The sequence below is a fragment of the Coregonus lavaretus genome (genome assembly GCF_964263955.1).
Source record: "Coregonus lavaretus genome assembly, chromosome: 39".
NCBI classification, from domain to species: Eukaryota; Metazoa; Chordata; class Actinopteri; order Salmoniformes; family Salmonidae; genus Coregonus; species Coregonus lavaretus.
Genome location: NC_140026.1, coordinates 24,847,641 through 25,135,998, shown reverse-complemented (window position 1 = coordinate 25,135,998; position 288,358 = coordinate 24,847,641). Strand labels below are relative to the sequence as shown.

General features: G+C 43.0%; 5 protein-coding genes and 2 long non-coding RNA genes across 14 annotated transcripts; 6 read left to right on the top strand and 1 right to left on the bottom strand.

The window, feature by feature from the left end:
• The first annotated feature begins 8,778 nt into the window (after positions 1-8,778).
• LOC311112896 (uncharacterized protein) lies at positions 8,779-21,767 on the top strand. The gene is made up of 5 exons (XM_084156038.1): positions 8,779-8,861; positions 15,548-15,916; positions 18,437-18,553; positions 18,943-19,061; positions 19,630-21,767. The coding sequence occupies exons 1-5, from the start codon at positions 8,804-8,806 to the stop codon at positions 19,690-19,692; spliced, it is 726 nt and encodes a 241-aa protein (XP_084012164.1). The 5' UTR covers positions 8,779-8,803; the 3' UTR covers positions 19,693-21,767.
• Positions 21,768-32,195: 10,428 nt separating this feature from the next.
• Positions 32,196-61,652, top strand: LOC311113215. Of its 6 annotated transcripts, none has more exons than XR_014610988.1 (6): positions 32,196-32,225; positions 40,608-40,728; positions 41,127-41,287; positions 42,080-42,151; positions 42,631-42,687; positions 61,148-61,652. It is a non-coding gene; the product is annotated as an uncharacterized lncRNA (long non-coding RNA). The 6 variants fall into 6 exon arrangements; XR_014610990.1 differs by lacking the exon at positions 61,148-61,652 and adding an exon at positions 51,321-51,669; XR_014610989.1 differs by having other exon boundaries at positions 42,080-42,687.
• A 25,882-nt stretch (positions 61,653-87,534) lies between these two features.
• On the top strand, positions 87,535-122,187 carry LOC311112604 (uncharacterized protein KIAA0232-like). Its single transcript, XM_084155752.1, has 8 exons — positions 87,535-87,664; positions 101,240-101,831; positions 108,448-108,591; positions 115,105-115,174; positions 115,287-115,371; positions 115,521-118,926; positions 119,039-119,147; positions 121,270-122,187. The coding sequence occupies exons 2-8, from the start codon at positions 101,601-101,603 to the stop codon at positions 121,284-121,286; spliced, it is 4,062 nt and encodes a 1,353-aa protein (XP_084011878.1). The 5' UTR covers positions 87,535-87,664; positions 101,240-101,600; the 3' UTR covers positions 121,287-122,187.
• Positions 122,188-125,340: 3,153 nt separating this feature from the next.
• Positions 125,341-202,803, top strand: LOC311113214 (TBC1 domain family member 14-like). Of its 2 annotated transcripts, XM_084156414.1 has the most exons (14): positions 125,341-125,373; positions 125,741-125,887; positions 129,382-130,165; positions 155,360-155,483; positions 174,601-174,728; positions 183,913-183,995; positions 185,856-186,080; positions 188,199-188,282; positions 188,573-188,667; positions 192,768-192,839; positions 195,650-195,778; positions 196,081-196,190; positions 198,210-198,468; positions 198,845-202,803. In XM_084156414.1, the coding sequence occupies exons 2-14, from the start codon at positions 125,845-125,847 to the stop codon at positions 198,899-198,901; spliced, it is 2,193 nt and encodes a 730-aa protein (XP_084012540.1). In that variant the 5' UTR covers positions 125,341-125,373; positions 125,741-125,844; the 3' UTR covers positions 198,902-202,803. The 2 variants fall into 2 exon arrangements, with proteins under 2 accessions (XP_084012540.1, XP_084012541.1); XM_084156415.1 differs by lacking the exon at positions 125,341-125,373 and having other exon boundaries at positions 125,375-125,887.
• Positions 202,804-203,546: 743 nt separating this feature from the next.
• On the top strand, positions 203,547-207,837 carry LOC311112922. The gene is made up of 3 exons (XR_014610938.1): positions 203,547-203,719; positions 205,063-205,174; positions 205,282-207,837. It is a non-coding gene; the product is annotated as an uncharacterized lncRNA (long non-coding RNA).
• Positions 207,838-230,650: 22,813 nt separating this feature from the next.
• LOC311112811 (transcriptional adapter 2-beta-like) lies at positions 230,651-234,994 on the top strand (the record flags this gene model as incomplete). The annotated part of the gene is made up of 3 exons (XM_084155948.1): positions 230,651-230,920; positions 233,577-234,045; positions 234,154-234,994. 3 exons carry the CDS (start codon positions 230,651-230,653, stop codon positions 234,774-234,776), a joined length of 1,362 nt encoding a protein of 453 aa, XP_084012074.1. The 3' UTR covers positions 234,777-234,994.
• A 3,359-nt stretch (positions 234,995-238,353) lies between these two features.
• On the bottom strand, positions 238,354-241,535 carry LOC311113114 (grpE protein homolog 1, mitochondrial-like). 2 transcript variants are annotated; one of them, XM_084156260.1, is made up of 4 exons: positions 241,416-241,535; positions 240,593-240,731; positions 240,093-240,174; positions 238,354-239,874 (listed from the first exon to the last, which is right to left on the bottom strand). In XM_084156260.1, exons 1-4 carry the CDS (start codon positions 241,481-241,483, stop codon positions 239,522-239,524), a joined length of 642 nt encoding a protein of 213 aa, XP_084012386.1. In that variant the 5' UTR covers positions 241,484-241,535; the 3' UTR covers positions 238,354-239,521. The 2 variants fall into 2 exon arrangements, with proteins under 2 accessions (XP_084012386.1, XP_084012385.1); XM_084156259.1 differs by having other exon boundaries at positions 240,587-240,731; positions 241,416-241,533.
• Between the last annotated feature and the right edge of the window lie 46,823 nt (positions 241,536-288,358).

The window sequence follows — 288,358 nt, the reverse complement described above, 5'->3', positions numbered from 1 at the left end:
GACATACAGATTACACTTCCCCGTCAATTACCGTATCTCACCCTCATTTCATGTATCTCGGTAGGCCGGTGGCAGCTGGTCCCTTGGCTAGCGCATCTCCTGGGTTGTCCCCAAGGTCCACTGCCGGAGCAGCGCCTCGGAGGGGGGGGGGGGGGGGGGGGGGGGGGGGGCTACTGTCACACCAGTCTTCGCTTTGGCTCCCCCTCCTGTCCAGCTCAGGCGTTCGGCTTCGCCGGCCTTCTAGCTACTGCCGAACCTGCTGCTGACAAACGCCCTTCACTAATCAACCCCGGACTTGTCTCGTCATCATTACACACACCTGGTTCCAATCCCCACTCTATCACTTTATATATACCCCTCTGTCATTTGTCTTTGTCTGTCATTGTATATGTTGCTTGTTTTGCTGAGAGGAATCTCTCCTACTATTTCCTGAGTACTTTAGATTTTGCACTGTGGGTTTCGTCCCGCTTTAAGCTATGGTGCTTTAATAAATTCAGTAGTTCTAAACCTGCGACTGCCTCCTGCCTACTCCTCTCTACACTTGTGACACTAGCTAACCAAATGACACCTGCATCTCTAGTTGTAGCCACTGAAAAAACGTATTGACTCAGGGGTGTGAATACTTATGTAAAATTAGATATTTATGTATTTCAATTTCAATATATTTGCAAAAATGTCTGAAAACATGTTTTCATTTTGTCATTATTTAATTATTTAATTTCTGTTTGGGAACATGTAAAACCTTGTTATCTTTTACTGCAGTTTCAAAACTGCAATCTTTTTCTAATAAAACAATGGCCAGTTTGGGTCCTAGTTGCATGTTTTTTTGGTAAAAACAAATAGGCTATTTCTGGCACGCGAATTTGTTGTGTTTTTTCTATACGGCTCTTGCGCTGATTGAGTTTGACAGTGCTGGGTTAGCATATCTATTTATGTAGCTACCTATTTATTTAGCAAGCAAAAAACACGGAGCCTAACATTAGCTAGCTAGCTAGTTGCTGGGAGGATGTCATATCATTGGAAGAGTGGGTGAGTGACCGACTTTTTCCCCTCATATCATTTTTCAATGGCTACAGCTAGAGATGCAGGTGTCATTTGCTTAGCTAGCAAGAAATGTGAATCGCTTTATCAGCTAGCTATGCTGAACTTGAACGACTGTTATCCACAGTTAGCATATCTCTTATTTGTCAATCAAATGTATTTGTCAGGCAGGCAAGTTCCCATAAAGTTGTCAAAATGTGGCTTGCGACAAGCATGCATTGTCAGGCAAGCTACAGAAGGACGAGCAGGCTACTTATTCCCCATCGTTTATCAGTGCAATTTTGACGGCCAACTAGCTGAAAAAGTTTGAGAGGGTTTATCTAGTGTTCCCTCGTTAGATTTTAGCTCATCTCGCTCTGGCTAGAATTAGTTGTTGATCTTGTAGTTGTTGATGTGCATAGGAAACTGAGTGAGGGAGAGAGCCTACCTTTTCATGGTTGTTTGATCAATAGTACTGTGAAGTTCCCAAATGTAAGAGGACTCCTGTGGTATTTACATGTTTGCAGAAATCCATTCAGGTGTATTTTGTGGCTTTTGGCGAATGCTTTCTATTGATCTAAAGTCGCGCTGTTGCTACAGCCTGTAAACACAGTCCATTTCAAAATGAATGATGGCAGGCCCATGTGGCAAATGGCTTATTTGCATATAGGCCTACTGTAGCTCTTATTGGCTATGGCGCACCGGTCTGCGTAGACACCGGTCCTGGACAAGAGAGATGTTTCTAGTAGGTTTTATTTACTGCAGTGTCTATTAATTGTCCAAATGCACAACTGTTTTCCCACTCTATATTGCTATAGAATTTTCACAAATGCCTTAGTATACATAATTCCTAAACATTCTAAAATGTTATGAAGATGTGAAAATGACCATATCGAAGTGTTTGCTTGTCAGAATTGTTTTTAAAAGGTGTCATATTCTTCCTGGGGGTGTATATGAACAGATTATAATAAGATTTCATGTAGCTAAAATGCTGTCAGTTCCACTTTAACGGCTTTGGAAAGGAGAATATAATTATTGATGTCTCAAAGATAAATGGCATCTGATAACCTAACCCAGTAGAGATGGAGGTTTCTCAGTAAAGTTTGAGATGTGGTTACAAGATTGTTTATCTCAAGGGTGTAGGGGAGTAATGGTCTTCCTGTTTGCAAGCAGTGGTGGAAAAAGTACCCAATTGTCATAGTAAAAGTAAAGATACCTTAATAGAAAATGACCAAGTAAAATACTCCTTGACTAAAAGTATAAAAGTGTTTGGTTTTAAATATACAGTACTTAAGTATCAAAAGTAAATGTAATTGCTAAAATATACTTAAGTATCTAAACTAAAAGTACAAGTATAAATAATTTCAAATTCCTTATATTAAGCAAACCAGACGGCACCATTTAATGTATTTATTTGTATTTATGGATAGCCAGGGGCACACTCCAACACTCAGACATCATTTACAAACTAAGCATGTGTGTTTGGTGAGTCCGCCAGATCAGAGGAAGTAGGGATGACCAGGGATGTTCACTTGATAAGTGTGTGAATGGGACAATTGTCCTGTCCTCCTAAGCACTCCAAATGTAACGAGTACTTTTGGGTGTCAGGGAAAATGTATGGGGTAAAAAGTACATTATTTTCTTTAGGAATGTAGTGAAGTAAAAGTAAAAGTAGTCAAAAATATAAATAGTAAAGTAAAGTACAGATACCCCAGAAAAACGACTTCAGTAGTACATTAATTAAAGTGTTTTAACTTTAGTACTTTACACCACTGTTTACGAGTGAGCGCTGCGCTGACGGACCACCCTAGACCACACGGCCACTTCCTGTTATTGGCCTCACAGAAGATGTTTCCATGGAGTGATATCAAGCTATAGGCGTACTTGATTCACTTACATTTTCTTTTACCAGTGGCCATAAGACGCAAACTCCAAATCAAGATTATCTAGTGACCAATCTGAAAGTTCAACCAAACATTCACCCAGGGTTTCTGTTGGGGAAATTAACATCAGAGCATTGATAACCTGCCTAAATGACTACCGACCTGTAGCACTCACGTCTGTAGCCATGAAGTGCTTTGAAAGGCTGGTAATGGCTCACATCAATACCAGTATCCCAGAAACCCTAGACCCACTCAATTTGCATACCACCCCAACAGATCCACATATCTCTATTGCACTCCACACTGCCCTTTCCCACATGGACAAAAGGAACATCTACATGAGAATGCTATTCATTGACTACAACTCAGTGTTCAACACCATAGTGCCCTCAAAGCTCATCACTAAGCTAAGGACCCTGGGACTAAACACCTCCCTCTGCAACTGGATCTTGGACTTCCTGACGGGCCACCCCCAGGTGGTAAGTGTAAGTAACAACACATCTGCCACGCTGATCCTCAACACAGGGGTCCCTGAGGGGTGCGTGCTCAGTCCCTTCCTGTACTCCCTGTTCACCCATGACTGCATGGCCAAGCACTACTCCAACACTATCATTAAGTTTGCAGACGACAGTGGTAGGCCTGATCACCGACAACGATGAGATAGCCTATAGGGAGGAGGTCAGAGACCTGGCCGTGTGGTGCCAGGATAACAACCTCTCCCTCAACGTGACCAAGACAAAGGAGATGATTGTGGACTACAGGAAAAGGAGGACAGAGCACACCCCCATTCTCATTGACGGGGCTATAGTGGAACAGGTTGAGAGCTTCAAGTTCCTTGGTGTCCACATCACCAACAAGCTATCATGGTCCAAAAACACCAAGACAGTCGTGAAGAGGGCACGACAAAGCATATTCCCCCTCAGGAGACAGAAAATATTTGGCATGGGTCCTCAGATCCTCAAAAAGTTATACAGCTGCACCATCGAGAGCATCCTGACTGGTATGGCAACTGCTCGGCCCCCAAACGCAAGGCACTACAGTACAAGGGGGGCCAAGCTTCCTGCTATCCAGGATCTCTATACCAGGCGGTGTCAGAGGAAGGCCCTAGAAATTGCCAAAGACTCCAGCCACCTTAGTCATGGACTGTTCTCTCTGCTACCGCACGGCAAGCTGTACCGGAGCGCCAAGTCTAGGTCCAAAAGGCTTCTTAACAGCTTCTACCCCCAATCCATATGACTCCTGAACAGCTAATCAAATGGCTATCCGGACTATTGAGCGTGCCGTCTTTAGCCAACTCTCTTGCTATCTCTCTCAGAATGACCTTCTTGATCCAAACCAATCAGGTTTCAGGACTGGTCATTCAACTGAGACTGCTCTTCTCTGTGTCACAGAGACTCTCCGCACTGCTAAAGCTAACTCTCTCTCCTCTGCTCTTGTCCTTCTAGACCTGTCTGCTGCCTTTGATACTGTGAACCATCAGATCCTCCTCTCCACCCTCTCCGAAATGGGCATCTCCGGCGCGGCTCACTCCTGGATTGCGTCCTACCTGACCGGTCGCTCCTACCAAGTGGCGTGGCGGGAAGCTGTCTCCGCACCACGTGCTCTCACCACTGGTGTCCCCCAGGGATCGGTTTTGGGCCCTCTCCTTTTCTCCCTATACACCAAGTCACTTGGCTCTGTCATATCCTCACATGGCCTTTCCTATCATTGCTACGCTGACGATACACAACTAATCTTCTCCTTTCCCCCTTCTGATAACCAGGTGGCGAATCGCATCTCTGCATGTCTGGCAGACATATCAGTATGGATGACGGATCACCACCTCAAGCTGAACCCTGGCAAGACGGAGCTGCTCTTCCTCCCGGGGAAGGACTGCCCGTTCCATGATCTCGCCATCACGGTAGACAACTCCGCTGTGTCCTCCTCCCAGAGTGCGAAGAGCCTAGGCGTGACCCTGGACAACACCCTGTCGTTCTCCGCCAACATCAAGGCGGTGACCCGCTCCTGCAGGTTCATGCTCTACAACATTCGGAGAGTGCGACCCTGCCTTACACAGGAAGCGGCGCAGGTCCTGGTCCAGGCACTTGTCATCTCCCGTCTGGACTACTGCAACTCGCTGTTGGCTGGGCTCCCTGCCTGTGCCATTAAACCCCTACAACTCATCCAGAATGCCGCAGCCCGTCTGGTGTTCAACCTTCCCAAGTTCTCTCACGTCACCCCCCTCCTCCGCACACTCCACTGGCTTCCAATTGAAGCTCGCATCCGCTACAAGACCATGGTGCTTGCCTTTGGAGCAGTGAGGGGAACGGCACCCCTGTACCTTCAGGCTCTGATCAGTCCCTACACCCAAACGAGGACATTGCGTTCATCCACCTCTGGCCTGCTGGCTCCCCTTCCTCTGCGGAAGCACAGCTCCCGCTCAGCCCAGTCAAAACTGTTCGCTGCTCTGGCACCCCAATGGTGGAACAAGCTCCCTCACGACGCCAGGACAGCGGAGTCACTCACCACCTTCCGGAGACATTTGAAACCCCACCTCTTTAAGGAATACCTGGGATAGGCTAAAGTATTCCTTCTAACCCCCCCCCCCCCCCCCCCCCCAAATTGTAAAGTGGTTATCCCACTGGCTATAGGGTGAACGCACCAATTTGTGAGTCGCTCTGGCTAAGAGCGTCTGCTAAATGACGTTAGTGTGCCCTTGAGCAAGGCACTTAACCCTAATTGCTCCTGTAAGTCGCTCTGGTTAAGAGCGTCTGCTAAATGACTAAAATGTAAATGTAAATGTATTTGCATTGTTCCCAAATGTAAGAGGACTCCCGTGGTATTTACATGTTTGTAGAAATCCATTCAGGTGTATTTTGTGGCTTTTGGCGAATGCTTTCTATTGATCTAAAGTCGTGCTGTTGCTACAGCCTGTAAACACAGTCCTTTTCAAAATGAATGATGGCAGGCCCATGTGGCAAATGGCTTATTTGCATATAGGCCTACTGTAGCTCTGATTGGCAATGGCGCACCGGTCTGCGTAGACACCGGTCCTGGACAAGAGAGATGTTTCTAGTAGGTTTTATTTACTGCAGTGTCTATTAATTGTCCAAATGCACAACTGTTTTCCCACTCTATATTGCTATAGAATTTTCACAAATGCCTTAGTATACATAATTCCTAAACATTCTAAAATGTTATGAAGATGTGAAAATGACCATATCGAAGTGCTTGCTTGTCAGAATTGTTTTTAAAAGGTGTCATATTCTTCCTGGGGGTGTATATGAACAGATTATAATAAGATTTCATGTAGCTAAAATGCTGTCAGTTCCACTTTAACGGCTTTGGAAAGGAGAATAGAATTATTGATGTCTCAAAGATAAATGGCATCTGATATCCTAACCCAGTAGAGATGGAGGTTTCTCAGTAAAGTTTGAGATGTGGTTACAAGATTGTTTATCTCAAGGGTGTAGGGGAGTAATGGTCTTCCTGTTAGCAAGCAGTGGTGGAAAAAGTACCCAATTGTCATAGTAAAAGTAAAGATACCTTAATAGAAAATGACCAAGTAAAATACTCCTTGACTAAAAGTATAAAAGTGTTTGGTTTTAAATATACAGTACTTAAGTATCAAAAGTAAATGTAATTGCTAAAATATACTTAAGTATCTAAACTAAAAGTACAAGTATAAATAATTTCAAATTCCTTATATTAAGCAAACCAGACGGCACCATTTAATGTATTTATTTGTATTTATGGATAGCCAGGGGCGCACTCCAACACTCAGACATAATTTACAAACTAAGCATGTGTGTTTGGTGAGTCCGCCAGATCAGAGGAAGTAGGGATGACCAGGGATGTTCACTTGATAAGTGTGTGAATGGGACAATTGTCCTGTCCTCCTAAGCACTCCAAATGTAACGAGTACTTTTGGGTGTCAGGGAAAATGTATGGGGTAAAAAGTACATTATTTTCTTTAGGAATGTAGTGAAGTAAAAGTAAAAGTAGTCAAAAATATAAATAGTAAAGTAAAGTACAGATACCCCAGAAAAAAACGACTTCAGTAGTACATTAATTAAAGTGTTTTAACTTTAGTACTTTACACCACTGTTTACGAGTGAGCGCTGCGCTGACGGTCCACCCTAGACCACACGGCCACTTCCTGTTATTGGCCTCACAGAAGATGTTTCCATGGAGTGATATCAAGCTATAGGCGTACTTGATTCACTTACATTTTCTTTTACCAGTGGCCATAAGACGCAAACTCCAAATCAAGATTATCTAGTGACCAATCTGAAAGTTCAACCAAACATTCACCCAGGGTTTCTGTTGGGGAAATTAACATCAGAGCATTGATAACCTGCCTAAATGACTACCGACCTGTAGCACTCACGTCTGTAGCCATGAAGTGCTTTGAAAGGCTGGTAATGGCTCACATCAACACCAGTATCCCAGAAACCCTAGACCCACTCAATTTGCATACCACCCCAACAGATCCACAGATGATGCAATCTCTATTGCACTCCACACTGCCCTTTCCCACATGGACAAAAGGAACATCTACATGAGAATGCTATTCATTGACTACAACTCAGTGTTCAACACCATAGTGCCCTCAAAGCTCATCACTAAGCTAAGGACCCTGGGACTAAACACCTCCCTCTGCAACTGGATCATGGACTTCCTGACGGGCCACCCCCAGGTGGTAAGGGTAAGTAACAACACATCTGCCACGCTGATCCTCAACACGGGGGTCCCTGAGGGGTGCGTGCTCAGTCCCCTCCTGTACTCCCTGTTCACCCATGACTGCATGGCCAAGCACTACTCCAACACTATCATTACTGGGCCACCCCTATCCATCACTACCGTTCGTAGTGGAGGTGGATGCGTCCGAGGTAGGGATAGGCGCTGTCCTATCCCAACGCTCGGGAACGCCACCCAAGCTCCGCCCCTGTGCCTTCTTCTCTAAGAACTGTTTTAGGTTACAAACCGGTTCTGGCACCGTGGCACCAGAGCCAGACCGAGGCTCCTGCGGTGGATGACTGGTTTCGGCGTGCGCAGGAGACGTGGGACGCTGCCCACGTTCACCTCCAGCGCGTCGTGCGTCGTCAGAAGGCCAACGCGGACCGGGGGATCGGGTCTGGCTCTCGACCCAGAATCTGCCCCTCCGCCTGCCCTGCCGGAAGCTGAGCCCGTGGTTTGTGGGGCCGTTCAAAGTCCTGAGGAGAATCAACGAGGTCACTTATAGGTTTTTACTTCCCCCTGATTACCGTATTAACCCCTCGTTTCATGTGTCTCTCCTCAGGCCGGTGGTGGTTGGTTGGGGGTGGGGGGGGGGTGAATAGTTATGCATGCTCAAGTTTTTTTCTTTTTTTCTTATTTCTTGTTTGTTTCAAAGTGGTAGGCATGTTGTGTAAATCAACTGATACAAACCCCCAAAAAATCTATTTTGATTCCAGGTTGTAAGGCAACAAAATAGGAAAAATGCCAAGGGGGGTGAATACTTTTGCAAGCCACTGTAGAGCCCATGCCCCGACAAATTGAGGCTGTTCTGAGGGCAAAAAGGGGGGGTGCAACTCAATATTAGGAAGTTGTTCCTAATGTTTGGTATACTTAGTGTATAACCAACAAATAAAGCTTGTTCAAAATGCAGATACTTGAAATCAACTCGTTCATAGGGGCCAAGAAAGAGGACGCATAAATTGTCTCAAAGGTGTAGCGTTAACAAAGAACAACTTATGTACATAAAGAAGGAAGAGAAACATTGTGAAATAGAGAGAAGCAGCTCTGTGGTCAACACTTCAGTGCAAAAGTAAGTCTAGAGCGAGCAAGTGTCAGTTGAAGTTTTAACACAGTGTATGGGGCGGGGGTCACATCCTACAAGGACTGAGTGACTAGTCTCATAACGATATCAGTCCAGAAAGATGAAGCATCTGCTGGGCTGTCTGCTCCTCTCCTCCCTCTGCGACCTCTCTTCTTGGGGTAAGTTACAAAATATTGACTTACACATTGATTTGATCACATCAAAGCAACTTCGATTGATATTTAAATGAGTCATCTAATTAGATTGAATTTTAAATCTGCCAAACTTTAGTGTCAATATTGGCTTGAAGTGTGGAATAAACTGATTAAAGCTTGAGATACTTTAATTACTTGCATATTAATTAAAGGTGATTCTCTATATATTTAGCATGTGCTTTTCCTTATTTAATACATACATTTTTACATGAATAGCACTTTGTAGACCCCAAACAGAGAATTTGTAAAACCTCAACACATTTCTGTTTCATTATAGGGATAGGCATTTGAAATGATTTCACTATACATAATTTTTTGGGGGATATCCGGATAGTCGAAATATGTGTTTTAAATAAACGTTTTGGTGTATTTTTTACTTCAATGGGGACTTGCTCGCAGTGCCAAGTATGGGTAATTGCATAAGTGGAATGTGTCTGAAAGTGGGTGTGTCAACAGAAGTGGGAGGATAAGCAGCGATAGGCGTTACACCAGCACTCTGTAATTGGTTAGATGGTTTTGATTGAGTGTGTTTTCGTTTCTTAACACGTTTTTATTGGTCAGTTCCCGACCGTGTGAAATAAGACTGGGAGAGCTAAAAGGCACTTTATTCTTGATAGAGAATCATACTGTGCCATTTGAATGTTAACAAAACACACAACAAACACCTCACTTATAGCCTAAATATGAAAATAAAAGTAATTTTGACGTCAGTTATTAGTCTACCAGTTTTTCATTTATTAACACTAAATCTTCATTATTAGGCCTATAACTCATTATGACGTCTGTTCGGCTATCATCTGACAATAAAATGGTGTTTTGTGAATAAGGCTAATTTATAATTACTCTTGTATAATTGGGCAGCAAACAGCCTATCAGTTTTTCATTTACCAATACATAATTGTTGGATTATTCTAACTCATGGCATCTATTTGACTGTCATCAGATGATGACAATAAAATTGAGTTTGGCTCAATATACAGTAATTACTCTTGTAGAATTGTGCAGCAAACCATATTCACGGACAAAGGTTAACAATAAAATCCATCACTAATATGACTCCCACCTGAAAACCACTGTGCACAACAGAAAAAAAGACAATGGCAAATTAACTTCTACATAAAGTTTGACTGCCAAGTGTGTTAACATGCTCAACTCCATTGTTATTGATGGCTGTGACCCCATGTTAGAATATAACCCTAGAGAGGCCACAAGAGTCTTTAAGCAAACTGCAACAGGCCCCGATGGCGTCTCTGCTTTGTGAAGAGGAACTTACACCAGCCTGGGTCCCTGTCTTTCAGAGGTCTGTACATTCCCACACGGTTCCACCTCGGTGGAAGAAGGCAATCATCACTCCTCTTTCCCAAAAGCCTTCTCCCAAAGAAAACAAAGACTGTAGACCTGTTGCTTTGACCTCCATCGTAATGAAGTGTCTTGAAAAGATTATGGTGTGTAAGCTTCAGTCAGACAAAACACACAAACCCAGCAGGTCCGAGTGAACAAGACCCTGTCTGAGCCCAAGGTCATTTAGGTGCCCCCCAAGGCTGAGAGTTCACCCATCCTATTCAGTGTATACAAATGAATGTACAAGTAGACACCCTGATAACTATATTGTGTCACGGTTTCGGCCGAGGCTGCTCCTCTTCCTTGTTCGGGCAGGCTTCGGCGGTCGTCGTCTCCAGAGTACTAGCTGCCACCGTTCTATGTTTCATGTTCATTTGGTTTTGTCTGTTCATAACACCTGTCCCTTATTTGTGTCTTAATTGTTTCCCTATTTAGTTTCGTGTGCTTGGGTCAGGTGTTATGCGTGATTGTTCATTGTCAGCCTGCCTCTGTGAAGTTTATTGTATTCTCTCGTTGTGTTTTCCCGAGAGCTCGCACTGCGTGCGCTTTTCTTGTTTTGACGCACTGTGTTTTGTGCGTAATTGTTTGCGCCACCCGGTTGGGTTGGCGACTCATTGTTCTCGTTGTTTTGGGAACATTACTAAAGACGGTTGAAGTCATCCTGGGTCCTGCGCTTGATTCCTTCCACTCACCTACACACACCACTCTGACAGAATCACGCATCTCCTCATGACCCTCCTGCGCCATCATCTGAAGGGGTGCTGTGACTTCCCTAATCAACCCAGACCCTAACGGACGGCTATCTAGGGCATGGACGGGGGAAGGCTTATCCACTGGAAGGAGGGGAATCCCTAACTCTATACAAAACTGGCGATCTACAAAATTCCCAGCTGCGCCTGAATCTACCAGCGCCTTATGCTGGGAACGAGGTGCAACCTGTGGGAAACAAACAGGCAAGGTTAGGTGCACGACAGAAAGCTCTGGGTAAGCAGGGCGCCTACTCACCTGGGTGGACCCCCCAATGCGTGACCTGCCTTCTCCCTCACTAGAGAACCCGCCCCAACACCTAGCCGCGGTGTGCCCTCCACGACCACAGTTGGTGCAAGGGCCGGGTCCCCTCGGGCTCCTCCTCCTCCGTTCCCTAGCGCCAGCACCTCCGAGCTCCATAGGGCTCGGCTCGGAGGTGCTGGAGAGTGGAATGGGCGAACCCCCCCTCCCGGGACGCCCACGGGTGGCGAGCAGGGTATCCAGCCGGATGGCCATGTCGACAAGCTGGTCGAAAGTCAACGAAGTGTCCCTGCACGCCAACTCTCGCTGGACGTCCTCCCGGAGGCTGCAGCGGAAATGGTCGATATGGGCCCGCTCATTCCACCCTGCATCAGCCGCTAGGGTCCGAAACTCCAAGGCAAAGTCCTGGGCGCTCCTCATCCCCTGTCGGAGGTAGAATAGCCGCTCCCCCGCCGCCTTCCCCTCTGGTGGATGGTCGAACACAGCACGGAAGCGGCGGGAGAACTCCGCATAGTTCGTGGTAGCGGCGTCCATTCTCCTCCACTCGGCGTTGGCCCACTCCAACGCCTTGCCGGTGAGACAGGAGATGAGGGCTGAGACGCTCTCGTGTCCCGAGGGCGCCGGGTGTACGGTGGCGAGGAGGGACGTATTAGACCAGTCCCTACTGACCGATTTCCATCGGGGTCATCCTGCGCGCCCTGCTCCGCGTCGTCCGGGTCGTCCCCGAGCTCCGGGTCGGCGCACGGCTGGAGCCGCGCGTCAAGGGGGGGGTACTGTCACGGTTTCGGCCGAGGCTGCTCCTCTTCCTTGTTCGGGCAGGCTTCGGCGGTCGTCGTCTCCGGAGTACTAGCTGCCACCGTTCTATGTTTCATGTTCATTTGGTTTTGTCTGTTCATAACACCTGTCCCTTATTTGTGTCTTAATTGTTTCCCTATTTAGTTTCGTGTGCTTGGGTCAGGTGTTATGCGTGATTGTTCATTGTCAGCCTGCCTCTGTGAAGTTTATTGTATTCTCTCGTTGTGTTTTCCCGAGAGCTCGCACTGCGTGCGCTTTTCTTGTTTTGACGCACTGTGTTTTGTGCGTAATTGTTTGCGCCACCCGGTTGGGTTGGCGACTCATTGTTCTCGTTGTTTTGGGAACATTACTAAAGACGGTTGAAGTCATCCTGGGTCCTGCGCTTGATTCCTTCCACTCACCTACACACACCACTCTGACATATTGTCCAGTTTTTCAGATGATACTGCCATTCTGGGTCTAATGTATAGACACTGACACTACTGTGTATAGGCCAGAGATACAGAGGTTTGTGCAGTGGTGTGATGACCACCACATCATCCTAAATGTCAACAAACTGAGGCAATCCAGGCTCTGTCGTGGCCGGCCGCGACCGGGAGACCCATGGGGCGGCGCACAATTGGCCCAGCGTCGTCCAGGGTAGGGGAGGGAATGGCCGGTAGGGATGTAGCTCAGTTGGTAGAGCATGGCGTTTGCAACGCCAGGGTTGTGGGTTCGATTCCCACGGGGGGTATGGAAAATAAAAAAATAATGTATGCACTCACTAACTGTAAGTCGCTCTGGATAAGAGTGTCTGCTAAATGACTAAAATGTTAAATTAAATGGTTTTTGACCCCAAATCTGTTGCTGACCCGTCCATAATCCAGACATTACTCAGGTCCACTCTTACAAATGCTCTAGGGTCCAACAACGCCTTATTTTCTGTGTAGGTTCAGGGTTTTTGGAGTCAAACAGACTCATAGAGAGCACTTTATTCTATCGCATTTCAAATCTCAAATCAATCGACTGGTCCAGACAGACATGAAGGTGATGGCTGTGATGTAGCATCCGTCACTGCAGACTATCTTTGAACAAACAATCATGAGCCAAGAAAATAATGTCAGACCCCTCCCATGTATTTCACCCAGAGTTTCAGCTTCTCCCGTCAGGCAGATGCAACAGGGTTCCTCAGTGTAAGCTGAACAGATATAAGCACTCCTTCATCCCCCTGTCAGTCAAACTCCTAAACAGTAGTATGTACGGGGAGACTATTTGCAATGTGATATACACTGAGTGTACAAAACATTAAGAACACCTTCCTAATATTGAGTTGCACCCCCTTTTGCCCTCAGAACAGCCTCAATTCGTTGGGGCATGGACTCCACAAGGTGTTGAAAGCATTCCACAGGGATGCTGGCCCATATTGACTCCAATGCTTCCCAAAGTTTGTATTTGTATTTATTAGGGATCCCCATTAGCTGCTGCCAATGTACATGTGTGTAGAGTGCGTGTGCTAGCGCTTGTGTGCGTATGCGTGTGTCTGTACCTTTGTGTGTGTCTCTTCACAGTCCCCGCTGTTCCATAAGGTGTATTTTTATCAGTTTTTTAAATCTGATTCTACTGCTTGCATCAGTTACCTGATGTGGAATAGAGTTCCATGTAGTCATGGCTCTATGTAGTACTGTGCACCTCCCATAGTCTGTTCTGGACTTGGGGATTGTGAAGAGACCTCTGGTGTCTTGTGGGGTATGCATGGTTGTCCGAGCTGTGTGCTAATAGTTTAAACAGGCAGCTCGATGCATTCAGCTTGTCAACACTTCTTACAAAAACAAGTAGTGATGAAGTGAAACTCTCCTCCACTTTGAGCCATGAGAGATTGACATGCATTTCATTAATGTTAGCTCCCTGTGTACTTTTAAGGGCCAGCTGTGCTGCCCTGTTCTGAGCCAACTGTAATTTTCCTAACTCCCTATTCGTGGCACCTGACCACATGACTGAACAGTAGTCCAGGTGCAACAAAACTAACTCATCCCTAACCATCTCAATTGGGTTGAGGTCGGGTGATTGTGGAGGCCAGGTCATCTGATGCAGCACTCCATCACTCTCCTTGGTAAAATAGCCCTTACACAGCCTGGAGATGTGTTTGGTCATTGTCCTGTTGAAAAACAAATGATAGTCCCACTAAGCCCAAACCAGATGGGATGGCATATCGCTGCAGAATGCTGTGGTATCCATGCTGGTTAATTGTGCCTTGAATTCCAAATAAATCACAGACAGTGTCACCAGCAAAACACCCCCACACAATCACACCTCCTCCTCCATGCTTCACGGTGGAAACCACACATGCGGAGATCATCCGTTCACCTATTCTGCTTCTCACAAAGACACGGCTGTTGGAACCAAAAATCTCCAACTTGGATTCCAGAGCAAAGGACAAATTTCCACCGGTCTAATGTCCATTGCTCGTGTTTCTTGGCCCAAGCAAGTCTATTCTTATTATTGGTGTCCTTTAGTAGTGGTTTCTTTGCAGCAATTCGACCATGAAGGCCTGATTCACGCTGTCTCCTCTGAACAGTTGATGTTGAGATGTGTCTGTTACTTGAACTCTGTGAAGCATTTATTTGGGCTACAATCTGAGTGAACTCTAATGAACTTATCCTCTGCAGCAGAGGTAACTCTGGGTCTTCCTTTCCTGTGGCGGTCCTCATGAGAGCCAGTTTCATCATAGCGCTTGATGGTTTTTGCGACTGCACTTGAAGACATTTTCGAAGTTCTTGAAATTTTCCGGATTGACTGACATTCATGTCTTAAAGTAATGATGGACTGTCGTTTCTCTTTTCTTATTTGAGCTGTTTTTGCCATAATATGGACTTGGTCTTTTACCAAATAGGCTATATTCTGTATACCACCCTTACCTTGTCTCAACACAACTGATTGGCTCAAACGCATTAAGAAGGAAAGAAATTCCACAAATGAACATTTAACAAGGCACACCTGTTAATTGAAATGCATTCCAGGTGACTATCTTATGAAGCTGGTTGAGAGAATGCCACGAGTCTGCAAAGCTGTCATCAAGGCAAAGGGTGGCTACTTTGACAAATCTCAAATATAAAATATATTTTCATTTGTTTAACACATTTTTGGTTACTACATGATTCCATGTGATATTTTATAGTTTTGATGTCTTCACTATTATTCTACAATGTAGAAAATAGTAAAAATTAAGAAAAACCCTTGAATGAGTAGGTGTGTCCAAACTTTTGACTGGTACTGTATATATAAAAAACCATGACTACATTCGCAAGTAATAGAATAGTAACATCCGTTCGGATATTCAAATATTCAAATAACCTTGCCCATCCCTATTTCATTATTCCCAAAAGGGGGCCTGAAGACATGTTGCAGTTGTAGTGCTGATTGCGATTTGGGTGTAGTATACAGAGACGTTCCACTTTTCTGCAAATCATACTGTTGAGCCTTTTCATTTGATAGTTCACTAATATCTGTATTTCTCTATCTCTCCACAGGAATAAGTGGCACGTCAGTGGTGACCCAGTCTCCTCCTAGCGTGACAGTCACTGAGGGGGACACTGCTCACATCCAATGCTGCTGGAATCTAAACATGACGAAAGGGATAGTTAATTGGCTAAAAGATAGCACACAAATAGTAGAAGATTCGAACTATAATGATATAACAGTCAATAACAGCCTATGCTTGATTGGGAAATCTAAGCAGACTGCAGCTTGTAATTGCTCAAATAAGATAATCTCAAACATCACTAGAAATGACTCAGGCACATATATTTGTAAAGTAACGATAGAGATACCACAGTTTCTTCAGTCAATAGGGAATGGGACCCATCTGACAGTGACATCCAAAAATGCCACAAACAATGGTGAGTACCTATTTGAGATACTTAAAATTCCTGTAATTCCTGCACTTATAACTACTTTAAAATGTACTTTTTTGGGCCTTCCTCTGACACCGCCTGGTATAGAGGTCCTGGATGGCAGGGATCTCAGCCTCAGTGATGTACTGGGCCGTACTCACCACTCTCTGCAGCGCCTTGAGGTTGGGTGCCTTGCAGTTGGCGTACCAAGTGGTGATGCAGCCAGTCAAGGTGCTGTCAATGGTGCAGCTGTAGAACTTTTTGAGGATTTGACAAATCTTTTCAGCCTCCTGAGGGGGAAGAGGCGCTGTCGTGCCCTCTTCACAACTGTGTGGGTGTGTGTGGACCATGTTCATTCCTTAGTGTTGTGGACACTGAGGAACGAAGCTCTCGACCCGCTCCACTACAGCCCCATCGATGTGGATGGGGCCGTGCTCACCCTGTCGTTTCCTGTCGTTTCCTGTCGTTTCCTGTCGTTTCCTGTCGTTTCCTGTAGTCCACGATCAGCTACTTTGTCTTGCTGACTTTGAGGGAGAGGTTGTTGTCCTGGCACCACACTGCCAGGTCCCTGACCTCCTGCATATATTTTGCTTCATCGTCGTTGCAAACTTGATGATGGTGTTCAAGTCGTGCACAACCATGCAGTTGTGGGTGAACAGGGAGTACAGGAGGGGACTAAGCACACACCCCTGAGGGGCCCCTGTGTTGATGGTCAGAGTGGCGGATGTGTTGTAGCCTACCCTCACCGCCTGGGGGTGGCCCATCAGGAAGTCCAGGAGACAATTGCAGAGGGAGGTGTTCAGTCCGAGGGTCCTGAGCTTGGTGATGAACTTGGAGGGGTCTATGGTGTTGAATGCAGAGCTGTAGTCAATGAACAGCATTCTTACATAAGCATTCATTTTGTCCAGGTTAGAGAAATATGATCATACCTAAAGACAATACAATATTGGCACTATTTCGTATAAGTGACAACATATCATTTCTCCTAAATGTCCACTAAGCGACGCACTGACACCATTCAAATGTGTGCAGACTCACAACTTCAGTTTTAAGCACGAAGGGATATTGTCCGTCTGTGACCAAGAGAAAGTGGTCTTTTTTAAATTCTCTGAAATTGCACTACATGACCAAAAGTATGTGGACACCTGCTCGTCGAACATCTCATTCCAAAATCATGGGCATTAATATGGAGTTGGTCCCCCCTTTGCTGCTATAATAGCCTCCACTATTCTGGGAAGGCTTTCCACTAGATGTTGGAACATTGCTGCGGGGACTTGCTTCCATTCAGCCACGAGCATTAGTGAGGTCAGGCACTGATGTTGGGCGATTAGGCCAGGCACGCAGTTGGCGTTCCAATTCATCCCAAAGGTGTCCGATGGCGTTGAGGTCAGGGTTCTGTGCAGGCCAGTCAAGTTCTTCCACACCGAATTTGACAAACCATTTCTGTATGGACCTCGCTTTGTGCATGGGGGGCATTGTCATGCTGAAACAGGAAAGGGCCTTCCCCAAACTGTTGCCACAAAGTTGGAAGCACAAAATTGTCAGGAATGTCATTGTATGCTGTAGCGTTAAGATTTCCCTTCACTGGAACTAAGTGGCCTAGTCCGAACCATTATTCCTCCTCCTTAGGCTTGTGTGCGGCTTCTCAGCCATGGAAACACATTTCATGAAGCTCCTGACGAACAGTTATTGTGCTGACGTTGCTTCCAGAGGCAGTTTGGAACTTGGTAGGGAGTGTTGCAGCCGAGGACAGGCGATTTTTACACGCTTCAGCATTCTGCGGTCCTGTTCTGTGAGCTTGTGTGGCCTACGACTTTGCGGCTGAGCCATTGTTGCTTCTAGACGTTTCCACTTCACAATAACAACACTTACAGTTCACCGGGGCAGCTCTAGCAAGGCAGAAATTTGAGGAACTGACTTGTTGGAAAGGTGGCATCCTATGACGGTGCCACGTTGAAAGTCACTGAGCTCTTCAGTAAGGCCATTCTATTGCCAATGTTTGTCTATGGAGACTGCGTGGCTGTGTGCTCGATTTTATACACCTGTCAGCAACGGATGTGGTAGAAATAGCAGAATCCACTAATTTGAAGGGGTGTCCACATAGTTTTGTATATACTGTATAGTGTATTTAGTATTTTTCTCATGTTGATAGCTCTAAGTCCGTCTGGAAATATCACAGCGATATGAAACCACAACGTTTGGATTCGCTACACTGTCACCTTTTATATGCCATCTCCCAGTCTGGGCTCCATAGTTTGAAGGAAGAGCAAATCGAATTGATTTCTGGATAGGCCAGAAAATGTGACATGTCACTCCCTATGCAAATGTTTGGTTTGAAACCTGACACAGCGGAGAGCAGACAGATGGGGTTTTCTGGCACTATAAGGCATGGGACCCTACAGCGTTTACAGAGCGCTTTGTTCACCGAAATGTCAGTCAAACCGGCCCAGAACCGCTCAAAGTACCCCATATAGGGGACTTAACATATTGCAATAGTTCTTTAATAATGTCTCTCTTTCTGTACAGATGCAAAAGTCTCAGTATCAGAGCTGCCTCTGCCGCTGTCTATCATTGTACCTCTACTGACTCTTCTGTTCCTCGTCGCCCTCATCTGCCTGTACAGGGTGTGGAAAAGACACCAAGGTCAGACACCATTCTGATATTATGCTTATTTTACATCTTTACATGTATAAGACATACTACACTCATGTGCTTATGAAAGAATTGGTAGCTTGTCAAAGAACCTTTAAAAACGTGTACAGTCATAGAATAAAATAGAACTTCCATCCGAGGATGTACAGTACATTTTCATTTCCATAGAGCATCCATTGGGCAACATCTTTTCTTGGAAGCTATTTCAACGTTAACTTGCAACAGTCAGTAGTTTTGTTAACCACATTCGTTTTAAGCCTATTTCGCAACAGATTAGAGATACAGTATATTCTGTGGTGTTTCACCCTGTTATCATGCAAGACAGTGAGTTAACATCCTGTATTTTTATTTTTTTTATGTTTATACTGGTGGTGCCTCAGAGAGATCAGTCAGGGTGATCCACGAGGCCCCCCACCATGAGGACGAGGAGCTGAAGATGGAGGAGCTCGGAGAGGCAGCCGACCAGAGCTCCACCTCCTCCAAAGGTTCCACCCAATGGGTGAGTCTCGTACTCAGTACACACCACGATACACCCACACACTCTTAGAAAAGATCTCTGTGTCAAGTCCAGGTGTATGAATCACTTGACTACTTGGATATGCCAATCTTAGAAAAAAGGGTTCCAAAAGGGTTATTCGGCTGTCCCCATAGGGGAACCGTTTCTGGTTCCAGGTAGAACCCTTTTGGTTCCAGGTAGAACCCTTTTTAAGTTCCACGCAGAACCCTTTACACAGAGGGTTCTACATGGAACCCAAAAGAGTTCTACCTGGAACCAAAAGGGTTCTACCTGGAACCAGAAACGGTTTTACCTGAAACCAAAAATGGTTCTCCTATGGGGACAGCCAAAACTCTTTTGGAACCCTTTTTTCTAAGAGTGCACCCTACTCACAGGCAAATGTTCCTATCTTGATTTGGTGGAGTTAGTTCTTTAGGCCATAGGTATGGTGATCTCACATTAGAGATGAGAGTTTCTGAAGTCTGTGGTATTCCATGTAAATTGCTGATTCTCTCTCCTTCTCCATCTCTCTCCTTCTCTCTCTTTCTCTCTCCCACCCTCAATCTCTCAGTGTCAAGTCCAGGTGTATGAATCACTCGACTACTTGGCTATGCCAATCCAAGGCAATGGATAAGGACCTGCCCTGTTCATTACGTCTGTTTTTTCATTGTTGCTTATTTTCTATAAATGTATTTTTCTATCAAATGTTCTGTGCCAATATATTTTCTGTATGTATATTTCAGATGAAATGGTTTAAAATGGGAAGTTTTGCCTACCCAGCGCGCAGGGCAGCTGAATCAATTGCACCTACAGCCAACGCTTTCTGGTCGGCTCTTTGATAGGCCAATGATAGGAAATGGAAACAAAGCAGATGGCTGTGACGGTATATATCATACTCATAGTTAATCCTACAAATTGAACCAATGAGCCACTATGCCCTGCAGTTACAAATTAAGCAGACACACCTACTCACATCTTATTAGAACAAACAACAGTTTGTCACCATGGCTGAACTCCTACCAAGCCAGAGTTGTTAGCCACAGGAAAACTTTCTCACTGTGTATGTCGTCTTACATGATTCTTTGTGTCCTGTGTACACTTTTACTTGTTATCCATCACAGATGAATCCGATTCATCCATCCAGTTAGATTTGTTTTAGCCACGAATGCTGGACATGTCTTAAGATATGATTGTGAATATTTGAGGCATAGGTGGATATATGAAGTAAAGTGATTCCATATTGAAAACAATATTTTTAATTCAGGGGATTGATTACAGATGTAGGATCTTAATTTGATCACCATGTTGCAGGAGAACCTTCCTGCAATGCAGGGAATGTAAAACTTGATGTGTATTTGAGGTTTAAAAAGGCTTCTCATTTCTACTCACTTAATGTAAATCTCAAACTTGATTTTCCCTTACAAAAAATGTGGCAACCCCTACAAAAATGTCCATTCATTATCCTGTTGCTGCAGGATTCTTTTCCTGCTGAAGCAAACTGGCTCAAATTAAGATCCTACATCTGTAGAAGATGGAATATGTTTTGATTTCGCAATGCACACAGAAACACAGATTCTCTCTTGGAGAGAGCATCACCGCTGGGGGGCTGTGGTCATGTAAATGCTGTGTTTACCAGAAAGGCAATCAGCATTTCCAGGAAACAGTGGTATAGGGAACCATAGAGAAGAGAGATACACTCTTCTAACCTGGTCCCAGATCTGTTGACTATATAGGCTACAGCACAATCAGATAGGATCAGGCTAACACTCTTTAGACACCAGTAAGGAAACTATAGTCTATTATATAGTCTCTTATACCCTATAACTGTAGCCCCTACAATTGTCCCTGGTTAGGTAATGTGGTTTTGACCAAAGATTAGGTTAATTAGGTTCACACTCCTACACAAACACTAAAACCGTAGTCTGTGACCAATCTAATGTAGCCAACCAAAACTCATTAGGGCTGTGTCCAAAAATCCACTCAAAGCAAGCCAACAGAAGCTCTGAAAGAGACAGCCACAACGCACAAGGGTCCAAACGCCTTCCTAAGAATGCTTCATGTTTATTGGATGAGAACTCCTCCGATCAGATTTTAAAAAGTGGCCCGCTAGAATTAGCTGGAAGTGGACTTGGAGGTAAGGTTTGCAATAGGCATTTTGAAGTGGAGATTGTGTTGACACAAGCGTAAATACCCCCAAATCAAACACTATCGGTCAATGCCAACTCCCTAGCACTGGGCTAGTAACAGAGGGTTTAGTGAGTGTCATTCAGACGTGAGAAAACATAAAAGGAGACTTCGATTCTGCCATGTCTGCACCTTGCAACACAATCTCATATTCAATTCGTGCATATACAGTGCCTTGCAAAAATAGTAATCCCCCTTGGCGTTTTTCCTATTTTGTTGCTGTCACACCCTGGCTCTGGGGACTCTTATATGTTGAGCCAGGGTGTGGATTTTTCTATGTTATAGTTTTCTATGTTGTGTTCTAGTTCGTGTATATCTATGTTGGCCATGGTGGTTCCCAATCAGAGGCAGCTGTAGCTTGTTGTCTCTGATTGGGGACCATACTTGGGCAGCCTGTTTGGCACAGTTTATTGTGGGATCTTGTTCCGTAAGGTTTGTTTTGGTGTTAACCTAGGACTTCACGTATTGTTTGGTTTATTGTTTTTGTTCGTGTTGTGGTGTACTTCAATAAAAGTATGTACGCTTACCACGCTGCGCCTTGGTCCGCTTCATCTAACGACGATCGTGACAGTTGCATTAAAACCTGTAATTTAAATTGATTTTTATTTGGATTTCATGTAATGGACATACACAAATTAGTCAAAATTAGTGAAGTGAAATTTAAAAAATAAATAACGGAAAATTGGTGCGTGCATATGTATTCACCCCCTTTGCTATGAAGCCCCTAAATAAGATCTGGTGCAACCAATTACCTTCAGAAGTCACATAATTAGTTAAATAAAGTCCACCTGTGTGCAATCTAAGTGTCACATGATCTGTCACATGATCTCAGTATATATATACCTGTTCTGAAAGGCCCCAGAGTCTGCAACACCAATAAGCAAGGGGCACCACCAAGCAAGCAGCACCATGAAGACCAAGGAGCTTTCCAAACAGGTCAGGGACAAAGTTGTGGAGAAGTACAGATCAGGGTTGGGTTATAAAAAAATATCTGAAACTTTGAACATCCCACGGAGCACCATTAAATCCATTATTAAAAAATTGAAAGAATATGGCACCACAACAAACCTGCCAAGAGAGGGCCGCCCACAAAACTCACGGACCAGGCAAGGAGGGCATTAATCAGAGAGGCAACAAAGAGACCAAAGATAACCCTGAAGGAGCTGCAAAGCTCCACAGCGGAGATTGGAGTATCTGTCCATAGGACCACTTTAAGCTGTACACTCCACAGAGCTGGGCTTTACGGAAGAGTGGCCAGAAAAAAAGCCATTGCTTGAAGAAAAAAAATAAGCAAACACGTTTGGTGTTCACCAAAAGCAATGTGGGAGACTCCCCAAACATATGGAAGAAGGTACTCTGGTCAGATGAGACTAAAATTGAGCTTTTTGGCCATCAAGGAAAACACTATGTCTGGCGCAAACCCAACACCTCTTATCACCCCGAGAACACCATCTCCACAGTGAAGCATGGTGGTGGCAGCATCATGCTGTGGGGATGTTTTTCATCGGCAGGAACTGGGAAACTGGTCAGAATTGAAGGAATGATGAATGGTGCTAAATACAGATAAATTATTGAGGGAAACCTGTTTCAGTCTTCCAGAGATTTGAGACTGGGACAGAGGGTCACCTTCCAGCAGGACAATGACCCTAAGCATACTGCTAAAGCAACACTCGAGTGGTTTAAGGGGACACATTTAAATGTCTTGGAATGGCCTAGTCAAATCCCAGACCTCAATCCAACTGAGAATCTGTGGAATGACTTAAAGATTGCTGTTCACCAGCAGAACTCATCCAACTTGAAGGAGCTGGAGCAGTTTTGCCTTGAAGAATGGGCAAAAATCCCAATGGCTAGATGTGCCAAGCTTATAGAGGCATACCCCAAGAGACTTGCAGTTGTAATTGCTTCAAAAGGTGGCTCTACAAACTATTGACTTTGGGGGGGTGAATAGTTATGCATGCTCAAGTTCTTTTTTTTTGGTCTTATTTCTTGTTTGTTTCACAATAAAACATATTTTGCATCTTCAAAGTGGTAGGCATGTTGTGTAAATCAAATGATACAAACCCCCAAAAAATCCATTTTAATTCCAGGTTGTTAGGCAACAAAGTTGGAAAAGGGCCAAGGGGGGTGAATACTTTCGCAAGCCACTGTATGTACATAATGTATTTCAGCAGATTTTGTGTGTTTTTGTGTGTCTTAATTCGTGCAAAAATACACACATTTATGTGCTACTTTTTGCAAAATACATTTATTTAACCAGTAGGCTACACACAAGCCTTTGCAACAACCGTTAACGTGATACCCTATATTTCCTTTTTTTTAACGTTATGAATATATAGACATTGTGTCTTTATTTAATCCATATTTAAGAATTGTAGTTGTATGCCTGTATGTACTGTTTTCAATTTTTCTGAATAGACTTTTCTGAATAGACGGTTATGGGAGCGATAAATCATGTGTAATACCTACGTCGACCTGTGAAGTGCAGCAAAACACCGGAAAGCTTCTAGCCTAACGAAAAGTTACAAGAAGAAGAAGAAAAGTGAACTCATCCGGTCATGTGACGTTTATTGTTTATAGATTTTAAGAAATACAGCATGCATACACATTTGTTTTGTGTTTGTTAAAGTGTGTGGTTTAGTTGCATTACTTGTATATATTTGAATATCTTTCTCACTTATTATTTTAGCCGCCTATACATTAGGCTATATATTCACCTTTTTTCTTTTTGCATCTTCAAAGAAATACACATTGCTACTCAATCTGTATTCATCTTGTGACTTTTCCTTGGAAGAAGGAGGGTGGGACGTTAAGGAGTTGATGAAATCCTGTTAAGACATAGGAGGAGGTCCTAACTAATCAATTACCTAAATTGATTGATCATGTACAAGGGAGGAGCCGAAACCTGCAGACACTGTGGCCTTTTAAGGAGTTGCACACATGTTATAGAACAACATGAAAAAGAAAGTGAAAGACTAATAATGCATTGTTGGTAAATGGTGACAGACTGACTGATCTGCAAGTAATAATAAGTATGTATTTGTTATGCAAAGTGATTTGTAGATCAGTCGGTCTGCATGTGGAGGAGGATGAAGACCTTTAGTTATGTGCAGGACAAAGTAAAACACACACGGTGTCAATGACATGCAGCTTTTCTTCTCATAGACAGGGGAGGTTACTATGTGAAGGAATGTGTTAGGATTGGAAGTTGTCTCTTTATGTTTCTTTTGAGATGGTATGGCCTCTGAGGACCCCCAAGACCAACTGGATGAGGCTATTAAAAAGGCAGAACGGCTTGCTGAGGAGCTCAACCAAGAGAAGGACCAACAAGCCCAACTGGAAGTGGCCATTAACGACGCAAAAAGGCTGGCTGAGGAGCTCAACCCAGAACTGGTAATGTAACAAGTCGCACATCCCCAGCGTTATGATTTATCATTGCATTTTGTTCGTTAAAGTAGAGGCCACATGGCACAAATGTAATTTTAAACGGAGACTTAGTGATATGATCTGATCACGGGCATCAATGATATTGCACATTGAGCATGAGGCACAAGGGTGCACTTGTTAGCATCCTTGTGAACATCTACACATGTTAGCTGTGTGAGTGACCAGAACGTGGTCTACTGCAGGTGCCTTTCCTCAGCTGACAAATCACTTCACCTTATGTAAAAATATAAGTATTGCTTGTGTTCCGTATGTGTGCAAGCAAGCCATGCTTGTGGGAGACTTTTATTAGTGGGCCAGCCATGATAATTGAAATGCACTTTTTAGGAAAATAAGAAGAAAAAGACAGACAAGCCTACAGGTATTAGGTTCAGATTGAGACAAATGGATGAGAGAGGACAGATTGTTCCTCAAACCAGGAAGTGAACTACATCCACTTCTCTTGGTAACTTTCATCCCGTCTAGGTGTTTCATTTTATTCGTCCCTGATATGACTTTTTCCTTTCAAACATACTGTATCATAGCATATCAAACGTTTGTTGCCGTGCCATAGGCCTGTCTAGTGCCATCTATCCACAGCACACTCCCCTCCCCTGTTTTGGATAGGCCAGAAAATGTGACATGTCACTCCCTATGCAAATGTTTGGTTTGAAACCTGACACAGCGGAGAGCAGACAGATGGGGTTTTCTGGCACTATAAGGCATGGGACCCTACAGCGTTTACAGAGCGCTTTGTTCACCAAAATCTCAGTCAAACCGGCCCAGAACCACTCAAAGTACCCCATATAGGGGACTTAACATATTGCAATAGTTTTTCAAATAATGTCTCTCTTTCTGTACAGATGCAAAAGTCTCAGTATCAGAGCTGCCTCGGCCGCTGTCTATCATTGTACCTCTACTGCCTCTACTGTTCCTCGTCGCCCTCATCTGCCTGTACAGGGTGTGGGAAAGTCACCAAGGTCAGACACCATTCTGATATTATGCTTATTTTACATCTTTACATGTATAAGACATACTACACTCGTGTGCTTATGAAAGAATTGGTAGCTTGTCAAAGAACTTTTAAAAACGTGTACATTCTTAGAATAAAATAGAACTTCCATCCAAGGATGTACAGTACATTTTCATTTCCATAGAGCATCCATTGGGCAACATATTTTCTTGGAAGCTATTTCAACGGTAACTTGCAACAGTCAGTAGTTTTGTTAACCACATTAGTTTTAAGTCCATTTCGCAACAGATCAGAGATACAGTATATTCTGTGGTGTTTCACCCTGTTATCATGCAAGACAGTGAGTTGACATCCTGTTATTTGGTTGTTTTTCTGTGTATACTGGTGGTGCCTCAGAGAGACCAGTCAGGGTGATCCACGAGGCCCCCCACCATGAGGATGAGGAGCTGAAGATGGAGGAGCTCGGAGAGGCAGCCTCCTCCAGAGGTTCCACCCAATGGGTGAGTCTCGTACTCAGTACACACCACGATACACCCACACAATCTTAGAAAAGATCTCTGTGTCAAGTCCAGGTGTATGAATCACTCGACTACTTGGCTATGCCAATCTTAGAAAAAAGGGTGTTTTACCTGGAACCAAAAATGGTTCTCCTATGGGGACAGCCAAAACTCCTTTGGAACCCTTTTTTCTAAGAGTGCACACTACTCACAGGCAAATGTTCCTATCTTGATTTGGTGGAGTTAGTTCTTTAGGCCATAGGTATGGTGATCTCACATTAGAGATGAGAGTTTCTGAAGTGGGGCGGCAGGTAGCTTAGTGGTTAAGAGCGTTGTGCCAGTAACCGAAAGGTTGCTGGTTCTAATCCCCGAGCCGACTAGGTGAAAAATCTGTCTGTGCCCTTGAGCAAGGGACTAAACCCTAATTGCTCCTGTAAGTTGCTCTGGATAAGAGCGTCTACTAAATGACTTAAATGTAAGTCTGTGGTATTGTGCATGAGGCAGAAATAATGCAGTGCGACTCGAGTTTCGCCATCAGGTGGAAGACAGTGTCACCTCTCTCAGGTCAGTCTTACCGGAGGAAGGTAGAGAGCAGGCTGCTCTCCCCTTCCCTCCGCCAGGACTGACAATCAGATGCAGGTAGCCTAGAATCAATCCAGTAAAGCAAATGATTGGAATTTATGCTCAGCTGTGCCTCGCAAGCAATACAACAACTGATCTATTTTGTTATCATAGCTCGAGTTTTGAAATATAAAATGGTCTGAGAAGAAGGTCAAGCACAGCCAATATGCTGTGATAATGTATTAGGACTACTGCACAAACCTCATTCTTACAGAACATTTTTTATTAGGGTATTCCTTTCCTGCAGTCAATTGACCAAATTGCCCTCTAGTGGTCTCATGGGTGGAATGTTATTAATAATTTTCATAGTTTCATAATTAATAAACATCCGGTGCTTCTATGTCAAACGGTTTTGTTATTTTTCAGTCTTCTGTCATATATATAAAGTGTAGTATTGGGATGTAAACTCAATGTTATACATTTCAACTCTATATCTTACATGGTACAGGTGTCTACTTTTTTTAAGCCCATAACCATCTGTGTGAGGTGTATACTTTTGTTTAAAAAAATAGATTTGTTTAAGACTTACAAAGAAACACTCTGTGTGACCCTGATTTAGCCCACTGCAGTAAAAGGTTAATGTTGTATATTTATTTTTTTATTTTAGCAGGCGCTCTTATCCAGAGCGACTTACAGTTAGTGAGTGCATACATTTTCATACTGGCCCCCCGTGGGAATCGAACCCACAACCCTGGCGTTGCAAGCGTCATGCTCTACCAACTGAGCTACAAGGAGGTATATGCTTACAAGTCATGTTTAAAAAAGAATCTGAGCAGTAGATCTTGGCTTACATTTTGACTCTGAAAGTGATCTTGACTCAAAAAAGGTTGGTGACCACTACTCTAAAAAATGATGGGTTAAAAACAACCTAATTTGGGTTATTTGGTAACCCAGCGCAGGTGACTGTTGGACACAACACACACTGGATTATTTTGATCCAGCCAGTTGGGTTGTGTGAATAACCCAACATGTTGGGTTGTTGGGATTACCCAAACGTATAATGACTTATTAGGGGTGGGGCTTTTGTATAGTTATTTTTGGCCACCTGTGAGAGGAAATGTCATCCCTGTTCATCATGTTAAGTTTGTGCACTGCAAATTTGATTTTCCTATACAATTCTTTCATATGACATATAATATTATTATTTACATATTACAACAAAGTGGTAACTATCCCAACATTGGGATTAGCATAGGTTCTAAAGGAATTTATACACACTTATACTTCTACACACAAGCGTCATTAAAGCTACACAATTGTCAGTGTTCAACTGTACCATGTGATAACAATACAACAGAACAGATGAACAGGAATTTCATTTACTCTCACAGATGGACAAAAATAACTATCTGAAACCCACGCCCCTGCTAAGCCATGCCTCCAGTCATCTGATCTGACCCGCTGGGTCATATCTCAATAACCCAGCATCAATAACCCAGCATCTACAACCCAACCTTGCTTTTTTAAAAAGAAAACCCAACCTGTGACCCAATGCAACCCAGCAGTTGGGTCATCCAAACAACCCAGCATTTTACTCAGCCTCTGTGTGGACTGTACTTTATTCTCCAGTGAGTGAGTAACTGAAACTAGTGTAAATCTAGATTGTGCATGAGGTACCTTCACAGAGATCTACTATATGAATATTTTCTATTTATTTAACTATGGCTTGTATTTTTAGACCCATGCGAAAGACTGGAAATGCAGCCATGCACATATGTTCATGTGAATGGGTGCATGTGCCTAGCACAAGAGAGAGGTTAAAAGTGAAAAAGAGCCAATTATCCTACACATAAGACATACAGAGGGGAGAACAAGTATTTGATACACTGCCGATTTTGCAGGTTTTCCTACTTACAAAGCATGTAGAGGTCTGTAATTTTTATCATAGGGACACTTCAACTGTGAGAGACGGAATCTAAAACAAAAATCCAGAAAATTACATTATATGATTTTAAAATAATTCATTTTTATTTTATTGCATGACATAAGTATTTGATCACCTACCAACCAGTAAGAATTCCGGCTATCACAGACCTGTTAGTTTTTCTTTAAGAAGCCCTCCTGTTCTCCAGTCATTTCCTATATTAACTGCACATGTTTGAACTCGTTACCTGTATAAAAGCCACCTGTCCACACACTCAATCAAACAGACTCCAACCTCTCCACAATGGCCAAGACCAGAGAGCTGTGTAAGGACATCAGGGATAAAATTGTAGACCTGCACAAGGCTGGGATGGGCTACAGGACAATAGGCAAGCAGCTTGGTGAGAAGGCAACAACTGTTGGCGCAATTATTAGAAAATGGAAGAAGTTCAAGATGACGGTCAATCACCCTCGGTCTGGGGCTCCATGCAAGATCTCACCTCGTGGGGCATCAATGATCATGAGGAAGGTGAGGGATCAGCCCAGAACTACACGGCAGGACCTGGTCAATGACCTGAAGAGAGCTGGGACCACAGTCTCAAAGAAAACCATTAGTAACACACTATGCCGTCATGGAATTAAATCCTGCAGCGCACGCAAGGTCCCCCTGATCAAGCCAGCGCATGTCCAGGCCCGTCTGAAGTTTGCCAATGACCATCTGGATGATCCAGAGGAGGAATGGGAGAAGGTCATGTGGTCTGATGAGACAAAAATAGAGCTTTTTGGTCTAAACTCCACTCGCTGTGTTTGGAGGAAGAAGAAGGATGAGTACAACCCCAAGAACACCATCCCAACCGTGAAGAATGGAGGTGGAAACATCATTCTTTGGGGATGCTTTTCTGCAAGGGGGACAGGACGACTGCGCCGTATTGAGGGGAGGATGGATGGGGCCATGTATCGCGAGATCTTGGCCAACAACCTCCTTCCCTCAGTAAAAGCCTTGAAGATGGGTCGTGGCTGGGTCTTCCAGCATGACAACGACCCGAAACACACAGCCAGGGCAACTAAGGAGTGGCTCCGTAAGAAGCATCTCAATGTCCTGGAGTGGTCTAGCCAGTCTCCAGACCTGAACCCAATAGAAAATCTTTGGAGGGAGCTGAAAGTCCGTATTGCCCAGCGACAGCCCCGAAACCTGAAGGATCTGGAGAAGGTCTGTGTGGAGGAGTGGGCCAAAATCCCTGCTGCAGTGTGTGCAAACCTGGTCAAGACCTACAGGAAACGTATGATCTCTGTAATTGCAAACAAATGTTTCTGTACCAAATATTAAGTTCTGCTTTTCTGATGTATCAAATACTTATGTCATGCAATAAAATGCAAATTAATTACTTAAAAATCATACAATGTGATTTTCTGGATTTTTGTTTTAGATTCTGTCTCTCACAGTTGAAGTGTACCTATGATAAACATTACAGACCTCTACATGCTTTGTAAGTAGGAAAACCTGCAAAATTGGCAGTGTATCAAATACTTGTTCTCCCCACTGTATCACAGAGTGTGTTTTGACCATAATAATTGTAGATTGAGTATCAGACTTCATACATTCCAGAGATGCAGGTTTCAGACTTTACTTTCAGACTCCTGGTATGACTGGTTCTCTGTCACCAGTGGAAACTTTGGTATCTGGTAGGCTCTTTGATAGACCAGTGATAGGAAATGGAAACAAAGCAGACGGCTGTGATGGTATATATCATACTCATAGTTAATCCTACAACTAGACCCAATGACTCACTATGCCCTGCAGTTACAAATTAAGCAGACACACCTACTAACATCTTATTAGAACAAACACGTTTGTCACCATGAATGAACTCCTACCAAGCCAGAGTTGTTAGCCACAGGAAAACTTTCTCAACCCCTACAAAAATGTCCATTCATTATCCTGTTGCTGCAGGATTATTTTCCTGCTGTAGCAAACTGGCTCAAATTAAGATCCTACATCTGTAGAAGATGGAATATGTTTTGATTTCGCAATGCACACAGAAACACAGATTCTCTTTTGGAGAGAGCATCACCGCTGGGGGGCTGTGGTCATGTAAATGCTGTGTTTACCAGAAAGGCAATCAGCATTTCCAGGAAACAGTGGTATAGGGGACCACAGAGAAGAGAGATACACTCTTCTAACCTGGTCCCAGATCTGTTGACTATATAGGCTACAGCACAATCAGATAGGACCAGGCTAACACTCTTTAGACACCAGTAAGGAAACTATAGTCTATTATATAGTCTCTTATACCCTATAACTGCAGCCCCTACAATTGTCCCTGGTTAGGTCATGTGGTTTTGACCAAAGACAAGGTTAAGTAGGTTCACACTCCACAAACACTAAAACCATAGTCTGTGACCAATCTAATGTAGCCAACTGAAACTCATTAGGGCTGTGTCCAAAAATCCACTCAAAGCAAGCCAACAGAAGCTCTGAAAGAGACAGCCACAACGCACAAGGGTCCAAACGCCTTCCTAAGAATGCTTCATGTTTATTGGATGAGAACTCCTCCGATCAGATTTTAAAAAGTGGCCGCTAGAATTAGCTGGAAGCGGACTTGGAGGTAAAGTTTGCAATAGGCATTTTGAGGTGGAGATTGTGTTGTTAACACCCCCAAATCAAACACTATCGGTCAATGCCAACTCCCACGCACTGGGCCAGTAACAGAGGGTTTAGTGAGTGTTTTTATTCAAACATCATTCAGACGTGAGAAAGTATAAAAGGAGACTTCGATTCTGCCAAGTCTGCACCTTGCAACACAATGTCACATTCAATTCGTGCATATATGTACATAATGTATTTCAGCAGATTTCGTGCATTTTTGTGTCTTAATTTGTGCGAAAATACCCTATATTTCCTTTTTTTTTTTAACGTTATGAATATATAGACATTTTGGCTTCATTTAATCCCTATTTTAAAATTGTAGTTGTATGCCTATATGTACTGTTTTCGATTTTTCTGAACAGACTTTTCAGAATGTAATGAATTAAAGCAATGCATGATGGCTAATGGTGTTTTATTCGGTTGCAGTTCCATGTATTTCTTACAAAAAACAAACGTGTAAACCCTTTTTATTGACCAGAATGTAACTGAAAATACAATAGCAGCCTTGCCATTGTTCATCAATGCCAATTATTTTGTGTTTTCCCTTTTCAAATTTGGGGTAATGTAATCAGTCATTGTAGTCTTAAAATATTGTTGGCCAACCAAAACGACCAAAATGTTAACCCGTAATAAGGATAGGGTGGAATTGTATTATGAGCTGGCTAGAGGCTGGAGTGTAAGCACCTTTTCACTAGAAACTATCTTGGGTTAAAATGACCGTCAGTGCGAAATGGCTAGAAAGTTTATGGAGTTCCACTGGGCTGCACCTACAGTTATGAGAGAGATAAATCATGTGTAATACTTATGTCGACCTGTGAAGTGCAGCAAAACACCGGAAAGCTTCTAGACTAACGGAAAGTTACAAGAAGAAGAAGAAAAGTTAACTCATCCGGTCATGTGACATTTATTGTTTATAGATTTTTCGCAACACACGAGAGGTCTGGACCCTGGACAGTTAACAGGTAGGTCGCCAGTTCGTCCCTTGTTGTAGGAAATACAGCATGCATACACATTTGTTTTGTGTTTGTGTTTGTTAAAGTGTGTCGATTAGTTGCATTACTTGCATATATTTGAATATCATTCTTACTTGTTATTTTAGCCACCTATACATTAGGCTATACAGTTTACATACACCTTAGCGAAATACATTTAAACTCAATTCCTGACATTTAATCCTAGTAAAAATTCCCTGTTTTAGGTCAGTTAGGATCACCACTTTATTTTAATAATGTGAAATGTCAGAATAATAGTAGAGTGACTTATTTCAGCTTTCATTGCTTTCATCACATTCCCAGTGGGTCAGAAGTTTACATACTCAATTAGTATTTGGTAGCATTGCCTTTAAATTGTTTAACTTGGGTCAAACGTTTTGGGTAGCCTTCCACAAGCTTCCCACAATACGTTGGGTGAATTTTGGCCCATTCCTCCTGACAGAGCTGGTGTAACTGAGTCAGGTTTGTAGGCCTCCTTGCTCGCACATGCTTTTTCAGTTCTGCCCACAAATATTCTATAGGATTGAGGTCAGGGCTTTGTGATGGCCACTCCAATACCTTGACTTTGTTGTCCTTAAGCCATTTTGCCACAACTTTGGAAGTATGCTTGGGGTCATTGTCCATTTGGAAGACCCATTTGCGACCAAGCTTTAACTTCCTGACTGATGTATTGAGTTGTTGCTTCAATATATCCACATAATTTTCCTTCCTCATGATGCCATCTATTTTGTGAGGTGCACCAGTCCCTCCTGCAGCAAAGCACCCCCACATCATGATGCTGCCACCCCTGTGCTTCACGGTTGGGATGGTGTTCTTCGGCTTGCAAGCCTTCCCCTTTTTCCTCCAAACATAACGATGGTCATAATTGCCAAACAGTTCTATTTTTGTTTAATCAGACCAGAGGACATTTCTCCAAAAAGTACGATCTTTGTCCCCATGTGCAGTTACAAACCTTAGTCTGGCTTTTCTATGGCGGTTTTGGAACAGTGGCTTCTTCCTTGCTGAGCGGCCTTTCAGGTTATGTCGATATAGGACTCGTTTTACTGTGGATATAGATACTTTTGTACCTGTTTCCTCCAGCATCTTCACAAGGTCCTTTGCTGTTGTTCTGGGATTGATTTGCACTTTTCGCACCAAAGTACTTTCAGACAGAACGCGTCTCCTTCCTGAGCGGTATGACGGCTGAGTGGTCCCATGGTGTTTATACTTGCGTACTATTGTTTGTACATTCATCTCTAGGAGACAGAACACTTCTCCTTCCTGAGCGGTATTTTTTATTTCACCTTTATTTAACCAGGTAAGCCAGTTGAGAACAAGTTCTCATTTACAACTGCGACCTGGCCAAGATAAAGCAAAGCAGTGCGATTAAAAACAACAACACAGTTACATATGGAATAAACAAAACGAACAGTCAATAACACAATAAAAAATCTATATACAGTGTGTGCAAATGTAGCAAGTTATGGAGGTAAGGCAATAAATAGGCCATAGTGCAAAATAATTACAATTTAATATTAACACTGGAGTGATAGATGTGCAGAAGATGATGTGCAAATAGATACTGGGGTGCAAATGAGCAAAATAAATAATGTAAATAATATGGGGATGAGGTAGTTGGGTGGGCTAATTACAGATGGGCTGTGTACAGGTGCAGTGATCGGTAAGCTGCTCTGACAACTGATGCTTAAAGTTAGTGAGGGAGATGAGTGTCTCCAGCTTCAGAGATTTTTACAGTTCATTCCAGTCATTTGCAGCAGAGAACTGGAAGGAATGGCGGCCAAAGGAGGTGTTAGCTTTGGGGATGACCAGTGAGATATACCTGCTGGAACGCATACTACGGGTGGGTGTTGCTATGGAGACCAATGAGCTACGATAAGGCAGGGATCTGCCTAGAAGTGATTTATAGATGACCTGGAGTCAGTGGGTTTGGCGACGAATATGTAGTGAGGGCCAGCCAACGAGAGCGTACAGGTCACAATGGTGGGTAGTATATGGGGCTTTGGTGACAAAACGGATGGCACTGTGATAGACTACATCCAATTTGCTGAGTAGAGTGTTGGAAGCTATTTTGTAAATGACATCGCCGAAGTCAAGGATCGGTAGGATAGTCAGTTTTACGAGGGCATGTTTAGCAGCATGAGTGAAGGAGGCTTTGTTGCGAAATAGGAAGCCGATTCTAGATTTAACTTTGGATTGGAGATGCTTAAAGTGAGTCTGGAAGGAGAGTTTACGGTCTAACCAGACACCTAGGTATTTGTAGTTGTCCACATATTTTAAGTCAGACCCGCCGAGTGTAGTGATTCGAGTCGGGCGGGCGGGTGCAAGCAGCATTCGATTGAAGAGCATGCATTTAGTTTTACTAGCGTTTAAGAGCAGTTGGAGGCCACGGAAGGAGTGTTGTATGGCATTGAAGCTCATTTGGAGGTTTGTTAACACCGTGTCCAATGAAGGGCCAGATGTATACAAAATGGTGTCGTCTGCGTAGAGGTGGATCTGAGAGTCACCAGCAGCAAGAGCGACATCATTGATATACACAGAGAAAAGTGTCGGCCCGAGAATTTAACCCTGTGGCACCCCCATAGACTGCCAGAGGTCCAGACAACAGGCCCTCCGATTTGACACATTGAACTCTATCTGAGAAGTAGTTGGTGAACCAGGCGAGGCAGCCATTTGAGAAACCAAGGCTATTTAGTCTGCCAATAAGAATGCGGTGATTGACAGTCAGAAGCCTTGGCCAGGTCGATGAAGACTGCTGCACAGCACTGTCTTTTATCGATTGCGGTTATTATATCGTTTAGGACCTTGAGCGTGGCTGAGGTGCACCCATGACCAGGTCGGAAACCAGATTGCATAGCGGAGACGATACGGTGGGATTCGAAATGGTCGGTGATCTGTTTGTTAACTTGGCTTTCAAAGACTTTCGAAGGGCAGGATGGATATAGGTCTGTAACAGTTTGGATCTAGAGTGTCACCCCCTTTGAAGAGGGGGATGACTGCGGCAACTTTCCAATCTCTGGGGATCTCAGACTATACGAAAGAGAGGTTGAACAGGCTAGTAATAGGGGTTGCGACAATTTCGGCAGCTAATTTTAGAAAGAAAGGGTCCAGATTGTCTAGCCCAGCTGATTTGTAGGGGTCCAGATTTAGCAGCTCTTTCAGGACATCAGCTATCTGAACTTGGGTGAAGGAGAAGTGGGGGGGGGGGGCATGGGCAGGTTGCAGCGGAGGGTGCCGAGCTGGTTGCCGGGGTAGGGATAGCCAGGTGGAAAGCATGGCCAGCCGTAGCAAAATGCTTATTGAAATTATCGTAGATTTATCGGTGGTGACAGTGTTTCCTAGCAGCAGTGCAGTGGGTAGCTGGGAGGAGGTGCTCTTATTCTCCATGGACTTTACAGTGTCCCAAAACTTGTTGGAGTTAGTGTTACAGGATGCAAATTTCTGTTTGAAAAAGCTAGCCTTTGCTTTCCTAACTGATTGTGTATATTAGTTCCTGACTTCCCTGAAAAGTTGCATATCGCGGGGGCTTTTCGATGCTAATGCAGTACGCCACAGGATGTTTTTGTGCTGGTCAAGGGAAGTCAAGTCTGGGGTGAACCAGGGGCTATATCTGTTCTTAGTTCTGAATTTTTTGAATGGGCATGCTTATTTAAGATGGAGAGAAAAGCTCTTTTGAAGAACATCCAGGCATCCTCTACTGACGGAATGAGGTCAATATCCATCCAGGATACCCGGCCCAGGTCAATTAGAAAGGCCTGCTCGCTGAAGTGTTTTAGGGAGCGTTTGACAGTGATGAGGGCAGTTCTATCTTTGGCAGTTCTATCTAGACGGAACATTTTGTAGTTCGGGATGGACATTTCTGAATTTTTGGTGGCCTTCCTAAGCCAAGATTCAGACACTGTTAGAACATCAGGGTTGGCAGTGTGCTAACGCAGTGAATAACTCAAACTTGGGGAGGAGGCTTCTGATGTTAACATGCAAGAAACCAAGGCTTTTACGGTTACAGAAGTCATCAAATGATAGTGCCTGGGAGGTAGGAATGATACAGGGGGCTACAGGGCCTGGGTTAACCTCTACATCACCAGAGGATCAGAGGAGGAATAGAGTAAGGATACGGCTAAAGGCTTTAAGAACTGGTCTTCTAGTGTGTTGGGTACAGAGAATAAAAGGGGCAGATTTCCGGGCGTTGTAGAGTAGATTCAGGGCATTATGTACAGACAAGGATATGGAAGGATATGAGTACAATGGAGGTACACCTAAGCATTGGGTAACGATGAAAGAGATAGCATCACTGGAGGTACCAATTGAGCCGGTCTCCGTGTGTATGGGGGTGGGACAAAGGAGCTCTTTGAGGCTGGTTGAGTGGGACTGGGGCCTCTACAGTGAAATTGTATAATAAGAACTAACTGGAACAGCAATAGGCAAGGCATATTGACATGGGAGAGAGGCATAACGCAATCACAGGTGTTATTCGAGAGGGCTAAGACAACAACTGATAATGGCGACGAAAGTTTGGGCTAAGGCTAAACAGATAAACAGGATGGGGTACCGTGTAAAGGAACAGTCCAGCAGGCATTAGCTGTGTAGCTGAGTGATCATAAGGTCCAGTGAACAGCAATAGGTAAGTCCGGGAGCAGTTCGTAGGCTGCTACAGCACAGGCGAGCAGGAGGCACGGCTGTTGATTGCACGTGCTAGCGGGCCGGGGCTAGCAGATGGATCTTCGTGGTCGTCGCAACGGGAAGCCTGTTGAAACCACATCAGACGATTACGTCGGCAGACCAGTCGTGATGGATCGGCGGGGCTCCGTGTCGACACTAGGAGGTCCCGTCCGGTGGACAGAGAGGTAGATAGCCGGGAGATGGGCCTGGCTCGAGGCTAGCTCAAGGCTAACTGGTGCGTCGGGACAGTGGTGATTAGCCAACAGCCATTCGGTTGCAGCTAGCTAGTTGCGATGATCCGGTGTTAAGGTCCAGCGATTCAGTGATAACGGCAGAAAATCCAATATGCTCTGGGTCGATATCACGCTGTGCAGACTGGCCGATAATTGTCCAGGCTAGAGCTGGCTGGTAGGTAGTGCAGGCCACGGACAGTGGTGAAGACTGCTAACGGTGGCTAATAGTAAGTAGCTAGTTAGCTGGCTAGCTGGCTAGTTTCAGCCGTATGTTCTTGATAAAAAATAAAGAAATAATAGAATCCGTTCCACATTGGGTGAGGCGGGTTGTAGGAAAGTATATTTAGTTAAAGGATGGAAAGTGAGAGAGAGAAATATATACGAAAAAAAGACAAAAAAAAACAAAAAAACTGGCTATTTACATGAGTACACAACAGAATACACGACCGCACTGCTACGCCATCTTGGTATGACGGCTGCGTGGTCCCGTGGTGTTTATACTTGCGTACCATTGTTTGTACAGATGAATGTGGTACCTTGAGCCGTTTGGAAATTGCTCCCAAGGGGCACTGAGTTTGAAGATAGGCCTTGAAATGCATCCACAGGTACACCTCCAATTGACTCACATGATGTCAATTAGCCTATCAGAAGCTTCTAAAGCCATGACATCATTTTCTGGAATTTTCCAAGCTGTGTAAAGGCACAGTCAACTTAGTGTATGTAAACTTCTGACCCACCGGAATTGTGATACAGTGAATTCTAAGTGAAATAATCTGTCTGTAAACAATTGTTGGAAAAATTACTTGTGTCATGCACAAAGTAGATGTCCTAACCGACTTGCCAAAACTATAGATTGTTAACAAGAAATTTGTGGAGTGGTTGAAAAACGAGTTTTAATGACTACAATCTAAGTGTATGTAAACCAGGGACGGCCTGTTCAATAGGGCGATATGGGCGACGCACTGCCAAACGGGAAAAGGAAGGGATTTTTTTTCTAATCAATTATATCACGGCAACAGTAGTTATCAGTGTTGTAATCTATACGTCTGATCTGCCACACTGCCACTAAATGTCGAATCAGGCTAAAGTCGTGCTTCAAATGGCTCCACCCCCTTTTGGGGCGATTTCAGTCAGATTGAAAATCGCCCAGAACTTCTGTCATAGACTCCCATGTAAAATCTATTTTTTTCAAATTTCAGAGCCTTCAATACAATCTCAATGGGTGTCTGTGGGCTTGCACTTACGCGCTTTCGTCATACGTTACGTAACCATGAACGTAACTGAGAAAAGAGTGGATTGTTTGAAAGAAGTTCCTTTTAATCGGCGAACAAATGAAGATAAATTGGCAACGAAACAATTAGGACCTCCCAGACCAAATTTAATAATTCAACAGGTTTCTACTAAAGGCGGAAAGTCCTACACCCGAGGATTTTCCAAAAATTGGTACGAACGAAAAAAGACATTGCCACTCACTCAACTGGATGACGAGGGATACAGGCTAGCTGTCCGCCGCCACAACGATGAGGTTAGTGTTGATAATCACAAGTTTACTGGATGTGGATATGGTGTAATAAAGGCAGTTTATTCAGAGGTAAATATATCTGGAATCGCGTTCACGGACCTGTTCGTCAAACTCTTAGGGAGCTATAAATTAAGCCCCATTACTTACCATATCAGATAAGAGAAATTGCTGCAGCTACATATATTTTACATCCTGGCCCTACATAGTTCACTATTTGCATCACTTACCAAAATATTACATGTGGTCATATATGCTTGGAAAGTGGAGATGCCATAGAACGTCAAAAAAGTAAACATTGCTGGAGACACATTGCCGTTTTGGAGAAGACATCGTGTTTGCTAGCGAAGAGATTTGTTGTGGCAAATGAACTTGGGCTGGGAATTGCCAGGAACCTCACGATAAGATATATGCATCAGCATTGCGAGTCTCATGATTCTATACGTATTGCGATTCGATACTGTGATTTTATTGCGCACCATATGTCTGTTGCAGAGGGATCAGAAAGCCATGAGAACGAGTTTTGATCAGTCATGGAAATAAAAGTGCTGAAAACAAATTGGCTCCCAATGTGAAAAGATTGAGAACAAGCTATGAAGGAACAATAATGGTGTTTTGGTGCAGGTACAGCCAACTAGCGCTAAAATATTGCGATATTGTCAATACAGTATATCGTAAAGTATCACTATGTAACTCGATTTCTTTCACCCCAATCCCTCAAATTAACGGTAAATAACTGAATTGTTTGCCCCACATTTAGCTAAGATGATTAGCTAGCCAGCTAAAATGTTTTAGTTAGTTAGCAGTCGCATCTACAATAGTTTACTGTCAATAACATGTCTCCAAAAATGACGTGGTGTCTCCAATTGTGTTGACATTTTACAATTGCAATGCGCATCCATGAGTATCCACTTTCTGTAGCTCAGCTGGTAGAGCATGGTGCTTGTAACGCCAAGGTAGTGGGTTCGATCCCCGGGACCACCCATACACAAAAATGTATGCACGCATGACTGTAAGTCGCTTTGGATAAAAGCGTCTGCTAAATGGCATATTATTATTATTATTATTATTATTATTATTATTATTATTATTATTATTATTATCTGAAGAGAGCCCCGAAACATTGTGTGCAGACATTTTATGCAATAAATGAAGTAGGTTCAATCTAGTAGTTCTGATCTTCTGATTGGTCCTGATGAGTTGGGCGAGGTCCCCTGCAGGCTACTGTCACTGTTGCATTGGCTCTGAGTCGGGTTCTCTGTCTTCAAATGTTCAGCCTAAGAGAGGGGATTTGTGTGTGTGTGTGTGTGTGTTTAACAGTGATGATGTGTGTGTGTGTGTGTGTGTTTAACAGTGATGATGTGTGTGTGTGTGTGTGTGTGTGTCCTCAGAGCAAGAACTCGTGAGTTGGAAGAACTGAGAGGCCTATGGCGTGGGTGTTGTCCTTGGCCACCTGCTGACAGGGCTGACAAGATAGGACCCTTTTGTCCATTGTTATTGGATAGGAACAGAACTTATAACCAGCTCCTGACCTAAATAGATCTTAGCACAACATTTTACTCAACATATCATATTCCATATTCACTATAACAAATATATTTACTACGACATTAGCAAGAACCGCCACATCCTCAGCCGGCTAATCCAGTGTGTGAAGTTTTGCGGAGTGTTTGAGTTAGCTTTGCGAGGCAAAGATGAAACTGAGGGCTCCACCAACCCTGGTAAGCCAACACTTTTGAGATCAGTCAATAAATGCTTCTGGTATTGACTTATATGCTGCCCCTGTCTTCATGTTGTTGCTGGACATATCTTTTTTTAAATGTGTGTAGGTCACCTAAATCATCAGAAAAATTGCCCCTCCTGAGAATTTTTTCAGGAGCCGCCACTGATGTAAACTTCCGACTTCAACTGTATATTCACCTTTTTTCTCTTTGCATTTTCAAGGAAATACACATTGCTACTCAATCTGTATTCATCTTGTGACTTCTCCTTGGAAGAAGGAGAGAGGGACTCTAGGAGGGACGTAAAGGAGTTGATGAAATCCTGTTAAGACATAGACAATCAGGTGAGAGGAGGTCCTAACTAGTCAATGACCTAAATTGATTGATCATGTACAAGGGAGGAGCCGAAACCTGCAGACACTGTGGCCTTTAAGGACTGGAGTTGCACACATGTTATAGAACAACATGAAAAAGAAAGTGAAAGACTAATAATGCATTGTTGGTAAATGGTGACAGACTGACTGATCTGCAAGTAATAATAAGTATTTATTTGTTATGCAAAGTGATTTGTAGATCAGTCGGTCTGCATGTGGAGGAGGATGAAGACCTTTAGTTATGTGCAGGACAAAGTAAAACACACACGATGTCAATGACATGCAGCTTTTCTTCTCATAGACAGGGGAGGTTACTATGTGAAGGAATGTGTTATGATTGGAAGTTGTCTCTTTATGTTTCTTTTGAGATGGTATGGCCTCTGAGGACCCCCAAGACCAACTGGATGAGGCTATTAAAAAGGCAGAACGGCTTGCTGAGGAGCTCAACCAAGAGAAGGACCAACAAGCCCAACTGGAAGTGGCCATTAACGACGCAAAAAGGCTGGCTGAGGAGCTCAACCCAGAACCGGTAATATAACCCCTATAACTCCCATACGTGCACAAATATTCCCAACACACCCCCAGGACCACAGCGTTATGATTTATCATTGCAATTTGTTTGTCAAAGTAGAGGCCACATGGCACAAATGTAAATTTAAACGGAGACTTAGTGATATGACCTGATCACGGGCATCAATGATATTAAGCATGAGGCACAAGGGTACACTTGTTAGCATCCTTGTGAACATCTACACATGTTAGCTGTGTGAGTGACCCAGAACGTGGGTCTACTGCAGGTGCCTTTCCTCATCTGAAAAATCACTTTACCTTATGTGAAAATAAAGGTATTGCTTGTGCTCCGTATGTGTGCAAGCCATGCTTGTGAGAGACTTTTATTAGTGGGCCAGCCATGATAATTGAAATGCACTTTTTAGGAAAATAAGAAGAAAAAGACAAACAAGCCTACAGGTATTAGGTTCAGATGGAGACAAAGGGATGAGAGAGGACAGATTGTTCCTCAAACCAGGAAGTGAACTACATCCACTTCTCTTGGTAACTTTCATCCCGTCTAGGTGTTTCATTTTATTCGTCCCTGATATGACTTTTTCCTTTCAAACATACTGTATCATAGCATATCAAACGTTTGTTGCCGTGCCATAGGACGGTCTAGTGCCCTCTACCTACAGCACATAATACATTACATGCAAGTGTGATCCCACCTTTCCCTGTCTCTAACTGTTCTTGTCTGTCTCTAATTAAAATAAATATTTAACGAAAGGAGAGTCAGAACTCTAGCAAATATTTTGAATATTTTTTTCAGCTCCAAGGGACAGTACATCAAGAGCCAGACCAGTGCAAACTTTTGGGCCAGTCACTGAGGAGGAAGAATCAGGTGTTGATGAGCGATTTGAATAGATGAATCTATACAATTCCTTGTTATTCAGTGACCTTGTAATTTTTTTAAAATTAAAGCCTTAATTGGTTGAAACGATAACAAAGCACCCTACCCTCCCCTGTTTTGGTAAAAAGCTGAGTGATTGGGTTGGGTAAATGAAACCACTTTCAATTTATAGACAGAGCTATGGATGCAAGAACTTACATCAATGATATTTAAATAACAGTTTTAAGCATGTTTTAAGGCTATACAGTGTTTTTTAAAAGATTTACTTTGTTTGCAAACATTTGACTAAAAGAAGCTTATATTTTTGGTTCTAATGGAGTACGACAGTTGATCTAAGCTCATGAGGCATTAATACGTTATAATCTTCAAGAATCAATGGGTACATATCATTAATATAAGTCAAAGAATGGCTGTATCAACTTCTGAATGCCCCTTTTAAGTCTGATCCTTTTTTGCATATCTTATTTTAGAGACAAGGACCAGTGGATTGGAATCGACTCCAGTTTTTAGCATTGATGAAGAAATAGGTACGTTTTAAATAGTTTCAGTCAAAATTGGGGTAATCTTGGTGTTTGAATTATACTCTACTACATATTTATTTTGACAGTGATGCAACATTTTTAAATGTGTCTCTATTCTCCACAATTTGGGATTTGAGATCAAATGTTTGATAGGAGGTTACATGACAGAATGTCACCTTTTATTTTAGGGTATTTTCAGACATATCTGATTTACCATTTAGAAATGAAAGCACTTTATATGTCTAGTCTCCCCCCCCATTTGAAAATGTCATAAGTATTTGGACACATATCACTTAGTGGGTTAAGTTGTCAAAAGTTTAGTATTTGGTCCCATATTCCTTGCACACAATGACCACATCAGGCGTGTGACTCTACAAACTTGTTGGATGCATTTATAGCTTGTTTTGGTTGTTTCAGGTTATGTTTTGCCCAATAGGAACTGTATGGCGAATGATGACGGGTGTCATTAGCTTTCTAATTGAGTAAATAAGATACTTCTGTTTTTTGTTTTTTTTTGGGGGGGGGGGGGGTATGATTTTTGTTCCTCTAATTTTCTCACTCCTCATCATTCATTAATGATTATCCATAATCATGGGAGCATCCACATTAATGTAAAAGTGTTCACAAATATCTTATATTCTTACAAAATTACACATTATTCATCATTCAGTTCCTATTGGGCACAATATAATCTGAAACACAACCAAAACAAGCTGTAAATGTATCCAACTAGTTTGTAGATTCACAAGCTTGATGTAGTCATTGTGTTCTAGGAATATGGGCCCAAATACTAAACTTTAATACATACATGAAATGTGTCTAAATACTTATGACATCATCAAATGGTGGGGCTAGTTGCAAGTTGTATTAGTCGTATGTACAGGATACTGATGGTAACACCATCCAACGAAATGCTTACTTGCAGATTCCTTCTCGACAATGCAATTCAAAATGCTGGCAGAGCTTTTTCCTGCACAATTCCTTTAATATGAAGCAATCTGCCATTCCACATTATGGAATTAATCTTAGTTGAATTCATTCAAATCCACTATTGGAATGTTTACACAGTGTCTTTCCTTTTGAAACCACTGTCTGTAATTGTGGAAGCTGGAAGAATTTGCCTTTGAGGAGAGTTTACTCTGTAGTCAAAATACACTGAGTGTACAAAACATTCCTAATATTGAGTTGCACTCCCTTTTGCCCTCAATTCGTCGGGGCATGGACTCTACAAGGTGTCAAGCGTTCCACTGGGATGCTCGCCAATGTGGACTCCTGAGTGGCGCAGTGGTCTAAGGTACTGCATCTCAGTGCTTGAGGCGTCACTACAGACCCCCTGGTTCGATTCCAGGCTGTATCACAACCGGCCGTGATTGGTCCCATAGGGCGGCGCACAATTGGCCCAGCGTCGTCCGGGTTTGGCCGGTGTAGGCCGTCATTGTAAATAAGAATTTGTTCTTAACTGACTTGCCTAGTTAAATAAAATAAAATAAATAAATGACCAAGGTGGGAGGAAAAACACAAGTCAGGTGTATTCATAATGTAGTCCCCTGTAGCTCAGTTGGTAGAGCATGGCGCTTGCAACACCAGGGTTGTGGGTTCGTTTCCCACGGGGGGCCGGTATGAAAAATGTATGCACTCACTAACTGTAAGTCCCTCTGGATAAGAGTGTCTGCTAAATGACAACAACAAAAAAAATGTTTGACCCAAATGCTTCCCGCAGTTGTGTCAAGTTGGCTGGATGTCCTTTGGGTGGTGGACAATTCTTGATATACACGGGAAACTGTTAATCATGAAATAACCAGGAGCGTTGCAGTTCTTGACACAAACCGTTGCACCTGGCACCTACTACCATGCCTTGTTCAAAGGCACTTAAATATTTTGTCTTGCCAATTAACCCTCTGAATGGCACACATACACAACCGATTTCTCATTTGTTTCAAGGCTTAAACATCCTTCTTTAACCGGTCTCCTCCCTTTATCTACACTGATTGAAGTGGATTTAACAAGTGACATCAATAAGGGATCATGGCTTTCACCTGGTCAGTCTGTCAGGGAAAGATAATGTTTTGTAAACTCAGTGTGTTTTTGCTGTTTTAAGAACATTCAGAATTTCTATTCGACGATGGGATCAAGTTCTATTGTGTGATATTCCATTTTAGACTTAATGCTCAATATTTTGGTCTGCCCTGTAATTTAATTTACTGTAGAATCAAAGCTGAGGTTTTTGGCTTGTCACACCATAGATTGTGCAGATATATTTGCTGTCACCTATTTACAGCCCTATGTGCGATTTAATAGATTAATTATATAATATTCCTAATTTAATCCTTTTCCTTTTTTATTGTGTTTTCAAAAAAAGCAATACTTCATCGAGAAATTAACATCCTCCTAGCTGACTTAGAAGACCCTGAGTGTGAAAAAATCCACTTTTCCGTTATTTATTTTGTATAATTTTTTGAAACAAGTTATTTTTTTCATTTCACTTCACCAATTTGGACTATTTTGTGTATGTCCATTACATGAAATCCAAATAAAAATCAATTTAAATTATAGGTTGTAATGCAACAAAATAGGAAATACACCAAGGGGGGATGAACGCTTTTGCAAGGCACTGTAGATGGATGATTTTAAATATGTTATTGGACCATAAACAGATATGGCTCATTAACCTTTACGGACCAAATAATGATTCTTTGAAAATATATATAATAAATTATCAACCCTGCAAGCAATACAAGACTATTATTATGGTGGGAGATTATTACATTTACATTTTAGTCATTTAGCAGACGCTCTTATCCAGAGCGACTTACAGAAGCAATTAGGGTTAAGTGCCTTGCTCAAGGGCACATCGACAGATTTTTCACCTAGTCGGCTCGGGGATTAGAACCAGCGACCTTTCGGTTACTGGCACAACGCTCTTACCCACTAAGCTACCTGCCGCCCCATAATACCGTTTTAAATACCTCAATGGACCATAAAGGAAATCCCACTACAAACTATCACCCTCATGCTCTTAAGGAAATAATGAAATCATGGATATATTGGAACTAGTGGATATATGGAGGCTTAAATATCGTGACCTAGTGAGATATACATGGCGGAGGCTCAATCAAGCTAGTCATCAAAAGTTAAAAAATTGTTGATAGGGGACAGAATGCGGTTGGACCATCAGATAATTGGCATATACATGACTCTTACTGAATTTCCACGTGGGCGAGGATATTGGAAATTTTATCAAAGCTTATTGGGTGATAACTTGTTTTTAACTAGGACAGATGAATTTATAACTGCATTTTTACTTCATAACATGGGTACAGCAAATCCCCTTATTGTATGGGACACTTTTAAATGTGCCTTTTAGAGGCCATGCAATTCAGTACCCATCTCTAAAACAAAAGCAATTTAGGTCAAAAGAGTCCATACTAACATAGGAAATAGAAGGTCTAACAGAACAGATAGATAGCAATAAAAACTGTACCATAGAGGCTCAGAATAAGTTAGAGGAAAAACAAAAAGAAATGGAGGAACTTATTCAAGAAAGATCAAGTGTAATATATTATAAAAAAATATGGATGGAATATGGGGAAAAATGCACCAAATTCTTTTTTTAATCTTCAACATAGAAATGCTACCAAAAAATAATTTACTGAAACTGGTTACAAATGACGGAGTCACCCATGATTCACCAAATTATATTTTGAAAGAGGAAGCAAAGTACTTTAAGCATATGTTTTCATTTCAGTCTCCTTCATCTCCTCTAACCGAAGCTAATTGTATGGGGAAAAAATTATATCGCTAATGTAAAATTAACAGCCGTACAGAAAGATTCATGTGAAAGCCAAATTACAGAGGAGGAACTTCTTGATGCAATTAAAGCCTTTAAGTCCGGGAAAACTCCAGGGCTGGATGGCATACCAGTTGAGTTATACCAAACCTTTTTTGATATACTCAGAGGACCGTTAATAGCATGTTTTAACCACTCCTATGTAAATGGTAGATTATCAGACACTCAACAAGAAGGCCTGATTTCATTATTACTGAAACAGGATACAAGTGGGAAATATAAAGATCCAGTCCATTAAAAACATTTGAGTCCCCTTACACTTCAGTGTTGTGATGCAAAAATTCTAGCAAAATGTATAGCGCATAGAATTAAAAAGGTATTGTCGGACATTATTCATTCTAATCAGACAGGTTTTTTACATGATTCATGTTTTCTTTTAAATCCACAACTTGGATCCCCACAGCTTCATAGAGGATCTAGATAATTTTCCTAACCTCTCTGGATTACAACCAAATTATGATATGTGTACTATATTATGTATTGGATCACTAAAAAATACAACTTTTACATTACCGTGTAGTTTACCAATAAAATGGTCTGATGGTGATGTGGATATACTCGGTATACATATCCCGAAATAAATAAATGATCTCACTCCAATACATTTTTTTATAGAAAGTTAGCAAAAATAGATAAGATCTTGCTACCATGGAGAGGTAAATACCTGTCTATTTGTGGAAAAATCCCCCTGATTAACTCTTTAGTGATATCCCAGTTTACCTATTCCCTTATGGTCTTGCCTACACCTAACGAACAGTTTTTTCAATTATATGATAAAAAAAGATTCCATTTAATTTGGAACAGCAAGCCAGACAAAATTAAACGGGCCTATTTGTATAATGAATATGAATTCGGTGAGTAGAAATGATTAAATATTAAAGCATTAGACCTCTCACTAAAAGCTTCAGTCATACAAAAGTTATACTTAAATCCGAACTGGTTCTCTAGCAAATTAGTAAGAATGACTCACCCAATGCTCAAGAATGGCCTTTTTCCCTTTATTCAGATTACAACCTCTCACTTTCAGTTATTTGAAAAGGAAAGCATCTCCCAAATATTGCTCTTTCTAAAACAAGCCATAGAAAGTTGGTTGCAATTTCAATTTAATCCACCAGAAAGGACAGAACAAATAATATAACAAATGTTGTGGTTAAACTCAAATATACTAATTGATAAATAAAACATAACATATAATAAAAATGTAAAAAGTTATAATCTTCGTAAATTATATCATAGGTAGGACTGGTGGAGTTATGTCGCACATGCAGCTAACAAAAACATATGGAAATGTCTGCTCTACCCAAAATTACAACCAACTAATTGCAGCATTACTGCAAAAATGGAAGAGGAAAGTGGAAGGGGGAAAAAGTAAGGAACTTGTCTGTCGGCCCTGCATTAAAGACCATCATTGTTTAATGAAAATTGTGATAAATAAAAAAGTATACCAGTTTCATTTAAGGATTCCAAAATGTACAGCCGTCCAATATAGATAGAAATAGTTGGGAAGAGATTTTTGACGTACCGATTCCATGGCACAAGGTTTATGAACTGATACGCAAAACGACGCCAGATTCAAAACTTATAATTTTTAAATTTACATTTATTATACACATTTCTTGCAAACAATAGAATGTTATTTATATGGGGGATACAACCTTCCCAGCTTTGCAGATTTTGCTGTTAAGAGACAGAATCATTAGATCATTTGTTTTTGTACTGTCCATTTGTAGCTTGTTTTTGGTCACAGGTCCAGGAATGGCTGAAGAATTGCAATATTTACCTGGAGCTAACCCTGCAGATAGCACTACTAGGTGATCTGAAAAGTCATAGTCAGTCGATAAATAATATAATAATACTTTTAGCAAAAATATTTATTTTCAATTTACAATCTGTAGAAACAATGAGAATAGAAAGGTTCAGAACTTTTGTGAAACATCACAGCACAGTTGAAAAATATATGGCAATTAGAAATCCAATATGGATGGTGTTAAGAAATAGATGGGAGGGGTTGAATGGAGCTGAAGGTTGGGACTAATAACAACTAACAACCATTAATAACAAGATAACTAATGTAAAACATACTGTGTCCGTAAGACGTTTATAGGTTAAGAACTTTTATTAAAGAGCACAGTTTGAAAGATATGGCATATAGAAGCAAACCGGATGGACATCATGATAATGATCGGAGAGGCTGAGGGTAGAGGAAGGACAGGAGTAAAAACAAACAAAATATAACAATTGTAAAATAGACTGTGTCCATAAAATGAATATAGTATGTATAAGCTGGAAGTAGAGGCCTAAGTGTTGTTGTTCACTAGTTTACTCCACTTAGGGGAGGGGTGGTAGGGTAAGAAAGTAATAAAGGATTTATTTTATATTTTTTTAAGGACGCATATGCATGTATATATTTATGTATTTATATGTGTATGTACAGTGAGGGAAAAAAGTATTTGATCCCATGCTGATTTTGTAAGTTTGCCCACTGACAAAGACATGATCAGTCTATAATTTTAATGGTAGGTTTATTTGAACAGTGAGAGACAGAATAACAACAAAAAAATCCAAAAAAACGCATGTCAAAAATGTTATAAATTGATTTGCATTTTAATGAGGGAAATAAGTATTTGACCCCTCTGCAAAACATGACTTAGTACTTGGTGGCAAAACCCCTGCTGGCAATCACAGAGGTCAGACATTTCTTGTAGTTGGCCACCAGGTTTGCACACATCTCAGGAGGGATTTTGTTCCACTCCTCTTTGCAGATCTTCTCCAAGTCATTAAGGTTTCGAGGCTAACGTTTGGCAACTCGAACCTTCAGCTCCCTCCACAGATTTTCTATGGGATTAAGGTCTGGAGACTGGCTAGGCCACTCCAGGACCTTAATGTGCTTCTTCTTGAGCCACTCCTTTGTTGCCTTGGCCGTGTGTTTTGGGTCATTGTCATGCTGGAATAACCATCCACGACCCATTTTCAATGCCCTGGCTGAGGGAAGGAGGCTCTCACCCAAGATTTGATGGTACGTGGCCCCGTCCATTGTCCCTTTGATGTGGTGAAGTTGTCCTGTCCCCTTAGCAGAAAAACACCCCCAAAGTTTCCACCTCCATGTTTGACGGTGGGGATGGTGTTCTTGGGGTCATAGGCAGCATTGCTCCTCCTCCAAACACGGCGAGTTGAGTTGATGCCAAAGAGCTCGATTTTGGTCTCATCTGACCACAACACTTTCACCCAGTTCTCCTCTGAATTATTCAGATGTTCATTGGCAAACTTCAGAAGGGCCTGTATATGTGCTTTCTTGAGCTGGGGGACCTTGCGGGCACTGCAGGATTTCAGTCCTTCACGGCGTAATGTGTTACCAATTGTTTTCTTGGTGACTATAGTCCCAGCTGCCTTGAGATCATTGACAAGATCCTCCCGTGTAGTTCTGGGCTGATTCCTCACCGTTCTCATGATCATTGCAACTCCCCGAGGTGAGATCTTGCATGGAGCCCCAGGCCGAGGGAGATTGACAGTTATTTTGTGTTTCTTCCATTTGCGAATAATCGCACCAACTGTTGTCACCTTCTCACCAAGCTGCTTGGCGATGGTCTTGTAAGCCATTCCAGCCTTGTGTAGGTCTACAATCTTGTCCCTGACATCCTTGGAGAGCTCTTCGTCTTGGCCATGGTGGAGAGTTTGGAATCTAATTGATTGATTGCTTCTGTGGACAGGTGTCTTTTATACAGGTAACAAACTGTATAAAAAAATCTGCTCATTACCTGTATAAAAGACACCTGGGAGCCAGAAATCTTTCTGATTGAGAGGGGGTCAAATACTTATTTCCCTCATTAAAATGCAAATCAATTTATAACATTTTTGACATATGTTTTTCTGGATTTTTTTGTTGTTATTCTGTCTCACTGTTCAAATAAACCTACCATTAAAATTATAGACTGATCATTTCTTTGTCAGTGGGCAAACGTACAAAATCAGCAGGGGATCAAATACTTGTTTCCCTCACTGTATATGTGTGTATGTATTTTATATATATATATATATATATATATATATATATATATATATATATATATATATATATATATATATATATATATATATATATATATATATATATATATATATATATGTATATGTATATATTTGCCCAAAAATATATGGGGGATTGGATGTGATGCAGACAATTACATTGATGGAAGCTACAATCTATCTGCAATATTAAAGCTGATCTACCCCCTAAAAAAGTAAAATTATAATAATACATAAAGAAATAAAGTAATTACAACTGAAACTTGGCCACGTTCACTGTCTTCTTGGTAAACAACTCCAGTGTAGATTTGGCCTTGTGTTTTAGGTTATTGTCTTTCTGAAAGGTGAACTCCTCTCCCAGTGTCTGGTAAAGCAGACTATATATAGTAGGTTTTCCTCTAGGATTTTGCCTGCTTAGCTCCATCCCGCTACCTTTTTATCCTGAAAAACTCCCCAGCCTTTGCCGATGTCAAGCATACCCATACCACGATGCAGCCACCACCATGCTTGAAAATAAAGAGTCAGTTACTCAGTGATGTGTTGTGTTGGATTTGCCCCAAACATAAGGCTTTATATTTAGGCCAAAAAGTGTATTCCTTTGCTGTGTTTTTTTTGCAGTATTACTTTAGTGCCTTGTTGCATACAGGATGTATGTTTTGGAATATTTTTTATTCTGTATGTTTATTCTTCTTTTCACTCTGTCATTTAGGTTAATATTGTGGAGTCACTACAATGTTGTTGATCCATCCTCTGTTTTCTCCCATCACAGCCATTGAACTCCATAGCTATTTTAAAATCACCAATAGCCTCATGGTGACATTCCTGAGCAGTTTCCTTCCTGCCCTGCAGCTCAGTTCAGAATGACGACTGTATCTTTTGATGTGTCTGGGTGGTTTAATACATCACCCACAGCATAATTATTAACTTGACCATGCTTAAAGAGATATTCAACGTCTGATTTGTTATCGTTGCCCATCTACCAATCACTGCCCTTCTTTCTGAGGCTTTAGTGATGAATGGGTTAGTTCATAACCCGCAGTCCCCGCGGTTATAAACACGGGGCGGGCGGGTTTAGGATAATGAAATATTGTGTGGATGAAGGGCGGGTTGAATAAAGAGAAAACGATGCATACAAAATCCATGAATGTACAGTATATTTCTTATGCATTTCATATCTGTAGGCTACATTGAGGTTTTTCTTTCATTATTTTCATCTAGCGTTGCCTAAAGGCATCTGCATACTAGGTTCGGTTTATTCCTAGCAGAACTCGGCTAGGCGAAGTGTACGTCTGTGCCTCGCATACTCCCTTAAAAGACCTTAGCTTTTAAAAAAACGGCAATAGTACTGTTTGTCCCTCCTCAAAATAGTCTGAATTAATCTAAGATAACTCAAGAAATCTGTAATTAATTCTGACATTGTTGCCGGAGGTCTTCGCGCAATTTTATATCTAACTAAGATGTTGGGTGTACTATTTCTCAAGTGAAAAAATGTGAATCACCGACGAAGTGGCGTAAATATATGCAGTAACTGTTTCGAACTGTTTCGGATGGGAAGCATGCAGATGCCTTTAGCCTAAGCTTTATAGCCTAACTGTAGCGTGCCAAATACACGCCAAATGCTTAAAGTCGATCCACTGAGGCAAAAAGGACAATGTCGGAGTTGAATTCAATAAGAGAAATGAAATGGAGAGTTTAAGATAAATAGAAGGGAAGGCCAGAACAGTAGTCTAATGTTTGGAAAGATTTGGTGAAGTGGTAAAAGAGGATGATAGCAGTGCCGTGTTATGTGTGATGAGGTGCTATACAAATTCAACAGTCACAAGACGGGGACTTTAAAGTGGCACGTCAAGGGAATTGTACTGTCCAGGGCCAAGTTTCCCGATAGCAATGGAATTCAGGCTTATGAGTGTTTTAATGATGCATCTTTCCTACAATGGCCGAAGATGTAACATGCATTTCCCAAAACACCACGCAGAGAGAATGGTCGCTAAGTGTGTCGTTGGCGCATGTGTCGATACTTATAGGATCGAAAGAAAGGGAGCACTGCTCTTGGATCAGCTTACTCCATTCAAATCTTTCCTTAACATTAGAATTATCTCACAATACTGACGATGGTCAACTCCTAGAGAGATATTACCACCTAAGGCTGCAAATATTGAGTCTGCTTTTTCTAATGCTTACCTAATAAAAATGTATTAAATCACCGATTTGGCACATCACTGTGCACATGTTAGGATCGGACCGGCTCCACGAGGGGGCAAAAGGGGGCTTAGCCCCCTCAGGTGAAACTTGTGCCACTTCAGTTTTGGTTTTATGTCCCTATATAAAAATTGCAAATGATTGTGATTGACAAGTTGGCGCAAAATCTGTATCTCCACTGCGCTGTGTCAGCACAACGGACAGAGCGAACTGCGGTGTGTATAGGGGGGCTATGGAAAGCCACTGGGGTGGTTAGGTATGACTCCTTTCCATAAAGAGCGGGGAAAAACGCTTCTCATCTGTGGTAGGCTAAGTGAATAACGTGATATGCCTCCGCCTGTAATATTTGATTTTTATTTATAAGGGCGGAGTCAAATTTACCATTGAAGCTGCTTCACTGAACTCTGCCTCACGCCCCACCACTACAGAGTTTAGTTAGCTTCTTAGCTAGCTGTAAAAAACGTTAGTGTTATTAGCCTTAGCCTATTTAGCTAACTCGAAACCAGCAAATCTGTCACTGCCACGATGGATATCAGAAATTGGCGTCGTCAAAGTACCTAAACAAGGCCAAAGGAGAAGGGGACACCTGGCTACTGTGTCAGTGGTTGTTAAAAGTTGTGACAGCATTGTGAAGTTCCTCTCAGACATCAAGTGCACGCGTTTGAACAACACAGAAGTAAGACTCGAGGCTACAGGGCAGCTGAAGGCGGAGACGGACCACCATGGTGCACAGAATCCTCAGTCTTCTCGATCCTCCAAACAAATTACTCCAGGCAAAAGAAAACGATCTTTACACTGGAGTCAAAGTGGTCCGCAGTGCGTTAGAGTGCGTCGAGAAGCTGAGTTGTGACAGCATTTGAACTAGGGGAGGGTTTGGCCGGCAGGGATGTGGGTTCGTTTCCCACGGGGGGCCAGTATGGGGGAAGAAAAAAAAAAAAAAAAAAAAAAAAAAACATGTATGCATTCACTAACTGTAGGTAGCTCTGGATAAGAGCGTCTGCTAAATGACTAAAATGTAAAATGTAAATGTACAGTGGGGGGAAAAAAGTATTTAGTCAGCCACCAATTGTGCAAGTTCTCCCACTTAAAAAGATGAGAGAGGCCTGTAATTTTCATCATAGGTACACGTCAACTATGACAGACAAAATGAGAATTTCTTTCCCAGAAAATCACATTGTAGGATTTTTTATGAATTTATTTGTAAATTATGGTGGAAAATGTGTATTTGGTCAATAACAAAAGTTTCTCAATACTTTGTTATATACCCTTTGTTGGCAATGACACAGGTCAAACGTTTTCTGGCCCATTCCTCCATGCAGATCTCCTCTAGAGCAGTGATGTTTTGGGGCTGTCGCTGGGCAACACAGACTTTCAACTCCCTCCAAAGATTTTCTATGGGGTTGAGATCTGGAGACTGGATAGGCCACTCCAGGACCTTGAAATGCTTCTTACGAAGCCACTCCTTCGTTGCCCGGGCGGTGTCTTTGGGAAGTTACAGGTCTGTGAGAGCCAGAAATCTTGCTTGTTTGTAGGTGACCAAATACTTATTTTCCACCATAATTTGCAAATAAATTCATAAAAAATCCTACAATGTGATTTTCTGGAAAGAAAATTCTCAATTTGTCTGTCATATTTGACGTGTACCTATGATGAAAATTACAGGCCTCTCTCATCTTTTTAAGTGGGAGAACATGCACAATTGGTGGCTGACTAAATACTTTTTTCCCCACTGTATACGAAACCTTTTTTGATATACTCAGAGGACTGTTATTAGCATGTTTTAACCACTCCTATGTAAATGGTAGATTATCAGACACTCAAGAAGAAGGTCTGATTTAATTATTACTGAAACAGGATACAAGTGGGAAATACAAAGATCCAGTCCATTTAAAAAATTGGAGGCCCTTTACACTTCAGTGTTGTGATGCAAAAATTCTAGCAGAATGTATAGCGCAGGGGTGTCAAACGTCCGGCCCGCGGGCCGAATCAGGCCCGCAAACGGGTTTAATCCGGTCCGCGAGATGATAAAAAAAAAATAATAATAATTTAAATTAAAAAATTTGTAAAGTATAAAAATGCGCTGCAATTTTTCTATAAAATAAACTGCTGTTCCAATTGCGTCCACTGGATGGCGCAATAGCAATTGTGTTAAGCAAGCAAACTTTTTATACCGGGGCAGAGCAAGTAGATCAAGCACATGCAGCCAATGAGCTACTTTGTTTTGCCCGCGATATTTATTACGGCTTCTACTTTTAACATTATGTGCTTTGGCACCCTCATTGCCCCAATATGTCTCTGTCAAAAAAGAGAAAAGTGGACGCAGAGTGCAGAGTGTTCCAAGAAAAATGGTCATCCTATTTATTCACGGAATTGAATGGGAAAGCTGTATGTTTGGTGTGTTCAGAGCATGTTGCAGTGCTGAAAGAATATAACCTTCGTCGCCACTATGTGAGTCTTCATGCCGACAAATATGACAACTTTCAAGGACAGCGGAGATGAGAGAAGGTGAATGAACTGTTGGCGGGTCTGAAGAAACAGCAGTCTGTGTTTACTCACAGCCGAGACATCAGTGACGCTGCAGTGAAAGCTAGCTACCTCATTGCTAATGAAATCGCAGTGGCTTCAAAACCATTTAGTGAGGGTGAATTTGTAAAAACATGCATGATGAAGGCAGCGGAGATTGTGTGCCCTGAAAAGCGGCAGGCTTTTGCAAATATCAGCCTGACAAGAAACACAGTTGCAGACAGGATTTCCGATCTTTCAGTGGATTTGGACAGCCAGTTGAAGCAAAAAGTAAAGTCATTTATTGCGTTTTCGGTTGCAATTGATGAAAGCACGGACATTACAGATGTTGCACAACTGGCCATTTTCATCCGCGGAGTTGATGACACATTGACCGTCACCGAGGAGTTCGTGGAGTTGGTGCCGATGACAGATACAACGACAGCAGCTGATATTTTTACCGCACTCGTCGGCGCGCTGGACAGGGTCGGAGTGGACTGGTCCCGCGCTGTCAGCCTGGCTACAGATGGTGCGCCCTCAATGATCGGGAAAAAAGCAGGCGTTGTGACAAAGTTCAGAGAGAAAGTGCAATTTGCAAATGGAGGACGTGATTTTTTGACTTTTCACTGTATTTTGCACCAGGAGGCTTTGTGTTGCAAGTCATTAAAGATGGATAACGTCATGAAGGTGGTCATCCAAACTGTTAATTTCATCCGATCCAGAAGCCTGAATCACCGTCAGTTTGACAGCCTTCTCAGAGAGAAAGACCACATCTATGGCCTGCCATACCACACTGAGGTAAGATGGTTAAGCCGAGGTGCTGTGCTGAGGCGTTTCTTTGATTTACGAGAAGAAATTGAACAGTTCATGGAAGAAAAGGGCAAACCAGTGTTAGAATTTCATTCCGCAGAATGGATGCAGGACCTTGAATTTATGGTGGATGTTACAGAGCACCTGAATAACTTGAACAAACAGCTGCAAGGGCGCAACAAAGTTGTCACGCAGTATTATGACAGCATACGTTCTTTCAGGTTGAAGCTGTCATTGTGGGAGACGCAACTTGCCGGTGGTGATGCAGCTCACTTCCCCTGTCTGAAAAATGTGTGCGCGACCCAACGTGGCAGACATGAAGCGGTTCAAAGATAAAATAACGGGACTGTTACGGGAGTTTGAGCAACGCTTTCAGATTTATGTTTATATGTTTTTATGTTGATGTGCTATTGTTTTTAATTGATTTTATTTTATTTGTATATTTAACCTATTATTGACTCTGTGGTTCTTGCACTTGTTTGGGGAACAGGATTTCATTATTTTTATCTACATTTCTGCCTGAGAAATGACACCCTGATACAGTTCTGTGATCTGTGAAACAGTTCTGTTAATCACTGAGGCATTGTGTGTTTGTGTGTTCTTTTTCTTTAGAATTTTCAAATAAACTTGACGTGTTTTATGATTAATAGTGATGTTGTGCTTGTACTATTTTGGACACACTGTCCTCAGGCTCCAGCTTTATGTTGTATGTTGATCGTATTAAAACAAAGAAAACAATCTGAAGTTGTTGTTTTTAAGTTATATATACCATGATTTTTCCGGTCCGGCCCACTTGGGAATAGATTTTCCTCCATGTGGCCCCTGAGCTAAAATGAGTTTGACACCCCTGGTATAGCGCATAGAATTAAAAAGGTATTGTCGGACATTATTCATTCTAATCAGACAGGTTTTTTACATGTACGATACATTGGAGATAATATAAAGCAAGTACTGGAAACAATAGAACACTGAAAAATAATCTGGGAAACCAGGTCTGCTATTCATAGCAGACTTTGAAAAGGCATTTGATAAAGTACGACTGGAGTTTATATATAAATGCCTGGAGCATTTCAATTTTGGAGAATCTCTTCCAAAATGGGTTAAGATCATGTATAGTAACCCTAGGTGTAAAATAGTAAATAATGGCTATTTCTCCAAAAGTTTTAAACTGTCAAGAGGAGTAAAACAAGGTTGTCCACTATCGGCATATCTATTTATTATGGCCATTGAAATGTTAGCTCTTAAAATCAGATCCAACAATAATATCAAGGGATTAGAAATCCAGGGCTTAAAAACAAAGGTGTCATTGTACGTTTTCTTTTAAATCCACAACTTGAATCCCTTCACAGCCTCATAGAGGATCTAGATACATTTTCTAACCTCTCTGGATTACAACCAAATTATGATAAATGTACTATATTACGTACTGGACCACTAAAAAATTAAAATGTTATATTACCATGTAGTTTACCAATAAAATGGTCTGATGGTGATGTGGATATACTTGGAATACATATCCCAAATGAAATAAATGATCTCACTCCAATAAATGTTAATAGAAAGTTAGCAAAAATAGATACGATCTTGCTACCATGGAAAGGTAAATACCTGTCTGTTTGTGAAAAAAATCACCCTGATTAACTCTTTAGTATTATCCCAGTTTACCTATTTGCTTATGGTCTTGCCTACGCCTAGCGAACAGTTGTTTAATTTTATGAGAAAAAAAGATTCCATTTGATTTGGAACGGAAAGCCAGACAAAATTAAAAGGGCCTATTTATATAATGAATATGAATTCGGAGGACAGAAATGATTAAATATTAAAGCATTAGACCCATCACTAAAAGTTTCAGTCATACAAAAGGTATACTTAAATCCGAACTGGTTCTTTAGCAAATTAGTAAAATTGTCTCACCTCATGTTCAAGAATGGCCTTTTTCCCTTTATTCAGATTACAACCTCTCACTTTCAGTTATTTGAAAAGGAAATAATCTCCCAAATATCACTATTTCTAAAACAAGCCAAAGAAAGTTGGTTGCAAATTCAAAAAATATTGTTGTTAAACTCAAATATACTAATTGATAAAAAACCATTATTTTTTGAAAAAATATTTTTAAAAGGTATAATCTTCTTAAATGATATCATAGGTAGGACTGGTGGAGTTATGTCGCACATGCAGCTAACAATAACATATGGAAATATCTGCTCTACCCAAAATTACAACCAACTAATTGCAGCATTACTGCAAAATTGGAAGAGGAAAGTGGAAGGGGGAAAAAGTAAGGAACTTGTCTGTCGGCCCTGCATTAAAGACCATAATTGGTTAAAGAAAATTGTGATAAATAAAAAAGTATACCAGTTTCATTTAAGGACCAAAGGATTGACAGCCGTCCCATATAGATTGCAAAAAAGTTGGGAAGAGATTTTTGATGTACCGATTCCATGGCATAGTGTTTATGAACTGATACGCAAAATGACGCCGGATTCAAAACTTATAATTTTTCAATTTAAATGTATTATACAAAATTCTTGTTACCAATAGAATGTTATTTATATGGGGGATACAATCTTCCCAGCTCTGCAGATTTTGCTGCAAAGAGACAGAATCATTAGATCATTTGTTTTGGTACTGTCCATTTGTAGCTTGTTTTTGGTCACAGGTCCAGGAATGGCTGAAGAATTGCAATATTTACCTGGAGCTAACCCTGCAGATAGTACTACGGGGTGATCTGAAAAGTCAATAATATAATAATACTTTTAATAAAAATGTTTATTTTCAATTTACCATCTGTAGAAACAATGAGAATAGAAGGGTTCAGTACTTTTGTGAAACATCACAGTACAGTTGAAATATATATGGCAAATATAAATCCTATATGGATAGTGTTAAAAGATAGATGGGAGGTGTTGAATGGAGCTGAAGGATGGGACTAATAACAACTAACCACCATTAATAACAAGATAACTAATGTAAAGCATACTGTGTCCATAATAAGTATATAGGTTATAGGTTGAGCGCTTTTGTGAAAGAGCACAGTTAGAAAGATATGGCATATAGAAGCAAACCGGATGGACATCATGATAATGATCGGAGAGGTTGAGGGTAGAGGAAGTTCAGGAGTAAAAACAAATAAAATAGAATTATTGTAAAATTGACTGTGTCCATAAAATGTATATAGTCTGTATAAGCTGGAAGTAGAGGCCTAAGCGTTGTTGTTCACTAGTTTACTCCAATTAGGGAAGGGGTGGTGGGGTTGGAAAGTAATAAAGGGAAATATATTTTATAAAAATGATATGTAAACTCAGCAAAAAAAGAAACGTCCCTTTTCCAGGACCATGTCTTTCAAAGATAATTTGTAAAATTCCAAATAACTTCACAGATATTTATTGTAAAGGGTTTAAACACTGTTTCCCATGCTTGTTCAATGAACCATAAACCATTAATGAACATGCACCTGTGGAACGGTCGTTAAGACACTAACAGCATACAGACGGTAGGCAATTAAGGTCACAATTATGAAAACTTAGGATACTAAAGAGGCCTTTCTACTGACTCTGACAGTAGTTTTCAATCCTCTCAAAAATGTTTTCTTGCCTAACATTATTATTTGGAAACGGTACATTGATTATATTTTTGTTCTATGGAGGGGTGATTTAAAACAGCTCCAGGCATTCCATGCTTTTCTTAACTCTTGTTCTGAGCACCTGAGGTTTACTATGGAATCTGACACACGTCAAATCAGTTTCCTTGATCTTCTGATTTTGTGAGGATAATGTTCTATACACTGATCTTTACAGGAAACCTACTGATCGTAACAGTTTGTTGAGGGCTGATAGTTGTCACCCGCTTCCCTTGAAAAATAGTTTGCCCTACAGCCAATTCTGTCGAATCAAAAGAATATGTAAAAAACAATCAGATTTCGACCGAAATATGGCTGCGACGCAAAGAGAATTCAAGGAGAGGGGGTACAAAAATGGTCAGATTAATACTGCCATTGAGAAAATTCAAAACAAATCGAGACTTGACCTCTTTCAGGGACAGTCTCGCAAAAATAAGCATTCTTGCGTTCTAACTACACGCTATTCAAAGTGCTCTGAACAAATTAAGGGAATCGTTCACTAACATTGGCACATTCTAAGATCTGATGACAGTATTGGTAATGTGTTTTCGGACCCTCCATTGGTTGTGTTCTCGCGGGCAGAAACCTCAGAGATCAATTGGTAAACTCGGATTTACCACCCCTAAATATCCCTGCACAACGTTTATTTGCGCCTCTACCGGATGGAAACTACAAGTGTAACAGCTGCGCTCAATGCAATGGCACTTACAAATGTAGATCCTTTAAACACCCCCAAACAGGGAAACAGATCCCAATCAAAGGTGTTATTACGTGCTCCACTAAGGCAGTTATTTATCTTATAACTTGTCCTTGCGGTAAACATTATGTGGGTAAAACAAAGCGCGAATTAAAAGTACGAATCTCGGAGCACCATTAGGTGCAAAAACTCGACATACCCAGTCGCTGCCCACTTTTAGGAAGCGAACCACTCGATTTTGTCCCTACGTTATATATCGGCATCGAACATTTCACCCTCCCTAGGAGAGGGGGTGACCTCGACAACTTATTGTTAAAACGAGAGGCTGCCTGGATCTTTAATTTAAAGACCCTTGCTCCCTTCAGTCTCAACGTAGACTTTGATTTGAAGCCATTCTTGTGATTGTGATTTTGCTATTCATTGTAAATGTTTGTGGGCCTATGTAGCCAAGTTGTATCTATGATCGTATGCTATCCATGTTTTTTGTATGTTCTGTTTATCTGTGAATTAACCAATGCTATTAGGCCACACCCGGCCATGATTACAGACACCTGCGTGTGTCCTTTGACACTATATAAACTCTTGACCCACAGTGTTTGTCATTATGCCCTGATGAAGACAGCTTGTCTGTCGAAACATTGGTTATTAGGTTATTAAATTATTGCATCTGAGCTACTAGAGTGTGCGGCTTTCCTTTTCTTTTTCAAGTGTTCTACTCCGTTAGCCAGCACCTCGCCTAAATAGGTGTGTGTTTCCTTCGCCTCTATAGTAAGGCAGATCCTCACCAGACATCACCGGCAACAACGTCGCCTATGGGCACAAACCCACCGTCGCTGGACCAGACAGGACTGGCAAAAAGTGCTCTTCACTGACAAGTTGCGGTTTTGTCTCACCAAGGGTGATGGTTGGATTAGCGTTTATCGTCGAAGGAATGAGCGTTACACCGAGGCCTGTACTCTGGAGCGGGATCGATTTGGAGGTGGAGGGTCCGTCATGGTCTGGGGCGGTCTCAATGCTGTGCGTTACAGGGAAGACATCCTCCTCCCTTATGTGGTACCCTTCCTGCAACTCATCCTGACATGACCCTCCAGCATGACAATGCCACCAGCCATACTGCTTGTTTTGTGCGTGATTTCTTGCAAGACAGGAATGTCAGTGTTCTGCCATGGCCAGCGACGAGCCCAGATCTCAATCCCATTGAGCACGTCTGGGACCTGTTGGATCGGAGGGTGAGGGCTAGGGCCATTCCCCCCAGAAATGTCCGGGAACTTGCAGGTGCCTTGGTGGAAGAGTGGGGTAACATCTCACAGCAAGAACTGGCAAATCTGGTGCAGTCCATGAGGAGGAGATGCACTGCTGTACTTAATGCAGCTGGTGGCCACATCAGATACTGACTGTTACTTTTTTTTTGCCCCCCCCCCCCCCCCCTTTGTTCAGGGACACATTATTCAATTTCTGTTAGTCACATGTCTGTGGAACTTGTTCAGTTTATGTCTCAGTTGTTGTTATGGTCATACAAATATTTATGTTAAGTTTGCTGAAAATAAACGCAGTTGACAATGACAGGACATTTCTTTTTTTGCTGAGTGTGTGTATATATATATATATGTATATATATATATACACTGCCCAAAAAAATAAAGGGAACACTTACACAACACAATGTAACTCCAAGTCAATCACACTTCTGTGAAATCAAACTGTCCACTTAGGAAGCAACACTGATTGACAATACATTTCACATGCTGTTGTGCAAATGGAATAGACAACAGGTGGAAATTATAGGCAATTAGCAAGACACCCCCAATAAAGGACTGGTTTTTCAGGTGGTGACCACAGACCACTTCTCAGTTCCTATGCTTCCTGGCTGATGTTTTGGTCACTTTTGAATGCTGGCAGTGCTTTCACTCTAGTGGTAGCATGAGACGGAGTCTACAACCCACACAAGTGGCTCAGGTAGTGCAGCTCATCCAGGATGGCACATCAATGCGAGCTGTGGCAAGAAGGTTTGCTGTGTCTGTCAGCGTAGTGTCCAGAGCATGGAGGCGCTACCATGAGACAGGCCAGTACATGGAGGAGGCCGTAGGAGGGCAACAACCCAGCAGCAGGACTGCTACCTCCGCCTTTGTGCAAGGAGGAGCAGGAGGAGCACTGCCAGAGCCCTGCAAAATGACCTCCAGCAGGCCACAAATGTACATGTGTCTGCTCAAACGGTCAGAAACAGACTCCATGAGGGTGGTATGAGGGCCCGACGTCCACAGGTGGGGGTTGTGCTTACAGCCCAACACCGTGCAGGACGTTTGGCATTTGCCAGAGAACACCAAGATTGGCAAATTCGCCACTGGCGCCCTGTGCTCTTCACAGATGAAAGCAGGTTCACACTGAGCACATGTGACAGAGTCTGGAGACGCCGTGGAGAATGTTCTGCTGCCTGCAACATCCTCCAGCATGACCGGTTTGGCAGTGGGTCAGTCATGGTGTGGGGTGGCATTTCTTTGGGGGGCCGCACAGCCCTCCATGTGCTCGCCAGAGGTAGCCTGACTGCCATTAGGTACCGAGATGAGATCCTCAGACCCCTTGTGAGACCATATGCTGGTGCGGTTGGCCCTGGGTTCCTCCTAATGCAAGACAATGCTAGACCTCATGTGGCTGGAGTGTGTCAGCAGTTCCTGCAAGAGGAAGGCATTGATGCTATGGACTGGCCCGCCCGTTCCCCAGACCTGAATCCAATTGAGCACATCTGGGACATCATGTCTCGCTCCATCCACCAACGTCACATTGCATCACAGACTGTCCAGGAGTTGGCGGATGCTTTAGTCCAGGTCTGGGAGGAGATCCCACAGGAGACCATCCGCCACCTCATCAGGAGCATGCCCAGGCGTTGTAGGGAGGTCATACAGGCACGTGGATGCCACACACACTACCTAGCCTCATGTTGACTTGTTTTTTAAGGACATTACATCAAAGTTGGATCAGCCTGTAGTGTGGTTTTCCACTTTAATTTTGAGGGTGACTCCAAATCCAGACCTCCATGGGTTGATAAATTTGATTTCCATTGATAATTTTTGTGTGATTTTGTTGTCAGCACATTCAACTATGTAAAGAAAAAAGTATTTAATAAGATTATTTCATTCAGTTAGATCTAGGATGTGTTATTTTAGTGTTGCCTTTATTTTTTTTAGCAGTATGTATGTATATATATATATATATATATATATATATATATATATATATATATATTAGTGTATGTATGTATGTATGTATGTATATATATATATATATTAGTGTATGTATGTATGTGTGTATGTGTATATATATATGCGAGAGAGAAAAAACATATGGGGGATTGGAAGTGATGCAGACAATTACATTGATAGATTGTAACTTCCATCTCCAATATTAAAGCTGATCTACCCCCCCAAAAATAAATAAATAATTAGACAGCCCTAACTATTATCTCTCTCAGTCTTCATCGTTTTTTTCTCTATAGGGACTAAAACTGGAGAATATTTTCATAATGTAATTTGACAACATGCCCTAACTAACTAGTACACCTACACCCTTTTCTGACAGCTGGAGCAGAAAATCCTTTCACCCTCTTCCATTGATGTTATGTACAAATGCATTTGGAGCATGCATTTTTAATTTACAATGATAAATAGGCCTACATCAAGATAACAAGCTAATATGAAGTTAACTATCTGATGATATTTCACATCGCTATAGTGCTGTATGTAAAGTTGTTTAGCTAGCTAGCTAACAAGCAGTTCATTCGCCTACACATAGTGGCCTGCTGTAGCTAGCTAGCTAGCTAATAATACATTGGGTTTTTTAACATTTTCTAAATGTACACTACCAGTCAAATGTGGACACACCTACTCATTCAAGGGTTTTTCTTTATTTTTTACTATTTTCTACATTGTAGAATAATAGTGAAGTCATCAAAACAATGAAATAACAAAATATATTTTGATTCGTTTAACACTTTTTTGGTTACTACATGATTCCATATGTGTTATTTCATTGTTTTGATGACTTCACTATTATTCTACAATGTAGAAAATAGTAAAAAATAAAGAAAAACCCTTGAATGAGTAGGTGTGTCCAAACTTTTGACTGGTACTGTATATATATCTTAATATCTGCTTTTTTTTAATTATATAATCGTCAAGCCCATTCATAAGATTAGGGGACTCTGCCTGGATTTATGAAGTAGGAGGATGTCATTTTCACATCGTATAGTAGGTGTAGCAATTTTATGGTGAACCATCCAGCTAACCTATCACTGGGAAAGTTGGAGCTATTTCCATATTCCTTATCGTACCCATTGATCATTATACTAACTCCTGAGTGGCGCAGTGGTCTAAGGCACTGCATCGCAGTGCTAACTGTGCCACTAGATCCTGGTTCGAATCCAGGCTCTGTCGCAGCCGGCCGCGACCGGGAGACTCATGGGCGGCGCACAATTGGCCCAGCGTCGTCCAGGGTAGGGGAGGGAATGGCCGGCAGGGATGTAGCTCAGTTGATAGAGCATGGCGTTTGCAACGCCAGGGTTGTGGGTTCGTTTCCCACGGGGGGCCAGTATTTAAAAAAATATGTATTCACTAACTGTAAGTCGCTCTGGATAAGAGCGTCTGCTAAATGACTAAAATGTAAATGTAAAATGATACTTATTGGCATACAGGTGACACACTTCTAGACCAGTGTTTCCCAAACCTCTCTCGAGAACCCCCAGCCAGTCCACTTCTTTGATATATTCCAGAACTAGCACAGCTGATACAAAAGGTCACCTAATCATCAACCTTAGTTGAATCCGCAGTGCTACTTCTGGAATACATCAAATAACTGGGATGGCTGGTTACTCGAGGAGAGGTTTTGGGAACACTAGACAGTTGTGCAAACAATTCACACACATACCATGCAAGTGCTGCCCTGTTGTGGTCACACCGTGCTGAGCGTACACAATGTAGGACCTCTTTAAAATAAAATTGAATTGGCACATACCATATGTCCTAAATTATGTTAGTATAATGCAAAGTAATTGTAATTGAGAATCAAATTCTCTTAGCAAATAATGCCTTACTAGATTCTTGATTGAGAGGGAGAGATAAGCTTATTCCTCACATTCCTCTAGGGTTACCTGGAGGAAAATGGGGGAGGGTCATGCTTTTTCAATTTCAGTCAAGGGGAGGGTTTAGTATTTTTTTAAAGTCTAGTCCAGGGGATGGTCATGTAATTTGTAATTGATTTAATTTCAATGTTTATCAGTGTTTTAGAATTAGTCTATATATCGATATGTGCACGATGCCACCCATCATCTCTGATTCTCCGCTGGGCACGCAATATCAAGAGCGCCTATAGCGTATTTAGTGTGGTCTCAATTAAATGATCCATAGCCTATGGAGTATAGGCTACGAAGTGCACGCTCAGAGAAGCACAGAAGAAAGTGATATTTCTAAGATAGCGGCTGAGATGGTCTAAATATAACTAGGCTGCATTAGACACTGCAATGGATATTCCAACCCTGAGCCCCGGCCTGCTCTGCTCTTGCTGATCAAAAACCTTTGTGTGTGTGCTGCCTAACCAGGTTAGGTCTAGTCCAAAAAATGCACTATCTTGCGGGATGACTAGCCTATGTTCAGTTTGAGAAGGGGAGCGCGAAGATGAGAAGGAGGACCGGAGGTCATAGTGTGCTACTACTATGAGTGATTTAATTACAAAACGATATGTTTCTTGCCTATGATGTATTTATCAGAGTTATTAATGTGTGACCCCCCACACAATAAGACATATTGTAGTAACTTACATTGTGGTGCTGAAACTTGAAGCAGCAGCCGCAGCACAATCAATCAGAAATGGACAGCTCATTGTGCTGAAAGTAGGCAAATTCGAGTAGGCATAATTCATTTCAACCATCTTCATTTTAATTAGACTTTACTAACAACAAGAGGGCTTTGTGTTTGAGCCTATTTCTTCCTATTTAAGAAATATGAGGTATGCCTACCTGTTTGACAGACTAAATTAGGCTATAGGCTGCTATATCCATCAATTTTCTTCGGTCAATTCCTCAACCCATCATGCACTCTTTAAATAGCCCACCCCCCAGTGAAGGGCTGTTAAGTTAAAACTAAGACTCGAATTGAGAGGGTGTATGCCATAGGCCTACCTTTTTTTTCAAGAAAATGGCAAAACGCACAGGCCTACCCCTTGTTAGCTTCAGATGTTAAAGAAAATAAAATGGATTCGATGATATAAAGTGATCAATAACAGAGCTTTGGTCCGCAATGCTTTATGCTAGAAACAAGCTGTAAAATACCCGGGAAAGACCTGATGCCGATGCATATGGGAATATCATTGTTTCATTTCATTCAAAGGCTGAGCTACAACCTTCTATAGCTGAGGAGAGAAAATGTTCACTTTTCTTGATTAGTATTCTAATTCTGTCACTATCAATTGATTAAGCTATTCACTTTCTGTACAATAGAAGATGTTTAAACCCAGATAGCTTTAGAGTGTGATCTTCTTTCGTTTGGTTAAGCCACGGAAGAAGAGTAACCAGCAGTTAAAGCTTACATTTTTCTGCGTCTGTAGGCGTACTCAGTCTGAGGTGGAAAGGAAGGCCTAATTTTTGAAAGCAACATGCTCTGATTCCTAATGATGTCTCAAATTTAATTGTTTGCAAACAGGGACAGTTTCGTTGCAAACAATACACACTGATTTGGCATTGGAGAAATATGATAAGCTGAACACATAGGCCTATCTCTCTGTCCATTCTTAGCCTGTAATTTTAGTAATTTGTGTGGTATTAAAAAAGATTCTGCTAATATGTAAAATGACGTAGAATTGCATGAAATGTTTATAAAAGGCATTTTTTTCTAAGACCTGCAAATACAATGATAGATTAATGCAATGCTTTTACTATAAAGGAGATCTTTCCACCCCTCCTTGTCCACTGTGGTCTGCGAAACGACAACCTTCTAACCCGCAGCCCTTGGAATGATAAAAAAGACTGCGTTGCCATGTGATGCTTACAGGATGAAGAACAGTTTATTATTTTTTTTATCCAAGGCTCTGTTCTGTCCAAGTAGTTAGGGTAAACTGTTGACACGTTCTCTGCTATCCACTTTGTTTTTTAATTATTATTTTGGGTATAGGGGAGGGTCACTATATATATTTTTAAGCGTTCAGGGAGGGTTTAAGTATAATATATTTTGCTGAAGGGAAGGCCATCCATTTTCATTTTAGAGAGGTCAGATTATCTCCATGTAACCCTTATTATAAATAACGTTCACTCCCTAACGTCTCTGGGACTGGCCTGGACCTTGAATTACTGTTTTGAAACGTGCTGAGACTGTAATCGGATCGTAAGGTCCTTAAGCGCAACCTATCTCTTTTTCTCTCCCTCGCTCTCTCTCCCCCTCTTTCGCTGACTCTCTCTCTCTCTGTCTCTGACTTTTGCAAACACACGTGCACATGCAGAGACGCACATGCGCACACACACACTCTCTCTCTCCCTTGTTCTCTCTACCCCTTCGTCTCCCTCTCTCTCACTCGCTCTCCAGCGGGCATTAGGAGCTTATCTCTGGATTAGGGTCCAGAGGGGAGGAGTAGTTTGGGAGTCAGGAGACACAGGTGGTGGGGGGAGGGAGAGGGAGAGTTGAGAGCAGAGGAGGGAGGAAGGGAATGGGGGATAGAGGGAGGAAGAGAGGTGAGAGGGGTAGAGGGAGAGAAGAGAGGAGGAAAGGATAGAGGGGGGAATTAGGGGGAGTGGGATCAGGGAGCCTTTACACCACATTATACTGTTCCATCCCCGCTGTATGAGTATACATTTAGATTTTCCTCATTATCATCACGAAAGGATAAGGTTCACTGTATCAAATTCATGGTGCGAGGTTCATTTTATCAAATTCATAGTTCATGGTGGGTCAAGGTTCCCAAGCCTCATCTTCATCCTCGGTCTACACTCGGCAGAGGGAGAATACCTCTCGTGTGGAGCCACACATCCCTCAATTACATCCTATCATGTGAGTTCTCCTACTGGGGTGTCTGGAACATCTCGTGGCCGGTCTCATAAAATGAAATGCAGAGTAAACATGAACGTGCATGCACACACACACGCAACCATGCACTCACTCACGCAAGCATGCACGCAGGCACAAATGTATGCACACAGGCCGCCTCTGTGTGCGTCCCCTTGTGTCCACCTCTGAGTATGCTTCAATTACAGGGTGACTGTCACGAGACGTCACAACGCGTCTGCATAGCGAAACCTCTACGTACTAGCCAGGCCGATGACGGTTTAAACATTCCAATGGGTGTTATAGCATAGCAGCATAGCATAGTCTCCTGTCATGTATCTCGTGGTATATCGTTAACTGGTTTGAGCGGATATCAAGCCTGCTGCTATTGTGTCATTAAATCAGGTGTCACTTAGTCATTATAGCTACAACAAGGCAGTGAGAGCAAACTATTTATTTATAGTAGAATGCGTATGACTATTGAAAGAGAAGGGGTGAGTCATTATATTATTTTTGTATCTAATAAAATAAGTGTAATTTCTATGGCTTCATTTGTTTGACATGCAGGACACAAGGGGAAGACAATACAAAGTAGCTTACAAGTGCATTAATCATTTACTAAACAAAATATGTATGCAAATATGCTAGCCATTATTAGTGGACGCTCAAAGGCTTTATCTCTTTACCTTGCCTCCCAGGACTGACCAGTTTGTGCCTCTCCCTGTCCAAATACAGAGACGAATCTGATTCAATCAATGTTTACGCGGTGTCTTTGTGTACAAACTAAGACCACGTGCACACATGTCTACACTATATATACAAAAGTATGTGGACACCCCTTCAAATTAGTGAATTCTGCTATTTCAGCCACACCCGTTGCTGACAGGATGAGGCTTTGAAGCAGGATATCAGCTGTAGTCTGTGTTTGGACTGATAGTGGCAGACCGATGTCCTTATCGATAATGGCTGATGGCTGTTCTGAAAGCACACACACATCTCTGGTCAGATAATAACAGAGGAAAACAAACAAAAGAGAAGCCCTTTCATTCATCCCAGCCTTCCAGCCGCTCACTATTATCTATCTTGAACTTTGACCTACACAACGTAAACATGCTCGTCAACAACACTGGTTTGCATGCATGAGGTGTGGTGACACAAAGAGGATCGAAACATTCTGTGTCTTTCTGAACCAAACAGAAGAACAGCACAGTTCAACACCAACAGAGCCTATAGGTCGCTTTCTGACTGAGTAGGTGTGTGAACTTTGTCAACCAATTAACCGAACAATCTATCGCTTTGATCTTCTACCAGAGAGCAAACAACACAGTAGTTGTCACACAGACTAGAAGGGGAGCTAATTTTGCAGATAGATTGTAACTTCCATCAATGTAATTGTCTGCATCACTTACAATCCCCAATTTGTTTCAGTTTCTCGCAAATATATATATATATATATATACATACAGTTGAAGTCTGAAGTTTACATACACCTTAGCCAAATACATTTAAACTCAGCTTGTCACAATTCCTGACATTTAATCCTAGTAAACATTCCCTGTCTTAGGTCAGTTAGGATCACCGCTTTATTTTAAGAATGTGAAATGTCAGAATAATAGTAGAGAGAATGATTTATTTCAGCTTTTACTTATTTCATCACATTCTCAGTGGGTCAGAAGTTTACGTACACTCAATTAGTATTTGGTAGCATTGCCTTTAAATTGTTTAACTTGAGTCAAACTTTTCCGGTAGCCTTCCACAAGCTTCCCAAAATAAGTTGGGTGAATTTTGGCCCATCCTCCTGACAGAGCTGGTGTAACTGAGTCAGGTTTGAAGGCCTCCTTGCTCGCACAGTTTTTTCAGTTCTGCCCACAAATGTTCTATAGGCTTTGTGATGGCCACTCCAATACCTTGACTTCGTTGTCCTTAAGCCATTTTGCCACAACTTTGGAAGTATGCTTGGGGTCATTGTCCATTTGGAAGACCCATTTGCGACCAAGCTTTTACTTCCTGACTGATTTATTGAGTTGTTGCTTCAATATATCCACATAATTTCCTTCCTCATGATGCCATCTATTTTGTGAAGTGCACCAGTCCCTCCTGCAGCAAAGCACCCCCACAGCATGATGCTGCCACCCCCGTGCTTCATGGTTGGGATGGTGTTCTTCGGGTTGCAAACACCACCTTTTTCCTCCAAACATAACGATGGTCATTATGGCCAAACAGTTCTATTCTTTTTCATCAGATGATAGGACATTTCTCCAAAAAGTACGATCTTTGTCCCCATGTGCAGTTGCAAACCGTAGTCTGGCTTTTTTATGGCGGTTTTGGAGAATTGGCTTCTTCCTTGGCTGATTTCTTTTGATTTTCCCAATGATGTCAAGCAACGAGGCACTGAGTTTGAAGGTAGGCCTTGAAATACATCCACAAGTACACCTCCAATTGACTCAAATTATGTCAATTAGCCTATCAGAAGCTTCTAAAGCCATGACATAATTTTCTGGAATTTTCCAAGCTGTTTAATTAAAGGCACCGTCAACTTAGTGTATGTAAACTTCTGACCCACTGGAATTGTGATACAGTGAATTATATGTGAAATAATCTGTCTGTAAACAATTGTTGGAAAATTACTTGTGTCATGCACAAAGTAGATGTCCTAACCGACTTGCCAAAACTATAGTTTGTTAACAAGAAATTTGTGGAGTGATTGAAAAACGAGTTTTAATGACTCCAACCTAAGTGTATGTAAACTTCCGACTTCAACTGTACACATACAGTGGCGGAAAAAAGTATTTAGTCAGCCACCAATTGTGCATGTTCTCCCACTTAAAAAGATGAGAGAGGCCTGTAATTTTCATCATAGGTACACATCAACTATGACAGACAAATTGAGAAAATAAAATCCAGAAAATCACATTGTAGGATTTTTAATGAATTTATTTGCAAATTATGGTGGAAAATAAGTATTTGGTCACCTACAAACAAGCAAGATTTCTGGCTCTCACAGACCTGTAACTTCTTCTTTAAGAGGCTCCTCTGTCCTCCACTCGTTACCTGTATTAATGGCACCTGTTTGAACTTGTTATCAGTATAAAAGACACCTGTCCACAACCTCAAACAGTCACACTCCAAACTCCACTATGGCCAAGACCAAAGAGCTGTCAAAGGACACCAGAAACAAAATTGTAGACCTGCACCAGGCTGGGAAGACTGAATCTGCAATAGGTAAGCAGCTTGGTTTTAAGAAATCAACTGTGGGAGCAATTATTAGGAAATGGAAGACATACAAGACCACTGATAATCTCCCTCGATCTGGGGCTCCACGCAAGATCTCACCCCGTGGGGTCAAAATGATCACAAGAACGGTGAGCTAAAATCCCAGAACCACAAGGGGGGACCTAGTGAATGACCTGCAGAGAGCTGGGACCAAAGTAACAAAGCCTACCATCAGTAACACACTACGCCGCCAGGGACTCAAATCCTGCAGTGCTAGACGTGTCCCCCTGCTTAAGCCAGTACATGTCCAGGCCCGTCTGAAGTTTGCTAGATTGCATTTGGATGATCCAGAAGAGGATTGGGAGAATGTCAGATGGTCAGATGAAACCAAAATATAACTTTTTGGTAAAAACTCAACTTGTCGTGTTTGGAGGACAAAGAATGCTGAGTTGCATCCAAAGAACACCATATCTACTGTGAAGCATGGGGGTGGAAACATCATGCTTTGGGGCTGTTTTTCTGCAAAGGGACCAGGACGACTGATCTGTGTAAAGGAAAGAATGAATGGGGCCATGTATCGTGAGATTTTGAGTGAAAACCTCCTTCCATCAGCAAGGGCATTGAAGATGAAACGTGGCTGGGTCTTTCAGCATGACAATGATCCCAAACACACCGCCCGGGCAACGAAGGAGTGGCTTCGTAAGAAGCATTTCAAGGTCCTGGAGTGGCCTAGCCAGTCTCCAGATCTCAACCCCATAGAAAATCTTTGGAGGGAGTTGAAAGTCCGTGTTGCCCAGCGACAGCCCCAAAACATCACTGCTCTAGAGGAGATCTGCATGGAGGAATGGGCCAAAATACCAGCAACAGTGTGTGAAAACCTTGTGAAGACTTACAGAAAACGTTTGACCTGTGTCATTGCCAACAAAGGGTATATAACAAAGTATTGAGAAACTTTTGTTATTGACCAAATACTTATTTTCCACCATAATTTGCAAATAAATTCATAAAAAATCCTACAATGTGATTTTCTGGATTTTCTTTTCTCATTTTGTCTGTCATAGTTGACGTGTACCTATGATGAAAATTACAGGCCTCTCTCATCTTTTTAAGTGGGAGAACTTGCACAATTGGTGGCTGACTAAATACTTTTTTGCCCACAGTTGATAGTGCATGTTAAAACAAAAACCGAGCAATGAGGTCGAAGGAATTGTCTGTAGAGCTCCGAGACAGGATTGTGTCGAGGCACAGATCTGGGGAAGGGTACCAAAACATTTCTGCAGCATTGAAGGTCCCCAAGAACACAGTGGCCTCCATCATTCTTAAATGGAAGTCGTTTTGAACCACCAAGACTCTTCCTAGAGTGACAGCCTTCCTTCTTCAAGATCCCTTTTACCCTGTACAAATCTCCCACTTTACCACCACCAAAGCACCCCCAGACCATTACATTTTTTACATTTTTTGTCATTTAGCAGACGCTCTTATCCAGAGCGACTTAGTTAGTGAGTGCCTACATTATTTTTTTTAATGTTTCATACTGACCATCACATTGCCTCTACCATGCTTGACAGATGGCATCAAGCACTCCTCCATCATCTTTTCATTTGGTCTGTGTCTCACAAATGTTCTTCTTTGTGATCCGAACACCTCACACTTCGATTTGTCTGTCCATAACACTTTTTTTCCAATCTTCCTCTGTCCAGTGTCTGTGTTCATTTGCCCATCTTAATGTTTTCTTTTTATTGGCCAGTCTGAGATATGGCTTTTTCTTTGCAACTCTGCCTAGAAGGTCAGCATCCTGGAGTCGCCTCTTCATTGTTGACGTTGAGACTGGTGTTTTGCGTGTACTATTTAATGAAGCTGCCAGTTGAGGACCTGTGAGGCGTCTGTTACTCAAACTAGACACTCTAATGTATTTGTCCTCTTGCTCAGTTGTGCACCGGGGCCTCCCACTCCTCTTTCTATTCTGGTTAGAGCCAGTTTGCGCTGTTCTGTGAAGGGAGTAGTACACAGCGTTGTACAAGATCTTCCGTTTCTTGGCAATTTCTCGCATGGAATAGCCATTTCTCAGAACAAGAATATACTGACGAGTTTCAGAAGAAAGTTCTTTGTTCATTTTGAGCCTGTAATCGAACCCACAATTGCTGATGCTCCAGATACTCAACTAGTCTCAAGAAGGCCAGTTTTATTGCTTCATTAATCAGCACAACAGTTTTCAGCTGTGTAAACATAATTGCAAAAGGGTTTTATAATGATCAATTAGCCTTTTAAAATGATGAACTTGGATTAGCAAACACAACGTGCCATTGGAACACAGGGCTGATGGTTGCTGATAATGGGCCTCTGTACACCTATGTAGATATTTCATAAAAAATCAGCCGTTTCCAGCTACAATAGCCATTTACAACATTAACAATGTCTATACTGTATTTCTGATCAATTTGATGTTATTTTAATGGACAAAAAATTGCTTTTCTTTCGAAAACAAGGAAATGTCTAAGTGACCCCAATCTTTTGAAAGGTAGTGTAGATACATACATACATATATATACTATGTTAGCTATTTTTATTGTTAGTGCATTCATTCCTGTGACTTGTTGACGACAGTCTGTCTGGTGATACAGTGAAGGGACTGTGAGCAGAGTGATGTAATCCAACTCACTTCCTTGATCTTACTGTTCTGTGCTGTGATGTAATCAACAGTACCAATTTATGCATCCGCACAAAGAGAAACAACACGTGACATAACAGAACGACTTTGGCCTCCTTTATCACACTAGCCAGTCCTCAAAAGGCTATTTACAGCCAGACTACATTTACATGTCCAATATAACAAAACCATCATGACATCATTATTTAAATTTAGCCACAGAATTGTACAAGTAAAATTACACATCTCTATTTCTGAATACATCTGGGATCAATTTTTTTAAAGTCTGAGGTGTAACCTAGATGCAAAAAGCCCTCCATTCCAAACCGAGGAATACCATAATCATTAGGGCATGTAAAATACTTTTAGTGTGTGGCGGTGAACAGCTTGTCGAAACAGTCTTGCTTCATTATGACTGCGATAGTTGATGGCTGTGACAGGCCAAAGTGGTTGTGTGTAATGACTGAGTAAGAGGTTTCGTTATTTGGGACATGGCTGTGGTATGCTAGAGTCTCAGGGGTGAGGGGGTGCAGGTTCACACAGCTATCTGAGGACATGACTGTCTTTCCATCAGATAGCATCGTCAAAAGGACACAACTGTTGCGCAAATGCATGTATAATTTGTGCTTAGTTTAGGTTTAGATTTAGGCTAAATGTTAGGGTTAGTGTGGTTGAAATTGCATGTGTTTAGAAAGTGCCACATTGACCAAGGCAAGGGAGATGACAATACTGTGTGAAGAGGAGAGTCAATGCCATGAACATTCTCACCTGAAACATTAGAAGGTGTGAGTAGCATTGATTATCTATCTGTTCTAGTAATTACAGCAAGTCCCTAAGGTGTCATTGACAACCTTATGCTCTCTAAATCATATGAATGAATCAAAACACTTGGCACTCAAGTGTAGCTAATCGCCCGAGGTGCTATCGTTGACTCAATGCACTTGATGATCTCACTCATAATCATGCAGAAAGACCTCAATGACCTATAGGCGACAGCCCCCGACTGGCCTAGAATGGATTCACCCAGATCTGGCAAGGAAGCATCCAAATGGGGACTCATGGGAATAGACGGATCACTGTGGAGCGCAGTGGTACCCCTTCCAGCACACACAGTGGGAATACCTACTTTTCTATTGGTGTCAATGAGGACATATGAAGACAAACAGAGCAATGAATTCATATCAAGGCAGGGCCAGATTACCAAATGGGCACGCGGGGCACGTGCCCAGGGCCCCTTTTGTTGTTGTCAGTGCTCTTTTTAATGCTGTACACTTCCTTCTCCTCCTGTATAACCCCCCTCATAAACATCCCCTGCCCCCCTTACCTCTTCCCTGTCTACTGTATGTGGAAGAGGTAGGTTACTGTAGAATTGTCCAATGATAATCATAATCAATCCTATTTGTAAAAACACTGATGTTTAGTTTATATGGTCACTTACATTATGTCATAATGGTCTCCCACCAATATATTGTGATATTTATGCATTTCAGTCATTTATGCAGTGGTGGAAAAAGTACCCAATTGTCATACTTGAGTAAAAGTAAAGATACCTCAATAGAAAATGACTCAAGTAAAAGTGAAAGTCACCCAGTAAAATACTACTTGAGTAAAAGTCTAGAACAGGGGTGTCAAACGTCCGGCCCGTGGGCCGGATCAGGCCCGCAAACGGGTTTAATCCGGCCCGCGAGATGATTTTGAAAAAAACTTTTGTAAAGTATAAAAATGCGCTGCATTTTTTCAATAAAATAAACTGCTGTTCCAATTGCGTCCACTGGATGGCGCAATAGCAATTGTGTTAAGCAAGCAAACTGTTTATACCGGGGCAGAGCAAGTAGGTCAAGCACGTGCAGCCAATGAGCTACTTTGTTTTGCCCGCGATATTTATTAAGGCTTCTACTTTTAACATTATGTGCTTTGGCACCCTCATTGCCCCAATATGTCTCTGTCAAAAAAGAGAAAAGTGGACGCAGAGTGCAGAGTGTTCCAAGAAAAATGGTCATCCTATTTATTCACGGAATTGAATGGGAAAGCTGTATGTTTGGTGTGTTCAGAGCATGTTGCAGTGCTGAAAGAATATAACCTTCGTCGCCACTATGTGAGTCTTCATGCCGACAAATATGACAACTTTCAAGGACAGCGGAGATGAGAGAAGGTGAATGAACTGTTGGCGGGTCTGAAGAAACAGCAGTCTGTGTTTACTCACAGCCGAGACATCAGTGACGCTGCAGTGAAAGCTAGCTACCTCATTGCTAATGAAATCGCAGTGGCTTCAAAACCATTTAGTGAGGGTGAATTTGTAAAAACATGCATGATGAAGGCAGCGGAGATTGTGTGCCCTGAAAAGTGGCAGGCTTTTGCAAATATCAGCCTGACAAGAAACACAGTTGCAGACAGGATTTCCGATCTTTCAGTGGATGTGGACAGCCAGTTGAAGCAAAAAGTAAAGTCATTTATTGCGTTTTCGGTTGCAATTGATGAAAGCACGGACATTACAGATGTTGCACAACTGGCCATTTTCATCCACGGAGTTGATGACACATTGACCGTCACCGAGGAGTTCGTGGAGTTGGTGCCGATGACAGATACAACGACAGCAGCTGATATTTTTACCGCACTCGTCGGCGAGCTGGACAGGGTTGGAGTGGACTGGTCCCGCGCTGTCAGCCTGGCTACAGATGGTGCGCCCTCAATGATCGGGAAAAAAGCAGGCGTTGTGACAAAGTTCAGAGAGAAAGTGCAATCTGCAAATGGAGGACGTGATTTTTTGACTTTTCACTTTATTTTGCACCAGGAGGCTTTGTGTTGCAAGTCATTAAAGATGGATAACGTCATGAAGGTGGTCATCCAAACTGTTAATTTCATCCGATCCAGAAGCCTGAATCACCGTCAGTTTGACAGCCTTCTCAGAGAGAAAGACCACATCTATGGCCTGCCATACCACACTGAGGTAAGATGGTTAAGCCGAGGTGCTGTGCTGAGGCGTTTCTTTGATTTACGAGAAGAAATTGAACAGTTCATGGAAGAAAAGGGCAAACCAGTGTTAGAATTTCATTCTGCAGAATGGATGCAGGACCTTGCATTTATGGTGGATGTTACAGAGCACCTGAATAACTTCAACAAACAGCTGCAAGGGCGCAACAAAGTTGTCACGCAGTATTATGACAGCATACGTTCTTTCAAGTTGAAGCTGTCATTGTGGGAGACGCAACTTGCCGGTGGTGATGCAGCTCACTTCCCCTGTCTGAAAAATGTGTGCGCGACCCAACATGTGGCAGACATGTTAGATAAAATAACGGGACTGTTACGGGAGTTTGAGCAACGCTTTCAGATTTATGTTTATATGTTTTTATGTTGATGTGCTATTGTTTTTAATTGATTTTATTTTATTTGTATATTTAACCTATTCTTGACTCTGTGGTTCTTGCACTTGTTTGGGGAACAGGATTTCATTATTTGTATCTACATTTCTGCCTGAGAAATGACACCCTGATATAGTTCTGTGATATAGTTCTGTGAATCACTGAGGCATTGTGTGTTTGTGTGTTCTTTGTCCTCAGAACTTTCAAATAACTTGAGGTGTTTTATGATTAATAGTGATGTTGTGCTTTTGGACACTGTCCTCAGGCTCCAGCTTTATGTTTATATGTTTTTATGTTGATGTGCTATTGTTTTTAATTGTTTTTATTTTATTTGTATATTTAACCTATTCTTGACTCTGTGGTTCTTGCACTTGTTTGGGGAACAGGATTTCATTCTTTTTATCTACATTTCTGCCTGAGAAATGACACCCTGATATAGTTCTGTGATCTGTGAAACAGTTCTGTTAATCACTGAGGCATTGTGTGTTTGTGTGTTCTTTGTTCTCAGAACTTTCAAATAACTTGAGGTGTTTTATGATTAATAGTGATGTTGTGCTTTTGGACACTGTCCTCAGGCTCCAGCTTTATGTTTATATGTTTTTATGTTGATGTGCTATTGTTTTTAATTGATTTTATTTGTATATTTAACCTATTCTTGACTCTGTGGTTCTTGCACTTGTTTGGGGAACAGGATTTCATTATTTTTATCTACATTTCTGCCTGAGAAATGACACCCTGATAAAGTTCTGTGATCTGTGAAACAGTTCTGTTAATCACTGAGGCATTGTGTGTTTGTGTGTTCTTTTTCTTTAGAATTTTCAAATAAACTTGACGTGTTTTATGATTAATAGTGATGTTGTGCTTGTACTATTTTGGACACACACACTGTCCTCAGGTTCCAGGTTTATGTTGTATGTTGATCGTATTAAAACAAAGAAAACAATCTGAAGTTGTTGTTTTTAAGTTATATATACCATGATTTTTCCGGTCCGGCCCACTTGGGAATAGATTTTCCTCCATGTGGCCCCTGAGCTAAAATGAGTTTGACATCCCTGGTCTAGAACTATTTGGTTTTAAATATACAGTGAGGGAAAAAAGTATTTGATCCCCTGCTGATTTTGTACTTTTGACCACTGACAAAGACATGATCAGTCTATAATTTTTATGTTCGGTTTATTTAAACAGTGAGAGACAGAATAACAACAAACAAATCCAGAAAAACGCATGTCAAAAACGTTATAAATTGATTTGCATTTTAATGAGGGAAATAAGTATTTGACCCCTCTGCAAAACATGATTTAGCACTTGGTGGCAAAACCCTTGTTGGCAATCACAGAGGTCAGACGTTTCTTGTAGTTGGCCACCAGGTTTTCACACATCTCAGGAGGGATTTTGTCCCACTCCTCTTTGCAGATCTTCTCCAAGTCATTAAGGTTTTGAGGCTGACGTTTGGCAACTTGAACCTTCAGCTCCTCCACAGATTTTCTATGGGATTAAGGTCTGGAGACTGGCTAGGCCACTCTAGGACCTTAATGTGATTCTTCTTGAGCCACTCCTTTGTTGCCTTGGCCGTGTGTTTTGGGTCATTGTCATGCTGGAATACCCATCCACGACCCATTTTCAATGCCCTGGCTGAGGGAAGGATATTCTCACCCAAGATTTGACGGTACATGGCCCAGTCCATCGTCCCTTTTGATGCGGTGAAGTTGTCCTGTCCCCTTAGCAGAAAAACACCCCCAAAGCATAATGTTTCCACCTCCATGTTTGACGGTGGGGATGGTATTCTTGGGGTCATGGACAGCATTCCTCCTCCTCCAAACACGGCGAGTTGAGTTGATGCCAAAGAGCTCCATTTTGGTCTCATCTGACCACAACACTTTCACCCAGTTCTCCTCTGAATCATTCAGATGTTCATTGGCAAACTTTAGACCGGCCTGTATATGTTCTTTCTTGAGCAGGGGGACCTTGCGGACGCTGCAGGATTTCAGTCCTTCACGGCGTAGTATGTTACCAATTGTTTTCTTGGTGACTATGGTCCCAGCTGCCTTGAGATCATTGACAAGATCCTCCCGTGTAGTTCTGGGCAGATTCCTCACCGTTCTCATGATCATTGCAACTCCACGAGGTGAGATCTTGCATGGAGCCCCAGCCCGAGGGAGATGGACAGTTCCTTTGTGTTTCTTCTCACCAAGCTGCTTGGCGATGGTCTTGTAGCCCATTCCAGCCTTGTAGGTCTACAATCTTGTCCCTGACATCCTTGGAGAGCTCTTTGGTCTTGGCCATGGTGGAGAGTTTGGAATCTGATTGATTGATTGCTTCTGTGGACAGGTGTCTTTTATACAGGTAACAAGCTGAGATTAGGAGCACTCCCTTTAAGAGTGTGCTCCTAATCTCAGCTCATTACCTGTATAAAAGTCACCTGGGAGCCAGAAATCTTTCTGATTGAGAGGGGGTCAAATACTTATTTCCCTCATTAAAATGCAAATCAATTTATAACATTTTTGACATGCGTTTTTCTGGATTTTTTTGTTGTTATTATGTCTCTCACTGTTCAAATAAACCTACCATTAAAATTATAGACTGATCATTTCTTTGTCAGTGGGCAAACGTACAGAATCAGCAGAGGATCAAATACTTTTTTCCCTCACTGTACTTAAGTATCAAAAGTCAATGTAATTGCTAAAATATACTTAAGCATCAAAAGTAAAAGTATAAAAATGTCAAATTCCTTATATTAAGCAAACCAGACCGCACCGTTTTCTTGTTTTATATTGATTTACGGATAGCCAGGGGCACAGTCCAACACTCAGACATCATTTACAAATGAAGCATGTATGTTTAGTGAGTCCGCCAGATCAGAGGCAGTCAGGATGACCAGGGATAAGTGCGTGAATTGGACCATTTTCCTGTCCTGCTAAACATTCAAAATGTAATGAGTACTTTTGGGTGTCAGGCAAAATGTATGGAGTAAAAAGTAAATTATTTTCTTTAGGAATGTAGTGAAGTAAAAGTAAAAGTAGTCAAGATACCCCAAAACACTACTTAAGTAGTTCTTTAAAGTATTTTTTACTTAAGCACTTTACACCACTGCATTTATGAACTTTTAATCTGTAGATTTTTTTTATACTGTACATGCTAGCTAGATAGTTACTGTACATGTTGTCATTGAGCTAGCATGGTTATTCATGTCCCCTTTTGTTGTTAATTTGTACTGTACAGATGAGTTGATGTATAAGGCCAGCACAACATTTAATTTATGGATGTTGTTAGTTTCTTTATCAGAACATAAAACATAATTAGACGAACCTTGATCCTCTGGTCATCTGTTCGCCGATCAAAACACAACGCAGAGGCAATCTACATCGATCACACACTAGTAAATCACTGGGTTTTCTCCTTTCCTGTGTATTTGAGAGTGTGTGATATATGTATCCTTTCAAATCAAATCAAATTGTATTAGTCACATGCACCGAAGACAACAGGTGTAGACCGTACCGTGAAATGCTTACTTACAAGCCCATAACAAACAATGCAGTTACGAAAAATAAGAGTTAAGAAAATATTTACTAAATTAAAATTTAAAAAATAACAATAATACCAGTACCGAGTCAATGTAAGGGGTATAGGTTAGTCGAGGTGATTGAGGTAATATGTACATGTAGGTAGGGGTAAAGTGACTATGCGTAGATAGTCCGGATAGCCATTTGATTAGCTGTTCAGGAGTCTTATGGCTTGGGGGTAGAATCTGTTAAGAAGCCTTTTGGACCTAGACTTGGTACTCTGGTACCGCTTGCCGTGCGGTAGCAGAGAGAACATTCTATGACTAGGGTGGCTGGAGTCTTTGGCAATTTTTAGGGCCTTCTTCTGACACCGCCTGGTATAGAGGTCCTGGATGTCAGGAAGCTTGGCCCCAGTGATGTACTGGGTCGTACGCACCACCCTCTATAGTGCCATGAGGTCGGAGGCCGAGCAGTTGCCATTCCAGGCGGTGATGCAACCAGTCAGAATGCTCTCGATGGTGCAGCTGTCGTATTTTGAGGATCTGAGGACCCATGCCAAATATTTTCAGTCTCCTGAGGGAGAATAGGCATTGTCGCGCCCTCTTTACGACTGTCTTGGTGTGTTTGGACCATGATAGCTTGTTGGTGAAGTGGACACCAAGGAACTTGAAGCTCTCAACCTGCTCCACTAAAGCCCTGTTGATGAGAATGGGGGCGTGCTCGGCCCTCCTTTTCCTGTAGTCCACGTCATCTCCTTTGTCTTGATCACGTTGAGGGAGAGGTTGTTGTCATGGCACCAAACTGCCAGGTCACCCATCGTTGTCGGTGATCAGGCCTACCACCATTGTGTCATCGGCAAACGTAATGATGTCATCAAGTAATTGATAATACCTCAGCAAGACGTAGCTTGCATACAATAAAAAAAGAAAAAGTGTATTGGACTAGTTACAGTTGAAGTCGGAAGTTTACATACACTTAGGTTGGAGTCATTAAAACTCGTTTTTCAACCACTCCACAAATGTCTTGTTAACAAACTATAGTTTTGGCAAGTCGGTTAGGAAATCTACTTCGTGCATGACACAATTAATTTTTCCAACAATTGTTTACAGACAGATTATTTCACTTTTAATTCACTGTATCACAATTCAAGTGGGTTAGAAGTTTACATACACTAAGTTGACTGTGCCTTTAAACAGCTTGGAAAATTCCAGAAAATGATGTCATGGCTTTAGAAGCTTCTGATAGGCTAATTCACATCATTTGAGTCAATTGGAGGTGTACCTGTGGATGTATTTCAAGGCCTACCTTCAAACTCAGTGACTCTTTGCTTGACATCATGGGAAAATCAAAAGAAATCAGCCAAGACCTCAGAAGAAAGATTGTAGACCTCCACAAGTCTGGTTCATCCTTGGGAGCAATTTCCAAACGCCTGAAGGTACCACGTTCATCTGTACAAACAATAGTACGCAAGTATAAACACCATGGGACCACGCAGCCGTCATACCGCTCAGGAAGGAGAAGCGTTCTGTCTCCTAGAGATGAACGTACTTTGGTGTGAAAAGCAAATCAATCCCAGAACAACAGCAAAGGACCTTATGAAGATGCTGGTCCTATATCGACATAACCTGAAAGGCCGCTCAGCAAGGAAGAAGCCACTACTCCAAAACCGGCATTAAAAAGACAGATTACGGTTTGCAACTGCACATGAGGACAAAGATCATACTTTTTGGAGAAATGTCCTATGGTCTGATGAAAAACAAATAGAAGTGTTTGGCCATAAAGACCATCGTTATGTTTGGAGGAAAAAGGGGGTTGCTTGCAAGCCGAAGAACACCATCCCAACCATGAAGTACGGGGGTGGCAGCATCATGCTGTGGGGGTGCTTTGCTGCAGGAGGGACTGGTGCACCTCACAAAATAGATGGCATCATGAGGAAGGAAAATGATGTCGATATATTGAAGCAACATCTCAAGACATCAGTCAGGAAGTTAAAGCTTGGTCGCAAATGGGTCTTCCAAATGGACAATGACCCCAAGCATACTTCCAAAGTTGTGGCAAAAAGGACCTCAATCCTATAGAACATTTGTGGGAGAACTGAAAAAGCGTGTGCGAGCAAGGAGGCCTACACACCTGACTCAGTTACCCCAGCTCTGTCAGGAGGAAAGGCCAAAATTCACCCAACTTATTGTGTGAAGCTTGTGGAAGGCTACCTGAAACGTTTGACCCAAGTTAAACAATTTAAAGGCAATGCTACCAAATACTAATTGAGTGTATGTAAACTTCTGACCCACTGGGAATGTGATGAAAGAAATAAAAGCTGAAATAAATCACTCTCTCTACAATTATTCTGACATTTCACATTCTTAAAATAAAGTGGTGATCCTAACTGACCTAAGACAGGGAATATTTACTAGGATTAAATGTCAGGAATTGTGAAAAACTGAGTTTAAATGTATTTGGCTAAGCTGTATGTAAACTTCCGACTTCAACTGTATATACATAATTGGTTAGGCTATATCAGTGTTACACTACATGGTATGTGGACACCTGCTCGAACATCTCATTCCAAAATCATTGGCATTAATATGGAGTTGGTCCCCCCTTTGCTGCTATAACAGCCTCCACTCTTCTGGGAAGGCTTTCCACTAGATTTGGAACATTGCTGCAGGGACTTCCATTCAGCCACAAGAGCATTAGTGAGGTCGGGCAATGATATTGGGCGATTAGGCGTGGCTCGCAGTCAGCGTTCCAATTCATCCCAAAGGTGTTCGATGGGGTTGAGGTCACGGCTCTGTGCAGGCCAGTCAAGTTCTTCCACACCGATCTTGACAAATCATTTCTGTATGGACCTCGCTTTGTGCAAGGGGGCATTGTCATGCTGAATCAGGAAAGGGCCTTCCCCCAGCTGTTGCTACGAAGTTGGAAGCACAGAATTGTCTAGAATGTCATTGTATCCTGTAGCGTTACGATTTCCCTTCACTGGAACTAAGGGGCCTAGCCTGAACCATGAAAAACAGCCCCAGACCATTATTCCTCCTCCACCAAAGTTTACAGTTGGCACTATGCATTCGGGCAGGTAGCGTTCTCCTTGCATCCGCCAAACCCAGATTTGTCCATCGGACTGCCAGATGGTGAAGCGTGATTCATCACTCCAGAGAACACGTTTCCACTGCTCCAGTGTCCAATGGTGGCAAGCTTTACACCACTCCAGCAGACGCTTGGCATTGCGCAAGGTGATCTTAGGCTTGTGTGCGGTTGCTCGGCCATGGAAACCTATTTCATGAAGCTCCCGACGAACAGTTCTTGTGCTGACGTTGCTTCCAGAGGCAGTTTGGAACTCGGTAGTGAGTGTTGCAACCAAGGACAGATTATTTTTACACACTACGCGCTTCAGCACTCAGCAGTCCCATTCTGTAAGCTTGTGTGGCCTACCACTTTGTGATTGAGCTGTTGTTGCTCCTAGACGTGTCCACTTCACAATTACAGCACTTACAGTTGACCGGGGCAGCTCTAACAGGGCAGAAATTTGACGAACTGACTTGTTGGAAAGGCGCCATCCTATGACGGTGCCATGTTGAAAGTCACTGAGCTCTTCAGTACAGGCCACTCTATTGCCAATGTTTGTCTATGGAGATTGCATGGCTGTGCGCTCAATTTTATACACCTCTCAGCAATGGGTGTGGCTGAAATAGCCGAATCCACTAATTTGAAGGGGTGTCCACATTCTTTTGTAGTGTATGTTGAAATGCTCTGGTTTTAACTAAATAATGCCATTGGGTGAGGTACTAAATAGGGAGTTATCACCTAGTCTAACTCTACTCTTACATAATAGTTCATTACATAATAATACCTACATAGAATTCTATTGATTGTTAATAAAGGCTGGGGTGCTAAAAGAGAGACAGGGAGAAAATAGATAATACAACAGAGAAAGGTAAAGCAAAGAGAGGGAATGCTAAATGAAAGAGAGAGATTTTACATTTTTTTTAACATGTTTGTCATTTAGCAGATGCTCTTATCCAGAGTGAGTGCATACATTATTATTATTATTTTTCATACTGGTCCCCCGTGGGAAACGAATCCACAACCCTGGCATTGCAAACGCCATGCTCTACCAACTGAGCTACACGGGACTATGTCAACATGTTAACAGCAAAAGATGACAGAGAGTAAGGAACAGGGAGGGATAAGTAATACAAGAGGTGAAAATGGTCACAGACAGACACACACACACACACACACACACACACACAGGTAAACAAAACAGAACCACAGCAGTCAGGACAGCAGCACAAAATATGGATGTGTGGGGAGGCAGGATCTTTTCTCCAGAGACCCTTCAAGGGGACACCGGAATTGGTCGACTGTAGTCATCATGACGAGAAGCTCGGGTCTCCCATTGGTCATTTAAGAGTGGCAAGTCATTTTGAATACTGTGGAAGGATTAGTGTCACTTAAGAGTGTCACACAAACAAGTGCATGGATACAAGCTACCTGCAGCTTGCCTGCCGGTGCCAACTCTTACTGTAAATAGGAGAAGACCTATGATGTCATATATAAACACAAGAGGCCTGTGACCACCTCATTCCCAATGGTCACGACCCTGGAGGTCCGAGAGCAGATGAAATGTGCCACAGAATGGATGCAACACCCCAAGCATGAAAAAACGATCAGCAAAGAGGGGGGAGGTGTGTGTTGGGGGTTACATGTCTTACACCTGCCAGCTGCCTAATCCTCCATTTCCTTAGCCATTAATCATGCAAAGACATGTATTTTTTTATCGTGACACAGCATCAGTGAAATTCTAACCTAGAATATTCTGTTCACTATCTATGGAATTAGTCCACTGCACCACAAGGATGGAGCGAGCATGCCATGTTTATTTACGCATACAAAGCTGTTCATTTTAGTCTATTCAAACAGACTCCATTTCAAAGGAAACAATTAGTCATTAAGATCAGGTGTGGCCAATATGTGGGTGCGGCCAACACACTTAACAAGATAGAGGATTGAGAGAGTTTTGTTGATGTTGAGAACGGAAAGTATATGTTTTTAAATAACATTCTTAGAACGTTACTAAAGTTTTCTTGTGGTTTTTATGGAAAGTTTTCTTAACATTCTTCAAACTATTTGAGAACATGACTTTAAATAGAACAATGAGGAAACCTTATGTTGAAGTAATGAAATTCCAACAGAGGAACGTTGTTTCTTAACATTCTTGGAACAATTTGAGAACAAGACTTTAAATGGAACCATGAGGAAACTTGTAGGAAACGTTATGCAGAAGTACTGAATTTCCAACAGAGGAACGTTGTTTCTTAAAGTTCTCTGAACTATTTGAGAACATTCCCAATGTCAAACCAGTTGGAGAACGTTCCTAGAACATTGCCAAAATTGAAATGAAATGTAACCATGTTTGAACTTTTAGGAAATGTTCTGTTAAAGTAAAGAAATACCAAGAAAATAACATTATTTTGTCAAGTTTCTTAAATGTGCTGAGAATGTTCCAATGCCAAGCAACTATCCTGCACCATTCCCAGAAAGTTGTGGGAAAGTTGTATGCAAAATAAATAACCATAGGACAACCACTCTCTCACCAAGCTCTAAGAAACATTGGGTTCTCAGAACGTTATGTGCTAGCTGGGTTATGACTTGGGGGTAGAAGTTGTCTTGGATCCTGCTGGGTACCTTTTGCTGGATGGTAGTAGAGTGAACAGTCTATGGCTTGGGTGGCTGAAGTCTATGAAAAAATATCGTCTCTTCGTCTGAAACGGATATAGAGGTCCTGGATGACAGGGAGCTCGTCCCCAGTGATGTACTGGGCAGTCCGCACCACCCTCTGTTGCGCTTTGTGGTGAGGGGGAAGAGGCTCTGTCGTGCCCTCTTCAGGATTATGAATTTAGGCCACGTTTTATTATAAAAAACCCTAATGAGAATGATATTTGTAACACAATTACTTGTTATTTGTTTTCAATACAAATATATATTTATAGGCACAACTAGGTCTAGTTTTAATTTCAAGCCAATTGAGTTGCACCACTAAATGATGTATACTGGTTAGAATGCCAAGTTGCCAAGTTTTACAAATACCATAAAAAGCTGTGGACTAATTTGTCACTTTGGATATTGGCTTATTTCTGATTTACAATAATCGAACTTCACATTTTGAGAGACGTACTATTTGGCCTTCTGATGCAATCGTGAGCGGATGAATAAATCCTACTGGTAGTAGGATGGTAGAGGTTCGCCTTGTTGCCTGGAGACTAATGGGGCGGGAGCTTTCGGTATGAAACTGCCCCTGTATGCAGGACATGTTGGATCTAAAGGAGCCAATGCTCAGTGTGGGAGGGCCTTCACGTAAGATCCGTAATGTCGTCAGATTCATGTAATGTTGTCGAAATATCGGTTTTGAAAACAGCGCTGTCGCGGTTGCGGTTTGGCAAGTGATGCTACTGCAGAGGATTCCGGAGCGCGAGCTCGGAACGGCAGCGGGAGAGAAGTAACCACTCCCCCTCCTGCTCTTCTCCTCTTTACTTCAAGTAACGGCAGGTAAGGAAAACAATATCTTAATAATAATGTTTACTAAAAAGCGTAATGTATTTAAATTTACGTTACTGTTACATAGTGATAATTCGTGGCGCATGTTTTTTTGCGAAACGTCTCAAGGTCCGGGTTATGTCAGTCAGCCGCTCCTCCTTCTCTATCGTTTCACAACTGTTTTTTTTTTATCGGAATGTTGTACTTTGTAGTGTTTTGATGGGACTACTCAGTACCATTGTTGCCCCCCCCCCCCCCCACACACTAAATTCTCGAAATGGTATGGATTACTAATGTTGTCATATCGTTTAACTTTAGGGAAGTGACTTGATCCAGTGTGTACAATGGCGTTAAATGGGAAACCGCGTTCTGTAATTCCACCATCATAGCAGCAGTCAACGGTCATCTGCCCACACGCCTACTGTTAACGTTAGCTAGAACTGCGTCAAGTTGACAGTGTCAATGTCATTCAAATGCTATTTTAAATTCTACGGTTATCCCAATGAATACCCTAGACATTAGATCAATCATGTATAGGCGTTTATTACTGGATGTGGACAGCTAGCTGGCTACCTTCGCTAACGTTAGCAAGTTACTGTAGCAACGTTTAGTATCCTAGGTTAGTTCCGTTAACTAGCTGTCGCCATTTGAGTGAATGGTCTGCCACTGGCTGTCAAACATTGGATTTTGGATTTAACACAAGTTAACATTTGCTCGTTTCAAGGAAACGTGTTACCTTACTTTTATGCTAGCTAACGCTAGGTGAATTTTGACCGTTTGCTATAGCCCTGGCTAGTCGAATGTGTGTGATGCTGCTAGCTAGCTAGGGTTAACTAGCTTCGTTTGTTAGTGTCTAATATGAAATGGCTACCTCGTATGAGAAGTCCTCTACATCGCTAGCTAGTTTTATGCTTATCAGCTGACTGAATATCCCCCATTGGTTAACGTTAACATTGGCTAACTAAGCTGGCTAGCTATCATGCAGAATAATCCATGGCTACCGTTAGTTAGCTAGCCATGCACCTGTCAGTGTCAAGGAAGTTTGCTATAGCCAGCCAGCCACTCTCACTCTAGAGACCAACACCGAAGCGTCTCCTGTCATGTGTTAGTTAGCTAGATTGACATCAACAAGCCATAGGATAACAGTGACGTAGAATCTATGGTGCGTTAGATCGGCTGTGCTGTTCAGAACGAGATGTTGGAACTAGCAAGTGTTAGCGAACGTTCGCTTCCATTGTAAAATATATGGTAGTGGCCATTCTGTTGGTTTTTGTCGACAACGATATAATATTGCTGTTATAGTTTTGTATTGGATGCTAACTATGTACTAAGTTGACCAATTGTGTTCCTGTATGAAATATTTGCATGGGTATATACCTATGGCCATCTACTGTAAAGCTCTCGATCTTGCCCTTTTGATGGCTATAAAGGGTAACCCATAACGTGCATCTGTTATTGAGTGACAAGAAGGACACCCAATCAAATCGGTTCAGCCTCCATTTGCTCTTCACGTCGTTCCCCTGCCTAATGGACTAAAATAAACAACAGATACTCAATTAAGTTCTGGTCCATATGTGTTAAGAGAAGAGAGAGAAAGACATCAGTTACATTACTGAAAGAATTTCAACAAGTGTTTGCAACTCTGAATTGCAGTATGTATATATAAAAAAAAAAAGTTTAACAACTGACCCACAGATTTCTTAGTAAAAAATATTGTAAGAATCTGCTGACTTCCTCAGACTTCAAGCTTCCTTTTTAAGAGGCATTTTCTCAGCTATCTCAGTACAGGTATGATTGAAGAATGAAGCATGTGTTAATCATGGTCTTTGCTACACAGAAGGCATCAATTGACTACTCCATTGTCAACACTTTAATTAAATCAGTAGACCTATATCAATATCTTAGAAAATACCATAATAAGTATCATTAGCTTTTAAAACAATTCAATCTGTGTTCTTGTATCATATTTTGGACCAGAGTGAGGCTATCGCTCCACTTGCCTACCCATTGATCCTGCAGTGAGGATTCACCATCTTTATCGAATGTTTTCATAATTTATCTGCAGATAATTGCTAAAAAGCCAGTATTGAAATTAAGGAGCCAAATGAACATCTCTTACCGATGCGATTCGGTAGGCTACTGACGAGTCACTCACTTCAACGTCACTGTCTGGCAAGTCCTGATGCACTTCATATTGAAAACAATACCATGAATATAACTACGTTGGTTGCTTTATGAATGGCAAGGATATGAGATCGACTTCATTCAGTCAGTTTGACACCATTTTATAAACTAGTCAATCAAATCACAGTAAGCCTATGCGCCAGCACTTCGTGGCCGCAAATGAAACGCAAAAAATAAATAAATGAATGTGCCAGAAAACAATAGGCTAAGTGGATTTCGACTGATCATTTCCACATAATATGGGACGTGCAAATTGACTCACATAGACGATGGAGCATCATGCTCCCTCCCTCCATGTAAAGAAATTTGACTGCAACCACAGCGTACACAACACACACACCCAGGTAGCGGGAGGCGGAACAGAAAGCAGACTGTCAATGCAGCCTTGTTTCCCATTCGTCGCTCACTTTGTGACTGACCGGCGCCTGTCCTATCAATAGATCGCTAGAAGATGCATATCATTAATTCTAGTGGGAGAGGTCTCCGCTGACTTTTTTTCCTGACTTGCAAATTAAAAAGTAGCCTATTTTAATTCAAATAATTGTAATTGTCACATGCTTTGTAAACAACAGGTGTAGACTAACAGTGAAATCCTTACTTACGGGCCCTTTCAAACAACGCAGAATAAAATATAAAATAATAAAATACACAATGATAGCTTGGCTATATACATGGGGTACCGAGTTGATGTGCAGGGGTACGAGGAAATTGAGGTAGATATGTACATATAGGGAGGGGTAAAGTGACTACGCAACAGGATAAATAATAGACAGTAGCAGCAGTGTATGTGCTGAATGTGGAAGTGTGTGTGTGGTGAATGTGTGTATGTGTTGGAGTGTCAGTATGTGTGAGTGTGTGGGTAGAGTCCAGTGTGTGTGCTTAGAGTAATGGTTATTCATATCGTTCATAGGGCTGTGACGGTAATTTCATAACCATGTAACTGACCGATACGGATGAAGACCATCATGAAAATAAAATAACCGTCAAAACCGTTTATTTTGGCCTACATTCATTTTAAGATATTGTATTTATTTTATTTTCATGTAGATAAACTGGACCTAATAGCGGGAGTGTTTACAAATGATTATAAGCAATTGTTTTGCTAACTGAGTCTGTCTATTAAACTTTCTACATCTCCTCCTCTTTCCATCTGATGACGCGCGGTAGGCTTGGGCAGTATACCGTAAACTGTGGTATTGGGAAATAGCCACAGGATGGTTTTTCAATACTGTCAATACCTTTTGAAACTTTTTCTTTGAACTTTTTCAATACATTTATATATTTGTAGCTACTTTAAGTAAATACCTGCAGTCAACTTCTGCAATATGTTAGGAGATGAAGCAGATCACGTTCTTCATTTCACCTGTTACATAATTTTACATTATGAAGCTTACCGTAGTTCTCCAGTTGAGCCAGTCACGTGTTTGTTTGTAAATAGCACAATGGGAGAAAGCGGGAGCAGGTCCAGCTGTGTATTGCTTCAATAGAGTGATCAGGGATGTGCAACTATAGTTTTCCTTCATAGAAAATAAAGTGCTTTCGGAAAGTATTCAGACCCCTTGACTTTTTCCACATTTTGTTACATTACAGCCTTATTCTAAAATTGATTAATTTGTTTATTTTCTTCTCAATCTGCACACAATACCCCATAACGACAAAGAAAAAACAGGTTTCTATAAATGTTTGCAAATGTATTACAAATAAAAAAAACTAAATATAATATTTACATACGTTTTCAGACACTTTACTCAGTACTTTGGTGAAGCAGCCTCGAGTCTTTCTGGGTATGACGCTACAAGATTGGCACACCTGTATTTGGGGAGTTTCTCCCATTCTTCTCTACAGATCCTCTCAAGCTCAGTCAGGTTGGATGCACAGCTATTTTCAGGTCTCTCCAGAGATGTTCGATCGGGTTCAAGTCTGGGCTCTGGCTGGGCTGCTCAATGATATTGAGACTTGTCCCGAAGCCACTCCTTTGTTGTCTTGGCTGGTGCTTAGGGTCGTTGTCCTGTTGGAAGGTGAACCTTCGCCCCGGTCTGAGGTCCTGAGCGCTCTGGAGCAGGTTTTCCTTGTTCCTGACTAGTTTCCCAGTCCCTGCCGCTGAAAAACATCCCCATAGCATGATGCTGCCACTACCATGCTTCACAGTAGGAATGGTGCCAGATTTCCTCCAGATGTGACGCTTGCCATTCATGCCAAAGTGTTGAATCTTGTTTCTCATGGTCTGAGAGTCCTTTTGGTGCCTTTTGGCAAACTCCAAGCGGGCTGTCATGTGCCTTTTTACTGAGGAGTGGCTTCCGTCTGGCCACTACCATGAAGGCCTGATTGGTGGAGTGCTGCAGAGATGGTTGTCCTTCTGGAAGGTTCTCCTATCTCCAAAGAGGAACTCTGGAGCTCTGTCAGTGACCATCGGGTTCTTGGTCACCTCCCTGACCAAGGCCCTTCTCCCCCGATTGCTCAGTTTGGCTGGGCGGCCAGCCCTAGGAAGAGTCTTGGTGGTTCCAAACTTCTTCCATTTAAGAATGATGGAGGCCACTGTGTTCTTGGGAACCTTCAATGCTGCAGAAATGTGTGTGTAACCTTCCCCAGATCTATGCCTCGACACAATCCTGTCTTGGAGCTCTACCGAAAATTCCTTCGACCTCATGGCTTGGTTTTTGCTCTGACATGCACTGTCAACTGTGGGACCTTATATAGTCAGGTGTGTGCCTTTCCAAATCGTGTCCAATCAATTGAATTGACCATAGGTGGACTCCAATCAAGTTGTAGAAACATCTCAAGGATGATCAATGGAAACGGGATGCACCTGAACTCAATTTCGAGTCTCGTAGCAAAGGGTCTGAATACTTATGTAAATAAGGTATTTCTGTTTTTTAATACATTTGCAAAAATCTCTAACAACCTGTTTTCGCTTTGTCCTTATGGGGTATTGTGTGTAGATTGAGGTAAAACATGTTATTAATCCATTTTAGAATAAGGCTGTAACGTAACAAAGTGGAAAAGGTAAAGTAAAGGGGTCTAAATAATTTCCGAATACACTGTAAGTAAGTTGCTGAATTAATAAGGTGACGGGGCATCATTGTGTTAGCTTTCTGCCATGTTTGAGAAGTCAAAGCCCTTTAGGATGAGTTATCTGTACAGCTGCCACTGCTATCTTGAATTTATTGATTTTTTTTCTCCTGTCAGTTCTCAGCCTGTCTGCTCCTCCCAAACTTTGTTCATTTGCACAATGTGTCTCGTTCACGTTCGTTTGTAAATGTTCAAACTCACCAAAAGTGACATTCAGTAGCTCCTACCTACAGTGCCTTGCAAAAGTATTCAGCCCCCTTTGCCTTTTTCCTATTTTGTTTCATTACAACCTATAATTTCAATGGATTTTTATTTGGATTTCATGTAATGGACATACACAAAATAGTCCAAATTGGTGAAGTGAAATGTATGAATGGCAAGGATATATGAGATCGACTTCATTCAGTCAGTTTGACACCATTTATAAACTAGTCAATCAAATCACAGTAAGCCTAAAAATAAATAACGGAAAAGTGGTGCGTGCATACAGTGGGGAGAACAAGTATTTGATACACAGCCGATTTTGCAGGTTTTCCTATCAAATACTTGTTCTCCCCACTGTATGTATTCACCCCCTTTGCTATGAAGCCCCTAAATAAGATCTGGTGCAACCAATTACCTTCAGAAGGTAAATAAAGTCCACCTGTGTGCAATCTAAGTGTCACATGATCTGTCACATGATGTCAGTGTATACAGTTGAAGTCGGAAATTTACATACACTTAGGTTGGAGTCATTTAAACTCGTTTTTGAACCACTCCACAAATTTCTTGTTAACAAACTATTGTTTACAGACAGATTATTTCACTTATTCACTGTATCACAATTCCAGTCGGTCAGAAGTTTACATACACTAAGTTGACTGTGCCTTTTAAACAGCTTGGAAAATTCCAGAAAATGATGTCATGGCTTTAGAACAGGGGTGTCAAAGTTCCGGCCCACAAACGGGTTTAATCCGGCCCGCGAGATGATTTTGAAAAAAAATTTGTAAAGTAGAAAAATGCGCTGCAATTTTTCAATAAAATAAACTGCTGTTCCAATTGCATCCACTGGATGGCGCAATAGCAATTGTGTTAAGCAAGCAAACTGTTTATACCGGGGCAGAGCAAGTAGGTCAAGCACGTGCAGCCAATGAGCTACTTTGTTTTGCCCGCGATATTTATTACGGCTTCTACTTTTAACATTATGTGCTTTGGCACCCTCATTGCCCCAATATGTCTCTGTCAAAAAAGAGAAAAGTGGACGCAGAGTGTTCCAAGAAAAATGGTCATCCTATTTATTCACGGAATTGAATGGGAAAGCTGTATGTTTGGTGTGTTCAGAGCATGTTGCAGTGCTGAAAGAATATAACCTTCGTCGCCACTATGTGAGTCTTCATGCCGACAAATATGACAACTTTCAAGGACAGCGGAGATGAGAGAAGGTGAATGAACTGTTGGCGGGTCTGAAGAAACAGCAGACTGTGTTTACTCACAGCCGAGACATCAGTGACGCTGCAGTGAAAGCTAGCTACCTCATTGCTAATGAAATCGCAGTGGCTTCAAAACCATTTAGTGAGGGTGAATTTGTAAAAACATGCATGATGAAGGCAGCGGAGATTGTGTGCCCTGAAAAGCGGCAGGCTTTTGCAAATATCAGCCTGACAAGAAACACAGTTGCAGACAGGATTTCCGATCTTTCAGTGGATTTGGACATTAGTTCAAGCAAAAAGTAAAGTAATTTATTGCGTTTTCGGTTGCAATTGATGAAAGCACGGACATTACAGATGTTGCACAACTGGCCATTTTCATCCGCGGAGTTGATGACACATTGACCGTCACCGAGGAGTTCGTGGAGTTGGTGCCGATGACAGATACAACGACAGCAGCTGATATTTTTACCGCACTCGTCGGCGCGCTGGACAGGGTCGGAGTGGACTGGACCCGCGCTGTCAGCCTGGCTACAGATGGTGCGCCCTCAATGATCGGGAAAAAAGCAGGCGTTGTGACAAAGTTCAGAGAGAAAGTGCAATCTGCAAATGGAGGACGTGATTTTTTGACTTTTCACTGTATTTTGCACCAGGAGGCTTTGTGTTGCAAGTCATTAAAGATGGATAACGTCATGAAGGTGGTCATCCAAACTGTTAATTTCATCCGATCCAGAAGCCTGAATCACCGTCAGTTTGACAGCCTTCTCAGAGAGAAAGACCACATCTATGGCCTGCCATACCACACTGAGGTAAGATGGTTAAGCCGAGGTGCTGTGCTGAGGCGTTTCTTTGATTTACGAGAAGAAATTGAACAGTTCATGGAAGAAAAGGGCAAACCATTGTTAGAATTTCATTCCGCAGAATGGATGCAGGACCTTGCATTTATGGTGGATGTTACAGAGCACCTGAATAACTTGAACAAACAGCTGCAAGGGCGCAACAAAGTTGTCACGCAGTATTATGACAGCATACGTTCTTTCAAGTTGAAGCTGTCATTGTGGGAGACGCAACTTGCCGGTGGTGATGCAGCTCACTTCCCCTGTCTGAAAAATGTGTGCGCGACCCAACATGTGGCAGACATGAAGCGGTTCAAAGATAAAATAACGGGACTGTTACGGGAGTTTGAGCAACGCTTTCAGATTTATGTTTATATGTTTTTATGTTGATGTGCTATTGTTTTTAATTTATTTTATTTGTATATTTAACCTATTATTGACTCTGTGGTTCTTGCACTTGTTTGGGGAACAGGATTTCATTATTTTTATCTACATTTCTGCCTGAGAAATGACACCCTGATATAGCTCTGTGATCTGTGAAACAGTTCTGTGAATCACTGAGGCATTGTGTGTTCTTTGTCCTCAGAACTTTCAAATAACTTGAGGTGTTTTATGATTAATAGTGATGTTGTGCTTTTGGACACTGTCCTCAGGCTCCAGCTTTATGTTTATATGTTTTTATGTTTACGTGCTATTGTTTTTAATTGATTTTATTTTATTTGTATATTTAACCTATTCTTGACTCTGTGGTTCTTGCACTTGTTTGGGGAACAGGATTTCATTATTTTTATCTACATTTCTGCCTGAGAAATGACACCCTGATATAGTTCTGTGATCTGTGAAACAGTTCTGTTAATCACTGAGGCATTTTGTGTTCTGTGTTGTTTTTCTTTAGAATTTTCAAATAAACTTGACGTGTTTCATGATTAATAGTGATGTTGTGCTTGTACTATTTTAGACACACTGTCCTCAGGCTCCAGCTTTATGTTGTATGTTGATCGTATTAAAACAAAGAAAACAATCTGAAGTTGTTGTTTTTAAGTTATATATACCATGATTTTTCCGGTCCGGCCCACTTGGGAATAGATTTTCCTCCATGTGGCCCCTGAGCTAAAATGAGTTTGACACCCCTGCTTTAGAAGCTTCTGATAGGCTAATTGACATAATTTGAGTCAATTGGAGGTGTACCTGTGGATGTATTTTAAGGCCTATCTTCAAACTCAGTGCCTCTTTGCTTGACATCAAGGGAAAATCAAAAGAAATCAGCCAAGACCTCAGAAAAATTATTGTAGACCTCCACAAGTCTGGTTCATCCTTGGGAGCCATTTCCAAACGCCTGAAGGTACCACGTTCATCTGTACAAATAATAGTATGCAAGTATAAACACCATGGGACCATGCAGCCATCATACCGCTCAGGAAGGAGACGCGTTCTGTCTCCTAGAGATGAACGTACTTTGGTGCTAAAAAATGCAAATCAATCCCAGAACAACAGCAAAGGACCTTGTGAAGATGCTGGAGGAAACAGGTACAAAAGTATCTATATCCACAGTAAAACGAATCCTATATCGACATAACCTGAATGGCTGCTCAGCAAGGAAGAAGCCACTGCTCCAAAACCGCCATAAAAAAGCCAGACTACGGTTTGCAACTGCACATGGGGACAAATATCTTACCTTTTGGAGAAATGTCCTCTGGTCTGATGAAACAAAAATAGAACTGTTTGGCCATAATGACCATCGATATGTTTAGAGGAAAAACGGGGAGTCTTCCAAGCCGAAGAACACCATCCCAACCATGAAGCACGGGGGTGGCAGCATCATGCTGTGGGGGTGCTTTGCTGCAGGAGGGACTGGTACACTTCACAAAATAGATGGCATCATGAGGAAGGAAAATTATGTCGATATATTGATAACATCTCAAGACATCAGTCAGGAAGTTAAAGCTTGGTCGCAAATGGGTCTTCCAAATGGACAATGACCCCAAGCATACTTCCAAAGTTGTGGCAAAATGGCTTAAGGACAACAAAGTCAAGGTATTGGAGTGGCCATCACAAAGCCCTGACCTCAACCATATAGAACATTTGTGGGCAGATCTGAAAAAGCATGTGTGAGCAAGGAGGCCTACAAACCTGACTCAGTTACCCCAGCTCTGTCAGGAGGAAAGGCCAAAATTCACCCAACTTATTGTGAGCAGCTTGTGAAGGCCACCCAAAACGTTTGACCCAAGTTAAACAATTTAAAGGCAATGCTACCAAATACTAATTGAGCGTATGTAAATTTCTGACCCACTGGGAATGTGATGAAAGAAATATAAGCTTAAATAAATCATTCTCTCTACTATTATTCTGACATTTCACATTCTTAAAATAAAGTGGTGATCCTAACTGACCTAAGACAGGGAATATTTACTAGGATTAAATGTCAGGAATTGTGACAAACTGAATTTAAATGTATTTGGCTAAAGTGTATGTAAACTTCCGACTTCAACTGTATAAACCCCAGTTGTACTTTATCAAATGCCTTTTCAAAGTCTGCTATGAATAGCAGGCCTGGTTTCCCAGATTTTTCATAGTTTTCAATTGTTTCCAGTACTTGCCTTACAGTGGGGAAAAAAAGTATTTAGTCAGCCACCAATTGTGCAAGTTCTACCACTTAAAAAGATGAGAGAGGCCTGTAATTTTCATGATAGGTACACATCAACTATGACAGACAAAATGAGGAAAAAAAATCCAGAAAATCACATTGTAGGATTTTTTATGAATTTATTTGCAAATAATGGTGGAAAATAAGTATTTGGTCAATAACAAAAGTTTCTCAATACTTTGTTATATACCCTTTGTTGGCAATGACACAGGTCAAACGTTTTCTGTAAGTCTTCACAAGGTTTTCACACACTGTTGCTGGTATTTTGGCCCATTCCTCCATGCAGATCTCCTCTAGAGCAGTGATGTTTTGGGGCTGTCGCTGGGCAACACAGCCTTTCAACTCCCTCCAAAGATTTTCTATGGGGTTGAGAACTGGAGACTGGCTAGGCCACTCCAGGACCTTGAAATGCTTCTTACGAAGCCACTCCTTCGTTGCCCGGGCGGTGTGTTTGGGATCATTGTCATGCTGAAAGACCCAGCCACGTTTCATCTTCAATGCCCTTGCTGATGGAAGGAGGTTTTCACTCAAAATCTCACGATACATGGCCCCATTCATTCTTTCCTTTACACGGATCAGTCGTCCTGGTCCCTTTGCAGAAAAACAGCCCCAAAGCATGATGTTTCCACCCCCATGCTTCACAGTAGGTATGGTGTTCTTTGGATGCAACTCAGCATTCTTTGTCCTCCAAACACGACGAGTTGAGTTTTTACCAAAAAGTTATATTTTGATTTCATCTGACCATATGACATTCTCCCAATCCTCTTCTGGATCATCCAAATGCACTCTAGCAAACTTCAGACGGGCCTGGACATGTACTGGCTTAAGCAGGGGGACACGTCTGCCACTGCAGGATTTGAGTCCCTGGCGGCGTAGTGTGTTACTGATGGTAGGCTTTGTTACTTTGGTCCCAGCTCTCTGCAGGTCATTCACTAGGTCCCCCCGTGTGGTTCTGGGATTTTTGCTCACCGTTCTTGTGATCATTTTGACCCCACGGGGTGAGATCTTGCGTGGAGCCCCAGATCGAGGGAGATTATCAGTGGTCTTGTATGTCTTCCATTTCCTAATTATTGCTCCCACAGTTGATTTCTTCAAACCAAGCTGCTTACCTATTGCAGATTCAGTCTTCCCAGCCTGGTGCAGGTCTACAATTTTGTTTCTGGTGTCCTTTGACAGCTCTTTGGTCTTGGCCATAGTGGAGTTTGGAGTGTGACTGTTTGAGGTTGTGGACAGGTGTCTTTTATACTGATAACAAGTTCAAACAGGTGCCATTAATACAGGTAACGAGTGGAGGACAGAGGAGCCTCTTAAAGAAGAAGTTACAGGTCTGTGAGAGCCAGAAGTCTTGCTTGTTTGTAGGTGACCAAATACTTATTTTCCACCATAATTTGCAAATAAATTCATTAAAAATCCTACAATGTGATTTTCTGGATATTTTTTTCTCAATTTGTCTGTCATAGTTGACGTGTACCTATGATGAAAATTACAGGCCTCTCTCATCTTTTTAAGTGGGAGAACTTGCACAATTGGTGGCTGACTAAATACTTTTTTTCCCCACTGTATATTATCTCCAATTGTATCGTCCATGTAAAAAAAACTTTCTGATTAGAATTAATAATATATTTTTTTAATTCTATGAGCTATACATTTCGCTGGAATTTTTGCATCACAACACTGAAGTGTAAGGGGCCTCCATTTTTTAAAATGGACTGGATCTTTATATTTCCCACTTGTATCCTGTTTCAGTAATAATGAAATCAGACCTTCTTCATGACTGTCTGATAATCTACCATTTTTACATAGGAGTGGTTAAAATATGCTAATAACGGTCCTCTGAGTATATCAAAAAAGGTTTGGTATACCTCGACTGGTATGCCATCCAACACTGGAGTTTTCCCAGACTTAAAGTCTTTAATTGCATCCAGAAATTCCTCCTCTGTAGTTTCACCTTCACATGAGTCTTTCTGTATGGCTGTTAATTTGACATCTTTCTTGAAAAATTATTTTAGTTTTTCCTCTAAATTATTCTGAGCCTCTATGTTAGTTTTTATTGTTATCTATCTGTTCTGTTAGACTTTCCTTTGTTAGTATGGACTCTTTTGACCTAAATTGCTTTTGTTTTCGAGCTGAATACTGAATTGCATGGCCTCTAAAGGCACATTTTAAGTGTCCCATACAATAAGGGGATTTTGTTGGAAATGTTATGTTGGAAACAATCAGTTATAACTGTCTGTCCTAGTTAAAAACAAGTTATCATCCAATAGGCTTTGATTAAATTTCCAATATCCTCGCACACGTGGAAATTCAGTAAGAGTAATGTATATGCCAATTATATGATATCTGAACTTCTTGATTGGGACTTGTTTTATATTTGGTTCATTTAAGAAATGCTAGTTGCCATGACTGAATTCAAACGTGAGTTGGTTTCGGGGTGTGGTTTGATGTGGGTGTCGTGTGTTAGACAAATTCTTTCACCAATTAGCGGGGCTCGTTGGGGACCATCAAAATGTTGCACACTTTTTTTAGGTTGTCATAAAATGCTTTCAATACTTTTATATGAATTTCTAAAATGTTACTGTTGGTTTGAAGTTTTTAAGCCACTGAAATTTGGAGCTATTGGAGTTTTAACATATTGTCCCATGTACATTGTGTAATTTACTGATGGTCCCTAACTAGGCCCATAGGGATATCCAAAGTCAACCCAAATTTACCACAGGCACTACGATCAGGTGAGTGCAGCTGCACAAATGAATGATTACTTGTGTGCTGCCAGCTGTTGTCATGTGGGACGGATTGAAACCAAACCCAACTTTCATTTACGTTATGATGACGTCACGATCACAAGTCTCACAACTCAGTTTTGGACGAGACTGACTTTATGACCAAAATTATCCTATTTACACTTTGTAGTCAATTTTGACAGTAAAATAAATGTTGCTGACTCCTATCGATGCCACGTAGACTATTTTCTAAATGAGAAGTTTGTTTTTAGGAGCAGTTGCTCTTTTAAAAACCATCCGTGGGGACAGACAGGCTATAGATCTGCACTTGGGCAGGGTGGGAGATGAGGCCTTTAGTAACCAACAAACAATGTGCATTGGTTCATTTACAAGGTGTTCACTTCAGCATGTTCGCTTGTCTATAATGATTCCCATTATGATTTCTATGAATTTGTACAGCATGCTAATTTATTCAATTAAATCGAAAATATGATTTATTTTGGTGTTCTTTTTAAATGGATGAGGTCCCAAAGCATTAGGTCATGTTGGCCAGGTCTTTGAAAATCAAATTGAACAAGGTCAACAAGCCATTTTATGTTGTGAGCAATTGCTTTGGGTTCTTTGTAAGTCTTCTAAGCCTAGGGCCTATATCATGGTGTAACAGAACACACCTTGTGAAACATTAAATGCAACACAGAGAAGTGACGCAAGTCTGTTTCCTCTTTCAGGTTGTGCTGGTGGAGTAAGCCGTAGCCCAACATGATCCCCTCCGACTGATGCGCAAACACGTCTTGTGTTTTGCCAAGCAGCTGATCGCTTTCTTCAGTTAAAGCCATGCCTGACGAGTAAAGATCCCTACTTGCTAACGGCAATAAAACATTTTTAATAAAAATTAATTGCAATTAAAAAACAGCCCCCTACATGTCTCTCCAAGTAGACTCCCTCTTGTCTGTCCTGCTGGAGTAAATCCCCTCTTCCAGATAGGCTCTACTGCCCTGCCCTCTCTCCACACCGCCCCACTACTGCCCCTCCACATCCAGCTGTCACAATGCCGCTCCACCTCAGAATGGTCATCACCTAAAGATTCCCATGCGTCCAGTGAGCGACGAGTCGGACGGACCTGCTCCTCCTGTAAGCTTCTCGCGCCCCCACCCCCCAGTGGGCCCCCTACCCACCTCTGAGATGTCCCTGCTCCACTCGCTGGGCCCAGTGCAGAACTGGCTGGGCCAGGAGCTGGAGAAGTGCGGGATCGACGCCCTGATCTACACCCGCTACGTCCTCAGCCTGCTCCTGCACGACAGTTACGACCTGCAGGATCAGGTGGGTTTCCAGCAGTAGCAATGTGTTGTTTAAACATGATGGTATCTAGTTCCCCCACTTGGTTAAAGCAATATCAGTTCCCATTGGTTGTAGTGACCATATCATTGTGACAAGAAGGGAAAGGGGATACCTAGTCAGTTGCACCAACTGAATGCATTCAACCAAAATGTGTCTTCCACATTTAACTCAACACCTCTGAATCAGAGATCATAACAAGGCAAGCCAAAGGCAGTGCCTAAAGTTATTTATAAGAGATCGTACACAAAATGTTTTCTCAGGACTCTTTTGTTGAAGATGTATAAAATGTATGTTGGTCTGATGTATATAAGGAGGAGAATACAGATGCAGTATTTGTATAATTATTCTTGCCAATTGTTGGCGAACATGCACCTGTTTTGAGAAACTCTGTGAGAACTGTTAGAGCCCCCTGGAACGCTGATGAATTGAAAAATGTTATGGTTCAAAGAAATTATGCAAAAAAAGGTGGCAAACAAGTCAGGCTGCTCAGCTGATTAGTTGACATACCGTCAATTGAGAAATTTTGTGACTAAACTTAACAAAAAAATGAAATTATATTACCAAAACAAGATAAATGACATAAAAAAACTATGGAGAAAAAAAAACATTAACTTAAATTTTATTATGGGCAGAACACACAATTAATCTCCATGAATTTAAGTTGATGGGTCATTTATAACAACCGTTTGATATACAGTGCCTTAAGAACTTATTCACACCCCTTGATTTATTCCACATTTTGTTACAGCCTGAATTCAAAATGGATTAAATATACTTTTCTCTCGCGCATTTTTAAAAACATTTTTAGTCATTTAGCAGATGCTCTTATTCAGAGCGACTTAGTTAGTGAGTGCATACATTTTCATACTGGCCCCCCGTGGGAATGGAACCCACAACCCTGCCGTTGCAAGCGCCATGCTCTACCAACTGAGTTACACAGGGCCAACTACGCATCTACACACAATACCCCATAATGACTAAGTGAAAACATGTTTTTAGAAATTTATTGAAAATAAAATGGATACTTTTGTATATATAGTGTATGTGGACACACCTTCAAATGAATGGATCCGGCTATTTCAGCCACACCCGTTGCTGACAGGTGTATAAAATCGAGCGCACAGCCATGCAATCTCCATAGACAAACATTGGCAGTAGAATGGCCTAACTGAAGAGCTCAGTCACTTTCAATGTGGCACCGTCATATAATGCCACCTTTCCAACAAATCAGTTCGTCAAATTTCTGCCCTGCTAGAGCTGCCCCGGTCAACTGTAAGTGCTGTTATTGTGAAGTGGAAACGTCTAGGAGCAACAACTGCTCAGCTGTGACGTGGTAGGCCAGACAAGCTCACAGAATGGAACCGCTGAGGGCTGAAGCGTGTAGCGTGTAAGCAATGTCAGCACAATAACTGTTCATTGGGAGGTCATGAAATGGGTTTCCATGGCCGAGCAGCCCCACACAAGCATAAGATCACCATGCAGAATGCCAAGCGTCGGCTGGAGTGGTGTAAAGCTCGCCGCCATTGAACTCTGGAGCAGTGGAAACGCGTTCTCTGGAGTGATGAATGAAGCTTCACCATCTGGCAGTCCGACGGAAGAATCTGGGTTTGGAGGATGCCAGGAGAACGCTACCTGCCCGAATGCATGCCAACTATAAAGTTTGGTGGAGGAGAAATAATGGTCTGGGGCTGTTTTTCATGGTTCGGGCTAGGCCTCTTAGTTCCAGTGAAGGGAAATATTAACGCTACAGTATTCAATGACATTCTAGACGATTCTGTGCTTCCAACTTTGTGGCAACAGTTTGGGGAAGGCCCTTTCCTGTTTCAGCATGAAAATGCCCCCGTGCACAAAGCAAGGTCCATACAGAAGTGGAACGCCCGACTGCGAGCCAGGCCTAATCTCCCAACATCAGTGCCCGACCTCACTAATGCTCTTGTGACTGAATGGAAGCAAGTCCCTGCAGCAATGTTCCACAATCTAGTGGAAAGCCTTCCCAGAAGAGTAGAGGCTGTTATGGCAGCAAAGGGGGGGACCAACTCCATATTAATGCCTATGATCTTTGAATGAGATGTTCGAGCAGGTGTCCACATACTTTTGGTCATATAGTGTATCTAATTTATACAAGTATTCCCACCCCTGAGTCAATACTTTGTAGAAGCACCTTTTGGCAGTGACTACAGCTGTGAGCCTTTCTGGATAAGTCTAAGAGCTTTGCACACCTGGATTGTACAAAATATGCCCATTTTATTCTTTTTACAATTCTTCAAGCTCTGTCAAGTTGGTTGTTGATCATTGCTAAACGGCTATTTTCAAGTCTTGCCATAGATTTTAAAGCCGATTTCAGTCAATTGTAACTAGACCACTCAGGAACATTCAACGCTTTGGTAAGCAACTCTTGTGTTTTAGGTTATTGTCCTGCTGAAAGGTGAATGTGTCTCCCAGTGTGTTGGAAAGCAGACTGCACCAGGTTTTCCTCTAAGATTTTGCCTGTGCTTAGCTCAATTCTGTTTCTTTTCTTTCTAAACTCCCTTGCCGATGACAAGTATACCCATAATATGATGTGTCAGAATGGGTAATTAACAATAAACTGGTCTTAAATACATCTAAAACCAAAATAGTTGTATTTTATTCAAAGCATTCTCTTAGACCTAAACCTTAACTGGAGTTGTGCATAAAGGGTGTTGAAGAAGTTGAACTCCTAGCATTGGATAGTCAGTTATGATGGTCAAGTCATATTGACAAAGTTGTTGTGAAGATGGTGAGAGGTAGCCTATGTCTGTTTATAAAAAATAAAATAAAATATGTTCTGCGTTTTTGACACAGGTCAATTGTCCCATATTGATTACTGTCCGGTAATAAAAAAAATATAAAATAGTTTAATTATTTAACCAGGTAAGTCAGTTACGAACAAATTCTTATTTACGATGACTATATTTTTTATTTATTTACTGCCTATCAAGAGGCAAAAGGCCTCCTGCGGGGAGGGGGGCTGGGATTAAAAATGTAGGACAAAACACACATCACGACAAGACACCACAACATCACATAAAGAGAGACCTGAGACAAACACAGCATGGTTGCAAGACATGACAACAACACGGGAACAACATGGAAAAATATTGTTAAGCACAGAAACAGCACAAAGGGCAAAAAGGTAGAGACAACAATGCATCACGTGAAGCAGCCACAAGTGTCAGTAAGAGTGTCCATGATTGAGTCTTTGAATGAAGAGATGGCGATTAAAACTTTCCAGTTTGAGTGTTTTTTGCAGCTTGTTCCAATCGCTAGCTGCAGCGAACTGAAAAGAGGGGCGAATTGGGGATGTGTGTGCTTTGGGGACCTTTAACAGAATGTGACTGGCAGAACAGGTGTTGTATGTGGAGGATGAGGGTTGCAGTAGGTATCTCAGATAGGGGGGAGTGAGGCCTAAGAGGGTTTTATAAATAAGCATCAACCAGTGGGTCTTGCGTCAGGTATACAGAGACAGGGAGACCCATGGGGCGGCGCACAATTGGCCCAGCGTCGTCCAGGTTAGGGGAGGGAATGGCCGGCAGGGATTTGGCTCAGTTGGTAGAGCATGGCGTTTGTAACGCCAAGGTTGTGGGTTCAATTCCCACGGGGGGGCAGTATAAAAAATAAAAAATAAAAAAATAATGTATGCACTCACTAACTGTAAGTCGCTCTGCATAAGAGCGTCTGCTAAATGACTAAAATGTCAAATGTAATGGCCAGTTTACAGAGGAGTATAGAGTGCAGTGATGTGTTCTATAAGGAGCATTGGCGGCAAATCTGATGGCTGAATGGTAAAGAACATCTAGCCGCTCGAGAGCAACCTTACAATGGTGACATCATTTGAGACCTTTTTAAGGTTGCAGTGACACATCCATAACCTGAGCAGAAACCAGGTTGCATACCAGAGAGAATACTATAGACATCAAAGCCAGTCAGTTGATTATTGATACATTTTTCAAACACTTTTTATAAACAGGGCAAGATAGAAATTGGCCTATAACAGTTAGGATCAGCTTGATCTCCCCCTTTGAATAAAGGACGCACCATGGCTGCCTTCCAAGCAAAGGGAACCTCCCCGGAGAGGAGAGACAGGTTAAAAAGGTGAGAGAGAGAGGCTCGTCGACGATAGGGGCTGCAACCTTAAAGAAGATAGGATCTAAACCATCTGACCCAGATGTTTTTTGGGGGTGAAGTTTAAGGAGCTCCTTTAGCACCTCAGACTCGGTGACTGCCTGCAGAGAGAAACTTTGTTGCAGGGCAGGGGGAAAAGAGGGCGGAGCATCAGGGCTAGTCACATTAGAAGGGCTGGGAGATTAGGAAATGTTGGACGGGCAAGGAGGCATGGCTGAGTCAAATAAGAATCCTGACTTAATTAAGTTTTTAAAGAGCTCAGCCATGCGCTCCTTGTCAATAACAACCACATCATCAACATTAAGGGACATGGGCAGCTGTGAGGAGGAGGGTTTATTCTCCAGGTCTTACACCGTTTTCCTGAACTTCTTGGGGTTAGACCCACAGAGTGAGAAGTGCTCCTTAAAGTAAATAAATGTGGCTTTCCCAATAGCCTGAGTGCACTTATTTCTCATTTGCCTGAACGACAGCCAATCAGCCTGAGTGTTTGTGTGCCGAGCCTTTCGCCAAATGGTGTTCTTGAGGTGGAGTAACTCTGCTAGATCATGGTCGAACCAGGGGCTGAACCTATTTTTAGTAGCCTTTTCTGGGTGTTGGGAGTCATAATAATCTTTTAGAGATTTAGGGAGTCCCATTGTTTTAGGACTTGGTCAGTTGGTTTAAGCATGTCCCAGGTTAGGTCACCTAGCAGGACAAATTCAGACTTAGTGTAAGGGGCCAAGAGAAAGCTTAGTGCAGGTAGGGTACAAGCCGGTGCTGATGGTGGACGATAACACCCAGCAACAGTAAACAAAGCTATTTGAAAGCTTAATGTGTAAAACCAGCAAATCAAATTGTTTGGGGACAGACTTGGTGGAGACAACAGAGCACTGAAGGTGTTCCTTGGTAAAGATTGCCACTCCACCACCTTTGGAAGATCTGTCTTGCCGAAAAAGGTTAACATCAGTGTTCAGAATACTCTTTCTAACCACGTCTCAGTGATGACCAACACATCTGGACTGGAGCTGTGAACCCACACTTTCAATTTATCCATTTTAGGTAATAAGCTTCTAGAGTTAAAGTGCAGAAAACCTAGGCTTTTACAAGAGCAGAAATCAGTGAAGCAGAAATTGGAGCACAAGTCAGTTTGGGCTAGCAACAGTAGACATGCACATTTCCAGATATCATCAGCAGTAATACAATCGGGGCACGGCAGAGGACAGGGAAAGCTTTGCAGTGTTGATTTTTTGTGACATCTGAATGTGCATCAGATGGCAACAAGATCATATTGTACAGCAATTTCATCAGGTAATATGAATACAAAGCTGGCGAGAGGTAGTTAGAATAGGATGGGAGGCCAGAGTCACGACTGTTGGGAACAAACATGGTCTGTCCCGCGGTCGGGTAAACAAGTAAGTTCATAGACAACAAAGAGTCATGGAGCAAATGGCATAAAGCACAAGAAAAAAATAAAACCGCTTGGGGTTAGACATTGTAAGTTCAAAGAGCCACTCGTACCAACAAAATAACGTGAGAGAGTAGCTCTGAGTCCAGTAGGCTATACAAGTCTGAGATAAAAGAAATAGTAGGCCTATACTAGTTCATTAAAGCTCACAAGCTTCATAAGTTAATTAGCCTACATAAAATTCAGATCAGTCCAAAGTGTGCAGTGTGTGTGTGTGTGTGTGTGTGTGTGTGCTGGAAGCGAGCGAAAGCTAGGGAGAGAGGGGGGAGTGTGGCGAGGTACCTGTACCAGACAGTGGGAGACAGGCCAGGGCAGACGGGGAGCATATCGCCAGGTGGGATCCAAGCAGCAGTGCAGCAGGCAACGGGAGTAGGTGAAACTCAATATTAGGAAGGTGTTTCTGATGTTAAGTTTACTCAGTGTACATACGCCACTATGGGTTTCTTCACTGTACCAATCCAAAAACAGATTAAATGGATCGCTCTGTTATGTGTCGAGCCATGTCATCGTGGAATGGTCTGCCGCCAGAGGTTACTCAGGTCAAAAGCAAGTTTTAGCTTTAAAATACATTATCACAGCGCCTCTCCTCATATGAGTATGTATATATGAATAGTGTGTAAGTAGTATTTTTGTTGTGTCTTTCCAATATATCACTTATTTTTATTTATTTAATGTAATCTTGTGTTCTAGTCTATAACTGTTCTGTACTTTGTTGTGTATTTGTACATTTTATGTAGACCCCAGGAAGAGTAGCTGCTGCATGTGCAGTAGCTAATGGGTATCCTACTTAAACTAAACATACACATAGCCAATGAAGAAGAGGGTTCTGTTTTAGTATTGAGTATGAGTCAGGTGATTGTAATTGAACCTAATGATTTTAAAGCCATCTTTGATTTCTTACACTTACAATGTTCTAAAACATGCATTTCCTTTTTTTCTACATGCATTTCCTTTTTTTCTGTGTAGAGGAGCTGTCTCATTGAATGACTGATGTGGATTTTGTGTGTGCAGGAAAATGACATCTTCTTGGGCTGGGAGAAGGGAACTGGGAAGAAATGGGGCAAGAGTAAGAAGAAAGGAGGAGGGACGGACCTAAGTCTGGATGAGATAAAGAAGCAAGCCGCCGTGCAATGTCTGCGTTCTGCATCTGATGAAGTAAGTGCCGTTCCACCCCAGTGTCGCCACAAATCTCTTCACCCAATGTTTTTGTGCGTGTGGTCTACTCACAGCATTGCTCATGCACTCCTGAGAAATTGAAATGATACATTTCACTTATATTGACTCTTTGAAGCTTGAATATTTAGGAGCAGTTGCATAGACTGATAGTTGGTACAGCAGTTCAGTGGTTATTTTGACACACACCAGCTTGTAAGCTACAAAGCTGAATATGTTGAGTAATTGAAGAATGGCAGAAGCATGTACACTGCCTTCAGAAAGTATTCATACCCCTTGACTTATTCCACATTTTGTTATGTCATGTGCCTTTTTCTCAAGAGTGGCTTCCATCTGGCAGGTTCTACCATCTCAGCCAACTAACTCTGTAGTTCTGTCAGAGAGTTCATTGGGTTCTTGGTCACTTGGTTCCCGGTTGCTCAGTTTGGTTGGATGGCCAGCTCTAGGCAGAGTCTGGGTAGTTCCATATTTTGAGACCAATGTGCTCTTGGAACCTTTCAACACTCTAGAAATTGTTTTATACCCTTCCCCAGATATATTCCTCATCACAATGCTATCTCAGAGATCTACGGACAGTTCCTTGGACTTCATGGTATAGTTTCTGCTCTGACGTGCAGTGCATTTGGACAGTATTCAGACCCCTAGATATTTTTCCACATTTTGTTACGTTACAGCCTTATTCTAAAATAGATTAAATTGTTTTTTTCCCCTCATCAATCTACACACACTACCCCATAATGACAAAGGAAAAACAGGTTTGAATACATTTTAGCAACAAAATAAAAAATAAAAAAACTATCACATTTACATAAGTATTCAGACCCTTTGCTCAGTACTTTGAAGCACCTTTGGCAGCGATTACAGCCTCGAGTCTTCTTGGGTATGACGCTACAAGCTTGGCACACCTGTATTTGGGGAGTTTCTCCCATTCTTCTCTACAGATCCTCTCAAGCTCTCAGGTTGGATGGGGAGCGTCGCTGCACAGCTATTTTCAGGTCTCTCCAGAGATGTTAGATCGGGTTCAAGTCCGGGCTCTGGCTGGGCCACTCAATGACATTCAGAGACTTGTCCCGAAGCCACTCCTGCGTTGTCTTGGCTGTGTGCTTAGGGTCGTTGTCCTGTTGGAAGGTGAACCTACGCCCCAGTCTGAGGTCCTGAGTGCTCTGGAGAAGGTTTTCATCAAGGATCTTTCTGTACTTTGCTCCGTTCATCTTTCCCTCGATCCTGATTAGTCTCCCGCTGAAAAACATCCCCACAGCGTGATGCTGCCACCACTATGCTTCACCGTAGGGATGGTGCCAGGGTTCCTCCAGACGTGAAGCTTGGCATTCAGGCAAAATAGTTCAATCTTGGTTTCATCAGACCAGAGAATCTTGTTTCTCATGGTCCGAGAGTCCTTTAGGTGCCTTTTGGCAAACTCCAAGCGGGCTGTCGTGCCTTTTACTGAGTAGTGGCTTCCGTCTGGCCACTCTACCATAAAGGCCTGATTGGTGGAGTGCTGCAGAGATGGTTGTCCTTCTGCAAGGTTCTCCCATCTCCACAGAGGAACTCTGGAGCTCTGTCAGAGTGACCATCGGGTTCTTGGTCACCTCTCTGACCAAGGCCCTTCTCCCCCGATTGCTCAGTTTGGCCGGACGGCCAGCTCTAGGAAGAGTCTTGGTGGTTCAAAACTACTTCCATTTAAGAATGATGGAGGCCACTGTGTTCTTGGGGACCTTCAATGCTGCAGAAATGTTTTGGTACCCTTCCCCAGATCTGTGCCTCGACACAATCCTGTCTCTGAGCTCTACAGACAATTCCTTCGACCTCATTGCTCGGTTTTTGTTTTGACATGCACTATCAACTGTGGGCCCTTATATAGACAGGAGTGTGCCTTTCCAAATAATGTCCAATCAATTGAATTTACCTCAGGTGGACTCCAATTAAGTTGTAGAAACATCTCAAGGATGATCAATGGAAACAGGATGCACCTGAGCTCAATTTGAAATCTCATAGCAAAGGGTCTGAATACCTATGTAAATAAGGTATATCTGTTTTTAATTTTTTTTAAATTTGCAACATTTTCTACGCCTGTTTTCACTTCGTTATTGTGGGGTATTGTGTGTAGATTGAGGATTTTTATTTAATCAATTTTAGAATAAGGCTGTAACGTAACAAAATGTGGAAAGGGGGAAGGGGTCTGTATACTTTCCGACTGCACTGTATACTGGCAACTGTGGGACCTTTATATAGACAGGTGTGTTTATTTTTAAATCATTGCTAAACAATTGAATTGGCCACAGGTGAACTCCAATCAAGTTGTAGAGACATCTCAAGGATGATCAAAGGAAATTGGATGCACCTGAGGAAGACCCTCAGTCAAACCATTATCATCATATGATACTTGGCATTGGCCAGCCTTATTTTGTGATTTGCTCTCCAGGATTTTCACAGCCAGTGTGATATAATGAGAGTTTACTTGCAAGGTTGGATTGAGGTCAGCAGAGTGAAGAATTGTGAACCAGTGGAAGACTCCCATTTGCACTCACACTGTTACACTCAGTATTGAGATAATGTTATGGGTGACCTTGCAGAGGAGTCATTGCATGTAAGTGAGTGCACAGTTTAATAAGCCTGCATTAAATTATTTCTGTGCCCTTTTTCCAAGCAAAATCTGAAAGAATTTGCTGACATTTTCCTTAGTGGTTGGTTGGCAGTAGTATACTATCAAAGGCAGCCCGTAGTAGAGCGAGCGTTTGAGGGCTGGGATAGAGCTGGAGGGCGTATAGGGGGAAGGGTCTGCAAGGTAGAGGAGGAGTGTGCTGCTCTCTGGGGACTGGACTCTGCGGTCAATTTTTTTTTAACCAGCACATGCTGCACGGGATTGCAGCACAGAGAGCAGAGTGCGTGCGTGTTGCCCGTCAGCTGACTGGCATTAGCACAATGATGCAAGAGGAAACACAGGGCCAGGGGAGAAACTTTGCTTTTTGCTGGGAGGCATGGTAAGGAATGTCACTTTCTGTCAGAAAGAGAGCGAGAGAAGGGAGAGTGTGTAAATTACACATTTTGGGACTAATCTGGCCCTGGATGTTGTGGTGGATATAGCAGTCCTCACCGAATGCAGATGCTTTTCTGACTTTGCCTATTGCCTACTGGTCTGTTGAGGCATTTTGACATGGCTGTCTTTATGTAGACCAGATCGTAGCAGGCCTTGTTTGCAGCAAAACAGATCACGTCATCTTTGTTCAGCGAGTAAAATCTCAATAGGTATAATGAAGAAGTAGGTGTCTGAGAGGTCTTTGTTTGTCTAATGCCTGATGTTTTGTAAGTGTTTAGATGGAAAGACAGGTGGTGGATGTTCAGGCTATGCTTAGTCATTTTTCTCATGCAACATTTCTCCCTCTTAGCTACATTTAATCAGTGTTTTACACAAGTACATAGAGGAGCCAGCCAAATAGAAAAAGTAGCCAGCCAGGCATCCCTGGGTTTGAATTCTTCTGCAGAAGGAGCTCTATTTTGGTGGCCTCTGGTACATTCTAATGCCTTGATTCCATCTGAGATACACAGCGAAATAATTGAATGCTTTGTTGAGTTTATTTCCCAGACTGGGAACATTTGTTGTGGTATTGTGTAGAAAGACATGACTATACAATTTAAATTACTGAAAATGTATGAATTCAGTGTGATGTTAGTTGTTTTTGATATTGTCTAGGCCTATATGATCTGGACTATTTTCTAAGTAAGAGAACATTAAACCTTTTAACATTTTAACCTGTCTTCTCTTGAGATTTAAAGTCATATTTACAGTTTTACTGCAAGATATAAATTGCCACAATGATGTTTGTTCTTCAAATTATGTATTTTATTAAAACAGAAAAATTAAGTAAATAACCCACATTATCAAGTTACAAAATTGAATATTCTAAATCCACAAAAATGCTTAAACCACATCAGGCGACCATCTGAGTGGCTGGTTGTACAACCGTTTATCTGTTCTACTTTTTACTATTGTTTCTAAATTATTTAATTTAACATACAATAGTAAAAAGTAGAACAGATCAATGGTTGTACAACTGAACATTAAGAATCAACAGTGCCACAAAATGCTGAATGATATGGCTTATTTACTATAAGTTCAGGGCTCTAACGCTGACATTTTTTACAAGTACATAAGTAGATATTTAGGAGCACACAAATAAATGTAGGAGCACAATGAAATTGTGTTTTAAATGATAAGAAATGACTAAATTCATGAATAAAATGTTTTTGGACTGTTCCATGCTCTATCGAGCACTATTTACCCCAAAATATTTGAGTCATTAGGTGAGTCAAAAATGTTCAGCTGTCCCTTGTTAAGGGGCTGGCCATTACCGTGGTAACGGCACTCCGTGTCTGTCGGAGATTATATTCTCTGTCTGTACTACCAGCAGACAGTTGCAGCAAACTCAAACTAATATTGAAAAACAACCTAGCGTGTGAACAAAATTATATACTGTAACTAGCCAAGAAACACGAGGACAAAGTCACACTTTAGTAGCCTTTCACGTCAATTTGACCAATTTATACATTTTGGGCTTTGGATTTAAACAAAAAAACGGTTCCCAAATGCTGTGTGTGACCACCCGTCAACGTGTCTGGTGAAATATACATTCTTACCAGCCAATACCTAAATCTACCTGCATTTGGCGGGTGTTAATTTCCCACCCTGGAGACCATGTTTGAGGTCTGGGAAAAATCAAAGAAATATCGATTTTTGGATGTAGTTACCCTTTAATTCAAGTGCACACCTAGCAAGAGGTTGTTTAGCTGTGTTTTTGTAGCACACATGTGATGGTAGTTTGCAAAACAAATACCCACTGGATTGATCTAAATAATAATGATAACATTCTGCCAGGTAAGCATAGGCTACTTAGTAGTTAACGTTGTAAAGGTGCACTATGCAGAAATCGCTCTGCCATTTCCTGGTTGCTAAAATTCTAACAGTTTGTTTTATTTCCGTTTATGTGAAAAAACAAGCAAATCGACCAATTTGAATGTGTAGAGAATCATTGTACTATCTAAACCGCTGTGAAATATATTTGAAGCTGGTGTACAAAACCGAACATAAAAGACGCAAAAACTAAACTTAACGGGAAGCATAGAAATAGCTCACACAGAACAGATCTACCGCTTCTTAGACTTGCTTTCAATTAGAATGACAGATCTATAACTCACATTTCTATCTGAATTTGGTCAGGTCGCCCAAAAAGTTATATATTGCAGCTTTAATTGAGAAAGTTTTTGGGAAAGCCTTTCCATCTACCTAGAAGACTGTTTTCATTAGCATCATCGCTAACAGCTACACAAAGTGGTAGACGTGCGCACTGCACACACACACAGACAGGGGCATTCTCATTGCCTCTTCAGAAAGTTGCAGGAAATACGAATCACTGATGCATTCTGTTCATGTCTTATGATTAACTTGGGCAAATGAATTAATTTCATACATTTAGTTGATTCCCTACTAAGGTTAATACACGTTTAAATATTGTTGAATTCCGTTAATGCCAAGATTCTGTGAGGGCCCTAATTATCTACTTGAGTAATTAGCCAACTTGGCACCACGACTCCTCTTGGCTGGCTATGTGAAACACACGAAAGAAAATAAATGTGTCAAAGAAAATAAATGTGTCAGAAAACAATAATTAGGCTATTGGATTGACTCATCGTTACCACTTACATTACATGGGACGTGCAAATTCACGAGCATCATGCTTTCTCTCCCTCCTCCGTGTAAAGAAATTCAACTGCAACCAGAGATCTGTATAAAATGACGAGATGCTCACGTCTCCGCCCTAACAATGGGAGTCGTTGTCCCAAAGGCGGGAAGGCAGGTGACATGCTTAGGTCCAAAATAAGCCCATTGAAACACATTGGGCTTATTTTGGACAGATTTTGGCCAGAGTGAAACCTCTCGCTTCACCTCTTCCTCTCTGCTGCGTTTCCCGGTCATCGCTCGCTTTGTGACTGACAGGCACCTATCCTATCAATAGATCGCTAGAAGATGCATATCGTTCATTCTAGTGAGAGAGGGCTCGACGGACTATCTAATTGAAACTTTAAAATGAAAAGTAGCCTAGTTAATCTGAAAATGTAGCCGGCTAAAAATGTGTGTGTAACCGGCTGATTTAGTCATCAGACGGCGCTAATGGAAAACACTGATTTAATATAGTCATGGTAGAGCATGCCCGTGCTGACAGTCAGCTGGTTAGACTTCTGTCAGCCCCATGTTAATACCCTCTAGTCAGTGTTACAATGGGGTCGAAGTTGCCTTTAAAAAAAGCTTATGTTCAAACCCCCAAGTGTTATTGTTGGAAACATCCTATCACTTTATGAGTGGTCTGAAAGAAGCAAATGTTTTATTAATGTTCATTCACTGCTGTTTCATACACAGGTCTCATTAGATTATTCTGTTTAGATTCTCTTTGCTAGATTAATTCTTAATGTTACATATTCTCCCTCCTTTTTTCCCCACAGAACTCTGGAATTGAGAGCCTGGTCGAGGAGCTTTGCTCCAAACTCAAGGACATCCAAAACAAACAGAAAGGTTTGTGTCTTGGGTTTATACATTTGTATGCCCTGTTGTAACAAACTAGTAAATATAAAAACATTTCAATGATAACGCTCCTTCTTATCATATTGCTTATAATTCTTCACAGAAGAAAAATGGCTCCACAAAAAATCGGATGGATCTCAGTCTCCTGAACAAGTTGAGTCCCCTTCCTCAAAGGACCAGGTGGAAATGTACGTTTTTACCCATAACCACAATAATACTGTCCTGAGTAGCTGGCACAACTATGCATAGTTGATTTAGTTTTATGCCCATTAAACATGTGCTCATTCATTTTATGATTGCTCTTAATTGACAAAGTTTTCTCTCATTGTTGTTGCAGGTATTATGAAGCCTTTCCTCCTTTGTCAGAGGGATCTGTTTGTCTCCAAGAGATCATGACGGTGTGGAACAAGGCTAAAGCCAGCGCTTACTCCGGCTCATCATCCTCTGCAGCCCCGCAGACCAGCACCGACACCTCCTCCCCAAAAGATTGCAACAGTGATGGTGAAGCTGCTAATGAGAGAACCCCTGAGGCATGCAACACTACCACTAACCCAACCAGCGAGAGAGCCCAGCAGCGACGCAGCAAGAAAGAGAAAGAGAACCGATACCATGGTGGCGCAACAGCGGAGGACCGAGCTGCCGTCCACAGCAAGAGGCAGGCGAGGCACAGGTCAGAGGGCAAGTATCGGCCTCGCTCCTGGTCCTCTGGCTCTAGCGAGACTGGCTCGAGCTCCAGCGGGAACCAGGGCAACTCCAAAACGTCCAGCAGGAAAGCAGTCAGAATCAGGCACAAGTCCAAGGAGGCGGGCAGCAGGAGTAAGAGGGGGCGCAACAGCGGACAAGTGAAGCTGGCTCTGAAGGCCATCGACAAAGAGGAGCGTAGGAACGCTGGAGGAAGCAGCAGCAGCACCACTGGAGGCCCTGCAAGGCAAACACAGCTCTACAAAAAGGGGAAAAGACCGCTGAAGGAGATTCGAAAAGATCCAGGTTGGGGGGACGCAAAGGAGTCCGGAGCTGATGCCAGCAAGAAAAAGGAGTACATGGAGGAGCCCCTGTGGTACACAGAGCCCATCACAGAGTATTTTGTACCTTTCAGTAGTAGAAAGAGCAAACTGGAAACAAAGTACCGGAGTAAGGTGGACTCTCCAGATGACTCAACTATGTCCGCCGACTTGGAAAGGCTGTCTGAGAGAATGCAAGGCATCTACATTGCCAACGCAAGCTTCCAGAGGGCGTATCTGGCAGCGGGCACCTTCGTTGATGGGCACTTTGTTGAGGTGCCAGGCGACGCAAACGAGGAGGCTAACGAACTCAATGGGACCTCAAGCTGCCCTCCGCCCGAGGATAGTAGAGATTTAGATGATGACCATCTGTCTGAATTCACTCACTTCTATGAAGTCGATATTTATCAATCCATATTGGATCCTAGTGCCTCAGACTCAGTACAAGAGAGTCGGATCTTGAGCATGATTAGACAGAAGAGCGAAGAGCAAAGAGACTTTGAGGCAGAATGTTGTTTAGTGTTAGATGGCCTTGAGCTGCAAGGGGAAAGTGCAATAAGGGTGGACTGTCAGGAAGCTTTGGCAGCTGATGGGTTCTTCATGCAGGATTTGGAAAACATGGCTCAGGTCTGGGGATGTTATTCATCCTCTAGCTCTGAAGATAAAGATGGAGAAAGCTTTGTCGGGGACTCTCCCGTTCAGCTCTCCCCCGCTTTGGACGGCGTTACATTCACCATCAGCACGCTGCCTGGAACCCTGGAGGAGCCTCATCTCCCAGAAGCCACCAGCGAAGCGTCTGGTCTGAACTCCTCCTGCTTCTCTCTTTTTGAGCTGCAGTACGATAGCCCCACTCTTCCTTTTCCCTGCGACTCACTCACCGTTGGTCACGAAAACAACACAGATTCAAGTAGCTGTCTAGAACCACATTGTAACAAGCAGTCTCGTTTGCTAATATGGACCAAAAATAGTGCCTTTGATGAAACTGAACACTGTTCAAACCTTTCAACGCGAACCTGCAGTCCATGGTCGCATTCGGAAGAGACACGTTCAGACAATGAGCAAATAAACGTTCAAACAGAGGAGTCCGCTCTAATTGGCAATGAAGATATTAATTGTATAATCCTTCCTATCTCTGGTACATACCTAGAAGAAGAAATCCTGGACTTTTTACAAGAAGACACCGGTCGCCAGTGCGAGGAGGCCAATGTAGGCACGGTGTCCAATCCGACCTTCGCAAAGAAATCTAAATTGGAGTCCATTTGTGGAATAGCGTTAGAACAGGACGAGAGCAAACAGTACGACGCTGGCATGTTTTCAGATGACACAAACCAACAGAGTGATAACTACAGCTCAGGGATAATAAAGGACATTTGGACAGCTATCGGAGATGGAGATCCTGTACTATCACTAGGAGGAGAAAAGCCAGGCGAGGGCTTGTTCTCCCAGGAGTCGAGTAGCTACCACTGCGGCTGTCTCGACATGCAGGCAAAGGAAGTTGGTCCCATCCAGGGGCCTCCGAAGAAGGCAGTGCAGCACTCTGAGTACCACCTGTGGGAAGGCAAGAATGAAGAGCAGGCCCTCCTGGCCAAAAACGGGCTCTCAAAGATGAATGCTTCCGGGGATTACATGACGCCGTCCAAGCCTTGGGACGTGAACCCTGAGAAAGACAACACATCGTTCATCCTGGGAGGAGTGTATGGAGAGCTGAAGACGTTCAGCGGTGACCAGGACTGGGCCATGGTGCCACCCGGCGACGAGAGAGGCAGCCTGCTACAGTGTGCCGCTGCTGCCGCTTCGGCCTCTGGCTCAGACGTGGTCACCATTGCTGGTACAGACGTGTTCATGAATACTGGCAGCTGCTTTGCCCCTGGCCACAAGCCCTTCTGGAGGCCGCTGGTCTCCTTCGGGCAGAGCGACCAGGCTACTAAAGGAGGTGGGGAAGGATTGAATAAGGGGTTTTCTTTAATCTTCCATGAAGATTTACTCGGACCCTGTGCAGGCTTCCGAGGCGAGGAGCCAGGGCTCGACTACCCGTTTGCGTCCTTCGATCTGAACAATCCGTTCTCTCAAGTCCTCCACGTAGAGTGCTCCTTCGAGCCTGAGGACATGGCTTCGTTCAGCCCGGGGTTCAAGCCCAAGTCTATATTGTGCTCGGACTCCGAGAACGAAGCTTTCCACCCACGGATATACGGCATCAACCGGACCACCCAGTACAGGGCCATCCGCATCTCCCCCAGGACACACTTCCGACCCATATCCGCCTCAGAGTTGTCGCCTGGTGGAGGGAGCGAGTCGGAGGCTGAGTCCGAGAAAGAAGAGGAGAGGAGTTTTCCAGTCCTGGCCCCGCCGGACATCTTCGACGACCCTCAGGCCGACCTCAAACCGCTGGAGGAGGACGCAGAAAACGAGGGCCCCTGCTATGGGAAGTCAGAACTGGAATCTGGTAAATTCCTGCCCAGATTGAAGAAGTCTGGCATGGAGAAGAGTGCCCAGACCTCACTGGATTCTCAGGAGGGCTCCAGCACCCTCCTGCCAATCGCTGAGCAAGAGATTTGCTTAGACTGTGAAATGGCGGCCGCAGTTGGAGCAGCAACATTGACGGCAAGCGGACGGATGGACGTCCCAGTCAACAAGATTCAAAAGGAAGAATCTTGCAGAGAGAAGGAAGCCTGCAAATGTGCAGCGGCTGGTCAGAGTCCCACATATGGGAAAACCTATGACTTCATTGAAGATTTGCATGAGGTAAGAATCTTATAAGAATGTTTAGGTGGGTTGGATCAGAAGTTACATCAAATTTTGACAATGAAACAGTTTCCCCTGCGTTAGACTAATACCTTCCCTTTCTTCTTTTTAGTTCCCTCTATTAAATATTAGTGGACAGGGAGGAACTGGCAGCCAGCAAGATGAGTGCTGGTGGCAGAACACACTCTGTTCCCCCCTTTTTCCCGGATCTCAGTGTACAGGTATGATCAATCAGAGTTATGGTAAATATATCTTAGGCCTACGGCTGAGATGACTTTTTTATTGGCTTACTTTAAATTTGGAAGCTTTTTATTTTTTTCATTTGTTTGTCCCAACAGATGCAGATGGGTCATAAAGTGGTCATACATTTTTTATATACAGTACCAGTCAAAGGTTTGGATACACCTACTCATTCAAGGGTTTTTCTTTATCTTTACTATTTTCTACATTGTAGAATAATAGTGAAGACATCAAAACTATGAAATAACACATGTAATTATGTAGTACCAAAAAAGTGTTAAACAAATCAAAATATATTTTATATTTGAGATTCTTCAAAGTACCCACCCTTTGCCTTGATGACAGCTTTGCACACTCTTGGCATTCGCTCAACCAGCTTCATGAGGTAGTCACCTGGAATCCATTTCATTTAACAGGTGTGCCTTGTTAAATGTTAATTTGTGGAATTTCTTTCCTTCTTAATGCGTTTGAGCCAATCAGTTGTGTTGTGACAAGGTAGGGTTGGTGTACAGAAGATAGTCCTATTTGGTAAAAGACCAAGTCCATATTATGGCAAGAACAGCTCAAATAAGCAAAGAGAAACGACAGTCTATCATTACTTTGACTGACCTTCATGTCTTAATCTGGAAAATGTCAAGAACTTTGAAAGTTTCTTCAAGTGCAGTCGCAAAAATCATCAAGCGCTATGATGAAACTGGCTCTCATGAGGACTGCCACAGGAATGGAAGACCCAGAGTTACCTCTGCTGCAGAGGATAAGTTCATTAGAGTTAACTGCGCCTCAGATTGCAGCCCAAATAAATGGTTCACAGAGTTCAAGTAACAGACACATGTCAACATCAACTGTTCAGAGGGGACTGCGTGAATCAGGCCTTCATGGTCGAATTGCTGCAAAGAAACCACTACTAAAGGACACCAATAAGAAGAAGAGACTTGCTTGGGCCAAGAAACACGAGCAATAGACATTAGACCGGTGGAAATCTGTCCTTTGGTCTGATGAGTCCAAATTTGAGATTTATGGTTCCAACCGCCGTGTCTTTGTGAGACGCAGAGTAGGTGAAGTGTGATCTCCGCATGTGTGGTTCCCACCATGAAGCATGGAGGAGAAAGTGTGGGGGTGCTTTGCTGGTGACATTGTCTGTGATTTATTTAGAATTCAAGGCACAATTAACCAGCATGGCTACCACAGCATTCTGAAGCAATACACCATCCCATCTGGTTTGGGCTTAGTGGGACTATCATTTGTTTTTCAACAGGACAATGACCCAAAACACACCTCCAGACTGTGGAAGGGCTATTTGACAAGGAGAGTGATGGAGTGCTGCATCAGATGACCTGGCCTCCACAATCACCTGACCTCAACCCAATTGAGATGGTTTGGGATGAGTTGGACTGCAGAGTGAAGGAAAAGCAGCCAACAAGTGCTCAGCATATGTGGGAACTCCTTCAAGACTGTTGGAAAAGCATTCCTCATGAAGCTGGTTGAGAGAATGCCAAGAGTGTGCAAAGCTGTCATCAAGGCAAATGACTTGATGACAGCTTTGTGCACTCTTGGCATTCTTTCAACCAGCTTCATGAGGAATGCTACTTTAAAGAATCTAAAATATATTTAGATTTGTTGAACACTTTTTTGGTTACTACATGATTCCATTTGTGTTATTTCATAGTTTTGATGTCTTCACTATTATTCTACAATGTAGAAAATAGTAAAAAATAAAGAAAACCCCTTGAATGAGTAGTTGTGTCCAAATGTTTGACTTGTACTGTACAACTACTTAGTTTAAACTGAATTACAAATATTAAAATGTGTATCTTAGTTGCAAGTCATCAGCATTCACAGCCAGCATAGTAATTCCTATAAGTGTCAGCTGTTCAGAGTGCTTTAGAATAGAAATACCTGTCAGCCAGGCCAACACCAGAGCACTCTCTCTCTCCCCCCAGTGACACCATCTTAAAACAAGTTCCAGTTAACACATTTTAATCAGTGATCTAATACAAAACGTTTCAGTTTTGCTTTAAGCTGAGGATAAATTAACAAATAGCCTGTGCACAAGCTCACTTGACTGGAGGCCATCTTTCTCACCAACTGTCTTTATTCCTGCAGGGAGCAGCAACATCTGATAACTCTAGCTCTGTGGAGAGGAAGCCTATTGTCGAGAGGATATAACCTCTTCTCGTTTGACTGCACCTCTACTGGCAGATATGGGGGAGACCTCAGGACCGGGAAACCAAAGGCTTATGGACAGAGGAACCTCCCCTCCACATCCCAACCCTGCTGATTTTCATTTACTAACTTGAATCGTGTGTAATCAACAACCACAACAAAAAAAAGAGCGAAAATAATAGGAAAAACTCAAAAAATATGTTCTACATGTCTTCATGTGATGCCATATCTGAAGACATGCATTTTAGATTTGCTTTAGTTGATTCTTCCAGACATTAATCTTCATTAGTCACACTTAGATATAAGGGAATATTTTGTTTTTCCCTCTGTAGGTTTTTCCAACTTTCTTTTTGCTTTTAAACTAGGATACTGGTAGTTGTGGTGTCCGAATGGTTGTGCCTGTCCTACTAGTCTCACTCCTTCGTTTCTAGTGTAACTGCTACAATTTCCATGACCTGACTGTGATGCTGCTCTTCATAACTTAGTATGAAAGCACCGCGATTGCATCCTCTTTTTCTTTCTCCATCCCTATCATTCAGAAAGTGAAGAAAGAATGTGCTGATTTTTGAGTTGTGCAAGAACTTAGAAGTGTATTTTGGTAGCAGGGGTGCCTTTCTGAATGTGAAGGAAAGAGAAAGATTGTGTGCATCTTTCCTCTGAAAAATCTGTATCAAAGATCCCTCCTCCAGAAGTGTGCAAAGTTGCTCTAAATTAGTATGATTTTGAAGGGTGGTTGTCGGTTTTTCAGAACCTTAGTAGTAGACGTAGATAGTATGGTTTGTGAGGCAAAAAAATTAAATCTTCAACAAAAAAAAAAAATTGCAAATAAGAAAATATTTGAAAACTGCTGTTCAATGCAACAACAACAAAAAAGCTAGGAAAAAAAGATAGTTTGAGTTCAATTTGGGGAGTAATGGCCCTTTGCAAAAATATTTAATTACAGCCATCTCTACAGAGGCACCGATTTGGTGCAATTGAAATCAACATTTTTGCAAACTCCATAGTACAAACAATTGGTGCTATGAATTACTGTAGCAGTTTCAGTTTCGATATTGTGGCCGTGATCTGTAGATCCTGTAGTTTTGTTTGTTGTCGAGGCAGAGTGGAAGGAACTTTTGGAGAGGAAAAAATAAGAGAAATAATTGACTGCTGATGGTTCTCGCTTTATGTGGGCTTGTTTAAAAAAAAAAGAAGATTTTAAGATTTTATTTTAAGAACTTTTAACTAGTAAGTTAACTGGCCTGTAATAACAATTGAAGTAAATACTTACAGGTATTTGATTTAAATCTTATCAGAGGGCAACAAATTCAGACTGTCTAGTACAAAGAATATAGTATCACTATGTTCATTGGACTGTAAGGTCTACAGCAGAAGCAGGATATTAAAGGCAATAAATAAAATGTAGACGCTGACACTACTTAACTCAAGGAAAAGGTGATCAACCAAAAATAACATAATTCCACCGAAGTACAAAAATATTTAGTTTTTATTTAGATGTGTGTTTTTTTCTTTTTTGGTATAAGGTAGCCTGTATCCAGAAATGTCTCACTTTTTTGTGTGTGTACGTGTGTGTCTGCATTGAACACGTATAGAGATTGGTTCAAAATTACATTGTGTGCTAGATCTTTATCAAGAGAAATGCGAAACATATTTGTACCCCAAACCCTCTTAAGTGCACGTGCACAAACTCAATTTAATCCGAGGCCCTAAAATGTTGGTTCGATCATTTTTGTGGCCTGTGGATTGACTATTAAATCCTGCGTTAACACACATCCTTAGACTAAATGCATTGTGCATATCTTTATATCCCTGCAGTTATTTCAGTTTTTGTTTCCCTTCCCCTTCAAAATATTAGTTAATATGCTGTTTTTTGGGGGGCAAGAGCCGGGTAAATGTTTTCGCCCTCAGAAGACCAAGGAATTGAAGCACAGGCAACAAATGTTTGTTACCATCCCTCCATGTACTCTTGTGATGCATCCCTTGCGCAGTCCAAAATATTTTCTGCCAACAACGTGTGCACAAACTGGTTTTAATGCACTGTCACAGGGCACAGTGTCTCCATTGTGAGCACAGTCATTGATCCTATGTTTTTCCTATTCATAGACCTCTTAATTGACAGTGGTATCTTGAGTTGGTTTGGCAAAGTCAATAGCAAACCGTTTCAATTTGCCAGGGCCTCAGTTTTTGCCCCATAATTGTGATGTTTGTTCTTCACTTGTGTTAAACCGATCGAAACGTGAATGAAAGACTGCTCAGAAAATGTCAGGCTGCTTTCAATTCTTTTATTATATTTAGACAGTTGTCAGTCCCTCAGGAATACTTAAATACTAAACATTTGTTTTTAAAGTAGGTGGAAAACACTTAAGTCTGTGGCAGTGCATCAGTACTTTCATCCAAGCATTAATTTATTACTGAAACTTTATTTGATATTTTGAGCAGAAAAATGGACAGGTGTTTATTAATCCCAAGATTTGTACAGAGTTAATTGTACAGCACTTAGTTTTAGAGCTAACTTTGAACCGGCCGAGCAATTTGAGATTGCATAAGTAATGTGAGGTGGACCTTTCATGGCCCTCGGTCATATGCAATATGTCGGCGCATGTAAACTTAAACATTTAAGCGTATGTGGAGAAAAGTCACTGATCATTTAGCATGAAACGTTATTTTTGAGTGAGGGAGAGCTGAGAAAATAAAGACCCAACCATTATTTGTATTATTTTTTATTATGGAGTGTCTTTCAAATAAGAGCAGCATGTCAACATCACACGCCATCTCTTTTAAGTTGAATAAATAAAACAAAACAGATTTTAAATAGAAAAAATAAAATAAGTACAGGTGTGGGTAAAGAAGTGATTTTAAAAAAACGGTGAGCGTGTGTGTCTGTGGATATGAGACCGAGTCACCAAGTTCTTAAATGGATGCATTTCCTTCAAACTCCCATGTATTTTCCTTTTATGTTCTTCCATGGTAAGGTTGTTTCTATATTGAGAAGAGAAAAGTTTGCCGAGAAAATGCATCAAGTAAGAGTATGCATTTGAAACTACATTGAAAAGGTTTAACAAATTGAGTTTTGATTGTACTATGGTCTGAAGAACATAGCATATCCAGCACTGAAAACCAGAGTTTTACTCATCTCTTCATTCCCACTAGATGACACCCTCCCATCCCAGCTCATCCCATACCTTACATCCTCATCCTCCTCCCAACTGTCTCAAGTGGTTGTATTGTTCTAATTTCATGTACACCCAGAGTAAATTATTTTGTTTCATTGTGGAGTTTTTTTTTAACATCTAATAAAGGTATAAACCAAATCACCTCCGTCTTATTTGCACCATGTTCGCTGTACTTCAGAGAGCGCTGCCATGAGTTCAGTGTTATAATCAATGGCCATAATAGTTATAGAGAATATCAACCTAGAGGATTTGATATCGGTGTAAAGACAGACACTTTCTCAAGGAGGCAGTATTCTGCAGAAATTAGTCTCCTTGCTGGCTCCACATTGAAACCAGGGCAAATACTATCTGCTTCATACAGATACAATAGTCCTAATAAATAGTACAGCCTTGTTACCTGTATATGGTCAAATATATTTAAACTACTTTTATTTGCTCTTGAATTGCTGGACTGAAATATACACTTTACATTATTTGGTCATAGGAAAGTGATTATGACTAAATTCTGCATATGAGGAGATTGAGTGAAAATAATGGAAAACCCACATTGCATTACATCCATTACAGAATGTCATTTATAAAATAATATTCATGCATAGAACACAAACTGTTTTCATTGTTATCTGTTGTCCTAGTATAACATCTTACAAGGACTCAACTTACCATAAGGTTCCTGGACAAGTTGACTACTTTGAAACTCTTGTCCTGTTTGATAGAGTGATGGGGACATTGGATGGAGACAATGAGAAGATTATTCACGCCTTGGCAGCTGACAGGTGAATTCATCGATGCTGTAGTCTTTCTTGGCTCGATTACATTGCACTCAAGTCGGTAAGTTTCTTTTAAAATGGCCGCGGAAGCGCCGAGACAGGTATGTTATTACAAAGACAGGATAAACTTACCTAGTGTATTTTCATAGAATTTTAACCAATCCAGATTGTGTAGTTCTTTACTGCTCTGTTGTAACGTTTGAGCAAAACTATCGGCTTGAATAGAGGAAAGGGAAGCGTATAAAACTGACGTAGCGTATCATTTGAGACGTTGGCAAGGGCGCGAGCGAGTCTTTTGCCAAGTTGACATGATTGGCTTTTGTGACACTTTTAATCCACCAAAATGCCACATTCGTACCGTTCGTACTTTGACCTGTCACTGCCGAATGACACGTTTTGTGTGTGTGTGTGTCAATGAGTCCTAAAAGCGTACTTAACAGACACTTTCCTCTGTAAACAAACACCAAGCTACGCTGAGAGCGGTGAGGGTGAGTTGCAGCAACGTATCATCATGGGCGGATCGAGGAGCCGACAGCAACCTGCCCGGTCGACAGCCCACCTGTAGCATCAACATGGCACATTCCACGGAGGGGACCAAAAACCGGAGAGGAAGTGGTAAGTAGACTGTCGTTTTTGGCATTTGATTTAGGCTAGTAGTGGAGCTGGAGCAACAGGTGGATGATATGCAAATGAGTAGGCTATTTATTCATAATGACATTATTGATTATGCCACAATGCTGCACTGGCAATGGTGATGTATTGAAATTAATAAATTGTGGTTGGAAGAGCCTAATTGTGTTTGCCTCTAGTGACAGTCTAGCTCAACAGTAGCGGTGCGTGGGTAAAATCACTGAGGAAGCCAAGCCTGTAAATAATCCATATTACAACCTATGTTATGATAATTGCGTTGTTTGCTCTATAACCCATTCGTTCATACACCAGCGTGATATACAATAAGGCCGTGACAAAAAAAAGACAAGTTACACAATGGCGGAATAAATTAAACTACACAAAACTGGAGTTCCATCACAAAACTGGAGACCAACATCTGTCCGGTGAACTCCACAAAGCAAATATTGCATGTAACAAACCGTTACATGACCTGCAGCATGGTCAAGCAAGTTAATGTTTTCGACAGTTTATTAACAACTACTGATTTAGAACCATGGAGTTGCCGCAACTCCGCACAAAGACAACAGGAGCACTGCCTCTGCTATTTCAGCACCATTTTAGCTTAAACATTTAAACATAATCAAATCAACAAGGCTATACTTAGTTTAATACACTGAAAACAAATTTAAAGATACGAAAAACAATTTAGTCCAATCAATGTTGCTAATTATCATGTGGCTGTCCATGGTACTGATTTCTGTGTGTGTGCGGAAGCAAAACTTTTTGACTCACCCTACTTGTAGACTAGTTGAATGCCAATGCCATCCTCCTCTCTTTCGTTTTGGCAAACTGTCTATGGCGCTGTCATATAGTACGCTTTTAGTTTTTGTTGTCATAGGCTACCTAGCTAAAATGCTTGCTAGCCTAACTTCATCGCATGGACAACAATGAACCAGCTAAGTTAGCTAGCTAGTTAATGTGATCCTAAAAGGGCTAGGCTACATATTAAACTTCAATCGTCTCAGGCCAGTGGCACAACATTCATTTATGGTTAGAACAGAATCGCCTTCATAATCATTGGCCTGTACAGAGAATTAAGTCAAAATCACAAGTCCAAATCCCCATCCCCATCCATGGCTTAGAAAAGGGCCTAATTAGCAAGCTAGCTGCTGCAGGACATCAACACAAGCAGACCAGAAACAAAAATGACATTTTGATTGGTGTGAAGCCAAATCCAAACTGGCCACCCTTGGGAGTTTTGCTGCACCAGGACAACCCACAGTTGAGCTCAGCTCAACGCTGATTGGCAAATTATTTTATAATTGTTTTATCAAGGGAGGCCAAATGCTTGCTGACAAAAATCTATCAAATGCTATGGCAGCAACTTCATACTCTTTCAGTCCAGACAGCATCAGATACACGGGCTACACATAGTGAGACCGTGTGGTGCTGTTTCCCTCGCTCTGATGATTTCTCCACTGAGATTCAGCCACATGCGAATTGATGGAAAATTATGAAAACGCAAAGAGACAAAAGATGCATCGTTTTTTTTTATTGGTCAAATCTTTGGGGAAGTCTGGCTTCCCTTGGCATCCATGAATACACGCCACTGTAACTCAACATGATTTTCTAGTCTCTATTCATTACATCTATATGTCTGAAAAATGTATGCACTCACTAACTGGAAGTCGCTCTGGATAAGAGCGTCTGCTAAATGACTAAAATGTAAATCTACAGCAATAATGAAATTTGAGAACAATGCAATTTTGCACTAGGTGTGTGTGTGTTCAGGGGGTGTTGATTGGTAGGATGCAGGATTCACACTTGTCAAAGTGAACAGGCCTAGACTCATTCAGCTCCACTGAGTCTAAAGTCTGTGTCCGGCTTCGTCATCTTCAGTTCAGTCGCATTGTCTGTATTATGTGTGCCAGAAATCCCTTTTACATTGGTATGTTTTATTACACTTTTGTTTTCTCTCCTTCTTTCTAGTAGAGGTGCGTAATATATCACAGAGATTAAGTGTAGCATCTAGTCTTTATTATCTCAAGCATTGTTGTTTGTGTAGCCTGGTCGTTGATGGTGTTCTTTTCTATGCAATGTGAAATGTTCTGTCCATGCCTTCCTGTGATGCTAAACCAAACACAGGAAACATAGGCTTGTTCTACTTTCAGGAACTGTGGCAATCATTCACATACAGACCAGGAGTAGAAATTGCCAAACACATGACATCTTTTAAAAATAATACTTCTGTGAAGAAATGTGTCATTTCAGCTTCTTACCAAATACAGATTAAGCATGACATGTTATTTTAATTCATATAAAAATGATTTACCGCTCATCCACTCAGTGAATGCGAGGCTGGTGAGACAAGCCATTATCATGAAAATTATAATCAATGTTGTCATGGCAATGGATGTTTAATTTTCTTTCCACCGGGTGTGGGGTTTAGATATTAACAGTATCACAGTGACAACCTGTCTCTCTCTCTCTCTGCTCTCTTCTGTCTCTTCCCCCTCCCCCCCCCCCCCCCCCCCCCCCCCCCCCCCCCCCCCCCCCCAACTCACATGACAACCTCTTGATCAGGTTAAAGCTGACTGGGGCTTTAGGTCAATTTAGTCAGTTGGAAATTGCTGTTGTTAAGGGATTTTATTTAGTTCACGTATGTAGAGCCAGTAGGCTATTGTTTTTGCCAGATAATCTTTATTTTCTTATACTATGTTTTTCCCTTTTTCTGGTAGCAGTTGGTGACAAGTATTGTGCCCCCCCCCCCCCCCCCCACACACACACACACACCCCACCCGGCGGCAGTATAGTGTCTTTTCCAGTTCTGCTCAGGAGACCTTAAAAGATCTCAGTTCCCACAAGAGTTTATCACACAGTTTCCTTCAGATCCATACAATGACTCAATGACACTGCCAGTACTCTGCCGCTTTACACTGTACTTTTAGTTTTACTATGGTAGAAAATGTTTTTAGAAGCTTGTGTCAATTCAATACAATTAAAGCACTTTCAAAGCAAATTCTCACACTTTATAATGTAATCTCCCTCCATCTACTAATTCAGATTCCCCTGAATTATAAGATGGAGGGGGAGTGTCTGGGGTTTCAGTTTCAGCCTGGTTACTGGCTGGATCCTCTTTCACCTCCCTGTATGTTTCTGCTCCATTGTTACTGTTATTTGATGGCCTGGGTCAGAGTGATTTGTCATCAGAGAACCTAATCTCTGTCCTAGTCCTACTTTCTCTCAGTAGTTAGGTTCTGGAGCATGACTTTCTTGCTCTACTGACCTGTCAAACCAAAGTTGGTCCAATGAATTAAGCTGTAGGCTAATGTTGTTCGAAAAACGTCACGCTGAAGGAAAATATGAATGGAATTTGGGAAAACATTTGTGCCTCGCCATCCAGACAACCATCACTCTACCATATGATATTATCACTAGTAGAAGTGACTCTCGTCCATATAACAGCTCTGTTTCAATGAATTCCTTGTTTCTTCCAGGTGCGACTGGAGGAACCATAATGAAGAATGGCATGGTCAGCATAGACCCCGTCTCCACAGCACAACCAAGCCCAGACCTCTACAACCACCATGAGCACAACAAGCCCCCCCTCATCCAGCACTCCCTGCCGAGTTACAAGGCCTCCGCCCTGTACTACGGCAGCCCCGAGCGGGGCCATGAAGATCAGGACTGCCACAGCCTGGCCTCCCAGGACTCTGGCATCCCCACCCTGGAGATAAACCATCCCGAGCACATCCACGCCCACCCACACCCAGGAGAGAGTGGCCTTACCCTGGGGTCGAACCACCACGACCAGCACCCCGCTACCCTCTCTCTGGACCAGTCTGGAGACAGCGCTGGCCTCCGCAAGTCCTCCACCTTCCCCCGCAGCAGCTATGACTTGGTGCGCCTCTTCAGCCCCGCCCCTAGGTCCAGCGCTGGCGGTGTGGGAGTCATGGCGATGAGTGGCGTGGGAGGCAGAGGACTGAACCGCAGCGACGACATCTCAGTGTGCAGCGTGTCGAGTTTGAGCACGGAGCTCTCCGCCACGCTGTCGGCGTCCACCGAAGACATCCTGGACTTCATGGTCACCTCCGACTCCAGCGCCATCGTCACCATGGAGACGGACGATGGCGGTAGCTCCCACTTCTCAGACGTGACGCTGTCTCCAGGCGGTGACATCGAAGGGGGTCTGCGGAGTCCGCAGCGGAGACACATGGGTCCGGGGGCAGAGGATGAGGGTAGGCCCAAGAGGCTGGGGCCACTGGCTAGCTTCTTCAACAGGTACGATTCAAGTTATCTGTTTACACAGTGAAGGTTATCGCTGTGATCTTGGCACATGTACAGAGGATTCAGTGCTTACAGTAAACACATGCCCCGTATTTTCTGTACACCTATACCAAATGATAACAAAACATTGCTCAAGCTTACTGTGCAAACGTCAAAAAGTTCACTCACGCCTCTCCACACACGCAGAGTCAGTTACCGTCAACTTGCCTGCCCTGTGTATAGTCTAAGCCAGGGGTGTCTCACATTTAGCTCCCTGCGCTAGCCTATACCCCAGTAACCTTTTTGCTTCCCTTGCACAATCTTAGTAATCAAACAGTCACCAGTTATGTGTGTGTGCGCGTGCGTCGGTGTAGTTGCTCGTGTGTGTGTGTGGTCCGTATCGTCCTTCCATCTGTCCAGAAACACTCACCAGGGCTTGGATGAACAAAGTGTGTATGTTTTGGCTTCATGTATTTCGGTAGCTTAGAGGGGAAATGGTAGTTTCCTCTGTAGTAAAACCCTCGAACCCACATACTTTCTCACACCTCATCCTGTGATTCCATCTTTTGACATAGAGAGAGACACACAAACACAAAGTGCATATACACTACCGGTCAAAGGTTTGAGAACACCTATTCATTCAAGGGTTTTTCTTTATTTTTACTATTTTCTACATTGTAGAATAATAGTGAAGACATCAAAACTATGAAATAACACATATGGACTCATGTAGTAACCAAAAAAGTGCTGAACAAATAAATATATATTTTATACTTGAGATTCTTCAAATAGCCACCCTTTGCCTTGATGACAGCTTTACACACTATTGGCATTCTCTCTACCAGCTTCACCTGGAATGCTTTTCCAACAGTCTTGAAGGAGTTTCAACATATGCTGAGCACTTGTTGGCTGCTTTTCTTTCACTCTGCAGTCTAACTCATCCCAAACCATCTCAATTTGGTTGAGGTCGGGGGATTGTGGAGGTCGGGTCATCTGATGCAGCACTCCATCACTCTCCTTCTTGGTAAAATAGCCCTTACACAGCCTGGAGGTGTTGGGTCATTGTCCTGTTGAAAAACAAATGATAGTCCAACTAAGCCCAAACCAGATGGGATGGTGTATCGCTGCAGAATGCTGTGGTAGCCATGCTGGTTAATTGTGCGTTGAATTCTAAATAAATCACAGACCGTGTCACCAGCAAAGCACCCCCACACCATAACACCTCCTCCTCCATGCTTTATGGTGGGAAATACACATGCGGAGATCATCCGTTCACCCACACTGCGTCTCACAAAGACACGGCGGTTGGAACCAAAAATCTCAAATTTGGACTCCAGACCAAAGGACAAATGTCCACCGGTCTAATGTCCATTGCTCATGTTTCTTGGCCCAAGCAAGTCTCTTCTTCTTATTGGTGTCCTTTAGTAGTGGTTTCTTCGCAGCAATTCGACCATGAAGGCCTGATTCACGCAGTCTCCTCTGAACAGTTGATGTTGAGATGTCTGTTACTTGAACTCTGTGAAGCAGTTATTTGGGCTGCAATTTCTGAGGCTGGTAACTCTAATGAACTTATCCTCTGCAGCAGAGGTAGCTCTGGGTCTTCCATTCCTGTGGCGGTCCTCATGAGAGCCAGTTTCATCATAGCGCTTGATGGTTTTTGCGACTGCACTTGAAGAAACGTTCAAAGTTCTTGAAATGTTCCGGATTGACTGACCTTCATGTCTTAAAGTAATGATGGACTGTTGTTTCTCTTTGCTTATTTGAGCTGTTCTTGCCATAATATGGACTTGGTCTTTTACCAAATAGGGCTATCTTCTGTATACCCCCCTACCTTGTCACAACACAACTGATTGGCTCAAACGCATTAAGAAGGAAAGAAATTCCACAAATTAACTTTTAATAAGGCACACCTGTTAATTGAAATGCATTCCAGGTGACTACCTCATGAAGCTGGTTGAGAGAAAGCTAAGAGTGTGCAAAGCTGTCATCAAGGCAAAGGGGGGCTATTTGAAAATTCTCAAATATAAAATATGTTTAGATTTGTTTAACACTTTTTTTGGATACTACATGGTTCCATGTGTTATTTCATAGTTTTGATGTCTTCACTATTATTCTACAATGTAGAAAATAGTAAAAAAAAATAAGAAAAACCCTTGCATGAGTAGGTGTTGTAAAACGTTTGACTGGTAGTGTACACACCAGGGTTTCCGTTAGGACATTTTGCTGCCGGACAAGTGACTGGGAAGATTTTAATTGGACATTTTGAGAAATGTACCGGTCATCCGTATGCATTGGGTGCGTGACCCATTAGGGCATCTGACCACGCAGCCAGCGGCATCAATAAACAAGGGATATTGGCCAAATGAGCCACATTTACAGGTCCTTAACAGCCAATAACAAATTAGAAAGACACTATTCCTGTTTCGATTAGGGTTGAATATTTTCCCGGTATTTTACAAATGTTCCATCTGGAGAATAAATGACTTTTCTCCTGGGTAACACGGTATTTCCCGCCAAAACCGGAAGTGTCATTCAAAGCATACAGTGGGGGAAAAAAGTATTTAGTCAGCCACCAATTGTGCATGTTCTCCCACTTAAAAAGATGAGAGGCCTGTAATTTTCATCATAGGTACACGTCAACTATGACAGACAAAATGAGGGGAAAAAATCCAGAAAATCACATTGTAGGATTTTTTATGAATTTATTTGCAAATTATGGTGGAAAATAAGTATAGGCCTATGTCTGGATTTGGTTAGAGCTTTGATTGAAAATTCAAGCCTGGTGAGCCATAAATTAAATACATTTTATGAGCCCTATATGATTCCAAGCCCAAAAATGTCCAAATTGTTGTGTCGTTATACAGTGCATTCGGAAAGTATTGAGACCCCTTGACTTTTTCCACATTTTGTTACGTTACAGCCTTATTCTAAAATGGATAACATCGTTTTTTCCCCCTCATCAATCTATACACAGTACCCTATAATGACAAAGCAAAAACTGATGTTTTTTTTAAATGGACATTTCCACCACTCCAGCCGACGCTTGGCATTGTGCATGGTGATCTTAGGCTTATGTGGAAACCCATTTCATGACCTCCACAATGCCACGTAGAGCTGCAAACAATCTAGGCCTTATTTCAATCAATTTACATTTACGTCATTTAGCAGACGCTCTTATCCAGAGCGACTTACAAATTGGTGCATTCACCTTATAGCCAGTGGGATAACCACTTTACAAAAAAGTGTGGTGGGGTAAGGGGGGGGTTAGAAGGATTACTTTATCCTATCCCAGGTGTTCCTTAAAGAGGTGGGGTTTCAAATGTCTCCGGAAGGTGGTGAGTGACTCCGCTGTCCTGGCGTCGTGAGGGAGCTTGTTCCACCATTGGGGTGCCAGAGCAGCGAACAGTTTTGACTGGGCTGAGCGGGAACTGTGCTTCAGCAGAGGTAGGGGAGCCAGGAGGCCAGAGGTGGATGAACGCAATGCCCTCGTTTGGGTGTAGGGACTGATCAGAGCCTGAAGGTACGGAGGTGCCGTTCCCCTCACAGCTCCGTAGGCAAGCACCATGGTCTTGTAGCAGATGCGAGCTTCAACTGGAAGCCAGTGTAGTGTGCGGAGGAGGGGGGTGACGTGAGAGAACTTGGGAAGGTTGAACACCAGACGGGCTGCGGCATTCTGGATGAGTTGTAGGGGTTTAATGGCACAGGCAGGGAGCCCAGCCAACAGCGAGTTGCAGTAATCCAGACGGGAGATGACAAGTGCCTGGATTAGGACCTGTGCCGCTTCCTGTGTAAGGCAGGGTCGTACTATCCGAATGTTGTAGAGCATGAACCTACAGGATCGGGTCACCGCTTTGATGTTAGCGGAGAACGACAGGGTGTTGTCCAGGGTCACGCCAAGGCTCTTCGCACTCTGGGAGGAGGACAAAACGGAGTTGTCAACCGTGATGGCGAGATCATGGAACGGGCAGTCCTTCCCCGGGAGGAAGAGCAGCTCCGTCTTGCCAAGTTCAGCTTGAGGTGGTGATCCGACATCCATACTGATATGTCTGCCAGACATGCAGAGATGCGATTCGCCACCTGGTTATAAGAAGGGGGAAAGGAGAAGATTAGTTGTGTGTCGTCTGCGTAGCAATGATAGGAGAGGCCATGTGAGGATATGACAGAGCCAAGTGACTTGGTGTATAGCGAGAATAGGAGAGGGCCTAGAACTGAGCCCTGGGGGACACCAGTGGTGAGAGCACGTGGTGCGGAGACAGCTTCTCGCCACGCCACTTGGTAGGAGCGACCGGTCAGGTAGGACGCAATCCAAGAGTGAGCCGCGCCGGAGATGCCCAGCTCGGAGAGGGTGGAGAGGAGGATCTGATGGTTCACAGTATCAAAGGCAGCAGACAGGTCTAGAAGGACAAGAGCAGATGTTGCAATTGCGATTTGACTTCCGATTTAGAGCAAAACACTTGGGTGAAGTGTTGGAATCATGGAAATATAATGATTATTCAAATTCTATAGTTAGAATACATGACAACGAATGAAAATGCCAGGGAGGCGTTATTGTGACAGGGTAGGAACCAAAGTTGTGATGCGTGTTTCCTAGGGGACCCCTATAATCTTTGGCTACATTTAATGTTTTCTCTTCGCTACTTCATGTAGCTAACATTCTTGCTTCGCGTATTCCTCTTTTGATTTAGAAGATACTGTTGCACAAACAACATGCTGATTTAGGTCTACACCATCACTTGTATTATCACGCTGTATTTTTACGTTTGCTCTAACTCAGTACATTTATTAGCTAGCTAACTAGCGATTAGCATTAAAGGCTAACAAGATTTAGGCCAAACTTGCTAGAAAAAGGCAAACTAGCTGTTTGCAGATGTAAGAAACACCAACTAATAGTGTAATTGTAGAACACTAGTGGCTTTATACTAAGAAGCAAAGTGAAAACCGCGTAGTTGTCATCAACACTGCATTGACCATGCAAACTGAACGCAAGTGTCCCGTGGTTGACGAAAAAGAAATGCACTCCTTGAGTGATTGACAGGGGGTGGAGCTAGGTCTGTGTGGAAAGCGGCATGGAGAGAGAGATGACTGAAGTAGCGAAGTAAACTATAAATATAAAAATGGACGTTACACACGGCGTAATACATTTAACAAACCGAACATTTTAAATACCGTTCTAGAAGGTAAAGTAAAAACCCAAACCAGTCCGTGCATCAATACCGGTATATCGTAAAATACGGTATATCGCCCAGCCCTACTGCATGTGTTGCACCAGAATCGCATGTTCTCCCTGCTTTATCATGGTTTGAACAACGTGCGTAATTCCAGTCCGTATAATACCATACAGTAATACAGTCCACACTCAAAAAGATTATCCTACTGGAGCTAGTTTAATTTATTTAGCCAAGTGAGCATATAGCTAGCTACATCTATGGGCTTTTATGTTTTTCTGTTGTACATAATGTGCAGTAGCCGATATCATACACTACATGGCCAATAGTATGTGGACACCCATTCAAGTTTGTGAATTTGGCTATTTCAGCCACACACATTGCTAATAGGTGTATAAAATTGAGCACACAGCCATGCAATCTCCATAGACAAACATTGGCAGTAGAATGGACTTACTGAAGAGCTCAGTGACTTTCAACCTGGCAAAAGTCATAGGATGCCACCTTTCCAACAAGTTAGTATATCAAATTTCTGCCCTGCTAGAGCTGACCCGGTCAACTGTAAGTGCTGTTATTGTGAAGTGGAAACGTCTAGGAGCAACAACGGCTCAGCTGTGAAGTGGTAGGCCACACATGCTCACAGAACGGAACCGCTGAGGGCTGAAGCACGTAGCGTGTAAGCAACATCAGCACAAGAACTGTTCATTGGGAGGTCATGAAATGGGTTTCCATGGCCGAGCAGCCCCACAAAAGCATAAGATCACCATGCAGAATGCCAAGCGTCGGCTGGAGTGGTGTAAAGCTCGCCGCCATTAAACTCTGGAGCAGTGGAAACGCGTTCTCTGGAGTGATGAATCAAGCTTCATCATCTGGAAGTCCGACAAACAAATCTGGGTTTGGAGGATACCAGGAGAACGCTACCTGCTCAAACGCATTGTGCCAACTGTAAAGTTTGTTGGAGGAGGAATAATGGGCTGGGGCTGTTTTTCATGGTTCGGGCTAGGCCCCTTAGTTCCAGTGAAGGGAAATGTTAACGCTACAGCATACAATGACATTCTAGACGATTCTGTGCTTCTAACTTTGTGGCAACAGTTTGGGGAAGGCCCTTTCCTGTTTTAGCATGACAATGCCCCTGTGCACAAGGCGAGGTCCATACAGAAATGGTTTGTCGAGATCTGTGTGGAAGAACTTGACTGGCCTGCACAGAGCCGTGACCTCAACCCCATCGAACACCTTTGGGATGAATTGGAATGCCGACTGCGAGCCAGGCCTAATCGCCCAACATCAGTGCCCGACCGCACTAATGCTCTTGAGGCTGAATGGAAACAAGTCCCCCAGCAATGTTCCAACATCTAGTGGAAAGCCTTCCTAGAAGAGTGGAGGCTGTTATAGCAGCAAAGGGGGGACCAACTCCATATTAATGCCCATGATTTTGGAATGAGATGTTCGACGTGCAGGTGTCCACATACTTTTGTGTATACAGTGCATTCGGAAAGTATTTGGAAAGTAGGCAGACCCCTTGACTTTTTCCACATTTTGTTACGTTACAGCCTTATTCTAAAATGGATTTTAAGTTTTTTTCCCTCAATCTACACACAATACCCCATAATGACAAAGCCAAAACAGGTTTTTAGAAATTTTAGTAAAAAACAAACAAACAGATACCTTATTTATTCAGACCCATTGCTATGAGACTCGAAATTGAGCTCAGGTGCATCCTGTTTCCATTGATCACCCTTGAGATGTTTCTGCAACTGGATTGGAGTCCACCTGTGGTAAATGCAATTGATTGGACATGATTTGGAAAGGCACACACCTGTTTTATATAAGGTCCTACAGTTGACAGTGCATGTCAGAGCAAAAACCAAGCCATCAGGTCGAAGGAATAGTCCGTAGAGCTCCGAGACAGGATTTTGTCGAGGCACAGATCTGGGGAAGGGTACCAAAACGTTTCTGCAGCATTGAAGGTCCCAAAGAACACAGTGGCCTCCATCATTCTTAAATGGAAGAAGTTTGGAACCACCAAGACTCTTCCTAGAGCTGGCCGTCTGGCCAAACTGAGCAATTGGGGGAGAAGGGTCTTGGTCAGGGAGGTGACCAAGAACTCGATGGTCACTCTGACAGAGTTCCTCTGTGGAGATGGGAGAACCTTCCAGAAGGACAACCATCTCTGTAGCACTCCACCGATCAGGCCTTGATGTTACAGTGGCCAAACGGAAGCCGCTCCTCAGTAAAAGGCACATGACAGCCCACTTGGAGTTTGCCAAAAGGCACCTAAAGGACTCTGACCATGAAAACAAGATTCTCTGGTCTGATGAAACCGAGATTGAACTCTTTGGCCTGAAAGCCAAGTGTCATTTCTGGAAGAAACCTGGTACCGCTCACCACATGGTCAATACCATCCCTACGGTGAAGCGTGGTGGCAGCATCATGCTGTGGGGATGTTTTTCAGCGACAGGGACTGGGAGACTAGTCAGGATCGAGGGAAAGATGAACGGAGGAAAGTACAGAGATCCTTAATAAAAAAACCTGCTCCAGAGCGCTCAGGACCTCAGACTGGGTAGAAGGGTCACCTTCCAACAGGACAACAACCCTTAGCACACAGCCAAGACAATGCTGGAGTGGCTTCAGGACAAGTCTCTGAATGTCATCGAGTGGCCCAGCCAGAGCCCGGACTTAAACCCAATCAAACACATCTGGAGAGACCTGAAAAATAGCTGTGCAGCGACACTCCCCTTCCAATCAGACAGAGCTTGAGAGGATCTGCTGAGAAGAATGGGAGAAACTCCCCAAATACAGGTGTGCCAAGCTTGTAGCATGTTAGAATAAGGCTGTAATGTAACAAAGTGGAAAAAGTGAAGGGGTCTGAATACCTTATGAATGCTATATATCAATCTAGAACAGGATTATCTATTTTGGTCTTCCCACCCTGAGTGTTGATTAATCATGCAGAGGCCGTAGAGAAGCCAGATTTAGACATCGCATATCATTTAACAGTTCCATTTCACGCCATGCTGTTCATATAAATAATTATTCTAATTGACTGGTTTCTCGCTGTTTTTTTATGTAGCCTAGACCTACTGGTTGAATGAATTTGGGATCTATCGTCCCACAACTGTCCCAGAGTCTGTTTGGGCCATTTCTTTCTCGACAAGTTGACCAATAGAATATGTTAACTTTTCTACTATGGGGGATAGTAGATTGACATAGGCTCATAGACCGCACGTCCATAAGGCTAGGGGAAACTAAGCTTTCCCTAAGTAAATTATATAACCTAATTAGCCTACTCCTGTCTAATACATGAAATAATTCAAAAGAGTCTACTTAAGTATTATTTGGCCACAGAAGATCATTAGCTTCCCCTAGCCTTAAAAAATAAAATCGCATTGCCCACGGTCGGAAGGCAAGGCAGAGAACGCAATTTGGGCAGCATGCGCGGTAAATATCAAATAGATGATTGTTGAGTTGTGAAAAGTAGAGGCCCAGCCAGTCATATCTCAATATTTCTAAATTAAATCGCGGGGAAACATAGTTTGGAAAGCTAATGGCTATTGCTGTAAAGCCAATGAAAAGACTAAAATCTGTCTTTTAGTTATAAAAATTCTCAACTTAATTGAATGAACAACAGTAGGGCTATAGCCTGTCTTATTGGCACCAGCAGACACTATCGGCCGTATCCCCGGTGAGTGCGCACTGCACATATTCACTCTATCGTTGTTGGGTCAGTGCCACTTAAGTTTGTTTTTGGACAATTTCCTTCTCCAGTTTAGATGGACATCATATTCTATTTGTTTCTCCCCTTCTCATAGGCCTGTTCTATGGACAACGTAATTGTATTGATCTGTTTGTCAGTGTCAGCAGAGTAGGCAACCCTGTAATTAGTTGTGTTAAAAAAGATTATTCTAATGTCTCCAGTCATATAATGTGTAGTAGAATAGCATGAAATGTGTTATTCCCGTGCAAAGAAAGAAAAATCTATCTGATATAGCCCATGCATCTATGCTATATGCACTCAAACATGCATTGAACAGTCTTTTTTGTGAACTGTGATTGAGTTATATTATTAGCCTAAATTATGACTATCCAATCTACTCATCACATTACGAATAGTAGGCTATCTTTCATAAGTTTGCAAATGCGGTGATGCATGGAATGCTTTATTATAAAGGTGCATTGTTATGGTGAAAATTTGCTTCCCCAAACTTGAAACTCACGTGACACGTATGCATAGGCTAGTGATTTTGCTGTTCGTTACTCATCTTGTTGGCTGAGGAAAAGTAAATGAATGTGGACAGTTATTCTAACATCTTCAGAGTGTGCGGTAAGGACCCACGTCATTGCATCCTCAACTTGCATGTTCTGTTAAGATTAATTACCATAATCTAAATGTGATTTCTGTCATTCTGAGCACTGTTTTCCCTGTATATCTAAAAATAACACTGATTGCTTAAAGCAAAACGACCAAAACTGTTGCTGATGGTGAACCTGAACAATCAGAATAAAATGTATTGTAAGCCCCGTTCAATAGGTATAGCCAGATGAGAGTTGTCTCCAGTAGCTTTATTTAATTCCGGTAAAATACCTTACACAGCGCATAGATAACAATAACCTAGCAAATTACATAGGTTGTCACTCAACTAATAAAGCCTTATATACTGCAAGCAATTTTTGCATTTGAATGCTGAAGGTGCCGCGCAGATGTGCAGGAACAGGCTGCCTACCTCGCCTTGGGCACAGTGCGCAGTTTGACTAGGCTACTGATATTGCCTGGGGTTGTTCAGCATGCAAAATGACTTGCTCGACTCTGAAAGAGAGGATGCATCAGTTGTCACAAAATATTAGGTATTTTTGGAAGGTAGAAATATGTAATATGAGCAACAAAAAATGTGAACCGGTGATTTGAAACATTTCAATAGATTTTCTGACCGATGCATGCTACATTTGGATCGGTTTGGGGTCTGCAGCCCGATGCACTTGTATTTTAAACATTTTAATCAGTGAATCGTTACATCCCTATCTACTACAATATTAAAACTTGTCCATACGGAGGACATTCCCCTTTTATGCTTTTCACTATAGGCATACTTTCTAACTTTTGTTTTACATGAAAAATACCTCCATCTTCACAATCAACAGTAACCTAGGCCAAGGCTCCTCTCTCGCTCTCTCTCTCTACACATCAGCAGGCGCATGCACATAAGGTAGCGTGTAACCGACGGTTATGGATGATGACCATTGTGATAATAAAATAATCATCATAACGGCAAAAAATAAAGGAGGGAGAGATTTATTTTCTGTCGAACAAACAGCTGGCTGACCACGATGCCGCAGCAGCACACATATAATAAACTCAGCAAAAAAAGAAACGTCCCTTTTTCAGGACCCTGTCTTTCAAAGATAATTCGTAAAATTCCAAATAACTTCACAGTTCTTCATTGTAAAGGGTTTAAACACTGTTTCTGATACTTGTTCAATGAACCATAAACAATGAATGAACATGCACCTGTGGAACGGTCGTTAAGACACAAACAGCTTACAGACGGTAGGCAATTAAGGTCACAGTTATGAAAACTTAGGACACTAAAGAGGCCTTTCTACTGACTCTGAACAACACCAAAAGAAAGATGCCCAGGGTCCCTGCTCATCTGCGTGAACGTGCCTTAGGCATGCTGCAAGAAAGCATGAGGACTGCAGATGTGGCCACGACAATAAATTGCAATGTCCGTTCTGTGAGACGCCTAAGACAGCGCTACAGGGAGACAGAACAGACAGCTGATCGTCCTCGCAGTGGCAGACCACATGTAACAACACCTGCACAGGATCGGTACATCCGAACATCACACCTGCGGGACAGGTACAGGATGGCAACAACAACTGCCCGAGTTACACCAGGAACGCACAATCCCTCCATCAGTGCTCAGACTGTCCGCAATAGGCTGAGAGAGGCTGGACTGAGGGCTTGTAGGCCTGTTGTAAGGCAGGTCCTCACCAGACGACATCACCGGCAACAACGTCACTTATGGGCACAAACCCACTGTTGCTGGACCAGACAGGACTGGCAAAAAGTGCTCTTCACTGACGAGTCGCGGTTTTGTCTCACTTGGGGTGATGGTCGGATTCGCGTTTATCGTCGAAGGAATGAGCGTTACGCCGAGGCCTGTACTCTGGAGCGGGATCGATTTGGAGGTGGAGGGTCCGTCATGGTCTGGGGTGGTGTGTCACAGCATCATCGGACTGCGCTTGTTGTCATTGCAGGCAATCTCAACGCTGTGCGTTACAGGGAAGACATCCTCCTCCCTCGTGGTACCCTTCCTGCAGGCTCATCCTGACATGACCCTCCAGCATGACAATGCCAGCAGCCAAACTGCTCGTTTTGTGTGTGATTTCCTGCAAGACAGGAATGTCAGTGTTCTGCCTTGGCCAGCGAAGAGCCCGGATCTCAATCCCATTGAGCACGTCTGGTACCTGTTGGATCGGCGGGTGAGGGCTAGGGCCATTCCCCCCCCAGAAATGTCCAGGAACTTGCAGGTGCCTTGGTGGAAGAGTGGGGTAACGTCTCACAGCAAGAACTGGCAAATCTGGTGCAGTCCATGAGGAGGAGATGCACTGCAGTACATAATGCAGCTGATGGCCACACCAGATACTGACTTACTTTTGATTTTGTTCAGGGACACATTATTCAATTTCTGTTAGTCACATGTCTGTGGAACTTGTTCAGTTTGTCTCAGTTGTTGAATCTTGTTATGTTCATACAAATATTGACACATGTTAAGTTTGCTGAAAATAAACGCAGTTGACAGTGAAAGGACGTTTCTTTTTTTGCTGAGTTTATAATGAATAGAACTGGCTTGAACCTCTAACCCTGGCAATTTGACTGGTAAACTCATGAGTACACTCGCAATGGCTGCCTGGTATTGTGATGCAATAATTTCCATGGTAATGCAGAATGTTCCTTTTAAATTATGTTAATGAAACTGCTCCCGCTGATTTGGCCTTTTGATCTTGCTCCTCAAGAAATGCTGGCGGCCATGACCGAAGCCAAACATTAGTTGGCTTGGGGGTGTGGTTTGATGTGGGTGTTTCTTGGGTGTGTCCTTGTCACTACCAAGACACACCCATCTGTCAGAACCTTGCCCGCAGCTGTTTCCCATCACTCAATCACAACAAACAAACCTCTTGCAGGTTGAGTTCAATAACTACAGGAAGGTGTATGGTGAGATGTTTACAGATGTTCAGTTGATGTTATGATTAAACAAGTACAGTTAGCTCTGACACCTGTGGTCGCTTCTATCCTTCAAACTTAACATTTGTGACTAGGATGGCTGAATTTTCCGTACCACCACCGTCTCCGTTCCTCGCTCTGCCTGGTGAGCCCCCGGTTCCATGAACTCGATGGATTCAATCTTTTCAAACATACATTACTGCGCTGGGCTTACAAGACGTGAGTGATGCTAGGCTAAAAGTACTGCTGCTACACTGCCTAGGCGCAGAGGAACAGCATGTATTCGGGACACTCGGTTATGCTGGAAAATATGGCGATGCTGTGGCTCTCTTGGAGACACACTTCTCTACACCCCAAAGAGCCCTCCTCCGTCGGTTTCTTTTCAGCTGCTTGGTGAGTCTGCACACCAGTATGTGGTACATTTTACGGGGCTTAGCTATCTTGTGTACATTTTGGGCACTGCAGGACGAAATGGTATGTGACCAGCTTGTCGAGCATGCAAACAATGAGAAAGTACGTGAAAGACTGTTACTCTAACCTTATGATTTGTCACTGGCAAAGGCACTCCAGCTGGCTTTTCAAGTGGAGTTCGCAGCCGAATGTGCTGTAAAGCTAGCCTTCCTTTCTCCAGCCACTCGCTCTCACTGACACGGACCGCTCTGCTCAGACACTATACACGCAGCCGCTCCACCCCCAAGAGAGTGAGGGCAGCAGCACTTCAAAATGAGGAGAGTGTGCTACTCGTTTCAAAACTGCGTCATCGCTTACTTCCGGCCTATTGAAACTGCGGTTCCTCTGCCCAGAACGCAAAACTGTCCTCCATGTGGCCAATCATGCAGGAATTGTGGCAAACTCAACCACTTTGCTAAAGTCTGCAGGTCTGCCCCAGCTGACACACAACAACGGTATGTTCCCCAACCACCATCATTCATAATGTCAGCTCTGGACGAGTAGCATTTAAAACATGCACTCTGATTGATGAGGTCAGCCTGCCCCTCCACGACACAGGAGCTACAGTGTGTCTGCTGAACTTAGACATATAGACAGTTTTTGTCCCACCCCTCTCAACTGCCCTATGTGGATATGGCAACTAAAAAATTGACATTGTGGTGTTCCTCCAGCTGCCTGTTAAATATGGGGATGAAGCTTTGCCAGCTGTTCAGTTCCACGTGTCTCTTCATGGTGCCAACCTCCTGGGCCTTGACCTGTTCAGCAGCCTAGGCTTCTCCCTCTTCGACACCAGTGGTTCAGAGATCCTCACCGTCGCCACCCCGTGGCAGAAACAGCACCCTGCACTGTTTGAGGGCTTGGGCTGCCTCACCTCCCTTGCACACCAGCCCCTGATTGATCCCACCGTGACCCCTGTCATACAACCTCTATGCCGCGTCCCACTGGCCCTGCGCGCAGACGTCGATGCCGAGCTCTGGCACCAGCTAGAAGGAGACCTCATCGAGCCTATCGATGCATCCTCCTGGATCTCAAACCTGGTGGTGGTAAAAAAAGAATTTAGGGGGCCTGCGTACCTGTGTGGACCTTAGAGCAGCAAACAAGGCCATCATCCCAGACGAATACATCCTGGCCACTGCGGAAGAGCTCACTGCCCACTTCTACGGCTCCACTGTGTTCACCAAGCTGGACCTCCGTCAGGGATACAGTGGGGGAAAAAAGTATTTAGTCAGTCACCAATTGTGCAAGTTCTCCCACTTAAAAAGATGAGAGAGGCCTGTAATTTTCATCATAGGTACACGTCAACTATGACAGACAAAATGAGAAAAAAATCCAGAAAATCACATTTTTAATGAATTTATTTGCAAATTATGGTGGAAAATAAGTATTTGGTCACCTACAAACAAGCAAGATTTCTGGCTCTCACAGACCTGTAACTTCTTCTTTAAGAGGCTCCTCTGTCCTCCACTCGTTACCTGTATTAATGGCACCTGTTTGAACTTGTTATCAGTATAAAAGACACCTGTCCACAACCTCAAACAGTCACACTCCAAACTCCACTATGGCCAAGACCAAAGAGCTGTCAAAGGACACCAGAAACAAAATTGTAGACCTGCACCAGGCTGGGAAGACTGAATCTGCAATAGGTAAGCAGCTTGGTTTGAAGAAATCAACTGTGGGAGCAATAATTAGGAAATGGAAGACATACAAGACCACTGATAATTTCCCTCGATCTGGGGCTCCACGCAAGATCTCACCCCGTGGGGTCAAAATGATCACAAGAACGGTGAGCAAAAATCCCAGAACCACACGGGGGGACCTAGTGAATGACCTGCAGAGAGCTGGGACCAAAGTAACAAAGCCTACCATCAGTAACACACTACGCCACCAGGGACTCAAATCCTGCAGTGCCAGACGTGTCCCCCTGCTTAAGCCAGTGGGAGAGTGGGAGAACTTGCACAATTGGTGGCTGACTAAATACTTTTTTTCCCCACTGTACCTACAGATGTCGCTACACCCCAGCAGCCGCAACCTCACAGCGTTCATCACCCACTTAGGGGTCTTCCGCTACAAGTGCATGGCCTTTGGATTAAGCTCCGCCCCCAGCTGCTTCGACGAGATCATGTTGTCTGTCTTCTCAGGGATCCCAGGGGTGGCCATCTACCTCGACGACATCATTGTTCATGGGCCCACCACCGGGGTCCATGATGAGTGCCTACATATGTTCACTGCACTGGCAAAACACCACCTCGCTTAATGGAGAAAAGTGTGTCTTCACCGCCCTTGCCGTTGACTTTGTGGGATTTCGCGCCTCAGCCGAGGCGATTTCCCCACTCCACTCAAACTGAAGCGATCCTTCGGATCCCAGAGCCAACCTCTTCTGCCCAGGTTGCGTCCTTCCTGGGTATGACGGCGTACTAACCGCTCCGCTGCGCCACCTGCTGAAAGAAGAGGAGCCCTGGGTCTGGACGACAGCCTGCTCCTATGCTGTGCGTCTCCTTAAATCACAGCTCACCTCATCACTGGTCTTCGCCCACTTCGACCTCCCAAGCACCACCCTTGTCACGTGCGATGCCTCTGCTGTTGCCGTAGGAGCAGTGCTGTCCCAGCTGCAAAGTGGACAGGAGAGGCCGACCGCCTTCGTCTCCCGAGCCTTCAGCCCCACAGAGCAGAGATTTATTCTGTGGGTGAGCAGGAGGCTTCTAGCATGCGTCTGGGCATGTGAACGGTGGCACATTTTATCTGTACAGCCACAAACCCCTCCACCTCTCCCGCTGGTCAGACCGTCTGCAGCAGTACAACTTCCGTCTCCAGTTCACACCAGGGCGTGACAACGTCTTGACTGACGACCTCTCCCGCTCCAGGCTACGGTGTCACTGCAGGCGCTCCAGCAGGCATCGGCAGACGACCCTACTCCAAGCTGGTGACCTTCATCAGACAGGGCTGGCCCAACAAAGCGCCAGAGGAGCTGTCGCCCTACTTCAAGGTCAGAGAGGAGCTGTCCTGCTAGAACGACACGTGTCTCGTGAGGGCTCTGCACTGTGGTCTCAAGTGCTCTTTGTGTGCTTGCCATGGCGCACGAGGGCCACTTGTGCATAGTCCGGCTCAAGCAACAGTCTCACGACTTGGTGTGTACTACCACCCCCAGGGAAATGGGGGGCGTGGAGCGTTTCAACCAGACGCTCAAGAATGGCATAAGGGCCCACCTCGCACAAGGGTGCACATTCGCCACCAGCCTGCTCCAAACACTGCTGTGCTACCTTGCCACACAGCACTCCACCACAGGGGTCTCCCCAGCATCCTTCCGGCTGGGACATGAGCTGCAGTTGCCCCTGGACAGACTCCACCCTCATTCTCGCCCTCCTCCGGCTCAACCACCCACTCAAAATGCTCGGGCCACAGTCGCGGTCCTCCAGCAGCGGATTAAAGAACTCTGACACCTGTGGTCGCTTCTGTCCTTCAAACAGAGATGCCGGAGAAAGCTTTGAATAGGTCAGAAGCCTACAGAGTAATATGAGAAGAATGCAATTGCTGAATTTATGTTGATATTCTAAACAGTGTTTTGATAACTTTCAAATGTAGTAACAGGTCAATGTAGAATAAACAACCCTTTACATAATACCATAGAAGCAGTGTTCTGCTAATACAGTATAACGATGTTCAACTTTCATTGTCATTCCCAGCTGATACTGATACTGTGCCTATCTGCATTTTGGCAGGTGGTAATGGGGCTACCTTGGCAAACATGTCGGCGAGATCATACCTTCCTGTGTGGTGTCCAATATACAACAGGAGTTCGCTGATCCTGGTGCAGAATACACAGGGTTTCTCCCTCCCCATATTGACTGATACCATTCAATAATAAAAAAAGACAATACAAGTAAAAGTTGTCTGGTAAAATGTTTATGCAGAGTGCCAGCTCTCTCTCCATTTAGAGACCACAGTATCAAGCCCATCTGTCAGTCTGGACTTCATCACATCATCTTGCAAGTCTCCATGTGCTGGCTCCATACAGGTTTCTGTGAACACATACACATATCCTAGTCACTGTTCTATTACCAATGGCAGTTAGGATAGGTAATATCTGACACAAACAGGTGCTATGTTGAAGTTTGAACAGGTCAGATTAAACCTACCTAATTCTGGTCTCCCCATCGACGACCATTGGTGAGCAGGCAAGAGGTGAGGCTGGAGGTGAGGTCTTTGCCAGCGCCCCATTGATGCGTAGATCAGCTCCTGGCCCCTCATTAAAGATACTGGTCGGTCAAACACACGCACAGCACTGATTTACATTATCAATGGTTGTTATGATTAGCATTGGAACCGTGGAACCAACCTGATCGCTGCATTCTCCTTTCTATTTCACTTCAGATATCATGATATGTGAAATAGAATGGTTATGAAGGTGCACTCAAAACTGTTTTGACCTTTTGACCAGGTCCAATGTCACCAACCTGATTCAAGTGTCCTCCCTGTTCCATTTAAAGGAATGCCCACAGCGAGGGTATGTCTGCCTGATGCATACTCCCTTGCTGGTCTTTTCTATGTTGCAGTTCAGACCGGTTAATACAATAGACAGCCAAGTTTTAAATAGCATTTTGTTATAAAGAAAGGACAAAGCTTTTTGATAATGCACTTCACAACCTAATTGACTCTCTAATACTTGTATGTGCTTGGTATGGTAATTAACTTACTAGTTTATCAAACTGGGTGTTTTTTAATGCAACTTTTCATCACACACATTACCGTTGTTGATGAAGCAATCTGTCATCAGGCCAGTAACTCTGGTCAAGCTAATTCTAGGTTGTCACTAGTTACCAAGTCATCAACCTGCCTATTTCTACAATTTATCTTCTTAAAATGGGATTTTAAACCTAACCTAAACCACACTGCTAACTTTATGCCTAACCCTAACCTAAACCTTGTTTTCATAAATGTTTACGATGTAGCCAGGCTTTGTGGCTGTGGTAACTAGTGGAAACCCTAATTCTATGCTTTACAGATGTAGACTAACTTTAGCTCCAGATTGGATTAGATTGGCTAGCTTGCCTCGCTAGCATTATCAAATGATAAAGTTACATAACCAGCATTATCTACACCAGTGGTCACCAACCTTTTCTGAGTCACTTTTGCAGTCAAAAAGCAAGCTGAGATTTTGTTTTTAAACATTACTTTAAAAAATGTAACATTAACCTAATTAATAATTAATATGAATTAACTGTTAATAAAAACAGTTCTGTAGGAATTAGGTTTGTGCAGTAGGCCTAATACATTATCAAAGCATATTGGCTATAGGCCTGCCAATATTGTTCTTCTCAGACCATATTATTTTTCAAAACTCAAGCTTTGATAACAAAATAGATCAGTTGGTGTAGCACAGCTTTTACTGGACTGATGGTACCTGCATCTGATGGTCATGGTGCTTTCAAGACAACTGTGAACTCAGGAAAAATAGGTCAAATCATGACGTCAGTGATCTTCAGGTCGGAAAGTCGGAGCGCTAGAAAGATGACTGAGTTTCTGACTTTGAATTCTGAGTTGGATGACCGGTTAATACAATTTTTCCCAGTTGGATAAAACATTTTTTAGAGTTCCTAGTTGTCTTGAATGCACTGAAGTCAGAAGTCTGAGATTTCCAAGTTGTTTTGAACACGACATTAGTCTCAGCGGAGGGACTTAGTCTCACCTTTCATCTGGTGAGACTGACCAGAGAGAGGGGACTCGAGTCGCACTGTATCCACATCTGCCTCATGCACAAATTCATGTTGTTCCTATGACCAGAGAAAGTGAAATATTAAAATAGACACAATGAGCTGCTAATAATAATACAAATGCAGGGCTATCGATACACTTGGCTACTCATTGCAGCTGCAGCGCGAGTGGAAGTAGAGAGAATCCGTTTTATGTTTTTTAATAGTGTTGAATAAAAACAGTGACAGTGCTGAATAAAAACTTGAACATGAACTCACTCATAAAAACAGCAGCTCTTTGCTGTATTCTTTGACAGTCACAACAAAATGTTTGAGTATCCTTGGTGTGTCTGAGGCTTTAGGCCTATTTTTAAAATAATTAATATGTATGGGTCTATGGCCATTGGTATTTTCATAAAAACCTACTCTGACGTTTTATGAAGCTGTTTTTAAAGTTCAACAAAGAGTTTTAACGGCTGGTTTTACATCCCTCTTGATCACAGCTGGGCTGTTTTAGTGCAGGCGGTTTATTATTTTCACTTTTGCGTACACAAATTCCCCTACTCGTACTGCCTCTTGTTTTCCTCAGCTCTGAATTGCCTTCCTCTCACTACTGGGAGATTTCAAACTACCTTGTCAAACCACTGTTTGATCAGGGCACTGTGGTGACAATGGCATGCGCTCTGTGTTAAGGTTTATTCAAGGTTTTCTACACGCACTGGGGCCAATCCCTTTCTCTGCCACTCCCTCCAATCGATTACTCTGCTCTCGCTCGCTCTCTCGTTTGTGTGTGTGTGTGTGTGTGTGTGAAGTTACACATTCTCTTTCTGCACCTCACACATTCTCTCGCTCTCTCTGTTTACACGCACACATTCTCTCACTCTCTTTCCCTCCACTCAGTCAAACTCCTTCACTCTTAGGCGGAGTTGGTGGTAGAGTGGGCTGTGGTTAGGATCTCTGAATGACACAGGGTTACCTCTCAGCTGTGGGTGTCTCTATCTTTTTCTATTTTATCATACTGAATACAACTATGGACTTTAGCCTTGACTGAATGAGAGGCTCTACTTCATACTAAGGAGTTTTCTTTTCTCTCTCTCTCTCTGAGAGAGAACAGACTGCTCTACTGAGGATCTGAAGAGTTTCTCTCTGGACAGTGGAGAGATTGTTCTGGTTTTGCATTGACATACAGACAGGATGGCTGCCCCTTCACTTCTTCTCTTCGTTGACAGGTCTGTATGTACGAGAGGGCTATTCTGACCTTCGGTGTGTAGTATACACTGGCTTTTGAAGTTATCTAGGGGGCTATATTGCTGTTTTCTACCCATTGTTTTCCTAGCCTGGGTACGAGTCCATTTCTGTTAATATTCCACTCCTTGTACTCTGTGTCATATGCTAAACATGACACTGGGAGTGTAGTGTGTGTGTGTGTTTTGGCATATGACAAGGAGTACAAGGAGTGGAATGTTATCAGAAACAGACTAGTACCCAGGCAATTGTTTTCTGCTTGACACACAAAGAACACTCTGCCATGTGAGTGGTTATGAGGCCTGGATGGTTTAGTTTAGGCAAGTTGTGTGATTCTGTGTACCGTGTGTCATCATGGAACATACCCTGGAGAGGGTAACAAGTACTTGAAGTCCTGAACGTTCCCTTGCTGCTCTATGATCTGTGTTGTGACTGTCATCTGTTTTGTTGTGTTTAAAGCAGTTCTGGTACACACTGGGGATTTCTCTGCTTTTTACTTTTTTAAACCCGTTCAATTTTCTCTGCTTAAGCCTACATTATTCACGACTTAGTACAGAACATCTTGTAGAATCTGCCCCTCGACATTATACTATTTACTGTAATGTTTACTTCAGCAAATTATTACAACCAACCAAGTGTGAATCCTTAGTTTCCTTATGGTAAGCTAATGGGACTTAGGAAAAATAGGCCTAGTTTATAGTCAAAACCTTGAGTTTTAGCTAATAGGAAAGCTGCAGTGTCAGACTTTGCTCTGTGCCGGTTTCAGTCGGCGCCCAGCTGTGCCCCCTGCACTCCAGAACTTCCCCGGACAAGTTCCTTTATCACAGCGGTAGTTACTGCAGTTTAAGACTCAGTGTTATAGTGCTTAGTTCTCTTCTTTAGTTATTGATTTATTTTCCCTTTAGGTAGGTAAGTCATTGAGAACAAATGTTATTTTACAATAACGACCTGGCCACAGCTCTTCAAGCTACTTTCTAATCTAGCCTAAGATGCAGCATTGCAGGCAATGTTTTGATTTTTGCATCATTTTTAATTTTTTTATGTGCCTGTCCGGTTACATATTAATGTAATATTTATTTTAGTCCCAACAACGTTCTGCTCTTTCTCTTGTCAAATCATTACTTAACAGCGCCGTAACAATGGCTGCGGGGCTTGGTGTAGCGTAAGTAAACATCATAATTACATGCAAGACCTCCACCACTGATACAGTACTATAGCACACACCATTTGCCTGCTGTGATCTGCAGAGAAGAATGGGAGAAACTCCCAAAATACATGTGTGCCAAGCTTGTAGCGTCATACCCAAATTACTGATTTAAAGGGTCTGAATACTTATGTAATGTGATATTTCAGTTTTTTATTTGTAACAAAATGTGGAAAAAGTCAAGGGGTCTGAATACTTTCCGAATGCACTGTATTTCATTGCTAGTTCAGTGCATTGCAATTTTTCCATTGAAATATTTCAATATTTGCCTAATTGACAGGAGGCCCTTCTCAAGCTTGGCTTCTTGTCAGAACTATAACACCGTGGACTTTGCCTCAGAGCCTGAGATTGCTAATTATAAACATTGGCGCCTATATGTAATATAAGGCACGATCAGATTTAAGGAAGATTTGGTGGATAGTGAGCATACTGGTTATACATTTGCACCTCACCTGTCTTTCTCTAGATATGCATGTTTATTAATCGTTAAAGGTTAGCATAAGTGCAGTCTGAACCTCTTGAACTGTTTTGATTATGAAATGCATTCGTCAACATGTTGTGAGCCATTGAAAGGATTAATCAAAGGTCAAGTTCCAAAGGCTTATATATTCTGCTCAAGTTTCCACATCCTCTGTAGACTGCAATGATGGGTCTATAGATACAGGTTACACAGTTTCATAACCTGCCATGTCATCACAGCGTCCAATATTGCAACTGATCAGGCTCACTGGACCCAGAATGGCCAACACAAAAGGTTAGGCAGATCACAGATAATGATCATGGACCTTTACTGGGACAACTGGAGTTTAACATATTTCTCGAAGGCGAACAAAAGCGAAGACTGTTCAGATTCCGGCACTGCCTGGAGCTTCTATATAGCCTGGCTACCTAACCAGACTGTGAGGTCAAACAATGGTGACCGGCGACTGCAATGGTCAGTCTGGTTAACCAGGATAGCTTTCATAGACACACTTTCAGATATTCCCCATTCTCATTGTTCTAGACTGTTTCTGAGATTTAGCCTATAGTTTTGAGTTACAGTTTTGAGTCTCAAAATGACTGGTGCCAATGGTTATGTCTTTGCCTCTTTTCCTCCAAGTTTTCCTTCACATCATCCACTTCAATGCTTTTTTCCCCTCCTGCCTTCTGAGAAATAGCAGGCCCCTCTGCCTCTCCTTTTATGTCCCATGAAGGAGATCTGTATGTCATTGTCGGTTACTTTGAACTGGCTTTCAGGCTTTGAGTTCTGTTTGTCTCGTGCAGTGTGCTTTGAAGCCGAGACCGTAGAAACCCAGACCAACAACTCATTGGCTAGTTCCTGGTCTGGGTCTTGTTGGTCCTAGCAACAATTAGGCAGGCACAAATGTACACAACTAGACACTTGGATAGACTGTAAAAGTAGGGCCACATTTTTTAATGGGAAGATGCAAGCTCCAGTCCTGAATCTGCCAATCTACTATTTATGTTTGAAGGCATTCGAGATTGGTTCCATGGGGGTGAGTGGGTCAAGGGTTAGGGGTCAAACCGGTCATGTCAAACAGCAGTTACACTCTGACTACTGACCTGTATCCTCCAGAGTCTCTCTGTTGAGATACTGGCCAAGAGGTTTTGGTGTAACTTCAATTAGCCACCCTTTGCCTTGATGACAGCTTTGCACACTCTTGGCATTCTCTCAACCAGCTTCACCTGGAATGCTTTTCCAACAGTCTTGAAGGAGTTCCCAAATATGCTGAGCACTTGTTGGCTGCTTTTCCTTCACTCTGCGGTCCGACTCATCCCAAACCATCTCAATTGGGTTGAGGTCAGGGGATTGTGGAGGCCAGGTCATCTGAAGCAGCACTCTCCTTTTTGGTAAAATAGCCCTTACACAGCTTGGAGGTGTGTTGAGTCATTGTGCTGTTGAAAAACAAATGATAGTCCCACTAAGCCCAAACCAGATGGGATGGCGTGTTGCTGCAGAATGCTGTGGTAGCCATGCTGGTTAAGTGTGCTTTGAATTCTAAATAAATCACAAACGGTGTCACCAGCAAAAATCTCCAATTTGGACTCCAGACCAAAGGACAATTTCCACCGGTCTAATGTCCATTGCTCGTGTTTCTTGGCCCAAGCAGGTCTATTCTTCTTATTGGTGTCCTTTTAGTAGTGGTTTCTTTCCAGCAATTCGAACATGAAGGCCTGATTCACACAGTCCCCTCTGAACAGTTGATGTTGAGATGTGTCTGTGACTTGAACTATTTGGGCTGCAATTTCTGAGGCTGGTAACTCTAATGAACTTAAAGGTAACTCTGGGTCTTCCATTCCTTTGGAGGTCCTCATGAGAGCCAGTTTCATCATAGCGCTTGATGGTTTTTGCGACTTCACTTGAAGAAACGTTCAAAGTTCTTAATTTTCCGGATTGACTGACCTTCATGTCTTAAAGTAATGATGGACTGTTGTTTCTCTTTGCTTATTTGAGCTGTTCTTGCCATAATATGGACTTGGTCTTTTACCAAATTGGGCTATCTTCTGTATACCCCCCTACCTTGTCACAACACAATTGATTGGCTCAAACGCATTGAAGGAAAGACATTGTTAATTAACACCTGTTAATTTAAATCCATTCCAGGTGACTACCTCATGAAGCTGGTTGAGAGAATGCCAAGAGTGTTTAAAGCTGTCATCAAGGCAAATGGTGGCTATTTGAAGAATCTGAAATACACTTTTTTGGTTACTACATGATTCTATATTTGTTATTTCATAGTTTTGATGTCTTCACTATTATTCTACAATGTAGAACATAGTAAAAAATTAAGAAAAACCCTGGAATGAGTAGGTGTGTCCAAACCTTTGACTGGTACTGTATATACAAGTAATTAAGTCATTAGATAAGCCAATATCCTCTACCTAGTGTCTTATCCTGAATTGCTTTGCACTCCGTGACTACGTTGATGATTCTAAAGGTTCAGCTTCCTAACCAATAGTAACCTTATGGATTGCATAGCACTTAGGCTTGCAGAAAAGACAAGTTTACTCCACTGGAAAGCAGGAAATGAGCTGGGTAATTTATCTGCCTGTTACATCACCTCTATTAACGATGAGGAAGTTGGCTCTTTTATCAGCTGATGTTTATTCATGTTTTTTCACTCTCTATTCACATTTTTTATTGAAGCCTTCCATTGTCTCTTTGTGAATCTTGCACCATAGCCTATGTTGATGGAGGAATGAATGCAGTATGCCTATCTTAAAGGGATGCGGACCACGTGAAAGAGATGGCCATGATCATTATTATGCATTCAGTTCTAAACATCTACCCAAGCTAAACATACTGTTCTGACTGTCCTTACATTAGCCTATTAGAACATTGTCCAGTTGGTACTACAAACTGTTGTGTCCAATGGAACACGTGATAACATTTCCTCTATTGATTAAGACACTTTTTCAGTAAATGGTTAACAAGTAATGTTGATCCCTGTTTCAAATACAGACATGTACAGAGATGGCGGTACAGTTTACTTTAAAGCTGGACTCCTTAATGGTTAAACTGCCACGTCCATTGGGATATTACAACAACAAATAAGTTACTGCAATCAACAAACACGTTTTTATCTTCCCCTCAGACATCATTGCACACGCGATAGAACAGCAGAATATGTACTGCAATTTTTTTTAACCACACCTCTGTTTAGTCTACAAAACAAAAACAATATAAAAGGTGCTGGGATGGACATTGGCGCTGCTTCCCCTAATGCGGATTCCATCATTAATGCCAAACCCATCGATTATTAGATTATTCGCCGTGCTCTTTCTAGCCTACTTTTAATTCAAGGTGGTATTTTAAATTGAAGTGTAGCCTAGTGCTCTATCCTTGGCCTGTACTGCTCCACTCTTGGGTCTTTAACTGCCCACTGGCTCGTGGCGTGGCTTTGTTTAAATCCGTGAATTCCGCTTGTGCGCTTATCTCATGGACACACCAGCCAGCCATTGTATTGTCGCTGTTCTCCGCCTCGGGTGACCTAGTGAAGGGAGCCAGTGTGTGTTCAGCTTTGGCTCTGGGTTTTAATGTCTTAATTTCCATGTTCTCGCTCGCTCTCTCGCTCACTCACGCTCTCTCGCTCTTTCTCTCACGCTCTCTCGAACGCTCACTCATGCGCCCTCACTCACGCTCTCTCACTCACACCATCGTTCTCTGTGCCTCACTGTTCTCTCTCTCCCTCTTCCCTCTCTTGCTCCCTCCCTCTCTTCCCCTCACTCTCTCAGGAGTCTGTTTGTCAAGAAAGTGAAGGACACTCGGCCAGTGGAGCAGAAGGACCCGGGCTGGAAGCTGTTTGGGAAAATCCTCCCTAGAGAGTGCTCAGTGAAACACCCCCAGAAAATACAGAAGGTACGCACGTGCACACACACACACACACACACACACACACACACACACACACACACAGATGGAGAAAACATACTACATTGCTCGACATTAACGCTTGTCTTCTGGTCCGGGACAAGTAAAACAAATTGTAGGATAAGAAGAATATAGATTTAAGTTGTCCGAACGGACAAGTAAAAAAAAAACTCATCACAATATCAAACAATTACTTCAGAATTGGATCAGAGAGGCCAACCTTGGAATAATATTCAAATCTGTTTTTCATTTTCATAAATAAAAAAATCCTAGGTGACATACATATTGGCTACAGCCTCATGTCCAAACCGATGCTGAGATGATGGAGGCGCCAGAAAATGTAGCCAAACTTAAATTAGACTTTTAATTACATACTTATAGGCAAAACGCTGGTCATGTTTTTTATTTCTATTTTATAGGATCCCCATTAGCCGGCGCCAATGGCGACAGCTAGACTTACTGGGGTCAGACACATAACGAAAAATACATTACAGACAAAATACTTTACAATTTACATACATTTAAACATGAACATGTAGTGTGCTTGTGTGTTTGCATCTATCAGTTACACATACATGTAAGTACATACACACAAAAAGTAGGTCACATGGGGGAGAGGCGTTGTGCCGTGAGGTGTTTTATTAGTTTTTTTGAAACCAGCTTTACTGTTGACTTGCACTATATGAGATGGAAGGGTGTTCCATGCAATCATTGCTCTGTATAATACTGTACATTTCCTTGAATTTGTTCTGGACCGGGGTCTGTGAAAAGACCCCTGTTGGCATGTGTGGTAAGTGTGTGTGTCTGTGCTGTGTGTAAGTTTACTATCCAAACAATTTGGAATTTCTTACACATTGTTTCTTATAAAAACAAGAAGCGACGCATTGTCTTTCCTCAGTTCTTAGCCAAGAGAGACTGGCATGCCCTCTGATTACAATGAAAAGCAAAAGGTGCCTCTGTTCTGGGCCAGCTGCAGCTTAACTAGGTCCTTCTTTGCAGCATTTAACCATATGACTGGACACTAATCAAGATAAAACTAGAGCCTACAGGACTTGCTTTGTGGAGTGTGGTGTCAAAAAACAGCATCTCTTTATCACGGACAGACCTCTCCCCATGTTTCACAAATATAACTAAGGATAATTAACAGTAACGTCTAAAGGCTTGAGTCTGTCGACGTACTCTAATCATACAGAATCAAATTGTCACAAGAACCGAGAGTGAAGGAGAGTGCCTGCCATGTTGTGCACCACACATCACCCACCTTGAATCTGAGTGGAGACTGTCCGCATTTTGAAACAATTGAACTATATAGGTAATTGTTTAAAACCTGGATGTTTCATGTTATTTTATGAGCATTTCTTACCTTGTATCAAAGTAGCCCAAAATACGACCATAGAAATGTTGTGGTGTTATTTTTATAAACACTTAATATGCCATTGAAACCAGCATTTTTTTCTCATGTTCTATTGGTTTTCAAATCAACGTTATTTTTATTTTCCAGCAGTCCAAGGTATAATCCTAGTCATATTAGTAACCCATGCTAGTTGATGCATCTTTAGGTCTCTCCTATTTCTTAATTTCTAATGGATATTTTCATCTCTGTCACGTTAAAACGCTTGCACGTGTGGTGCACTTTTGAGAATGGTGTTTTCCCGCTAATTGCATTTTGGAACATTCGCGTTGTTGAGCTTGTAATATAAAGAAATAAAACGTTAATGGTCTGATGTGTTGCATCAGCCTCATTTGCTTTTTAAAAATGTTCTATGTGCTGTGGTTGTATGAATTTTGGATCTGTTGTCCCAGAGTCAGTTTTGAACCGTAGACATATTTTTTTTTTTGCATCCCAGGGACGACGGGACAACATTCATTTCGAGCCCTGGGGGAATTATTTTATAAAGACATAAAAATATTTGGTTGTAATTGTAATGTTGCAATATTTTATAGGCTACCAGGATAGCCTTAAAGTGGCAGTGTTATATTTTGAGACAGGCTTGAATATGCAAAGTAGCAGCGGTGGAAAAAGTAGGCTACTCAATTAAGTAAAGATATCTTAATAGAAAATGACTCCAGTAAAAGTGAGTCACCTAGTAAATACTACTTGTCTAATGGTATCTGGTTTTAAATGTACTTAAATACTGTGGTGGAAAAAGTATTCAATTGTCATACTTGAGTAAAAGTAAATGCTACACGTCAAATTCCTTATTAAGCAAACAAGACAGTCCGATTTTCTTCTCTTTTTTTCGGACAGCCAGGGGCACACGCCAACACTCAGACATGATTTACAAACGCAGTATTTGTGTTTAGTGAGTCTGCCAGATCAGAGGCAGTAGGGATGACAACGTGTTATATTGCTGTCCTGCCTGAGCATTCGAAATGTAACAAGGACTTTTGGGTGTCAAGGAAAATGGATTGGAGTAGAAAGTACATATTTTCTTTAGGAATGTAGTGGAGTAAAAGTAAAAGTTGTCAGAAATATAAATAATAAAGTATGGATACCCCCAAAAACTTAGTTACAGTTCTTTACATCACTGCAAAGAAGCCAATAGGCACAGAGTGTAGCCTACATTTTTGTCTGATTCTCTATGTTAAAAAAGATAGTAATGCATTTTATTTTGTAAAGTGGTTCCTTGCATCATACGATGATGTAAAAATGGTGTTACATAACTTTTTTTGGAGGGTGGGACAAGTGGCTTGAGCTTTTGGACAAGTAAAAAATCAGTCCTGGCTAAAAAAGTTAAAGTCAAGCCCTGCACCATGAAAAGGTCCTCTACAGTATACAATGCACTTAACAATACAAAATGTGCGCAGAGGGATAAATGTGTCCTATAATTTACCATATTGTAAATGTGTGTGAGCGCAAAGACACCATATAATTACCCTTTACATTCTATGGCCTACTTCACAACACTACCACATTGAGTGTTTATTCCTGTTACCTGTAAGTGGCCATTGATTACCAATACAAGCCACTACCCTAAGTAATATAGATCAGACTGACACTGTGGTTCAACTGAGAAGGCTGGGGGCAACAGGTCAGCTTTGGTCTATATGACCTAATGGGTCCTGTGACCTGAGGGTCAGAGAGGAAATTTGTCTCCGTTTGCAGCTGGACTGATATCTAGTTCCCCTGTGTCTCTCTCTCACTCACACATACACACACACACACACACACACACACACACACACAATGAGTGTGAAGTGTACTAAAGTGATGTCCATCCTCTTAGACAGCTGGTCTGAACCTATTGTGTAATAACCTGGTAAAGGTATGCACTATGAAGGGGTGTGTGTGCTGAATGTCTATATAGGTATATGAAGTATGATAAGGTGTGTAGCGTATGTGGGTAATTCTTCAACTATGGTACTCTTTGAGCTAGACAGTTTCAGAAAATAAAAACATTTCTACAAACAATTTTTTAGTATCAGTTGGTTTCTCAATCTGTCTGGAAACCTTCCCTGAAGTTGGCTGTGATGATTTGTATTTACTAATATATATTTTTTGCCATTTTTATCTGACAGTCCAAGAAAACGGTCATTTCCATCACATAACAAAACATGTATTTTTAAGAGAAAATAATGAAATATCTTCTGTTATAAATATATTTGATTAAATAGCACACACATATCTGTTCAAATTTGTAATTTTTTTTTTTTTTCAGAAATGTAACTGTAAAGATTTTACAATGTTTACACTAAAAAACACCTAAAACTAGGTCAATGGAACATTTCATTTTCTTATCATAGCTCAAAATCATATATTTCTCAAAGTGTATACACATCTTAGCCCTAACTGCACAATTATCAACACCACTGAATATAGTTGGTTTGATTGTATGTTTTTTATATGTTTTACTTTAAAATATGTGTTGTGGTGGAAATGACATGGCGTGGCGGAAGAGACAGTGTGTGGCGGAAATTACAGATAGGCAACTTCCAATTAAAAACAATTTTTCTACTGCTCTATGTGGTGAACCAGAGCAAATCAATAAGCAACAGCATTTGTGAACAAAAACATATCACCAATATTTTTAAATTAAAAACAATCCAAAAAATGAAAAAACATGAATTTGTGTTAAAAATCAGCAAATCATTTCTTCACTGTTTTCTAGGGTCGCTTTTTGCAAAACTCTGCATAGGAGAGTCTGACTTCGGGATTCTCGTGTCTAAACTTCAGGTGCAGTGTCTGCATAGAATCCACCAGGAAGCGCTTTTGCATTTTATTTTTCATCTTTGTAATTGTCTCTTTCTTTCCAGTAGTGGCCCTACTGTTATCGTCGCGTTCTAAAAACTTTGTTATCTTTTCCTTCACTTCTTGGCTGACTCTGTTTCGTTGTGTTTTGCGGGTGTATTTGAGTTTGTCGGCCCTTGTCATGTTTGTCCTGATTAGTTTTGTAGAGAATCCAAACTCCTTCTTGGCCATGGTGACCAGGCGGTATTTTTTTAAGATCTTGCCAGCCACAAGTTTGGAGATCAGTTGCCGAGCTTTACGATTGTCAACATTCTGATACTTTTTTTCTTATTTCTGACATAATGGTGTTATGGAATAGGAGTGTCTTCTTTAATTGCTTGCTTTCTTGCTGCATCTGTTGCTTTGTTTTCATTTTAGGTGACTCTAGGATCCCCAGGTTCTTCTTCAGTCGATTACTTATTTTTTTGTATTTTTCAACTTTTCTGAGGGCATCCTCAAGCTTTTGTTTAATGTCATTAAGATCTCTGTACACCTTTGCTTTTGCCTTCGCAACCTTTTTTCTCCCTCTTTTCCTCTGTGGAGTTCTCTCTGGTGTAGGCTCACACAGCTGAGGTGTTTCAGGGATGTCTTCTGCATTAACACTCATGTTGTCTGGTGATGGTGGTGGTGTTGTATGTGCCATGAAACTATTCACTGCTGAGACCATTTTCCATTTCCTACGTCTGTTTCGTTGAGAAATTCGCCACTGTCTTCTCATTTTTCGTTGTTCTCTTTTCGGCATTTCTGTCACAGATTTAACAACACCTTGTTGCTTTTTCTTCAGGTATCTTTCTCTGTCCTTCTTGAGGGACTCTGCATATTTAAGTGGATCTGATTTTATTCTTTCTCTGTATGATCTTGACCTCTGTGCTGTGGTATTGCTTGCCATCTTAAAGAAAGAGCCAAGACATCATGTCAAACCTACTTATCTATTGTTCTCTTATTTACCAACAATATTGTAATATTGTTAAAACTGTTTTTGAATTTAGTATCAGTATTATAGCCCAAATAATTTGCTGTTTAGCACGAACAATGTCATTTCCACCACAACCTGTCTTTACCACCACAATGAACACCGTGGTGGAAATGACTGTGGTGGAAATGACATTTCCCCACTTTCCCTCTAAAATCTCATGCTATGTACATGTACTGTACGCCCAGGTGGTATGTCTACGTGGCCACGTCATTGTCATGTGAAGGCCCAGAGCCGTGACATTTATCTTAAGTCCATTTCTATTCTTAAAACTCAGACACACCAGTAGGATTGTCAAACGCTTGCCTGCCGACAGTACTTAGCACCTCTGAACGGTGTCGGCAGTCAATCATTTGTGTTGACACAGCAAAGACCTTGAGGTTGTCAGCCACTCTGCCTTGTTAAAATACTCCAAACCAGAAGGTGGCAGTAGCGTTGTTTGACAATGCATGTCTGTGTGTGTTGCTTATGGTCTAGATTCCGATGTTCGCTAGCTGTGCTAATGTTGCTATTGTGAGGTTCTAAAGCCCATGTTGATAATAGCCAGATGGCCACAGCTAGTTAACTACCTAGAAAGATGACAAAGAAACAATTTGATTTACTCTCCATAATCCCATACTTCCAGTGCCAGCCCATAGCCAAAAGTTTAGCTAGCTAGCTAACATTAGCATATTCGTTAGCTAGCACAACATAGCTAGCTAACTAGCTAAGGACACTGCACTAACTCCGCAGCTAACACAGGCAGCTGTTTCATGGAAACCATTGTGATTTAATTATAATGTAAATACTACAGTGGTTAGCTAGCTTGGAGGAAGTATTTTAGTGTTGTGCGCATTGCATCTGTACCATCCCATAGCCTACATTGCCTATGAAGTGTAACTGGCTCATCCGTGGATGTACTGAGAGAATGCCCTCCTTTTTTGTTGTCACTCCTGCTGGCTCCCCCACGTGGGGGTTCGTGCTCTCTGATTGGCTCAAAGTCAAGTTGTTGACCACTGACGAGCGTTGCTATTCTACAAGTAGAAACGGTAGGTTCGTATCGCTTTTGTTCAAGCAAGAGAAGTAAATACAAGTCCATATTTCAGTGTCCTCGATTATCCCCCCATGAATAGAAACAAATGCAGCATATGGTTTCTTTTCACCGTTCACCCCACTGTGATAAGTACCTATCAGCAGTCTATGGGCAGTGAGATTCTTGGTGTGTTTCATGCTTCAAAGCACTGTGGAGTGAACGGTGAAAAGAAACCATATGCTGCGTTTGTTTCTATTCATGGGAGGATAATCGAGGACACTGAAATATGACTTATATTACTATATTTTGATGGTATGATACTACAATCGTGGTCAAAGGTTTTGAGAATGACACAAATACTAATTTTCACAGTCTGCTGCCTCAGTTTTGATTATGGCAATTTGCATATACTCCAGAATGTCATGAAGAGTGATCAGATTAATTGCAATTAATTGCAAAGTCCCTCTTTGCCATGAAAATGAACTTAATCCCCAAAAAAACATTTCCACTGCATTTCAGCCCTGCCACAAAAGGACCAGCTGCCATCATGTCAGTGATTCTCTTGTTAACACAGGTGAGAGTGTTGACGAGGACAAGGCTGGAGATCACTCTGTCATGCTGATTGAGTTAGAATAACAGACTGGAAGCTTTAAAAGGAGGGTGTTGCTTGAAATCATTGTTCTTCCTCTGTTAACCATGGTTAGCTGCAAGGAAACACGTGCCGTCATCATTGCTTTGCACAAAAAGGGCTTCACAGGCAAGGATATTGCTGCTAGTAAGATTGCACCTAAATCAACCATTTATCGGATCATCAAGAACTTCAAGGAGAGAGGTTAAATTGTTGTGAAGAAGGCGTCAGGGCGCCCAAGAAAGTCCAGCAAGCGCCAGGACAGTCTCCTAAAGTTGATTCAGCTGCGGGATCGAAGCACCACCAGTGCAGAGCTTGCTCAGGAATGGCAGCAGGCAGGTGTGAGTGCATCTGCACGCACAGTGAGGCGAAGACTTTTGGAGGATGGCCTATTGTCAAGAAGGGCAGCAAAGAAGCCACTTCTCTCCAGGAAAAACATCAGGGACAGACTGATATTCTGCAAAAGGTACAGGGATTGGACTGCTGAGGACTGGGGTAAAGTCATTTTCTCTGATGAATCCCCTTTCCGATTGTTTGGGGCATCCGGAAAACACCTTGTCTGGAGAAGACAAGGTAAGCGCTACCATCAGTCCTGTGTCATGCCAACAGTAAAGCATCCTGAGACCATTCATGTGTGGGGTTGCTTCTCAGCCAAGGTAGTGGGCTCACTCACAATTTTGCCTAACACAGCCATGAATAAAGAATGGTAGCAACTTCTCCCAACCATCCAAGAACATTTTGGTGATGACCAATGCCTTTTCCAGCATAATGGAGCACCTTACCATAAGGCAAAAGTGGTAACTAAGTGGCTCGGGGAACATAACATTTACATTTTGGGTCCATGGCCAGGAAACTCCCCAGACCTTAATCCCATTGAGAACGTGTGGTCGATCCTCAAGAGGCGGGTGGACAAACAAAACCCCACAAATTCTGACAAACTCCAAGCATTGATTATGCAAGAATGGGCTGCCATCAGTCAGGATGTGGCCCAGAAGTTAATTGACAGCATGCCAGGGCGGATTGCAGAGGTCTTGAAAAAGAAGGGTCAGCACTGCAAATATTGACTCTTTGCATAAACTTAATGTAATTGTCAATAAAAGCCTTTGACACTTATGGAATGCTTGTAATTATACTTCAGTATACCATAGTAACATCTGACAAAAATGTCTCATAACACTGAAGCAGCGAACTTTGTGAAGACCAATACTTGTGTCATTATCAAAACTTTTGACCACAACTGTAAGTTACTAAGTCTGAATATTTTTAATGTATGTGGTCGGTTATGATTACATTTTTTATGCCACATTTTATGAACCGTTTCATACATTTGAGCCTTGAATTTGTCCTCCGGTGTGACATGACAATTATTATGCTTAAGATGTATAATTTCGATGAGAAAATTACATGTCATCATTCTTTGTCATTCCTAACACAATAATGTGTTACCTTGTGGAAATTCAGTAAAATAAGGCATTTTATTTGATAATGGTGCAAAGTGTCTAGTCTCTAATTTTGAATAATATTTACATTTAATTTTGACAAACCTTTTATAAATCCACAAATCTACTTGTGGGGCATGCGGCGATCACTTGCCACATGTTCCATGATGATTTTTATGTTTTCATTTTGTCCAATTTCTATTGTCGCACCAAAGGACATGTCACACCATAGGACGAAATAAATACGTTTTAAAACAATATTACTGGAACGAGTGAATGAGTTAAACAATTCTAAACTTTTCTTTTCTCTACACCTCTTTTTTTGAGTTTGCCCATTTCTCCCGAAGCTTTTCTCTTTGCGATGGTCGCAAAGACTTAACTCTAAATCTTTCAATTTCCCCCCTGGAATCCTGCTCTTTATCTGCCCAGCCCGGCGGAGATGATAATAATAATAACAATAATTCAGATTCACATAATGAATTACAACTTTCAAGTATGTTAAACTATCATGCTTCTGTTTTTCAGTGGCATGTCAACCACCCGTGTGCTACTGCATGTATGTGTGTCTCAAAGCCTCAACAAAACTTCACTTTGGGCCCCCAAACGGCTAAGGCTGGCTCTGGCTGCATGTATGGGTACGGATGTAGATATGCAGACCCGCGAGCCACTGCGGTCCTTCATGAGTTCAGATTTTTTGGTGTCCCCCATCAGAGTTTACAATCCCTGTTTAGACTGCAGACAGGGAAGTGTGTACCTCTAACCCGTTACTTGTTCTGCGTTTGTAAAGACATCCCACTAACATCCTGTGGGAGTCCTATACTTACCTAGAGCGCTGAAATGAATGATATCCTTCCCCTCATCTGACTACACAGGGGTTTCCTAGCAGTAGCTTCACTCGGTATAGCTAGAGGGTTTGAAAGTGTGCCTTTTCTGGACTTCTTCACCTTTTCACCTAACTTTATTGGTACTCTGCTGCTTCTAGGGTTGACTGTTTGCTTGGTTAGAAGCCCTTCAGGAACAAAGCTTGATTATTGACTGGTGGGTCTGAGATGATCCATGTTTGAAATTGTATCACTTTCCTGCCTTAAGTTTAACCATACTTTGCCGTCATTGTATCCGACTCCTGTGATAGTGTGAACTATGAAGTGACACCATTACCTGGGGTCCTCCAATTTTAAAGAGGCCAAATAGTCACTTGACTACAACTATAGGCCAATCTCCACCATCCGATCCTTTCAGTGGGTGTGGACAGAAACTGGAGTCCTCCTGCTAGCCAGGTGAGCTCCGTATACCTACCCCACACAGCCTCTCCCCCTTTAACCCAATCTAGCCTAAGGCATTCTCATCTCCTGCGGTGGTAACCCTGTCCCTGGTGCCTGGTCTCAGATGGTAAGGCTAGATTTTCAGCACCTGCCAGGAAGCCATTGTCTCGCCATGGCAAGCGCTGCCTGGTGTCAGGGGGTGGGCCGTATGTCCTGTGGACCAGGACTAATGAGTCTCTGTTTTCTGTTTTTATTAGTCTACTGCTGTATTTATTCTGCTTTATTGCACCGTCACTCTATAGGCCGTAATTCAACTGTCGAGCTTTATCTTTCTAATTATCAGCATTCCTGTGTTGTAAGTCAGGGTATTTCTCTTGGTAATATGTCTGAGGGGCGGTGAAGCCTACGTGTTCATTTTCATACCCCAGATACGTTATTAATTCACAACCATGAATGGTTGATTTTAAATTTAAACACACATTATCATTCTTGATTGATGCAGACTAATATAGCTCACACTGTAAACAATATTCCCAGTGGGAGTGTTCCGTATTTTCCTATACCTACTGTATGTTTCATAGCCCCCCTTGTCCCACCGGTACCTAGCTGTCAATCACCTGGGAGTCAGCCAATCCCTGTTCCCCCTTTTAGCCCTGGGCCCTCCTCTGAGGCTAAACAGAGTTGCTGGACACAGGAGAACAGGCTATAATTTAAGAGAGAGCGAGGTGGAATGAAATAGAGAAAGAGATGGGGAGAGAAGAGACGACAAAAAGCTCCACACAGCATATGACCCAAGGCATCGCTGTCAGAGCGCCGAGAAGATGGATTGCTATAGCAGAGAGGAGGATTGGATGAGAAATGGATCCTGTATCCATTAATCTGGGACTGATTAGAGTGGCTGGCTGGGCACAGGAGATCGCGCAGCGACTGTGAATAATGGAGCACAGCAGTGCTGAATCGCCCACACACACACACACACACCCTGAAGAGAGAGATCTGATCCTCTGTGTTGTGCACTGATGCGGGGCCTCTCAGTGTAGCGTCATTGTGCATGCTGGGAAGGAGAGAAGCAAGGAGAGAGCGAGGGAGGGGAGTGCGAGAGAGCGAGAGAGAGAGCGGTATCATGCTGCCGCTGCTGCATCAGCTCCAGCTCGGGGTGTGTCCCATCGACGGGCCCGCTGTCCCCCTGACCTCTTCCTCGTCCTCTGTGTGGGCTGTAGCCGGGCCGACGGGAGCAGCCGCGACGGTTTGTGAAGTTTAACCCCCCCCCCCCCCCCGGTTGGTCTGGGTGTCTGTACGGAACTGCAGCGTTCATGGTGAGTGAGCTGACGCGTGCGTTTCAGCTTGAGAATGAGGGGGCGAGCACAGCAGTCTACAGTCTCTCCTCTCTTGTTCCGTATCTTTCCCCGTCTGACAGTAGGAAAAATGACGGAGTAGAAAGATAAGGAATTATGGAGTGAGCGAGAGAGACAGAGGGAGGTAGAGGACAGTAGGGTTAGCCTTTACATATCATCCTCTTTCAGTTCATCTCTCTTAGGTAAAGAAGTATATGTGTGGTGAGAGTGTGTGACGTTTCTTTTTGAAGGTATTTTGCCAGCTTCTGCTGACCAATCTTTGTGTATTAGATTTGTCCAGCAGTGTATTCATTGTAATACGACCTGTCTAAGAAATGCAACAACGTTGTCTTTTTCTGCAGACTCATGTTTTCCTTGTAGAAGTGTCTGGTGTTTGTCTGTTTGCCCTCTCCGTGGTCCGTGGGAGGGCATGACACGTGAAAAGTGCAGCTCAGGAATGCCAAGCAGGGAGATGGCGTGGTCTCTCTGTGTTCCCTGCTAAAAAGTGTGTCAAGGGGTTTCCTTGTTCTAATTTGTCTCTCCCAACTGAAGATACATGAAGCGGATAGGTTCATTTCAAAGATGAAGGATGGTCGGGTTTCTTCAGTCAGTGTTTGACGACTCTGCAGTAGCTTTATGATGTGCATAGCTCTCAATTTTAGCTCTCAACTAACACAATTAACACTTTCTGCATGCAGCTCTGTGGGTTGTAGACAGCGAATGCTGGTCAAAATTTTGTCCGCCTATTGTCAGGCCATTACATAAGACATTTCATAATTGACACAAAGGATATTTTGTTGTTTTTCTCTCTCGACTCAGTCTTCCCTTTTTATATACAGTCATTCCTCCTCCTTTTTATAGCTGTAGCTCACCCATAGGTGCGTGTGTGTGTGTTAAGGTTGTGATTTAATATGATATGATTATTATTGTCTTGCTGGCAGGCTGTTTACTGTCTGTGTGTTGACTGTCACTGTCTCGGCTCAGACTTGCCCTTCCTGCCTCTTGGGTGTCGGTCTGAAGTGATGTTCAGCTCCTTTGGGAGAGGCCGAGTGCCCTTTTCGGTTTTCACAGATGGAAAACAGCCCACAGCCAGAGACCACTCTGACACCCACACCCTCTGGATCTCTCTAACCTCTCTCTGTGTGGGAAGAGGAAGGAGATGTGGAGTGCTCAAGCCTGACCCAGGGCAGTAAATAGACTTTCCAAACATTTCCTCCATGTGCACTAGACTAGGGGATGTTGAACTCCATGAAAAGTAGTGGATTGGTATTGGCCCCCCGCTGTGGTCTTTTGCATGGTTCCACAAAAAATGAACCAAGTCTCATTCCTACCATTAATTTGTATTACTCTGTCCTGTGTAGTAGGAGACTATTACAATACAATACAATACAACTTTATCGATCTCCTTTTTTTTGCTAGATAACGTTTGCTAGCGCTAATCGGGTGTACCTGCTTTTTCTCCATTTTATTTTTAAATAGTGAGCCAACATGTTTTCAACACTTATTTCCCATGACTGATCAAAACACATTTTCTGTTGTCTCTCTGCATCAGACATATAGTGGGAAATATGTTTGAAACATCAAATTGCAATAAAACTGCAATATCGAATCGCAGTACCTATAGAATCATTAGAATTGCAATACATATCGTATCGGAACCTAAGTATTTTGATAATATCGTATCGTGAGGTCCCTATCAATTTCCAGCCCTAGTAACAACTAGACCATGTACTGTCTGTTTTTGCTTATTGCTTAGTTTCTGCTATTCTAAATGCCATCACTCAAAACACTGAACCATGGAACCAGGCAGACTGGCCAGGCATGCAAACAGACACAAAGAGCCACTTACGTCATCAGGAAATGAGAGAAAGTTAATGAAACCATAGATATAGAACCTTGGTGTAACGATGCAGGTTCCCCTGGAGACAGGTAACCCTGGGATTCCGTTGCCACCTGAGCCTCTAAAAATGCTAAAGCCAGTCTCCCTATATGATTTCAGGATTACTGTTATGACGTCCTAGTGGCAGCAGTGAAATGCTGGACTAGGCTAATTCAACAGCACATAAAGCAGAGGTTTATGTTCGTGTTAGCTGTGTTAGCTGAAATGCTAAGCTAGGCTATTTCAGTTGAGAGCAGAAAAATCTGTTTGGTAAATGTGTTTACTATGGTACTAATCAGAGATAATGTGGTTAGCTTTTCTCTCAGCCTGTGATTGGTGAGAGAGCAGAAGTGGAAGCAATTGGGTAGTAGGGCTGTGGCCATAACCACATATAATATAATATATTACACTCCCTTTCCTCTCCCCTCTTTCTCCCTCCCTCACACACACACACAAGCACACTCGGCCTGTATTTCATTTCACCTTGCTAGTGGCACCTGCAATGGCGCTGAAGAGGTGTCAGATTTCAATCCCCCTTCCGCTCCCCTCCTCCCATTCTCTCAGTAATGCAGACTCACAGCTTCTCCCCCATCCCCCGGCTAGCAGGCAAGGCTTCCTCCCTAGTTGCCAAATTCCCCTCCTCACTCTCTATCCACTACAGTACTGTCTTTCACAGTGAGCCTATATCTGCTGTGGTAGGACACTTTACATGCTGACAGGACTCGGAGAGATGGAGTGATTTGGGACTCCCTTTTCTCAGTGGTCCTTTTTCTTCTTCTACTTTTGCATATTTGTGATACTGAATGTTATCACATCTTCAACCAAAACCTAATAGTAGATAAAGGGAACATAAGTGAACAAATAACACAACAATTACATATTTATTTCATTTTGTGTTTTGGATCATTGCTGCACGACCCAGCTGCGCTTCAGCTCACAGACGGATGGCCTGACATTCTCCTGTAGAATTCTCTGATACAGAGCAGAATTCATGGCATGTCGTCCAGGTCCTGAGACCGCAAAGTATCCCCAAACCATCACACTACCACCACCATGCTTGACCGTTGGTATAAGGTTCTTACTGTGGAATGCAGTGTTTGGTTTTCGCCAGGCATAATTGGACCCATGTCATCCATTTGGTTGCAGTCATTGCAGCTAAAGGTGGCACAACCAGTTATTGAGTGTAAGGGGGCAATTACTTTTTCACACAGGGGAATTGGGTGTTGCATAACTTTGTTAATTAAATAAAATAAGGATATCCTTTTGGGGTTATTTGTAAACTCCAGTTCCCTTTATCTAATATTTAGGTATTGGTTGAAGATCTGATAACATTGTATCAAAAATATGCAAAAATAGAGGAAATCAGAAAGTGGGCAAATACTTTTTCATGGCACTGTTTCTCTGAATCACCAGCTCAACTCCTCTCTAGCATACACCACATGGACTCGGGGGCCAGGATTTTCCATCACTCAATAGTGTATCTTTCCTCATCCATCCACCAATCCATCTCACTTTTGCCATCCCATTGCGCGCTCCTTTTCTCTTTTTTTATTTCTACCACTCTCTTTATCGCCTCTGCTCTCTCTTTCTTTCTCTCTCTCTAGTCCTCTCTCTCTCTTCCGTCTCATAGGACACAGCACTCTGAGAATCTCGCCTCCCAATTTCCCAGCAGTGCAGTGGCCCTCCTTTGTCGGTAGTGATAAGGGGAACTAAATCAGTGGGGCTCTGGCCCTCGTTCATGCCTGGCATCCTCCTTTAAGACCATTTTGTTTAGGCTACCCTATTGTGCACATTACCCAGTGTGGGGTGGGCCACTCTGACACTTCAAACATTGGAATCTGTTACTCCCCAAACACATTTATACTAGAATTGGTTTCTTCTTATTCATTAAGAATTCATAGACTTGTTGCTAGCCTGAGTGTGACAATGCTTATAGCCATTAACATAATGAATGCCTGACCAACATCCTAAACAACAACACCTTTACATTTACATTTTTAGTCATTTAGCAGACGCTCTTATCCAGAGCGACTTACAGTTAGTGAGTGCATACATAATTGTTTTTATTTTTCATACTGGCCCCCCGTGGGAATCGAACCCACAACCCTGGTGTTGCAAACGCCATGCTCTACCAACTGAGCTACATCCCTGCCGGCCATTCCCTCCCCTACCCCGGACGACGCTGGGCCATGGCAAACATACTGGTTATGATAAACCAACTCAGTGACCATGTAGTTAGTGTCTGCCCAGAGATTGGAAGGTTGGGAGTTCGATCCCCAGCGGAGTCATACCAAATACTGTAAAAACACTGGAGGCCATTTTGGAGACACTTCTAGTTAAAAGCCGCCAGAACACAGACCTCACACACATTTTGTGTGTGGGGGTGTCCCCGGGTGTGCCCTCAGAGCGTCTGCTAGTCCCCGACCTGACCCCTCTTATCACACACACTGACCCCTTACATCTTACAGTACAGCTCTATCTCTCGGTGTTGACTCAGGCTGCAGCCTTGTGTGCTATATGGCCAGGGTTTCCGTTAGCCTGTAATAGCCGGCTTTTGTCCCAAAAATAAATAAATGAAAAGCCGATTTTAAAAAAAAGTTGCCGCCGGCCAATTGTCCTGGAGAAGGAAAAAAAATCACATTGCGAAATAATGCATTTTAGCCTATTCATTGATTTGAAATACCAGTTGATGTAGAGCGAGAGCTGCTGATACAGCTCAAACAGCTGGAGTGAAACAACATGCTTTAATAAGCCCAATCATTGCACAACAATTCTAAAGGCAATCGCGTGTAAAAAAAAAAACAATGGCCATGATTTAAAAGGAGCTACTATTTTTATTTATCAACTGGTAATTGAAGCGCGCTTCCCGTTCGCCATTCAAGGGCATAGGCAACAAGGCAGGCTTCAGGGCGTCACACACCACTTTGCAATGAGCTGGAGGCATATACTTAATTGTTTGAAACCTGAACGTTTTACTACATATTATGAGGCATGTCTTACCTTAGCTTCAAAGTAGCCTAGCCAAAATCTAACCAAACGTGCAGGCAATTATTTTATAAAGGCTTCCATATGCCATTGAAACCTGTAGCCTTTTTCAAATCAACTTTCTTTCATTGTCCAGTAGCCAAATGCACAATGCTAGTCATATTAGCAACCCATGCTAGTTGTTGCATATTTAGATCGCCCCTCTTTCTAAATGTCTAACTAATATTTTAATCTCTGTCACATGAAATTGTGTTTTCCCGCTAATTGCATTATAAACAAACATTTGCGTGTAGGCTACTGCCTCGTGCGCATTGCTGCCCTTTTATAATGTGAATAAATAATAGTGTATCAATATTTTATGCTAAACGTTCTGGTCTGTTCCATGAGCCTCATTGCTTTAAAGAAAATTGGGATGTAGTCTAGGCCTACTGGTTGTATGAATTTGGGATCTATCGTCCCACAACTGTCCCAGAGTCAGTTTGGAATAGGCTATTTCTTTCTCGCACAGAACGACAAGCTGACCAACAGAATAGGTCAACTTTTCTACTATGGGGGATAGTAGATTGACATTTTGCTGTTTGTTACTCGTCTTGTTGGCTGAGGAAAAGTAGGTTTCAAGTTTTGGGAAGCTAATTTTCACCATAAAAATGCACCTTTATAAAAAGCATTCCATGCATCCTCGTATTTGCAGACTTATGCAAGATAGCCTACTATTCCTAATGTGATGATTAGATTGGATAGTCATAATTTAGGCAAAGAATATAACTCAATCACTGATTGCAAAAAAAAGATTTCAATGCATCACGTAGTGGCTTAGAGTAGGCTATAGGCTATATCAGAGCCTACATTTCTTCTCCTTTCTTTGCACAAGAAAATGTTGGCCTTTTTAAACACATTTAATTCAATTCTAATACACTTTATATGACTGGAGATATTAGCACAATCTTTTTTAATACAACAAAAATTACAGGGTAGCCTACTCTGCTGACACTGACAAACAGATCAATAAAAACGACGTCTGATCAGGCCTGGAATTTCGTGATTTTAGGGGCAGGGCCATTTTACCTTCAAGAGGTGCCCAATCTGCCAGGGCACCAAGGCCATCTGCTAGGGCACCAAGGCCATTAACCAAAATAGCTAATTTAAATTGGTTTGAAAACAGAATAATGCTAGCTGTTCTGTAAAAAAAAAAAAACATAAGTGTATGTAAATGTACATTAATTATTATTTAGCCTACATGTCAAAGTGTAGGTGATAGCCTATGCGTATTGGCTACAGTCTGTAATGTCCTGACCAATGCTGACAGGAGGGAGGCGCCAGAAAATATAGCAGGCTAAACTACTTGTTCATCGGAATTCAATAAGAATGGCGCACGCTGTTGTATCCGAGTGGCATGTTCTGTTAAGACGAATTGCCATAAACTAAATGTGATTTCTGTCATTCTGAGAACCGTGGGTGGACGCCCTAATCAGGTTACACAACCAATCATATGGGTCCGGTAAATTTCTTAAATGTCTGGTAAATTTAAAATGTTCCTAACGAAAACCCTGACGCAAACACAAACACCTGGGGTGTGTGAAAAAGTGTGTGTGTGTAGGTGCGTGAATGGACCGAGGGACAAAATAAAGCTCTTTAGAGGAAATGAAATGTCAGACCCCTAGCTTTTTTCCATTACCAGACTCTGCTCTATATTGGTTTTAATAAAGATGCTTCAAGTTTTGAATTGGTTCTGAGGCCCCCAGGTCTCATGTAATTTTTCCAGACCACGGATCTGCATACCAATCCCAATGAGGTTGAGCTACAGTGCTATGAAAAAGTATTTGCCCCCTTTCTAATTTTCTCTACTTTTGCATATTTGTGATACTGAATGTTATCAGATCTTCAACCAAAACCTAATATTAGATAAAGGGAACATAAATGAACAAATAACACAACAATTACATATTTATTTCATAAACAAAGTTATGCAACACCCAATTCCCCTGTGTGAAAAAGTAATTGCCCCCTTACACTCAATAACTGGTTGTGCCACCTTTAGCTGCAATGACTCCAACCAAATGCTTCCTGTAGTTGTTGATCAGTCTCTCACGTCGCTGTGGAGGAATTTTGGCCCACTCTTCCATGCAGAACTGCTTTAACTCAGTGACGTGTGGGTTTTCAAGCATGAACTGCTCGTTTCAAGTCCTGCCACAACATCTCAATTGGGATTAGGTCTGGACTTTGACTAGGCCATTCCAAAACTTCCAATTTGTTGCTTTTTAGCAATTTTCATGTAGACTTCATTGTGTGTTTTGGATCATTGTCTTGCTGCATGACCCAGCTGCGCTTCAGCTCACAGACGGATGGTCTGACATTCTCCTGTAGAATTCTCTGATACAGAGCAGAATTCATGGTTCCTTCTATTAAGGCAAGTCGTCCAGGTCCTGAGACAGCAAAGCATCCCCAAACCATCACACCACCACCACCATGCTTGACCTTTGGTATGATGTTCTTACTGTGGAATGCAATGTTTGGTTTTCGCCAGGCATTACTGGAACCATGTCGTCCAAAAAGTTATACTTTTGAATCATCTGTCCATAGAACGTTCTTCCAAGAGTCTTGATGATCATCCAGGTGCTTTTTGGCAAACTTGAGTCAACTTTTTGGACGAGATGTGTCCCATTATGCCTGGCGAAAACCAAACACTACATTCCACAGTAAGAACATCATACCAAAGGTCAAGCATGGTGGTGGTGGTGTCATGGTTTGGGGATGCTTGGAAGAGTGGGCCAAAATTCCTCCACAGCGACGTGAGAGACTGATCAACAACTACAGGAAGCATTTGTTTGGAGTCATTGCAGCTAAAGGTGGCACAACCAGTTATTGAGTGTAAGGGGGCAATTACTTTTTCACACAGGGGAATTGGGTGTTGCATAACTTTGTTTATGAAATAAATATGTAATTGTTTTGTTATTTGTTCACTTATGTTTCCTTTATCTAATATTAGGTTTTGGTTGAAGATCTGAAAATATTCAGTATCACAGATATGCAAAAGTAGAGAAAATTAGAAAGGGGGCAAATACTTTTTCATAGCACTGTATTTCTTATGTAATATGAAACAACTGAACAACTACTGAGCCATTAGATTTCAATTAGACTTTCCTGGTTGTTCAATCGGGTGAATAATCCCAAGCGTCTGATTGTTATATTTGATTGTATTTTTTGAATATTTGTGTTTTTTGTGAGCGTGTGTGCGGTTTTTGTCTAAAGGAATATGACGCTAAAAGTGGCAGATACGACCTTGACAAATAAAACCAGTTTCTCTCGTGAAACATGATATTCAATTGTACATGTGAGTTTGTGTGTGTGTGTTTTTTCTGTTCTAGGAATATGAAACTAAGAGTAGCAGAGATGGACCTGGCCACAGTCCCCCGTCTCCCAGACAGAGTGTGAGGAAGAACCTGGACTTTGAACCCCTCTCCACCACAGCACTTATACTGGAGGACCGCCCTGCGTATGTACCACACACACACACACACACACACACGTATACACTGGAGGACCACCCTGCGTCCGTACCACACGTGCATGCACAGAAACACACTTATACACTGGAGGGCTGCTCTGCATAAGTACCACACACACACCAAGAACAGAGCAGCATGTCACTGAGGCAGGAAGGAGTTATGGTGTTTCTTCTTTTGAGTCATGGATCTGAATGGCTTTTCCCTTTTGTTGTACTGAGTACATACAGTGGGGGAAAAAAGTATTTAGTCAGCCACCAATTGTGCAAGTTCTCCCACTTAAAAAGGTGAGAGAGGCCTGTAATTTTCATCATAGGTACACATCAACTATGACAGACAAAATGAGAAAAATAATTCCAGAAAATCACATTGTAGGATTTTTAATGAATTTATTTGCAAATTATGGTGGAAAATAAGTATTTGGTCAATAACAAAAGTTTCTCAGTACTTTGTTATATACCCTTTGTTGGCAATGACACAGGTCAAACGTTTTCTGTAAGTCTTCACAAGGTTTTCACACACTGTTGCTGGTATTTTGGCCCATTCCTCCATGCAGATCTCCTCTAGAGCAGTGATGTTTTGGGGCTGTCGCTGGGCAACACAGACTTTCAACTCCCTCCAAAGATTTTCTATGGGGTTGAGATCTGGAGACTGGCTAGGCCACTCCAGGACCTTGAAATGCTTCTTACGAAGCCACTCCTTCGTTGTCCGGGCGGTGTGTTTGGGATCATTGTCATGCTGAAAGACCCAGCCACGTTTCATCTTCAATGCCCTTGCTGATGGAAGGAGGTTTTCACTCAAAATCTCACGATACATGGCCCCATTCATTCTTTCCTTTACACGGATCAGTCGTCCTGGTCCCTTTGCAGAAAAACAGCCCCAAAGCATGATGTTTCCACCCCCATGCTTCACAGTAGGTATGGTGTTCTTTGGATGCAACTCAGCATTCTTTGTCCTCCAAACACGACGAGTTGAGTTTTTACCAAAAAGTTATATTTTGGTTTCATATGACATTCTCCCAATCCTCTTCTGGATCATCCAAATGCACTCTAGCAAACTTCAGACGGGCCTGGACATGTACTGGCTTAAGCAGGGGGACACGTCTAGCACTGCAGGATTTGAGTCCCTGGCGGCGTAGTGTGTTACTGATGGTAGGCTTTGTTACTTTGGTCCCAGCTCTCTGCAGGTCATTCACTAGGTCCCCCCGTGTGGTTCTGGGATTTTTGCTCACCGTTCTTGTGATCATTTTGACCCCACGGGGTGAGATCTTGCGTGGAGCCCCAGATCGAGGGAGATTATCAGTGGTCTTGTATGTCTTCCATTTCCTAATAATTGCTCCCACAGTTGATTTCTTCAAACCAAGCTGCTTACCTATTGCAGATTCAGTCTTTCCAGCCTGGTGCAGGTCTACAATTTTGTTTCTGGTGTCCTTTGACAGCTCTTTGGTCTTGGCCATAGTGGAGTTTGGAGTGTGACTGTTTGAGGTTGTGGACAGGTGTCTTTTATACTGATAACAACTTCAAACAGGTGCCATTAATACAGGTAACGAGTGGAGGACAGAGGAGCCTCTTAAAGAAGAAGTTACAGGTCTGTGAGAGCCAGAAATCTTGCTTGTTTGTAGGTGACCAAATACTTATTTTCCACCATAATTTGCAAATAAATTCATTAAAAATCCTACAATGTGATTTTCTGGAATTTTCTTCCTCAATTTGTCTGTCATAGTTGACGTGTACCTATGATGAATATTACAGGCGCCTCCCATCTTTTTAAGTGGGAGAACTTGCACAATTGGTGGCTGACTAAATACTTTTTTTCCCCACTGTAATTTGTTAAATCCATTTCAATCAGTGTAGATGACGAGGAGGAGACAGGTTAAAGTAGGATTTTTAAGCCTTGAGACAATTGAGACATGAATTGTGTGTGCCATTCAGAGATTGAAAGGACAAGACAAAATATTTAAGTGCCTTTTGAACAGGGTATGGTAGTAGGTGCAAGGCGCACCGGTTTGTGTCAAGAACTGCAACACTGCTGGGTTTTTCACGCTCAATAGTTTCCCGTGTGTATCAAGAATGGTCCATCACCCAAATGACATCCAGCCAACTTGACACAACTGTGGGAAGCATTGGAGTCAACATGAGCCAGTATCCCTGTTGAACGCTTTTGACACCTTGTAGAGTTCATGCCCCAACGAATTGAGGCTGTTCTGAGGGCAAAAGAGGGGGGAGGGGGGGGTAACTCAATATTAGGAAGGTGTTCTTAAAGTTTTGTACACTCAGTGATTAACCGAAATATCTGATTATAGGTTTTTAAACAACTAATTGACCTACATCTGTTCAATTATTTGAATTCCATTTTGTTCGTTTTTTGCGCACTTTCTCTAGAGAGAAATCCGACCAAGCCCGAACTGTGCTATCTAGTAGGGAGTTGTAGTTTCCAGTAGACCAATTTTCTACATAGTTTAGTGCAGAAAATGTGGTAATTAACTACAATGACTATAATCCATTGTGCACCTACTTGTCCGGAGAGGGAGAGAAGAGACAGAAGAATGCACGATCGAGAGGATATAGAGCAGTTGCTTCTCGAGGTATCTACCTAAAAATACATGATCTAAGTGATTTGATGGTTAGTATTCAGCATTCAAAGTATGCCTTATTTACTTTGAATAACTACTAAAATAGTGATTTTGTCAGACAGCATAGGCAGCAGCTCTATAGAGATGATGACTTGGAATGAAATTCTAAAGTAATCAAATAAAAAAAACTGAAATGTTTTATTAAAATAAAGTAATGTGAATACATTATGGTTAATAAGTGATAAACAGTATTGGGCAGTCACTACCATCATGGGACTTTTATTAATTATTTGATTCTGTGTTACAGCATTCAACCCACATAATGCATAGTGCATTTTATGTTTAAAGGTCCTGCACAGTCATCCTATTTCCCAAGTAAAAATAGCCTTTAAATGACCAAAACATCACCCATAATATTTTTACACGATTAAAATGCTCAGAATTGAAGAAATTGTACCTTTTCACTCATCTCTAACTATCAGGAAGCCTGAAAGAACAGGTTGAGTGTGCGGGGAGCTTATATTCATGAGCTCCCCTTGACTGCTCTTTGAAACACCCTTGTGGTCGTTGCCAGGTAACAAGGTAAACAATGGGCCACGTCATTGATGACAAGATATACAATGGGCCACGTCATTCCGAGCCTAAATAGTATACCTCACCCCATTTTCTCAGTAAAATGCTCTCATGGTCAACAGAGCTGATCATCAGCAGCAATAAACAATTGCATTTCTATTGTTTTGTAACTAATTACAGAATACTGTTCACTGATCCACTTCTTCACAATAATTAGTAACGCCTGAGTCACCTTAGAAGCTTATACATAAGGGAATGTACATGAAAACAGCATACTAACTACACTGGACAATTTATTGGTGCCTCTGTATTAGCATTATAAGTGACAATATGTTCAGAATTGTGTGTATTGATCAGACATTTATTTGATCATTTAAATAGGCTAGCGTAGACAAAATATTGGTCAACATGAACACTCATGAGAAATAAATGAGAAATAATGGTGAGAGATCCAAAATTATTAGATCCATAAGCCTAATATAGGCACCCTGCCAACCTACAGTTTGAGGGACCCCATTGATTCGTACAATTTGTAACACTCATCTCCCGTCCGAATGCTTGAAAAAAACTAAAAAGTACAGTGAGGGGAAAAAAGTATTTGATCGCCTGCTGATTCTGTACGTTTGCCCACTGACAAAGAAATGATCCGTCTATAATTTTATTGGTAGGTGTATTTGAACAGTGAGAGACAGAATAACAACAAAAAAATCCAGAAAAACGCATGTCAAAAATGTTATAAATTGATTTGCTTTTTAATGAGAGAAATAAGTATTTGACCCCCTCTCAATCAGAAAGATTTCTGGCTCCCAGGTGTCTTTTATACAGGTAACGAGCTGAGATTAGGAGCACACTCTTAAAGGGAGTGCTCCTAATCTCTGCTTGTTACCCGTATAAAAGACACCTGCCCACAGAAGCAATCAATCAATCAGATTCCAAACTCTCCACAATGGCCAAGACCAAAGAGCTCTCCAAGGATGTCAGGGACAAGATTGTAGACCTACACAAGGCTGGAATGGGCTACAAGATCATCGTCAAGCAGCTTGGTGAGAAGGTGACAACAGTTGGTGCGATTATTCGCAAATGGAAGAAACACAAAAGAACTGTCAATCGCCCCCTCTGCCTGGGGCTCCATGCAAGGTCTCACCTCGTGGAGTTGCAATGATCATGAGAACGGTGAGGAATCAGCCCAGAACTACACGGGAGGATCTTGTCAATGAGCTCAAGGCAGCTGGGACCATAGTCACCAAGAAAACAATTGGTAACACACTACGACGTGAAGGACTGAAATCCTGCAGCGCCCGCAAGGTCCCCCTGCTCAAGAAAGCACACATACATGCCCGTCTGAAGTTTGCCAATGAACATCTGAATGATTCAGAGGAGAACTGGGTAAAAGTGTTGTGGTTAGATGAGACAAAAATGGAGCTCTTTGGCATCAACTCAACTTGCCGTGTTTGGAGGAGGAGGAATGCTGCCTATGACCCCAAGAACACCATCCCCACCGTCAAACATGGAGGTGGAAACATTATGCTTTGGCAATGTTTTTCTGCTAATGGGACAGGACATCTTCACCGCATCAAAGGGATGATGGACGGGGCCATGTACCTTCAAATCTTGGGTGAGAACCTCCTTCCCTCAGCCATGGCATTGAAAATGGGTTGTGGATTGCTATTCCAGCATGACAATGACCCAAACCACTCAGCCAAGGCAACAAAGGAGTGGCTCAAGAAGAAGCACATTAAGGTCCTGGAGTGGCCTAGCCAGTCTCCAGACCTTAATCCCATAGAAAATATGTGGAGGGAGCTGAAGGTTCGAGTTGCCAAACGTCAGCCTCGAAACCTTAATGACTTGGAGAAGATCTGCAAAGAGGAGTGGAACAAAATCCCTCCTGAGATGTGTGCAAACCTGGTGGCCAACTACAAGAAACGTCGGACCCCTGTGATTGCCAACAAGGGTTTTGCCACCAAGTACTAAGTCATGTTTTGCAGAGGGGTCAAATACTTATTTCCCTCATTTAAAATGCAAATCAATTTATAACATTTTTGACATGCGTTTTTCTGGATTTTTTTGTTGTTATTCTGTCTCTCACTGTTCAAATAAACCTAACATTAAAATTATAGACTGATCAAGTCTTTGTCAGTGGGAAAACGTACAAAATCAGCAGGGGATCAAATACTTTTTTCCCTCACTGTAACAAAATGTGATATCATATCACGTAAAAGTGAATTACTTAGGCTTTAGGAAATGCAACCAACTACAGAGATTGATGGGAAGGGGAGTGGGAGAAGAGGGGGACCCATGTACCCCGCTTCAATCAAGCAGGCTTCAGTCACCCACTTGGCTTCAGGCATCCCCACTTTAATTTGGCACTCTGAAATTCAAGTACTGGAATACCTTGAAAATCAGACATTTTTTCAAGTTGGTCCTTGAAAAGTATGTTATATATGAAAAAAATCAGAAGAATGTATTGGTCTTGCAAATTAATTTCCAGGCAGACTACAGAGTTATATTTCCTCAAGTGTTTCGGGCTCTGGTTGCCAGGCGAGCTCGCTCATTCCACCTACACTGCCACTCAGCCAGGCAGGTACAGAACTGACTGATTAGGCGCCGCCAAACGTCACATCGATAGCTAAAATGCCGGGCAAATGTAGATTCAGTTCTGCCTGGCAGGATATTGATGTTTATAAATGGATTTTGCCAGGTTATAAAGGCACGTAAACACAGTTTAAGCACATTTGTATTTGTGAAATAGCGTTTACCCACTTATTGCATTCCCAGCGTTGATCAACGCTCAGAAGGCTTGATCTGTGTTATAATCGCGCCTACCTCTGCGAACGACTGGCATCATGAATGATTCATGTATGCTTGTTACGTTCGCCTGCTCCCTCGGATTTGCCTTGTTAGCAGCTCATTCATTCACCATTCAAACCAACTTCCTCAGCCCAGACCTACATTGGCAAGTGGCAGAGAGATGCCGCTGACAGTGGAAATTGTTTCAAAATCCCTCGACTCCCCAAACAAAACCCCCCTGACTCTCAGAGAATGAGTGTACAACTGGTAAATAGTCACTGATATTTCAGTCAGATGTCTAGCTAACGTTAGCTAGGTAGCTCAAGGGCTCTGGCTGTTAGCCAGGTAGCTAGCTATAACTAGCTGGCTAGAAGGAGGAAGTTAGAAGCTAACGTTGAACAGTGCCTGACCTCAGCAAGAGCAGTTCACTGAAGTTAAGCTAGCTATAATCAAAAGAGGGGCTACTATAAGTTCTCATAACAAAATACCTTTTATTTACAGAGTGGTGAGTCAGGGTGTAATGAAGGAGGCAAAGATACACTGAGAGAGGAAGCATTGAAGCAATCAGGGAGAGAGGTTAGTAGTACAAGTGGTTCCCAAACTGGGGGTCGGGGACCCATGTGGGATCCCAAAAAAGTTATAGGGTCCTCCTGAGAGAATCTGTAATCTTATCAAGCACACATTAATAACTTGTTTCTCTTCAAATGGGTATAGAATACAACATTTTATAGTCAATTAAGGGCCTTTTACTCTCAGAATTCACTTTCATGTCATTATGTGTTGGGACAGCCTGTGGTATGGAGGACTAAAAGTGCCACAATTAAATAAATAAATACACCATTAAATAATTACTTAAATGTGTCATTAATTAATTAAAATTAGAATTAAATACATACATGTGTAATTAAATGTATCATTAATTAATTCAAATACCGATTCATTTTATGTAAAATACATATATAATTATTTCACTATTTACATTTACATTTCATGATCCTGCATTGCAGTGATTCATGAATTACTTAAAACTGTCAAACTGACCCATCAAAGTCAGTGGGCGGGGCTAACGCGAATCTAGTCTGATCCATTGCTTTGGTCTGAAGTAGAGTAGGCCAACCTGGATAGAGACAATGGAGGATCTCCGTGAACTTTCCAGGGAGTTGGTTAGAGACATTTTAAACTTAGCAGAGGATGTAGAAGCAGGACCTGCTGACATTATCCGGAATTGATTTGTCTTGGCTTGATGCAGAGGGTAACCAATCAGGCGTTAGGTTCCGCCTACCAACTTTTGATGGGTCAGTTTGACAGTTTTAAGTAATTCAGGAAGCACTCCAACGCAGGACCATGAAATGTAAATGTAAATAGTGAAATTATTATATATGTATTTTACATAAAATGAATCAGTATTTGAATTAATTAATGACACATTTAATAACACATTTATGTATTTAATTCTAATTTTAATTAATTAATGACACATTTAAGTAATTATTTAATGGTGTATTTATTTATTTAATTGTGGCACTTTTAGTGGGACCTAACATTTAGTGAAATATAAAGACAATTTTAAATATAAAGACAGTTTCATATTATCATGTACACTGAACAAAAATATAAATGCAACATGCAACAATTTCAAAGATTTTACTGTTACAGTTCATTTAAGGACATAAGTCAACATCATCAGTACTGACCACTCCTGTATGTAGTAAATAATTAGTTCAAACACGTATTATTGAGTGAAACTTTTAAGATAGTGATGAATAGTACGTTTTTTTTGGGGGGGGGGTTGTGATGATATACCGCCATCCCCCAGATCCACTGTTAATGACGGTACAGCATCTGTCTTCAGGATTAGCGTCCTGGCAAGACCCATGGAATGTTCTCCTCAATTGATAAAGCAACTCTGCTCGAAATGTGCACTGCACACGCGTGACATAATCATAATTTCTTGTGCAGCCTGTCCATCCGAAATGAAAAGCAGCCACTGCTGTCTGATGTCTTCATTCTTCGGAAAATAGTGTAATGTTAAATTAACACTATGCCATCCAGTTACAGTGTGCTTTTTCCGGCATGCTGGTAAGTAGCTTGCTCGCTAAAAGTCACAAGACCGATGAAAAGGGGTTAGTTACCAGCCATGTTCTGCTTGAGCAATCTTACTGTTTGTAAGCAAAGCCCTGTGATGTGCACGTGATGAGTTTAAGGCGTTACCACTGCTTGTCTTGAGTACAGTCGCCTAAAATGTTCAACTGCTTGAGCTCCTGTTCCTCTTATAGAATATTAGCTCATATATATTGTGGAGCTCCTGCACCTAAATATGAACTGTACCGGCACCCAAAATGAGTACCTTACCTATTTCAGTCCGAGTCAAGCACTGGGCGTTACATATTTAAATTAGTAAAAAATTATATGACTTGCATAATGCTGGAAGTAATGCCTGTCTCCTGAATCCAACCGTTTGACATTGGGGGAGGGGACCGGTAACTTTATGATCAACTTTGTCAATTTACCAGCTACAGTCATTTTTCGTACTTGGTTCAATCTACTATGAATTGGTTTCATGGAAATATCATCCAATTTGATGAAAAACATGATTTTCACTCTTCAGGACCGTTTTAAGAAAATTATCGGAACTGAAATCGATAATCGATTTTGTAATAATCAAACCAAAACCAAACCGACCTCAAGAAGCACTAGTCGCTCAGCACTATACCTTTACATATTCCCCCCCCCCCTCTCTGTCTCGAGCTGCAGTGCAGCAGGACCATGTAGAGAGAACCTAGTAGCAGCACTCTTTCTTCCTCTCTCTCTTGCTCTCTTTTTTCTGTCTCTCTTCCCTGCACCATTCTATCTTGTTCATCCCAGCCTATATGGTTTCCTAACTATTATATGGGAGGTAGGCTAGGTACAGTGGATAGTAGAGAGAGGCTACTGAAAGTTGAATGCCCCGCTCTTTCTTTACTCCACAGTAAAGCAGGTGTGTGTGTGTGTGGGTGGGTGTAAACCTATAGAATATTTAGAGGTTCAAGTGTAAGGTGGTGTCTGTGCAAAAATGGTGATAGAAGTGTATGTGTTCTCGCTCTGTCTCTCCCTTTCCACCCCCCCCCCCCTCACGCATTTTCATCGCCTTTCTTCACCTCTAATACACCACGAGCTCAGCCACCATGAATAATGCAAGGCACCGAGTTCAAACCTCACACACACTCACCCACAGTCACTCACTGCGATGTGTTGTGTTGCAGTAATCTGCCAGCGAAGCCTGCAGAGGAGGCCCAGAAACACAGACAACAGTATGAGGAGATGGTGGCCCAGGCCAAGAAGAGAGGTGTGTATTTATATGTATTCATCTGGATCATATCTGGCCATTTTAGATGGATATTCCCTCACTCCCACTGCTCTTAGAAATCCTCCTTTCTGTCATGACAACTCATAGTCAAAAGAAATGGAATGCGTTTCCAGCTTTTTAGTTTACACAGGCAGCCCAATTCTGATATTTTGCCCAATTACTGGGAAAATTAGCTGATCTGATTTGTGGAAAGAAATCTGAATTGGGCTGCCTTGGTAAACGCAGCCTTGGATACTTTTATAATAGCTGATCAATTTTGACTGCTCTCCATCGTGAAAAATGACTGGAAGGGTACCCACTATACTGTTTCAACCATGACATCCTTACAGATCAGTGGTCTTAGAAGGATACTACAGTATATAATGGTGACATACAGTGCATTCGGAAAGTATTCAGACCCCTTTACTTTTTCCACATTTTGTTACGTTACAGCCTTATTCTGAAATGTCTTAAATAGTTTTTCCCCCTCATCAATCTACACACTACCCAAAATGACAAAGCAAAAACTGGTTATCACATTTACATATGTATTCAGACCTTTTACTCAGTACTTTATTGAAGCGCCTTTGGCAGTGATTACTGCCTCGAGTCTTCTTGGGTATGACGCTACAAGCTTGGCACACCTGTGTTTGGGGAGTTTCTCCCATTCTTCTCTGCAGACCCTCTCAAGCGCTGTCAGGTTGGATGGGGAGCGTTGCTGCACAGCTATTTTCAGGTCTCTCCAGATGTGTTAGATTGGGTTCAAGTCCGGGCTCTGGCTGGGCCACTCAAGGACATTCAGAGACTTGTCCCGAAGCCACTCCTGCGTTGTCTTGGCTGTGTGCTTAGGGTCGTTGTCCTGTTGGAAGGTGAACCTTCGCCCCAGTCTGAGGTCCTGAGTGCTCTGGAGCAGGTTTTCATCAAGGATCTCCCTGTACTTTGCTCCATTCATCTTTCCCTCGATCCTGACTAGTCTCCTGGTCCCTGCCTCTGAAAAACATCCCTACAGCATCATGCTGCCACCACAATGCTTCACCGTAGGGATGGTGCCAGGGTTCCTCCAGACGTGAAGCTTGGCATTCAGGCCAATGAGTTCAGTCTTGGTTTCATTGAGAGTCGTTTAGGTGCCTTTTGGCAAACTCCAAGCGGGCTGTCATGTGCCTTTTGCTGAGGAGTGGCTTCCGTCTGGCCACTCTACCATAAATGCCTGATTGGTGGAGTGCTGCAGAGATGGTTGTCCTTCTGGAAGGTTCTCCCATCTCCACAGAGGAACTCTGGAGCTCTGTCAGAGTGACCATCGGATTCTTGGTCACCTCCCTGACCAATGCCCTTCTCCCCCAATTGCTCAGTTTGGCCAGGCGGCCAGCTCTAGGAAGAGTCTTGGTGGTTCCAAACTTCTTCCATTTAAGAATGATGGAGGCCGTAGTGTTCTTGGGGACCTTCAATGCTGCAGAAATGTTTTGGTACCTTAACCAGAACATTTCTAAAAACCTGTTTTCGCTTTGTCATTATGGGGTATTGTGTTTAGATTGTTCAGGGGGAAAAAAAACTATTTAATCAATTTTAGAATAAGGCTTTAATGTAAATTTTTTTGGAGAAGGGGTCTGAATACTTTCTGAATGCACTGTAATACTTCAAATGTAATAATATAATGGCATTGAGTGGATGTTTTTATCGAAAGTCACTTACTGTCATGCGTGCAATTGTTTTTAAACATATGGATGGTCCTGGGAATCAGGCCAACTATCCTGGCGTTGCAAGCACCACGCTGTACCAACTGAGCTACAGAGGACCACATGTTTCTATTATAATGTTGTCTAACACACTCTTTCCTCCCTCCCTCGTTCCCTCCCTCTGTAGAGCTCAAGGAGGCCCAGAAGAGGAGGAAGCAGCTGGAGGACAGGTGCAAGCTGGAGGAGAGCATAGGCAACGCCGCCCTGACCTGGAACCAGGAGATTCTGCCCAACTGGAGTGCCATGTGCACATCTCGGCGGGTCAGGGAGCTCTGGTGGCAGGGAGTGCCCCCAAGCGTCAGGGGCAAGGTCTGGAGCCTGGCGGTGGGCAACGAGCTCAACATCACCCACGGTACTACACGCCCGCACACACACACCTCTCACTGTAGGCATGAGAGAGACTGCACTGAATTATACACACCTCATATCACATATCACACCCGGGGTGCGTATGTGCGAGGGAAAGAGAGAACTTATAATACTGTATATACCGGAGGTCTTAATTTCAGCATGTCATTGAAAAACCACCCCCTCTGGTGGCCCATTTTGGTTGTGACGGCCAAACCAAATGGAATCGTGTATCAATGTGACACGCGCAGTGGTCTTATAAATTGACAATTTGTCTTGGTCTGTGTAATTCAGTTACAACACCAAAGATAGATTGAAGAGGAAGAGGGAAGGTACACGGCTGAATGCTCTGCTGATACAAGAGAGAACGACCAGCATCCCAATTAGTTCACTCTGACTCCGATTCAACTGGACACACACGCAAATACGTGCCCTTCACTTTCACTGGAATCTTCATATTAATACCTCCACACAGACTTGCAGTGTGTGTGTGTGTGTGTGTGTGTGTGTGTGTGCGCTCTCTCACACATTTGCACTACTGAGGTGAAAATCCCTCAGAGGGACTTGCAGGTAAGCCCCCCTAACTCCTGAGCTGAGCTACACGGCACTATAATAACCATACTAATCAACCTATATCACTCCCTCTTATGTATACTCACAGGGATTATTCTGTTTTTTTGAAATACTAGGAGCGTTATTTACGGTCGCCTATGTCCAAACAGTGTTTTTGTAATGAATTTTCGGGATGGAAAAACGTTTTCAGTGTAAACTTAAACGACTAAAACCTGATTTAAAGTATGTAGAAAACATAATGGACCTTAATTGTTTTATTAATATATTATTTGAGAACTAACAATTACCAAAATAGAAGGTAGACAATCAGGGAGAATTGACAATTCCAAAAATAAGGAATTTAACAGTATTGATTTTTGTTATGTTTGAGCAAAAGAACACAGCATTAGTCATGGCAAAATGCATAGAATTGCAGGAAATTAACTTTAAAACTGCAACATTTTCTCTCGGCTCCAAGGCAAAATATGTATAATTGCAGGAAATTAGCTTTAAAACTGCAAAAATGTCTCTCGGCTCCATGGAGGAATGTGTAGAATTGCAGGAAATTGGACTTAAAAATGCCAAACATTTCTCTACACCGCCAAGATGGGGGCCTCTAAAATGTTCTCTGAAATTCAGCTGCGCCGACCGCACCCATTGCCACGCCCACCACTTTTTGATCCAGAAAAAACCCCTGACTCATATGCCACTGCTTTTCTGAATACCTAAACTATTCCATCTGTCTATGAGCAGAGCTAAACCAAGAGCCATTGATCTACATATATACCTCCAATACAATATGAATGCATTCATCTATTGCTCTGGCAAATAATCAGAGGTGAAGTACAGATTCAGCAACCCTCGGAGGACAATGAAAGCTTATTTATTGTGTACAAGTAAAAACCAAGTTTTGACTCTTGGCCTTCACCAGAGTTCTGCAGATAGAAGAAAGAATGAGGATTTCAATCGGAAGTGTCCATCTGAGTTTCTCGCCGCTGTTCCACAGTCCCTTTATCTACACATGGTCATGTGGGCGAGGCATAGCTAGTGCTAGTTAGGGTTCATAATACAGAGACAATATTGGTCTGTAAATGCTCTTGTTCTTCCATAAAGAGCCGAATACCAGTATACCAGCTTTGCTAACTTCATCACAAGGTGACTCAGGGTTGTGAATGAGGCATGGGCTGTGTCCCAAATAGCACCCTATTCCCTATATGGTGCCATGGTCTATTATGTAGAAATATCTCATTACACAGATTCAATTACTCCTCACTAGAGGGCAGCGCCAGGTCTAGGAGAAGGCCAGTAGATAAGCACAGCACCATTGAGACACTGAATAGCTCTTTGGGAATGTATTCAGGCTTGATGTGCTGCAGCAGAAGGCTTTTAGATAGCATTACTGTCATTGGCGTAGTCCCGGTCTGTGATTTACTCCAATGTTAATTGGCTCAAGGGCAGGTTTTATTTTGTGTGTGTGCGTGCGTCTGTGTGTGCATGCGTGCGTGGGCTTATATCTGTGTGTATGTGTAATAACAGGCCTAAAGTTGTGATGTATTCTATTTGTCCACAGAGCTGTTTAACATCTGTCTGGCCAGGGCAAGGGAGAAGTGGAAATCTATGCCTACTGCACCACCCACTGAACCAGAGGCTGAAGGTAGTGATTGATTGATTGATTGATTGATAGATATATTAGGATTTATTGGGAGTATATATTCTTCTTTCTCTTTTCATCCTTTCATTTCTTTATCCCCTTCTTTTTCTGAAGTGCTATTGGAAACGTTTGACCTGTCTTACAAGTGGTGGAGAATTTCAATCTGACTCACATGGATTCTAAAATAGCCTGCAGAATGTTACAGAACATAAAGAAACGTGTGATTGTTGAATGATTCAATGTGTTTCTAACATGTTCTTCTATCTTCCCTGTGTTTGTGTGTGCGTGTGTAGATGCAGGTTTGTCTCTGGCGGACAGAGAGGCCAGTCTGGAGCTGATTAAACTGGACATCTCCAGAACCTTCCCACACCTCTGTATCTTCCAACAGGTCAGTGGCAGAACAACAACCACAACTGTTTATTAAATAATATACTACTAATACTACTACTAATACTAATACTACTACTAATACTACTAATAATAATATATGAACACTCTTAGATTATCACTTTATTCAGTAGATAAAATTAAATGAATTGGTCTGTGTGTGTATGTGTTTGTGTTTGTTGTCGGAATGTGTGTGTGCGTATGTAGTGTAAGTGAATGTGTGTGGGTTTTGTGGGAGTGTGTGTATATATAGTATTGTGAGTGTGCATATAGAGTCAGTGCACATAGTCCGGGTGACCATGAATTAACTATTTAGCTTGGGGGTAGAAGCTGTCTCGAAGCCTGTTGGTCCAAGAGCTGATGCTCATGTACTGTTTGCCAGAAGGAAGCAGATTGAACAGTCTATGGGTTGGGTGGCTGGAGTCTTAGGCAATTTTCTGTCGCTTTCTCTGACACCACCTGATACAGAGGTCCTGGATGGCAGGGAGCTCGGCTCCAGTGATGTACTGGGCTGTCTGCATCATCCTCTGTAGTGCTTTGCGGTCATGGGTGGTGCATTTTCCATACCAAGCGATGATGCAGCCAGTCAAGATGCTCACAATGGTGCAGCTGTAGAACTTTTTAAAGATCTGAGTAGGGCTGTTGCGTTGACCGTATTACCGCAACACACCGCCGGTCAAGAGTCATGAAGGCAGTCAAATTCCACCTAACAATTTAGGCATGGTAATTCGGCTTCTCCAAGCTCTGATGCTGTTGGGCATTAGTAGCCTACCAAACTTGCTAACTGCCTGGTACTCAGCACTCTATTGTCCCTCTAATCACTCTGACATCAATGCAAATGTGATCGAAAATCTAATCAAACACTTAATGAGAGCCCATGTGCTCATGTTGCGCAACATTTCAATAGGCTATGCAATTGCGGCAGAAAACAGAGTGATGGCCTCTACTAAAAAGAGGAGGATCCCATCAGCTTTCTATAGGCTAGGCCTACTATATTTATTTCTCAACTTTCCTAATATTAAGCAAATATTAAGCACATTGCTTATCTTTACAACAGGAGTATAGCCTACCTGGCTGGCATGAAAATTAACCACAGGAAAAGCGTCCTCCATTCCCTATTTAAGTGCAGAGATGACATGTATTTTTTTCCCCTGCCCCTGTTTCGAGACCGGTGCATGATAATGGTCCATTCTAAATCAAAATTACATTCACACATATATTATTTAATATATGTAAAGACAAGTTTAAGTTTAAGAATAGTCTGATGGGTTACAATATTAGCCTATCACTTGTGAATTATATATTATCACTTGTGAAAGATGCCCAGCTTAAGGCAAGAAACAATGCCTTTTTTTGGTGACTTTTTCGAATCATAGTCGCACACCTCATGTAGCCTAGCCCATAGGCCTATATGTTTTGATAAGGTTTGTATCACAAACCTTAAAATTACGCACATTAATCCGCTTTACAACGGGTGTAGAGCCTAACTGGCATACAATACTGTATGCAGTGCGTGACTTTCAAGTTTGGGGAAGTTAATTTTCACCATAAATATGCACCTTTATAATAAAAGCATTACACGCATAATCGCATTTGTGGTCACTTTTGATAATGGTGTTTTCCCGCGAATGGAACATTCGTGTTTATAGCCTACTGCCGTGTCCGCATTGCTGCGCTTATAATGTGAAGAAATAGCCTAATAGTTTATCAACATGTTAAGCTAAACATTCTGATCTGTTGCATCAGCCTCATTGCGTAAATAATATTTTTTTGATACTAGTGGTTGTATTAATTTGGGATCTATCGCATCCTACAACTGTCCCAGAGTATGTTTGGAATATTTATTTCTCGTCACAGAATAGGTCGATTTTTGTACTATGGGGGATAGTAGATTGACATAGGCTAGTGCTTTTGCTGTTCGTTAGGCCTACTCATCTTGTTGGCTGACGAAAGTAAATGTGGACAGTTCTTAAAATATCTTCAATATGCACCTCGGTATTGGATAAGGACGCGCGCCGTTGCATCCCCGATGTGTCTCTTCACTTGTAGCCTGTGAGAAAGACCCGATCACGTGATGGAGAGCGGTGTGAGTGAGATGAGAGGTGCTACGGAGCCGGCAGCACTCAGGGAGAAGGGCTGCAAAAGGCATGGATTCTTTTAGGGTGCATTATGGCCACACAAAGGGGATGCCGCCGGGAAATTCGAGACATTATCAAGTGCTTCTCAAATTGTGAATGAGAGACTGACGAAGTGTGTACAGCCTGCGCAAAAAGCAAAGCAGAGCTCATGCCTTTCAAGTTACTTTTTTCAAATCATCATTAGTCGCATCGTGCAGCCTTATAATGTATTAAAAATCTAAATATATTGCCCAACGTTTGTAGAACAACTAAAGTTACATTTAATAACTCTAAATTAAGCATATAGGAGTGAGTACCTATTTAATAATATAATAATATGCCATTTAGCAGACGCTTTTATCCAAAGCGACTTACAGTCATGCGTGCATACATTTTTTGTGTATGGGTGGTCCCGGGGATCGAACCCACTACCTTGGCGTTACAAGCGCCGTGCTCTACCAGCCGTGCTCTTAACCGCTCAACACAGAATAGCCGCATGTGTGCACTCCCTCAAATCGTTTGGAGAAAATATCCTTTCTATTTTATTCAGCTCTGTTCAGTATTCTTCATACTATAAAATAATCAAAAATAATGCCACGGAATTCTAACCAAATCTTGTCTGCTAAATGAACTAGTGTAGCCCACAGCCATATGGCATAGCCAGGTCAGGACCTAACATAAGGACAACTCAGAGTATGCTATTCTGTTCATCTGAAATAGACTACATTTTCTTCATATCATGTTTCTTTAGACCTGTCTAAAATAAATAATGGGTTTATTGTGAAGGTGTAGGCTATATTACGTGGATTTATTAGACTTTTTTAAATGTAGATGTTCCAAATGTCTGCATCAGTGGCTTGTAGGCTATGTGTGGAAGCCAGGTGATGCTAAATGTGTTTATGTTAATTAACGGTCAATTACTGTGAGACCGACAGTTAATTGCTTGACATTCACCAGCTGACGAAATTTCGTGACCGCCACAGCCTTAGATCCGAGGGCCCATGGCAAATCTTTTCAGCCTCCTGAGTGGGAGGAGGCCCTGTCGTGCACTCTTCACGACTGTGTGGGTGTGTGTGGACCATGTTAATTCCTTAGTGATGTGGATGCCAAGGAACTTCAAGCTTTCGATCCGCTCCAGTACAGCCCTGTCGATGTGGATGGGGGCATGCTCAGCCCTCTTTATCCTGTCTTACTGATCTTACTGACGTTGAGGGAGAGGTTGTTGTCATGGCACCACACTGCCAAATCTCTGACCTCCTCCCTGTAGGTTGTCTCATCGCTGTCTGTGATCAGGTCTACCGACGTTGTGTTGACAGCAAACTTGATGGTGTTGGAGTCGTGCGTAGCCACACGGTTGTGGGTGAACAGGGAGTACGGGAGGGGACTAAGCACACACCCTTGAGGGGCCCCTGTGTTGAGGGTCAGTGTGGCGGAGGTGTTGTTGCCTACCCTCACCACCTGGAGCTGTCCCATCAGGCGAGTCCATGATCCAGTTACAGAGGGAGGTGTTCAGTCCCAGGGTCCCCAGTTTAGTGATGAGCTTGGAGTGGTCTATGGTTTTGAACACTGAGCTGTAGTCTATGAACAGCATTCTCACAGTTATTTCCCCTCTTGTCCGAGTGGGAGAGGGCAGTGTGAAGTGCAATTGAAATAGCATTATATGTGGATCTGTATGCGAATTGGGATGGGTCCAGGTTGTCTGGGATGATGGTGTTGATGTGTATCATGACCAGCCTTTCAAAGCGCTTCATATAATTACAGATGTGAGTGATACAAGGTGATAGTAATTAAGGCAGGTTACCTTGGAGTTCTTGGGAACAGGGACAATGGTGGTCAGCTGGAAACATGTTGGGATTACAAATTGGGACAAGGCGAGATTGAAAATGTCAGTGAAGACACCCTGGTATTCCGTCTGTTTTTTTCCAATGGTAATTAGCAGAAGAAAATAATTTAAGGTGTTAAAATTCCTGCTGTGTTTGGACAGGGAGGTCCATACTACGACGTGCTGCACAGCATCCTGGGAGCATACACCTGCTATAGGCCAGACGTTGGCTACGTAAGTACACACACACACTTTATGAATTCCTCATTGGTCTACGTCTGTGCCTTTGTGTGAATGCGAAGTGTCTCAGTATTAATGCCTTTCGTCAGAAGCAGAAGGGGCCCCTACACAATAAGTGCTTTATCAGAAACCATTCCTTCGATATCAGTCCTATGGTGTAAGGTCATAGAAAAGCACTGTATCTTAGGCTATAAACGAAGTGGCTGTGAGTCATACGTTAGCCTAGGGTTTTGTCCCAAATGGTACCCTATTCTCTATATACTGCACTACTTTTAACTAGAGCCCTATGGGCCCTGGTCAAAAGTAGGGCACTATATAGGGTATAGGTTGTCATTTGGGACAAGCCTCTCTGCTCTATGTAACAGCCAGTATTTGTAGTGTCTGAGAGAGACGAGCAGCTGGCCTCCATCGCTCCAACAAGATGAGTCATACCTTTCTGATATACAGTACCAGTCAAAAGTTTGGACACATCTACTCATTCAAGGGTTTTTCTTTATTTTTACTATTTTCTACATTGTAGAATAATAGTGAAGACATCAAAACTATTAAATAACACATATGGAATCATGTAGTAACCAAAAAAGTGTTAAACTTTTTCAAAGTAGCCACCCTTTGCCTTGATGACAGCTTTGCACACTCTTGGCATTCTCTCAACCAGCTTCACCGTCCAACTGTCAGTTCCCATATATGCTGAGCACTTGTTGGCTGCTTTTCCTTCACTCTGCCGTCCGACTCAACCCAAACCATCTCCATTGGGTTGAGGTCGGGGGATTGTGGAGGCCAGGTCATCTGATGCAGCACTCCATCACTCTCCTTCTTGGTCAAATAGCCCTTACACAGCCTGGAGGTGTTGTGGGTCATAGTCCTGTTGAAAAACAAATGATAGTCCCACTAAGCGCAAACCAGATGGGAGGCGTATCGCTGCAGAATGCTGTGGTAGCTATGCTGGTTAAGTGTGCCTTGAATTCTAAATAAGTCACCGACAGTGTCACCAGCAAAGCACCATCACACCTCCTCCTCCATGCTTCATGGTGGGAAACACACATGCAGAGATCATCCGTTCACCTGTTCTGCGTCTCACAAAGACATGGCGGTTGGAACCAGAAATCTCAAATTTGGACTCATCAGACCAAAGGACAGATTTCCACTGGTCTAATGTCCATTGCTCGTGTTTCTTGGCCCAAGCAAGTCTCTTCTTATTATTGGTGTCCTTTAGTAGTGATTTCATTGCAAGAATTTGACCACGAAGGCCTGATTCACGCAGTCTCCTCTGAACAGTTGATGTTGAGATGTGTCTGTTACTTGAACTCTGTGAAGCATTTATTTGGGCTGCAATTTCTGAGGCTGGTTACTCTAATGAACTTATCCTCTGCAGCAGATGTAACTTTGGGTCTTCCTTTCCTGTGGAGGTCCTCATGAGAGCCAGTTTCATCATAGCGCTTGATGGTTTTTGCGACTGCACTTGAAGAAACTTTCAAAGTTCTTGAAATGTTCCGGATTGACTGACATTCATGTCTTAAAGTAATGATGGACTGTCGTTTCTCTTTGCTTATTTGAGCTGTTCTTGCCATAATATGGACTTGGTATTTTACCAAATAGGGCTATCTTCTGTACACCAACCCTACCTTGTCACAACACAACTGATTGGCTCAAACGCATTAAGAAGGAAAGAAATTCCACAAATTAACATTTAACAAGGCATACCTGTTAATTGAAATTCATTCCAGGTGAATACCTCATGAAGCTGGTTGAGCGAATGCCAAGAGTGTGCAAAGCTGTCATCAAGGCAAAGGGTGGCTACTTTGAAGAATCTGAAATATAAAATATATTTTGATTTGTTTAACACTTTTTTGGTTACTACATGATTCCATATGTGTTATTTCATAGTTTTGATGCCTTCACTATTATTCTACAATGCAGAAAATAGTAAAAATAGAGAAAATCCCTTGAATGAGTAGGTGTGTCCTAACTTTTGACTGGTACTGTTTTTGCCCACCCCACCTGGCCCTTTCTCTGTATGTATGTTTATGTGCTTACATCTGTGTATTCCAATGCAGCACTGACCTAGCTGTTTCTATCTCTTTTGGTTGCATTCCTCATCATGCTCCTGGAACCTTCCACACAGTAGAGCTATCAGATTACTAAGCCCACTTTTCAGCTCATTTGTTATTGCCTTTGAGTCTAATGAAATGAGTTGACAGTATGTGGTAAATGCCTCTAGTCAGTATACCCTGCTAGAGCTGTTTACTGTGGCTGCACCACACCACAGCCATGCTGAGAAACAGCACACAGTGTGTTTACAGAGAAATGGATCTTGACTTCTGGAGGAGTATTCTACAAAGCAAGATCAATGAGTTAGCCTCTGGCCTAAGTATTCTGAAATAACCTTGAAATGGACATGGTCTAATTGACTCAACAACCAAAAACGCATATCTATGTTGAGCTTTCTTAATGAACCAGAAATCAACAGTTATTTCTGGTTGTTTATGAAAGTTAACTGGCTAACAAATTGATCCTGCTTTGTACTATACACCCCTGGACTGACTATGTATGTCAGGCCTTAGGATACATTGAAGGCCTTAGGATAGATGGAGAGTTCAGGTTAAGTGTTATAGAATCTCCTTTTCCCCTTTGCATTATGACAAGTCCTCATAGTAAGGCTCCTAACACCACCCCACTACTATAACCGTAAACGTCACTAACACACTGTAGCTCTGTGTTAAGCGTTCTGAGATACAGTAGATCATCATAGCTACAGCACTGTAGCGCTACTAACATACACTTGTTCCTCCCTGGGGGTTCAGGTGCAGGGCATGTCGTTCATCGCGGCGGTGCTGATCCTCAACCTGGACACATCGGACGCCTTCATAGCTTTCGCCAACCTGCTGAACAAGCCCTGTCAGATGGCCTTCTTCAGAGTGGACCACAGCCTTGTGAGTATAGTTTAGTCAGACACACACACACACACACACACACACACACACACACACACACACACTCAGTTAGTTAGTAAGTTAATTGGATTTGGTGTTTGTGCTGGGCTGGAACAAAAGCCTGCACACCCTGTTGGCACTGAGTTACACAATACACCACCGCAATCATAGCACTTGGTACCCTGTTCGCAACTGTAGCCATGTCTTACTATGTTATTACAACATGTGTCTGTCATAGCTCCTAGATCAGGACTATGTGGTCTATCTGACTCAGTTGTTTCTTCTTGCTTCTACCTCCTCAGATGTTGACGTACTTTGCAGCATTTGAAGTGTTCTTTGAAGAAAATCTACCAAAGCTGTTTGTACATTTCAAGGAAATCAACTTGACCCCCGATATTTATTTAATTGACTGGTAAGTCAGACCTCAATCTCTTTCTCCCTCTCTTTTTCTCTCTTAATCCTTTTTCTCATGTAAAATATGTGTATAATATGTACTCTACCGTTCAAAAAAAAAAGCAATTTCTTTTGTCCATTAAAATAACATCAAATTGATCAGAAATACAGTATAGACATTGTTAATGTTAAAAATGGCTATTGTAGCTGGAAACGGCTGATTTCTAATGGAATATCTACATAGGCGTACAGAGGCCCATTATCAGCAACCATCAGTCCTGTGTTCCAATGGCACGTTGTGTTTGCTAATCCAAGTTTATCATTTTAAAAGGCTAATTGATCATTAGAAAACCCTTTTGCAATTATGTTAGCACAGCTGAAAACTGTTGTGCTGATTAAAGAAGCAATAAAACTGGCCTTCTTGAGACTAGTTGAGTATCTGGGGAGCATCAGCAATTGTGTGTTCGATTACAGGCTCAAAATGGCCAGAGACAAAGAACTTTCTTCTGAAACTCGTTGCAAAGAAAAAGCCATATCTCAGACTGGACAATAAAAAGAAAAGATTAAGATGGGCAGTCTGAGATATGGCTTTTTCTTTGCAACGAGTTTCAGTTGCAAAGTTGCAACGAGTTCATCCCGGAGTCGCCTCTTCACTGTTGACGTTGAGACTGGTGTTTTGCGGGCGCTATTTAATGAAGCTGCCAGTTGAGGACCTGTGAGGCGCCGGTTTCTCAAACTAGACACTAATGTATTTGTCCTCTTGCTTAGTTGTGCACAGGGGCCTCCCACTCCTCTTTCTATTCTGGTTAGAGCCAGTTTGCACTGTTCTGTGAAGGGAGTAGAACACAGCGTTGCACGAGATCTTCATTTCTCGCATGGAATAGCCTTCATTTCTCAGAACAAGAATAGACTGACTAGTTTCAGAAGAAAGTTATTTGTTTCTGGCCATCTTGAGCCTGTAATCGAACCCACAATTGCTGATGCTGCAGATACTCAACTAGTCTCAAGAAGGCCAGTTTTATTGCTTCTTTAATCAGCACAACAGTTTTCAGCTGTGCTAACATAATTGCAAAAGGGTTTTCTAATGATAAATTAGCCTTTTTAAAATGATAAACTTGGATTAGCAAATGCAACGTGCCATTGGAAAACACAGGACTGATGGTTGCTGATAATGGGCCTATGTAGATATTCCATTAATAATCAGCCGTTTCCAGCTACAATAGCCATTTACAACATTAGCAATGTCTACACTGTATTTCTGATCAATTTGATGTTATTTTAATGGACCAAAAAATTGCTTTTCTTTCGAAAACAAGGACATTTCTAAGTGACCCCAAACTTTTGAACAGTATTGTATTTTTGAAATAAGATCGGCTACCATTTACGAATATGAAAAAATATATGATTAAAATATTGACTCATTTTGTAGTCACTTTTTTTTCTCTGTTATTTTTGCCCTTCAGAATGTGTTATTGTGTACTGAGAAGACAGGATGTGTGAGTGGGTTTACTGGTGGTCTCCTCTCCCAACCTGTGCTCTCGCCACACAGCTTCCTGTTTTCACGTCAGTTACTTATACACTGATTGAGAGATGAGGGGAGGTGGATGTCAAGAAAGCAGCCCTGCAGACCTGAAATATCATAAGCTATTGGACCATGACACTAAATCCCATAAAACAAAAGTGTCCCAGGAAAATACATTTAATCTATAGATAGTTTGGGAATTTGCTGATTTACAGAGCCGTATCTGTTCAAATGCCATTGTCCTTATCTGCATTCTCTTTCTCAGACTCATAGGACTGTGTGTGCTTGTGTGCTCATTAGTGTATGCTTGGTGTGTTTGCGTCCATGTCTCCATGGACTACTCCCGTCCGTGAATGTGTTTGTGTGAAAATAACGCCAGGTTAACGCCAGGTATGGTCTCTTTGTACCTTTGTACCTCAATGCTTCAATATGAAAGGTGTATCCAAATGAAGTATGTCGCTCTCTCTCTCTTCTCTCTCACTCTTCTCTCTCTTTCATCTATCTATCTATATATAGGATCTTCACCCTGTACAGTAAGTCGCTGCCGTTGGACCTGGCGTGTCGGGTGTGGGACGTGTTCTGTCGTGACGGTGACGAGTTCCTGTTCCGGGTGGCCCTGGGCATCCTGCGCCTGTACGAAGACGTGTTGACCCGCATGGACTTCATCCACAACGCCCAGTTCCTCACCCGCCTGCCCGACCACATCCCCCCCGAACAGCTCTTCTCACACATCCACGCCGTCCACATGACCAGCAAGAACAGGAAATGGGCGCAGGTGAGATGACACAAATAGACATCTGATTTCCTCGATTTTTGTTTTTAGGAGGGATGTGCTAAGAAGCCCTCTGAGGCAGCTGACTTCAAAATAGTATCTTGAAAATATACATTATTTCAGGTGCGGCGCAACAGAGTTCGGAAGGTGGGGGAAAGGACACTTATGTCAACTCTGGGTTTGTGCTTTGTTGGTTAGCAACACTGCCTATGTACAGCATTCTAAAGAATGAGGCTTGATGGAATTTCCTGGAAACCCTTTCCTATGTGATTGAATAAATGAGATTGCACCATGCTTCTTCCTTTTGAGTATGATATGAACTCAATGCTCCCTGTTTAACATGACTGATGTTTCCTTGTTTCTCCTCTGGTGTCCTCAGGTTCTTCAGGCCTTACAGAAGGAGCAGGAGCGGAACAGTCCAGTCCTAAAGCACTGAGTCCAGTTATCCAGGAGCAAAACAACAGACACTAGCACATTCTCTAACCCAGTACTCCACCTGACCTTATGAAACGCTGGACTCTAGCCCAGGCCAGGCGGTGTGTGAGAGCTGCCCTCTAGGCCCCAGATAGACATGCCCTCCCTGGGATGGACCTACCCCAGGCTCGGAGCACTCAGGGATGAGGAAAATCAGCCACTGTGTTCCCCCTGGACCTGGTTTATGGAGCAGAGACCCTGGAGGTCTGGAAAAGACTGGGGTAAGGGGGGACAAGGACTTATTATAACCCACCACCAACACATGCTGTGTCCCCCACCCCCAAATCGAACCGGGCAGAAGAATGATGCTCTCGAAAGTACTGTACTCTCCCATATTTCTATAGCAGGGATGCTAGTTCCTCTCTTTCTCTCGATCTCTCCTCCCTCTTTCTCTCACTTTTCACTCCTCTCTCCATTCTCTCTCTCTCCTATTTCTCACTTTCCCCTCCCTTTCTACCTCTATTCCAAGCCTCCGTTGCTGTTGGTCATTCCTACAAATCGGCTGACTTTTTTACTGTTAGCCTTTTAGTTATTTTTGTTTGGTCTAATGTGGTTTCAATGTCTTTTTAATTAGTTTGCCGTTTATTCGCTTGTTTTCCGTTTGTTTGTTTCTATTTGTGTCCGCACTATTCTATGAAGGAAAGACTCCCAAGGAGAAGCCGTGGCCGTTTGTGATTTGGGGACAACGGTTCATCGGCTTGAAAGGAGGGGGTAGTGAATTGGTTTTTATTCTTATGAAGATTAATCTGAAATGCAACAAATTATGTAGTGTTGTTAGAGGCACTATAATGTTACGGTTCACTTTTTAAAGAAATGTATTTTACCCCTTTTTTCTCCCAATTTCAATCTTGTCTCATCGCTGCAATTCCCCAACGGGCTTGGGAGAGGCGAAGGTCGAGTCGTGCGTCCTCCGAAACATGACCCATCAAACCACGCTCCTTAACACCAGCACCAATGTGTCGGAGGAAATACCGTTCAACTGACGACCGAAGTCAGCTTGCAGGTGCCCGGCCTGCCACAAGGAGTCGCTAGAGCGCGATGAGCCAAGTAAAGCCCCACCGGCCAAACCCTCCCCTAACCTGGACGACACTAGGCCAATTGTGCACCGCCCTATGGGACTCCCGGTCCCATGTCTTGTGACACAGCCTAGGATCAAACCCGGGTCTGTAGTGACGGCTCAAGCACTGCGATGCAGGGCCTTAGAACGCTGCGCCACTCGGGAGGCCCATACGGTTCACTTTTTAAATAAACATTTTACCAACCCTCTTCAAAGAGGAAATAAGCTGCCTGGAAAAAAAGAATTATTGATATTTAATGATGTCCTATACATACCCTGAAGTGGTTTTCAACTGGAACAGCTAAGGTAGATTATGAGAATCGTGTGTGTCGTTGTGTGTGACAGTGACACCAAACTACTGTATATCGGTTGCCTTTTTTCTGTTATTTTTTGCGCATTTCATTGTCATCTTAATGAATTGTTCTGTTTTCTTTGTTTCTAATTTAAGTGTCATATCTTAATATATGTAACGGTTTGATGGTGAAGCTGCTCCACCAAATGTGTTTTGCTACTGATGTCAATGTGCAATAGAAGACTCCGAAAAGGAAAAGAGATTGTTGTGTATCTTCTGTGTCCCTACTATCGATAATGCTGGTATCCCTATTTGGCCTCTATGCCCTTCCTCTATTGGACGTTCTCACTCAGTAGGTGCTGTAAACCAATCAGAAGCGGTCTTACTCCATGGTGAGGAGCAGAGTGGCTCAGACCTATTGCACGCTGTATGTTCCCTGTTCCCATAATGCCTTTGCTAATGTAGCTGAAAGACCTGAGTCATGTTAGGAGCTCTGATTTCCCCCTTTTAAACTAACTGAACACACCAGCCTTGGTTTCAAGGTGTGAGCTCAATGGGAGGGGGTTGTTCAACAAGATGCTTTGGTGTGGTGTTCAGTTCACAGATCCTACTTCTGCTTTCATGTCTGCCGCCACCACCTGCCAAAAAGGTAACTCCTCGGTAGATGATTCTGAATGTATTTCAGGCTCGGTCTAAATGCTGTACTAAACGCTCCATACTCCAGAGGCCCCAAGAATTTAGTGATCTCCTCTGGCTGTTGAAATACTTTGAAGTGCATACTGACAAGTATGCAGTGTGTAGTGTTCAGCCAACAGTAGCATCAGGATGTCAGACAATCCCCCTGGTCTTTTCACCTCCTCACCCCCCCGTGCACGTATACATTCTGATCGCTGTATGAAGACTGATGCACTCCTTTCCCCCCGCTGCTTTTATGTGGTGAACACTGCAGTACTGCAATAAAGCATTTTTCACAATCGTTTTGTTTGTCACCTCATGCAATTTCACCCCTGTAGTTTCACGCTGTCGTTTGGACAATCTATCCATATTTTTATTTGGTCTTGTTGAGTACTTCCCCTCATACTGTATCAGTGTCCCTCACACGTGACCATCGAGGATCCTTGTATGTGTGTATGTGCTTTGAAGTGACATTTCTAAAGAAAAAATAAGTACCGTAATTTTCGGACTATAAGCCGCGCCTTTTTTCCCATTTTTCGACCCTGCGGCTTATATAACGGTGCGGCTAATCTATGGATTTTTACAGCTAACGGCCACTAGAAGACCTCCTAAATCTATGGATTTTACAGGTTACAGTCCACCAACTTTAACTCTATGGGCTCCAGTCCGCGCCCCCCACCTTTAAGCGGCGGGCTCCAGCAGGAAAAGCTGGAGGCCGGAAAAGAGTGAGACAGGTAGCGCGCAAAAGTAAAAGTGGAACCGAGAGTGGTACGAGAGACAGAACGAGAGACAGAACGAGAGCAAGACAGACAGACATTACGAGAGCGAGACAGTTTGTCTCTTTCCCGACAATCCCCTCTGTGCACGAACCCTTACATATGGTAATGAAACATTAAAACACCTGCGGCTTATAGTCCAGTGCGCCTTATATATGTACACATCATTCAATATCATTCAATTTAGCTGCTGCGGCTTATACTCCGGTGCGCCTTATAGTGCGGAAAATACGGTATTCTGTTAGGTACTGAATGTTACAGGGTGAGGGTGTGTGTGTCCTACCCAGCCCAATAATCAATCAGAAAGAACTACAGGAAGTATACTCACTCCTTAGGCTGGGAAGTCATAAATCCGACATGAATGTGTTCACGTGCCTTTGAAGTCGAAGAATTCTTCAACCAATAAGATTTTGGCTAGCTTGATAAGCTAGTTGACATTGCTAATAATAAAGTTGGCTAGCTTGCTTAACATTGACATATGGTCAAACTAGCTAATTTCTCCATATTGATAAGGTTGTAATTGTCAACTGATTTGTTATCCTCTTTTGGCAAGAAAAGGTAATGGTCAGTAATGAAACATCACAACCTCTGCAACTTGGGTAATAACATTTTTCTCAAGTTTCCCGCTTGTAATTCCGACTTAGAGAGTCGTTCAAGTTAAATTTCCCACTGGGAACTAGGAGCTTCCGGTAACTCTGATAACACGTGAATGCGCCATATATCACAGAAGTGCAACCTGGTAAGCATAAATGTCTCTGAGTCCATTGTTCCCCTGTTATAAATTATTAGAAATAATCTGCCCTCGCCTTGAAATTGGATAATAAAGGCGTTATGAGTTATCTGTCCATGTAATTTGTTGTAAATCAGATTTTCTTGATGCTTTGTTTTGCATTTTCAGTTTGACTATGTCCTCTTGTTTTAATGTGATGTTCCAATGGACCCTTTTCTGTTGTATAGAACTAGAGTTGGACTTGGGTGGGAGGGCAGCAGGGTCAAAACTGGAACTGTATTTCACTTGAAGTGTATATAACTATTGTTTTATTAAATAAAAAGATCTCTTAATACCTGTGTACAACTTGATTGACCATGTTATTACCTTTTATCTGTACTACTTATGTGTGTTTTGTAATTGTTTTTCCATAGTTGCAGAGCAAGTGATCTCCAGGAAACTGCTTCATAGCCTTAGACGGTGTAGAGCAGGGGTATTCAGCTCTTACCCTACGAGGTCCGGAGCATGCTGGTTTTCTGTTCTACCTGATAAGTAATTGCACCCACCTGGTGTTCCAGGTATAAATCAGACCCGCTGATTAGAGGGGAACATTTTTAAAAAACAGTGGAACTGGTCAATAACTTCAGACCATATGTATCACACTGATGCTGAGTTTTTAGGCAATGTGTGCTACAAATGGCCTTGTTCGACAGCATCAAATCCAGGTGGGTTGTACATCAGTCAGTAGGCAGTCACTTGCACTGTCGAACAAGCCCAATCACTTCACTTACAAACAAATGGCCTTGTTCGACAGCATCAAATCCGGGTGGGTTGTACATCATTTTTATATTTACATTGTAGTCATTTAGCAGACGCTCTTACAGTTAGTGAGTGCATACATTTTTCATTTTTTTAGCAAACAACTTACGTCAAACCTTTGAGCAAAGAGGCAGACCTGTGCAAGCCATCCGCTGTGGGCTAACCACACATGCATTTCCTTCAAAACACTGTAACTCGGGGGGGGGGGGTTCTACCTTTGAGATGGAGTGGAAACTTTTGTCACCTACACCCACCCCCACCCCTCCTCCAATGATATATAGGGCAAAAGACTCCTGAGTTTAGAACCTCTTTACAGTTGCTGAGGTGTTAACAGTATTGGTCATCTTCTACTCATCATCCTCTGTGGAATCAACCAATCATGCGGTCCACTCAGATCCTTCTCCTGCTGTGCATCCTGGGAGCAGCCCTGTGCTCCGCTGCGTTGACCAACAGTAAGTTATCCCTGCATCTCCTCGATGAGATTTAAAATAAAATCAATATTTCGCCTCAGAAACCATCAGGGTCCATATTCATAAAGTGTCTGAGTACGAGTGCTGATCTAGGATCTGTTTGGCATTCTAGATTATAATGAATAACATTAAATGGACAGGGGAGACCTGATCCTAGATCAGCACTCCTACTCTGAGATGCTTTATGAATACAGATCCTGACATTGTCATAGTCTGATAGTGATGGTAGTTATAGTATGTATTGGGAGCTATTCTTTTTTTTGTAACGATTTTTTTCTTCTTCTCAATAACAACCATACATAAACAAAATATAATAATCAGACACACACACACATTTCAACAAATATCAATTACATCACACCTGCTCAGACCCACATGTTCCCACCGCAACCATACACATCATGTATGTCTCAACCACACTCCCCCTCATCCTTCATCCCTTGGAACTTTCCAGTGCTTGTAGCACTATGCCATATGGCCTCAAATTGCACTGTTCTATTTTTCTCCATAGCACATAACTTTTCAATATTTAAGTAAAAATACATTTGATTCATCCACTGTCGTAGTGATGGAGAATCATTTGATTTCTAGTTTTTAAGTAGAAATTTTTTCAAAATCATTGACAAGAAAAGTATGGTCCACCCCATTGGGTATCCCACCGCACCCTCATATGCCATGTTTTGAAGTATGCAGATAGACGGATTAAAAGTAAATTTACGTTGTTAAACTTCTGACAGCCAACTTTCTTAACTCTGCCCATTACTTTTGGACTTCATAGCATTCCCAGAAGCCATTAATTACTGAGTCCTTGTTAGTTTTAGAGTATAAGACATGACTGCCATTGTGCTGTAAAATTTGTTATAATATATTCTATACAAGAGTTTATACTGGATTAAGCGTAATTTCGTTAGTTATGTTCCAACACTCCCTGCATCTTGTGCCTATATCAGTTATTTTTTCTAAGAGATTGTGAATTGGATAGGCTATCTGCAAGGCTTAGTATATCTTACCTATCATATGTATAGCTTTTTCTGAGTCAAATAGTATTCCCTCAACATTGCTCTGATGTCCAAAAGCTTTCAGGTTGAAATTTCATGATATAAAACTTTAAAGTTGCATATATTTGAAAATGTCTACATTGGTCAGTCCAAAATAGATTTTTAATTCTGTTATGGAAATAATTTGATTTGCTAGTATTGGGAGCTAATCTGAAGCATGTCGAGAGATGTGAATTGTTGCATTATGAGCTGAAGTGAAAGATTCCATGTTGACTTATAGTATGTCAGAAAAAGTATAGGAAACTGACAGATTGTCTTTTTATACAGATGGAAATAATCCTGATGATTGCTGTTTCCAGTATTACCAAAGAAGAATCCCCAAACAATTAATTGTCGCTTATGAAATGACCAGATCTGACTGCACTCATAAGGGGGTCATGTAAGTAGCCTAAGATACATTTTCCTTGTCATAAATGTTTTACACACACACACACACACTACACCTACAGTATTAATATTTATTTTGATATTGTCTCCTCTTTCCAGCTTGATCACGAAAAAAAACGACCCCATTTGTGCCAATCCAGATGAGCCTGTGATTGACAGGATCATGAAGGCCATCGATGAGAGTAAATTCAAGTAACCACTTCCCTGGAAGAAGGCTAAAATCTGAACATGCATAAACTCTGGCTCCTACTTCATTGTCAGGTCTGCTTAGAGTAACTGTTTTACTTTGACATGTAGTGACAAAAAGTTTTAAATGATATGCTAGCAATCATGATAATCATTAAGTAGATGCATAACATGTATTGTTATGAACATGAAATAGGTTGTATCACTCAACAAAAGGACTTGCCAAGAAAAACTTCTAAAAGGACTAATTCGAGGCAGAGAACAGTTGGAGCACTTATTTAGTCCATTGTTCAGGATGAGTACAGGTGACTGACGTTTTGACATCAAACCGATGTCTTCCTCAGAGTGACCTGACAATTGCACTTAGCTCCTATTTATAGCCTAGTGGCCTTCTGAGACACAACAATGTAAAAATTCAAATATCATGATTCAAGGTAAATGATATTACGTATTTTATACAGTATTAGTTAATGTTATCTTATGAGCTGCATAGGAGTTGGAGGATGAGGATGTTCCATGTATTTATTTCTGTCAATGGTGGGTGCCAGAAGGTATGCGGGCCAAGGAGGTCTAGGGGGCCCAATTGTGTTAATCTTAGAATGAGTATGTGATGGAATATCCTTATTAGGGTGCAAGCTGACTGGGTTGCAAGATGATACTATTGTTGTTGGGAGTGACACTCAATAATGGTTGGCAACTGTTGGATGGAATTAGCTTGCAAACAAGTATATAAGCTAAGAGATTTCCTTTGTTCAGGGAGTTCAGATAGCAATGGGCCACTCCAGGGCCGTTTGCTATGTGAACCCGGTACCGCAATATTAAATACTTTGAACCAACTCTCCATCTAAGTGTTTAACTATTCTCTTGCATACTGAATTACTTGATGCCAGAGAAACTCGCCATAACAGTAAATAAATGGCAATTTAGCACAATAAGAAGAAGAAGAAGACAAATCAGGTGTCTAGTTGATCAATAGGCCATGTTAAAATAAAGTACATACATAGGTGATATTTAAGTGTCTGTGAAAGGCTGACACAGAGACCCTAACCCTAACCTTGAACTACATGTTATTTTTATCTGTACATTGTTGTGTCTCAGTAGGCCACTAGGCTATAAATAGGAACTAAGTGCAATTGTTAGGTCACTCTGAGGAAGACCTTTTGGAAGTTTTTCATGGTACCCCTTTTGTTGGATTTTCGTCATTGAACTCTCATCTATACATTGTATCCCTTTTTTTTATAAGCTTTGCCTTTTTCTTCTCTCACAAACATTTTGCATGTATGAACAATACTGACCCAACAGGCCATCTCTATTGTCTGATCTTAATCAATCTTACCATTTGTATGCCTCGTTTTTCATACAGTATGTAGAACTATGTTATCTTACTTTATTATATTTTTCTTGTTATATCCACCATAGTATGTAACCTCAAATATCTATGAAATCCTGCCATGTTTATCTAGGTTATACCACACCTTTAGTGAAACCCACATTTGTGGGCACAGGGCAGGCAATGGCATAGCCATATAAGCTGGTTTCTTTTCTTATAAACTCAAATAGATCTTCGATCATCAGTGTCATTTTAACAGTAGAGTCAATCAGAGAGACTAAAGGATGGGGCTGTCTTTACTGGCCACACGGACCCTGATAATATCTCTCTTGCCTCAGCCTTCAACAGGTCAATGTAAGTCTACCTGATCTATCCTAAATAGTCTTGGCATTACAGTTTTATTACAGTTTTTTTCAATCACTTTGGTGCAATTTTCACCACTGTTGTACTGCGCTGTTATTTGCCTGTTTGTGGCCCTCCTGCTAGCTTGCATGATTCCTGTCGTTCTCCTTTGACCTCTCAACAACAAGCTGTTTTCACCCACAGGACTGCCACTGGCTGGATGTTTTTCTGTTTGTTGCACTATTCTTGGTAAATCCTAGACACTGTCGTGCGTGAAAAGCCCAGGAGGGCGGACGTTTCTGAGATACTGGAATTGGCAGCCCTGGCACCGACGATCATACCCCGCTCAAAGTTGCTTAGGTCACTCGTTAAGCCCATTCTAACGTTCAATCGAACAGTAACTGAATGCTTCAATGCCTGTCTGCCTGTACTGGTCCCCCGTGGGAATCGAACCCACAACCCTGGCATTGCAAGCGCCATGCTCTACCAACTGAGCCGCATGATACTGTAGAAGTTACAGTAACAAGTCACATAGAAAAGTTGATATTGTGCAATGTTGCATTGGGCAGAAATGGCATACATATACCAGGCTACACCAATACCTTTTTACTGTAGGCTTCTGCTTTACAATACATGCCATAATAAAACCTATATCTGATGATTTTTTTCTATGTATGTACTGTATAAGGATACTGAAATTGTAAGACTGACATTTTTTTCAACATGCTCCAAACTTTACATTGGATACAAACAAATAATTTTATACAATTGGTTTGCAGTAAACTTGAAAAAAATGTATCCTTTTTCAAGTTTTCACGTTTCTTATTATATTTTTAGCAGTCAATACAAACTGAAATCCATGAGCATATAAAATATTAATGGATAAGAGCAACAAAATACAAAGAATATTAGCAAAAATCTTTAAATCAATAATGTCCTGCTGTCCTAAAGCAAGAAATATGGAATTGGTGACCTCATGTACCGTTCAGTTCTAGACTTTGGTAGTCCGTTTGTTTTGGCTGCGGGTGTTCCTGCCTGTCACTGTGAATTGGGCAGGAGGTAGCTAGTCTCTGAATTTAGATTTTAGGAGGCGAAGTCAGTGCAGAGTTGTGTCCGTCTTGAAGCCGGGTTAGGGACAGAGTCTGAAGTGCCTCAGTATAACTGGAGTATCCTCCTAGGATGGTGTTGTGGATTTCATGTGAAGGTCACTGATAGGACCTTGCACTTGGCAGGATTCAGTGACATTCTGCTTGCAAGAACCCACGTGTCGAAGTTGTTCAGGGCCTGCTGAGTTGTGCTGATGTTTCCTGTTGTACAAGTGTGGACCAGATTTAGATCTTCAACATATTTCCACCTACTATCAACATCCCGGGCTGCGCTGTCAATGACCTCAAGGAAGATGAGGGCCCAGAAGACATCCTTGAGCCACACCCCCCATCAGCTCCTGCCTGTCTGAGAGGCTGTCTTGGTAACATTCATACTGGTACATAGCTAAATATTATATGGAAAATGGTTTTTACCCTCTATTATTCCTTCTATCAGCACTTCAAAAATATCAATTTTGAATAGTATATCATATATTTTTTGCTATTGGATTAAGTGGTAATTAAAATGACTAACTGGTGAGCCTATCATTATCTGATGTATTGGTGACTAAATTAAATGTTCTCATGGTATTTCGCGAAAAACGTTGATTTTGTATGAATGACTCAGGGGTGAAAGATGTGTTCAACTCCAATGAATGCTCAATCAAAGGTCCTGAACATAAGACAGGGGTCATTACAAGTGTTATCAGTTTTGACTTTAATACTAAGAGTTTAGAAAATGTACCACTTACATCTGAAACATGTGCCAAAGTGATTGACTTTTTTTTTTTAATGATAAGCTCAAATTAGTTGATTTTTAAACATGAAAGTGTTTACAATTGCCGTATGTATATACCCCTCTTGAGATTTGGGGTAGATTACTCTTTAATACATTTGTGAGGATGTAAAGGGAATTACTAAACAGGGAATCACTGCTCTCCATTGTAAGCAGAGACACCACAGATGTGGAGATGTATCATACAGAGAGTTCTGTATTTGAATCAACTGTGATTCTCACTGGACAACTCCTGGGTCGCTGACTGGCTGGCTGTACAGCAACCACTCAGCCAACCAAACCAGCAAGAGAGACTACTCAGCAACCTGGGACCAAACCAGCAAGAGAGACTACTCAACAAACAGGAACCATGACAGCAGCCAACATCGATCAGCCTACAGTTTCAGAATCAGGAAGTTATGAATTAAAAACAACTAAGAGAATAAAAACAAAACAACCACAACAACAACCTCTCTGTTGCCAGAGAGGTAGGCACGATTCAGCCTTTGTACATCATCTCAGTTCATCTCACACTAACTGGAGATACCGTACTAAGACGTTATCGTCTACACATGCAAATAAGTAAGATCATAGGCAAGGAAATTGTATATGAAATGTGCATAGGAAATATGCCAATACCGGATTGATATAGTGCAGTGATTTGTAGGCCTATTGTGCTTGTGGTTAAAGATGACCAAGAAATGTGAACCTAGGAACGTGTGAATGTGTAAATTAATGTCAAGTAATGTTTGATTGCATTCCTTTATATTGTAGCAACCTTAAGCTAGAGGTATGTTTTTTGTGTGTGCATTTGATGCCTTTCAATCCACTGCATCAGCCTATGTCTCAGTTCCGCATCTGCGGTGAAAGGTGACAGAGCTAGAGGGGTGTTTGTCAGACCATGAGACATCCCGAAAATCGGTCTTCTCACAGAATCGTCTGTAGCGTCCGAACAGTTTGGGCTACAAACTAATGACCCCTCTGTGGAAAGGCGAGACTCTAACAAACACATATGTGTCAGTTGTTTTGCTCTAGGACACCCACAGGCCTCACAAGACTTGTCTTAAGGTCCCCCCGAAACAGATGAAAAAATTAATGGAAGTACAGTGCATTCCGAAAGTATTCAGACCCTTTGACTTTTCCCACATTTTGTTAAGTTACAGCCTTATTCAAATAGTCCCCCCCCCCCCCATCAATATACACACAATATCCCATAATGACAAAGCAAAAATAGGTTGTTCGAAATATCACATTTACATAAGTATTCAGACCCTTTATTCAGTACTTTGTTGAAGCACCTTTGGCAGCGATTACATTCTCAAGTCTTCTTGGGTATGAAGCTATAAGCTTGGCACACATGTATTTGGGGAGTTTTTCCCATTCTTCTCTGCAGATCCTCTCAAGCTCTGTCAGGTTGGATGGGGAGCGTCGCTGCACAGCTATTTTCAGGTCTCTCCAGAGATGTTCGATTGGGTTCAGGTCAGGGCTCTGGCTGGGCCACTCAAGGACATTCAGAGACTTGTCCCGAAGCCACTCCTGCGTTGTCTTGGCTGTGTGATTAGGGTCATTGTCCTGTTGGAAGGTGAACCTTCACCTCAGTCTAAGGTCCTGAGCGCTCTGGAGCATGTTTTCATCAAGGATCTCTCTGTACTTTGCTCCGTTCATCTTTCCCTCGATCCTGACTAGTCTGTCAATCCCTGCCGCTGAAAAACATCCCCACAGCATGATGCTGCCACCACCATGCTTCACCGTAGGGATGGTGCCAGGTTTCCTCAAGAAGTGATGCTTGACATTCAGGCCAAAGAGTTCAATCTTGGTTTCATCAGACCAGAGAATGTTGTTTATCATAGTCTGAGAGTCCTTTAGTGCCTTTTGGCAAACTCCAACCGGGCTGTTGTGCCTTTTACTGAGGAGTGGCTTCCATCTGGCCATGGTAGACCATATAGGCCTGATTGGTGGAGTGCTGCAGAGATGGTTCTCCCATCTCCAAGAGGAACTCTGGAGCTCTGTCAGATTGACCATCACCTCCCTGACCAAGGCCCTTCTCCCTCGATTGCTCAGTTTGGCCTGGCGGCCAGATCTAGGAAGAGTCTTGGTGGTTCCAAACTTCTTCCATTTAAGAATGATGCCACTGTTTTCTTGGGGACCTTCAATGCAACATTATTTTTTAGTACCCTTCCCCAGATCTGTGCCTCGACACAATCCTGTCTCGGAGCTCTACAGATAATTCCTTCCACCTCATGGCTTGATTTTTGCTCTGACCTGCACTGTCAACTGTGGGACCTTCTATAGACAGGTGTATCCCTTTCCAAATCATGTCCAATCAATTGAATTTACCACAGGTGGACTCCAATCAAGTTGTAGAAACATCTCAAGGATGATCAATGGAAACAGGATGCACCTGAGCTCAATTTCGAGTCTCATAGCAAATGGTCTGAATACTTATGTAAATAAACACACAAAAAACTTGTTTTCGCTTTGTCATTATGGGGTATTGTGTGTAGATTGATGAGGGACATTTTTTATTTAATACATTTTAGAATAAGGCTGTAACGTAACAAAATGTGGAAAGAGTCAAGGGGTCTGAATACCTTCCTAATGCACTGTAAGTGTTATGATTCACAGAAAGTGTTTTAAAAACAGAATAGAAGTACTCTGAAACACCCAAAGTGGTTCTTCAATTTAATTGTTGGTGTTTTTAAGAGAGTCGTGAAAAAACTTTTTGGGTGTATTAGTGCATGTAAAAAGCAGCATCAAAACACAAAAATAATGCTTTGGCATACTGTGTCACTCATAGAATCAAATGGTGAAATACAAATAGTTTATAGCGTAAATATTGATTGATATTGTTTTTCAATAAATATTTAACATCTTATTGTACACAAAAATTCTAAAAGATTTAGATACAGAGCTGTTATATTTTTCTAAAGATTTCAAAAATATGTTAATCCTTTAACGTCACTGGGAACGAAATAATTTTTCTAGAGTTGTCTAAGTACTCTATAGGCTACAGTTGCCAGGCCCATTGTGAGATTACAAATGATGTTGCAATCAAAATGGTAGAGAATTTGGATATGTGTTTTCTTGCATATCCCAACTCCTTCAGATAGTGGGGTCACAGCATCTCTGGAGCAACTTGGATGAAGTGCCTTGCTCAAGAACACCACATTTCTTCTACTTGTCGGCACCATGATTCAAACCGTATGGTTAGAGGACCAACGCTCTAACCTCAAAATAAAGAGGAGTTTGTGCAGATGCAGGAACGGCCCGAATTGCGGGCTGTAATTGCACCCTTCTCTACACATTTGGGGTGGACCAGCCACCGTATGTTGGCTGCCTTGAGGTTAGAGCGTTGGTCCTCTAACCATACGGTGGCTGGTCCACCCCAAATGTGTAGAGAAGGGTGCAATTACAGCCCGCAATTCGGGCCGTTCCTGCATCTGCACAAACTCCTCTTTATTTTCATCAACGTAGAGACAGAGACGGAAGAGGAAGCGAGACATGCCACTCCCTCATTTTATTTCTGGTTCAATGGAAGTCAATGATCTAAGCCAAAGAGATGGTTAGAGTCCTCTAGTGGCAAAAAAAAGAGAACGTTTTAGCATGGACATTGCTTTGAGGGCTTCTTCCATTTTATTGTAATCGCTGGGTGGGACTTCCTATGGGTTAGGGAAGGATCACAGTTTTGATAACAACGTTACGACAAGGGAAGTAGCTAGCTAGTTAGAACATGGTACACAGTGTCCTTCGCCCTCGCCTGTCGAGCACTGCATTCTTGCTGTTCTGATAACTCGGCAGGCAGGACCGGTGTCATAGCTAACGTTAGCTAGCTACTTCTTCATCTATGGTATTATGGTGATCCGCAAACAAATGGGTGCATGCCGCCATCTACTGTACTGGAGCTAGCTAGCTACTTCCTTCAAAGCTAACTAGGTACTTCCCTCGCCGTAATCAGAACCAATGGGATGCAGGAACGCCCACATTATTAAAGTGGAATTCCCCAATTATTTTCAAATGCTTTATTTAGACATTAGAAACAGGAGGAGAAGGAGACAATGTGGGACAGCCAGAAGAATAGAACCCCCAACCCCAGGAACATTAAGATAGCTGTTGCTTTGGGAATTTCCCACTCAACCACATATCATGTGAGGAACTTGTGAATTCCATGAAGCTAAAGCCTTGGCCCCCAAGTCAGAATACATATTTAGAGTAAAGGCAATATGTCAACTTCAAACATTTTGTTGCCTTACATTTTGTCTAACACTTAGAGGGTAGTCACAATTGAGAACTCTACCCTGTCCAACTCTGATTATGTAGCGCCACTATAAGAGTTGGTCCCATTCTTGCCCCAAACAGGGAATGGACCTACAACTTAGTGTACAAGAAAACTAAGTCTTGAAACAACACCTTAACCCACTTGACAACACAACATGCATTTTCCTGGATAGACAGACATTCGAGTAATGAATGACTGGTGAATCGCATTGAGGCTTGGGCTGTGATGTAAAAGTTCCCACAACCTTATCCTTAATCCAGTGTTTTTTAAATGACAACAAAACAACAATCACAAAAGTAGAAAAAGAAAGGCAGCATTCAAAACTACTGGAGGGGATAATTGCTTCACAGTCATAGTGTATGACAAACATATAATGCCCATGCAAGCTTGTTTTCAATATGGTGGCCTGTCCTCTGCAACAAACCTCAAAAATCTTGCTAGAGTAATTATCCATCTAGCCATAATCCACAGTGGTGACCCTAATTTCAGAGTTGAATGTAACCTGCCAAACACCTTGCAACATGGAAACTGCTGCAAATAAATAACGGAAAAGTGGTGCGTGCATATGTATTCACCCCCTTTGCTATGAAGCCCCTAAATAAGATCTGGGTCAACCAATTACCTTCATAAATCACATAATTTGTTAATTGTGTGCAATCTAAGTGTCACATGATCTGTCACATGATCTCAGCATATATACACCTGTTCTGAAAGGCCCCAGAGTCTGCAACACCAATAAGCAAGGGGCACCACCAAGCAAGCGACACCATGAAGACCAAGGAGCTCTCCAAACAGGTCAGGGACAAAGTTGTGGAGAAGTACAGATCAGGGTTGGGTTATAAAAAAAATATCTGAAACTTTGAACATCCCACGGAGCACCATTAAATCCATTATAAAAAAATGGAAAGAATATGGCACCACAACAAACCTGCCAAGAGAGGGCCGCCCTCCAAAACTCACGGACCAGGCAAGGAGGGCATTAATCAGAGAGGCAACAAAGAGACCAAAGATAACCCTGAAGGATCTGCAAAGCTCCACAGCGGAGAATGGAGCATCTGTAGGACCACTTTAAGCCGTACACTCCACAGAGCTGGGCTTTACTGAAGAGTGGCCAGAAAAAAACCATTGCTTAAAGAAAATATTAACACGTTTGGTGTTCGCCAAAAGCAATGTGGGAGACTCCCCAAACATATGGAAGAAGGTACTCTGGTCAGATTAGACTAAAATTGAGCTTTTTGGCTATCAAGGAAAACACTATGTCTGGTGCAAACCCAACACCTCTCATGACCCCGAGAACACCATCCCCACAGTGAAGCATGGTGGTGGCAGCATCATGCTGTGGGGATGTTTTTCATCGGCAGAGACTAGGAAATTGGTCAGAATTGAAGGAATGATGGATGCCGCTAAATACAGGGAAATTCTTGAGGGAAACCGGTTTCAGTCTTCCAGAGATTTGAGACTGGGACGGAGGTTCACCTTCCAGCAGGACAATGACCCTAAGCATACTGCTAAAGCAACACTCGAGTGGTTTAAGGGGAAACATTTAAATGTATTGGAATGGCCTAGTCAAAGCCCAGACCTCAATCCAATTGAGAATCTGTGGTATGACTTAAAGATTGCTGTACACCAGCAGAACCCATCCAACTTGAAGGAGCTGGAGCAGTATTGCCTTGAAGAATGGGCAAAAATCCCAGTGGCTAGATGTGCCAAGCTTATAGAGACATACCCCAAGAGACTTGCAGCTGTAATTGCTTGTCATGGATTCAGCCGAGGCTGCTCCTCCTCCTTGCTCGGGCAGGCTTCGGCGTTCGTCGTCCCCGGAGTACTAGCTGCTACCGATCTATGTTTCGGTGTTTGTCTTGTTTGGTCTTTATTGTTTACACCTGTTTCCTATTATGTTGCATTGTATTCCCTTTAAATACCCCTGTCTCTCATAGTTTATTGTGTGTGATTGTTTTTCGTGAGGTCGGCAAGCTGTTATGTGCTAGTATTATTTCCTCCCTGTTAGGAGGTATTTTGGTTTTGTACTTTCTATACTGTGTTCAGTAAAGTACGTCTGCCAGTAGCTCGGTGTCCTGCGCTTGACTTCGTTACCGCATACACGTCAGCCTGACATTGCTGCAAAAGGTGGCTCTACAAAGTATTGACTTTGGGCAGGTGAATAGTTATGCACGCTCAAGTTTCCTGTTTTTTTGTCTTATTTCTTGTTTGTTTCACAAATTTTTTTATTTTGCATCTTCAAAGTGGTAGGCATGTTGTGTACATCAAATGATACAAACCCCCAAGAAAACAATTTTAATTCCAGGTTGTAAGGCAACAAAATAGGAAAAATGCCAATGCCATATGAAAATAAACTCACAATATTCAGATTAACTCTTCCTAGAATCATAATCTTAAATATAATATATTTTGGTATTGGAATATCATTTTGTTTAAAATATTTACTCGCAAAATAAATAAATATATTCTGAAATGGACGTCACTGATATAAAATATTGGGATGAGGACTGGAACGACTACCTTGACCTCGAGGATGACACTCCGCTCCAAGATGGAGGCAAACTGAAGGTCACAGTGGCTCAGGTGTCCCCAAATATACAGGTCCCTTGCACCTCAGGAGCGGACATTTCCAGATGACTTACAAGGTATATACAGCAAAGTCTTATTTTTATCAGTTCAAATAAAGGTAGGGATAATTATTTAGCATATCTGTCTGAGGTTTTTGTAGGTTTATGTAATTATCTGCCATGTGAGTGAATAAAACAACTTGAAATACACACAATAGAGAACTTGGGGGAAGTATTCCAAAAATTTGAATTCACAATGTTTTGTGTTTGTTTTTTATACAGAGTTCATCTTGAATCTTGAAGTGTGTCCCCTGGAAGGCACATCTGGAGCTGACGCCCCCGAAAAAGTCTGGCCAGACAATTTCACGATATGTGAGGACACTGTCACTGGAGCTTGAAAAGGCATTACGGAACAAAGTCTCACAAAAACTCAATTCCGTCACCTGAGGGGTATGTTGCTGTCTAGAGTTGTTGACGAAGCACTGCAGTACACAACATATCATTTCAGTACACAACATATCACTGCAGTACACAACATATCCTGAAAAGTACCAGAAAATTCTAATGGCAAATGCCATAATCTTGAAATGGCCACACCTGAAGGTGAAATGGGGTTCACCCACTACGGTGTGGCTTACGTGCATTATGGACAAACTAAGGAACAGATGGAGAGGCATAGTCCGGCAAATATGGAGAAGAGCTGCAGAGGGTGAGGGAGCGTCTTAGACATCCAAAATAAAAAGTAGAACTGACACTCCAACCATTGGCGCCACCGACATGCCAGGCCCCATCAGATGCAGTATCACTAATGAAAGAAGAAATGAGAAAGATAGAAGGGGAGAGGGATTTGAACAAGTTAAAAAGTATTATTGAGGAAACATTCACACAAAGGAGAGAGTTACTAAACCATGTGACAATAAATATGAAATACTGGAGGAATATCCCTTTTTAGCTTAGACTACTCACTAACTCAACACGTACTCAGAGACATGCTGCCACTCAGGCGGTGAAGTTATTGGATATGAGTAGAGCCAAAATAGAAAAAATGGAGTGCAACCCACAGCAAAGGAACAATTCCAAGCGAGCAGTCCTCCAAGACAATGTGGAGAGAATGAACATTGCCTTGGAGGAAGACATAACGACACAAGACCCAAGTTGGATCGTAACACACAACCATTCGATAGCTGGCCTCCTGATGCTTCCCCACCTCCTTCGGGAAGACAGTACACTGTAAAGGAGTTTTCAGTAAGTGACTATTTACAGTATTTAAACTATTGGTGTATGCTACAATAATTGTCATTCAATTCTATAATAAATTGTATTTTATTCATTTCAGGAGACTTCCACACCGTTTGATGTCACCACAGGACCTCCAACTCCCTATGTTGCGAGTATAGGAATGGGAGAAGGTCATGTGGTCTGATGAGACAAAAATAGAGCTTTTTGGTCTAAACTCCACGCGCCGTGTTTGGAGGAAGAAGAAGGATGAGTACAACCCCAAGAACACCATCCCAACCGTGAAGCATGGAGGTGGAAACATCATTCTTTGGGGATGCTTTTCTGCAAAGGGGACAGGACGACTGCAGCGTATTGAGGGGAGGATGGATGGGGCCATGTATCGCAAGATCTTGGCCAACAACCTCCTTCCCTCAGTAAGAGCATTGAAGATGGGTCGTGGCTGGGTCTTCCAGCATGACATCGACCCAAAACACACAGCCAGGGAAACTAAGGAGTGGCTCCGTAAGAAGCATCTCAAGGTCCTGGAGTGGGCTAGCCAGTCTCCAGACCTGAACCCAATAGAAAATCTTTGGAGGGAGCTGAAAGTCTGTATTGCCCAGCGACAGCCCCGGAACCTGAAGGATCTGGAGAAGGTCTGTATGGAGGAGTGGGCCAAAATCTGGTCAAGACCTACAGGAAACGTATGATCTCTGTAATTGCAAACAAAAGTTTCTGTACCAAATATTAAGTTCTGCTTTTCTGATCTATCAAATACTTATGTCATGCAATAAAATGCAATGCTGCAGAAATGTTTTGGTACCCTTACCCAGATCTGTGCCTCGACACAATCCTGTCTCAGAGCTCTACGGACAATTCCTTCGACCTCATTGCTTGGTTTTTGCTCTGACATGCACTGTCAATTGTGGGACCTTATATAGACAGGTGGGTGCCTTTCCCAATCATGTCCAATCATTTGAATTTACCACAGGTGGACTCCAATCAAGTTGAAGAAACATCTCAAGGATGATAAATGGAAACAGGATGCACCTGAGCTCAATTTCGAGTCTCATAGCGAAGGGTCTGAATACTTATGTAAATAAGGTATTTCTGTTTTTATTTTTAATACATTTGCAAAGTTTTTGCTTTTTCGTTATTGGGTATTGTGTGTAGCTTGATGAGGATTTTTATTTATTTAATCAATCTTAGAATAAGGCTGTAACATAACAAAAAGTGGAAAAAGGGAAGGGGTCTGAATACTTTCTGAATGCACTGTAACTCAGAGAAAATACATATCACGTGGTGTTCCACAAGGTCCGATATTGGGTCCGGTACTATTCAGTTTATATATGTTACCCCTTGGCAGCTTATCAGAAAGCACAGCTTTGATTTTCACTGTGGTGAAAGGTGACAGAGCTAGAGCAGTGTTTGTCAGACCATGACACATCCCGAAAATCTGTATTCTTACAAAATCGTCGGGAGTGTCCGAACGGTTTGTCCAACAAACCATTATGACCCCTTTATGGAAAGATGAGACTATCACGAACACAATGGTGTTCTCTGTTTTGCATCTTGGGACTCGTCTGAAGTTGATACAGCCGATCTGCCAACTTCTGTCTGTAGCATCCGAACAGTTTGGGCTAGGTGAGATTCTCACGAACATGTACATATCGGTTGTTTTGCTCTAGGACGCCCACAGGCCTCACAAGACTCGTATGAAGGTCCCCTGGTACCAGTTAATGGAAGTATACAGTATATGGAGACTGTTTAGTGCCAAAAATATGGGGTTAAATACATGTTAAAGAACATTTTTAAAAAGAACACTTCCTGATCTGTCGTATATCTCTGAGATATAGGACAGACACTTCAGAACAATCTTCCTTTACATTTATTTGGGGGGACTAACTGTTGTTCCATTTAGTGAATCTGTAATTAAATGTGTTTGTATGGGCTAATAGCAGTAAGACCAAATAAAATTGTTCATCAAATACTTCTTTTACATATTTTTTTTATACTTCAAGTGGTCTTAAAATTCTAAATCAAATAGCCAAATGACCTTCTTAAAACAATTCCATATAGCTTGGTATCTTTTGTTTTTTATCCTCTTATGTTTATTGTGTAGCATTTTAGTTTTTATTTTAATTGTTTTTATTTTAAAAAATCCTGTGAAGAACATCACGTTGCATTCCATGTCTGAAATGTGCTGTATAAATAAAGCTTGATTTGATTTGATTGCCACAGTGGAGAGCCCAGACACAGAAAGTACTGATGTGGAGACTGTGAGGTTTGGAGAGTTTTGCCTGAAAATCTCTGATGATTCCCGCTGGACAACCCCTGAACCAGAGACCAGGCAAACAGTTACCAACAACTAGACAGCTGAGAGCACACAACTGGCAATGGCTCCACCATCAGATGACAAGGAAGGTGGGTCACACTCTAGCTTTGAGTCATCTTCATCCATAGATCACAAGATCTCATACCAATAGTATAGGTTAGAGCAGGGCTTCCCAAACTCGGTCCTGGGGACCCCAAGGGGTGCACATTTTGTTTTTTGCTCTAGCAGTACACAGCTGATTCAAATAATCAACTAATCATCAAGCTTTTATCATTTGAATCAGCTGTGTAATGCTAGAACAAAAACCAAAACATGCACCCCTTAGGGTTTGGGAAGGTTTGCACCCCTTAAGGTTTGCACCCCTGGGTTAGAGATTAGAGACAGTAAAAAACCAATCCATCACATCCTACTTTAATACAGATACATCTGTCTCTCCTCAGAAACAAACTCAACTCTTCCCTCAAAGTCAGAACGGCCTGTCAATTCCCCTTCATTTGCGGCTGGTGTCATGTTAGTCAGTTCAACAAGCTGAATGTATAGTTGTGATTTAACAACAACACTTCAGATATACAGTATGCTGAACAGAAATATGAACGCAACATGCAACAATTTCAAAGATTTTACTGAGTTACAGTTCATGTAAGGAAATCAGGCCCTAATCTATGGATTTCACATGACTGGGAATACAGATATCCATATGTTGATCACAGATACCTTTAAAAAAAAAAAGGTAGGGGAGGGGATCAGAAAACCAGTCAGTATCTGGTGTGACCACCATTTGCCTCATGTAGTGAAACACATCTCCTTCGCATAGAGTTGATCAGGTTGTTGATTGTGGCCTGTAGAATGTTGTTCCACTCCTCTTCAATGGCTGTGCGAAGATGCTGGATATTGGTGGGAACTGGAACACGCTATCATAGACGTCGATCCAGAGCATCCTAAACAATCTCAATGGGTGACATGTCTGGTGAGTATGCAGGCCATGGAAGAACTGGGACATTTTCAGCTTCCGGGAATTGTGTACAGATCGTTGCAACATGGGGCTGTGCATTATCATGCTGAAACATGAGGTGATGGCGGCGGATGAATGGCACGACAATGGGAATCAGGATCTCGTCACGGTATCGCTGTGCATTCAAATTGCCATTGATAAAATGCAATTGTGTTCGTAGTCCATAGCTTATGCCTGCCCATACCATAACCCCACACCCACCATGGGGCTCTCTGTTCACAATGTTGACATCAGCAAACCGCTCGCCCACGCGACGGCATACATGTGTGCGGTTGTGAGGCCGGTTGGACGTACTGCCAATTCTCTAAAACGATATTGGAGGCGACTTATGGTAGAGAAATGAACATTGAATTATCTGGCAACAGTTCTGGTAGACATTCCTGCAGTCAGCATGCCAATTCCACTCTCCCTCAAAACTTGAAACATCTGTGGCATTGTGTTGTGTGACAAAACTGCACATTTTAGAGTGGCCTTTTATTGTCCCCAGCTCAAGGTGCACCTGTGTAATGATAATGCTGTTTAATCAGCTTCTTGATATGCCACACCTGTCAGGTGGATGGATTATCTTGGCAAAGGAGAAATGCTCACTTATAAGGATGTAAACAAATTTGTGCAAAATAATTGAGAGAAATAATATTTTTCTGCATATAGAACATTTTCTTTTATTTCAGCTCATGTTGCATTTATATTTTTGTTCAATGTAGTTGCATGACAAATAACGGCTTATCAATGACCGATTGACCTTGTCACTGTCAAGGCTTCCCACCAGCCAATGGTGAACCGGGGCTTGTAAAGAGTGAAGGATGTCACTGTGAGACATGGCAGAAACACACAACCAACCGGTCCCTTGTCAGAAGCATAGAGTACAGGTTCCCTGCACCACCAGTGTGTAACTCCACAGAAATCATGTCAGTGTGTGTGTATGTGTATGTGTATGTGTGTGTGTGCGTGCGAACCGTGTGGTCAGTTAAATAGTCAGTATTTTTCAGTCATTAACCATTGCTGACATTCCTCCTAGTGAGACACTGGCGGATGGCAGGAAGGTATGTATGAATGTCACAAACTACTTTGCGCCACTGTTTGGGTGAGTCTCTGGATGTGATATAACACAATATACAGGACTTAATATATAATACAAATGTCTTAGCTTAATTTTTTGCTTAGCTTATTTGTGTGATTTGGTTTTCATAATCGAATAGCTGTAATATCCGGTAACTGTTCTTTCTTACTCATATCAGTGGGGAGTTTTCTTTTTATCTTACTCCTTCCCTGTTTTTTGCATAGCATGCATATTGTGTTAAAGATAAGGTATACACAATTTATCTGTCATTTTACAACGTATTCCTCTGTCCTTTTCCCCTCTGGTTTGTGGCCATTTTAACTGAGCATGTAATAAACCGTAATGAATTTAATCAGATATTTTCCCCATTTCCTAGGCCTTTAAATGACCCAGACTGGGAAGGCACCACAACCCCTAGCCCAAACACCTCTACAGTGTCCTTGTCCCCAACCACACAGAGGAATCAATGAGCATGACACCATCAAGGGAATCAGGCGTGGATTTGTATAACTATTATGCATATGACTATAATGTGTATGATTATGGTGGTTTCCCTGGTGAAGAACAAGCACGAGAACAAGCACCATCATCCCCAGGACCCCCAGGCTTACCAGGACATCACGTTGCATATAGCCTAATAACTTAAGCTGTCATTCTCAGTTTACTGTGGTCAGCCAGTAGGTTGTCTGTCATTCTGTGGAGGGATTGGGGTAGTAGTATAGCTATTTTACCCAAACAAGCCATTCTGGACCGACCTACACTATTGATAACATGGACTAAACTGAATGTTTATCCTAATCACTACTGGAAGAGGCTGACTAATGCCAAGCTAAATGTATTAATGTATATTTTATCAGGTGTCTCTCTCTGTTTCTGTCTTAAGCAGGGTTCGTCTGCGTATTATTATCACTGTATTGTTGTTCATAATTTACTCACCACACACTTTGTTTTACAGTACCTTTACATGAATTTTGTTTGACACATTATACATACCTTCCTATTGTGAATGTTTGACTTAACATAACTGTTTCTTATTACTCTCCAATGTGGTCCTATGCACAGCGCAACTCTGAAGACAGGTCAGAAGATTTGTGTGGACCCCACCCAATCCCGGGTCATCAGAATTCTGAAGAGATTGCAGTTATAGTCAGACTCCACTTGAGGGAGTTAACCTAATTTCAATGCATCCTCCTGAATGCATCCTCCTCAATGATGCTATGCTGAGAAAGTTGTGCTTTATGATAGATACAGTATTTGCACAGCAGGGTATTGCTTTGACCCAACAGTTGTTAGTAAGTAGGTGTTGCTGCTGATCAAAGAGCTAAATGTGTCAGCCTTTTGACATTTCATATCTGAAAAAGATGTTTGATGAGTAATGACTGATTCTTTCCACCCTGGCCTGTACTGGAAATGTATTATTATTTTATTTTTGGGGGGTATCTGATTTCGGCTAACTGGACAACTAAAGCCGCTGAATGAAATGAAAATCTAAATTCAAATGTAATATTTTAATTACAGCTTAAAGTCATTGCAAATAAACTGCTCAGTGCACTCTCTACCACCAATCTTGAGTATGGTAGTTTCCTTCATGAAAACTGTAATATAACCTGGTGTTTAAATGCAATACAACTAAAACTTATGTCAGCAAAGAAAGTAACAGACTACTTATCATAATACATATGGTCTTCATCTGTGAACAGTTAGTGATTTATGACTGATCAGAGACCTTTACAGCATGCTCAGGCATAGGGTGATGATTGTTCCCTTTACAATGTCGCCATCTACTGAACATCAGAAAGAATAGTTGATTCACTTATAAGAAAAAAAGCTGGTAGTTTGCTGTAGTTTTTGGAATAGCCTACATAACACAAGTCATCAAGTGGATAGTGAAATGACTTGAAGTGATGTGACTTAATCAGGGGCACAACTTTGGTTTTGAAGTGGGGGGGACATAGCCTGGCGGTGGGTCTGGGGGTCCTCCCTCAGATTTTTGGGGGGCATCTAAAGCTCATTTCCTGCATTTCTACAAGGACTGTCCCCGGCAACAACAAAAAAATATTGTTGACCAAGAGTATCAATTGGTCGAAAAATGTTAAACGTGTATTTTCCCATTATATAGACACACCCTATGTGTTTTAATAAAATCAACTAGGCTATATGTACTGACCTTGTCTGATGCTTTAAGCATGCTGTTTGATTAAATAATTAAGACACACAAATGACTCAAGAGAGAGCCAGAGATCAAGATAGCCTTCTGCCATTAAGCTCCTGAAGTTGCCTGTAACAGGCTACACCAGCGGTCGGCAACCTTTTCCATTTGGAGTGCCAATTTATCTTACCATTTCTACCAATCTGAGCCAGTTATGATTTTCATGTGCACATTTTCATGGAACAGTTTCATTTAATTTATAATATCTATGTATCTCAAAATCATTGTCTGTGGTTAATCTACATTCTATCTAAATCTAAATAAAAATGATACAAATCTAAAATAAACTTTGATTGCCATTGCCAACTATGTAAAAATAGCCTACATAAAGCCAACACATAAAAACATTGCAGCCTGCAGGTAGAAAATATCATATAAATCACATTGGCTATGCATGACCTGTCTGCAACGAAACATTGCATAAAAAACATTGAAACATTGTATCAACTATCAACTGGGTCGCCTGAACTTGCGCTAGCAAACTTTAAACATTGTATAAAATATTCTGGGCCCTAGAAGGATTACTGTTATACTATTCCAGGTATTCCTTAAAGAGGTAGGGTTTCAAGTGTCTCCGGAAGGTGGTCAGTGACTCCGCTGTCCAGACCTTATGCAAGTTGCATAGTATACCCTTAATCTTGTAATAAATCAAATCTTGCGATACGTAACTTGACATTTTTGCCATCCATTGTGACATTGTGGGAGGATAACCAACATTCAAATGAATGGCAATGCATTTCTTAGCCGCTATAAATGCTAGGTTACATAGTTTCTTCTGATAACATTCTCCAGTATCAACATTTCCAAGCAAACAAAAACAGGGAGAAGGGAGAATCTGTAGACATGCTGAGATAAAAGAACATACTCTTTGACAGAATTCAGCCAGCCTTCACAAGATCATAACATGCAAATACGTCCCCTTTTGTGTTTTACACCTTCAGCAGAGGAATTACATTTCTGAGTGCATGATATTCAGTTTCACTGGCATATAGTATGTTCTATGGATGGTCTTAAACTGCAGTAATTTATGTCTGAGACTATATAAACATGACTGGGCATTCAAACATATATGTATCCATTCATCATCAACAATAGTGTCTCCCAGTTCTTCCTCACATTTCTGTTTGACATGTTGTATCTGCAAAAGTTCACCTCAGTGCCGTCACAGACTGGACTTCCCTGGTTGCTTGACCCTGCTGAGACCCCTGTCACCATCTGATCCTGCTCAGATGAGGCATGACAAAGAATTACCTTGGTGTACATTTATACATTATATTATCCAAGAATAGAATCAATGGTTCAATAATTAAAATGACCATTATTCCCAGATCCCAGACTGTAGCCTACCCATCAACTCAAGATGGAACTTTGTATCCATTCACTGATTGTAATAATATACTGCAAAACTAACCTGAGCTCCGTAGACTGGTCTTCCCTGGCTGTCTGACACAGCTAGAACATCTGTTACCATCTGATCCTGCTAAGACATGATGAGCATAGTGTGGTTCACAACAATTCTGATTTCTAAAGGCGGAAGTTGGGAGAGTTTTTGTTCGGGTGGTTCAGTGAAACAATTTTAGTTTCTGAGGTAGACGTTTTTGGTGAGGGAGGCCCTGCTCTCTCCGCTCCCAGATGCTTAGCTCATTTCATTCCGATCTCCTCTGCATTTTTGTAGCCATTTGCTACAGCCTGTCAACTATGTCTCTGCCTATCCCTGTTCTCTCCTCTCTGCACAGGCTACACAAACGCACCACACCGCGTGGCTGCTGCCTCTCTAACCTGGTGGTCCCTGCACGCACCACCCACGTGGAGTTCCAGGTCGCAGGCAGCCTCTGGAACTGCCGTTCTGCTGCCAACAAAGCTGACTTCATCCCAGCCTATGCCAACCTCCAGTCCCTCGACTTCCTGGCGCTGACGGAAACATGGATCACCACTGAAAACACTGCTACTCCTACTGCTCTCTCCTCGTCTGACCATGTGTTCTCGCATACCCCGAGAGCATCTGGTCAGAGGGGTGGTGGTACAGGAATCCTCATCTCTCCCAAGTGGACATTCTCAATTTTTCCCCTAACCCATCTGTCTATCTCCTCATTTGAATTCCATGCTGTCACAGTCACTAGCCCATTTAAGCTTAATATCCTTGTCATCTATCGCCCTCCAGGTTCCCTTGGAGAGTTCATCAATGAGCTTGACGCCTTGATAAGTTCCTTCCCTGAGGATGGCTCACCCCTCACAGTTTTGGGGGATTTCAACCTCCCTATGTCCACATTTGACTCATTTCTCTCTGCCTCCTTCTTTCCACTCCTCTCCTCTTTTGACCTCACCCTCTCACCGTCCCCCCCTACTCACAAGGCAGGCAATACGCTTGACCTCATCTTCACTAGATGCTGCTCCTCTACTAATCTCACTGCAACTCCCCTCCATGTCTCTGACCACTACTTTGTTTCCTTTTCTCTCTCGCTCTCCTCCCACACTACTCACTCTGCCCCTACACAGATGGTAATGCGCCGCCGCAACCTTCGCTCTCTCTCTCCCACTACTCTCTCCTCTTCCATCCTATCATCTCTTCCCTCTGCTCAATCCTTCTCCCTCCAATCTCCTGATTCTGCCTCCTCAACCCTCCTTTCCTCCCTTTCTGCATCCTTTGACTCTCTGTGTCCCCTATCCTCCCGGCCGGCTCGGTCCTCCCCTCCAGCTCCGTGGCTTGATGACTCATTGCGAGCTCACAGAACAGAGCTCCGGGCAGCGGAGCGGAAATGGAAGAAAACTAAACTCCCTGCCGACCTGGCATCTTTTCACTCCCTCCTCTCTACATTTTCTTCATCTGTTTCTGCTGCTAAGGCCACCTTCTACCACTCTAAATTCCAAGCATCTGCCTCTAACCCTAGGAAGCTCTTTGCCACATTTTCCTCCCTCCTGAATCCTCCCCCCCCCCCCCCCCTCCTCTCTCTCTGTAGATGACTTCGTCAACCACTTTGAAAAGAAGGTTGACGACATCCGATCCTCGTTTGTTAAGTCTAATGACACTGCTGGTCCTGCTCACACTGCCCTACCCTATGCTTTGACTTCTTTCTCCCCTCTCTCTCCAGATAAAATCCTGCGACTTGTGACTGCAGGCCGCCCAACAACCTGCCCGCTTGACCCCATCCCCTCCTCCCTTCTCCAGACCATCTCCGGTGACCTTCTCCCCTACCTCACCTCGCTGATCAACTCATCCTTGACCGCTGGCCATGTCCCTTCCGTCTTCAAGAGAGCGAGAGTTGCTCCCCTTCTCAAAAAACCAACACTCGACCCCACTGATGTCAACAACTACAGACCAGTATCCCTTCTTTCTTTTCTTTCCAAAACTATTGAGCGTGCCGTCTTTAGCCAACTCTCTTGCTATCTCTCTCAGAATGACCTTCTTGATCCAAACCAATCAGGTTTCAGGACTGGTCATTCAACTGAGACTGCTCTTCTCTGTGTCACTGAGACTCTCCGCACTGCTAAAGCTAACTCTCTCTCCTCTGCTCTTGTCCTTCTAGACCTGTCTGCTGCCTTTGATACTGTGAACCATCAGATCCTCCTCTCCACCCTCTCCGAGCTGGGCATCTCCGGCGCGGCTCACTCCTGGATTGCGTCCTACCTGACCGGTCGCTCCTACCAAGTGGCGTGGCGAGAAGCTGTCTCCGCACCACGTGCTCTCACCACTGGTGTCCCCCAGGGCTCAGTTCTAGGCCCTCTCCTTTTCTCCCTATACACCAAGTCACTTGGCTCTGTCATATCCTCACACGGCCTTTCCTATCATTGCTACGCTGACGATACACAACTAATCTTCTCCTTTCCCCCTTCTGATAACCAGGTGGCGAATCGCATCTCTGCATGTCTGGCAGACATATCAGTATGGATGACGGATCACCACCTCAAGCTGAACCCTGGCAAGACGGAGCTGCTCTTCCTCCCGGGGAAGGACTGCCCGTTCCATGATCTCGCCATCACGGTTGACAACTCCGCTGTGTCCTCCTCCCAGAGTGCGAAGAGCCTAGGCGTGACCCTGGACAACACCCTGTCGTTCTCCGCCAACATCAAGGCGGTGACCCGCTCCTGCAGGTTCATGCTCTACAACATTCGGAGAGTACGACCCTGCCTTACACAGGAAGCGGCACAGGTCCTAATCCAGGCACTTGTCATCTCCCGTCTGGACTACTGCAACTCGCTGTTGGCTGGCCTCCCTGCCTGTGCCATTAAACCCCTACAACTCATCCAGAATGCCGCAGCCCGTCTGGTGTTCAACCTTCCCAAGTTCTCTCACGTCACCCCCCTCCTCCGCACACTCCACTGGCTTCCAGTTGAAGCTCGCATCCGCTACAAGACCATGGTGCTTGCCTATGGAGCAGTGAGGGGAACGGCACCTCTGTACCTTCAGGCTCTGATCAGTCCCTACACCCAAACGAGGGCATTGCGTTCATCCACCTCTGGCCTGCTGGCTCCCCTTCCTCTGCGGAAGCATAGCTCCCGCTCAGCCCAGTCAAAACTGTTCGCTGCTCTGGCACCCCAATGGTGGAACAAGCTCCCTCACGACGCCAGGACAGCGGAGTCACTCACCACCTTCCGGAGACATTTGAAACCCCACCTCTTTAAGGAATACCTGGGATAGGATAAAGTGTTCCTTCTAACCCCCCCCCCCCCAAATTGTAAAGTGGTTATCCCACTGGCTATAGGGTGAACGCACCAATTTGCGAGTCGCTCTGGCTAAGAGCGTCTGCTAAATGACGTTAATGTGCCCTTGAGCAAGGCACTTAACCCTAATTGCTCCTGTAAGTCGCTCTGGATAAGAGCGTCTGCTAAATGACTAAAATGTAAATGTAAATGTAAATGTGTTGTGTACTGACTGTTCACTAGAGGGCTGCATTCCCGTTGGAAACTGACAGATCAATTACGTTACATTACTATACCGACTCTGATAAAAACTCACATTATGCTGTGAAAAAACGTCTGAATATCAGTCTTTAATCGTTTGGCCGCTGGTTTCATCGTTTGATTCAGGTCTAACATGATTGAGGCAAAAATAATAGCTAAAGTTAGTGAGCTAGCTAGCTAAGGTTAGCCAACTTTTGGTACTCTAATGGTACATCAACTGATGAAAACTAGCCAAGTGAATTTACTTCTGTTGAAACGGAACAAAAAGGCTACAAAACACTTCCACACACAACAGCTGTTAAAATACAGCTACCTGACAGATAGCTAGAGACTAGAGCTAAACTGTCTGTGGTAGCTACTAGCTAGCTAGTTCATTCTCTTCCGACAGAACTTCAGTTGAGAGGGGATGAAACATTACTGTAGCTAACGTTACATGTCAGTTACACTACTAGCTCAGCACTGGGAATAAATACTTTTTTTCTGTTAAGTCAAACAGCAGTTACCTTGCCTACCACATCAGTCAAATAAAGAGTAGACAGTTTCTGCTCAGCTTGCTTTTACAACACAGAGAAAAAGCGCAACACACACAGAGACAGCAGCTGCAGACAGCAGCACCATGCCATTCAGACTTCACACAGCCTGTTATGGTCCTTTGAGAAATAATAGAATAAGGACATGTAGAATAAACTGAATATTTATTATAAATGTGAAAACATAACTCGTAAATTGATTAATGCATTTATGAACATGCAAGTAATTTTGCATGACAAATATGCCCTTATCACAATAAATGTGTTTGATCACATTATTTCATTCCGGTGTGTGTCAGTGTGTGTGTGCGCTTATTCGTGAGCGTGTCTTCCCGTGTATCCTCTCCTCTCCCTCACTGCACCGTGGTTTTGGTGTGCTCCAGTTTCTCCTTCACCCTGGAACACTTCAGTATGAGCTCTGCGTGCCTCCTCTTCAGCCCCTCCAGCGTCTCCTCCAGGCCGTCTGAGGCATCCACCTTCTCCTCAAAATCCCTTAGCAGTGTATCGTTGCCCAGCAGGACAAGTTGTCCATACGGAGGCCGTCCCCCGCCTGGTTGGTCTTGGTCAGCACGTCCTGGCCATGACCGCCTCCACCTCGGCCCGCTTGGCCTGGTTCTCCATCTGCACAAACTGGAGCTTCTCCTTCACGTGGGCCAGTACCTGTAAAGTGCTGGTGATCTTCTTGCACAGTTTGAGGAGATCCTCGTTGCGCTCCTTGATCTTCTCGTTTTATGTTTGGTTCTTGATCTTCAGCTGCTTGAAGTCGATGAGGTGCAGGCCCTCGACGAGCTCCTCTTTGGCATGCAGCGGGGCCTCGAGCTTGCGATCCACCTTCTCCTGGCTCTGCTGCCGCAGCTCCTCTGCTTGCTGCTGGGCCACCTCCGAGTCGTGCCAGTGCTGCCACTTCAGGTCCTCCATGATGGCTATATACTTCTGGTAGCGCTGCTCCTGGTCAGACACGGCCTTCTCCTACTTAGGACGTGCATCGTCACCCGTCTTCTTGCAAAAATACTCCACCAGCTTGATCTGGAGCTGACCGTTGACCTGGCCCCAGGTTGGGGCGAGGAGAGGGATGGAAGCAATACTGTAACGTCGGTTGAGGCGCAATCTGTTGCCTGTTCCCCTGCAGTATCTGGTGAGGCTTTTTCAGACTCCACTGCTCCAGCCTCCTCATCCTCATCTGCAGGGGTGTCAGGTTTATTCTTACTGTCATCAACATTAGGGGATTTGCCCTCCTCTGAGGGCTCTACAGCTTGTGTCTTCTGGAGTTGCTCATTGTTCTTCAGCTCTATGTTTTCAGTGTCATTATCTTGTTGCTCTGCCTCCCCATCCATGGGAATGTAGTATTCCTGACAAAAAAAAGCAAGAAAATCACTTAAGTGTGTCAATGAAGTCCCAAGGTGTAAGGCAACATTCAAATATATGAACACAAATTAATTTAAACACAGTTATGTGTCAAGAAATCCTAAATGTTAGTCAATGAACCTATTGGTGTTTTGAGTTGTCCTGGAAACTGAGCATGTAAGCCAATCACAGACCTTTGCGCTAAGCTTATTAATATTAATGAGACGCAGTTGTGAGACTCCAGTACGCATGCCCTCCCCCCGCGACACTGCTGCTTCCAACAACAAGCAAGAAGCCAGCAACATGGCCGACCTAGGAAAGAAGTACTGCGTAAACTGCCTTGCAGACGTTACGAATCTGCGGCTTCGCTGTACTGACTGCCCAGATATCGAATTGTGTCCGGAGTGCTTCTCCGCGGGTGCAGAAATCGGTAATCATCGGCGATGGCACGGTTATCAGCAAGTCGACGGCGGGCGCTTCACACTCTGGGGTCCCGAAGCGGAGGGAGGATGGACTAGCAGGGAAGAGCAGTCGCTACTCGATGCGATCGAGCAATATGGCTTTGGAAACTGGGTATTTTAATTTATAGCCTACTTGTCTCAGCTAGCTAGCTAAAATACAAACACATGCATAAAAGTATATAGATTAAATGTGAATGAGTAAAGTTACCCTCATGAAAATAACGCAATATATCTCCGAATACTTTTAACAACTTCAGACTGACAGCCAGGTCCTGTCGAGAGTTGGCAATATCGATGCAACTCTGCAAGCCTTGAAATCCACCTTGTTTTAGTCCTGATTACAGTTAGCTAGTTAAGTTGTTATAATGCATATTTCTTAATGCAAATGAACATTGCAATCCAGGTTGCAAACCTGCACTGCATTATGAACATACAGTAAACTTTAAGTGTAATGTAGACTAGTCATCTGTTAAAATGGATCTGTTGGTTTGTATCACCTATCAATGGAATTCAACACACATCAATCAATCAATCAATTTTATTTTATATAGCCCTTCGTACATCAGCTAATGTCTCGAAGTGCTGTACAGAAACCCAGCCTAAAACCCCAAACAGCTAGTAATGCAGGTGTAGAAGCACGGTGGCTAGGAAAAACTCCCTAGAAAGGCCAAAACCTAGGAAGAAACCTAGAGCGGAACCAGGCTATGAGGGGTGGCCAGTCCTCTTCTGGCTGTGCCGGGTGGAGATTATAACAGAACCATGCCAAGATGTTCAAAAATGTTCATAAGTGACAAGCATGGTCAAATAATAATCAGGAATAAATCTCAGTTGGCTTTTCATAGCCGATCATTAAGAGTTGAAAACAGCAGGTCTGGGACAGGTAGGGGTTCCATAACCGCAGGCAGAACAGTTGAAACTGGAATAGCAGCAAGGCCAGGCGGACTGGGGACAGCAAGGAGTCACCACGGCCGGTAGTCCCGACGTATGGTCCTAGGGCTCAGGTCTCTCAGTTGGCTTTTCATAGCCGATCATTAAGAGTTGAAAACAGCAGGTCTGGGACAGGTAGGGGTTTCGTAACCGCAGGCAGAACAGTTGAAACTGGAATAGCAGCAAGGCCAGGCGGACTGGGGACAGCAAGGTGTCAGCATGCCCGGTAGTCCTGACGTATGGTCCTAGGGCTCAGGTTCTCAGAGAGAAAGAGAGAACGAAAGAATTAGAGAGAGCATACTTAAATTCACACAGGACACTGGATAAGACAGGAGAAGTACTCCAGGTATAACCAACTAACCCCAGCCCCCCGACACATAAACTACTGCAGCATAAATACTGGAGGCTGAGACAGGAGCGGTCCGGAGACACTGTGGCCCCATCCGAAGAAACCCCCGGACAGGGCCAAACAGGAAGGATATAACCCCACCCACTCTGCCAAAGCACAGCCCCCGCACCACTAGAGGGATATCCTCAACCACCAACTTACAATCCTGAGACAAGGCCGAGTATAGCCCACAGAGGTCTCCACCACAGCACAAACCAAGGGGGGGCGCCAACCCAGACAGGAAGATCACGTCAGTAACTCAACCCACTCAAGTGACGCACCCCTCCTAGGGACGGCATGAAAGAGCACCAGCAAGCCAGTGACTCAGCCCCTGTAACAGGGTTAGAGGCAGAGAACCCCAGTGGAGAGAGGGGAACCGGCCTGGCAGAGACAGCAAGGGCTGTTCGTTGCTCCAGAGCCTTTCCGTTCACCTTCACACTCCTGGGCCAGACTACACTCAATCATATGACCTACTGAAGAGATAAGTCTTCAGTAAAGACTTAAAGGTTGAGACCGAGTCTGCGTCTCTCACATGGGTAGGCAGACTGTTCCATAAAAATGGAGATCTATAGGAGAAAGCCCTGCCTCCCGCTGTTTGCTTAGAAATTCTAGGGACAATTAGGAGGCCTGCGTCTTGTGACCGTAGCGTACGTATTGGTATGTACGGCAGGACCAACTCGGAAAGATAGGTAGGAGCAAGCCCATGTAACGCTTTATAGGTTAACAGTAAAACCTTGAAATCAGCCCTTGCCTTAACAGGAAGCCAGTGTAGGGAAGCTAGCACTGGAGTAATATGATCAAATTTCTTGGTTCTAGTCAGGATTCTAGCAGCCGTATTTAGCACTAACTGAAGTTTATTTAGTGCTTTATCCGGGTAGCCGGAAAGTAGAGCATTGCAGTAGTCTAACCTAGAAGTAACAAATGCATGGATTAATTTTTCTGCATCATTTTTGGACAGAAAATTTCTGATTTTTGCAATGTTACGTAGATGGAAAAAAGCTGTCCTTGAAACAGTCTTGATATGTTCGTCAAAAGAGAGATCAGGGTCAAGAGTAACGCCGAGGTCCTTCACAGTTTTATTTGAGACGACTTTACAACCATCAAGATGAATTGTCAGATTTAACAGAAGATCTCTTTGTTTCTTGGGACCTAGAACAAGCATCTCTGTTTTGTCCGAGTTTAAAAGTAGAAGGTTTTCAGCCATCCACTTCCTTATGTCTGAAACACAGGCTTCTAGCGAGGGCAATTTTGGGGCTTCACCATGTTTCATTGAAATGTACAGCTGTACAGCTGTATGCTAATAGTGTATAAAAGTGTGTGTGTGTGTGTGTGTGTGTGTGTGTGTCTAAATGCTTGCAGTGATGTTTCCCTATATGTTTAACTATCTGCATTTTATGAGAGAAAAAACATCCCCCCCAGTAACACTTTGCCCTGTGTGTGTGTTGTCTTTCAGGAGGACATGGCCACTCATGTGGGGGCGTCTCGAACCCCCCAGGAGGTCATGGACCACTATGTCAGAATGTACATTCACGGCAACCTGGGCAAGGCCTGCGTACCCGAAAGCATCCCCAACCGGGTGACGGACCACACATGCCCCAGCGGCGCTCCCCTGTCCCCCAGCCTCACCACCCCCCTGCCCCCGCTGGACGTGACCCTGGGCGAGCAGCAGCAGCTGGGCTACATGCCCCTCCGCGACGACTACGAGATTGAGTATGACCAGGAGGCGGAGAAGCTCATCAGCGGCCTGTCGGTCAACTACGACGATGAAGATGTGGAGATTGAGATGAAGCGGGCGCACGTGGACATGTACGTGCGCAAGCTGCGTGAGCGCCAGCGGCGCAAGAATGTGGCCCGTGACTACAACCTGGTGCCCGTCTTCCTTGGGCGTGACAAGGAGAAGCCGGGCACGCTGGGAGTTGTAGGTGGCGGGGGTAGTGGTGGCGCCGTCGTAGGGGGAGGAGGAGCAGTGGGGACCCTTCTGACGCTGACCAATCCCATGGTGACTCCGGGTGCTGCAGCCGTTCCTACAGTGCCAAAGCGTAAGATCACCAAGGAGGAGAAGGAGCAGCGGGTCAAGTTGCGGGGGATGTGCCAGTTCATGGCTCAGCGGGAGTTTGAGGACTTTTTCGACAACATGCACAAGGAGCGCGTGCTGCGCGCCAAGGTACGAGAGCTGCAACGATACCGCCGCAACGGCATCGCACGATTGGACGAGTCGGCCGAGTACGAGTCGGCGCGGCACAAACGGGAGAAACGCAAGGAGAACAAGAGCGTGGCGACCTCAAAAACAGGCCGCGGCGGAGGGCTCTGCACTGGGGGAGGAGGAGGGGGAGGGCTTGGAGGAGGGGCGGGAGGTGGCGGAGTTGGCGGTGGCATCATCAAAGAGGAGGGCAAGGACGGCGAGTTTGCGGCCATCGAGAACCTGTCCGGTTTCGAGCTGCTTTCGGACCGGGAGAAGGTGCTGTGCAACACGCTCAACCTCAGCCCCACGCGCTACCTGACCGTCAAGACTATCATCATCAAGGACCACCTGCAGAAGCGCCAGGGCATCACCTCCAAGAGCCGCCTGCCCAGCTACCTGGACAAGGTGCTCAAGAAACGCATCTTCAGCTTCCTCACAGAGAGCGGCTGGATATCCCGAGACGTGTCTTAACAGTCCATCGAGTTTGTGGGAACTGGACTGGGAAGCGTCCTAACAATGTGTGTATGGAGTTTGTGGGGACTGAGGATTATAGAAGGATCATGACTCTGTTCTCCGTTGGATTGTTGCGTCTCGGTGTCTTGTTAGAAACGATGTGAGATTTGCACTCGTAAGCTCCACCTGGACCAAACTACTGGATTTTACCACCTTTTGTCTCGTTTTGTCCGACGTTGTCGACCACAGGACTGTTTGTAAATATGTACATTGCAAAGAATAAGGATTTCACCTTTCTTTAAAAAAAAGTTTGGAACAAATATATATTTTTGCATTTGAATCCATATGAATGATAATGTATTCGTATGGGTAGATGATACAGAGTCTCTGTATTGCAACTCCAGTGAAGGATCGCCTAATACTGCTGGGCAAACCAGACAACACTGTTTCCAAAGCTGTTCTCAAAGTATAAATTGTTACGTATAGTTTGCCTCCAGCTTCCTTGTAGCCTGGTCCCAGATCAGTTGGTGCTGTCTTGCCAACTCCTATGGTCATTGACAAGATAACACCAACAGATCTGGGACCAGGCTAGCTTCCTTTAGGTTAGGATGTAGTTTTGGAGAGCACAAGTTAGTGCCTATTCAAACAGCAATACAGTCACACTGTGCTGGAACGCAGGTGGTACATCATCCTATTCTTCCCATGAAGAGATGAAGGCCAGCTAAGCATACAGGGGTCAGTATTTGGCAGCTAACGCTCTCATAGAGTACTGCGGTAATCCCCATTTTGACTCCTGTAGCTTTGTGGCGGTCTAACTTTGGCACTACGAGAGGAATAGCCTAACTTCTCACTATTCTGTTCCATCCACTGCACGATTTCTGATTCTAGTAGGCTATTTACTCTAGTCAACTTTATGTTGACCCTTCCATCATTGCATGCAAGATAAAGAAAAAGAGAAACTTTTCTACATTTAAATATGGGCATTAACCAATCCTTAAGCACAAATCAAAAATCTCTTGTTTGCCAAATGAGCATGTAGGCTATCACTAGTTTGCCAGCCCCTTGGTTTGGATGTTACGGTGTTAACTGTGTGACGGCCTGTCAGACTGTTTTTAACCTCTTCATGAATATGTGGTGCATGATTATTGTCTTCTTATCACCGGTTGCTTGCTGTTTTGTTAGCCAGTGTTTCACTTATCCAAAGGGAGTAAAGTCATATTTAAATTTTTTGAAGACCTACTACATTTGCTCCATCTACCTTCCTGGTTCATTGTTTGTTTACAGTCACGGCATTCATATAGGCTACTGTACACATCACATGGCCTTGCAAGTACAATATCAAAGGGCAGGAATAATTTGGTAGAGAAAAGGGACGACTGCCACAGAAAAGCTCGGTTGGTATTAGACATTGATGTTTCCCATTATGATATCAAATGTGTTTGTTCCAAGCACAGGTACTTTAAAGTGTCCACTGGCACCTTCTCTTTCTGATGTCCAGGTAGCCTGTTTAAAATGGAAAAGGTGAACTACAGCAGGGATGTGGATGTGGTTTGGTTGTATAGAAACAGTGTTGAGGAGTATCAAGTTTGACGCTGGGAAGTAGATATAATGATCGCATACCAGAGGAGGCTGGTGGGAGGAGCCCGTCCTCCTATAGCTCCTCCCACCAGCCTCTGTCACATACGTATAGGCCTTGGTGGCATCCCCATCATAGTATATTTATCATACCACAGAAGTAATAAAAGCAATATATTTTATTTATTCTTCCCCAAAAGCTTGAAAGTATCCAAACCCAGACACTGACAAGGCCCCTGGATTCTCCCAATCACCTACTGGAAGATGTCTATTTGTCGCAACAACTGGCACAGTTTACGATCAAAGACTAGATATCTTTATCTGTTTTAAGGAGAAAACAACTGTTTTATGAAGAGTGACCCATAACGGCATCCTCTATGATTTCTTTTCACTTTCCTCTGCGGCCCAAGGGCTTTTGTACGCGTCGATCAGAGAGGTGGCAGGAGAGCGCCATTTAAATGTAAATTAAGTTTTGAATGGGCATCGGTTGACGGGGAGAGTTGGAATACAAAAGTGGGGTTGAGGCTGGGAGAGCGAGGGGTGGGTGTAAGAAGTAGTGGAGTGTTCAAGGTCTATCTCTCAAAGCATAGATTTTGGTTTGTGCTGCTTCTTGTTCTATTTTCTCCTTCCTCTCCCTGTCCATGTACTGACTCATGAAGAAATTCAACGAGGGATTTTGCCAGGCCCATTCCTCACTACTGTGTCTGCTGCAGGGAGCCAGTTGCCCTGCTTTCAGTGGTGGAGCTGGTCGGTCAGCCCAGTGTTATATTTATTAGAGAACACGTTTTTGCAACGAAAAACAAGCATTTCTTATTGGACAAGGCCAGGTAGTCCCTTCCTGTTTCACCCAATTGTCTTCTGTTTGGTGCCTACTGAATGAGACCCAGGCTGTGGTAAGAGGACAGCTTGAGAGGTCAGAGTTCAGTCTAGACTCTATCATTAGAACCTCTAAAGTTGACAGTACCTATTATCAGTCTCTCATTTCAGTTCCTGTCAAAGCTAGTAGCTAACTACTTCAACCATTGTCATATAAAAAGTTCAGAAGACATGAATACACACAGCCTGCTTCCCATAGCCTTGTTTAATAATCAGGGTGTGCCATTGCTGTGCCAAACCATTTTACCTATGGCACAGATTTTATGACCGAGGAAAACTCACAGTTAAGCTTCCCATCAGTAGAGGGCATTCAATTTATGGCATTCGGAATTGTTTCAGCCTATTTTTTAATGTACTTATTTCTGTTCAAAAGATATACCATTCTATAGGTGGTTGAAATTACACTTTTGTTGTTCTCTGAAACAGTACCATTTGATGCGAGCATACAGGAGTGTTTTGCCTGTTTTTGCATGTGAAGCCAAGTGTTCTAAATAATTAAATGACGTAAACAGTCAATTTTGGTTAAAAATGGCTTGATTGAAAATGCTTTCCATTTGAATTGTTTCTAAATATCAATAATTTTCTATGAGGGTGGGGAGAAAGGTTTTCTATTTGACTTCTATGGAATTTTTTGCTAAAATATTTTACTAAATGTACATACTTTTTTGTAAGAAATTGAAAATGAACATATAAATACTGACCTGTGAAATGTACAGTATTTTATTTCAGGAACTTTTTTATAACTTTAATAAAAGAGAAAAACTCTTCTTAAATATGTGAGCGAGAACCATTCTAACAAGCCTTTTGGGTGTGTTGTCTTAGCATGCTGTTAAACTGTTCATGTGTATCAGTAGGATGCTTAGGAAGTCAAAACATTTGTTGACAATTCAGTGGTTGAAAATGTTGAGGGGGAATTTTTGATGGCCCATTCTTTGTGGTTGCACAGGACATAGTATGTTTTGTATTAAAAGTGCAAATACTTTATACTTCTATGGCTTCCTTGGTTCATTTTTACAGCATCTGGTGAGTTGAGTATGTGGTAATATCGCTGACAGTTTGAGTGTTCTACATCTATGGACCCTTCAATGCTCCTACCTACAGGGTAATAGTCAAATTGAAAGCAATAAAATCAGGGGACTTCTGATTCAAAGTAAATCTGTTTATTTAGATGCTGCTGTGGCACTCACGCAACAGGACAACTGTTCAGACACTAGAATGTTCAGTTCAAATAGTTATTGGATAAACTCTATTTGTATTATGCTGTTAATATCCTAGACCACCAAGTCGACATCTGCCAAAGTAGTGAGGTACAGTGAAATCCGGAATGATTACATCAGGGGCTCAACATCATGTTGCTTATCTCCGGTGAATCTGTAATAGATTTGACCAGAGCATTTCCCCCCCCCCCATCTCATTTTGACAACCATACTCTGTGTCCTACTGTACTGTTGTAGCTGAACAATAAGTGGTTGCCTCTGAAGTATTTTGCATGAATATTGATACAGTGAAACATTGCATATTTCACCTCCATATACTTCAATTTGTCAAGACTTCATTTATGAAAATGAATTATAGAGTACATGTAAAACTGTCCCTAGAAGCTATACTAAAACAGCAATATACAGGGCTAAGTTGTGCCAAAGACAGCCTCATAACCTTACAGGAAACATTTCGTTATTTAAATTCAATTGTATGAGAGCTATATGATAGTTCTCCAATGATAGTGATGACAACAGTTTGGTATATAGTCAATGAGATCCATTACATTCTCCCATCCATAACATGAGAAAACACAATGACTGGACAAAGAAATGAGTGGAATCTGACCCTAATGACTGAAATAACTCACTTGAAACTGGTTCTGTGCTCTACATGCCATTACAAGTATTACTTCTGTTAAAACATATTTGCTCCTGGCATATACATGGGTTGTGTCCCAATTATCTACCCTTCTCCCAAAGTATGTACTTGCACACTCCCTGTCATGGATTTAAAGATGGCGTAAATTCCCTCCAGCCAATGCTTATACCAATCCAATGCTTTTCAATTCATGATGGGGATTGAGCAAGTGCACACTTCAGCTGAAGGTTGGAGAATCGGTACGCAGTCTCAAAACAGGCTGTGTGATGATGATGTCCATGGTAATGATATCAGTTCGAGTTGGATTCCCGCCTCAGAAGCAACATTAGGTGGTTGGGGGAGGGGATTTTGATTGGGTGGGGGGGGGGGCTCTGACCAGCCTGCTGTACCCAAGGTGATCCGTCACCCAAGCAACAACGACATCATCATAACTGTCGCACTGAATCTTTTTTTTAAGGGGCTTTGGCCACGCCCACCAGCGCCGGCCGGAGGGTGCGCCCATGGAGCTTGTAGCCAACCTTGGTTACTATGGTGACCGTGCCAGGCTCTTTACCCTCCACGGGGGCGTGAAATAGAGCCTCATGCTCATAGGGGTCAAACTTCTGCCCTCTGTCGGGGTTGAGCTTGAACAGGCCGTGCTTGGTGAACACCTTCTGGATCTGTTTATCTGTCATCACCAGGCCGTCGTACAGGTTCTTCAGGTGGGGGTTCTTCTGAGAGGTCACCTCCTCCTTGGGCACGCTCTCCGTCGCCTTCTCCAAGATGTCTGCCACCTCCAGCAGGTCTTTGCAGAACCCTTGGATTCCTGATAGGTGTAGAAAGAAAGGAGAGATGTATTCTGTTAGCAAACATAGAACGAACAACACAACATCATGCAATATACCTACATATTAACTTTATACTGTGTGTTCCTTGCCGTCAATGAACCAAAATTATGGTTTTAAAATACCACCTATAAGTATGTCTGTCTACTGGGTCCGATTCACTGGTGAGAAGCAAATAAATGTGCAAGCGTTAACGCACCATATTTCTTTGTGTCTTCCACCATCTTCTGACTCCTCGTCCTGAGGTTCTCCATGTCTGCCAGGGCCCGCTTGTACTTGTCCTGTAGACAGAGACAACTACACTAAGTCTGAGACCATACAGAGACCCCATGAGCAGATATTTTTCTCAAAGCTCTTCTGACTATTGAGAATCAGCCAGGATGAAGTTAACCAGGATGACATCACAGCAAAAGTGTAAATACTAGTCTATGTATACCTTCCAATGTCCATACTAGTATAACACTAGGAATGTAAGCCTAACACATTGGCTTCATTCTAGGTAGTATGCTAGCGTGGATGTTGGAACAGAGCCTATGTAGTGGCTGGTGTAGTGAACCAGGAGTAGGGTGAAGATGCCCCTAGACTTGGGTCAGTATTGCTTTTTCCCCCACTAATGGTTAAGGTTGGATTGGGGGAGGGGAAGCTGATCCTAGATCTGTACCTAGGGAAACTTCACCCTGGAGCCAGACTCACTGTGACCTCTTTAAGCTGCTCCTCCAGCTGACCCTTCTCCTCGGCCAAGGCCTTCTCTACAGGGCTCTGCTCAGCCTTCTGGTCCTCCTCCGACCCCTGGCCGCTCTTCTGCTGAGCTGAGGTGCATAGGAGCCGCTGGGACGGCCTAACAGAACAGAGAGAGAAATGGGTTAGATACACAACAGGACTTCAGCTGTTTATGCAGTGGTCACTTCAGTTCACTGGTATTCTTGTAAATTAACGTATGTGTAGTTTTGGTTGCAACTACTTTAGGTACATGCGTCATCAGGCAAATCGCTAATTGGTGGCACGTGCCTTCAAAATGTTTCCTCCCCCTTGGCATCTTTCAGGTTGTCAATCTCCCACTTGGCGAATCTCTGATTGCGTGAGCTCTACTTTGCCAATATATAGGTAAAGTATATTGTGGCATTTTAGTAGCTAAGCCAACTGACTTGGCAGCATTGTGACTAGCTGAGCATAACGTTAAACCTGCTAATTAATGTTAGCTCATGAAAGCAGAGGTAGTTTAACTAGCTAGCTAGCCAGCTACGTTAGCAGATTGAGTTAGCTATGATAGTTAATTTTTGAAACAGCCTCATAGGATCCAACAATTTTTTATGTTCAACATTTCATGAAGTTAGTTAGCTTTCCTAGAAGAAATGTCCTACTAAACAATCCCATTATGAAATCAGCATATGACACTAGGTTGTAACGTTAGCTAACAAGCGCCAAGGGTGATGGCACAAGCTAGCTAGTTACTTTACAAACAACAACATTACAGACAATGATCTGAACAAACGTATTAAAAAGCACACTCGTAATGTATTACCTTATTAATGAAGGAAATGCTACAACAGAGTAGCTCTGTCTTCCAGCTCGCACACACCAGCTCGCCATTTTCAGTGATAACACACGCAGAAGGAGAGTGATGTTGAGCCAATCACAAATCAGAAAGAGCTGCTCTTAGTAATCGCGTCCAATCAATGGTGGTATATAGAATTACGTTTTCCTGTAGTTTGGTTGAGGTGACGTTAAATGTCGAAAACTGTGCACGTGACCAAGGACAGAATTTGTTCGTTTTGTAAACTGAAGGTTATCCCTCTTTTGTAACTTTTGGCAGCGATGTATCATCACCAAACCCATCCCTGTCATTACTATGTTTTGGTTCATTTGAATGGCAGAACGAATGGATGGATAGGGCAATGATGATAATGATGATGACTGTGGTGATGATGATGATCAGTAAGTTGGCCTGATGCTACAATGACATATGCATATGAACATTGCTTTTAATTCCAAATAAAAATATGACACCACCGAGCTTTCCTCTTGAATTTAAATTTGGATGGCAAGTCTGTCCATTTGACAATGTTTTATCCCAAGGGAGTCGCGAGAGTTTACATTTCACACGACTACAGTGCTGTGAAAAAGTATTTGCCCCCTTTCAGATTTACTCTATGTTTGCATATTTTTGATACTGAATGTGAACAGATCTTCAACTAAAACCTAATATTACATAAAGGGAACCTGAGTTTACAAATATTTATTTAATTAACAAAGTTATACAACACCCAATTCCCCTGTGTGAAAAAGTAATTGCCCCCTTACACTCAATAACTGGTTGTGCCACCTTTAGCTGCAATGACTACAACCAAATGCTTCTTGTAGTTGTTATTCAGTCTTTACCCTGTATGAAAAAGTAATTTCCCCTTACACTCAATAACTGGTTGTGCCACCTTTAGCCACAATGACTCCAACCAAATGCTTCCTGTATTTGTTAATCAGTCTCTCACATCGCTGTGGATGCATTTCAGCCCGCTCTTGCATGCAGAACTGCTTTAACTCAGCAACGTGTAGGTTTTCAAGCATTAACTGCTCCTTTCAAGTCTCAATTGGGATTAGGTCTGGACTTTGACTAGGCCATTCCAAAACTTCAAATTTGTTGCTTTTTAGCAATTTACATGACTTGATTGTGTGTTTTGGATCATTGTCTTGCTGCATGACCCAGCTGCGCTTCAGCTTCATCTCACAGATGGTTGGCCTGACATTATCGAGTAGAATTATCTGATACAGAGCAGAATTCATGGTTCCTTCTATTAAGGCAAGTCATCCAGGTCCTGAGGCAGCAAATCATCCCCAAACCATCACACTACCACCACCATGCTTGACCGTTGGTATGAGGTTCTCACTGTGGAATGCAGTGTTTGGTTTTCGCCAGACATAATGGGACCCATCTCATCCAAAAAGTTTACTCAAGTTTGCCTTAAGCACCTGGATGATCATCAAGACTCTTGGAAGAATGTTCTATGGACAGATGAGTCAAAAGTATAACTTTTTGGACAACAATGGTCCCATTATGCAAAAATACAGAAAATCAGAAAGGGAGCAAATACTTTTTCACGGCACTGTATATGTCTCGTTACAGTTAACAAACCATGGAGACTTGCAATCACACATTTTATAAAACTAGTCTGAAACTCCTCCAGGCAATGTTCATCTCAACTGACAAACCTCAAAGCCCTTCCTTTGCTTCACAGGAGCAGCTCAGAGAGAGAAAAAAAACAGAAGAACAGTTGTAAAAAAATCTCTGCAGCAGGCTCAAGGTGTATTGTCTGTCGGATGCAAAACGTTAGCACAAAAATCAGAGTCATTTTATGGCAATGACAAGTGGCCTTCAGAGTGCGTCTGACTGTCAAGATGGCTATTGTATTGGACGTCAGAGGTCAGCATGTGGGAGCTCTAGATAATAGACGAGTTTCCCACTAGTAATTACCAGTTGGAGGGCCCTTCAAGTGGATTTTTCCCAGTTGTACGTATAAATTCCCACTTCCCACTTCGTTACGAACACAGCATTAGTGCAGTTTGTGGCCTTGTGTTCCCAGTTTATAACTCCCCCTGGTGGGTCAAACGGGCATGATTACTTTTATCCCACAGCTCATTAGGGAATGGACCTGAAAGAAGAAGAAACATCACAGGTTTTGTGTCACATTTGAAGGAACAAATCAGCCTCAGATCATGCACAGTAGTCTATCTATCTACCCCTTTAATTTTTCTCTCTCCCTCCCTTTTATTTCTCTCTCTGATCTCTCTCGCTCTCTTTTTGGGTCACATCTGAAGAGGCGGAGCCAATTGATTTATATCCCTCCTCCACCTGAGCAGATGTTTTGATAAGCGTTTGATAACCACCAAATTATTCATTTGCAAAAAACGAAGCAGACAGAATCGCCGATCGGCGGTGTGTGCCCCTTACGGATTCCTCATTATTTGACACAGGCCTCGTGAGATGGAGCGTGACTCTGTGTTGTCGTTTGATGATCCCAGGATGGCGTCCTGTCGCACGTCTTTTAACATAATTAAGATGTACTGTGTACCCAGCCAGTGGCGATTTTAGAATGTAAATCTTGGTCTTGCAAGCTCAACATTTTTATTTTTTTATGCATGCCAGCAAAGCCACTACACAACCTAACATTAAATAATACATTAATTGCAATATACCGGTGACAAACGGTTCCTACAAACTGTTAGGGCCTACATAAAGCTGTCCCAACAGAAGAGCTTTCTTTTCAGCACCATGGAGTGAATACTTACCACCGCTACACCTGGCTATCAGCGGAACCGTGTCTGGCAGCAAAACTGTTCATTCAGCCTCATTTACTGCCTTTAAAAAAAAACATGGCTGACTTACTTACACAAATGTAGTTTCTACTGAAATTTGAGATGTACAAGCTATGGGGAACGATGAGCGGATAAGAGGCAATCCGTAATTTCATTTCAGACATTAATGAGCGAGCTAAGACGGACATAGTCAATATAACTATTTGTTCAGCACTTTTTAAATGTACAGCGACAGAATTCAGAACATGGGCCGTTCTTACAGTATTCTCCCTGTACACCAAGTCAGAAGCGTAGAATAAATAAAGGGGACATACAGTGAGGGAAAACAGTATTTGATCCCCTGCTGATTTTGTACGTTTGCCCACTGACAAAGAAATGATCAGTCTATAATTTTAATGGTAGGTTTATTTGAACAGTGAGAGACAGAGTAACAACAAAAACATCCAGAAAAACGCATGTCAAAAATGTTATACATTGATTTGCATTTTAATGAGGGAAATAAGTATTTGACCCCTCTGCAAAACATGACTTAGTACTTGGTGGCAAAACCCTTTTTGGCAATCACAGAGGACAGACGTTTCTTGTAGTTGGCCATCTCAGGAGGGATTTTGCCCCACTCCTCTTTGCAGATCTTCTCCAAGTCATTAAGGTTTCGAGCCTGACGTTTGGCAACTCAAACCTTCAGCTCCCTCCACAGATTTTCTAAGGGATTAAGGTCTGGAGACTGGCTAGGCCATTCCAGGACCTTAATGTGCTTCTTCTTGAGCCACTCCTTTGTTGCCTTGGCCGTGTGTTTTGGGTCATTGTCATGCTGGAATACCTATCCACTACTCATTTTCAATGCCCTGGCTGAGGGATGGAGGTTCTCACCCAAGATTTGACGGTACATTGCCCCGTACATCGTCCCTTTGATGCGGTGAAGTTGTCCTGTCCCCTTAGCAGAAAAACACCCCCAAAGCATAATGTTTCCACCTCCATGTTTGACGGTGGGGATGGTGTTCTTGGGGTCATAGGCAGCATTCCTCCTCCTCCAAACACGGCGAGTTGAGTTGATGCCAAAGACCTCGATTTTGGTCACATCTGACCACAACACTTTCACCCAGTTCTCCTCTGAATCATTCAGATGTTCATTAGCAAACTTCAGACGGGCCTGTATATGTGCTTTCTTGAGCAGGGGGACCTTGCGGGCACTGCAGGATTTCAGACTTCACGGCTTAGTGTGTTACCAATTGTTTTCTTGGTGACTATGGTCCCATCTGCCTTGAGATCATTGACAAGATCCTCCCGTGTAGTTCTGGGCTGATTCCTCACCGTTCTCATGATCATTGCAACTCCACGAGGTGAGATCTTGCATGGAGCCCCAGGTCGAAGGAGATTGACAGTTCTTTTGTGTTTCTTCCATTTGCGAATAATCGCACCAACTGTTGTCACCTTCTCACCAAGCTGCTTGGCGATGGTTTTGTAGCCCATCCCAGCCTTGTGTAGGTCTACAATCTTGTCCCTGACATCCTTGGAGAGCTCTTTGGTCTTGGCCATGGTGGAGAGTTTGGAATCTGATTGATTGCTTCTGTGGACAGGTGTCTTTTATACAGGTAACAAACTGAGATTAGGAGCACTCCCTTTAAGAGTGTGCTCCTAATCTCAGCTCGTTACCTGTATAAAAGACACCTGGGAGCCAGAAATCTTTCTGATTGAGAGGGGGTCAAATACTTATTTCCCTCATTAAAATGCAAATCAATTTATAACATTTATGACATGTTTTTTTCTGGATTTTGTTGTTGTTATTCTGTCTCTCACTGATCAAATAACCCTACCATTAAAATTATAGACTGATCATTTCTTTGTCAGTGGGCAAACGTACAAAATCAGCAGGGGATCAAATACTTTTTTCCCTCACTGTATAAGCAGACAATGAAAGCTCTTACAATATTCGATAATGACATTTCTCTAAAACAGGCTACAGTGCCTTGCAAAAGTATTCATCCCCCTTGGCGTTTTTCCTATTTTGTTGCATTACAAGCTGTAATTTAAATTGATTTTTTGGGGGATTTCATGTAATGGACATACACAAAATAGTCCAAATTGGTGAAGTGAAATGGAAAAAATTACTTGTTTCAAACAATTCTAAAAACTAAATAACGGAAAAGTGGTGTGTGCATATATATTCACCCCATTTGCTATGAAGCCCCTAAATAAGATCTGGTGCAACCAATTACCTTCAGAAGTCGAATAATTAGTTAAATAAAGTCCACCTTTGTGCAATCTAAGTGTCACATGATCTCAGTATATATACAATGGGGAAAAAAAGTATTTAGTCAGCCACCAATTGTGCAAGTTCTCCCACTTAAAAATATGAGCGAGGCCTGTAATTTTCATCATGGGTACACATCAACTATGACAGACAAAATGAGGAAAAAAAATCCAGAAAATCACATTGTAGGATTTTTAATGAATTTATTTGCAAATTATGGTGGAAAATAAGTATTTGGTCAATAACTAAAGTTTCTCAATACTATGTTATATACCCTTTGTTGGCAATGACACAGGTCAAACGTTTTCTGTAGGTCTTCACAAGGTTTTCACACACTGTTGCTGGTATTTTGGCCCATTCCTCCATGCATATCTCCTCTAGAGCAGTGATGTTTTGGGGCTGTCGCTGGGCAACACGGACTTTCAACTCCCTCCAAAGATTTTCTATGGGGTTGAGATCTGGAGACTGGCTAGGCCACTCCAGGACCTTGAAATGCTTCTTACGAAGCCACTCCTTCGTTGCCCGGGCGGTGTGTTTGGGATCATTGTCATGCTGAAAGACCCAGCCACGTTTCATCTTCAATGCCCTTGCTGATGGAAGGAGGTTTTCACTCAAAATCTCACGATACATGGCCCCATTCATTCTTTCCTTTACACGGATCAGTCGTCCTGGTCCCTTTGCAGAAAAACAGCCCCAAAGCATGATGTTTCCACCCCCATGCTTCACAGTAGGTATGGTGTTCTTTGGATGCAACTCAGCATTCTTTGTCCTCCAAACACGACGAGTTGAGTTTTTACCAAAAAGTTCTATTTTGGTTTAATCTGACCATGTGACATTCTCCCAATCCTCTTCTGGATCATCCAAATGCACTCTAGCAAACTTCAGACGGGCCTGGACATGTACTAGCTTAAGCAGGGGGACACGTCTGGCACTGCAGGATTTGAGTCCCTGGCGGCGTAGTGTGTTACTGATGGTAGGCTTTGTTACTTTGGTCCCAGCTCTCTGCATGTCATTCACTAGGTCCCCCCGTGTTGTTCTGTGATTTTTGCTCACCGTTCTTGTGATCATTTTGACCCCACGGGGTGAGATCTTGCGTGGAGCCCCAGATCGAGGGAGATTATCAGTGGTCTTGTATGTCTTCCATTTCCTAATAATTGCTCCCACAGTTGATTTCTTCAAACCAAGCTGCTTACCTATTGCAGATTCAGTCTTCCCAGCCTGGTGCAGGTCTACAATTTTGTTTCTGGTGTCCTTTGACAGCTCTTTGGTCTTGGCCATAGTGGAGTTTGGAGTGTGACTGTTTGAGGTTGTGGACAGGTGTATTTTATACTGATAACAAGTTCAAACAGGTGCCATTAATACAGGTAACGAGTGGAGGACAGAGGAGCCTCTTAAAGAAGAAGTTACAGGTCTGTGAGAGCCAGAAATCTTGCTTGTTTGTAGGTGACCAAATACTTATTTTCCACCATAATTTGCTAATAAATTCATAAAAAATCCTACAATGTGATTTTCTGGATTTGTTTTTCTCAATTTGTCTGTCATAGTTGACGTGTACCTATGATGAAAATTACAGGCCTCTCTCATCTTTTTAAGTGGGAGAACTTGCACAATTGGTGGCTGACTAAATACTTTTTTCCTCCACTGTACACCTGTTCTGAAAGGCCCCAGAGTCTGCAACACCACTAAGCAAGGGGCACCACGAAGCAAGCGGCACCATGAAGACCAAGGAGCTCTCCAAACAGGTCAGGGACAAAGTTGTGGAGAAGTACAGATCAGGGTTGGGTTATAACAAAATATCAGAAACTTTGAACATCCCACGGAGCACCATTAAATCCATTATTAAAAAATGGAAAGAATATGGCACCACAACAAACCTGCTAACAGAGGGCCGCCCACCAAAACTCACGGACCAGGCAAGGAGGGCATTAATCAGAGAGGCAACAAAGAGACCAAAGATAACCCTGAAGGAGCTGCAAAGCTCCACAGCGGAGATTGGAGTACCTGTCCATAGGACCACTTTAAGCCGTACACTCTACAGAGCTGGGCTTTACGGAAGAGTGGCCAGAAAAAAGCCATTGCTTGAAGAAAAAAATAAGCAAACACGTTTTGTGTTCGCCAAAAGGCATGTGGGAGACTCCCCAAACATATGGAAGAAGGTACTCTGGTCAGATTAGACTAAAATTGAGCTTTTTGGCCATCAAGGATAACGCTAATCTGGCGCAAACCCAACACCTGTCATCACCCCGAGAACACCATCCCCACAGTGTAGCATGGTGGTGGCAGCATCATGCTGTGGGGATGTTTTACATCGGCAGGGACTGGTAAACTGGTCAGAATTGAAGGAATGATGGATGGTGCTAAATATAGGGAAGTTCTTGAGGGAAACCTGTTTCAGTCTTCCAGAGATTTGAGACTGGGACGGAGGTTCACCTTCCAGCAGGACAATGACCCTAAACATACTGCTAAAGCAACACTCGAGTGGTTTAAGGGGAAACATTTAAATGTCTTGGAATGGCCTAGTCAAAGCCCAGACCTCAATCCAATTGAGAATCTGTGGTATGACTTAAAGATTGCTGTACACCAGCGGAACCCATCCAACTTGAAGGAGCTGGAGCAGTTTTGACTTGAAGAATGGGCAAAAATCCCAGTGGCTAGATGTGCCAAGCTTATAGAGACATACCCCAAGAGACTTGTAGCTGTAATTGCTGCAAAAGGTGGCTCTACAAAGTATTGACTTTGGGCAGGTGAATAGTTATGCACGCTCAAGTTTTCTGTTTTTTTGTCATATTTCTTGTTTGTTTCACAAAAAAAATTATTTTGCATCTTCAAAGTGGGAGGCATGTTGTGTAAATCAAATGATACAACCCCCCCCAAAAAAATCAATTTTAATTCCAGGTTGTAAGGCAACAAAATAGGAAAAATGCACCACCAAGTCAGAACTGTAGGCTAAGTTATGAGGGGGAAAGAGACCAAATTATTAGGGTGAGGCAAATGGGCTACTATTACTTTCTTAGCTACAATATACATATCTCCCTGGCATATTACATAATTTATGCAGCAGCATACAATACATTTTTGGACTCACCTTGTTGTGCTGTGCTCACTTGAACAGGAAGGTGGCGCGGCGGTCCTTGTGGGCAAATTTTGTCATCAAAGTCTGGCATTCTCTGGATTTATGGTGCTTTCAAGACAACAGGGATCTCGGAAAAAAACAAGGTCGAATCATGACGTCAGTGATCTTCAGGTCAGAGCTCTTGAAAGAGGCCCGAGTTCCCGACTTGGAATTCCGAGTTGGATGACCGTTCAAAACGTATTTTCCCAGCCGGTTGAGTTCCCAGTTGTCTTGAACTCACTGAAGTCTGAGATTTCCCAGTTCTGAGTTTCCAGTTGTTTTGAGCGCTGCAGAAGTCATGCTGGATTGACAGCATGGCCAATGTATTCAACGTTTTCTTGCCCATGGTGTTGCATGTGAATGTTTGTCCTTTTAAGCTTGGAAAAGAGACCCTTAAACCCAGACTTGGACCACACACCCTCTCCACTGAATAGCAGGCTAGTGATTGCTTTGCAACGCTTGCAGTTAGCCACTGATTCTTTCAAAACCACTCATTGTTGAATTTGTGATTCCCAACTTGTTGTGTAATGTTTATGTCCAATGGCCGATGAGCACCAATACATTTTATCTATAATTTATCTTCATATGACAAGGATTGAAAAGGATTTTCCTGTAGATTGACGACCTGATTCATGATGATGACTGCTTGTCTAGCTTGCTAGCTAAGATTTTGAAAGTATGATGTTGAGATGATCAGTCCAATTAAAGCAACGGTAGATATAATGTGATTTGACGTCATTTCATCTGTGGCCAATGACCTTGAGCCTTCTTGGATGGGCACTTCTAATGTAAATCTATGGCAGCACCCAAGGGGCTTGAATATTCGAGCTCTTCCTGTAGATTTTGCGGTGACGTAGTGTCCCCATGAGTGACAGAACACTGAGCCAATCACTGCGCAACTAGAGAACATTACCAACCCCTACGCTCTGCATTTTCCACTGGCTGCCCCACCACCACAGAAAGCACTGAGCTAGGCATTTTGGAGCTGCCTTACTCAAGAAAGCAAAAAGAGACCATGTTTGTATGCGGCTTTATTAACTCAATGTTTCGTTTTTTAACATTGTTTGCAAACTGATATGTGACAAGTATTAATGCCAAAATAACATGCAAAACAGGCAAAAAAAACATTATTATTTTGTTTTTAGCTAAACAGGTGGGGCTCAAAACCTAAATGACAGGTCGCCACTGTACACAGCAAACATGCCCACATTGGCACAAAGTGGGCCCGTCATGCCAAATAGTGTCCCCCTGCCAGAAAGTCCCCCCTTGCTAGCTACTGTACTTATTTACCTCAGCCTGTTTTATTTAGCTTAATGCGGGCTAAAATATTGGCCCCATGTAAGCTGCCAACATTGGGCTAATACGCCTTTGCTCATCGGCCCCACGTTGGCCCCCAAGGCATTTGCCCAGTGTGGGCAGCCCATATCTAGTGAGGGCAGCCCTCTCTCTGCCTGACATAAGCCCATCTTTTCCCAGGAAACATGCCATTGGCACGATGTGGGCTAATGCAGGCAAAAATATTGGCCCCATGTAGGCTGCCCACATCCATCCCAGTGACCATAATTCTGCCTCCCACGTTCGATGCTACCAAAAAAAGCTGCTTCAGCTTACATCCTGACCTTGCTTCAGTAACCATTCTGGTTTCCTGATTTAGCTTTTTTACTTACATTTACATCATTTAGCAGACGCTCTTATCCAGAGCGACTTACAGTTAGTGAGTGCATACATTTTTTTTTTCTTCTTCATACTAGCCCCCCGTGGGAATCGAACCCACAATCCTGGCGTTGCAAGCGCCAAGCTCTACCAACTGAGCTACACGGGGCGTTGTATGTTCTTTACTTGTATGTGTAGGCATATTGAAGTAATATTTTGTATGCTCATGGATTTCAGTACTGAATTTGATACATTGTATCAGAAAGACAACCAAGTTGGTACTATCATACATATATTTTTACAAGAGAAACTGTCTCATGTCACATGCACTTACTTGTATTTTTAAAGACTTCATCATTGGCAATGTCCAATATTTTTTAAAAATTGGGCATCACACAACATAACACTTAAACTGGAATGACACTCTGTAATGGTTGCAAAAAAATGACTGTGTGCAAATCATGCCCCCAAATATTAGAATGAACCCATGCCTCTAGCTGGGCTTGGTGTGAGCTAGCCTGTGCTGGGCTTGGTTTGGGCTAGCCTGTGTCAATAGTGTGCAACCGTAGCCTGCAATTAGGGGCGTTCCTGCTTTCCTGCCCAATGACCACTCAAAACCTGGCCAAAATTTGGTTTTCATCAAAATAATAATTATTGCGAACTATGACATGATAAACTAATTTGAATATGTTGCAAGAGAAAAGATCATTAGCCTTTATTAAACTCACCAGATCATTTTCCATCGATGGATGTTCGATTTAACTCATTTGACTGCTATGATTAAGCTATAAGGCACGAGGGGATATGATATATGGCCAATGTACCACGGTTAAGGGTTGTTCTGAAGCATGCCTGGATACACCCGTTAGCCGTGGTATATTGGCCATATACCACAAACCCCCAGGGTGCCTTTTTTGCTATTATAAACTGGTTACCAACGTAAAAGTAATTTTGTGTCATACCCATGGTATATGGTCTGATATACCACGGCTTTCAGCCAATCAGCGTTCAGGGCTCGAACCCAGTTTATAAATGTAAATAAATCCCTTTTGGACATTTGCATAACTATAGATAAATCCGACAGGAGACTTTGAGTGATGAAAGTTGGAAAGAGGATCTCAATCTCTGAGCAAGAAACACTTGGACGAACTTAAAAAAACAAATGTTAGGCTATTTTCTGGCAATTGTGCCATTATTATGTGCCAGATGTTAAGACTACAAACAGTTACAGTATAAATGGCCCATTTGCGAGATTGACTTGTCATTTCAATAGGCATAGGCTACAGACTAAAGTCTGGGTTTATGATTGTAATTCAACTTTGCCATAGTTTGCTTAGATAGATGCAGGCAGCCTATAGCCCCTGATAGGCCTACATTTTCAGATAGTCTACAGTAGCCTAGGCAAAATGTAGGCAAGATGTAAACTGAACGATTTAGCATCTTGCTTAGTTCAAATTAACAGACTAATTTATTCAACGTTGAATCGTTTGGCGATTTCAAGGTAAGAAGTGCTTGTGTTTCCCATAGCCTGCTGGAATAGGCTACTGAGGATGGGGTCGTAATTTCAATCACTGAAATAAATATTAATAATATGTATATGAACTGAAAATGCTTGTCAACAACAGCCAGTGTTTTTTTTGTTTTGTTTTTGTAATGTCGTGTATTGGGATTATGCTGTTGTTAAATGTTTTTAAGTGGAACTGAAAGAATGTTGATTTTAGTATCAAGAGGGAATGTTTTGGTGTAACGCCACATACAACAGACAGGAAGAGTGTTGTAGACAGGGGAGACTGGTGATTGGCCAGAAGAGGGAGCCACCCATCTTTTTGCATTGTTTATAAATAGGGGCTAGACACAGAAAGGGCAGAGCAGTCATTAGAATTGGAGGACACTGCTCTCCAGACCTCGCGAGTCTGTAAACTTATGCTGTAAGCTTGTGATAATGAATAAAGACTTCTAATCAAGGTACAGCTTAAGCGGACTCCTTTGTTCATCAGCAATAATTGCCACCATTCATCCGATACGACAGTAACCTAATCTGACTGACCATTACGTCAACCTAATGCGTTCTAACAACTGATCGGCAATTGCGATAGAGCTTTGATAACTTCCAATTTAATTAACTAAACATGGCCATTAATAATTGCATAATGCAGGGGAACCACTTTTTGGGGGCATCTAAAACTAATTTCCTGCATTTTTACACAATCCAATATGCTGTCTCTATTTAGAACAAAAAGTAAGCAAAAATGCCCACAGTCATCAAGCTAGGTAAGAGATCAGTATTAAATATGTTTAAGTGATTAATAAGACTGAACTAGATCAAAGGTAATTCAATAATAAATATTGTTGCAACTTTAACCAATAGCCTAACAAATGAACCACTTTTGAAAAAATACAAAGACTTTTGATTGTCGATTTATTAAGACATACTCTATATCAAATTCCAGCCAGACCGACCAGCCAGCCCGAGCATCCTGCACACCCGACCCCCACCAGCCTAGTCAATAACTCAACTCTCTCCCAACACAATTTCCTTTCCAGTTCCCACCTTTATTTTATTTTATTCCCAAGTGAAAGGTTTGGGAACAAAAACAAACAAACAAACAAAAAAACACATACACAATATAATTTAACACACAGAAACAGAAAATCCTCCATATAATTAATCTCATAGGTCTAATAGTTCTGTAGAGCTTTTTTTTACATAATATAGCTGGGTCGCCCCGTCCTGTCCCTAGGGGTCCACCACCCTGCAGCGCCCCTAAACCAACAATGACAACCCACAGGACGGCAGACCCCGAGGGCCAGGACTGAGCAGCCCAGCAGCTAGGCATTGCCTAAATAGAGGAGGACCTAGAGGAACACCTACGTGAGAATGCTATTCATTGACTACAGCTCAGCATTCAACACCATAGTGCCCTCAAAGCTCATCACTAAGCTAAGGATCCTGGGACTAAACACCTCCCTCTGCAACTGGATCCTGGACTTCCTGACGGGCCGCCCCCAGGTGGTAAGGGTAGGTAACAACACATCTGCCACACTGATCCTCAACACGAGGGCCCCTCAGGGGTGCGTGCTCAGTCCCCTCCTGTACTCCCTGTTCACCCATGACTGCATGGCCAGGCACGACTCTAACACCATCATTAAGTTTGCCGACGACACAACAGTGGTAGGCCTGATCACCGACAACGATGAGACAGCCTATAGGGAGGAGGTCAGAGACCTGGCCGTGTGGTGCCAGGACAACAACCTCTCCCTCAACGTGACCAAGACAAAGGAGATGATTGTGGATTACAGGAAAAAAAAGAGGACTGAGCACGCCCCCATTCTCATCGACGGGGCTGTAGTGGAACAGGTTGAGAGCTTCAAGTTCCTTGGTGTCCACATCACCAACGAACTATCATGGTCCAAACACACCAAGACAGTCGTGAAGAGGGCACGACAAAGCCTATTCCCCCTCAGGAGACTGTAAAGATTTGGCATGGGTCCTCAGATCCTCAAAAAATTATACAGCTACACCATTGAGAGCATCCTGACTGGTTGCATCACCGCCTGGTATGGCAACTGCTTGGCCTCCGACCGCAAGGCACTACAGAGGGTAGTGCATACGGCCCAGTACATCACTGGGGCCAAGCTTCCTGCCATCCAGGACCTCTATACCAGGCGGTGTCAGAGGAAGGCCCTCAAAATTGTCAAAGACTCCAGCCACCCTAGTCATAGACTGTTCTCTCTGCTACCTCACGGCAAGCGGTACCGGAGTGCCAAGTCTAGGTCCAAAAGACTTCTCAACAGCTTCTACCCCCAAGCCATAAGACTCCTGAACAGCTAATCATGGCTACCCGGACTATTTGCACTGCCCCCCCACCCCATCCTTTTACGCTCCTGCTACTCTGTTAATTATTTATGCATAGTCACTTTAACTCTACCCACATGTACATATTACTTCAACTACCTCAACTAGCCGGTGCCCCCGCACATTGACTCTGCACCGGTACCCCCCTGTATATATAGCCTCCCTACTGTTATTTCATTTTACTTCTGCTCTTTTTTTCTCAACACTTTTTTTGTTGTTGTTTTATTTTTACTTTTTTGTTAAAAATAAATGCACTGTTGGTTAAGGGCTGTAAGTAAGCATTTCACTGTAATGTCTGCACCTGTTGTATTCGGCGCATGTGGCCAATAAAATTTGATTTGATTAGATTTGAAATAGGTACAGTATATACGTATTATGGACACAGTATGCTTACATTATTAGTTATCTTGTTGTTATTAGTTGTTGTTAGTTGTTATTAGTCCCATCCTTCAACTCCATTCAAAACCACCCATCTATCTCTTAACACCATCCATATTGGATTTCTATTTGCCATATATTTTTCAACTGTACTGTGATGTTTTACAAAAGTTCTGAACCTTTCTATTCTCATTGTTTCTACAGATGGTAAATTGAAAATAAACATTTTTGCTAAAAGTATTATTATATTATTGATCAATTGACTATGACTTTTCAGATCACCCAGTAAAGCTATCTGCAGGGTTAGCTCCAGGTAAATATTGCAATCCTTTAGCCATTCCTGGACCTGTGTCCCAAAACAAGATACAAATGGACAGTACCAAAACAAATTATCTAATGATTCTGTCTCTTCGCAGCAAAATCTGCAGAGCTGGGAAGATTGTATCCCCCATATAAATAACATTCTATTGGTAGCAAGAATTGTATATAATAATTTAAAGTGAAAAATTCTAAGTTCAGTTCATAAACACTATTCCATGGGATCGGTACGTCAAAAATCTCCTCCCAACTATTTTGCAATCTATATGGGACGGCTGTCAATCCTTTGGTCCTTAAATGAAAAAGGTATACTTTTTTATTTATCACAGTTTTCTTTAACCAATTATGTTCTTTAATGCAAGACCGACAGACAAGTTCCTTACTTTTTCCCCCTTCCACTTTCCTCTTCCATTTTTGTGGTAATGCAAAAAGCAGACATTTCCATATGTTTTTGTTAGCTGCATGTGCGACATAACTCCACCAGTCCTACCGATGATATCATTTACAAAGATTATACTTTTTTTTTATGTTGTCAAAAAAAAAGGTTTCTTATCAATTAGTATATTTGAGTTTAACCACAATATTTGTTGCATTATTTGTTCTGTCGTTTCTTGAGGATTAAATTGAAATTGCAACCAATTTTCTATGGCTTGTTTTAGAAATAGTGATATTTGGGAGATTATTTCCTTTTCAAATAACTGAAAGTGAGAGGTTGTAATCTGAATAAAGAGAAAAAGGCCATTCTTGAGCATTGGGTGAGACAATCTTACTAATTTGCTAGAGAACGAGTTCGGATTTAAGTATAACTTTTGTATGACTGAAGCTTTTAGTGATAACGCTTCATATTCATTATATAAATAGGCTTGTTTAATTTTGTCTGGCTTGCTGTTCCAAATAAAATGGAGGCGTAGGCAAGACCATAAGCAAATAGGTAAACTGGGATAATACTAAAGAGTTAATCAGGGTGATTTTTCCACAAATTGACAGGTATTTACCTTTCCATGGTATCAAGATCTTATCTATTTTTGCTAACTTTCTATTGAAATCTATTGGAGTGAGATCATTTATTTTATTTGGGATATGTATTCCGAGTATATCCACATCACCATCAGACCATTTTATTGGTAAACTACATGGTAATGTAAAAATGGTATTTTTTAGTGGTCCAATACGTAATATAGTACATTTATCATAATTTGGTTGTAATCCAGAGAGGTTAGAAAATGTATCTAGATCCTCTATGAGGCTGTTGAGGGATTCAAGTTGTGGATTTAAAAGAAAACATGAATCATCAGCGTACAATGACACCTTTGTTTTTAAGCCCTGGATTTCTAATCCCTTGATATTATTGTTAGATCTGATTTTAATAGCTAACATCTCGATGGCCATAATAAATAGACAACCTTGTTTCACTCCTCTTGACAGTTTAAAACTTTCTGAGAAATAGCCATTATTTACTATTTTACACCTAGGGTTACTATACATGATTTTAACCCAATTTATAAGAGATTCTCCAAAATTGAAATGCTCCAGGCATTTATATATAAACCCCAGTCATACTTTATCAAATGCCTTTTCGAAGTCTGCTATGAATAGCAAGCCTGGTTTCCCAGATTTTTCATAGTGTTCTATTTCATAGTGTACATACTCTTTGCCAGAATTCAACCAGCCTCCCCAAGACCATAACATATGCAAATATGTTCCCTTTTGTGTGTTACACCTCCACAATACAAGGTGAATGACATTTCTGAGTTCATGTTATTCAGTTTCACTGGCATATAGTACGTTCTATGGATGGTCTTAAACTGCAGTAATTTATTTCTGAGATGATATGAACATGACTGGGCATTCAAACATACCTGTATCAATTCTTCATCATTAATAGCTTCTACCAGATCTTCCTCACATTTTTGTTTGACATGTTTTGTGTCATTGTAAAAAGCCTCTATCAACCCTTCATACAGTTTGGAAATCAACTTTGGAGGTTTGTCAGACTGCCTTAAAATAGCATCTGGCTTGTCCGGTGTTTGCTGCACAGAGAGAATAAAGTGTTGTATCTGCAAAAATTCACCTCAGCTCTGTCACAGACTGGCCTTCCCTGGTTGCTTGACCCTGCTGAGACTTATGTCACCATCTGATCCTGCTCAGATGAGCCATGACAAACTACCTTGGTGTACATTTATACATTATATTATCCAAGAATAGAATCAATGGTTCAATAATTGAAGTTACCATTATTCCCAGATACCAGACTGTAGCTTTAAGCTTAAGATGCTGTCCTGTAGCTACTGTAGGTCTACCCATCAATTCAAGATGGAACTTTGGATCATTCACTGATATTGTTAATATACTGCAGAATTCACCTGGGCTCTGTAGACTGGCCTTCCCTGGTTGTCTGACTCTGCTGGGAACCCTGTCACCATCTGATCCAGCTAAGACATGATGAGCATAGTGTTGTGTACTGACTGTTCACTAGAGAGCTGCAAAATCGACAGTGTACCTGCGGGTCCCGACAGAGATCATTGCGGCACTGTCTGTATTTTTCATTCAGCGTGCGGAGAGATTGACTTCATCACTGCTTGTATTTGTGAGAGGTATTGACATGTTGAAAATATTTTTGTTGTCCCACAGACTTTGGAAACGGTCATCTTTCTGCTTTGTATGTGTTAACCTACCTATTGTATTAAAAGCACATATGTTTCGTATTATTCACACACTCAGAATTCGCTGCTTCAACTTCAGTATCCTACCTTTCCTAGTTGGGTGTGAGAGTTAGTGTGCCTAGTATGTGTGGTCTCATTGAAATAGAGTAAGCTGCCTACATGGGTGGAGAATCACGTGGCAGTTAATTTACAGCGCATTCTGAAAAGTATTCAGACCCCTTGACTTTTTCCACATTTTGTTATGTTACAGCCTTATTCTGAAATGGATTAAATAAAAAAGAATCTTTGCTGATGACACTGTCTGTGATTTATTTAGAATTCAAGGCACACTTAACCAGCATGGCTACCACTGCATTCTGCAGCAATACGCCATCCCATCTGGTTTGCGCTTAGTGGGACTATCATTTGTTTTTCAACAGGACAATGACCCAAAACACACCTCCAGGCTGTGTAAGGGCTATTTGACCAAGGAGAGTGATGGTGTGCTGCATCAGATGACCTGGCCTCCACAATCACCCGACCTCAACCCAATTGAGATGGTTATCAATGAGTTGGACCGCAGAGTGAAGGAAAAGCAGCCAACAAGTGCTCAGCATATGTGGGAACTCCTTCAAGACTTTTGGAAAAGCATTCCTCATTAAGCTGGTTGAGAGAATGCCAAGAGTGTGCAAAGCTGTCATTAGGACAAAGGGTGGCTACTTTGAAGAATCTCAAATATAAAGTATATTTTGATTTGTTTAACACTTTTTTGGTTATTACATGATTCCATATGTGTTATTTCATAGTTTTGATGTCTTCACTATTATTTTACAATGTAGAAAATAGTAAAAATAAAGAAAAACCCTGGAATGAGTAGGTGTGTACAAACCTTTGACTGGTACTGTATATAAGGTCCCACAGTTGACAGTGCATGTCAGAGCAAAAACCAAGCCATGAGGTCGAAGGAATTGTCCGTAGAGCTCCGAGGCAGGATTGTGTTGAGGCACAGAACTGGGAAAGGATACCAAAACATGTCTGCAGCATTGAATGTCCCAAGAACACAGTGGCCTCCATCATTCTTAAATGGAAGAAGTTTGGAACCACCAAGACTCTTCCTAGAGCTGGCCGCCCGGCCAAACTGAGCAATCGGGGGAGAAGGGCCTTGGTCAGGGAGGTGACCAATATCCCGATGGTCACTCTGACAGAGCTCCAGAGTTCCTCTGTGGAGATGGGAGAACCTTCCAGAAGGACAACAATCTCTGCAGCACTCCACCAATCAGGCCTTTATGGTAGAGTGTCCAGACGTAAGCCACTCCTCATGACAGCCCGCTTGGGGTTTGCCAAAAGGCTCCTAAAGGACTCTCAGACCATGAGAAACAAGATTCTCTGGTCTGATGAAACCAAGATTGAACTCTTTGGCCTGAATGGCAAACATCACATCTGGAGGAAACCTGGCACCATCCCTACGGTGAAGCATGGTGGTGGCAGCATCATGCTGTGGGGATGTTTTTCAGCGGCAGGGACTAGGAGACTAGTCAGGTTCGAGGGAAAGATGAACGGAGCAAAGTACAGAGAGATCCTTGATGAAAACCTGCTCCAGAGCACTCAGGACCTCAGACTGGGGTGAAGGTACACCTTTCAACAGGACAATGGGCCTCATTCACCAATATCTACCTAAGAATTTTCTAAACTTTGTTCTTAATAAACTCCCTAAGAAAAGTCTGTCGGATTCATGACATGTTCTTAAACAACAGAATTGTTCGCACCTGTGTTCTTAGGATTGATGAATCCCACGTCTTCGTAATTGAAAGCGTGTGCCAGTTGTTCCTAATGAGCATAAGAAAACGCCCCGCAAATTCAAAATCCAAAAGTTGGAGAATGTCCAAAAGACGCACAGACGGTGGTCGATCACCAAACGAAAAAGGAACTTCAGTAATTCTGAAATAGAAATTCTACTGCAACAGGTAAATGCCAAGCGAGGAATAATATTTAGTGGTGTTTCCAGTGGTTTTAAAGCCACCAACAAAACGGAGGCATGGAAGGAGATCACGGATTCCGTGAACTCTGTTTCTGGACAACGTCGCTCAATTGAAGATGTAAAAAATAAATGGTTTGACTTAAAATCAAAGACCAAAAAATCCATTGCAAACATAAGAGACATATGCTGACCACTGGAGGGGGGCATGCAGGCCCAGAGTTATCTGAGATTGACCAGCACATCGGGGCTATTATTGGTGAGACGGCACTCTCAGGTGTGCCATCAGCGGAGCAACTGGACACTGACCAGGGCCCTATATCAACAGCTTCATATCCTCCAAGGCCATCTCCCACCAGTGAATCAGACAGTAAGCAAGTCTTTCTGAATTTATACAATTTCATGCCATAATTTAACTGAAAGCAACGGTGAAACCATTGGAAATGAATTTTACACCAGTTTGTCAAACAAAATGTGGGCCTATGTGACTGTGAATGAGTCCTCACCTGAATTCCTAATTTATTCAGTTTGAAATCCTATTGCTTTTGCAGTAGGCCTATATTGAACAAACTGAACATAAAAATAAATAAAAATCTGTGCACTGTGAGTATCGTTTTTGTTATTTGCAGATCTCCAATCCAGGCAACCCCTCTGTGAAGAGGAACCTGACACCATTCGGCCTTCCTGCAGTAGGCCTGCCTCTGTACGTGTCCCCAGGTCCCGTCCAACTGCTCGTGTCATCTCCGATGCGGTCTTGGATAACCAGGAGCAGATTGCGCAAAGTCTCTGTGAAATCGCTTCTACTCTGGCCATTTACATTACATTTACTCATTTAGCAGACGCTCTTATCCAGAGCAACTTACAGTTAGTGAGTGCATACACTTTCATACCGGTCCCCCGTGGGAATAGAACCCACAACCCTGACATTGCAAGCGCCATGCTCTACCAACTGAGCTACACGGGGAACAGTGATAACGCCAAGTAAAACTGAAATGATAAAAACGTAAAACACAAAATATAAATATCCATCAACAAACTTCTTACAGCTTATCAGACATTTCCACTTGCTGAACACATACTACTTAAATAAAACATACAGCATTTTCTTAGTAAAACACAAAAGTAAAAATGAAATAAATACAGTACAGTCTTTCCACCATATAGTCAGAAACATTCTATTCACAGACTTGCACACAAGCTGTCCGGTTACCACAGACACAGCGGGTGTAGTAGCATTTTATCAGTGCAGGAAATGCTGATATGGAAAATGGGATCAACAATCAATATCTTACTGATAAAAAATAAATAAAAATACATACATCAAATAATAACTAACTGAAAGTCAAGGGGGTTTGCATATGAGTAACTCTGCTGTGAGGGCAGTCTGATGATGATACGCATCTTCTCGTAAACACTTCTCGTAAACTACGAGAAGTTGTAAAGTTTGTTTTTTAAATGAAATTCTTGAGTTAGTAAGTTACTCTTTAAAAAGAACTATATATGTTTATGTGTATAATACACATTTGTGTAAGAGATAATCCTACATTTAATCTATGACATGTATGTAAACTCCAACAAACATTTCTTACATCAGCAGAAGTAGTGAGGCACAGTGAGAAACTATAGTGTGAATACTTAACACGTCCTCCTTCAAGGTGGTCACTGATTTGACAGGAATGTGGTGAACTAGGGCCGGATTGGCTGGGAAGATTTCAAAACGCACGCAGGCATGTACACACACACAAAACTATGCTGAGAAGAGTTCACATCCAGTAGTTCTGTTCCAGTAGAAGGTGTGCCCACCAGTCTGCCTCACCAGTCTGCCTGGCTGTGGGTTCTTGCAGGGCAGGGTAGTGGTTGATAGGGGACAGTCTCCTCAGGCCACAATATCAGAAACACTCAAAGACATAAACACACATTAAAAAATATAAAGAACGCGCACTGAAACCTGTGTCATTTCATGTGTTTAATTCGTGGTATTTAAAGGACAAAACAAATCAAAAACGAGAAATTATTTGTTGTCTGACTTCCACGCCAAGTCGGTTGTCTGGTCCCAGCAATGGGTCAGGACGCAGATCCTGGTGTGGTGGCTGAAGTGGTAGTGGAACACCACGCTTCATAGCGATGTTGTGTAACACACAACAGGCCATGATTATTCTGCAAACCTAAAAACGGTGTAAAGATGATCAAAAGCTAGAAAAATTGTTGGAATTAGATTATTCTACAACATGTTCAAAATTTTTCAAACCTGAATAAAACAAGTAGTCCTACTCACCTTCTCTGGCTTGTAAAGCAGCTTACCACCTGCTGTGTTCAAACACATCCAGCGTCCCTTCAGAATACCAATGGTTCGCTCAATGGTGGAGCGGGTGCGTGCGTGCCTCTTGGTGAGTCTGAGGGTTTGTTAGTGGCGTCATTTGCCAGGGCGCAAGGGCATACCCCCGATCTCCTAATGAAACAAGTCATTAATGAAGAAACCCACTTTTTGAAACCAACAATTGGAATTTGAAATTACTGAACGATGCTTCCCAATGAGCCATGCGTCTCCAGCAGCTCCTTGTTCCAGGCGCATTCCCACAGAACTGTTCTGCCAAATATAAGAGTCATGTGCACCTCCTGGGAAGCGGGAGACCATGTTAAAGAGATGGTTGTCGGAGTCACAGATGACTTGTACATTGATTGAGTGATATTGCTTGCGGTTGAGGTATGGGAATGGGTCTGGTGAGGGTGCCTTAATGCGCACGTGAGTGCAGTCTATTGCCCCGATTACGTTGTGCAGACCCGCAATAGAGTAGAACCCTCTCTTGACCAGCAGCTGTTGTTGCGCTGTGTAGGGGAAGAAAATATATTGTGTAGCCAGTTGATTTATTCCATCCACAACTCGTGGGAGAGCGCGGCTGATGGATGGCTGTGATATGCCCACCCGGTCTGCTAACTCCCGCTGAAATGTCCCAGTGGCTAAATATCCCAAGGTGGAGAGTACCTGCACATGAGGTGGTACAGGATTGGACCGTTGGGTATGGCTTCGCAGCGCTGGCTCCAAATTATCACACAGCTCCATTAAAACATGTCTTGGAAGCCTAAACCGTCCGATCAAGTACTCGTCAGTCTCTGCAAATAAATCAACGTGATCCTCAAAGATGCGTTCCCTTCTCAGAGCACGCTCGGCAATGTCGTCAAGCAGCAATATATGTGCCATTTTGATAGCATGCCTGATGTGCAGAAACAGGCCCATTTTGGCCCTGTCACACTCTGGCTCCAGGACTTGTATTTTGAGCCAGGGTGTATTCGTTTTGTTGGGGTTTGTGTTGGTTAGGTTGGGAGATGGGTGTGTTCATTTGTTGTGTGTGGTTTTGGGTAGTTCTTGTGTTTGTCATGTGACTCCCAATCGGAGGTAACGAGTGTCAGCTGTCGGCTCGTTATCTCTGATTGGGAGCCATATTTAAACTGGGTGGTTTCACCTTGTGTTTGTGGGTTTTTGTTCCTGTTTAGTTATTGTCACTGTAGGACTTCACTTTCGTCTTTTGTTTTGTATTTACGTGCTTTATCATTAAAGTCATCATGTTCACTAGCAACGCTGCGCTTTGGTCCGCTCATTTTGAAGACGTTCGTGACAGAAAAACCCACCATAAAAGGACCAAGCAGCGTGTCAAGCGGCAACAGGACCTACCTACACAGGATTTATGGACGCCTATCAAGGATTCTTGGACATGGGAGGAGATTTTGGATGGAAAGGGTCCTTGGGCACAACCGGGAGAATATCGCCGCCCTCGTGAAGAGCTGGAGGCAGCCAAAGCCGAGAGGAGGTGGTATGAGGAGGCAGCACGGAGGCGAGGCTGGAAGCCCGTGGACGAGAGGCAACCCCAAGAAATTTTTTGGGGGGGGCACATGGCTTGGGCAGCTGGGCAGCAGGAGGCTGCCACAGGTAGACGTGGAGAGAAGGCTATCGGAGTACGGGAGCCATTGGCGAGTAGAGGGAGGGAAGTTGTTGTGGCACGGCGTGAGAGACTGAGGTGTGTTACCAGTCCGGTCCGGCCCGTTCCTGAGCCCCGGTTAAGGCCAGTGGTGTGTGTTCCCAGTACGGACCGGCCTGTTGTTGCTCCACGTACTAAGCCTACGGTGTACGTCGTCAGCCCAGCCCGGCCTGTTCCTGCTCCACGCACAGAACCTACGGTGTGCGTCGCCAGCCCTGCCCGGCCTGTTCCTGCTCCACGTACTAAGCCTACGGTGTACGTCGTCAGCCCAGCCCGGCCTGTTCCTGCTCCACGCACAGAACCTACGGTGTGCGTCGCCAGCCCTGCCCGGCCTGTTCCTGCTCCACGTACTAAGCCTACGGTGTACGTCGTCAGCCCAGCCCGGCCTGTTCCTGCTCCACGCACAGAACCTACGGTGTGCGTCGCCAGTCCTGTGCGTCCTGTTCCTGCTTCCCGCACTAGCCCTGAGATGCGTGTCCTCAGCCCGGTACCTCCAGTTCCGGCACCACGCATCAGGCCTACGGTGCGTCCCCAGGGTCCAGCATGCCCTGTTGCTTCTCTCCGCACTAGCCCTGAGATGCGTGTCCTCAGCCCGGTACCTCCAGTTCCGGCACCACGCATCAGGCCTACGGTGCGTCCCCAGGGTCCAGCATGCCCTGTTGCTTCTCCCCGCACTAGCCCTGAGATGCGTGTCCTCAGCCCGGTACCTCCTGTTCCGGCACCACGCACCAGGCCTACGATGCGCCTCAGACGGCCAGAGTCTGCCGTCTGCCCAACGGGGCCTGAACTGTCCGTCTGCCCAACGCCGTCTGAACTGCCCGTCTGCCCAACGCCGTCTGAACTGCCCGTCTGCCCAACGGCGCCTGAACTGCCCGTCTGCCCAACGCCGTCTGAACTGCCCGTCTGCCCAACGCCGTCTGAACTGCCCGTCTGCCCAACGGCGCCTGAACTGCCCGTCTGCCCAACGCCGTCTGAACTGCCCGTCTGCCCAACGCCGTCTGAACTGCCCGTCTGCCCAACGGCGCCTGAACTGTCCGTCTGCCCAACGCCGTCTGAACTGCCCGTCTGCCCAACGCCGTCTGAACTGCCCGTCTGCCCAACGGCGCCTGAACTGCCCGTCTGCCCAACGCCGTCTGAACTGCCCGTCTGCCCAACGCCGTCTGAACTGCCCGTCTGTACTGAGCCTGCAAAGCCGCCCGTCTGCCATGAGCCTTTAGAGCCGTCCGCCAGACAGGAGCCGCTAGAGCCTTCCGCCAGACAGGAGCAGCCAGAGCCTTCCGCCAGACAGGATCAGCCAGAGCCTTCCGCCAGACAGGATCAGCCAGAGCCTTCCGCCAGACAGGATCAGCCAGAGCCTTCCGCCAGACAGGATCAGCCAGAGCCTTCCGCCAGACAGGATCAGCCAGAGCCTTCCGCCAGACAGGATCAGCCAGAGCCTTCCGCCAGCCATGAGCAGCCAGATCCGTCAGCCAGCCATGAGCAGCCAGATCCGTCAGCCAGCCATGAGCAGCCAGATCCGTCAGCCAGCCATGAGCAGCCAGATCCGTCAGCCAGCCATGAGCAGCCAGATCCGTCAGCCAGCCATGAGCAGCCAGATCCGTTAGCTAGCCATGAGCAGTCAGATCCGTCAGCTAGCCATGAGCAGCCAGATCCGTCAGCCAGCCATGAGCAGCCAGATCCGTCAGCCAGCCATGAGCCGTCCAGCCAGGATCCGCCAGAGCCGTCCAGCCAGGATCCACCAGAGCCGTCCAGCCGGGATCCGCCAGAGCCGTCCAGCCGGGATCCGCCAGAGCCGTCCAGCCGGGATCCGCCAGAGCCGTCCAGCCGAGATCCGCCAGAGCCGTCCAGCCGGGATCCGCCAGAGCCGTCCAGCCGTGATCCGCCAGAGCCGTCCAGCCGGGATCCGCCAGAGCCGTCCAGCCGGGATCCGCCAGAGCCGTCCAGCCGGGATCCGCCAGAGCCGCCCAGCCGGGATCCGCCAGAGCCGCCCAGCCGGGATCCGCCAGAGCCGTCCAGCCGGGATCCGCCAGAGCCGTCCAGCCGGGATCCGCCAGAGCCGTCCAGCCGGGATCCGCCAGAGCCGTCCAGCCGGGATCCGCCAGAGCCGTCCAGCCAGGATCCGCCCGCCAGCCAGGATCCGCCAGAGCCAGCCAGCCAGGATCCGCCATTCAGTCCGGTGCTGCCCCTTAATCCGGTGGGGTTAATTTGGAGGGTGGTCAGGTGGAGGAGGCTACAAAAGCGGGTAGTGACTATGGTGGAGTGGGGATCACGACCAGAGCCTGAACCACCGCCGAAGAGGTATGCCCACCCAGCCCTCCCTTGGTTAGCCCTAGTTGAGGCGCGGTCGCAGTCCGCGCCTTTAGGGGGGGGTACTGTCACACTCTGGCTCCAGGACTTGTATTTTGAGCCAGGGTGTATTCGTTTTGTTGGGGTTTGTGTTGGTTAGGTTGGGAGATGGGTGTGTTCATTTGTTGTGTGTGGTTTTGGGTAGTTCTTGTGTTTGTCATGTGACTCCCAATCGGAGGTAACGAGTGTCAGCTGTCGGCTCGTTATCTCTGATTGGGAGCCATATTTAAACTGGGTGGTTTCACCTTGTGTTTGTGGGTTTTTGTTCCTGTTTAGTTATTGTCACTGTAGGACTTCACTTTCGTCTTTTGTTTTGTATTTACGTGCTTTATCATTAAAGTCATCATGTTCACTAGCAACGCTGCGCTTTGGTCCGCTCATTTTGAAGACGTTCGTGACAGGCCCTATAAATAGCGCGATCAATCACCGCATAATGCAGGATTTAATCAGCTTAATTGCTGATGTAAATTGCAGTGTTAGTGTTTCTTTGCATACTATGATTGTTTTTTCAACAAATGATCAGAAATACATTACAGTAAAATACTATCATTGTAAACGACTGTAGAATTAAATGAAATGCAATAACCAATTATTTGGAGCAAACTGTCATCATGTGCATAAGAATGCTCTTGAGTGTGCGTGGATTTTGTTCTTAGCTAAGAACAAATCCAAGATGAGAAAACATTAGTGAATGTCAGAATTTTCGTAAAAAGTGTGTAAGTGGGGTTTAAGAACACATTACTTCGTAAGAACGGTTGGTGAATGAGGCCCAATGACCCTAAGCACACAGCCAAAACAACGCAGGAGTGGCTTCGGATCAAGTCTCTGAATGTCCTTGACTAGCCCAGCCAGCCCGGACTTGAACCCGATCGAACATCTCTGGAGAGACCTGAAAATAGCTGTGCAGCGATGCTCCCCATCCAACCTGACAGAGCCTGAGAGGATCTGCAGAGAAGAATGGGGGAAACTGTCACGCTCGTCTAATGAGGAGGACCAATGCGCAGCGTTGAAGGTGAACATATTATATTTATTAAATGATCACACGATCAAAACGAAAAACGTGACGTCTATGGTTACAACACAAACCAACACGAACAAGAAACCACAAACACAAAGTGAAAGACAGACAGTTAAATATGGCTCCCAATCAGAGACAACCAGCTGACACTCGTTGCCTCTGATTGGGAGTCACTCAGGCCAACATAGAAATACAAACATAGAGTTACCCACCCTGGCTCAACATAACAGTGTCCCCAGAGCCAGGGCGTGACAGAAACTCCCCAAATGCAGGTGAGCCAAGCTTGTAGCCTCATACCCAAGAAGACTTGAGGCTGTAATCGCTGCCAAAGGAGCTTCAACAAAGTAAAGGGTCTGAATACTTATGTAAATGTTATATTTCCGTTTTTTATATTTAATAAATGTGCAACATTTCGGAAAACCTGTTTTTGCTTCGTCATGGGTTATTGTGTTTAGATTGATGAGGAAAAAAAGCATTTTATTCCATTTTAGAATAAGGCTGTATCGTAACAAAATGTGGAAAAACAAAAACATTCCGAATGCACTGTACTTCCTAAATAGGCCTATGATTAGGCTATAGTTTACTACATTGCCTAGAAATAAAAATTGATTACCTATATTTCTCAGCCTGAAAATCTTCCCACTCCTAAAAGGTAGGCTATAAAAATAGCTCAAACTACATCTAGCACAATGGCTGAGATAGCCCAGTAATACAGATAGCCTAATATAAGGGCCATGTGCAAATCTCTGGTAATTCAACCTATTTCTTAAGTAATTTTTGCACATTTGATATTGCCTATAGGGTGCAACAATTGCTGGGATCATGGCTGGCAAGTAAGCTGCGTCGAATACGCCTGAGGCTGGGTTTGGGACGCTTCTTGTGGTAGCGGGTGGGAGTCAAGACAGAAAGCCAGTGGGTGCTGGCAGGGTGTGGTATGAAAAGCTACAAGTGCAGGCGGGTGTCGGTCCTGCTCAGACATCTACCGCGCAGTCATCTACTTTCCTAAGTCCCTCTTTGTGGAACGGCTGGCCCTTGGATGTATACAGAGAGAAAACATTAATAATGTGCATGTCAATCTCTCCTGGCTCAAAGTGGAGGAGAGATTGACTTCATCACTACTTGTATTTGTGAGAGATATTGACATGTTGAAAGCACAGAGCTGTCTGTTTAAACGACTAGCACACTGCTCAGACACCCATGCATACCCCACAAGACATGCCACCAGAGGTCTCTTCAGTTCTCAAGTCCAGAACAGACTATGGGAGGCGCACAGTACTACATAGAGCCATGACTACATGGAACTCTATTCCACATCACTGATGCAAGCAGTAGAATCAGATTTAAAAAACAGATACAAATACACCTTATGGAACAGCGGGGACTGTGAAGCAACACAAACATACGCACAGACACATGCATACACACACATGATAACATACGCACTATACACACACGTACACATGGATTTTGTGTTGTAGATATGTGGTAGTAGAGTAGGGGCCTGAGGGCACACACTTAGTGTGTTATGAAATCTGTTATGAATGTATTGTAATGTTTTAAAAATTGTATAACGGGCTTAATTTTGCCGGACCCCAGGAAGAGTAGCTGCTGCCTTGGCAGCAGCTAATGGGGATCCATAATAAATACAAATACAAAATACAAATACTGTGCACCATGACAGTGAAGCCTGTAACTTTAGAGCTGTTTATTACTGTGTCAGTGGGAAAAATAGGGAATTAGCTAGGGAAACTGACAGATCAATAACGTTACATGTCATACTGACTAATAAAAACTCATATTGCACTGAAAAAACATCTGAAAATCGGCCTTCAATCTTTTAGCAGATGTTTGATTCAGGTCTAGTGTGATTGAGGCAAAAAAAACATTAGCCAACTTTTGGCCAGCTGTCTCTCTAACGGTACATCAACTGGCAAAATCTAGCGAAGTTCATTTACTTCTGTTGAAACAGGCTACAAAACATTTCCATACAATCAACAGCTGTTAGTAATAAAAGCCACCTCATATGCATATCTATCTGACAGATAGCTATCTAGAGGCTAGAGCTGTCCTAGCTATGGTAGCTACTAGCTAGTGTAGTTAATTCATACACCTCAGTTGAGAGGGGATGAAACATTAGCTAACGTTACTGTACATGTCAGTTACAATAGTAGCTCAGCACTGCGAATAAGCACTAGTTTAGTTTTTTTCTGTTAAGTTAAACAGCAGTTACCTTGTCGCTACATCAGTAAATTAAAGAGTAGCCAGTTTCTGCTCTGCTTGCTTTTACAACTTGGTGAAAGAGCGCAACACACACAAACTAACTATGCTCAACTCTCCTGTGCTGGTCTAGCCAGCCTTCCAGAAGCTTTGCCTTCACATCACATAGCCTGACAGCCCGCTCTGTGGTGTCCAGCTCTGAGACGTCCACATGGTCCTAAAGCACAACGTTGCCACTTTTTTGTATCACATTGCAATGATAAAATGGGGGATGAAAATGCATAGACTGACCAGGTGAATCCAGGTGAAAACTATGATCCCTTATTGATATCACCTGTTAAATCCACTTCAATCAGTGTAGATGAAGGGGAGGAGATAGGTTAAAGAATGATTTTTAAGCCTTGAGACAATTGAGACATGGATTGTGTATGTGTGCCATTCAGAGGGTGAATGGGCAAGAAAAAATATTTAAGTGCCTTTGAACTGGATATGGTAGTATGTGCCAGGCGCACTGGTTTTAATGTGTCAAGAACTGCAACGCTGCTTGGTTTTTCACGCTCAACAGTTTCCCGTGTGTATCAAGAATGGTCCACCACCCAAAGGACATCCAGCCAACTTGGCACAACTGTGGGAAGCATTGGAGTCAAAATGGACCAGCATCCCTGTTGAACACTTTCGACACCTTGTAGAGTCCATGCCCCGATGAATTGAGGCTGTTGTGAGGGCAAAAGGGGTTGCAACTCAATATTAGGAAGGTGTTCCTAATGTTTTGTACACTCAGTGTATAATGACACAAGAGAAGCTGCATGTATCTAATTATAGACAAGTTGACTAACAAATAGCCTACCAAAATGCCAGAAATTATAAGCAGAAACATATCTAAATCAGGCAAAAAAAATCCTGCACCCCCCTGTCAAAAAATAATTTAGCCTCTTTGACTGTAGCGCATTTTCTATATCTGCGGGTGGGGTGTGGGCCTCAGATTTTCACTTTATCACATAGTCAGGCAGTTGCAGATGGGTTATTAGCAATTGCGGCTAGTGCGGGTGAATAAACAGCTGTTCGGCTGGTGTAGACTAGCCTTTGTTGGGCTGATGTGGGATTGGTGTGGGCTAGCCTGTGTTGGGCTGATGTGGGATTGCAACCTGGTCTCATAGCATGTAGTATTATTCTGTATGTAAATCCGTGACACTCCATTTAGTATGATATGTTATGTTTGGTATGGTTACATGAGACAGATGGTTACTTAAAGATGCATTATGCAGAAATCACGCCTCCATTTCCTGGTTGCTAAAATTCTAATAGTTCGCCTAATTTCAGTTTATGTGACAAAACAAGCAAGTATAGTGTAGAGAATCATTGTACCATCTAAACTGTGGTGGAATATCTTTTCCATAACCAAAAATATTGTATTTTCAGCTGGTGTACAAAACCTAATGTAAAAGAAGCAAAAACGAGCATGAGAAGCATATAAATAGTGCACATAGAACAGATCTACTGCTTCTTAGACTTGACTTCAATGAGAATGACAGATCTATAACTCAAATTTCTATGTGAATTTGGTCGGGTCGCCCAAAAAGTTACATATTGCAGCTTTAAAACAAAAACAAAAGCAGTGTGGTTGGTCGGGGTGGATGGGTGGCTGTATAACGCGAACGTCTAGCAACCCAAAGGTTGTAAGTTCGAATCTCATTAAAGACAACTTTAGCTAATTAGCAACTTTTCAACTACTTACTACTTTTTAGCTACTTTGCAACTACTTAGCATGTTATCTAACCCTTCACCTGCCCTAACCTTAACCCTTTTAGCTAACCCTAATCCTAACCATAACCCTTTAACTAAATTTAACCTTAATCTTAACCCTAAACCTAACCCCTAGTCTAGCTAACGTTAGCAAACTAGCTAACGTTAGCCACCTAGCTAGAATTCGTAACATAGCATACGTTTTGCAAATTCGTTACATATTGAACATTTTGCAAATTCGTAACATATAATACAATTTGGAATTTGTAACATATCATGCCTATCACGCCCTGACTCAGGGGACTCTTATATGTTGAGTCAGGGTGTGGTTTTCTATGTTGTGTATATCTATGTGTAAGTTCTAGATTTTGTAGTTCTATGTTTGGCTGGGTGTGTTTCCCAATCAGAGGCAGCTGTCGCTCGTTGTCTCTGATTGGGGAGCATACTTAGGCAGCCTATTGGCAATTATGGGTTGTGGGATCTTGTTCCGTGAGTAGGCTTGTTTTGTGTGTAGCCTTAGGACTTCACGGTTCATTGGTTTGTTGTTTTGTCATGTTTTTATAATTTATATAAACATGTACGCATTTCACGCTGCGCCTTGGTCTGACCCGTCCTTAAACGAACGTGACTGAAGATCCCACCAAACACGGACCAAGCAGCGTGCCCAGGAGGGGCAAACACCCTGGACACAGGTGGGGAAGATGTGGTCTTGGGAGGAGATCTTTGCGGGGAAAGGACCATGGGCGAAGGTAGATGCCCAGGCAGGAGAGGAGCAACGGCAACACAGAGGACGCCGGTTGAGGAGGAATCCCGAGAAGCAGCCCCAATAATTTTTTGGGGGGGCACACAGGGTGGTTGGCGGAGCCTAGTTTCAGAGCAGAGCCAACTCCCCGTACTCACAGGAAGCGTGTGACTGGGCAGGCTCCGTGTTATGCGGAGCTACGTACTGTGTCGCCAGTGCGCCAGCACAGTCCTGTACGTCCTGTGCTAGCACCACGCACGTGCCGTGCGAAAATGGGCATCCAGCCAGGACGGGAGGTGCCGGCTCAACGCTCCTGGTCTCCAGTACGCCTCCTCGGTCCCGCATATCCTGCGCCGGCTCTACGTACTGTATCGCCAGTGCGCGTGCATAGCCCAGTGCGTCCTGTGCTAATGCCTCACACGTACTGTGCGGAAGTAGGCATCCAGCCAGGACGGGTTGTGCCAGCTCTCCGTTCCAGACCTCCAGTCCGCCTCCACAGTCCGGTACGGCCTGTGCCTGTCCCCGCACCAAGCCAGTGGTGCGTGTCGCCAGCCCGGTACGCCCCGTTCCTGCTCCCCGCACCAAGCCAGTGGTGCGTGTCGTCAGCCCGGTACGGCCCGTTCCTGCTCCTCGCACCAAGCCAATGGTGCGTGTTCCCAGTCCGGCCCGGCCTGTTCCTGCTCCTCGCACCAAGCCAGTGGTGCGTGTCGCCAGTCCGGCCCGGCCTGTTCCTGCTCCTCGCACCAAGCCAGTGGTGCGTGTCGCCAGTCCGGCCCGGCCCGTTCCTGCTCCTCGCACCAAGCCAGTGGTGCGTGTTCCTAGTCCGGTCCGGCCCGTGCCTGCTCCTCGCACCAGACCAGTGGTGCGTGTGTCCAGTCCGGCACGGCCCGTAGCCAGAGCAGTCCGCTCCACCGGGGTCCAGTCCAGCTCCGGTCAGCTGCTCCATTCCGGAGCTAGAGCAGTCCGTTCCACGGGTGCCCAGACCAGCTCCGGTCAGCGGCTCCACTCCGGAGCCAGAGCAGTCCGCTCCACCGGTGCCCAGTCCAGCTCCGGTCAGCAGCTCTACTCCGGAGCCAGAGCAGTCCGCTCCACCGATGCCGAGTCCAGCTCCGGTCAGCGGCTCCAGTCCGGAGCCAGAGTAGTCCGCTCCACCGGTGCCTTAGGCCAGCTCCGGTCAGCGGCTCCAGTCCAGACCCAGACATCAGGGTACTGTCACGCCCTGACTGTCGCTCGTTGTCTCTGATTGGGGAGCATACTTAGGCAGCCTATTGGCAATTATGGGTTGTGGGATCTTGTTCCGTGAGTAGGCTTGTTTTGTGTGTAGCCTTAGGACTTCACGTTTCGTTGGTTTGTTGTTTTGTCGTGTGTTTATCATTTATATAAACATGTACGCATTTCACGCTGCGCCTTGGTCTGGTCCGTCCTTAAACGAACGTGACAATACCTTGCCCACCTTGCCACCTAATACCCACATGGGGACAATGGGGTCATGTTTGCTGGGTAAGGGTTTGTGTAGAGCTGTTGGGTTTCTATATCAGTCCATGGCTTCAGAGCAGCATGTATTTTCACCATCAATTAATTAGAATTGGAGGAGAAAGATGCAAACTGACATACAGTGATCTGGTATTTTGCATAACTATATATTAGCAATGAGTTAAAGGAGAATTACAAATGTATTGACAAAGATAGTCACTGGATTATTTTTCCATTGCCTGAGAAGGTTATACTGTATGAAACATCACTAACCAGAGAGTGCAAACTTTAGTGGAACATATAATCCAGGATCAATTTCTGCTCCTTCTTTGTACTGGGGCCAAATAGAAAGAGAAAGACACCTTAAAAGATAGATTTAGGTTCTTCTCATTCAAATGTCTTCACCAATGTACTACTTTTGTGTCTGTGTACTCTTTGAACACCAACATGATCTGAGCAGGAGAGTTTAGCAGTGGGGACACCCACCCACATCCTCATCACAAAGATAAAAGAGGAAGACAAAATGATCATCCTGTCTTATCTTTTCATGTCTGTATTAATAATGTCATTCTACAGGCTCTATTTTAACAAGCCAAACGCAATGGTATATCTGAGCGCTGGCGGTAGCGCTGTAGGTTTGGGGGTGTGTCAGAAATATGTTTGCTATTTTCACAACCACAATTACTTGGCGCCAGTGGCGGCTCCTGAAAAAATTCTCAGGAGGGGCAATTTTTCTGATGATTTAGGTGACCTACACACATTTTAAAAAAGATATGTCCAGCAACAACATGAAGACAGGGGCAGCATATAAGTCAATACCAGAAGCATTTATTGACTGATCTGGGGAGATGGATTCCAGTTTCTGTGACAGATTATAAATAATCTCTGATGCCTTTGTTATATTAGCTTTTGGTTGAATGTACTGTCGTAGTAAATATATAATGTTATAGCTTGGTCTGACTAAAATCTTGTGCATATCCACCCTGTCCAAAGTCTCTACTTGGTCTCAGTTCTCCAGTAAACTTGTGATTATCAACAGTACACAACGGTAACAAACAATTGGGGGAACTCACGGGGCAGATAGTAAGGTCACAGTGACACAGAAAGCAGTTCAATGTCGGGGCTCGGGGGTACAGAGTCGCTCTCTTACCAGGATCGATTTTCCCTGTGACTGTCAGATCGAGGTCCGCTCCGACCAGGGTGAAGCCGGCCGGCTCCACTTCTCTGTCCGGGACTCTGTCATCCAGCCAAGTCTCCCAGCTGTATTGGATTCCGCTGCCAGCAACGTTTTCATTATTTAGTCCGTTCGTAGCGGGTATGTACACGATCAACAAGATCAGTCCAAAACCCACCACTCGAAATCCATGGTTGGCAGAATGTTTGTAAACTAAGTGTACAAATTAAAAACATAAAATAACGCCACTAAGTGTACAAATTAAAAACATAAAATAACGCCACACTGCAGGTCGCAAAGAGACGCTGCTAGCCGCTATTTGCTTAGTTACGTTCATGGTTACGTCACGTATGACGAAAGCGCGTAAGTGCAAGCCCACAGACACCCATAGAGAATGTATTGAAAGCTTTGAAATTTGAAAAAAATAGATTTTACATGACAGGCTATGAGAGACTTCTGGGCGATTTTCAACCTGACTGAAATCGCCCAAAAACGGGCGGGGCCATTTGAAGCACGACTTTAGCCTGATTTGACATTTAGTGGCAGTCAGATCAGATTACAACACTGATAACTACTGTTGCCGTGATATAATTGATTAGAAAAAAAATCCCTTCCTTTTCCCGTTTGGCAGTGCGTCGCCCATATCGCCCTATTGAACAGGCCGTCCCTGCTTGGCGCAGTTACTTGCATTGGTGCGAAAGGGATGGGTTTTGATGAATAAACAAGTTGTGGGTGTGTTGAGGCTTGCACCCTCACTGTCCAATCAGAAAGTGCTACATGGCTAAATATGTGGTGGCTTCAAGTTGTGTATTTACTGTATTTTATGTATTGCCTTGGTATCAACTCCAATTCCAATTTTGCTAAACAGCTTACAGAAACAAAATAACAAAATGTAGACCTGTCCCATCTTTGCTAAATATGTTCACTTGAACCTGTTTGCAGTCCACATTGTTCTAAGTAATTGAATGGCTTCAATGTGGATATACAGTACATAGCATTTGCACTGATATAGGGGCTAGGCCTACTGTAAAGTGCATTATGGCTGAGCATGGACATGCCAAACATTGTCAATAAGGAAGATAAAATTCATTATTGATAAGGCCTAAAAAGAGAGTGAATAATTCTAATCAAATTCTAAACAAAACGAAACAACAACTTGTTTTAAATAGGCTATGTCTAAATACACTTAGAGGCACCATAATTGCTTCCCCTGGGCATATAATATTAAAACAACGCAGACTATGGAGGGTTTTACGCACATCCATTTTACAAATCGCATTCACACTTCTCCAGAAGTTGCATTGCATGCGCGCCACAGACATTCTCACCATAAAACCTGGACAGTAAATCATTCTAATAAGTTTGGTTTTAATAAAATTAAACAAAAAACAAGCAGTCTGTTCTTTTTTTTCAACAACAATAAATATATGTAAAATGTAATGATATCATAAAATCGGCAGCATAAAAAAACACACGATGGATTGCTGTTGAACCAGCCTTCGTTATAGTAGACCTAGGGTAAGGGTAGCCTACGGAGGGCTTGGGTTTTACACAAGTAAATTGTCGAACCTGGCGTTAGGGCTGGAAAATGCTAGTGCGACGGTTTTTACATGCCGAAAATGCAAACTAATGTGCGTATGACACTAACGCCGCTAGCCGAAAATAGATCCTGAAATAAATGGGGGCTTATTGAAACATTAATGCAGGATCAAAGACTGTTTTAGAACAGCACAGATCATTTTAACTGATGCAATATATCACATTGTGTAACAGGGTAACAGGGTAGGAACCCTAGTTTTGGTCCATATTTTCATAGGGGACCCTAACTAGTGGGGAAAATGTCAAATGTATAAAAGCACCCATTAAACGCCTGCTCAGATGAGAGCTTTTGTCCTTCAAGATCATGTGTAGTTTGTGCAGTTTTTTAAAGTCTATTTCTGAGGGCAACCATTTTGTGACCATGCTGTTTGGAAGACCTAATGTAATGTATGCCATTTAGCAGGCGCTTTTATCCAAAGCAACTTGCGTGCATTCATTTTTTACGTATGGGTGGTCCCGGGAATTGAACCCACTATCCCACTATCAGTGACCTCATCCCTGCTCATCTGTCTGTGTTTTCCGACCTCTGATACCTCCCTGTATTCATTACCTTACTCTATTTCCAGACAACTCTCCGAAGTTCAAGTGGGTAGACAGACAAGTGTTTGTTTTTCTCCACTGTGGTGCTTTTCTAGGTTAAGGGCCTAGTCCTTATGAATAGTCATTGTGACTGTACCACCCCGTTGGCCTGGGGACGCTCTCTACTGCTGCTCCTATACTGTTAGTGATGATGACAGAAGAGATGCACCGAAATAGCAGACTGATGTCATGCAGAGAGAGGGGGAGGGGGAGAGTGAGAGAGGAGGAGGAGAGATGTGAAAGAGATAGGTAGAGAGAGGAGAGAGGTATAGAGCAGCCTGAAAGGGAGGGAAAGAGAGAGCGGGTTTGTTAAGTTAACTCTTCATCAAGATCTTAATGAATTCTCATGCAAACAGAAACATACAAGACAAATGTCATATTGGCCTAATTGTTTATTAGTAATTAACAGGGATCTGTTATAACCCCTTGTTCTCATGCATTGAGACTGACAAGACTGTCACCACACTACAGAGGAGCTGTCACTTGTCTTTATACATATCAAATCACTACTGTTGCTTGGTGTGAGTCCTCTGTTTGATACCAAAAATACATTTCTGTTGTGATTGACAGACAACTCCACATGCTCTATCATGAATGGTCAGTAGAGGGCACTGAAGCATAGTCTACCTGCCTGGCCTGGTCCCAGAGAACGATAAAATGTGTAGGCTTTTGTTCTAGTCCAGCATTGAAACACCCCAAACCTCTTGTCAAGGGCCCAGAAGGAGAGAATATATTTCATACATTAGGAAGACAGAGCATCTTTCTGTCAAGTCTGGATGAATGTTCATGACAGACAGAAAGAAATTCATCCATCTCTACTTTTGTTGACTGAATTCCCTGCCACACAAAGAGAAGAGAGAAAGAGAGCTGTTGCTTTGAGAGAGGCATCTGTCATCACTGCTATCTTCAGAGCTCATCAATGTGTGTGTGCCTGTGTGTGTACACGTGCATGTGCGTGTGAGCTGGGCATTTTGTCCCACTGCAGTGTATATTTGTAAGGGAAAAGAGGCCTTTTCCATCTCCATTTGGGACCATAAGAGTTTTGTTTTACATTCCGAGCGGCGGCACCATTAAATGTTAATCCGTCTCTGAAACTCCCGGGTGGTGTGGATAAAGATGGACTCCCTCTCATTAAATCCTTCATAAATGTTATATTATTTGGCTTTCATTCCCATTTTGGGCCTCTCGGGCTCCCATAGACACAGAACATGTTCACCTTGTGCATTGTGTTTACTGCAAAGAGCATTAATCAGTTTTAGACATTCTCAAAGTACCACATTTCCCTCCTATCTCCCTCAACCTCAACCTCAACCACCAGCCCATCATCCAAATAGTGTAGTCTCTGAGCCACTTGAACTCTTTGGTAAGAAAACTTCTCTTAGCATTTTTTCCTCACAGGAGTTTTGGCTCTTATCAGGCGACCTCCATCTAACCTTGTGCGTGGAATAACTTTGCAGCTTAATTCACTGGTAAATGTGTCAGTGTGATCGCATCATTTCCTCCAGTCTCCCTAGACCCAGAGAAAAGCATGAAATCCCCACACCCTCCCTCTCTCCTATCCCCCCTCCCTACCCCTTGATTATGATTAAGATGTTGTTTGCCTAGCTGGATGTAAACAGATCTGTCACAATTAGTGGTGTTAGGGAAGCATGGTGTTCCTACTTCCCCTTGGCGTGGACCAACGGCACGGAACACCAGTATCCTTAGGGAAGAGCTGAATTGAGTGGGTGTTCTGGATGGGAAGGTGTGGAAAATATCCCCCTTGAGAATAGATGCATTGGAGTTGGCCCACCCTACTCCAGCTCTAACTCTATACATTTCCATTGCGTTATTACTATACATACAGTGTTTGCATTCCATTGCTCTAGATGATGCCCATACAGTGATGAGACATTGCAAATGATCCATGTACTGAATGGTGTGGAAGATCCTTTTCAATCATTGTTATGAGAAGTATCCATCATATTGTGTCGTGTGGGTTTTCTTAGCTCCCGAGAAGGTTAATTGACAAGCTATTGTTGACAATATTCACATTCTTAGTTACAGTTAAATGGTTGCTTTGTCTGAAGCAGAGGCTACCAATGCATTCCAGTCTGTGCCTGTACAGCTACAGAAAACATGTCAAAAGTAGCTCAAGGACTTTAGGTGCACTTTTTCTTTATTCACTGTATGCTGCCATCTCTCTCAGGTCTTTTGTATGCCCAGGGTGAGCATAGCACTTACCAAGGTCCTTCACTCATTTGCACCCATTATGGTGTGTGTGTGTGTGTGTGTGTGTGTGTGTGTGTGTGTGTGAAGTAGGCGAGAGTTTGAAGTATGTGAGAAAGAGTGTGTTTGTGTGTGTGTGTGTGTGTGTGTGTGTGTGTGTGTGTGTGAAGTAGGCGAGAGTTTGAAGTATGTGAGAAAGAGTGTGTTTGTGTGTGTGTGTGTGTGTGTGTGTGTGTGTGTGTGTGAAGTAGGCGAGAATTTGAAGTATGTGAGAAAGAGTGTGTATGTGTGTGTGACTGTTCGCATGCCCAAGTACTTTATATCCACATCCAGCACATCTATATCCACACAGGACACTAAGCAGACATATTAATTCCTATGACTGGGACTATGGGTGGTTGTGTGGGGGGGGGGGGGGGGGTGTTTAATCTCAGACGACAGAGCGTGACAGTGGCGGCGCGGAGCCCCGATGAGGGAGGCCGGAAGAGAACGACCCCTGTGTGTGTCGCTTAATGGACGGTTACGGTCCTCACAGGGATACACACACACACACACACACACACACACACACACACACACACACACACACACACACACACACACACAAACACAAACACAAACACAAACACACACACACACACACACTGACTACCCTCCACACAGACCGAGTGTGTGTTGCTTAATGGAAGATTGAGGCCCTTGCGGAGACACCCGTCGCACGGCGTAGATGAGATCCAGTGAACGTTGGGAAGGGGGGGTGAGGGAGTGATTGGTTTTAGACTAGCCTACTGAGGTAATTACTCCTGGGGTTACACGGGGTCAATCGCTGGCTGCCTCATTACTTCACTGGAACCACCCATTAAAATTTGTTTGAAATACTATTAGTACCCGATCAAGGTGTCTGGGTCATGCTAGGGAATGGGAATGTATGACCATGTTATGACTGAAGTATTACGTGGTGGCATTCCAGGGTTGAAGATCTTGTCCTCTGTAGGTCAGTTGGTAAAGCATGGCGCTTGCAAAGTCAGGATAGTGGATTCAATTCCCAGGACCATCCATACGTAAAATGTATGCACGCATGACTGTAAGTCGCTTTGGATTAAAGGGTCTGCTAAATGGCATTATATTATTATAATTATGATATTTTAATTTAAGATGACGTGACTTTGGCCATGTATGTGCTGACTTCACCATCAATGTAAATGTGGTTTCTTGGTTTAAGTCTTGAATAGGCCATCAATGAAATACATACATTATACAGTTAAGTATCATACACACATACAGGACCAGTCAAAAGTTTGGACACACCTACTCATTCCAGGGTTTTTCTTTATTTTTACAATTTTCTACATTGTAGAATAATAGTGAAGACATCAAAACTATGAAATAACACATATGAAATCATGTAGTAACCAAAAAGGTGTTAAACAAATCAAAATATACATTATATTTTAGATTCTTCAAAGTAGCCACCCTTTTCCTTGATGACAGCTTTGCATTCTCTCAACCCAGCTTCATGAGGTAGTCATGTGGAATGCTTTTCCAACAGTCTTGAAGGAGTTCCCACATATGCTGAGCACTGTGATGAATGTGATTAGAAGTAGTCAGGCGCAGGAGAGTAAATCACAGAATACAGAGTTTATTCCGTCGTACACAGTTGCGCTGGATAGCGACAACAAAATACAGGCACAGGGGAACAATCTACCTGGGCAATACAAGGTATGGGTAGCTCCAACAAAATACAGGCACAGGGGAATAATCTACCCCGGCAATACAAGGTACGAGTAGCTCCACCGAGCTACACTCAACTCACATAAAACTATCACCCACAAGGACAAGGGGGCAGAGGGAACACTTATAAACAGACTAATGAGGGATATGAACTAGGTGTGTGTAATTGACAAGACAAGACAAATGGAATGATGATATATGGAGCAGCAGTGGCTAGTAAGCCGGTGATGACGAACGCTGAAGCCTGCCCGAACAAGGAGGGGAGGCAGCCTCGGCGGAAGTAGTGACAAGCACTTGTTGGCTTGATGACAGCTTTGCACACTCTTGGCATTCTCTCAACCAGCTTCATGAGGTAGTCACAGCTCCAGCAGTGCGTCGACCCCGGCCAGGAGGACGCGGAGCATGGTGAGCCGGATGGCTACGGTGGAAATCCCGCAACAGGAAGGGATCGAGGATATCCCTCACCGGGACCCAGCACCGTTCCTCCGGACCGTACCCCTCCCACTCCACAAGGTACTGAAGGCCCCCCACCTGACGCCTCGAATCCAGGATGGAATGGACGGAGTACGCCGGGGCCCCCTCGATGTCCAGAGGAGGTGGAGGGACCTCCCGCACCTCAGACTCCTGGAGCGGACCAGCCACCACCGGCCTGAGGAGAGACACATGAAACGAGGGGTTAATACGGTAATCAGGGGAAAGTAATAACCTATAGGTGACCTCGTTGATTCTCCTCAAGACTTTGAACGGCCCCACAAACCGCGGGCTCAGCTTCCGGCAGGGCAGGCGGAGGGGCAGATTCCGGGTCAATTGCCAGACCCGATCCCCCAGTATGAAGACCGGGGCCTCAATGCGGTGGCGGTCAGTGTTGGCCTTCTGATGACGCCGAAACCAGTCATCCACCGCAGGAGCCTCGGTCTGGCTCTGATGCCACGGTGCCAGAACCGGTTGGTAACCTAAAACACATTGGAATGGCATTAGGTTAATAGAGGAGTGGCGGAGAGAGTTCTGGGCATGTTCTGCCCATGGCAAGAACACCGACCACTCCCCCGGCCGGTCCTGGCAGTAGGACCGCAGGAACCTACCCACATCCTGATTTACCCGTTCCACCTGCCCATTAGACTCAGGGTGGAACCCAGAGGTCAGGCTGACCGAGACCCCCAGACGTTCCACGAACGCCTTCCAGACCTTGGATGTGAACTGGGGACCTCGGTCAGACACTATACCCTCTGGTACCCTTTAGTGCTGGAAGACATTTGTAAACAGGGCCTCCGCAGTTTGCAGAGCCATGGGGAGACCGGGCAGAGGAAGGAGGCGGCAGGCCTTGGAAAAGCGGTCCACAACGACCAGGATGGTGGTGTTACCTTGAGAGAGGGGAAGATCAGTCAGGAAATCAACACTTAGGTGAGACAATGGACTTTGTGGACCTGGTAAAGGTTGTAACTTACCCGCTGGGAGGTACCTAGGTGCCTTACTCTGGGTGCACACCGAGCAGGAGGAGACATACACCCTCACGTCCTTAGCCAAGGTAGGCCACCAGTACTTTCCGGTCAGGCAGCGCACTGTACGACCGATACCTGGGTGACCAGAGGAGGGTGACGAGTGTGCCCAGCAGATCATACGATCACGGATAAGAGCAGGCACGTACCGCAGATCTGTGCGTAATGCCTGCTCTATATCCGCGTCCATCGCCCATACTACCGGCGCCACAATGCATGAGGCCGGGAGTATGGAGGTGTTGTCTCTGGGCCTCTCTTCTGTGTCATACAGCCGTGACAATGTGTCTGCCTTCACATTCTTCATACCCGAGATGTATGACAGTGTAAAATCGAACCGGGTGAAGAATAGGGCCCACCTGGCCTGGCGAGGATTCAGCCTCCTCGCTACCCGGATGTACTCCAGGTTCCGGTGGTCCGTCCAGACGAGGAAAGGGTGTTTCGCCCCTTCGAGCCAATGCCTCCAAACGGTCAAGGCTCGGACAACAGCCAACAGCTCCCGATCACCAACGTCGTAATTCTGCTCCGCCGGGCTGAGCTTCTTAGAGAAGAAGGCACAGGGGCGGAGCTTGGGTGGCGTATCCGAGTGTTGAGACAGGACAGTGCCTATCCCTACCTCGGACGCATCCACCTCCACCACGAACAGTAGTGATGGATCGGGGTGGGCCAGTACCGGGGCTGAGGTGAACAGACCCTGCAGTTTGCTGAAGGCCAGGTAAGCCTCAGCAGACCAGTGGAGCCGGGACGCCCACCCTTCAACAGGGATGTAATGGGAGCTGCAACCTTGAGAAATCCCCAGATAAACCTCCGATAGTAGTTGGCGAAGCCAAGGAAGCGCTGCACCTCCTTAACCAGGGTTGGAGTCGCCCAATTACGCACGGCTGAAATGCGATCTCCCTCCATCTCCACACTTGAGGTGGTAATGCGTTATCCGAGGAAGGAGACGGACTGCTGGAAAAACATACACTTCTCTGCCTCGGCATAAAGGTCATTTTCCAACAGTCGGGCCAGCACTTTGCGAACCAAGGACACATGCTCGGCGCGCGTAGCGGAATACACCAGGATGTCATCGATGTAGACCACTACACCACGACCAAGCATGTCCCGAAACACCTCTTTCACAAAGGACTGGAAGACGGATGGAGCATTCATCAAACCGTAGGGCATCACCAGGTATTCATAATGCCCCGTGGTTGTGCTGAATGCTGTCTTCCACTCATCCCCCTCTCGGATACGCACCAGGTTGTACGCACTCCTGAGATCTAATTTGGTGAAGACGCGCGCCCCATGCATTGACTCAATCACTGAAGGAATGAGGGGAGAGGATAACTAAATCTTATCGTCTCCTTGTTCAGTGGTTGATAATCAATGCAAGGGCGCAGACCGCCGTCTTTCTTCTTCACAAAGAAGAAACTTGAGGAGGTGGGTGAAGAGGAGGGATGTATATACCCCTGGCGCAGGGACTCGGTGACGTATGTTTCCATAGCCTCCGTTTCAGCCTGCGACAGGGGGTACACATGACTCCTGGGAGGTACAGCGTCTACCCAGAGGTTTATCGCACCATCCCCCGCCCGATGAGGTGGTAACTTGGTAGCCTGTGGTTTTGAGAACGTGTGTGCCAAATCGAGGTATTCGGGGGGGAATGCGCACGGTGGAGGTACTGTCTGAACTTTCCACTGTGGTTGCACCAATGGAAACACTTAGACACCTACCCTGACACTCTTGCAACCACCCCGTGAGAACCCTCTGCAGCCATGAGGTGGGGTTGTGGAGTGCTAGCCAAGGGATCCCTAATACCACAGGGAAAGCAGGGGACTCAATAATAAAAAAAGTGATCTGCTCACAATGAGTCTCCTGGTGCAGTAACTTCCTGAACAAACCCGGACCCTAATGGTCGACTATCCACCGTGGTTGCACCAACGGAAACACCTAGACACCTACCCTGACACTCTCGCGACCACCCCGTGAGAACCCTCTGCGGCCATGAGGTGGGGTTGTGGAGTGCTAGCCAAGGGATCCCTAATACCACAGGGAAAGCAGGGGACTCAATAATAAAAAAAGTGATCTGCTCACAATGAGTCTCCTGGTGCAGTAACTTCCTGAACAAACCCGGACCCTAATGGTCGACTATCCACCGTGGTTGCACCAACGGAAACACCTAGACACCTACCCTGACACTCTCGCGACCACCCCGTGAGAACCCTCTGCGGCCATGAGGTGGGGTTGTGGAGTGCTAGCCAAGGGATCCCTAATACCACAGGGAAAGCAGGGGACTCAATAATAAAAAAAGTGATCTGCTCACAATGAGTCTCCTGGTGCAGTAACTTCCTGAACAAACCCGGACCCTAATGGTCGACTATCAAGTGCTCTAATGGATAGGGGAACTAATGAAATGCCTACACGGCATGAGAATGCCCTGTCCATAAAGTTCTCAGCTGTGCCTGAATCGACTAGCGCCTTACACTGGGGAACTACCATGTGATCGGGAAAGTAGATGAGTAGGGTACAGTGCGCAGCAGAGGGCTCTGAACGAGTGTGAGTGTTCGATACCTGAGGTTATGCGAGAGTGCCCTGCCTGCCGACACCAGACCCAAAAGAGCGTTGACGACCACGTGTGGTGTACAGTCCCTTCGTGCCACCCGAGTGACAATGTCGCTGTCGTCCTCCGCTCTCTCGGACGGCGGCTCCACCCAGCTCCATCAGCTCGGGATCAGAGTCGGTCGGGGTGGGAACGGGCAGACCCCTTCCAGGATGTCCTCTGGCTGCCAGCAGGTTGTCCAAACGGATGGCCATGTCCACCAGTTGCGTGAAAGACACCATGGTGTCCCGGCAGGCTAGCTCCCGTCGGACGTCCTCCCGCAGATGGCACCGGAAATGGTCGATCAGGGCCCACTCGTTCCACCCGGACCCCGCTGCAAGAGTCCGAAACTCCAAAGCGAACTCCCCATAGTTCCGGAAGAGGCGAGCGAACTCCCCATAGTTCTCCAACACGGCTCCTCCTCCGTTCCAAACCGCGTTGGCCCACTCCAGGGCTTTCCCCGAGAGGCAGGAAACGAGGGTGGACACCTTCTCCCGCTCCGATGGGGCCGGCCTGATGCTGGAGAAGTAGAGCTCCAATTGGAGGAGGAATCCTTGGCTGAGCGCCACCGTCCCGTCGAACTCCCGTGGTCGGGATATCTGGATCCCTCTGGGTGCTGGGGTGTGGCTGGCTGGATCCGGTTGGCCAGCTGGTCTCGACAGATCGGGTCCTCTCCTCTCCAGCCGTTGGACGACCTGAAGAACCCGATCCATCGCTTCCCCTAAGCTGGCCAGCATCGTGGAATGCTCCTGGACCCGTGCCATGACTCCAGGCATGCGCTCCTCTCCCGCTGACTCCATAGCGGGTGGGTGATTCTGTGATGAGTGTGATTAGAAGGAGTCAGGCGCAGGAGGGTAAATCACCAAATACAGAGTTTATTCTGTCGTACACAGTTGCGCTGGATAGCGACAACAAAATACAGGCACAGGGGAATAATCTACCCCGGCAATACAAGGTACGAGTAGCTCCACCGAGCTACACTCAACTCACATAAAACAATCACCCACAAGGACAATGGGGCAGAGGGAACACTTATACACAGACTAATGAGGGGATATGAACCAGGTGTGTGTAATTGAGAAGACAAGACAAATGGAATGATGATATATGGAGCGGCAGTGGCTAGTAAGCAGGAGACGATGGACGCCGAAGCCTGCCCGAACAAGGAGGGGAGGCAGCCTCGGCGGAAGTCGTGACAAGCACTTGTTGGCTTGATGACAGCTTTGCACACTCTTGGCATTCTCTCAACCAGCTTCATGAGGTAGTCACCTGGAATGCATTTCAATTAACAGGTGTGCCTTCTTAAAAGTTAATTTATGGAATTTCTTTCCTTCTTAATGCGTTTGAGCCAATCAGTTGTGTTGTGACAAGGTAGGGTTGGTATACAGAAGATAGCCCTATTTGGTAAAAGACCAAGTCCATATTATGGCAAGAATAGCTCAAATAAGCAAAGAGAAACGACAGTCCATCATTACTTTAAGACATGAAGGTCAGTCAATCCGGTAAATTTCAAGAACTTTGAAAGTTTCTTCAAGTGCTGTCGCAAAAACCATCAAGCGCTGTGATGAAACTGGCTCTCATGAGGACCGCCACAGGAAAGGAAGACCCAGAGTTACCTCTGCTGCAGAGGATAAATTCATTAGAATTATCAGCCTCAGAAATAGGCATTTAACTGCACCTCAGATTGCACCTCACAGAGTTCAAATAAGAGACATATCTCAACATCAACTGTTCAGAGGAGACTGCCTGAATCAGGCCTTCATGGTCGAATTGCTGCAAAGAAACCACTACTACTACTGGACACAGGTCCAGGAATGGCTAAAGGATTGCAATATTTACCTGGAGCTAATCCTGCAGATATCACTACTGGGTGATCTGAAAAGTCATAGTCAATCGATCAATAACATAATAATACTATTAGCGAAAATGTTTATTTTCAATTCACAATCTGTAGAAACAATGAGAATACAAAGGTTCAGAACTTTTGTAAGACATCACAGTACAGTTGAAATATATATGGCAAATAGAAATCCTATATGGATGTTGTTAAAAGATAAATGGGAGGTGTTGAATGGAATTGAAGGATGGGACTAATAACAACTAACAACAAACAATAACAAGATAACTAATAATATTGGGTTGTAGGTTGGGAGCTTTTGTGAAGGAGCACAGTTAGAAATATATGGCATATAGAAGCAAACCGGATGGACATCATGAAAATGATCGGAGAGATTGAGACTAGAAGAAGTTCAGGAGAAAGAACAAACAAAATGTAATTATTGTAAAATTGACTGTGTCCATAAAATATAGATAGTGGGTATGGGCTGGAAGTAGAGGCCTAGGCGTTGTTGTTCATTAGTTTACTCCAAGTGGGGAAAGGGTGGCGGGGTTGGAGAGTAATAAAGGGGAATATATATATATTTTTAAAGGATATGTATGTGTACAGTGAGGGAAAAAAGTATTTGATCCCCTGCTGATTTTGTACGTTTGCCCACTGACAAAGAAATTATCAGTCTATCATTTTAATGGAAAGGTTTATTTTAACAGTGAGAGACAGAATAACAACAAAAATATCCAGAAAAACGCATGTCAAAAATGTTATAAATTGATTTGCATTTTAATGAGGGAAATAAGTATTTGACCCCTCTGCAAAACATAACTTAGTACTTGGTGCCAAAACCCTTGTTGGCAATCACAGAGGTCAAACGTTTCTAGTAGTTGGCCACCAGGTTTGCACACATCTCAGGAGGGATTTTGTCCCACTCCTCTTTGCAGATCTTCTCCAAGTCATTAAGGTTTCGAGGCTGACGTTTGGCAACTCGAACCTTCAGCTCCCTCCACATATGTTTTTTTATTTTATTTTATTTATTTTGGGGGGGATTTTCTATGGGATTAAGGCCTGGAGACTGGCGAGGCCATTCCAGGACCTTAATGTGCATCTTCTTGAGCCACTCCTTTGTTGCCTTGGCCGTGTGTTTTGGGTCATTGTCATGCTGGAATACCCATCCACGACCCATTTTCAATGCCCTGGCTGAGGGAAGGAGGTTCTCACCCAAGATTTGAACTGTACAAGGCCCCGTCCATCGTCCCTTTGATG

Coding starts and splice junctions, on each gene's coding strand:
- LOC311112604 (XM_084155752.1), top strand. CDS start 101,601: ATGCGTCCAGTGAGCGACGAGTCGGACGGACCTGCTCCTCCTGTAAGC. Junction 108,592..115,104: donor TGCGTTCTGCATCTGATGAA/GTAAGTGCCGTT, acceptor TTTTCCCCACAG/AACTCTGGAATTGAGAGCCT. Junction 115,372..115,520: donor TCAAAGGACCAGGTGGAAAT/GTACGTTTTTAC, acceptor TTGTTGTTGCAG/GTATTATGAAGCCTTTCCTC.
- LOC311113114 (XM_084156259.1), bottom strand. CDS start 241,483: ATGGCGAGCTGGTGTGTGCGAGCTGGAAGACAGAGCTACTCTGTTGTA. Junction 240,732..241,415: donor GCATTTCCTTCATTAATAAG/GTAATACATTAC, acceptor CTGTTCTGTTAG/GCCGTCCCAGCGGCTCCTAT. Junction 239,875..240,092: donor GGAAGACACAAAGAAATATG/GTGCGTTAACGC, acceptor TACACCTATCAG/GAATCCAAGGGTTCTGCAAA.
- LOC311113214 (XM_084156414.1), top strand. CDS start 125,845: ATGGCACATTCCACGGAGGGGACCAAAAACCGGAGAGGAAGTG. Junction 183,996..185,855: donor GGCCCAGGCCAAGAAGAGAG/GTGTGTATTTAT, acceptor CTCCCTCTGTAG/AGCTCAAGGAGGCCCAGAAG. Junction 196,191..198,209: donor GATATTTATTTAATTGACTG/GTAAGTCAGACC, acceptor ATCTATATATAG/GATCTTCACCCTGTACAGTA.
- LOC311112896 (XM_084156038.1), top strand. CDS start 8,804: ATGAAGCATCTGCTGGGCTGTCTGCTCCTCTCCTCCCTCTGCGACCTC. Junction 18,554..18,942: donor GGTGTGGAAAAGACACCAAG/GTCAGACACCAT, acceptor GTGGTGCCTCAG/AGAGATCAGTCAGGGTGATC. Junction 19,062..19,629: donor CCAAAGGTTCCACCCAATGG/GTGAGTCTCGTA, acceptor TCAATCTCTCAG/TGTCAAGTCCAGGTGTATGA.